Source organism: Emys orbicularis, chromosome 25 (assembly GCF_028017835.1).
Source record: "Emys orbicularis isolate rEmyOrb1 chromosome 25, rEmyOrb1.hap1, whole genome shotgun sequence".
Lineage (NCBI taxonomy): Eukaryota > Metazoa > Chordata > Testudines > Emydidae > Emys > Emys orbicularis.
The window spans coordinates 13,287,677-13,576,034 of record NC_088707.1 but is presented as its reverse complement, the minus strand read 5'-3'; the positions used below and the strand labels follow the sequence as shown (position 1 = coordinate 13,576,034).

The 288,358-nt window shown below is 46.4% G+C and overlaps 3 protein-coding genes across 3 annotated transcripts in view; 1 reads left to right on the top strand and 2 right to left on the bottom strand.

Annotated features, from left to right (window-relative positions):
• Positions 1-4,237, bottom strand: part of MEIOC (meiosis specific with coiled-coil domain) — a 20,250-nt gene extending 16,013 nt beyond the window's left edge. The window contains exon 1 of the mRNA XM_065422794.1: positions 4,115-4,237. Coding sequence (XP_065278866.1) covers positions 4,115-4,156 — 42 coding nt within the window. The 5' untranslated portion in view covers positions 4,157-4,237. The remainder of the gene's footprint in view (positions 1-4,114) is intronic.
• A 24,716-nt stretch (positions 4,238-28,953) lies between these two features.
• LOC135894411 (ADP-ribosylation factor 2) lies at positions 28,954-53,829 on the bottom strand. Its single transcript, XM_065422487.1, has 5 exons — positions 53,762-53,829; positions 38,738-38,903; positions 34,668-34,778; positions 32,808-32,932; positions 28,954-30,760 (listed from the first exon to the last, which is right to left on the bottom strand). Exons 2-5 carry the CDS (start codon positions 38,883-38,885, stop codon positions 30,599-30,601), a joined length of 546 nt encoding a protein of 181 aa, XP_065278559.1. The 5' UTR covers positions 38,886-38,903; positions 53,762-53,829; the 3' UTR covers positions 28,954-30,598.
• Positions 53,830-107,001: 53,172 nt separating this feature from the next.
• On the top strand, positions 107,002-281,203 carry NSF (N-ethylmaleimide sensitive factor, vesicle fusing ATPase). The gene is made up of 21 exons (XM_065422448.1): positions 107,002-107,062; positions 137,800-137,885; positions 148,834-148,933; positions 157,264-157,303; positions 163,618-163,784; positions 164,866-164,973; positions 175,832-175,907; positions 180,678-180,833; positions 196,461-196,660; positions 202,952-203,117; positions 204,345-204,419; positions 206,649-206,836; positions 222,625-222,720; positions 223,450-223,606; positions 225,995-226,128; positions 239,034-239,100; positions 240,659-240,738; positions 273,127-273,261; positions 274,190-274,303; positions 278,501-278,556; positions 279,504-281,203. The coding sequence occupies exons 1-21, from the start codon at positions 107,051-107,053 to the stop codon at positions 279,517-279,519; spliced, it is 2,229 nt and encodes a 742-aa protein (XP_065278520.1). The 5' UTR covers positions 107,002-107,050; the 3' UTR covers positions 279,520-281,203.
• Positions 281,204-288,358: the final 7,155 nt, after the last annotated feature.

Here is a 288,358-nt window from a genome sequence, read left to right as displayed (position 1 = left end):
AGAGTGAAATTCACTCTTTGCCAGCCCAAAGACTCAGTGTCTTATTATTGGGATTCAATCAATAAGTTATTTACCTGTTTTGCTAATAAATTATTAAAACTGAGAATTTTACAGGTATAACTAATTCCATATAGTGCTGGACAATGGAATTCGTTCCTAGTAAGTTTCAGTTTATGGTTCTCCTACAGTAGGGGGATGCTTCAATGTTCTGGTTGCAAACACTGCAGACAAATCTTTACATTAAAAAAACAAACATGTTTTCACAGAATTTTCTTAATATATGAAAACAAAAAGGTTTTGTAAAATTTATTTGGATAAACAGGCTACATTTGGGGTCCAAAATACCTGCACATTCCTTTACACTACATATGTTTATAGGCACTATACTAGCTGACCTCACACCTTATCCAATGGTTGGAAGTTGAAGCTACACAAATTCAGACTAGAAATAAGGCATAACTTTTTAACAGTGAGTACTGAGATTCTGAACCAATTTACCAAGGGGTGTGATAGGTTCTTCATCACTGAATTTTAAAATCAAGATTGGATGTTTTTCTAAAAAATAGACTCGAGGAATTATTTTGGAGTTCTATGGCCTGTAGGAAATCAGACTACAATGGTCCCTTCCGGTCTTGGAATCTATGACTTAAATCTTGAATCTAAGACTCTTTTAGACAACATTATTAAGGGGGGCATGGAACTAACTGAAAGACAAAAGACAGCTGGTGTAAAAATTTCCAAAGAATGCAGAGAACTATCTGGAAAAGAAAAAGAACTTCTATTTTAAAAGATTAAGCTACAATAAATCCCCCCAACTTTGAAATCACCTGCTTTTCCAACCACACTATCTTGCTTCACTGCTAAATAAAGAGCAATTTATAATGTCTTCCCCAAGTTCCTCTCTTCCACCACTGTTGGAACCTCATTCTGTTTCCCCTCGGTCTGGATTTTATTCTCTCTCCTTCACCAAAATTGCCCTCATCAATGTTTCTATCTTTTTCTGGTCAAATATCAAGGGCTATACTCTAACCTCATGCTTCCTGACTTGTTTACTGCTTTTGATCACACCTTCCTCCTTGAGCTCTTTGTTTCCTTTTTTGATTGTCCTCTCTTGTTCTCCTACTTCTCAAATTGTTTCTTTGATATCTCATTTGGTAGGTCCTCCAACACCTAAATCACTCTTTGTGACACTCTCAGTCTTTGGCACCCCAGCCTCTTTTCCCTTTACACTCACTATCTGGGTGAACTCAGTATTCAAAGTTTCAACTATTATCTTTAAGATGATGACTCAAAGATCTACCTTTACACTCCTGGCCTGTTTCCCTTCAACCAATCCCGCATCTTAACATATCTGACATCTCCTTTTGCATGTCTTGCTGTCAGCTTAAACTTAATATGGCCAAGCTGAAATCCTGATTCTTCCTCCAAAATCTTTTTCACTCATAACATTCTCTGCACCTTACCCATCTGTCAGCTTTCCACACAAACATATCTGGGCCTTCTTCCACACTGCCCAGTACATATGGAATGCTCAATCTGAGCTACTTGTATGTCTACTGCACCCTCCTCCTTTTGATTTTTTCTCAAAACCCGCTTTGGCTATGATATATATGAGGAAGCAGCCAACTAATGACAGATTAAGAGGCAGGATAGGGATAATTTATCATTCTCTATTAATCATATTTTTAAAAAATACAAATATATATCAGTTGTATATATGACTATATTTCTTCCTCTACCCTTGTATATCACTTGTTTTCTTAGAGGTAGAGACTATAGGCTAAATCCACAAATGTACTTAGGCATTGCAATCCCTATCCCCTAGGCACCTTGGCTCCCCATAAAACACATGGTGAGAGTTAGGAGCCTAAGGAAGAAATCCTAGAAGACAGTAAGCTTAGCAGAAAGCCACCTAAACTACCCAGGAGTGAAATGCAAAAGAAAGGCTGGGTCTCAAGTCCCTGATATCTGAGGGGTGGGGCCTAACTGCCATTGATCGGGACCTCTAGGCATCTGACTGACAGGCTAGAGTGAGACATCTATTTCCACTCAGGATACTCAACTGTGAACCCTCTTCTGGCATTAGGCACCTAGGCAGCTCAGCCCATACCCTAGTAGACAAAACACAGACATTTATCATGAAAAACTAGAGCACCACTCTATCATAGCTGATAGCATGGAAATTAGGGCAGTTACGTGGGAGATCTGGGTTCAAGTCCCTACTCTGCCTGATTTGGAGCAGGGACTTGTACCCAGATCATCCACATCTCAGATGAGTGCCCTAACCAGTATCCAAATCAGTCTCACATGGGTGCAATCAATTATTTTAAAGTGGAACAGCTCAACAGAAATTGAGACAGACCCATTCCAAAAAAACCCCATGAGACTGGGGGCTAGGGCACTCACTTATGATGTGGGAGGCCTGGGTTTAACTCCCTCTTCCAAATCTGGCAGAGCAGGATCTTACAGCTATGTCTCCCACAGCCTCAGTAAGTGCTCTAAACAAACATAAGGCCAAGGGATTCCTAAGCTGATTGCCTTTAGTAACAAGTACCAGGTATTATGCATGCCCTGAGAACACCTATGGGATCAGGCCCCCTTGACAGGACAGGTGGGGAAATACCTAGTTTGAGAATCCCACCTTAAGGCTGCTGGGGTTTCAGCAAGAGCTCCGTGCAGCTTGTTAGCTACACAGCTGCATCAAAATTTAAGAGGCTGTGAGCTTGCCTATAGGTGGTAACTTACACTGCAACGCAAGCCCAGGGCTAGTGGGACTCGAGCCATCTGACCCATGTTAAGGAACCCTAACCTTGAGCGTCTAAATTGTATTTTAACCCTATGTTAAGACTTTTGTAATCCATGCTTGAACCTAGGGCTCTGACAACCACATTGCAGCACACAGGCCAGAGAAACCATATCCCAGAGTCCCTAGTGCCCACTCCCCCTGAAATGTGACAACTCTATCCCTAGGACCATGGTGCACTGTGGGAAAACTTTACTATCTCTCCTCTCACCCCCCCCCCCATGTTATCAGGAAGCAGCTTGCTTTGCAAAAGGCTTGATCAGTTCACTCTCCATTTCAAGCTCAGGAGGCTGACAGTGTGCGTGCAGTTTAGTGATCAGAAAAGAATGGGTTGCACTGACCTGAGCTGCTGCCATTTGCAAAGGTGGGGGCCAGGGGGTGGTTTCCATTTTCAACAGCGTGGATTGTACATTGTTGGGATAGAGAGGACTAAGGAAGTTGTCCCATGGAAATATGGGATACTTCCAGCTGACTCCCAGGACCTGAGTCAAGCAGGGCTGCATCTACCCTGCAAAGCAATAGGGCTCCGACCCTGGGTCCTGGCTTAACTTGAGCTTGGACCCTCCAGCTCTAGGCTAGTGTAACTGCAGAGTAGACACAGGATGGTTAGGCTAGAGCTTGGGCTTACATTGCAGTTCAGACATACTCTCAGGTGCCATGGGACTTTAGGTAAATATGGGGTCAGGCAGCAGCTTAGCGCTTCTGAGAAGGTCAGACGTAAGTGCTTAAAGAGACAGTGGGGTACCTAAGTACCTCTGTGAATCTAGCCCCATGTTTTCATGTTTGTATAATGCAATGGGGAGCTGCTCTTGACTAGGGTCATTGGGTACTACTGCTATATAAATAAGTAATAATAAATCAAGTTTCTTTTAATCATCACAAATTATAGGTCTAATATATCAGACAACAGAAAAACAGTTAACAGGAAGCTCATTTGTGTTATTCTAAAGCAGTTTTCAAACTGAAATATCTTTTTTGGGGAATTCTCTTTGTTTTATATATTTTTGACAATTAAGGGAAGGGTAGTGGACTACATCCCTTTCTTTTTGGCAGGGAAAGAAGGGGAATAGAAGAATGAATATAAGCTGAAAATAGCTGTCATCTTCCATTATTGCCACCATAAAGAAAAAACTCCTTCACTTGAGTACCATCCTTTCAAATAAAGGGTTGGTATGAAGCAGACACTCAAGCAAAACTAAACTGTTTATACTCTGCTGTCCACGCAGCTGTATTTAACAATAGTTTGGTGTGTTTCTTAGTGAAAACAAATGCCTGTAAAATATACATTTATTTAGAAATAAGTAGCTGAACCTGTAATTTGTAGCAATCATAGAATGAGCTGGAGCCTGTCATGATAACACTATTGAATACATCAGTTAGCCTTCCACTGGTTTCTGCGCTACTCCAACAGCGATTGGTGCCTCTGAATGCAACTTTAGGCTATGTATAAAAAGAATGGGGTAGAAAGGCACAATTACACATTAACCTAAGTAAAGATTTTAATTTTACTCTGATGTCAAACTGTTTAACTCTTCTAAATTTGCCTGCAGATTCTGCCCAGGTGGTTTTCAGCAAATCGTTCACCTGAGAAGAAGAATAAAACCCTTTTATATACTAATGGTCCAAATTAATCCTTCCCTTAATTTAATGGGTCAGATCCTTGACTAAGTATGAAGACTGCATAGAGGGGCTGGGGGAGGGGGCCCCGATACAAACTGGCTTCTGCACTCCCCCATTAATGGGCCACCTGCATGGCGGGCTGTTCACCCACTATAATTTTGAACACCTTGAAAGCTCTAAATTATGCCACTTGCCAAAAGCCCCAAGGAGCCTTTTGGGGTTGACTTGGCTGAAGTGGCACCTGGAAATTGCCAGGTGTAAGGAAGCCAGACACTACCCTTTCAACAGCAACAAGGGGGTGGCATAGGCACCACTACACCATCTCTGTGCTGCCAGAAGACCCCCTAGTCTGGGTGATCCTCCCATTGCCAATTATGTATCAGGCTAGATTTTCAAGACCTGAGCACCCACAGTCTGGCCCTAAGTCATAATGAGAGTGGTGCGTGGGGACCTCTTTGGTAAATCAGGCCCAGACCGGCCATAAGTCACTTTGTGTCAGCAGCCGCTCTCCCACAGCTCGTTGCCAGGGCTGGGCACAGGGGAGAGAAGACTTGCAGGCCAGGGACAATGGCATTTGCTGACAGTCAGCGTGGGCCCCGTGGGCTGGAGAACGGGTGGGGCAGGCGAGGGGCTTAGCTACCCAAGCCCACCAAAGGCACCTGGTTACCACCGGCCAACCTGTCTGTGGGAGGGTCGCTATGAGGGGACATCTCACCGCCCAGCCACGGGCACGAAGACCCACTTGGGGCTCTGTCCCTCCAGCCCCACATGCCTACACCTAGGACCCCCCCCTCCCGAGGCTCAGCTCCCCCCCCATGCCCCACCCTACCTCATCCATTCCCTGACTCCTTCCTCCAGCCCCCCGCTCGCCCCCGACCCCCTCCCCCTCACCTCCATGGGCGGCGAAGGGTCGGAGCCCCGACTACAATACCACTCAGGGAAAGCAGGGGCGGCTGAGCAGCGGGATCCCCCCCATGCCCGGAGCCGCCGCCGCTCCCCTCTGCCGGACTGAGGATGGCGCTAAGCGGCCGTTACCCCTCACACCACAGCGCGGGAGGGGCCAGCTCGCGAGCGCAGACTACACCAGAGCATTGGCCATCCCCGTCTAGCCAATGACAAACCGCCTGACTCCCTCGAGGCGCTAACGCCTCGTGATGCCCTATCCCACGAGGGCATTGACCTCCCGAAAGCCAATAAGAGATTCATTTGGAGCCCCGCGACGGCCGCCACTTAACCAATGAGGAATCGCCTCGCACGCCGCGCCCACCAACACGCGCATCACGAACCGACTCATTCCCCCTACTCTATCCCAGTTGATCTCGTGACCTCCACTCTCTGATTGGCTACCTTCCAGCCAATGGGAAATCGTCAAATGATTTGTTTACCCAGAGATTAGTCGGGGACGGTTACAGCCGCTGCAGCCCTTTCCCGCTCAAAAACAGGGTGGATGCTCATTGGACATGGGTACAGAGGGGTTTAGAAACCCAACAAGGTGATTGGTTAATGGGTCGGGAGGGGGAATCAGAGGTTACCTGGCTAGGGCTTTTCTACATTTCAATTTGTGCACAAGTGTCATGGCCCGCACAGAGGCACTTGCCCTGCCCCCACCCCCCTCCCTGCCCCCACCACTGACCCCACACACCAGGCACTACCCTGCCCTGACCCCGCCACTGACCCCGCACACCGGGCACTGCCCTGCCTGCTGCCCCATCAGTGATCCCACATGCCAAGGCAGTTCTCTGCCCACCACTCCTGTCAGTGACCCCACACACCAGGGCACTGCCCTACCCACCGCCCCTATCAGTAGAGATGAAAGTAAGCGAGTACGGTACGGTACGGCGTACCAGCAAGAGCTGGAACACCGTGCCGGACTGGACCAGTTTCTCCGGCGGTGATTTAAAGGGCCCGGGGCTCCAGCCGCTGTGGGGAGCCCCGGGCCCTTTAAATCACCACCGGAGCTCCGGCAGCTGGGCTCAGGCGGAGATTTAAAGGTTCCGGAGCTCCGGTCCCTGCGAGGAGCCCTGGGCCCTTTAAAGCGCCGCCCGAGCCCTGCTGCCAGAGCTCCGGCAGTGCTTTATAGGGCCCGGGGCTCCCCGCAGCGGCCGGAGCCTCTGTCCCTTTAAATCGCTGCCGGAGCCCTGCCGCTGCTACCCTTTGAAAGGCTCCCCCTCTTCCGGTTGAGGCCATGCCCCGCTCAGGACTCCGGCATACCGGTAAGTCCTTTAAGTTACTTTCACCCCTGCCTATCAATGATGCAACACGTGAGGGCAGTGCCCTACTCACCACCCCTAACAGTGATCCCCACACACCAAGGCAGTTCTCTGTCCACCCCCTGTACCAAAGTGACCCACACACACCAGGGGGGATAGCAGCTTCTGCAAAGGATTCAGAGAAAGGGCTGGGCTTCCCCCACCTTACCCCCAAGTTGCCCACTGCACCGTTCCAAACGAAAGCAGGATACCCATTCTCTTTCCACTGACCAGAGAGTGGCCCCAGTGGTCCTGGTGTTGTTCCATCGATGCCTTCCTTCGTTGTGGCCCACTGTGGTGGCCACCTACTGAGACTAAACCTACAGCTGCCCCATCTCCCGTGTATTCAGTTGCCATTTTTTCTGAGGTGTTTGAAAGTAGGCTAACTTCAAAAGAACTGGGGGTGGGTCGGAAGTGGCAGTGGGAACACCTGTGAAGAGGATACATCTGGGACCCAGTTTTCCCAAACATCATTGTCTTTATTGGACCTAGTGTTGCCAACGCTTGCTATTATATTGAAAGTCTTGCCATTTGGAGCATTTTTTAAAAAACCCAGTTCCTGGAGTCAGGTGATTATATGAGGCTCTCAGTTTTCATTAAGTCCCCCTAAATACTCAGAAACCAGAAGGCAAATAAAAAGCATCTAACATTTATTATTATTATTTTTAATCTTGTAATTTTTAAGATAGTCTCATGATTCTTTGGGATTTGATTCATGATTTTTGATTACTTGAGGTTGGCAATAGTGCGCATCCAGAGTCTTATGGCCTATCTGCCCATTTGAGCATGCAAATATGAGACTTGGGTGGTATGTCAAGATGTCCATGTTTGAAAGGAAACTCCTTGAAACAAAGTGGAAGATTTAGAAACATTTTTGATGTATTGCGCTTGTGTGGGATTTTTCATGTCATTTTACTTTGAGTTCCTAGCATGGCAATCAATTTTCTTGTACTCCCTGACATTTCCCATTATATGTTCCACTGGGCCACCAGTTTTCTGATTGCGTTTAAGATAGTATTTGATAACACTGTAGAGTGAATTAATATATTCATACTTTTTAAGGCCAGAAAGGACCACTATGATAATCTAGTCTGACCACCTGCATAACATAGGTCAGAGAATTGCACGAAGTGATTCCTGCATCAAGCCAATAACTTTTGATTGAGCAAAAGCATATCTGTTAGAGAGAGATATCCACTCTATAAGGCAGGTTTTCCAGACCTCAGATCATTGTTGTAACTCTGAATGCCTTTTCAGTTTTTCAACATCCTTTTTGAAGTTTGGATGTCAGAATTGGACACAATATCCAGAAATGGTCTTATTAATTCCATATAGAGAGGTAATATCACCTACCTCCCTATTCCTTCCTGATAGTCCTATACTTATACATCCAAGAGAGGCTGCAGCTTCACACTGGGGGCTCCTGTTCAGTTAGTTATCCACAATGCCCCTTAAGTACATTTCAATGTCACTGCATTCCAAGACACAGCTCCCCATTTTGTAAGTATGACATATATTCTTTGTTCCTAGGAGGACAGGAATATAATTAATGTCAGACAATATGGTTTTATGAAAATAAGGTCTGATTTCATTCTTTAATGGAATTACAAATTTGGTTGATAAAGATAACTGAGCAGGGAGTATTATATATGTATACAGTGCCTAGCAGCATGAGGCCCAGATTTCTTAATGGGGATTCTATGTGCCACTTCAGTATGATGATAATTGTGATAGCTCAGATGACACTACTGCTCAGGAGCAGATGTTATTATTAGTACGAGGTTGCCTCTTCTGGTCTTGATCTTTTGAATAAACCTAGGAAGTATTTGTTGGTCCTGGGGGAAAGGTGCATACTGCTGTTGTCTCCAACTTTGAAGGCATCTACGGTGCCACCAGAGTTTGCCTGAAATGACTGAAGAAGGCTGCTTTTGTTTGAGAGCTGAACAAAGGACAAGTTGGGGACTCTGCAAATGCACAGCTCTAGTGATGCTGCTAGACCTTCACAAGCAACTAGTGCCACGTGAGCTAAAGGAGCAACTCCTTTAACCACCAGTAGCAGTAGATTGTTATCCTCTAGTAGTCCAGCTACTAGAGGGGAGCATGACACATCCTAAGTCTATTGTGGATTACAAGAACTCATTTCCATTAGAGACCTCCCTGCAACAGAGCAGGGTCTTGGAGACGTAGCAAGTCAGTAACCCCCTTCCTGCCATAGGGATGGAGAGTGAAACATGTCAGGTATATCTGAGCAGCCGCCACATCCCCGAGAGCAAGGCACACACTGGTGAGACCTCATCTGGAACACTGTGTGCAGTTCTGGTCTCCCATGTTTGAGAAAGATGAATTCAGACTGGAACAGGTGCAGAGAAGGGCTACTAGGATGATCCGAGAAATGGGAAACCTACCTTATGAGAGGAGACTCAAAGAGCTTGGCTTGTTTAGCCTAATCAAAAGGAGGCTGAGGGGAGACATGATTGCTCTCTGTAAACACAACAGAGGGATAAATACCAGGGAGGGAGAGGAGTTACTTAAGTTAGGCGACAATATTGACACAAGAACAAATAGATATAAACTGGCCATTAACAAGTTTAGTCTTGAAATTAGATGAAGGTTACTAACCATCAGAGGAATGAAATTCTGGAACAGCCTTTCAAGGAGAGTAATGGGGGGCAAAAACCCTAACTGGCTTCAAGATTGAGCTTGGTAAATTTATGGAGGGGATGATATGATAAGACCGCCGACAATGGCATGTAGCCAATCTGCGATTGCTAGCAGCTAATATCCCCAACAGCCAGTGATGCGACACTAGATGGGGAGGGCTTTGAGTTACTACAGATAATTCTTTCCCACGTGGTCTGGCTTGTGAGTCTTGCCCACATGCTCAGAATTTAACTGATCACCATATTTGGGGTCAGGAAGGAATTTTCCCATGGGTCAGATTGGCAGAGACACTGGGCTTTTTGGTTTTTTTTGCCTTCTTTGCAGCATGAGCCACAAGTCACTTGCTGGTTTAAGCTAGTGTAAATGGTGGATTCTCTGTCCCTTGAAGATTTTAAAGCATGATTTGAGGACTCAGAGGCTCCTCTGAGTAGTTGCTGCAACAGCTGAGGAAGCACTTAGAAGGAAGGTAATATGGATGGTGAGCGATCAGCTGTTGTGACCTGCACAGGTTGTGCCATGTTTGTCTTTCTTCCACAGGACAGAAGTGACTTTGTCCGTACAAAGTGCAAGCTGGTCTCCATATTGGACGAGAAGGTTCAAGGTCTGGAGAAACAAGTATCAACCCTGCGCTGCATAAGAGAAAATGAAGATTTCCTGGACAGATGTCAGAATATGCTTCTACGGGCACAACATTCTGAAGAATCAGAGCAGGCTGCACAGCAGGGACAGAAAGACGGTGAAGAAATTTGGCAGCATGTGACCTCCAGAAGAAGAAAGAGGAGAGTCCATGTACCAGCAATGCAGATACAGGTGAGCAACCATTTTAATGTTCTCTCCACAGGTACTAATGCAGAAGTGGACTAGATGATACATCTGAGGGAAGGGAGCAGAAGGAGACTGCACCAATTGGAAGGCATGAGATGCACTGTCCTAGGGATGGGGGTTCCACAACCACTGCTCCCAAGAGAAGGAGGCGGGTGGTGGTGGTCGGGGACTCCCTCCTCAGGGGGACTGAGTCATCTATCTGCCGTCCCGACCGGGAAAACTGAGAGGTCTGCTGCTTGCCAGGAGCTAGGATTCACGATGTGACAGAGAGACTGCTGAGACTCATCAAGCCCTCAGATCGCTACCCCTTCCTGCTTCTCCACGTGGGCACCAGTGATACTGCCAAGAATGACCTTGAGTGGATCACTGCAGACTACGTGGCTCTGGGAAGAAGGATAAAGGAGTTTGAGGTGCAAGTGGTGTTCTCGTCCATCCTCCCTGCGGAAGGAAAAGGCCTGGGTAGAGACCGTCGAATCGTGGAAGTCAATGAATGGCTACGCAGGTGGTGTCAGAGAGAAGGCTTTGGATTCTTTGACCATGGGATGGTGTTCCAAGAAGAAGGAGTGCTAGGCAGAGACGGGCTCCACTTAATGAAGAGAGGGAAGAGCAGCTTCACAAGCAGGCTGGCTAACCTAGCAAGGAGGGTTTTAAACTAGGTTCACGGGGGAAGGAGACCAAAGCCTTGAGGTAAGTGGGGAAATGGGATGCCGGGAGGAAGCACGAGCAGGAGAACACAAGAAGGGAGGACTCCTGCCTCATACTGAGAACGGGACGATGAGCAAGTTATCTTAAGTGCCTATACACAAATGCAAGAAGCCTGGGAAACAAGCAGGGAGAACTGGAAGTCCTGGCACAGTCAAGGAATTATAATGTGATTGGAATAACAGAGACTTGGTGGGATAAATCACATGACTGGAGTACTGTCATGGATGGATATAAACTGTTCAGGAAGGACAGGCAGGGCAGAAAAGGTGGAGGAGTTGCATTGTATGTAAGAGTGAGCAGTATGACTGCTCAGAGCTCCAGTATGAAACTGCAGAAAAACCTGAGAGTTTCTGGATTAAGTTTAGACGTGTGAGCAACAAGGGTGATGTCGTGGTGGGAGTCTGCTATAGACCACCAGACCAGGGGGATGAAGTGGACGAGGCTTTCTTCTGGCAACTAACAGAAGTTACTAGATCACAGGCCCTGGTTCTCATGGGGGACTTCAATCACCCCGATATCTGCTGGGAGAGCAATACATCAGTGCACAGAAAATCCAGGAAGTTTTTGGAAAGTGTAGGGGACAATTTCCTGGTGCAAGTGCTGGAGGAACCAACTAGGGGCAGAGCTCTTCTTGACCTGCTGCTCACAAACAAGGAAGAATTAGTAGGGGAAGCAAAAGTGGATGGGAACCTGGGAGGCAGTGACCATGAGATGGTTGAGTTCAGGATCCCGACACAAGGAATAAAGGAGAGCAGCAAAATACAGACCCTGGACTTCAGAAAAGCAGACTTTGACTCCCTGAGGGAACTGATGGGCAGGATTCCCTGGGAGAATAACATGAAGGGGAAAGGAGTCCAGGAGAGCTGGCTGTATTTTAAAGAATCCTTATTGAGGTTGCAGGAACAAAGCATCCCAATGTGTAGAAAGAATAGTAAATATGGCAGGTGACCAGCTTGGCTTAACAGTGAAATCCTTGCTGATCTTAAACACACACACACACACACACACACACACACACACACACACACACACACACACACACACACACACACACACACACACACACACACACACACACACACACACAAAAAGCTTACAAGAAGTGGAAGATTGGACAAATGACCAGGGAGGAGCATAAAAATATTGCTCAGGCATGCAGGACTGAAATCAGGAAGGCCAAATCACACTTGGAGTTGCAGCTAGCAAGAGATTTTAAGAGTAACAAGAAGGGCTTCTTCAGGTATGTTAGCAACAAGAAGAAAGTCAAGAAAAATGTGGGCCCCTTACTGAAAGAGGGAGGCCACCTAGTGACAGAGGATGTGGAGAAAGCTAATGTCCTCAATGCTTTTTTTGCCTCTGCCTTCACGAACAAGGTCAGCTCCCAGACTACTCCACAAGGTCAGCATGGGGAGAAGGTGACCAGCCCTCTGTGGAGAAAGAACAGGTTCAGGACTATTTAGAAAAGCTGGACGAGCACAAGTCCATGGGACCGGATGTGCTGCATCCAAGGGTGCTAAAGGAGTTAGCGGATGTGATTGCAGAGCCATTGGCCATTATCTTTGAAAACTTATGGCAATTGGGGGAGGTCCCGGATGACTGGAAAAAGGCTAATGTAGTGCCCATCTTTAAAAAAGGGAAGGAGGAGGATCTGGGGAACTACAGGCCAGTCAGCCTCACCTCAGTCCCTGGAAAAATCATGGAGCAGGTCCTCAAGGAATCAATTCTGGAGCACTTAGAGGAGAGGAAAGTGATCAGGAACAGTCAGCATGGATTCACCAAGGGCAAGTCATGCCTGACTAACCTAATTGCCTTCTATGATGAGGTAACTGGCTCTGTGGATGAGGGGAAAGCAGTGGACGTGTTATTCCTTCACTTTAGCAAAGCTTTTGATACAATCTCCCACAGTATTCTTGCCGGCAAGTTAAAGAAGTATGGGCTGGATGAATGGACTATAAGGTGGATAGAAAGCTGGCTAGATCATCGGGCTCAACGGGTAGTGATCAATGGCTCCATGTCTAGTTGGCAGCTGGTATCAAGCGGAGTGCCCCAAGGGTCGGTCCTGGGGCCGGTTTTGTTCAATATCTTCATTACTGATCTGGAGGATGGCATGGACTGCACTCTCAGCAAGTTTGCAGATGACACTAAACTGGGAGGAGTGATAGATACACTGGAGGGTAGGGATAGGATACAGAGGGACCTAGACAAATTAGAGGATTGGGCCAAAAGAAACCTGATGATCTTAAACACACACGTTCAACAAGGACAAATGCAGAGTCCTGCACTTAGGACAGAAGAATCCCATGCACTGCTACAGACTAGGGACCGAGTGGCTAGGCAGCAGTTCTGCAGAAAAGGACCTAGGAGTTACAGTGGACGAGAAGCTGGATATGAGTCGACAGCGTGCCCTTGTTGCCAAGGGCTGTATAAGTAGGGGCATTGCCAGCAGTTCGAGGGATGTGATCATTCCCCTCTATTCGGCATTGGTGAGGCCTCATCTGGAGTACTGTGTCCAGTTTTGGGCCCCACACTACAAGAAGGATGTGGAAATATTGGAAAGAGTCCAGCGGAGGGCAACAAAAATGATTAGGGGGCTGGAGCACATGACTTATGAGGAGAGGCTGAGGGAACTGGGATTGTTTAGTCTGCAGAAGAGAAGAATGAGGGGGGATTTGATAGCTGCTTTCAACTACCTGAAAGGGGGTTCCAAAGAGGATGGATCTAGACTGTTCTCAGTGGTGGCAGATGACAGAACAAGGAGTAATGGTCTCAAGTTGCAGTGGGGGAGGTCTAGGTTGGATATTAGGAAAAACTATTTCACTAGGAGGGTGGTAAAGCACTGGAATGGGTTACCTAGGGAGGTGGTGGAATCTCCTTCCTTAGAGGTTTTTAAGGTCAGGCTTGACGAAGCCCTGGCTGGGATGATTTAGTTGGGGATTGGTCTTGCTTTGAGCAGGGGGTTGGACTGGATGACCTCCTGAGGTCTCTTCCAACTAGGGTGACCAGACAGCAAGTGTGAAAAATCAGGACAGGGGGTGGGGGTAATAGGAGCCTATATAAGAAAAAGACCCAAAAATCGAGACTGTCCCTATAAAATCGGGACATCTGGTCACCCGACTTCCAACCCTGATATTCTATGATTCTATGACTTCAGTAGCTCAGCCAGAGGTTATGGGTCTATTGCAAGAATGGGTGGGTGAGATTCTGTGGCCTGCAATGTGCAGGAGGGAAGACTAGATGATCATGATGGTCCATTCTAGCCTTAAGTCTGTGAGTCTACTTCCTGGGGGGCAGAGACGGAAGAAGATGCCAGTGCCTTTTGATGCACCCTTTATGGACAGTTTTGCCCACTTGGTGGTGCAACCAGCATATAAATGGGGACTTAGGCGCCTCAATGCAGAGTGTTGCAACACCAAACTTGTAGGCGCCCTGACAACTAGGGGAATCCACAGCCCTGAATTAGGCACCAGGCTAGCTGTATGCTGCATGGGGAAAGTTAGGCACTTAAGAATGGGATTCACAAAATCCAGCAGGCTGAGCAGGAGCTGCCTAAACTAGCCAATAGGAAATAACAAGGAGAGGGTTGTGGCCTAAGCCCCACCCCTCAAAGGGAGGGTGGGTGCCTAGCGCTGCTTGGGATTCTCAGCCATGAATCTTCTCTTGGAGTTTGGCACCTAAATCTCTTTATGAATCTACCTCCAAGTCTGGAGAAGCAAAATCTAAAGAGATAGGGAGGGATGGCTAATCCCCTTCCTGTGCCAGGAAGACCCCTCTCCTGTACGAATGTGCTAGGCCCTCTTGACCCCCCTGTTGGAAGGGGCGGAGCTGGCTCCTTTGTGTATCGATTGGGAGGGATCTGCTGCCTTAGGCAAACAGGGCAATCTTTGCCCCTCCTGGCTAGCACGGAGCAGTTGGCAGATCTCTTCGCCAGGTAGTTAACTAGTGACCATGTGTGTGGGGGTGACTGTGTGCGCTGTATAAAAAGATCCTGCACTGCCTCAACCTGCAACATCACCCCCTCCCCCATGCCTCAGCTCACCCTAGTGTCACTGTAGCATCCTGGGCCATTCCTCTTGGATTTCTTCTGACCTGAATTAGTGCAAAAACAGGTAGTGCCCTCTCTTGTGTCCTTTCCCCAGGTTCAGTGCTGTATCCTCACCACATAGCTGCAGATTTCATTCCCACTGTCCAGATGTCTGTCTAGTCACAGAGCCATCTAGTTAACACTAAAGTTCTCTCCTCTGTTAACCTATAAGGGAGCTGGAAACCCAAATCAAGCCCAAACCCCCACATTGCAAGCTTGCCACCCCTCCTGCATCTATTATTGGTTATTGATTTATTCCCAAGAAACCAAGGAGGCAGGATTGAGTGCAGAACAAAATAACAGTTTATTTAACAACCCCCACCAACTATACTCAAACAACAAACAGGGAAAACCACTCGGGTGTTAACAATAAAAACAGACTTTAAGCCAAGACCCTAAAACCATACACCACCAGGGGTGGGTAAGACAAAGTAAAAGGGTGAACACATCACCATTCTTCTCACTGTTTACATAGGACACTGGACGCATGGGAACCAAGGACATCACCAGGACCACAGGACATCAAGGATAGGAACCACGAACATGAACACCAGGATATTCAGGACACCAGGACAGGAACTGGTAAGCAATCTTCTATCTTCTTTCTTCTCAATTTGCCAAGTCATCTCAGCAGGGAATAGATGTTAGCACTGGACAGCCTCTATGATGGACAGCACCCATCACAGGGCATTGCACACCTTTATAATCTCTTTATAATCCAGGCAGAATTCTCTAGGTCATCTGACCATTTCCCACCTTAACCTTCAAAAAGGCGCCAATATTTCCTGCCAAGGTGCTGTTAATAGGCAGATTACAAAACCAGGAGGAACAAGAAGGGGATACAATATGGAGGGTGAAGTACAATTTAAAGAAATCAAGATGGCGAACTGAAACCACCTTACAATTCCCCGCCTTGCTGACTTGATAATTTTTGATTATTACTATCACCACACCTTATACTAAAGGCATTGCATTGTATCTTGATTCCTTGCTTACGTTCTTTAGTTTCACTCTACCCCATCAAATGGTAACAATAACAACCAATTGTATTATCATAATAACTATAAACGGATGCACCAAAATGTACCACACTTCTTTAATACTGGTAGGAGCAGCTATTAAATCTTCCCATTAGTGGGCAAACCTAGAATCCTTCTGAATCCTTTGTAAAATCTTTTCAGTTCTCTGGGAGGAGTAATGTACAGTTAGCATCACATTATTACCTTTTTTTTGCTAATTCCTGAAGGTGCCTTTCCAGGCTCAGATGCTTAACTAGTTGTTTTACAGCCTCTAGGTCTGCCGTACATTTACAGGTTCTATATGTTCATATAAGGCATACGACAAATAAATACTTCGCACATTAATTACCTGAGACAGAAAATTAACGTCGCAACCGCTTACAGCCACCACAAAACAAATACACAAGTACTCCTGTTCTTTTTGCGGATACAGACTAACACGGCTGCTACTCTGAAACACACATAAGGGTTGTTTTCTACCTCATAAAATATATGGACAACAAACTTTATACACCAGCTTCGGATACAGATGCAATGGCTGTTTGTCAATACAATGACAGAATGCTTGTTGTGGCTGGGTTGAAGGTTATAATGGCATTTACCTTGGTCCGCATTTAGGCAAATGTGGGGAGCTTTATACACTTCATTAGTACAAGTGTAGCCCATATTTTGTTCCCATACATGCATACTTAAATCTATTACATTTGGTACCGTTTTTATGCACCCATTTGGGAATATCTATAGGTGTCATGGTAGAATTATTTACATTAATTCCCACTGGGATTAAAACATAAACCCAATCCTCACTGGCATTGAGGACGGTTAGGACATCTCAAATTGCCTAACATTTCGTAACAGCATGTTCTTTATCTCTGTAGGGATATTACCCCTGAAACCTTCACTGAGGATCTTGCCTGCCACATTTAACAGCCAGGCTTGTGTTTGTATGCAGGTAAGTGCCCATGAGACGTTATACTGCACAAGTCCCAAGGCATTGATTATTTTCTTATGATCTTTTTCCGGCAAATGGTACCACTCTGGAAGGGTTTTTATGATTTCATATTCTAGCTCACTTATTTGATTTAAGGAAGCCATTAGAGGCTGGCTCAGTGAGGCCATATCATGCCCCACATGGCTGATTTTTCTGGCCAAGTTGTTGGTATTAAGTGTATTTACAACCCCAAGAGTGGCTCCCACCCCTCCTAGTACCTTAGCAACTAGATTTCTTTTGATCTTACGCTTTTCAGGCAAAATGCTTTTTACCCAAGCATACCATCCCTTAACTTGCGATTGCACAAAGGGTTTACATTTTGTCTCAAAGCCTTGCATTAGTACCTGCAGGGACACCATAACCTTTTTTAAGGAGTACCTAGGATTGACAAGCAGTAATCTTTTAACGTTTTCCTTCACAACCACCGGGCCTATGGGGCTAACGTATGGCTCTGGTGCAACTTTTATATTTATTTGCTGTTTGTCCCAATACAATCCCATGATGGACCACAAACCCGAATGGTTTATATTTACACTAACATTTACAAAACCATTGCATTCTGTTCTAAGCATTACATGACTTTTTAGAAAACAGAAACAATTAGCACTGGATGAAGCATTGTAATACTGCTTAAAGTTGCAAAGTATGACTTAGATGGAAGGTGTAATCTCGCCACTACATTATTTACATTAAATTGTAGATTTATATACACTTTGATTTGTATAATGACAGGTTTCAGAGTAGCAGCCGTGTTAGTCTGTATCCGCAAAAAGAACAGGAGTACTTGTGGCACCTTAGAGACTAACAAATTTTTTGAGCATAAGCTTCCGTGGGCTACAGCCCACTTCATCAGATGCATAGAATGGAACATATAGTGAGGAGATATATATACATACAGAGAACATAAAAAGGTGGGAGTTGCCCTACCAACTCTAAGAGGCTAATTAATTAAGATGAGCTATTATCAGCAGGAGAAAAAAAACTTTTGTAGTGATAATCAAGATAGCCCATTTCAGACAGTTGACAAAAAGGTGTGAGGATACTTAACATGGGGAAATAGATTCAATTTGTGTAATGACCCAGCCACTCCCAGTCTCTATTCAAGCCAAAGTTAATATCATCTAGTTTGCATATTAATTCAAGTTCAGCAGTTTCTCGTTGGAGTCTCTTTTTGAAGCTTTTCTGTTGCAAAATTGCCACCTTTAAGTCTGTTACTGAGTGACCAGAGAAGTTGAAGTGTTCTCCGACTGGTTTTTGAATGTTATGATTCCTGATGTCAGATTTGTGTCCATTTATTCTTTTGTGTAGAGACTGTCCGGTTTGGCCAATGTATGTGGCAGAGGGGCATTGCTGGCACATAATGGCATATATCACATTGGTAGATGTGCAGGTGAACGAGCCCCTGATGGCGTGGCTGATGTGATTAGGTCCTATGATGGTGTCCCTTGAATAGATATGTGGACAGAGTTGGCATCGGGCTTTGTTGCAAGGATAGGTTCCTGGGTTAGTGTTTTTGTTGTGTGGTTGCTGGTGAGTATTTGCTTCAGGTTGGGGGGCTGTCTGTAAGCAAGGACCGGTCTGTCTCCCAAGATCTGTGAGAGTGAGGGATCATCTTTCAGGATAGGTTGTAGATCTTTGACGATGTGCTGGAGAGGTTTTAGTTGGGGGCTGAAGGTGACGGCTAGTGGCGTTCTGTTATTTTCTTTGTTGGGGCTGTTCTGTAGTAGGTGACTTCTAGGTACTCTTCTGGCTCTGTCAATCTGTTTTTTCACTTCAGCAGGTGGGTATTGAAGTTTTAAGAATGCTTGATAGAGATCTTAGAATCATAGAATCATAGATTATTAGGGTTGGAAGGGACCTCAGGAGATCATCTAGTCCAACCCCCTGCTCAAAGCAGGATCAATCCCCAACTAAATCCCCAAATGGCCCCCTCAAGGATTGAACTCACAACCCTGGGTTTAGCAGGCCAACGCTCAAATCACTGAGCTATCCCTCCCCCCACCCATCTTGTAGGTGTTTGTCTCTGTCTGAGGGATTGGAGCAAATGCGGTTGTATCTTAGAGCTTGGCTGTAGACAATGGATCGTGTGGTGTGTCCTGGATGGAAGCTGGAGGCATGTAGGTAAGTATAGCAGTCAGTAGGTTTCCAATATAGGGTGGTGTTTATGTGACCACCATTTATTAGCACAGTAGTGTCCAGGAAATGGACCGCTTGTGTCGATTGGTCCAGGCTGAGGTTGATGGTGGGATGGAAATTGTTGAAATCATGGTGGAATTCCTCAAGGGCTTCTTTTCCATGGGTCCAGATGATGAAGATGTCATCAATGTAGCGCAATTAGAGTAGGGGCGTTAGGGGACGAGAGCTAAGGAAGCGTTGTTCTAAGTCAGCCATAAAAATGTTGGCATACTGTGGGGCCATGCGGGTACCCATAGCAGTGCTGCTGACTTGAAGGTATATATTGTCCCCAAATGTGTCACAGCAAACCTGGTGGCTGAACTTTGTGACTTTGTCCTCACCCACAACTATTTCACATTTAACATATTCCCCATTTGTATGCATACTAGTAACCATATGAGGCGATTGAGGCTTGATACATCCTACAACATTAAAAAAAAAGACAATGGTTGGTTACATGGTTACCTTTACACTCATGTCACAAAACCTTTCCATTCTGTGAGTTGAGATGAGTGGAACCATTTTAAGCTCCTATCCCATTTCCCTTTCAACTCAACCTGATAAACGTTAGGGCTCACTTTATTGACGATGGTAACCGGGCCCACCCATTTCAGACTTAAAAGATGCCATTTATCGGAGTAAAATTGGTACATCACTTTATCCCTGATATTCCACTCAATAATTTTTAAACTATCTCCTGACAGTTTATCCATGTATCTGATATTTGCTTTTAGTTGCTGGGTAACTTGCTTTTGCATCTCGCTAATGTTGGTCAGAAGCTTTTTCATAAATTCGTCCATTAAGACCCGTGGCTGGTAGTTATCAGGAGGGACTCCCCCCAACCACCAGTGCTCCAACCCCGGTTCGCATAGTACGTCCAATAAACACCTCATGGGGTGTGAACCCATGTGCTGATAGTGCTGATCTGATGGCCATCAACACTAGTGGGAGCGTCTGATCCCAATCCTTGCGGAGTTACTTATTATTTTGTGCAAGGCGGTTTTGATCGTCCTGTTAGTGCACTCCACAAGACCACTACTTTGGGGATGCCCCGCGATATGGAACCATTGCTGGATGTCAAAAGCTTGGCAAATACTCTTCATCACTTCTCCCACGAAATGAGGCCCTTGGTCAGAGTCAATGACCTCAGGTAATCCAAACTGCGCAAAGGTCTGTTCTAGTAACACTCTGTCTGTGATTAATGCCGTGTTGTTATGGGTGGGGTAGGCTTCTATCCATTTTGAAAATGTGTCTACCACCCCCAGGCAGTACTTATTTCCTCTGCTAGTGCACGGGAGCGGTGCGATATAGTCCACCTGTAATATAATCCATGGTCCCCCTATTTTTTGGTGGCGCATTGGCCCCTTTACTATTTTGTGGTCAGAGTTGTTCTCAGCGCACATTAAGCAGTTCCTGATATGTATGTTCACGTCTTTGGACATCTCTGGCTACCATCCCACTCATGACAATCTGTTCAAGGTTTTCTCAGTACAGAAGTGGCCTTGACTGCGCGCGAGACCGACTAACTCTCGCCTTAGAGAAGTACGTAGGACCAATCCCGGCGTCACATCTGACGGATCCTTTTTGCAGGCCAAGATTAATCCACCTTTGTTTTTGAAAACATTGTAATTTCTCCATTCCCCCTTCTGCAGCAATGTCTGAACTTATTTGTCCTCCTGTAGTTCAATAATGTCCAATTGGCTGTCAACCTCATTATCTCATGGCTGTACCTTGAATGCCTTCGAGTTGGATTTGATCCATAAATATTCCTCACACAATAGGGCTGCCTGCTTTGCCAATCCATCAACTTGGTTATTAAGTTTGGACACCTCCGCTTGGTCCTTACAATGGGCTTTGACTTTGCATAAATACGTGTCTCCTGGTTGTGCGGAGGCAAGCTTCCACGCGTGCAGTAGATATTTTGAATGTGCAATCGGTTTTCTGATGGTCGATGTCTGACTTCTGGGTCCAGATGGGCATTGATCCGTGAGGGCCCTTACTACCCAGTCTGAATCTGAACAGATATGCAGATTGCTCTTCGGATCTGCTTCATCCAGTACTGCTAGCACCGCTCCTACTTGTCGTCAGATGTTTGGCTGCGTGTGTGTGTTCAGCTCTGTGCAGATAGCAGAGACAGCAGACCTGTCAAACTGCCCAATAAATCCACACACTCGGTTTGAAGGGAAGGCACCCGTCCAGGTTTATTGTCGACAAATCACGGTAATAGCACCCAACGGACTCTACAAGGATACTATGACATATATGCCTGTGACAATGGATACAGCTCAGTGAATGGTGGGACTTTCCATTCCCCCCTCGTCTGGCCAAAGACTCTTCCTTTGAGACTCCATTTTATACACCAATACAAACAAATTACGAATTGCCCCTCTGACATGAGCAACAGAGAGTCCTATGGCACCTTTAAGACTAACAGATGTATTGGAGCATAAGCATAAGCTTTCGTGGGTGGATGCCCACTTCATCGGATGCAGCATGCATCCGACGAAGTGGGCATCCACCCACGAAAGCTTATGCTCCAATACATCTGTTAGTCTTAAAGGTGCCACAGGACCCTCTGTTGCTTTTTACAGATCCAGACTAACACGGCTACCCCTCTGATACTTGACCCTCTGACATGGTTAATTACTGCCCATTACCTTGTACATGTTGGTTTGATCAAAACATCTCTATTCATCACATTGTCATCTTGACCTCATCTTTAGGCGGGGTCAGTGTGTTCTCGTTTCCTTTGGGGGGGATGTTCTGGTACCATCCTTCGGAAATGTGTTTGTGTGAGTGTCCTGTGCCTAGCCTTTTTTAGGAATGTGTGGGTTTTTTTGCAATACCTGCCGTTCTTGCCAGGTTCGGTGAGCTTGCAAGCAGGCAGAGCCTGACTTCTGCTCACTTTGCTGCTTTGTTTTATATCTGCAAAGCTTGACCACTACTTCAGTTTAGGCCTTAGGCCTCACACCAGGCAAGGCCTTATGTTTTAGGCTATCTTTCTACTACATTCCTCCACTTTTTGTCTTTTTATGGGGAGGATATTTACCCATCGTCCCAGGAAAGCATAATGCATGGACTGAAGGTGACCCAGTGGACCAAATACTGTTATGTGGTCACCTTACTTTACCATCCATACATCCATGCCCAATCTGTCCCTTAGGGTATGTCTACACTACGGGATTACTTCAAATTTACAGAATTCGATTTTGGGCAACCGATTGTATACAGTCAAGTGCATGCAGCCACACTAAGCACATTAATTCGGCGGTGTGCGTCCATATACCGAGGCTAGCATCGACTTCCGGAGCGTTTCACTGTGGGTAGCTATCCCATAGTTCCCGCAGTCTCCCCTGCCCATTGGAATTCTGGGTTGAGATCCCAATGCCTGATGGCACAAATAACATTGTCGCGGGTGGTTCTGGGTACATCCTCCCCCTCCCTCCGTGAAAGCAACAACAGACAACCATTTCGCGCCTTTTTTCCTGGGTGAAGTGTGCAGATGCCATACCACGGCAAGCATGGAGCCCGCTCAGCTCAAGACAGCAGTCATGAACATTGTAAAAACCTCGTGCATTATCGTGCAGTTTATGATGAACCAGGACCTGAAAAACCAGGCGAGGAGGAGGCGGCTACGGCAGCGCAGCGACGAGAATGATGAGGACGTGGACACAGAATTCTCTCAAACCGTGGGCCCCGGCACTTTGGAGATCATGTTGTTAATGGGGCAGGTTCCAGCCGTGGAATGCCGATTCTGGGCCCGGGAAACAAGTACAGACTGGTGGGACCGCATAGTGTTGCAGGTGTGGGACGATTCCCAGTGGCTGAGAAACTTTTGCATGCGTAAGGGCACTTTCATGGAACTTTGTGACTTGCTTTCCCCTGCCCTGAAGCTCCAGGGCTTGCTAGATGATAATTTAAACATTGCATATGAGCTAGTGAGTGAGGGGAAATTACTGTATCTTGCATCATTAGAATATCCTGTATGACTATATTGATCTAACTGAATAGGGGGCTGTGGGAAGAGCAAGTAGGCAAGCAACACAACAGATCTAGATAAAGACCCCCCAGCAGACACTTGAAAGACAATGGTGTAAGCCAGGGAGTCTCAAACTTCTTTGCACCATGACCCTCTTGTGACAACAAAAATTGCTACACGACCCCAGGAGGGGCGAGCGAAGCCTTCGCCTGTCTGAGCCCTGCCACCCCAGGCAGGGAGGCCAGGGCCAAAGCCAGAGCCCCACCGCTCTTGGAGGGGGGGAAGCCGAATCCCAAGGGCTTCAGCCCCAGGCAGGGGTCTGTAACCTGAGCCTCCCCCCATTCAGGGCTGAAGCCCTTAGGCTTCGGCCCTGGGCCGCAGCAAGGCTAATGCCAGCCCTTGGTGACCCTGTTAAAATGGGGTCCCGACCCAGTTTGAGAACCGCTGGTGTAAGCTGTTAGCTTCAAGGATTTTGTCTCCAAAGAAGATGCAGGCTTGTTTTGCCAGGCTGGAAACTAGGAGACAAACATTAAACAGTTAAAAAGAAGCTGTCTAGGGAGACAGGCTGAGCCAGAGCAAGACTCCGCGGAGGGAGGCTAAAGGAATTGTGCCGCCTCAGAGCCAGGGCATGGGAAGCCTTGGGGGAACGCTGGATATCCAGCATTCTCTGAAATGCTTTTGTTCTAAATAAATGATTGTTTGCTGGAAGGAGGCAGTTTGGTGACTGATTCTAACTCTCGTTGCCCAAGAGAGACCAGAACTGCAGGGTCTGAGCCTAGATCAGATCTGGTGAGGGGATCCCAGCGAGGACCAGGGGAAGTGCACCTCAGGGCCCATCCGTGAGCCAGAGAATCACATCATTCCTCCCCGAGCCAGGTGCTGGCCCCAGGCCTGACAGGTGGGAGGGCATGCACTCGACAAGGCCGGGAGCGTTCATAGGTGCAGTTCACCCAGGCACTGGGACAGGCAGCAACCAAATCAAAATCTGTTACTCCTCAACAAATGTTTCCCCCTCCCCCGGATACGTTTTGGTGATGTTAATGACAGATGCTGTCCAGGCTGAGACAGAGATAAATGGTGTGACGTTGTGCCCCATATTCGTTATAGAAATAGGCTTATGATATGAATATGGCATAACTGAGATATTTTTTGCAAAATGGCTCATGTGAGATATCATTGGAAAGGTTCTGATTTACTGAATGTGATTATCTAATTTGTATGCATGTATCATCTCTGTATCTAAAGTTAGGAATATTGACTATGTAACAATTACAACTGTGTGTGTACTTGGGGAATGCCCACCAGAGAGTAGGCAATCAGCCTGGATGGGCCATTAGGAAGAACAATAAGACTTTGAAGATATTAATCTCCTGCCTTCCTGAGAAGCTTCCTGAGTTGCTGCTTTGACACTGCAGGATCATGTGAGCGTGTCACCTGGTACTAGACTGGGCTTCCAGTGTTTTTCCTTTAAAAGAGGGGGTGGGGGTCAGACTGGGAAACAAAAGGATCCCGCCGTCTGTAAATCCTATCTAAGGTTGGGGAGTGAATTAATCAAGGCTCTTTTCCACTGCCTCCCCGACCAAGAAGGAAGACTGCTGAAAACACTGGAAGAATCATAGAATCACAGAATATCAGGGTTGGAAGGGACCTCAGGAGGTCATCTAGTCCAACCCCCTGCTCAAAGCAGGACCAATTCCCAACTAAATCATCCCAGCCAGGGCTTTGTCAAGCCTGACCTTAAAAACCTCTAAGGAAGGAGATTCCACCACGTCCCTAGGTAACCCATTCCAGTGCTTCACCACCCTCCTAGTGAAAAGTTTTTCCTGATATCCAACCTAAACCTCCAACTGCAACTTGAGACCATTACTCCTTGTTCTGTCATCTGGTACCACTGAGATCTCAAAATGTAGCGGTCAATGAGAAGATACATGAATGAGTGGGGTTGTTTTTAGTGGAGTCCCCTAGGGATCAGTTCTTAGTCCAATGCTAGGGTTAAAAAAGCCCATAGGTAAAAGGGAGTGGGCACCTGACCAAAAGAGCCAATGGGAAGGCTAGAACTTTTTAAAATAGGGAAAAAACTGCCCTTTGTCTGTCTGTCTGTTCTTTGGAGAGAGGAGAGACAGAGCAGCAATGCTGTAAGAAGCTTTAAACCACATATGAAAAATCATCAAATCATACCTTGAAACTACTTATCTGAAACCCCAGATATGTAAGTAGATGAGGGAATGTCTAGGAAGACATGATTAGGTTTCTCTCTTTTGTTTCTTTATGGCTTGTGGACTCCTCTACGCTAATCCCAGCTGCTTTTGTTTTGCTTGTAACCTTTAAGCTGGACCTCAAGAAAACCATTCTTGATGCTTAATTATTATATTTGCTCTGTTTTTAAATCTAGCAATAGCCTACATTCCAGATGTATTTTCTTTCTTTTTGTTTTTTAATAAAATTTACCTTTTTTAAGAACAGGATTGGGTTTTTGTGTCCTAAGAAAACAGCTAATTTCCTTTATTTTTTTTCTCAGCTCTTCCCCAGGGAGTGGGAGGGGGGGAGAGCCAAAGGGCTTGAGGGTGCCCCACAGGGAGGAATTCCCAAGTGCGCCTTCCTGGGTTCCAAGGGGTTTTGCATGTGGGTGATGGCAGCATCTGCCCATCCAAGGTCAGAGAGAAACTGTAACTTTGGGAGTTTAATACCAGCCTGGAGTGGCCAGTATTAATTTTTAGAATCCTTACAGGCCCCCACCTCTGCACTCAAAATGCCAGAGTGGGGATTCAGCCTTGAGAGCTAACTACTATTTTTATTAATGATCTAGACCAGGGGTCTCAAACACATGGCCCGGGGGCCGCATGCGGCCCGCAGGGTTATTTTCTGCGGCCCGTGAGCCCCTTGCAGCCCCCCCGCCCTCCCCCAGTGTTTACCTAGAGCGGCTCCAGCCCGACGTGCACCAGGGGCAGGTCAGGCTCCCTGCCTGCCCTGCCCGGCGCCACTCCGGGAAGAGAAGGGGGGGCAGAGAGGCTGTGTGTTGCTGTTGCTTCAGGCAGCACCCCCAGCAGCTCCCATTGGCCAGGAACGGGGAACCACGGCCAATGGGAGCTGCTGGCCCCCAGTGCCTGAAGCAACAGAAACACACAGCCCCTCCACCCCCCCTTCCCCACGTTCCAGCCTCTTCCCGGAGCAGCGCGGGGGCAGGGCAGACAGGCAGGCAGGGAGCCTGCCCTGCCCCTAGTATGCGCCAGGCCAGATCCTGCCCCCCAAACCCCTCCTGCACCCCGAACCCCTGCTGTACCCTGCACCGACCCCTTGCCCTGAACCCCCTGCCTCACCCCACACCCCTCCTGCATCCCAACCCCCTGCCCTGAGCCCCCTGCCCCCTGCTGTACCCCTCACCCCTCCTGCACCCCACACCCCAACTCCCTGCCCTGAGCCCCCACCACACCCCCCTCCTGCGCCCCCTGGGGGCAGAGTTGGGGTGGGGATTTCAGGGAAGGGGTTGGAATGGGGGCAGGGAAGGGGTGGGAAGAGGCAGGGCAGGGGTGGGGATTTCAGGGAAGGGGTTGGAATGGGGGCAGGGAAGGGGTGGGAACTCATGGAAGGGGTGGAGTGGGGGCCGGGCCAAGGGCGGCAGGGGGGGAGGTGTCAGTTAATGCGGCCCTCAGGCCAATGTACTAGTCCTCATGTGGCCCTCGTCGTCATTTGAGTTTGAGACCCCGATCTAGACAATACCACCAAATTTTTGCTGGTAAAGTTTGCAGATGACACAAAGATTTGGGGCAGTAAATCATGAGGATAGGACACTGCTAGAGTGATCTGAATCACCTGGTAAAAAGGTAACAAAGCAACAAAATGTGTTTTAACACAGCCAGTGCATGGTAATAAATGTGGGAACCAAGAACACAGGTTATACCTAACATGCTGGGAGACTGTTTTGAAAAGCAGTGATTCAGAAAAGAATTTAGAGCTCATCGTAGATAAATCATCTCAGCAGGCACGTTCAGTACAGTGTTGCAGTAAAAGGGGCTCTTGAGATCCTTTGATGTACAAAAAGAGTGTATTGAGACGTGTCCCACGCTGGTGTCCCCACTTCAAGAATTCAGAAATACTGGAGAGAGTTCAAAGGAGCCCCACAAAAATTGTCCAGGGGCTAGAAAACAAGCCTTATGATGTGACATTTAAGAAGCTGAATCACAGTTCTCAAGCTTTAAACATTTTCAGGAACCCCCAAGGGGGGGGCGTTTCAACCTTGCAGACAGAACAAGATCCAATAGCTAGAACCTCAAAATAAGATGCAGCTTTCTCACTGTGAATGTGGTTTATCATTAGAATAGTTTATCAAGGGAGGTGGTGAACTCACAAGCGCTTGGCATCCAAGATATTAGATCTTTCTAAAAAAGTATGTTTTAATCCACCTTCTGGAAGAAATTCTATAGCCTGTGGGGGTGGGTGGGTGGGCGAAGAAGGGTGTCAGGCTAAGTGGTCATGGTGGTCCTGTCTGGCCTTGGAATCTGAATCTAAGTCCTCCTGTTCCTCTTCTTCTATGTGGAGAACAGGATTGATTCCATAATACTCACAGCTCTGCATTAAGACCATGACTAATATCACATGCTTCTAGATTTCAGCTGGTCACCAGTAGGGATCAGAAAGGAATTTGTCCCTCACTGCATACTTGGCTCCATATGTTCTGGATTTTGCATTAGAGATCGGCCACAGCTAGAGACAAGACACTAGAGGAGGCAAAAGCAGTGCTCTGAGGTGGCACAGAGAATCCTTTCTAGATGCCTGGCTGGTGTGTTTTGCTCACATGCTCAGGGTCCAATTGATCACTGCATTAGGTAGTGGGAAGGAATTCCCCCCCAGGTCACAGTGGCAGGGAGCTGGGTTTTTTGTTTTTCCTTCCTTTGCAACATGGAGTGTCGTTCACCTGCAGAGATAATCTGGGAATCTCTCACCTAATCCATTCCCTGTCACTGGCCTTGGGCAGTGGTGGCCACTCTGTCTCTTCGGTTCTTGACAAGCTTAGTCTCCTGAGGACTTTAGTTTAACGGAAGTTTTTGTGCTCAATATAGCGGTATCCAAGTAAAATGTAATGGCCCATCAGACCCAAGAGGTCAGACTCAATGGTGTACTAATGGTCCCTTCTGGCCTTAAGCTCTGAAATAAGATCCAGCAGTGGTCAGCACAGCATGCAAGCAGGTACAGTTCTTCAGAGCCCTTCTTGCGGTCTGGCTAGGTCAGCAGGTGAGCCATCTCTACAAAACCCAGCTGTAGTGTATAGCTGAAGAATTGGAAAAAGGAAGCAAGAGGGAGCAGAAAGCAGCCATGGCGGAAATGACAGCGTATGCGCTGTATCCTGGCCTCACAAGGCAATTCTCTCCCCTTTGTCCTACAATACTGAAAATGAAGCTCTCCAAGATGAATCCCAGCTCCTCTGCTGGGCGCCGAGGGAACAATCTTTCACAAAAAGGCAGCTTCCTCCAGCCCTCCCAAATGCATTTTCTATTGTCTGTCTAGCTCCTTGGGCTGGGGCAGTGCAGAGCACAGATGCTCTACTGCACACACACACACACACACACACACACACACACACACTTCCAGTCCTGCAGCAGGAACAGACAAGTTACCAAAGTTCTCAGAGCGTGTTCCCAGAGCAAATCTGTGTCATATTCAAGAACTTTGTACCTACTAGCTCCCTTGAGCATGGCACGGGGAGAACAGGACAAGAGGGTGGGGATTCCTCGATCAGTAGATAAGGAGGAACTACAGGAATGAGATTGGTGTTCTTAGTTTGGACTGTCGACAGGGATCCACGTGTGCAAAAGCACATGGCTACCATCAATCACAAGCCCACTCCTCATTCCAAGACAGATTCTCTTTATTACAGTGCACTTCTCAGAGAAGTTACAACATGGTTCAAAAACCAAATCCACATTTGGCTTGTATCCGATTCACACTTCGCTTCCCTCCCCACATTGTATTTTTATAGACATACACTTTTGAACATGAATATATGAAACTTTTCTATTAAAAAGACATTTCTGCTTCATTTTCTCAATAGTCTAAGTAGCTTCAAATGGTTAAAAGACTGACATTCTCCCCTTCCAAGAGCTAGAAGGTTTTTAAAAAAAAAATTTTTTTTTTTTTTTTTTTTTTAAAAGGAGTCAAAAGAGTAACTGCACATTCTGTTCACTGAGCCTGTGCAAAGCATTACTGTCAATGGCAGAAGAGGCACCAGCCTTTTCTTCCACATTGTGACCAAAAGGGATGAGGGGATAGTGGAGACTTCAGGGGGGAAATGCAAACACAAGTGTGGTAAGAGTACTTCTGGCCGTTGTCATCTGGTGGGTCAAAAGGACTATCCGATACAGAGCAGTGTTTGCCAAATCACATGTTTTGCTGAAACTGGAATGGATTTTTCGGACATGAGAATTGCTTACACAGCACTAGCCCAGGCTGCTCCAGTCTAGTCTCCCAAATCCCCTCTATCATTAGATTCCTTTCTCCCCCTTGACACCAAATTACTGACGTTCACAGACTGATTAGGTTTATCTCCGTTGCAGGAACCCTACTTGTTAGACTAGATAACCGTACAAGACATCGCTAGCCCTTCCCAGTGAACGTAGGACGTTTTGTACAAAGCAGGAGTGGGAGCAGTGATCTCGGAAGCCTCATTTCCAGCCTGCCGATGGAGATGCTCACATAATGCCAGTAACTAAGGTCATTTGAGAAATACGTCACTTGGCCTGTGCAGAAGTCTGATCCCCTCTCAAGTCTCACTCCCCAGCTGAGCTTTTGCCATCCCACGAGCGAGGAATTAGCTAGAGGGGCTAATCTATGACTGGAGCTGGGGAAACCTTGATCCAAAGAAGCAACACAACCCCCCAAATTACTTTACAATGAGGTATGTTACACACAGCAGAGTAAATTACACAGTTCCCACCACAGAACACACTGTCTATGCTACTGTTCAACTGAACTGGAAGAGACATCTCGCTCTACACAAGGATGCCTGGGTCAGGGGTTTGAAATACTGAGTAACATGCTGGTATATAGTCCCATGGCAACATTCAGAGAGTAAAATTATGTTTCTACTGAAAAATGAAGGAAGGAAGGAGATCAAACTGTACACTACAACAGGCTGCACTGATAATGGGAAACACAAAACTCACACAAGACAACTGCAATAACAACTCGTTTTACACGCCAGGTTTTCTTGTCCTTCAAGTGCCGAGGCTCCTTTTTCCAATCATGTCCCATAGAATCCCCTAAGTTCCGCTTGCTGGTGTAAAAATGCAATGTTCAAAGCTATGGAAGGTAGTGTTTAAAATAGAATACTATTGGTTTTATTTTACAGCATGTTTAAGGCACTGTGTGAGAAAGCTGCTCCCACTCCCAGACGCACACACCTGTGTGATCTCTCTCTCTCTCTCCCTCTGACATACACACACACACACACACATAGCAGAGGCTGGCTGGTTCTCATGAGCTGCTCGGGGAATTGATCACTTCTGATTTTTGAGCTGGTTGGAGAGCCAGTCCAATCCCTCGTAAAGCCCGTCTCCGCTGGTGGCACATGTTGCTTGGATGTACCAGCTCCTCTGACGAAGGGAATGCAAGCCAAGTTTGTCTGTGATCTCTGCAGCATTCATAGCATTGGGAAGGTCCTAAAGGGAAGTTTAATCACATACAATGTTATAACTAAAAATGCTTATGTGCGCGCGCACCATAAAGACAAGACAGGCTGATCAGGACCAGTGTTCCCTCTAAGCTGTGCATCCGTGCAGCCGCTCAGCAGTCAATCAAGTGCTGTGTACTTCAGGTGCCCCTCCCCCACTGCCACACTGCCCTCTGCCTTGGAGCTCCAGGCCAGCTGCTCCTGGGAGCCTCCTGCGCAGAGTGGGGGTGGGGGAGGTTTAAGTCAGGGTGTCCCCCCTGCCCATGTACCCCATCTCTGCAGAGCGGGGGGGAGGGGACGGGACACGACTCAGGAGTAGAATGTGGAATGGAGCTGCTGGCAGCTGCTGCTGTGTCTGTACAAGCAGGCGTCAGACTGGTGAGTGCCGATCTACTTAAAGGGGCAGCGTTCACGCGTCACACACACACAGTCACTGTCTCAGACACACAATCTCTGCCTCTCTTCACACACCCACCATGCCTCTCCTCACACACACACACACACACACACCCCAGTCTGTCTCTCTTCACACAGTCACTGTCTTAGACACACAATCTCTGTCATACATCCCATCTGTCTGTCACACCCACCCACCGTCTCTCATACAGTCACACCCCCATGCTCCCCCCATCCCCATCTTTCTCCACACACACTCCACCATCTGTCTCTCTACATACACACACCCCGTCTGTCTCTCCAAACCCCCCACTATCTCTGTCCCCAACACACACGCTTTCACACTCACCTCCTAACACATACTTGTATTGTTGGTACTTCTTGCAATGCACATATATTCTCTAATTTTATTCTTTCACATTGCTGTTATTTTAGTTTTTTGACTGGTCTGTGCATTTCATAATTTTTCTTATGCTTAAATTTAATTTTGAGTAGTGAGTTGTAAAATGCCTAACCTGTCCTGGCTGGAGTAATTATCCCTATGGTAACTTTTTAAAAGTATATATTATATCTAGGATTTGTGTTTCTACTGGTGGCGCACATCTGCACATACCTCGATATTGGTGCACATAACAAAATTCATTCTGCACATGGATGGAAAACATTAGAGGGAACACTGATTCAGGACCCCACCTATCTGCTACCCAATTTACTTGATGTGTTTTTAGGGACATCTGAAAGCTTTAGATGAAAGTGAAGCAAATAACTGAAGTCTGCTATGATGGGGAGAGGAGCATATGCCGGACTATGAATTTCAGTATGAACAGGTCTGAGTTGTCATTTGGATTTGCTGTGCCTGCCACGCTAATGAACTATTCACTGATTCCTACATTCCTAAGCAGGTAGGCAAAATGGCTGGAAGAACCAGCGGGAATGTCAAGCAAGTATTGCAAGGCTGCCATGGTTTACAAGCAAATTTTAACTGGAGAGTTGAGTGTCACTGGAAGAATCTAATCCAGACATTGACAGCAGGAGTGGGGCAGAGTGACAACAGATCAGCCTCGCAAGAACAACTGAAATGTTACCAGCTCAGGTACAAATACCATTTGCCCATTTGAGGATAATGAAGATGCTAAGAATATTTGCTCCACTAAATTAAAATGTACTCTCCCCAGAACATCAATCAAACAAACAAATTTCACAAGGCTGAATTACAAGTCGTCCCAGAACATCAATCTCACATATGCAGAGTTCTTCCCCCACCCCACCTAATCTCTCCCAGGCAGAGACTGCACCAGCACTGTGCACTAGCAAGAACTCATAGGGTAGTTCCAGTTTCAGAAGCTAAATAATTTTAGTTTATTTAGTAAGAACTGGAACATTCCCCACAGCCAGTTCATTGTCTAGCCTGGAACCTCTTCCTGGTTAGGATCATAGATTTATAGATTCCAGAGCCAGAAGCAACCACTGTGATCAATTCTAGTCTGACCTCCTGTGTAGTACAGGTCCTGGAACTGCTCCACAATAATTCCTTTTGAACTAGAGCAGATCTTGCAGAAGATTTAAAGACTGCCAATGCTAGCAATCACAAGGGCCACCCACAAAGACCTAGAAAAAGCAGGGATCAGGAAACACCTCACCTGTTTGTTTACAAACACTAGTAAAACAGCGTCGCGGAGCTCATCTTCTGCCAACATTCTGGTGAGCTCTTCTCTTGCTTCATTCACTCTCTCCCGATCATTGCTGTCCACTACAAAGATTAAGCCTAGAGGAGAGATGCAATCAGTGTTCAGTAATAACTAGGTCATGTAAGAAGGGCCATACTGAGTCAGACCAATGGTCCATCTAGCCCAGTATCCTCTGACACTGGCCAGATGCTTCAGAGGGAATGAACAGCCAGGGCAATTTCAGGTGATCCACCCCTCCTGACCAGTTCCAACTTCTGGCACTTGGAGGTTTAGGGACATCTGGAGCATGGGATTGTGTCCCTGACCATCTTGGCTAATAGTCACTGATGGACCTGTCCTCCATCACTCTTTGACCTAGTTCTTAGATAAAGAAAAAGTTAGCTAACATGTCCTTTCAATTACATAGCCAAAGATTATCAATTTTCACCTTGTGCAAGGCTAATTCCTCAAGCTTCCACTCCTGATAAAACACAAGTCAAGTTGGAGTATGGATAATACGTCATCCCAGCCACTCTTATTTAACCAAAGACCCCAACGTCTGAAAGCGTCAAATTGAAACTGGGACACAATTTCTACTACAGGCTGCAAGAAAAAGTTAACCCTGCTGCCTCTTTGTAGGCCTTTTAAAGTAATGCTTCTTAACCTGGGCCATTGCTGCCACAAGCAAAGCTGCAGCATCATATGGTTCTGGGACACAGTTAAGTTTTGTCTGGACAACCAACCAGCAATTTGGGTCTCCCAATGTTTTTATGGCCTAGTAAGCAGAGAGGCAGCGTAAAACCATCACTAAACTGCCTGTTTTGTCAGCAGTGCATCTTCGGGTCATCTAAGGAGTAGAGTGCACAGGACTGTAGAATCATAGAATCTCAGCGTTGGAAGGGACCTCAGGAGGTCATCTAGTCCAACCCCCTGCTCAAAGCAGGACCAATCCCCAACTAAATCATCCCAGCCAGGGCTTCGTCAAGCCTGACCTTAAAAACCTCTAAGGAAGGAGATTCCACCACCTCCCTAGGTAACCCATTCCAGTGCTTCGCCACCCTCCTAGTGAAATAGTGTTTCCCAATATCCAACCTAGACCTCCCCCACTGCAACTTGAGACCATTGCTCCTTGTTCTGTCATCTGCTACCACGGAGAACAGTCTAGATCCATCTTCTTTGGAACCCTCTTTCAGGTAGTTGAAAGCAGCTATCAAATCCCCCCTCATTCTTCTCTTCTGCAGACTAAATACGCCCAGTTCCCTCAGCCTCTGTAAAACATGCATGGCTCACTGTAGTCCAGCAACTTGCTCTGCAGAGCCAAAAACTAAACTCCAACACTAAGCCTTAGTTTGAGCTTGTTTACAGAGCGAGGTGCTAAAATTCAGAGGGCATCCAGCAATATAAACTGCATGTGGATCCTTTCCCAGGCCTCCACGCCCCCCCCATCTCTGCACAAATAAAAGCATTTCTTAAATAGGCCATTTTGCAGGTGTGGGCTATATCTCAGGAAACCCGTCACTAAATTACCTGGGACTTGCACAAAAGGCTCTGAACTGCCACATCAGTCATACTGATCTGTGTGTGTGGCAGGTAAGAGTGGTTTCTAAAAGTGTTTAAACAGTAACCTTAACTATGGAGACCATAGCAGCCACTCCCCAATTAGGTAAAGAGTTAAGGAGTGGCACAGAGGGGGAAGTGAAAGACCAAACACAAGACTGATGTTTGTTGGCTTAGAGAAGCCACGGCTGAGGCCTGAACAGTCACATGCACAAGGCGGACAGCATTTAGATGTGTGACCTTTACAGTATGTATGCAGTTTAAATATGCACTTACCTTGTGTGTTCTGGAAATAGTGCCGCCAGAGGGGTCTGATTTTGTCCTGGCCCCCCACATCCCAGACTGTGAAGCTTATGTTTTTGTATTCTACAGTCTCCACATTGAAACCTGCATGGGAGAGAGTCAGAGAACTGGAATTTAAATATAGCCCAAGCCAATAAAGATGAAGTAGACTTTGCACTGCTATATTGCCTTTCATCCACGGAGCTCAAAGAGCTTTTTAAGTATTAAGCCTTAACATCTGAGAGCTAGGCAAGGGTCACCATTTAAATACAGACACCTCTGAAGTAGAATGTGACAGTTATTTGATAGCACACAGCAACACTATATTTTCTAATCTAAACTGAATATCATAGTCAACTGAAACTGCAAGGAAGGTAGGAAAACGAATTCTCCCAAGATAGAATTTTGCCCACAGTCTGGAGTAAGTGCCTCATGTCTGCTCAGAAATGCAATGGAATCTGGAGGGAACTGGAGAAAAAATGCCATGGCTGCAGGTCGTAAGAGGCCCTATTTGAGAATATTTCAATATTTCCTTCAAAAAAGGAACATGGGCCAAATGTAAACAGTGCAACAAAAAATCCAAGGCCTTGTTGTCAGAACAAAATGACAATGAAAACGCTCCTCAGAAGGCAAGGACTTTGAAGATGAAGTGGATGTGTCTGAAAAATCTGGATCAACTGGTTAGTAAACTTATCTCTGCACCATTCTTATGGACAGCCAACCCTGTCTTACTGTGCTTGTAAGTGATCATTCAGATTGTCATAAGTGTGTTTTTGGTGGATTACTTACTTATGAATTTCAAAATGTTTGTTGTAGGAGTATTTATCAGTTTTCACTGTCACTGCTGGACTTCTATTGCTCAACATAGTCAACCATCCTAGGGGAAGATTTCCTCTTCAAAAGTACAGTTTTATTAGGACTTTATGAATTTTAACATTATTTTTTCCCCCCAATCTGTTTGGTATGTTGCTTGAGATAGGGGGTTAGATTGATTTAAATAATCAATATGATTTATTATTTTCCCTATCAAACTGGGTTTAGAATAAGTTATATCATTTAAACAGTCATACAAACGGCTGTAGTAGGAGGAATCTTTCATTGACAATTTTTTTTTTTTTTTTTTAAAAAGCAGTGCCCTGAGTAATAGTCAGAGTGACTGCCTTTTTTTTAAATAAACATTTTGTTTCGATGGTCTAGGTTTAGACGCAAGGGGATCGAACGCTTATCATTTGCAATATCTACAGCGTCACCATCTGCTGGTCCCACCAGCAGAGCTGTAACTAAACACACATCAGACAGTAGATTTCCTGAGTGTCAAAAAAAGAAACCATCACTCAGAAAAACCATAGATGAGTTCATAAGCATGACCAGCAAATTCCAGCCAGACTCCATTAGATGAAAAATGTGTTTGGTTCATTCATGGAACAATTTTTCCCTTTTGTCTGGTTTCAGAACAAACATTTCATTGACATGGTTCAATCATTACGACCAGGCTACACTCCACCCAGCAGAGCTGGAAGGTTGCTGGATACACGGTCTGAGAAGGAAGTGTGCAAAACACATTGATGGGACATTCGTTAATCTGAGTCTTGATGGGTGGAGCAATGTACACAACAGTCCAGTAATACGTGTTTGTGTGGCAACGGAAGATGGGGTTGTTTCTATAAGATAAACAACGGATACATCAGGAAGTGCCTGGATAGCAGTGAAAGCTATAATGAACAGTGAACAAAAATTCCAATATCAAGTGCATAGCTTTGTCATGCTGCAAATGTAGCAAAATCTAGATGGAGAATGAAGGGAACCTGAAACTTGTAATAAAATGGGGGCAGTGCTCATTTGATGCATCTTTTAAACTTCAGAACAACTCCAGGAATAAAGGAAAACGTTGTTGAAATTCACTGAGTGACGGTTTTGAGCTAGAACAACGAGGAGTCCTTGTGGCGCCTTAGAGACAAACAAATTTATTTGGGCATAAGCTTTCGTGGGCTAGAGCCCACTTCATCGGCTATTTATTAAGAACTGGCTTACTCGGATGATAATTTGTGAAGAAAATGGAAACAAAAAAGAGGAAACTATTGCAGGCAAAGTAGTCAACAGTGGGCTAAAGAGAAATGCAGAAGATGTGCTGAATATCTTGAAACCTATTTCCACAGCCCGGAACAAACTGTAGAACAATTGCTACTCTGCTGCTGCTGAAATTTGGAAAGAACTTCAAGAGCCAGTGAAGAAAGACAGAGGCACCAACAGAGTTAAGCAGCAGGCACTAAAGAAGCAGGTGGCTCACGCATTTGCTCCATCTGATTTTCTTGCTAATAGTCTCAACCCAGAGTACCAGGGTAGATGCCTAGCTGCTGCAGAAGAACCTGCAGCTATGACATGGGCATCTAATAATCACCTCTCAGTCATACCGACCAGAACAGAGATCAGGGCTGGAGGGGACCATTCAAGCAGTAGGTATTGGCTGATGTTTTAAAAAAAGTCCCACTAATGAACTGGTGGAAGTCACTAGCTAAGCACCTGGAACCAGAGTTTGTTGAAGGGCTAACTCAGCTTCTGACAGCAGTTGCCTCTTTTGCAGGCACAGGAAGATTTTTTTTTTTTTTTTTTTTTTTAAATTTGGACTAATTCAAAGTTGAGAAATCAACTGGGAGTTGAAAAAACGAGAAAGCTGTGTGTCTCTTCCAGACTACGAATGAAAATAAGGAGGATGGGGATGAGATCTGGTTGTTTTAAAGTTTGAAGAATAGCTAAATAACTTAGGAGACTGTTGTCTCATTTCCAAGAGGCTTAGGCGAGTAGGAAGTTAAGCGCCAGTTGCTTTCACTTACACATTTGGAATTTTTCTCAGGCTGACCTGAAGTAATCAGTTTAATTCACTGACTACAGTTAATTCTTCTGTTCCTTTAATAAATCATTTAGTTGTAAATGTGAAACATGTTTTGATATGAGAAATTTATGTATCCAAACATTTAATGTTGTTTTGTTTAATAAATTGTACATGCTGTTGGGTGTTTAATAAAATTCCAGTTGCCATCCTAATGCAGCTTGACAAAAATCATGAGAAAAATTAATTATTTAATAAGCAACATATCATTTACCATTTTCTAACATACTAAAATTGTATAATTAATAAGAAGCTGAAAATATTAAGCTATATAATTGCTTAAATAAATGCTCCTATGTAGCAAAAAGATTTACCAAATCTAGTGTAAAGACTATTTAGTTGTAAATCAACATGTTTTAATGATTATATAAACCAATGAGAATGCACCTTTCTTTGAAAAATAAAGGAAGTACAACCAGAAAAGGTGATTAAAATCAATGCTTTCCACTTGGTGATTTAAATTGCCTTGTTTTAAATCAATCCACCCTGGCCCAAGGTAGGGATGTAAATATTGGTTAAAAAAGTTAACTAGTTAAACTATTAAAATTGTATAATTTAACTGGTTAATGGTTAACTGATGTCACTCCCACGGCAGGCCAGTGCAGGGCGGCAGGGGCTAGGGTCCTGCTGAGGCTGGGGCCCCACCAGGCCACACACCATGGCCTGGGTCGCTCTGGCCTGGCCGCGCCCCGTGGCCCCTGCATGGCCTGCTGCAGGGGATAACGGTTAAGGTCCGGTTAACAGTAAGCCTAATGCTTACTGGTTAACAGTTTAACCTTTTACATCTCTAGCCCAAGATTAGAGTCTCTGACAGACTTGGGAACAGAACCCATATCTCCCATTTCCTAATCCCCAGTCTGAAGGATTAGACCATATTACCTCTTTGTAAATTTCAGTCCATGCATCCCATTAACCAAACAAACATTTAACATTGGCGTTAGGATGCGGTTTTCTGCTCCTTTTAGAATCAGGGCTCATTACAGTGAAGTTAGAGAAGCGTCTTAACTCTCTGCTCTAAGACCAGGTTCCTCTGGCCACTCTCAACTCACACTACATGACCTGGGATAAGGCACAACAGTGCTCACAAACTGGTGTGTCAGAAAGTCCCTGTGAATCTCTGATTACGTTCCCTTACTGCACACATCTCTAATGGAGTCAGTACATTAGTAAAACCTACCTATTGTTGGGATGGTGGTCACAATTTCCCCCAGCTTAAGTTTGTAAAGGATGGTGGTTTTTCCTGCTGCATCCAGACCTACCATGAGAATTCGCATTTCTTTCTTCCCAAAAAGGTTTTTAAACAGTTTTTCAAAGACATTCCCCATTGTAGTTGGTTATGTTCTCTGTTAAGAAAAAGAGATTGATTTAGCAGCTCCCCATGCCTCAGTGTGGTGCAAGAGACAATCTCTGTATAGGTGTCCCATCTACGGAGAATTCCTGCTTACATGCAATCTGAGAATGATTCTTAACCACCCAATACAGATTGACAGGATTAATGATTGCATCTCTCCTCCACCCCCGCTGTATTAGGAAGAGAGCCTGAGACATAAGCCCTTGTATGAGGCAGGACTTACTCACAGAATTTGGCAAGAACAGGGCTGATTGATATTGCAGAAATACACGTTCCTAAGAAGTGCTAGTCATAGAGTACTTGTGCGCAAACACAACCCGATATCAAGAGGTACCAGAACACCCTGATATCAAGGATGGTACAAAAACCATTCCCCTAGATAACAGAAACACACTGACCCCTCCTAAAAGATAAAGTCAGGATGACAGCACAGAATAGAGACGTTTTGATCAAACCAACATGTACAAGATGATGGGTGATAACTATCGACGTCAGGGGTCAGTAACTAACTATGGCAAAGGGGCAGTACCAACTTGTTTGTATCGGGGTATAAAATGTATCTCAGAGGGAGTGTCTTTGGTCAGCCGAGGGGGGCAGTGGAAAGTCCTGCCATTGACTGAGCTGAGTCCATGGTCACAGGCAGACAGGTCTTAGTATCCTCGTAGAGTCTGCCAGGTGCTATCACCGTGCTCCGTCAACAATAAACCTGGCCAGGTGCCTTCGCTTAAAACCTGGTCTGTGGATTTATCGGGCAGTTTAACTGAGGTCTGCTATCTCCACTATCTGCGCAGAGCTGAGACAGCACCCTGAATGAACACACCCACAGCCAACATCTAACCACACCCACAATGAGTCTGCTCATTGCCTTATAGATTTAAAACAGGTGCACAGCACCCTGCCTGTAAAGCAGTGAACTGCAGCGTACAGACACTGTATTCAACTAACTACCATAAGGAAAAAGCTGAGCAAATGCAGGATTTTAATCGCTGGTTGACTTCAACACAATTTCTGCTCAACCAAGTGAGAGCACATATGCGTCTGTGTTTAATTTATAACAATAGAATAAGGGGGCAGATATAAGGTTCCTGTTGAACGATCAGCTGAGACTTGTGTTGCAAAATGTAGGTGCGCCTTGGAATTAAACATCTCCCTTTCCCCTGTTGCACCACAAACAGAGTATGCTGTAATCCTATTTGCATATACGTTTTCAGAGTAAAAAAATTCAAACTACATTCCTACTCATTGCAATACCGCAAGAGTCAACTTTGGGAGTCCCAGTGGAGAGGGGGTTCCAGGAATCATGCATTTCCCCCACTATGTATTTGTTCAGACAAGATCATTAGCTGTCCCAGGCAGTCCGAGTAGTAACTGACATTTCTGAGTGCTAATCAAACAGATTTTTATTAAAACTAACCCCCTTGGCAACTCTATGCATAGCAGCTTGGTATGATAGGCTAGAACATTAATGCTCATTCCCTGAAAGCTGTGATTTCCAGGCCTTCATGGGTAGCTCACGACTAGTATTTCTGAACTCTGGAGTCAATGCAAGATCACTCTTTGGGGACTGAGAAAGGACAATGGTGAATGAAACCAAGGCAGGTGACTCGGGGTTTCTACAGAGACAGAATCTGGTGGTTTAGTCTGCCACAGGAGGAGGGTCCTGCAGTATTCAGAGAAATCAAGCATGGAATGGCAGTAGAGGTGTAAGGCTTGGAAAATAGCAAATCTACTATCTACTGTTTGGGATGCTATTGATTCTGAAGGGAGAAAGGGAGAAAGCAAGAAAAGGGAAAGGAGGTAGATCCTCAGCTAGCTTCCAACTTGGCTGTTAGCTCAAACTAAACTAAACCTCATGTTACATTTTGGAGTGCGCATGCCACCTGAGACTGTGGGAGAAAGTACAAAATCCACCAGGTACAAATTAAAACCCTGACAAAAACCATGACCCATAAAAGGAAGAGCAGCCAGGGGAAACTGTCAGGCAATTGGCAGTGGGACTAGAGCCTCTCACCATTACTTAGTTTAGCCAGATACAAACTGAAGTTATCACCCAACTGAAACACTGATCATCTCAGCCCAATTCCTAATAGGTCAAGCACCCATGTCATAAGCAGCCCCCACAACTGGAACTCTGGGCAGGCTCAGCCTAAAATCCAATCAGCAAATGATCAGGGAGGCAATCACTGTAGCTCCTAATGATCATCACCTCTTGGTATAGGAGGCAGCACAATGCAGGTCAGTTACTGCCAGTGCTGTTCCCGGTTTGGTGCATGGAGGGCACCAGACTTTGGTTTTATAAAACAAAACACCCCAAAGGAGACTAAAGTCAGCATCCATCTGACGAGTGTGACGGACTACAGTCCAAGAGAAACTGAAAAGTAGCACAAGCAGATGCTGTAGGTGGGACTGTAAGTCTGAGATCTAGATCTCATGTAAGGGGAAGACAGCAATCCAGTTATGATGAATCAGAATGCAGACCAAGATGGCATGAAAACAAGCTATTCATGCACGTTAGAATGCTATCAAAAGGGGAAGCCATATTAAGGATGAAAATATAAACTAAAGACATTGTTAGAGGATGACATGGCACCTTGACTTTGCAATGTCTAATCATTGCATGCTAGCACTTTCTATTAGCAGCAGCTCTTGAAAAAGTGTTTCCCCAGGGATTTAAAACCTTTCATTATCAAGCTATATTTTGTACGTGTTAGACAGTGGCAACCAAAGGTGCATAATGAATTGAATAAGCCCCCAGGATGATGCAGCAGTTGGGAGCAAATGTGCTCTATGAACAGTATCAAGTCCAGTAGGGGGTGCTATTATCAATACATACAGCAGTAGAGAGACCATTGCTGGATGTGTGTCCAGTTTGGATGTCCATGCTTTACAAAGGAGGTTGTCAAACTTTGCACAAATTCTACTCCTTAGCTGACCTGGAGATGAACTCCTGACAAAACAGGCTGTTTGTTCTCCATGATGGTTTTGGACCACCCCTCTGCTTACAAAACCATAACCATATTAGGACCCAAATAGCTGGTTGGTTCTCCAGTTGGTTGGCCTCAACAACACATGGCAATGAGTTCTACATCCTAACGTGTGGTGTGGAAAAATGTCCTTTGATAGATTCATGATTTCTAAGACCAGTAGAGGCCCATTATGATTATCTAGTCCAGGGGTTCTCAAACTGGGGGTTGGGACCCCTCAGGGGGTTGTGAGGTTATTATGTGGGGGGGGGGGTCACAAGCTGTCAGACTCCACCCCAAACCCTGCTTTGCCTCCAGCATTTATAATTGTGTTAAACATATATAAAAGTGTTTTTAATTTATAAGGGGGGGGGTTGCACTCTGAGGCTTGCTATGTGAAAGGGGTCACCGGTACAAAAGTTTGAGAACCACTCATCTAGTCCGACCTCCTGCTTGACATAGGCTGTAAAACTCCACAGCTCATGCTGGACCCTTATGGGGGAAAAATTCCTCTTCACACAAGCAGAAGCTAGGACTATATCTATCGGGCCAAGGACCAATACTCATTTATCCCCAGCAGCTGACTCAACAAGGAAGAGTAGCAGAAACGATCCCTTAGTTTAGAGACTATTTAATACTTAAAGTTAGGATGAGCCAAAAAGCATTAAAGTTTTTGATTTTCAACAAAGACACTTTTTGGTGGAACCCATTCTTTAAAAGGAGCACGGAGTTACTGTCCCAAATTAGTAAGACCTCAGACACTGGAGTGCTATGTTCTGTACCACCAAAATCCCACTGTGATCTATGTACAACGTAAGGCGGTTACCGGTCTTTTGTAACTGTTGTTCTTCGAGATGTGTTGCTCATGTCCATTCCAAGTAGGTGTGTGCGGGCCGCGTGCACAGTGGCCAGACGGTTTTTCCCCTAGTGGTATCTGTCAGATCGGTCCAGCTACCCCCTGGAGTTGCACCTTCATGGCGCTGCATATAAGGCCCTGGCGACTTGCCGCCTCCTCAGTTCCTTCTTGACAGCATTGCTCCGACAAAGAGGTTGGCGGGTGGGTCTTGGAACAGACATGAGCAACACATCTTGAAGAACAACAGTTACCAAAGGTAGGTAACCATCTTTTCTTCTTCGAGTGCTTGCTCATGTTGATTCCAAGTAGGTGACTCCCAAGCAGACCATAGGGGGGAGATCGGAGCGCAGTGAATTGCTGATTGAAGCACTGCTCTGCCGAATGCTATATCATCCCAGGCCTGTTGAGTGATGGCATAATGTGAGGTGAACGTATGGATCGACGACAGTGTCACAGCCCTGCAAAACTCCTGTAGAGGGACATGTGCCAGGAATGCAGCCGAGGCGGCTTGCACCCTCGTGTACTGCATTGACAGCACATGGGCTGGCACATAGAAAGTTCAAATGCAGAACATGATCCACGATGAAATTCTCTGCGATCAAACCCGGAGGCCCTTCATCCTGCAATAAAGAGTTGGTTTGATTTACAAAATGGTTTTGTCCTTTTGATATGGAAAGCCAATGCCCATCTGACATCTAGGGAATGGAGCCTTTGCTCCCAGCTGTTGGCATGTGGCTTAGGGTAGAACACTGAGAGGAAAACGTCCTGGCTTGTATGAAAATGTGATATGACTTTAGGCAGAAAGGCTGGATGAGGCCACAACTGGGCCTTGTCCTTACAGAAAACTGTATATGGAGGTTCAGGTGTCAAGGCCTTGAGCTCAGACACCCTCCTGGCTGAAGTTATTGTGACTAGGAATGCCACATTCCATGAGAGGTAGAGAGGAGCGAGCATGTTGCTACAGGCTCAAAGGGGGCCCTATTAGCCTGGAAATCACCAGGTTAAGGTCCCATGCCGGTACTGCATGGCGAACTTGAGGGTATAACATGTCTAGCCCCTTGAGAAAGCGGCCCATTATTGGACTAGCAAAGACTGATCGACCGTCAACCCCTGGGTGGAATGCAGAGATTGCTGCCAGGTGAACCTTTAAGGACAACACTGCCAGACCTAGCTTCTTTAAGTGCAACAGATGAAGGGCACTGATGCTTGCATCGGAGATGTACCCTTTTCATTGCCCAAATTGAAAATCTCTTTCACTTGGCCAAGTATGCAGCTCTAGTGGATGGTTTTCTGCTGCCGAGGAAGACCTCTCGAATGGGTTCCGAGCATGCCCACTCCATAGGGTTTAGCCATGAAGCTTCCATGCCGTAAAGGGGAGAGACTCAAGGTTGGGATGCTGTAGGTGGCTGTGGTCCTCAGTGACTAGGTCCAGCACCAGTGGCAGGGTGATCAGAGTGACTACGGACAGGGCCAGGCTGGAGTTATCAGTATGATGGACACTCTTTCCCTTCTGACCTTGAGCAGGACTTTGTGAATGAGCAGGAAGGGCAGGAACACAATAGGTGGTCCTTCCAGGGAAGGAGAAATGCATCTGCGATTGAGCCCGGGCTGTGATTCAGGAAGGAACAAAATTGCTGACATTTCCTGTGGAGTCTCATTGTGAATGGGGCACTCCCCACTGTTGGAAGATGCTGTTCACGATGTCCAGACGAATGGATCACTTGTGGCTGAGGAGGATCTGCTGAGATGGTCCGCCAGATCGTTCTGGGATCCCGGAAGGTAAGATGCCTCTAGGTGTATTTAGGGGGCTATGCAGAAGTCCCACAGCTTGAGGGCTTCCTGACATAGGAGAGGAGCGTGCTCCACCCTGTCTGTTTATATAAAACATCACTGTTGTATTGTCCGTCATGACTGATACACATCTGCCCTCCAGATGGGATTGGAAAGTTTAGCAGGCTAGGTGAACCACTCTCAGCTCCCTGACATTGATGTGACATGAGAGCTCTACTTGGGACCAGAGACCTTGAGTCCTGAGGGCCCTTAGATGTGATCCCCACCCCAACACTGATGAGTCCGTGACTTGAGACATTGAGGGCTGAGGCCTGGAGAAGGACACTCCTCCATATACTGCTTGAGGGTTGAGCCACCACAGAAGAGACTCAAATATCAGAGGAGGAAGTGAAACCAAACTTGTCCAGGCTGTCTCTGTTCAGCCGGTATACTGATGCCAGCCAAGCCTGGAGAGGTCTGAGCCGCAGCCTTGCATGCTGAACCACATACGTGCATGCGGCCATATCTGTGCCATCACGGTGGGAAACTGCCTGAGGTCCTCTATGATGGAGCAAATGGCTCGGAAGCGAGACTCTGGCAGGAATGCCCTGGCATGAGTGAAGTCTACGATTGCTCCTATAAATTCTATCCTCTGGGTTGTGGATAGGGTTGACTTCGGCACGTTTAGCAATAGACCCACCCTGTCAAAGGTTGACCGTATCAGTTTTACATGCGCCTCTACCTACACCCTGGAGCGACCCTTGACAAGCCAGTTGTCGAGATATGGGAACACCTGCACCTGTCGTCTTCTCAGGAAGGCGGCGGCGACGACTGCCAAGCACTTGGTAAACACACAAGGGGCCGCTGACAGGCTGAAGGGGAGGACTGTAAACTGATGAGTGCGGTTCAACACGAAGCGGAAGAACCTCCTGTGAGACGGGACAATCGATATGTGGAAGTACGCGTCCAAGTCAAGGGCGGCATACCAGTCCCCCGGATCCAGGGAGGGAATCATGGTGGCCAATGACATCATGAAGAAGCTGAAGTTTCACATGAATCTGTTGAGGTTTTGCAGGTCGAGAATGGGTCTGAGACCTCCTTTGGCTTTCGGGATTAGGAAATATCGGGAGTAGAATCCCTTTCCCCTTAGCTCCTGAGGAACCTCCTCTACTGCTTCTGCTCTTAGGAGCATTTGCATCTCCTGTATAAGAAGTTGCTCGTGAGAGTGGTCCCTGAGGAGGGATGGGGAACGGAGGGAGGGGAGAAACAGAATTGGCGAGAATATCCCAATTCTACCATGCGCAGCACCCAGCAGTCTGAGGTTATGACAGTTCAGGAAGCAAGGATCCAGGATCCTGTCTGGTGCACCGCTCCTGGGCACACCCTCAAAAAGGCGGGCTTGGAGCTGGAGGACTGCCTAGCCGAGCCCTGGCATTGGTTGAACGAGGGGCTGGGGTAGCTTACATCTATTGTTCCTGCCCTGCTTCCTAGAGTAGTCTTTCCTAGGCAGTGCCAGGTAAAAAATGCAGGGGAGGCTGGGGCTTAAAGTTCTTTCCCTGTGGGACTGGTGTATGCAGCCCCAATAACTTCAATGTTGCCCTTGAATTTTTCAGACTATGGAGTTTGGAGTCTGTCTGCTTCGAAAACAGCCCCGAGCCTTCAAAGGGAAAGTCCTGTATTGTTCGTTGGACTTCTGGGGGGAGGGCCGACATGCAGCCACGAACAACTCCTCATGGCAATAGCAGATGACATGGTTTGTGTGGCCGAGTCCGCCGCAACCAGGGCGGCCTGCAACGAGGTCCTCGCCAGCGCCTTGCCCTCCTCCACAACCGCTGCGAACTCTGTCTAGAGTCAGCGGGGAGCAACTCCTTGACCTTCGTCATGGTATCTCATGAGTTGAAGTTGTAACAGCTCAAGACCCCTTGCTGGTTTGCAATACTGAACTGGAGCCTCCCAGAGGAGTGCACCTTTCTGCAGAAGAGCTCCAGCTTCTTTGAGTCCTTGGATTTGGGTGTTGGGCTCTGCTTGACCCTGCCTTTCCCTCTCATTCGCAGCTGCTACCACCACTGACCCCGGTTGCGGATGGGTGAAGAGGTACTCATACCCCTTTGAGGGTACAAAGTACTTTCTTTCTATCCCCTTAGCTGTAGGGAGGATAGAGGCAGGCATCTGCCACAGAGTTTTGGTGGCAGCCTGGATAGTCTTTGTGAGAGGCAATGCCCCATTTGATGGGCCCTCTGGCGCTAAAATAACCACCATGGAGTCCACTGACTCCATCACCTCCTCCGCTTGGAGGCCAAGGTTCTGGGCCACCCTTCGCAACAGCTCCTGGTGAGCCTTGTTGTCCATGGGGGGCAGAGTGGTTGACATCCCTGCCACTGCCTCGTCAGGGGAGGAAAATGAGGATGCCCTTGGAGATACCGGGCCCTCCTGACCCTCTGGCTTGTGAGTTTCACCCTACGCGGTGTCATCATGCTTGGTGCCGAGCTCTATAGTGGCCTCGGCGTCGATCTCGGCATCCACCTCGGCGCCGCACGGTGGTAAATGGTCCCCGGATAGTAGAGGAGCCCGTCCTTCTGATGTGACAGACTGGGAGCTTCTGGAATAGGACCCCTGGGCCTGGTGGTATGCCCACGGGGTCCAAAAGGGCCATAGTGTGGGCATCTGCCACTGCGCTGGCTAAGGCACCATGGGGGGAGCTCGCGCTGTCTCCTGCCTGTAGCGGTGCCACTCTGACCAGTGCTGGCTACACTTGGAGATTACGACTCCGCCTCTGATGACTGCAACTCTGAGTGCAGAGACCATGGCGGTGCGGATACAGATGGCGCTGGAGAGCAGTGCTGCGGGGAAGGCGACTGGTGCCGCATCATGTCCAGCTTGCCTCTGCAAGGTGCTGCACTACATTGTGGTGCCAGAGGTCTGTGTCCAGCACTCTCTCTTGCCTTGCGGGGGATTGTGGTGGCATCATGGCTACCAGCTCCCTGGCTGCCTCAAACATGTCCAGGGGGTGGAAGGGAGAGTCAATTCCTCTACCTGGCATTCCCTTATGGGGAAGTCCACTGGCACTGGCCCGTAGTCGATGGTGCTGCCTCCGGTGCGGTAGGCGTTGGGTGCCCCGGCTTGGGACACACACTGGCAGCGCTCTCTCTCCCAGTTGCTCTCACCATGGGCGAGCGCCCTCTATCAGTTTTCTTGTGCCTCTTGTGAGGCACCAGTGAATGGGAGCGGTGCCAGGCTGCCACAGAAGATGTGGACTTAGTTACCAGGGAATGACGGTGCTGGGGGTCTCTAGGCACAGAGTCCTTCCTCAGCACCGTAGCCTCTCTAATTGAGACTGGTGCACTCCACACTGAGGTGCTGGGTGCCAGATCCAATTGGCCTGTGGCCAGAGGGCTGCCTCCATGAAGAGTTGTTTAAGTCCCTCTCCTTTTTGTTCCTAGGACAGAATCCCTTGCAAATCCTACAACGATCTGTCTGATGGGATTCACTGGGGCATTTCAAACAGGATTTGTGAGGATCACCCTTTGGCATGGGTTTGTGGCAGGGCCTGCATGGCTTGAATCCTTGGGACTGAGGCGTACCCCAATCCCTGGGGAGGGGAAAACTTAATAGGGGGGATACCCCCCAAACAGAAACGTAACTAACTAGCTTAACTCTAAACTATTTACAGGTTTCACCAATAGAAACCTAGGGGAAGGCTTGCCGAAACAGAAGAGACACGCAGCTCCAATAATGGTCACGGGTGGTAAGAAGGAACTGAAGAGGTGGCGGATCAGCAGGGCCCTATATATGGTGCCATGAAGGCACAACTCCAGGGGGTGCCTGGACCAACCCAACGGGTATTGCGAGGGGAAAAGCCTTCTGGTGACTGTGCACACAGCGCACACACCTACTTGGAATCAACATGAGCAAGCCCTCGAAGAAGAAACATGCGATCCCTACAATGCATGGCATTTATTCTCCCCTACTCTCAGGCAGGACTCTGGAGGCCAGCCCTCACTAAAGGCAAATAAATCCATACCCCCATTTTACAGCTCTGGGAAGTGAGGCAGAGAGAGACTAAGCAGTTTACCTAAAGCCACGCAGTGAGTCATTAACAAAGCCAGTCTCAGAAACTAGGGAGATTTTGGCTCCTGCTCTAAGCAGTGTGGTCTTTGCCAACACATTCCAGCAGCACAGTGTTAATAAAAACAAACCAACCATTTTTGTGACAGTTAAGGCTGAAGCAGGACATACCCCCACCCCCAAAACCTCAATAGCATAGAAATAAGAAGTTAACAGACAATATAGTGAATCCCTGGTGAGATGCAGGGGTCCCAGGACATACAAAGGAGCCCTGAAATGGATAAGACAGCCTGTAAACTCAAAAGGAAACCCTGCCTGAGGCTGGGTGAGACAGCCTGCATGCTGGGGGATGCCTGAACCAATGGGACCTACTTAAACTTGCAAGCTCTAGGTACGAGAGTATACATATAGGCCTAGGTACGAGAGTATACATATAGGCCTTGTTGTTTCACCCTCTTCTCAGTTCTGTTACTATGGATAAAAACCACTTTGTTTTGAAGAGGCTGTTCTGTCACTGCATTTTCATACTGATTACAGGCTCACAAAAGAAGTGTACAGCCAGGGCCAAAATCCAGTTGGACCTGCTCAGGGCATATGAATGGGAGACTCGGTCTGAGGGGGGTGAAATGCAGAATTCCAGGCTGAGGGGGAAAATAAAAAAAAACAGGCAAAGGGCTGTGCAGGGGTGCCATGGGGGGAGACAGTGTGGCGTCAAAGGTACTGAATCATGCACACCAACTTCATCAAACTCACGCTCTACTGCGTAACCTTACTTGTGACCTCATGCTATTCAATCAGATTAGCACATCTGACTGTCACATATTCCTCACACTGGGGAAGCTATTTTGTCTTCGCACTGCTGAGCTCATTGGTAGGCTTTCCTCCCCCAACTTCTTATTTTCAAGCTTTTACAGTTTTGGGTGGCTGGGAAGTCCTGCTGCAGCCTTACCTGGCACTGAACGTTGGTGCTGGAGCTAGCGTTGCTGTACCTCAGTGCACAGCTCCCCAAATCAGGGAATAGAGGAGCATGGGCATCAGAGGGAGAAACCGCATGGCTGAGGCTGCTCCTGAAGGGGGATGAGGCTGAGATGCATCTCAGTATGCTCTTGGTATCTAACATTTCAATGCCCATTTAAAAGTTATTGAAACTAAATAGAACAAGAGCAGCAACCCATGGCTGACAGTCATTACATAGCCAGGCAGTTGGAGGGAGCCTCTGTGAAGGAGTGTCTTATCACTCCCTTCCCAGAGCATTCAAGTAGTCTCTCACGGACTTCTAGACAGCTGCCTTCTTGGCCAACACCAAGGAACAAACCAAATTTACCAGCTAAGGCCTGGTCTGCACTAAAGAGTTAGGTTGACATAAGCCGCATTGCATAAAACTAGTTGTGCATGTGTCTACACTGAAACGTGTCTCCCACTGATGTAAGCGCCCCTATGGCGACACAATAAACACCTCCAAGTGGCGCTGAGCCATGGTCGATGTACTAAGTTAACACAGTGCAAGCAGACACTGCATTACCTATGTCAACCTTAACAGTCCTCCAGCAGGTGTCCCACAATGCCTGCTATTGACCGCTCTGGTCACAGTTGTGAACTGCATTGCTTGGGATCAAGGAGACCAGAAGCCCTCCCCCCAACCCTTTGAAACCCTACACATTTTTGAAATCCCTTGTCCTGATTGTCCAGCTTGGCAAGCACACCTAGCTGCTCTCCACTGTTGTGTGCAACTGCCAGGCCGACCATGCCATCTACACACTCCAGCCTGGAGTAGACAGAAGATATTGGATCTTCTGGGACCATGGGGAGAAGAAGCTGGGCAGGCACAGCTATGGATCAGCTGTAGAAATGTGGCCATCTAGGAGATGATTGCAGGAGAAGGACTATGACAGGGAGCAGCAGCAATGCAGCGTGAAAGCCAAGGAGCTGCGGCAGGCAGACCAGAAGACCACGGAGGCCAATAGTCAATCCAGCGCCAAGATGCAGAACTGCCACTCTTACAAAGAGCTGCCTGCCATACTTGGTGGACTCACCACCACCCTGCACACCGCCATAGATGCCTCCAAGGAGCCTGAGACACACCGGTTTGCAACTCTACCTCAGTCCAGTCATTTGAGCATGGGTGAGCCCAATGCAGGGGAAGGCACCTCAGGTAAGTGTGTGAGTGCAGTTCCCATTGCAGTGATGTATTGATGGTGCCCCAAACTTAGCAGGACAGAGCTATTACCTTTTCACTAATTTACTCAGACTGGAAAAGGTAGTGGTACAAAGCGACAGAGACTTGTTATCTGCTTTTCATTCCTCTAGAGAGTTGGAGGGCTGGGTGGGGAGAGGAAGTCATGAAGAACAGTTTATGTACACAGAGCTATATATCCCTTGAATCCTCCTGAGACACCTCAATGAAACTTTCATGGAGGTGCTGTGCAATCCTCTGCTGAAGGTTTCTAGGGATGGCAGCCTTATTTCTTCCTCTACACTGGGTCACTTTCCCACATCAATTGGCGAGAACGTCAGCAGCACCATTGCAGTAAACAGGTTAGCAGTGTACAGGGCCCAGATGGCTTCAGGATGCCAGCAGCAGCTGTGCTCTGTCCCTTTGTTACCCTCAGGAGTGAGATATCAGCTAAAACCACCGCCTGTGGAACACAGTGCTCGTATTCAGTGCATTGCCCTACACTCAATTTCATGCAACTGAGCAATTCTCTCATTTCCCTCACCCCTAGCGGGCCAGAATCACCATGGCTGGCACGGTGCACAAGCGCTCTGAAGTACAAATAAACAGGTCTTGTTAAAAACTTCAGAGGAACAATGGGAGGGAGTTCTGAACCTTAACTTTTGCCTTCCGTTGCGACTATACTGACAATGGTACTTCTGTGTCTTTTATCTGCCACTACTGCTGTTGTTGTGACCTTGAGGGGGTCTCCCTCTACACCCACAGAATGCTTAAGCCAGATAAGGAGAAGAAAGAAGAGGACTTGGGAGGATATGTTCAGTGAGATACCACAAGCCAGTGCTACATCGGACCATGAGCAGAGGGCCTGGAGGGTGAATATTGTACACTGTATGGAGAAGGAAAGAACAGACAGGAGAAAGGCCCAGGAAAAGGAGAGGGAGATGCACTAGGACATAATGGGTCTTCTCTGGCAGCAAGCACAGACGTTGCAGACTCTGGTGCACCTACAGGTTCAACAATCCTGAGCTCACCTCCCTTTGCAGTCCATGGAGAACTCCATGTTAGCACCTCACGACATCCCCCTCCTCCCCCAACATTCTACATGGAATACAGGGCTGCATCTCTACCACTCAGGGCCGGCTCCAGGCACCAGCCGAGCAAGCTGGTGCTTGGGGCGGCAGCTTGTAGGAGGCGGCATTCCGCCCAATCCTAGGGCAGCACGGCCGCTTTTGTTGTTGTTCCGCTCCGGCCGCCCTGTAGGGGGCAGCGGCGTGGAGGACGGGAGCGCCCTGCAGCAAGTCTGGCAGGGCAGCCCACGTCCTTCCCTCCCAGCCGACCAGAGTGGTGTGGAGCCCTCCCGGCAGGGGGCACGGCGGGAGGGGCCGCGTGGCAGTGCCCTGCTGAAGCCCTGGCCGCCCCCCTTCTCTCTCTCCCCCCGCTCCCTCCCCCTGCTAGCCCAGGCACATCTGCAGCGCAGGGAGTCCCCCTGCACCCTGGCTCCGGCCGCGCCGCAGGTTTTTTTTTTTTGCGCCTGGGGCGGCGGCCAGAAAGCCAGAGCTGGCCCTGCTACCACTCCATACAGGGGGACAGGCAGGACAACCACAGCTCCACATACAGCAACCACAGCTCTCCCAGGTCAGTGTATGTGTAGTCAAAATGGACATGAATATTTATTCCCCTTGTTAAGTTACAAGTCTTCATATCCTCGTAGAGTCTGCCAGGTGCTATTACCGTGCTTCATCAACAATAAACCTGGCTGGGTGGCCTTCGTACCTTAACAGATCTTGTGGTCATTGAGCAGTTCACTCAAGGTCTGCTGTGCCAACTGTCTGCGCAGAGCTTGGACAGCACACAGGGGAAAACATACACACAGCCAAACATCTGATCACAGTCCTCTTCAGGCTGTACCCATAACTACCAGCAGTAACAAAGTAAGTTAAAACAGACTAGTGTGTGTACAGCTTCTATACTGCAGTACAGAGATTCACATGTAAAGCCAGCTTCTACCACAACAAGTGCTTTGCTAGGGCCACTTTCGCAATACTTCAGTCACATGTGTGCCTCTCCCTAGTCTCAATGGGCTACTCTTTGAACCTCTCTGCCTTAGAATTAAAGTAGCTAGCGATGGGAAAGATTGGGCTATTAAGTCCAGCCCCTGGAGGCTAATGTAGGATTATTGTTCCTAACATCACAATTTATCAAATTTATGAAACTTGGGTATCCAGGGAAGTCTCAAGACCTATGCAAACCCGAAGAGAGACAGCATTAGAAGAGAAACCAGAGAACGTCCAGGGAAGATTAGGCTTGCTACAGAGTTTCCCATGTTTTCTAAAAAGGTAAAAACAGATTATGGTTAGCTGTAACGTTACAAAAACCTAAATTAGCTGGGTTGCAAGGCCAAGCACTCAAAAGTTAGGAACTGCCAGATTTCCTGTCAGCCGTGTAATCTTGATTGCAAGCCATGATGCTAGAGTCTCCTTACACGGTTATTTACTTCACACATGGACCCCGGTCTCCTGCCGGGCACAGGAGTCACAGACACACACACACACACGTGAGCAGAATGAAGGTTGCACACACAAGTGTAAGCCGGGCCACTAACTTGCACGAGCTTGACTTTGCACCTGCAGTCACTCGACAGAGGCGGTTTTTTGTGAACAGAAACCTGGATTCAGGGAACCCGCCTGTCGCGGCGAGAAGAACTGAAACCGACCTCGGCGGGCGGGCGGCGCGGCGATCCCCGGGCAGGGGCGTGGCGGGGAATCTGCCCGGGGAGCTAACGGCAGGTGTCCGCGAGGCGCAACGAACAGACCCCGCGAGGGACCATCGGCTCTGTACCGAGCGGCCCGGCCCCGCCGCCCCGCGACCCCAGCGCAGCGGGCTGAGCCCCGGCTCCCCGCGCAGGCCGCTCACGGGACACCCCGGCAGCTGGCGGGTCAGGAGCCCCGGCCAGGCCCGGCCCGCACGGACACCGCAGCGCCCAACCGGCGGGACCCGGCCCCACGCCGCTCCGCCGCGCTTACCCCGCAAGCCCCGGCTCCGTCCGCACGCCGCGTCCGCTCCCGGCCGCACCAGCAACGAAATGGCGACTGAGGGGGGCGGGGCAAGGGGCGGCTAATCCCCGCCTACGTCCTCCCTTCGACCAATAGAAAGTGAGTGACGGGCAAGGTCAGCCAATCAGAGCAGCACCAGTAGTCGGGGGCGGGGCAGAAACAGCCGGCAGGACCGCGGCCGGGAAGGGAAACGCCGCTACTTCCACGTGACTCTCTTCCTGCTTCACGTTTTTAACTCGTCACCACGGCGAGCGCGCCGCGATTTAACCAATGGGCCCGCAGCAGCGTAGGAGGTTCCAACCAATGGCGGCTGCGTTGTGAGCGGATTGGCCAATCCCCGGGGCCGGCGGGCGGGGCCAGGCGCGGACTGTATTTAAGGAACGCTCCAGGCGCTGCTGGGCTATAATTAGAAGCTCGGGTAGGCACGTGCGTGGGGGGCGGAGACTGGTGCCAGCCCCGGCGGGGCTCGTCTCCGGGCCTGGCCTTGGTCCTGGCCCTAGCCCTAGCCCTGCAGCCGCGCTGGGGGGGCCTGTGCCCAGTAGCCTGGGTAGGGGCCATGGCAGTGCAGTGGTGGGGCTGAGGCTGGGCCCTGGGGCACCTGGGGGCATGGCCGGGCACGGTGCTGTGCTCAGGGGGGTGGCAGTGCCGGGGGGTGGGGCTGTGTCTCCCTCAGACCCATGGCTCCTGGGGAGGCTGGAGCCTGCAGTGCCAAGCTGTACTGCGGCCTCTGGCCACTCTACATCCCAGCATGGCACAAGGCTTAGCCAGGATACACCACAACACTTGACAGGACCGTATCGGCTGCGTAATGCCAAGTGAGACCAAGCAATGGCCTATGGAGACTTCCTAGTGCATTGCACGATGCTGCATCTTGCCTGAAGGGCCCTGGCTCGTGAAGACAACCGGTCCCAGCTTGCAGTACTGGGCCTTGAGAGGAGCAGCAGCTTCCACCCCGAGATGGAGCCCAGCTGTATTAATAGCCAAGATGCTCAAGCTGGAGTATCCTGTACAACTAACTCTGTGCGTCTGGGTTACACTTTAAGCACCCAGTCTCTCTTGTTACTCTCATGGAGCCAGAATTCATCCTGTTGAGATAAAGGATGTTGGGCTCTAAACTGAATTATGGGGGGATGTGTCCTGTGCTAATGTGCATGGCCAAGATATGTTGGGAAGGTTAGACTGGCTAGCAGCTAGTGATAGGAAGAGTAAAAAGTATTAAGGCTTAACTTTTTAGGCTCAGTGTCACAAAAGCAGAGTCAAATATAGTAAGAATCTAAAATAAATCAAACTGTACAATAGAAACTCTATGGCTAGAAATTCCATGCTTGAATTAAAAGAGCATAGCAGTAGGAATATTGTACCAGCCACCTGACTAGGATGAGTTTGATTGTGAAATGCAGAGCCGTCCTTAGGCATGCGCAGCTGCCTAGGGCACCATGAAATTTGGGGCACCAAGTTGCCCCAAATTTCATGGTGCCCTAGGCAGCTGCGGGCTGCATACGTGGCAGCACCAGCCCTGGTGACCAGCCCTATCCCCTGGCCAGCCCCCCTGCAGGCTGCGCCCACGGCAAGAGGCAGGGCCATTCCTAGGGACGGTGTGGGGCCCCAGACAACTCCCTCTGCCCTGCCTCTTACCCTTACCCCCTGCTCTGGTGAGTGTGTGTGCCTTCCCCCAACCCCCCTCCCCTGAGTGACATGGCTGGGGCTGGGGCGAGGGAAGCGGAGCGGGCTGCTCCCAGCCCCCCGCTAATCCCCGGGGCCACTCTGGGCCTCTGGGGCCCCCAAAAGTGCCCACAGCTCCTGCCTCCCAGACCCTGAGGGGGGGGGAGGCCTGGGACCCCACACAGCCCCCAAATGGCTAGGGACGGCCCTGGTGAAATGCTCAGGGAGATTAGAGAGGCTACAAAAACAGAAAACCCAATAATAATGGGGGATTTCAGCTATTCCCATGTTGACTGGGTACATGTCACCTCAGAAAGGAATGCGGAGATAAAATTTCTAGACACCATTAATGACTGTAGGATAAATATGAAATTAAACAAGTAGAGTTATCTTAAGTATGGTTAAGGAAAAATATCTCTTGTAAAGAAAGACTGACTAGGAAGTAAAAGGAAGGCCTTGAAAATAATAGAATCATATTTTTCCTCTGGAGTGATTTTTTTCTTTTAATACTCATCTCATCATTCTACAAGGGAACCAAAGCTGGTCTTGATGGCTGCTAAATGCCAGGATTTCTTCCCCCCCCATCCCAATTTTTTTAAGATCAGTATTTGCTTTTCAACTCTTGTAAGATAAGGGACAGCTGGATAGAATCAGGAGGAGGAACAGAAGTGCTAGGAACCAGACAGAAAAGAGTACCACCTGTAAGTTTAATCAGAAGGAATAAATATGTATCGCTTTAGGTTAGTTGTTATGATTTATCATAGAATCATAGAACATGAGGGTTGGAAAAGACCTCAGGAGGTCATCTAGTTCAACCCCCTGCTCAAAGCAGGACCAACCCCAACTAAATCATCCCAGCAAGGGCTTTGTCAAGCCGGGCCTTAAAAACCTCTAAGGATGGAGATTCCACCACTTCCCTAGGTAACCCATTCCAGTGCTTCACCACCCTCCTAGTGAAATAGTGTTTCTTAATATCCAACCTAGACCTCCCCTACTGCAACTTGAGACCATTGCTCCTTGTTCTGTCATCTGCCACCACTGAGAACAGCCGAGCTCCATCCTCTTTGGAACCCCCCTTTAGGTAGTTGAAGGCTGCTATCAAATCCCCCCTCACTCTTCTCTTCTGAAGATTAAATAACCCCAGTTCCCTCAGCCTCTCCTCATAAGTCATGTGCCCCAGCCTCCTAATCATTTTCGTTGCCCTCCACTGGACTCTCTCCAATTTGTCCACATCCTTTCTGTAGTGGGGGGTCCAAAACCGGATGCTATACTCCAGATTTCGCCTCACCATTGCCAAATATGGGGAAATAATCACTTCCCTCGATCTGCTGGCAATGCTCCTACTTATACAGCCCAATATGCCATTGGCCTTCTTGTCAACAAGGGCACACTGCTGACTCATATCCAGCTTCTCATCCACTGTAATCCCCAGGTCCTTTTCTGCAGAACTGCTGCTTAGCCAGTCAGTCCCCAGCCTGTATCGGTGCATGGGATTCTTCCGTCCTAAGTGCAGGACTCTGTACTTGTCCTTGTTGAACCTCATCAGATTTCTTCTGGCCCAATCCTCCAATTTGTCTAGGTCACTCTGGACCCTATCCTTACCCTCCAGCGTATCTACCTCTCCCCCCAGCTTAGTGTTATCTGCGAACTTGCTGAGGGTGCAATCCATCCCATCATCCAGATAATTAATGAAGATGTTGAACAAAACCGACCCCTGGGGCACTCTGCTTGATACTGGCTGCCAATTAGACATTTATAATTTATAAGGCCAGAAGGAATGAAGTAGGGAGGATGTGTGGTTCAAAGAATAATTAATGAGATAAGGGGATGTTTCTAAAAAGGCCTTGACCTATAGGGATGACTGCAGACCATTTTAAATAAAACAAAGAGAATCTGTTTTAAATATTGCTGTCAAGCAATTAAAAAATTAATTGCAATTGCACGATTAAAAAAAGTTAATCGCGATTAATCGCACTGTTAATAATAGAATACCATTAATTTAAATATTTTTGGATGTTTTCTACATTTTCAAATATATTGATTTCAATTAAAACACAGAATACAAAGTGTACAGTGCTCACTTTATATTTACTTTTGATTACAAGTATTTGCACTGTAAAAATCCAAAAGAAATATTTTTTCAATTCACCTAATACAAGTACTGTAGTGCAATCTCTTTATCATGAAAGTTGAACTACAAATGTAGAATTATGTACCAAAGAAAACTGCATTCAGAAATAAAACAATGTAAAATTTTAGAGCTTGCAAGTCCACTCAGTCCTACTTCTTGTTCAGTCAATTGCTCAGACAAACAAGTTTGGTTACATTTGCAGGAGATAATGCTGCCTACTTCTTGTTTACAATGTCACCTGAAAGTGAGAACAGACGTTCTCATGGCACTGTTGTAGCCGGCGTCGCAACAAGATTAATCTGTCCCTTCATGCTTCAACCACCATTCCAAGGGACATGCATCCATGTTGATGACGGTTTCTACTTGATAATCCAAAGCAGTGCAGCCTGACGCATGTTCATTTTCATTATCTGAATCAGATGCCACCAGCAGAAGGTTGATTTTCTTTTTTGGTGGTTCAGGTTCTGTAGTTTCTGCATCGGAGTGTTGTTCTTTTAACACTTCTGAAAGCATGCTCCACACCTCATCCCTCAGATTTTGGAAGGCACTTCAGATTCTTAAACCTTGGGTCGAGTGCTGTAGCTATCTTTAGAAATCTCACATTGATACCTTGTTTGCGTTTTGTCAAATCTGCAGTGAAAGTGTTCTTCAAATGAACAACATGTGCTGGGTCATCATCCAAGACTGCTATAACCTGAAATATATGGCAGAATGCAGGTAAAACAGAGCCGTAGACATACAATTGTCCCCCAAGGAGTTCAGTCGCAAATTTAATGAACGCATTATTGTTTTAGCGAGCGTCATAAGTATGCAGGCATGTCATCTGGAATAGTGGCTGAAGTATGAAGGGGTATGTTTAGCATATCTGGCACATAAATACCTTGCAATGCCAGCTACAAAAGTGCCATGTGAATGCCTGTTCTCACTTTCTGTTGACACTGCAGATAAGAAGAGGGCAGCATTATCTCCTGTAAATGTAAACAAACTTGTTTGTCTGAGCGATTGGCTGAACAAGAAGTAGGACTGCGTGGGCTTGTAGGCTCTGAAGTTTTATATTGTTTTGGTTTTGAGTGCAGTTATGTACCAAAAAAAAAAATCTACATTTGTAAGTTGCACTTTCCTGACAAAGAGATTGCACCACAGTACTTGTATGAGGTGAATTGAAAAATACTATTTCTTTTGTTTATCATTTTTAAAATAATAAACAATTTGATTTCAATCAACACAATACAATATATATGAAAATGTAGGAAAACATCTAAAATATTTAATAAATTTCAGTTGGTATTCTATTGTTTAACAGTGCGATTAAAACGGCGATTAAATGTGATTAATTTTTTTGAGTTAATCATGTGATTTAACTGTGATTAATCAACAGTCCTAGTTTTAAAATAAGCTAACATGGCCTGTCCTACACACATCCGTATTAAAGTTATGTGAACTCAGGTGCAATGGAAAAACTGTTGGGCAGCAAGGAGGAGGGGAGGAAAGGCCTTGAGAAGAAAGATGGTTGTAAATCCCATCTTGATTAAGACTGGAATTAAGGGTGAACTGTCTCAAATTGCTTTTTAGCTGACATCAGTAATTAGCAATCACGTCACCTGTTTGTTAAAGGGTATAAAAAGTCAACACTTAACTGGCTCATTGCTAATACCTGCCTGACCACATTGGAGCCGACCAATATGGGTCTAAGCACTCCTATGTTTAGCCCATTTGTAAGTATCTTGATCAAATGCTTACACGTGTTTTGTTGCTGTTTGGATGTAGTATATTGCTTATTATTTAGGCTTTTTAGGTGTGATTAGAACAATCGTATAAGTGGACTTTGGATTTAATAAAGGAATTTATGGTTAAATTAGTGTTTGGTGGTTTCTCATATTAATAATTCCAACAGACGGCTTCTTGGAATTGCTAGTCCTGGAACCCACAAGGGGGGAGACAATTCTTGATTTAATCCTAAATGGAGCAGAGGATCTGGTCCAAAAGGTGAATATAGCAGCAAATATCTCCAATGGTCTGTGATGGGACATTACATGGGGAGGGCTCTGAGTTACTACAGAGAATTCTTTCCCACTGTCTGGCTGGTGGGTCTTGCCCACATGCTCAGGGTCTAACTGATCATCATATTTGGGGTCGGGAAGGAATTTTCCCCTGGGTCAGATTGGCAGAGACCTCGGGGGTGGTTCTCCTTCCTCTGCAGCATGGGGCACAGATCACTTGCAGGTTTAAACGAGTGTAAATGGTGGAATCTCTGTAACTTGACTTCTAAGTCATGATTTGCGGAATTCAATAATTCAACAAAAGGTTTGGGGCCTATTACAGGAGTGGGTGGGCGAGGTTCTGTGACCTGCGATGTGCTGGATGTGTCAGACTGGGTGATCATGATGGTCCCTTCTGGCCTTACATACTGAGTCTATGAACTGCTCACTAATAGTGACCATAATGTAATTAAATTTAACATCATGTAGGGGAGGAAAATACCAAAGAAACCCACCACAGTAGCATTTAACTGCACAAAAGAGGAGCTATACAAAAACGAGGAAGCTAGTTAAATGGAAATTAACAGGAACAGTCACAAGAGTGACAAGCCTGCAAGCAGCATGGAAACTAATTAAAAACACCATATAGAAACTCAAACTAAATATATACCCCAAATAAAAAAAAAAAAAAAAACAGTGAGAGGTCCAAAAATAGGCTTCCATGACTAAAAAACAGAGCAAAAGGTGCTTAGAGGCAAAAAGGCATTCTTTAAACATTGGCAAGTCAAGTGTAAAAGTATAATTAGGCAGGGCAAAAAGGAATATGAAGAGCAAATAGCAAAAGACAAAAACTGAGAGCTAATTTTTTAAAGTACATCAGAAGCAGGAAGGTGCCAAACAATCAGTGGGACCACTGGACGATCGAAGTTCTAAAGGAACACTCAAGGAAGACAAGGCTGTTGTGAAGAAGCTAAATGAATTCTTTGCATACGTCTTCACCGAAGAGGATGTGGGGGAGATTCCCACACCTGAGTTATTTTTTTGGGGTGACAAATCTGAGGAACTGTCTCCGATTGTGGTGTAAATAAAGGATGTTGTGGAACAAATTGATAAATTAAACAGTAGTAAATCACCAGGACCAGATGATATTCACCCAAGAGTTCTGAAGACACTGAAATATGAAATTGCAGAACTACTAACTGTGGTATGTAACCCATTGCTTAAATCAACCTCTGTACCAGACGACTGTAGGGTAGCTAATGTGAAGCCAATTTTTTAAAATGGCTCAAGAGTGATCCTGGCAATTACGGGCCAATAAGCCTGACTTCAGTACCAGAGAAATAAAGGTCGGACATAGTCCATTCTGGCCAAGCCAATGTTCCACCCAGCCAATCTGCCATGGAACCCCTCTGTCTCTCTGTCAGTCCCAGGTGAAAGCTGCTGTGTCTCTCCCAAAAGCAAACTCTTATTCCAGCAACCTGATGCCTTTTTGGCCATTGTCCAACTCCTGCAGACCCTTGCTGAGTTCACATGTTCCAGCTGTGACGCAGGGAGTTATTGGTACCAACTGCAACAGGGCACAGTGGGCACATGGGGTTTTAAAGGGATTCCCCTGGGTTGAATAGATGCATAATAGTTCATTGAATGGTGGCATGTGAGGTCTCTACTGAGAACCTGTAGTCAACTGGTCGTCATAACCATTATAAAACGTACGTTGAGAAGATATTTAAGGAGTGTTCTTAAGGTCTTGGAATTAAGTCAGGTCACCAGGAGGTGACATACCTTGGAGATATTCCTGCCTGAGCCAGGTGTGAAATGAGAGATTGCAAAATTTAGAAGTTGAAACAAACTGCAGTAGGTGTCCTGTTTATGAATAAAGACAAGGGGTGGACTCGGGGGGCAAAGAAACACTGAATTCTTCACTGGGGAAGGCAAGCTGACAGTGAACTTTTCTCATGAAAAAAGGACCACAGTCAGTGTGGCTGTAAAGCAAGCACTGATTTTGGGTGAGCAATATTCTACAAGACGAGAGAATCTTGTTAATTAAGCCTATGCTGTAGAATGTGTGTTATTCTATATGTAACAATCTGTGCGTAATACTTCTACAGGCAGACACGTGAATCTGTACTTTTTTAAACAAACTTAGATTTGTTCATAGTGAAGTCAAGTATGAGTGTTGTGTGTGAAGTGGAGCTGTGATCAGAGGTGGAACTGGTAAACTAGGATGTTCTGTTTCTTTGGAAGCAGCAATTCTCTGAATACCGTGAGTGTCCAATGGACCAGGGGCTGGAAACTCCAGAAAGATGCTTGGAGGCATGAGAGTTGGAATGTGCCAATCACAAACCTGTGGAGAGAAGCAAGGCCTGTGAGAGTAGCAGGGAAAGCTTGTGTTGCCCGCTGTTGGGTGAGAAACGCACTCCCATGTCTCTTGCTGGAACACGCCCCTAAATGACCAAGTTCACTGCCTCCAAAGAGAGACGACACACACAAGCCCACTGGTTTATCTGTGGAGTCACACCCAAACATAAACAAGAATAAGTTTATTATCCAAGTACAGAGATTTACATGATACTAAGGAAGAATAGAAGACAGGTCTGGTTACAAACAAAACAGAACACACTTTCTAGTGACTAAAACTTAATTTTAGAAAGTTGTAATTTTTGCCTCAGTAGCTTGTTACTGACATCGTTTCCAGCAGCTCTGTCCTTTCAGACCAAGAAGAGTCAGCTTTCATAGGCTAAAGGGTGCTGGATCCTATCCTCCCCTCTGTGATGGACGTCAACATGGCTTTTTGCTTCTGCATATATCTCCAGAAACTCACTGTTTTGTCCCCAGAGTCAGGCTGACCTCCTGTTATTCTTCCCTTCCTGTTCAATTCCCATCCCTGTGCTGATTTGTATGTAAATTGGGCTTCCATTATTTTGATTCCATAATGCTTAATATACATTGGAGACACGTAGCTAGCTGCCTTCCCTCCTGTCTGGGAGAAAAGCTATTTCTCCCTTTGGTCACAGACTTTAAAGCATAATATCAGTGCATATCCACAATTACTCATGTAGTGTTAATACAGATATTTCACAATGATATTAATCACCAGTGTGTCACTGGCTTTCATAAAAGACCATACTTGATACACATTTACAGTACATTAATATTCTAGCCAATCAGTTGATTCAATTACTTATTCTTTGGGGTTCACACCTTCTGTTCTCCCCCTGGAGTGTCTGGAGCCTGATCATCACAGGCTTAGACAGTTTCTTTTAGCCTTTATTATGTACAGTTTAAGACAATGCAATTATCACCTATGAATTATTACATGAAAACACAGTCAAGGCAAGAAAAGTAAATGGCCAAATCACCTCTCCTGGGACAGGATAACTCTTCAAATCTCCTGTCTCTTCTGTGTTTCACTGTTCCTCCCATGTTTCTTCTGACCTCTCTTATTGTTAATCACCTATCTTTTATCCGCTGTCACTGAACTATGCACAGACTCAGTTTACCATGCTCCCTCATCTGTGTTCCTGTCTAAATGCATTCCATTCTAAACCTCTAATTAAAACATTATCATGCACAAATCACAATAACTAACCTAAAGTGATACATTTTTGTTCATTCTGCTGAAACTTACAAGTGGTACTCTTTTCTGTCTGGTTCCTAGCACTTCTGTTCCTCCTCCTGGTTCTATCCAGCTGTGCCTTATCTTACAAGAGTTGAAAAGCAAATACGGACCTTAAAAAAAAAAATGGGGGGGGGAGGGGGAGAGAAATCCTGGCATTTAGCAGCCATCAAGACCAGCTTTGATTCCCTAGTAAAATGATGAGATGAGTATTAAAAGAAAAAAATCACTCCAGAGAAAAAATAACCCTGAGCAATAAATGGCATTCAGTGTACAGAATCAGTTTTGCCAGATAAACAATATATTTTATAGGTCAGATTACCAATTTGGAGGCAGAAGGGAACACAAGAGACATACTTGGGTTTTACTAAGGTATGAAATGTTTTATGCAATCTTACTCTCAAAGCCAGTTTAGTTTGTCTAAACTCTGAACACTGTCCCCTGGATCACTAATTGGCTGAAGGATTAATCAAAGGGGTTAGCATGGGCAGTAAAACATCTGTCATAGTTCAAGACTAACTCCATCTCTGATCCATCTCTAGTCTCTCCAAGTGCACCCCCTCAGCTGACAGGCGTCGCTCCTTCACCATTCTCAGGGTTGAATTCCACGATTCTCTGCCTCTTAGACTGGGCCCAGGGCTACAGCCCCCTGTGTACTACCTGATTCCTCAGCAGGCCTGACTGGCTTTGGGTCATAGAATCATAGAATATTAGGGTTGGAAGAGACCTCAGGAGGTCATCTAGTCCAACCCCCTGCTCCCCCTTTCTGAAGAACTGCTGCTTAGCCAGTCAGTCCCCAGCCTGTAGCGGTGCAAGGGATTCTTCCGTCCTAAGTGCAGGACTCTGCACTTGTCCTTGTTGAACCTCATCAGATTTCTTCTGGCCCAATCCTCCAATTTGTCTAGGTCCTGCAAGTCTTCCCTTCAGGAGTGGTGACCAGTAGATTCATAGATTCCAAGGCTAGAGGGGACCACTGTGATCATCTGTCTGACCTCCTGTATAGTAAATAGTTCCACTGGCTAATTACTTGCATCCTTAAAGATGTACCCCTTATTTCCAGTCTGAATTTATCTAGTTTCAACTTCCAGCCATTGGATGATGTACCTTTCTCTGCTAGATCAAATAGGCCATTATTAAATATTTGTTCCCCATGTAGATACTGTGATGTATTATGGTTCAACCCAGACCAGTGAGGGGTTGTGTCACCAACTGCCTTGCAATTTGGAGTGCCTTAATCGCTATAGAACCATAGGGTTAGAAGCAGCGTTCCCTCTAATTTTTCACACGCATGTGCGGAATGAATTTTGTTATGTGCACCAATATGGAGGTGATGTGTGACACATCACCTCCATATTGGTGCACGTAACAAAATTCATGTGGCAGGGGGGGGGGATTCGGAGTGTGGGAGCTCAGGGCTGGGGGCAGAGGGTTCGGGTGCGGGGGGGTGAGAGCTCTGGTGGGGGTGCAGGCTCTGGGGTGGGGCTGGGGTGAGGGGTTTGGGGTGCAGGCTGCCCCGGGGCTACGGCGGGGAGAGAGGACTCCCCCCAGCCCTCTCTTGCCATGGCACCACCTGGGCTGGCGGGGAGGTGCCTCTCCGCACCGCGGCAGGTCCGGGCTGGGCTGGGGCCACGGGATAAATGCCTCTCCCCCAGCTGCAGCAGGGCCGGGCTGGGCTGGGTTGGGGCCAGAGGAGGCGTGCCTCTCTCCCGGCTACGGCAGGTCCGGGCTGAGGGAGAGGCATCTCTCCCTGCTGCAGCCGGAGCGCCTGCATGGCGCTTAATAGGCTGCTGCATGGCCATGTGGGCATGCATCTTAATCATAGAATCATAGAATATCAGGGTTGGAAGGGACCTCAGGAGGTCATCTAGTCCAACCCCCTGCTCAAAGCAGGACCAATCCCCCTTAGAGGGAACTTAGGTTAGAAGGGACCACAAGGGTCATGTAGTCTAACCCCCTGCCAAGATGCAGGATTTGTTGGGTCTAAACCATCCAGGACAGATGGCTCCAGCCTCCTTTCGTAAGCCTCCTGTGAAGGAGCTTCCACAACCTCCGCGGCAACCGGCAGGGCTGGCCTTAGACCAAATGGTGCCCCAGGCGAGAAGCGTCTTCGGTGCCACGTGTCCATTTGTTAATCTTTTGAATACCTTATTTTTTATTGCATCGGTAGCCCATTTCACGACTTTGATGCATGATTTCACTCTGTCATATAAGATGATAAATTGCATGCTAGGATCTGTAAATGTGTATTTATTCATGCCATATATAAGCAAATTTTAAAAATTTATTTCCTGGATCGCCTTCCCCTAAATCTGGCCCTGCCAGTCTGTTCCACTGTCCTACTGTTCTTACAGTGAGGAAGTTTTTCCTGAGATTTAATCTAAATCTGCTGTGCTGGAGTTTGACCCCATTGCCTTTTGTCCTGCCTCCTGTGGCAAGAGAAAACAACTTTTCTCCATCATTTTAGGCCAGTTTTTCAAGTATTTGAAGATCACTATCATGACCCCCCTAAATCTCCTGTTTTCCAAAGCAAACCTACCCAGTTCCTTCAGCCTTTGCTTGTACGGCTGCATTCCACCCCTTTGATCATCTTTGTTGCTCACCTCTGGAGCCTTTCCAGTTTCTCTACATCCTTTCTATACAGCGGTGACCAAAATTGGACACAGTACACCAGTTGAGGCCTAACCAGTGCCAAGTGGAGCAGTACGGTCACCTCCCGTGACGTACACGGTATGCCTCTGTTAATGCAACCTAAAATTGCAATTGCTTTTTTTGCAACAGCATCACATTGCTGATTCATGTTGAGGTTGTGATCCACAACTCCCAGATCATAATATAAGAATGGCCATACTGAGTCAGACCTAAGGTCCATCTAACCCAGTATCCTGTCTTCCGACAGGAAGCCCGACAGAATGTCAGGTGCCCCAGAGGGAATGAACAGAACAGGTAATCATCAAGTGATCCATTCCTTGTCGCCCATTCCCAGCTTCTGGCAAACAGAGGCTAGGGACACCATCCCTGCCCATCCTGGCTAGTAGCCATTGATGGACCTATCCTCCATGAATTTATCTATTTCTTTTTTGAACCCTGTTATAGTCTTGGCCTTCACAACATCCTCTGGCAAGGAGTTCCACAGGTTGACTGTGCATTGTATGAAAAAATACTTCCTTTTGTTTGTTTTAAACCTGCTGCCTATTAATTTCATTTAGTGACCCCCAGTTCTTGTGTTATGAGAAGGAGTAAATAACACTTCCTTATTTACTTTCTCCACACCAGTCACAATTTTATAGACCTCTATCATATCTCCCCTTAGTCATCTCTTTTACAAGCTGTAAAGTCCCAGTCTTATTAATCTCTCCTCATATGGCATAAACCTGTGAAATAGATTCTTGAACAGCAAGCCCAGACAGAGCTCCTTTTCCCTGCTGGGTGTGGATGCTGTGCTGTCTGGTGTAGACTCCATGCTGTCTTCTTCCCCACTGGTGATTTTTACAGTGCACATGATGTCTTCCTGTAACCTCTGAATTTGGCCATACCTAGTTTGAGGTGTTGGCCACTTTCCTTTGTCTGGAGAAAACCTGTTTATCAACTCCCCTTGACATGCCTGGTTTAAATACATTTTAGTCACCTATTTCTAGCATATAGCTATAAAATGCCTTGTGGGTTTACTGTACATACATCATGCAAGAATATTTCTGATCAGTGAGTTATTAGTTTTCCAGTGATACCCTCCATGCCCCCTCTTGGGTAAATATCATGATAACAGTGTCACAGCCAGGTCGTGGGCAGCCAGACCTAGTGGTCAGAGCCAGAGTCCACATTCGTGAGACAGGAGTCAAGAGACGGCTGGGTCAGGATACCAGAAGGTCAGAGGCAGGAGACAAACTGGGGATCAGAAGCATGAGTCAGGAACTAGAGTCAGGTGAGGTCAGGATACTGGAGAGTCAGAGGCAGGAGACAAACTGGAGGCAGGAACCACAAGTCAGATGTCAAGAGTTGGGCTGGGTTGGGATGCCAGGAAATGAAGCTGGGGAAGCAGGAGTGGGAGTATGTAGAAGGATCAGGAAGCTCAAGAGTCCAGAGCAGGGGGAAATCCAGTTGTTCAGACCACTTCCTGTTTCTGCTGCTGGCTTAAGTAAGGTCAGTAGGCCGGTCAGTTGCTCTGGGAGTTCGTCAAATGGGTCTCAGTGCTGGAGCCTCACCCTGGGGCTGGGCTTCCTGGTTCCAGGTAAGTTATGGCCAGCAGGCTGCCAGGTGGAGGGTTGGAATGTGGGTGCTCCCATGAACCTTGTGGGCCTGGGTTTGAGATCCCTTGGTCATGGCATTGCCCACGCCCTGGAGATATCCTCTGTTTGACATAGGTCCAGGTTTCTTGCGGTGGCTGCAATGGAAGAGCTGAACCAGGGTAGGAATGTGAATGTTTTCAGTGGCTCTCAAGTTCCTTCTTTTGGGCCAGAACCTTCCCAATCAACCAGCTCAGTGGTTTGAGCATTGGCCTGCTAAACCCAGGGTTGTGAGTTCAGTCCTTGAGGGGGTCATTTAGGGATCTGTGGCAAAATCGGTAGGTGGTCCTGCTAGTGAAGCCAGGGGACTAGACTCGATGACCTTTCAAGGTCCCTTCCAGTTCTAGGAGATAGATATAATGGGAAACACAAAAGTCAGCACGCTGAGCAAGGAGCCCCCTAAGATAGCCACTGGGAGATGCTAATGAGAAGGGTGTGTTCTAAGCCCTGGCCCTCTCTCCGAGCTAGGTGGCTATGCCCAGGTGGAGGGAGGCACCTGCCTCTGCTTGCAATTCACAGCTGGGAACCCCTCTCCTGGAGTCAGGCAGCTTAGGTGCTGTGACCCTAACAGCATCCCCATGCAAGAGAGCTAGGGGCTCACTGATAGCTGGTGGTAAATTTCTGCTGGCTTGAGCAGTTCAGTGCACCCCACACTCATTAATGACAGAACCTGTATCTGAAAGGTTTGTTGGTATCCTTTCATCTGCGAGAGACGGTGGGAATTGCAGCCTATGATGTAGATGGTTTGTAATGTCTCATGTGACTGAATAGTCCAGTTTGAGATTTGCATGATCTTTGGCCGTTATTGCAAGTGTCTGTATCTTGGTTGGGAGCTGCTTGCTTCCTACAGGCTCTTTTCTCTTCACGCTGTAGGAGCCAGCTCCTGTCATGGACTTTGATATCCCGATGGAGACGATGGTGCCACTTGTTATGATCACTTGCTAAGATTTCCCATTGGCCGGGATCAATTCCAAATTCCTTCATATCTCACTTCACATAGCGAAGCTTGGGGCGTCCTGTTCTTGTTCCCTCTGATAGCTCCCCGTATAGCATGTCCTTGGCTATGCGTCCGTCCATCTTCCAACCTACTCAGATGGCCCAGCCAGTGCAGTCATCTTTGCTTCACCAGGGCTGTCACAGTTGGTAAATTTGCCCTTTGAAGAACCTCTGCATTGGTGACTTTATCCTGCCATTTGGTGTGGAGTATGTGGCATAAACAGCATAGGTGGAAATTGTTTAACCTTTTCTCCTGATGAGCATAAGTTGTTCATGTTTCCCCATCATACACGAGAGTGAGGACGCAAGCTTGGTACACTAGCATTGTGGTCTTGATGGTCAGCTTTGAGTTGTTCCAGGCTCTTTTAGTTAGTCTAGTAAAGGTGGTGGCCACCTTTCCAATGCAAACGTTTAGTTCTTCGTCCAGTGAGAGGTTGGTGGTCAGTGTAGAACCTAAATATCTGAACTTTTGGACTTCTAACTGGTTTGTATTTAAGGTAATTGAAGGATCTTGTGGAACCCTCTGTCCTGATACAACCATTTTCTTAATGCTGATGGTGAGAGCAAATGCCTGACAGGCACTTGAAAGGTGGTCCATGAGTTCTTGTAGTAGATCTTCATCGTGGGCTATGAGGGCAGCAGCATCAGGTAATAGAAGTTCCCTGATTAGCACCTTTTTGATTTTGGTCTTTGACTTAAGTTGGGACAGGTTGAAGAGTTTCCCATCTGATCTTGTGTGGAGATACACCTCATCTTTCATGTCCTTAAACACACAGTTCCAAGAGTACCAAGAAGAAGATTCCAAAGAGTGTAGGGGCAAGAACACACCCTTGCTTCAGTCTGCTTTTCATCTCAAAGCTGTCCGAAGTGGACCTGGCTAACTGGACAGTTGCTCTCATGTTGTTGTGGAATGAACTTATAAGACTTAACAGGGTTGGTGGGCATCCTATCTTTTCCAGTATTGCAAATAGACCTGCTCTGCTGACTGTGTCAAGTGCTTGGTTAGGTCCACAAAGGGGATGTACAATGGTCAGTTTTGTTCTCTGCACTTTTCTTGGAGTTGACGCAGAGAAAATATCATGTCTATAGTTGATCTTCCAGCCCTGAATCCACTCTGTGATTCAGGGTAGACATGATTCGCCAGCGGTGTAGGTGCACTAAGATTACTTTTAAAGCTTTTCTTGCCACATTTAGTAGCGAGATACCCCTGTAGTTGTTGCAGTTGCCCTTTCACCTTTATTTTTATACAGAGTGATGATGTTTGTATCACACATCTCTTGTGGTACCTCACCCTCTTTCCAGCATTTAAGTAGCAGCCGATGAAGATATGGTAATAGGCTCTTTCCTGCACTTGAGGATTTCTGCTGTGATGCCAGCTTTTCCAGAAGCCTTGTCACTAGTTAGCGAATCATAGAATCATTTGGAAGGGACCTCAGGAGGTCATCTAGTCCAACCCCCTGCTCAAAGCAGGGCCAATCCCCAACTAAATCATCCCAGCCAGGGCTTTGTCAAGCTTGATCTTAAAAACCTCTAAGGATGGAGATTCCACCACCTCCCTAGGTAACCCATTCCAGTGCTTCACCACCCTCCTAGTGAAATAGTGTTTCCTAATATCCAACCTAGACCTCTCCCACTGCAACTTGAGACCATTGCTCCTTGTTCTGTCATCTGCTACCACTGAGAACAGTCTAGATCAATCCTCTTTGGAACCCCCCTTCAGGTAGTTGAAAGCAGCTATCAAATCCGCCCCCCCCCTCATTCTTCTCTTCTGCAGACTAAACAATCCCAGTTCCCTCAGCCTCTCCTCATAAGTCATGTGCTCAAGACTCCTAATCATTTTTGTTGCCCTCCACTGGACTCTTTCCAATTTTTCCACATCCTTCTAGTAGTGTGGGGCCCAAAACTGGACACAGTACTCCAGATGAGGCCTCACCAATGTCGAATAGAGGGGAATGATCACGTCCCTTGATCTGCTGGCAATGCCCCTACTTATACAGCCCAAAATGCCGTTAGCCTTCTTGGCAACAAGGGCACAGTTGACTCATATCCAGCTTCTCGTCCACTGTAACCTCTAGGTCCTTTTCTGCAGAACTGCTACCCAGCCATTCGGTCCCTAGTCTGTAACAGTGCATGGGATTCTTCTGGCCTAAGTGCAGGACTCTGCACTTGTCCTTGTTGAACCTCATCAGGTTTCTTTTGGCCCAATCCTCTAATTTGTCTAGGTCCCTCTGTATCCTATCCCTACCCTTCAGCATATCTACCACTCCTCCCAGTTTAGTGTCATCTGCAAACTTGCTGAGGGTGCAATCCACGCCATCCTCCAGATCATTAATGAAGATATTGAACAAAACCGGCCCCAGGACTGACCCTTGGGGCACTCTGCTTGATACTGGTTGCCAACTAGACATGGAGCCATTGATCACTACCTGTTGAGCCCGACGATCTAGCCAGCTTTCTATCCACCTTATAGTCCATTCATCCAGCCCATACTTCTTTAACTTGCTGGCAAGAATACTGTGGGAAACCGTATCAAAAGGTTTGCTAAAGTCAAGGAATAACTAATCCACTGCTTTCCCCTCATCCACAGACCCAGTTATCTCCTCATAGAAGGCAATTAGGTTAGTTAGGCATGACTTGCCCTTGGTGAATCCATGCTGACTGTTCCTGATCACTTTCCTCTCCTCTAAGTGCTTCAGAATTGATTTCTTGAGGACCTGCTCCATGATTTTTCCATTTTTCAATGGCCTTGCTTAGCTCTTCTACAGTGGGCTCCACATCTAGCTCTGGCATGACCTGTAGAGTTGGTATTTGGTCCAGTGATTCGCTGATAATGCTTCTTTCTTTTGTGTAAAGCTCTGAATAGTGTTCAACCCAACGCGACAACTGGTGGCTTTTATCTGTAATTATTTCACCGCTGTGTGATTTGAAAGGGGCAACCTTGTTGACAGTGGGACCTAGAGCTTTCTTCAGGCCGTCATACATGACTTTGAGGTTTCCTGTGACTGAGGCTGTCTGTATCTCTTCACAGAGCTTGGTCCAGTAATGATTTGCACAGCATCTGCTTTCTCGCTGTACCTCAGTTTTTGCATGTCCAAGTCTCACTTTGGTGCTCTCTGTTGGCTTCTTGTTGTGTTCCAGATAGGCTGTGTTCTTAATGTTGATGAGAGGTAATAGTTCTGCTTCATTTTCTTCAAGCCAGTCCTCGCCTCTCACATTCAACGGTGGGAGGAATCACTGCGTTCCACTGGTCAGCCACCAGACTGTTAGGTGCTGACCAGTCATGGTCTATCTGCCTCATGGGATGCGTGGGGCTAGACCAAAAGTTGAAAGGCAGACGGAAACCTTGCACCTGGCAAAAATAAGAAACAAAGAACTTTCCGGCTTGGAAGCTGGAATGTCAGGACCATGTGTCCAGGATTGACAGATGAGGAGAACCTACAATACCCAAGTAGCATACGGAGGTCAGCTTTGATAGACCCTGAGCTGTACAAACTCAATGTTGACATTGCAGCACTCAAGGAAACAAGACTTGCAGATGCTGGTTCTGTCCAAGAAGCCAATTACACCTTCTTTTGGCAAGGTAAAAACAGTGGAGAAACTCATCTGCACGGTGTCAGTTTCACTGTGAGAAACAAGTGGGTAAAGCTCCTAGAAACACCCATTGGGAAGTCAGAGCGTATCATCTCACTTAAACTTCAGATGACCATCGGCTCCGTGAACGTCTTTAGTGCTCATGCACCAACACTCAAATCTAGCCCCGAGGAGAAGGATACATTTTACGACTCTTTGCATCAAGTTGTCAAAAGAATACGATCAACTGAGCAACTTTTCCTCCTTGGTGACTTCAGTGCAAGAGTCAGCGCAGACAACAACTCGAGGCTAGATTGCCTAGGAGATTTTGGCATTGCAAGATGAATGAGACTTCTTGAATTCTGTGCCGAAAACCAAATGTGCATTATCAATTCATATTTTACAGGAAAAGAGCGCCACAGAGTCTCATGGCGACATCCACAATAAGGCCACTGGCACCAATTAGACCTTGTTATCGTCAGGAGGAAAGACCTACTCTTAGTGAAGAACACTCGCACGTTCTGCAGTGCTGATTGTGATACTGATCACTCCCTGATTATTAGCAAAGTGAAGATACAGCCAAGAAACTACATAGAGCAAAACCTAGGAGCAAGCCCAAAATCAACACTACTAACACCAAAAACCAGAGGAAATGCCAGGAGTTTGTGAAGGCTTTTGAACTTAGCATGCATGGGAAATCACTACCAAAGAAGGCAGAGGAATTTTGGGAAGATTTAAGAAAACAATCCATGAAACAGCTTTAGCTACATTCAGGGGAAAGAGACCATCTGAAAGTTGACATGTGGGATATCAATAGAATATTATTGCGTGGTGTACATGTGGAGGACAAACTCAAAATCACACACATATTGGAAATTATGTTATCAAAGTGTGTCTGCCAGGCAGGGCTAAAGTTACCCCACTCTAGAAAGAGGAATGTGGTTCTGCCACCTGGAAGGTATTTCCAAGGTACATTAAGAGTCAATGGAAATGCAAATACCATAGAAGGTAAACAGGACCATCAGGATAACAGGGGGAGCAGATTGCAGGAAACAGATCAATTTGCAATTTAGCAAACACCGGCAGGGGAAGAAACCAGTATGGAGTTTCCTTCACCAGAGACTCCATGATGCCTTTCTCACAGCTTGAAAGAATTTTACTTTGAAGAGTAACCTTCAGAAGAATCCACTTCAAAGGTTCACTGGATTGTAAAGAGAAGGGCAGAGTACCCCAAATGATCTTCACCTGAGAAGACAAAGGAACTGAGCACTTTGGACTTTGTGGGAGATCCTGACCAGAAGGGTGGTCAGCCATCTTGCTGGGAGGCAGGCAGGTAAGGAAACTCCCTTGAACAAAGGCTGTAGCTTGTTTTGTTAAGTCTGAGCTTCTAGAAAGTGTTTTTCACTTTTATTTGCATCATCATTTCTAAGTCTGTCCTTTGCCCTTGAACTCACTTAAAATCCTATGTTAACAAACTTGTTTTACTTTTACCTAAACAACTCAGTGCTGTGTCTGATTTCAAGGGAACGCTAACTCCAGGTGCTGTGGCAAGCTGCTGGGTGTTGTATAGTTAAAGGAACAAACAAACCACAATCTCTCCAGGAGCGAGCTCTGGGCACTGCAGAGCACATGGTTGGGGGAGAATTCAGGATTGGGGGCTGCTGGGGTCATCCTGCCAAGGCAAAAGTATGTCAGAGGTGTAGCAAGCAGACTGCTGGGATCAGAATTGCTGAGTCAGCGCTCTCTCGCTCTCTCTCTCACACACACATACGCTTGTATGCCGGCTGGAAGAGTCCAGACAAGAGCACCACAGCATCAGCATTTCGAGGCACTCAGGGTGTTAGGGCACATGGTGACACAACCCCGCACTGGTCTGGACTTCACCCAAGACCTGCCAGGTGCCTATGCTGGTTTTGGTAAGAATGAGTTAAGTGCCTGCCTCACTCCACATAAGACAGCCAGAGGAGGTGCTGCTGCTGCCACCACCCACCTTACAACTTTTAACCCCGTGGTTAGAATACTCACCTGGGATGTGCAAGAGCCAGGTTCAAGTCCTCCCTCTGGCGAAGGGGAAGAAAGGATTGTGACAAGGATTCCGGGGGGGGGGGCATGTTGAGATTGCTCAAGTAGGGCAAACTGTATAGAATGGGGCAGACAACCCCCCAAACTGGTGGTTATTCTAATACTTAGATCCACCAATCTAGCAACAAAGCAGCTTCTATAATACCTTATTGGTTACCTAGAAGCCAAAGGTACAATTTCCTTATAGCAACCCAGCCTTTGTGCTCCTACCCAGACAGCCAAGTCAAATATGATGAGGATTATTTAAAATCTTGTTCATCGTATAAAAAGTTCTACCAATCCCAACACATTACTCCCCAGGTCAATGAATATTTCAGATTGTACTCAAATATAGGCTTACGGCCAATTCTTATTAACTAAACTAAGATTTATTAAAAAAGAAAAGAGAGTATTAGTTAAAAGATCAGTATACATACAGACTTGAATAAAATTCTTAGGTCCGTTTCATAGTAGAGATGGTGGTCTTTACAGTTGCACAGAGTTCTTTCAGAATTAGTCCATAAGTTCAGTCCAATATCAGGGAGATCCAGAGGAGACTGGAGACCTCAATCTTGTTACTCAAATTTTCCCCTGATGAAGCTTAAGCATATCTGAGATGAAAGGAACAGGTCCCAAGAAACCTCTATACAGTTTCTGCGGACGCTTCTTGACAGCATGTAGTCTTTGGGTGAACAATAGTGTCTTTGAAGTAAATTTCTATTTCCTAAAGATCACCGGTAATTAGCTACAAGGGTTAACATAACAATTAACAATTGCCTATCTCCCACCATTTGCAGGTGATTTGCTACATACTTCAAAGATAAATTAAGACAGTGATATTACTACATTGACAAGTATCAGAGGGGTAGCCGTGTTAGTCTGAATCTGTAAGGACACTGAATCAGGACACTCCCTACACTAACACAGGAACAAATCAACATACCCTTAGAGCCCCGACCGGGGTTATTCTATCTACTACCCAAGATCCACAAACCTGGAAATCCTGGACGCCCCATCATCTCGGGCATTGGCACTCTCACTGAAGGACTGTCTGGATATGTGGACTCCCTACTCAGACCCTACGCCACCAGCACTCCCAGCTATCTCCGTGACACCACAGATTTCCTGAGAAAACTACAGTGCATTGGTGACCTCCCAGAAAACACCATCCTAGCCACCATGGATGTAGAGGCTCTCTACACAAACATCCCACACACAGATGGAATACAAGCTGTCAGGAACAGTATCCCTGATGATGACACAGCACAACTTATTGCTGAGCTCTGTGACTTTATCCTCACGCACAATTATTTCAAATTTGGTGACAATATATACCTCCAGACCAGTGGCACCGCTATGGGCACCCGCATGGCCCCACAATATGCCAACATTTTTATGGCTGACCTGGAACAACGCTTCCTCAGCTCTCGTCCACTCACGCCCCTTCTCTACCTACGCTACATTGATGACATCTTCATCATCTGGACCCATGGGAAGGAGACCCTGGAAGAATTCCACCACGATTTCAACAGCTTCCACCCCACCATCAACCTCAGTCTGGACCAATCTACACGGGAGGTCCACTTCCTAGACACCACCATACAAATAAGCGATGGCCACGTTAACACCACCCTATACCGAAAACCCACCGACCGCTACGCCTACCTTCATGCCTCCAGCTTCCACCCCGGACACACCACACGATCCATCGTCTACAGCCAAGCACTGAGGTACAATCGCATCTGCTCCAACCCCTCAGACAGAGACCAACACCTACAAGATCTTCACCAAGCATTCTCAAAACTACGATACCCACACAAGGAAATAAAGAAACAAATCAACAGAGCCAGACATGTACCCAGAAGCCTCCTGCTACAAGACAGGCCCAAAAAAGAAACCAACAGAACTCCACTGGCCATCACCTACAGTCCTCAGCTTAAACCTCTCCAACGCATCATCAGTGATCTACAACCCATCCTGGACAATGATCCCTCACTTTCACAGACCTTGGGAGGCAGGCCAGTCCTCGCTCACAGACAACCTGCCAACCTTAAGCATATTCTCACCAGCAACCACGCACCGCACCATAACAACTCTAACTCAGGAACCAACCCATGCAACAAACCTCGATGCCAACTCTGCCCACATATCTACACCAGCAACACCATCACAGGACCTAACCAGATTAGCTACAACATCACCGGCTCATTCACCTGCACGTCCACCAATGTTATATATGCCATCATGTGCCAGCAATGCCCCTCTGCTATGTACATTGGCCAAACTGGACAGTCACTACGCAAGAGGATAAATGGACACAAGTCAGATATCAGGAATGGCAATATACAAAAACCTGTAGGAGAACACTTCAACCTCCCTGGACACACAATAGCAGATGTAAAGGTAGCCGTCTTACAGCAAAAAAACTTCAGGACCAGACTCCAAAGAGAAACTGCTGAGCTCCAGTTCATTTGCACACCATCAGATCAGGATTAAACAAAGACTGTGAATGGCTATCCAACTACAGAAGCAGTTTCTCCTCCCTTGGTGTTCACACCTCAACTGCTAGCAGAGCACCTCACCCTCCCTGACTGAACTAACCTCGTTATCTCCATACTGATTTATACCTGCCTCTGGAGGTTTCCATTACTTGCATCTGAAGAAGTGAGGTTCTTACCCACGAAAGCTTATGCTCCCAATACTTCTGTTAGTCTTAAAGGTGCCACAGGACCCTCTGTTGCTTACTACATTGACAGTTCATTTAAATGTTAATATCTCCTTTTGATCTCTGAATTAACAGGATACCGCAATAGACAAGAACTATTTGGTTACATTGTCAACCTCTAACAATATATATGTAAACACACAAAAACACAAACATTATCTACTAATATGTCTCTAAAGGTTGAATCTGGGTCAGTTTGCCTGCTAGTTGTGTATGTGTAGCCCTTTAGGATCTAGCAGGCCTTTATTACAACACCACCATTTTCCCCTTGCAGGTCTCTTTGCACATATTTTTTAAATGTCTCTTTCACATTTTAGCATTTTCCATACTTTTAGCTTCATTTCTTTATCACTTCTAAGGGTGATGCTACTAATGAGTTACTGGTTCTGGTCTGGACACCAAATCCTATTGGTTTCCCTCCCTAAGTAAGAATGAGTTAAGTGCCTGCCTCATTCCACATAAGACAGCCAGAGGAGGTGCTGCTGCTGTGGTGTCAAGAAGCAAAAGGGGTTAGGCCAGACCACTGGAAGGGCAAAGGTTGAGTAACAACATGACAGCTCACATACCATCATTTCCTGTGACAACATAGTCAGTGACATCACCTCTGTTGACACCATCATCCTTATCTCTCCAATAGATAGGAGAGCCTCTTACCTCATTCATCAATTTAAATTTGACAAACTATGGGCTATGTACTACTAGACTATAATTACCTAACCTATACTCCAACCAGGACTAGCCCTTTGCAAAATGCCCTGAAATATTTCATTAGTACAAGCAGTCAAGACTTTGGTTCTAGGACTCATCTGAAAAATGGCACATCTAGCAGCACAGCGCCTTCTATAGCATCAGTCTGGGTCATTGGGTCATTGTGGACTCTAACGCCACTTCTTGAAACACTCGATTTTCCTTGGAGGTCTCCCATCTGTATGTTGAGCAGGCCCAACCCTGCTTAACTTTGGAGGGGATAAAAAAGTGACTCTTTAGAATAAATTATCACTCTCTCTGTTGTGTGATTCCACCTTCTTTGGGGAAAAAAATGCTATTTTATAAGCACAACGCTGGTTTATCACCTTAAAGCCTCCCTAATGCAGAAGAAGTGATGAAATTCACAAATGACTATGTGACAAGTCATTGTTAGCACTGACACACATGCCTGATATGAACACCAGCTCAGTGTGTTCTGTTAACTGCAGTATCCTGTTGACTGCATAGGGAGTGTGTGACGGGTTAGACCCCCCCACCCGGGATGCCACCTGATGTGCTGGGATTTCACTGAGCCCGCCTCCTCCACTAGCCTGGGCTCCCTAACCCTGTTTTGCTGAATCAGGCTTTCCTGATAGAGCGCCACACACACACAGGGACACACCAGCCGTAGAATCTCAGAGTCTGACCTTGATGCAATTAATGGCCCTGCAGACTTCCATCAACACGACTCCAACAGTCGACTTTCCCACTCCAAACTGGTTAGCAACCGATCGGTAGCAGTCTGGAGTAGCCAGCTTCCACCGTGCAATCGCCATGCGCTTTTCCAGTGACAGGGCAGCTCTCATTCTCGTGTCCTTGTGCCGCAGGGCTGGGGCGAGCTCATCACACAGTCCCATGAATGTGGCTTTCCTCATGTGAAAGTTCTGCAGCCCCTGCTCATCATCCCAGACGTGCATGAGGATGTGATCAGTGCTTGTTTCCTGAGCCCAGAAGTGGCCTTCCACTGTGGTCAGCTCCTCTGTGAATGCCACAAGCAATCTCGTGTCATAGCTAGTATGCATGGCGAGATCAATGTCGCACTCCTCTTGCCTTTGTAGTTTAAGAAATAACTCCACTGCCACTTGTGACGTGTTGGGCAGTGCGAGCAGCATACTGGTCAGCAGTTCGGGATCCATTCCTGCAGCCCAAAAGAGGCAGGGCAGGGCGCGCAGTGCACAAACGGTTGAAAGATGGCGCCAAATGCAGACGGAAGCACAGGGATTGCTGGGACGCGAAGCAATGCATCACGGGGCATTGGGACAGGACCCAGGAAGCCGTGCGACCCCTTCCACCTTCCCACAAGTCTTAGTGGCAAAAGAGAAAGAGGTGCTCTGTGGGATAGCTGCCCAGTGTGCACCGCTCCAAATAGCGCCGCAAGTGTGAACACGCTATTGCGCAGGCAGCTGACAGTTGTGAACACACAACCGCGGTTTTCCTTCGGTGCTCTCTGAGCAGCGCTGTAACTGCCGGCGCTGTAACTTTGCAAGTGTAGATGTGCCCTTAGTCTTTTGACCTCCGACCATCACACTTAATGGCCACTTGCTTTGAAATTAGCATTTTCTGTTAAAGTCCTTAAATCCTTCATTAGCATTTCACAAGATTTCTTTGATGGATTATTTAGTTACAGGGATATAAACAATGTAAATGTTTGCCATTACATTATAACAGGAGCAGATAAGTGAAAACAATGCAAATAATGTCCCATTAGTTTTCATGAAGTTTAAACACCCAATACACTACACATCTAACCATTACTTTGATTTATACACCTCTACCCCGATATAACACAAATTCGGATATAACGCGGTAAAGCAGTGCTCCGGGGGGGCGGGGCTGCATACTCTGGCAGATCAAAGCAAGTTCGATATAACGCGGTTTCACCTATAACGTGGTAAGATTTTTTGGCTCTCGAGGACAGCGTTATATTGAGGTAGAGGTGTACTAATGCATAAGTGAATTGACCTGATGACACATTAGCATGACCTGGTCTGCCAGCATCACAACTTCATTAAGACTTAAAATTTTTAGCCTTTTCCATTTGATTTTTCCACCATCAGCATCTGTTTCCTTTAAAAAAAATTAAAGTCACGTCAGTGGGGGTGCAGGACGTCAGTCTGACAGCACGGCAGAAGGGAGAGCCCTCAAGCCACAGGAAAGGCACAGCATGTGTACTATCGGAGCAAGCATTTATTGCATCAGGATGCCGCAGCCCTGAGCAAGGCAACATTTAGGAGTAGGAAGGGGTTTAATCCTTACTGAAGGCCTTTTTCTCCTGGAAATCACTGCAGCATATAACCACTCACCCATTAGTCAATAGTGCTAATTAGCGTTAGCTATGATGGTTTGTGAAATGCAGACCCCAGTCTACTAAGAACTGGATTGAGAATGTTCAAGCATTGAAGGGAGAGAGCCATGACAGTGCAACATCAGGATTTGTTCCTTCCCCCCAGATACTGAACGCTTTCATTGCGCACTTCCTGAAGGTAGAGTTCTACGTTCTTAGGCCTGGTCTACACTACGACTTTAATTCGGATTTAGCTGCCTTAATTCGAATTAACGCTTGACCCGTCCACACAACGAAGCCATTTAATTCGAATTAAAGGGCCCTTTAATTCGATTTCTGTACTCCACCCCGACGAGCGGAGTAGCGCCAAAATCGAATTTGTCAATTTGAATTAGCGTTAGTGTGGCCGCAATTCGATGTTATTGGCCTCCAGGAGCTATCCCACAGTGCACCATTGTGACCGCTCTGGCCAGCAATCTGAACTCGCATGCACTGGCCAGGTGGACAGGAAAAGCCCCGGGAACATTTGAATTTCATTTCCTGTTTGCACAGCGTGGAGAGCACAGGTGACCACAGAGAGCTCATCAGCACAGGTAACCATGCAGGCTGATAATCGAAAAAGAGCACCAGCATGGACCGTACAGGAGGTACTGGATTTGATCTCTATATGGGGAGAGGATTCAGTGCTAGCTGAACTGCGTTCGAAAAGACGAAATGCCAAAACTTATGAAAAAATTTCCAAGGGCATGATGGAGAGAGGCCACAATAGGGACACAGATCAGTGCCGCGTGAAAGTCAAGGAGCTCAGACAAGCCTATCAAAAAGCAAAGGAGGCAAACGGTTGCTCCGGGTCAGAGCCGCGGACATGCCGCTTCTACGCTGAGCTAAATGCATTTCTAGGGGGGGCCGCCACCACTACCCCACCTCTGACTGTGGATTCCGAGCTGGGGATAATCTCATCAGGTACACCTGATGATTCCGCGGAAGGGGAAGAGGAGGAGGAGGAGGACGAGCTGGCAGAGAGCACCCAGCTCTCCGTTCTCCCCAACAGCCAGGAACTGTTTCTCACCCTGACTGAAGTACCCTCCCAAGCCTCCCAAGCCAGCACCCAAGACCATGACCCCATGGAAGGGACCTCAGGTGAGTTTACCTTTTAAAATATAAAACATGGTTTAAAAGCAAGCATTTTTAATGATTAATTTGCCCTGAGCACTTGGGATGCATTCGCAGCCAGTACAGCTACTGGAAAAGTCTGTTAACATGTCTGGGGATGGAGCGGAAATCCTCCAGGGACATCTCCATGAAGCTCTCCTGGAGGTACTCCAAAAGCCTTGCCACAAGGTTTCTGGGCAGTGCAGCCTTATTCCGTCCTCCATGGTAGGACACTTGACCACGCCATGCTAGTAGCAAGTAATCTGGTATCATTGCCTGACAGAGCCTGGCAGCGTATGGTCCCGGTGTTTGCTGGCATTCAAGCAACATCCGTTCTTTATCTTGCTGTGTAATCCTCAGGAGAGTGATATCGCTTAGGGTAACCTGGTTGAAATAAGGGAATTTAATTAAGGGGACTGAGGTGGCCGTTCCTACTGGGCTGTTTGCCTGTGGCTGAAAAGAAATCCTTCCCTGCATTTAGCCAAGTGCAAGGGGGGCGGGGGAGGATTGGCCCAGAGCTTTTCGCGTTTTGCTAGCAGGGATCTTCCCTGATACCAGCCAGGCGGTGGGGGGAGGGAGAAAGCACTCATCCCAGAGAATTCATGGCGGGTGGGGGGGGGGTGTGTTAGTTTGGTTCCTGCAGGGATCTTCCCTGATACCAGCCACGCGGTGGGGGGAGGGAGAAAGCACTCATCCCAGAGAATTCATGGCGGGTGGGGGGGGGGTGTGTGTGTTAGTTTGGTTCCTGCAGGGATCTTCCCTGATACCAGCCACGCGGTGGGGGGAGGGAGAAAGCACTCATCCCAGAGAATTCATGGCGGGTGGGGGGGGGGGTGTGTTAGTTTGGTTCCTGCAGGGATCTTCCCTGATACCAGCCACGCGGTGGGGGGAGGGAGAAAGCACTCATCCCAGAGAATTCATGGCGGGTGGGGGGGGGGTGGTGTTAGTTTGGTTCCTGCAGGGATCTTCCCTGATACCAGCCACGCGGTGGGGGGAGGGAGAAAGCACTCATCCCAGAGAATTCATGGCGGGTGGGGGGGGGGGGGTGTTAGTTTGGTTCCTGCAGGGATCTTCCCTGATACCAGCCACGCGGTGGGGGGAGGGAGAAAGCACTCATCCCAGAGAATTGGATGGGGGGGGGGGGTGTTAACCTTCAGCAGCAGAAAACAAGCTAACAGGAAAACTGCAGCACAACGGGCTTTGCTTGGTATGTGGGAAAGCAGGGCGCAGAAGCCTAAAGACAGTGGCTTACCATGGCAGCATGCAAGGTGAATTCTGTTGCCCCGACCTGCGTCTGTGATCTCTAGCAGCAAAGCCACAGGCACTCAATATTAAGAGGCAAAATGCGACCTTGCACAGAAATCACATGTGCTATGTAATGTGAATAGTATACACCGTGAAAGAGTATAAGCATTGTTCTGAAAAATGTATCTTTTAAAAAAATTCTCTCCTTTTTTCACTCCCTCCAGCAGGTGCAAATGTTTCAAGCCTCCCTCCTCCTTCCCGAAGGCTATCCCAGATAAGGCGTCGTAAAAAAAAGACGAGAGAAGAGATGTTTTCCGAAATCATGCAATCCACCAGGAATGAAAGAGCTCATCTGAATGAGTGGAAGGAGACGGTTTGCAAGTATAGGAAAGAAGCCAGTGACCGTGAGGACAGGAGGGACCAACGTGAGGACATGAGGGACCAACGTGAGGACATGAGGGACCAACGTGAGGACAGAAGGGACCAACGTGAGGAGAGGAGAGACGCTCGAGATGAGAGGTGGCGGCAGGAAGATCAGAGGAGTCGGGAAGCAACGCTGGGGCTGCTGCGTGAGCAAACAGACATGCTCCGGCGTCTGGTGGAGCTTCAGGAACGGCTGCTGGAGAACCGAGTGCCGCTACAGCCCCTGTATAACCCCCCTACCTCCTCACCATGTTCCATAGCCTCCACACCCAGACGTGTAAGAACACGGGGGGGGAGGCTCCGTACACCCTCCCATTCCACCCCAGTGGACAGCCCAAGCAAAAGGCTGCCATTTTTTTAACCTTTTTTTACTGGGCTTTTCCTTCCCGCAGATCCTCCTCCCAAACCCCACTCAGGTTCTGTGCCGCTACAGCCCCTGTATAACCCCCCTACCTCCTCACCATGTTCCATAGCCTCCACACCCAGATGTGTAAGAACACGGGGGGGGAGGCTCCGTACACCCTCCCATTCCACCCCAGTGGACAGCCCAAGCAAAAGGCTGCCATTTTCTTAACCTTTTTTTACTGGGCTTTTCCTTCCCGCTGATCCTCCTCCCAAACCCCACTCAGGTTCTCTCCCTCTTTTTATAATCAATTAATAAAGAATAAATGATTTTTAAACAATGGTGACTTTATTTCCTTTGAAAGCAAGCTGGGGGAAGGGGGAGGGTGGGTTCCTTACAGAGAATGAGTCAATAAAGGGGGCGGGTTTTCAGGAAGGATAAACAAACATAAATTTCACACTGTAGCCTGGCCAGTCATGAAACTGGTTTTCAAAGCTTCCCTAATGCGCAGCGCTTCATCGTGTGCTCTTCTAATCGCCCTGGTGTCTGGCTGCGAGTAATCAGCAGCCAGGCGATTTGCCTCAGCCTCCCACCCTGCCATAAAGGTCTCCCCCTTGCTCTCACAGAGATTGTGAAGCACACAGCAAGCAGTAATAACAATGGGGATATTGGTTTGGCTGAGGTCTGAGCGAGTCAATAAGGATCGCCAGCGACCTTTTAAACGGCCAAATGCACATTCTACCACCATTCTGCACTTGCTCAGCCTGTAGTTGAACAACTCCTGACTCCTGTCCAGGCTGCCTGTGTATGGCTTCATGAGCCATGGCATTAAGGGGTAGGCTGGGTCCCCAAGAATAACAATTGGCATTTCAACATCCCCCACGGTTATTTTCTGGTCCGGAAAGTAAGTCCCTTGCTGCAGCCGTTTAAACAGATTGGTGTTCCTGAAGACGCGAGCGTCATGAACCCTTCCCGGCCAGCCCACATGGATGTTGGTGAAACGTCCCTTGTGATCCACAAGTGCTTGCAGCACCATTGAGAAGTACCCCTTGCGGTTTATGTACTGGGTACCCTGGCGCTCCGGTGCCAAGATAGGAATATGGGTTCCATCTATTGCCCCACCACAGTTAGGGAATCCCATTGCAGCAAAGCCATCCACTATGACCTGCACATTTCCCAGAGTCACTACCTTTCGTAGCAGCACCTCCGTGATTGCTTTGGCTACTTGCATCACAGCAGCCCCCACAGTAGATTTGCCCACTCCAAATTGATTCCCGACTGACCGGTAGCTGTCTGGCGTTGCAAGCTTCCACAGGGCTATCGCCACTCGCTTCTCAACTGTGAGGGCTGCTCTCATCTTGGTATTCTGGCGCTTCAGGGCAGGGGAAAGCAAGTCACAAAGTTCCATGAAAGTGCCCTTACGCATGCGAAAGTTTCTCAGCCACTGGGAATCGTCCCACACCTGCAACACTATGCGGTCCCACCAGTCTGTGCTTGTTTCCCGGGCCCAGAATCGGCGTTCAAAGCCTATAACCTGGCCCATTAACATCATAATCTCCAAAGCACCGGGGCCCGCGGTCTCAGAGAATTCTGTGTCCGTGTCCATGTCCTCATCACGCTGGTCGCTGCGCTGCAATCGCCGCCTCCTCCTCCTCCTCGCCTCTTTTTTCTGGTCCTGTGTAAGCATAAACTCCACGAGAAAGCGCGAGGTGTTTACAATGTTCAAGACTGCGTTCTGGAGCACAACGGGATCCATGCTTGATGCAGAATGGAGTCTGCAGAGTTCACTCAGGAAAAAAGGCGCGAAATGGTTGTCTGCCGTTGCTTTCAGGGAGGGAGGGGGAGGCTGTACCCAGAACTACCTGCGACAATGTTTTTTGCCCCATCATGCACTGGGGTCTCAACCCAGAATTCCAAGGGGGGTGGAGACTGCGGGAACTATGGGATAGCTATGTAAAAGCTACCCACAATGCAACGCTCTGGAAATCGATGCTACTATGGTAGCTTGGACGCAAACCACCGAATTAATGGTGCCTAGTGTGGCCGAATACATTCGAATTTATAAAATCGGTTTCCTAAATTCGAATTATATAAATTCGAATTAATCCTGTAGTGTAGACATACCCTTAGTCATGACCCTAAGCAGAAGGATGCTCTCAGATGATAACACCCCCAATTGGGAAGCTGCTGCTCAGAGCATCCCTTTTGTCACATTTTCAGATACAGAAATTAAACATTAATGCGATAATCTGCTTATAGATTTGACATTCTGACTAGTGCCACCTTGCTAGTGGCTGATGGGAGGTTCTGGGTTCCCCTACTACAGCAAGTTCAAGCCCAGGGACCCAGTAACCCATAGCCAAGATCTGTTCCTTCAGACTCCTTGCTGCAGCTTCCCTGTGCCTCTTCATACCACAGCCTTTCTTAGCCTTCCCCCTTCTCGACTCTCCCACATCCTCTCTAGACTTTCCCTTCTCCCAGGGTCCTCCCCTGGAATCCCCTGCCAAAAATCCCAAGCTAAAAGTATAAACTCAAACCAATGTTCAAATCCTGCCCTTTTATCTGGGCTTAACACTGACGGCTGCTTCACTTCCAGTGCTGCTTTGGGTACGTCTATACTTACCTCCGGGTCCAGCGGTAAGCAATCGATCTTCTGGGATCGATTTATCGCGTCTTGTCTAGACGCGATAAATCGATCCCGGAAGTGCTCGCCATCGACGCCGGTACTCCTGCTCTGCGAGAGGAGTACGTGCAGTCGACGGGGGAGCCTGCCTGCCACGTCTGGACCCGCGGTAAGTTCGAACTAAGGTACTTCGACTTCAGCTACGTTATTCACGTAGCTGAAGTTGCGTATCTTAGTTCGAAGTGGGGGGTTAGTGTGGACCAGCCCTTTGTCTCTCTTGGCTGCTTGTCCGCCTCCTCTTCTCAAACACGGGTCCCAGGGCTCGCTCTCATCACTGGGCTTCCTCCTCCCAACCGCTCTATTCCAAAGAGTGACCACATCCTCTCTCCCTGCAGCCCCCTTCTGCTCTCAACTTCCTCTTTAGAGTCCTCAGTTAACCCTGACTCTCTCCAGATGCAGAACTGGTATGTTACCTGGCAGCTTAGGCCCACACGAGCCTGTTCTGGTACCCAGGTGGGGCGCACATCCCATCACACATTACCTTAACATATTTTATATATCTATAAAAAGGAGTTAAGTGATGTGTGTGTGTGTGTGTGTGTATAAACACACACATCACTTAACACGATTCCCCCCCCCCATTAACTTTTACCTTGCTTGGAAACCCTGGTGTTTTCCTCTTGGTTTGGGAGGGTTGTTTTTTCACATCTTTGTGTTGCACAAAATGTTGTGTAACCCTTGTAGGCAGTTGGCTGTTGGAGCAAGTGCAAGTCTCTTGTGATAATAGGAAACCACTTTGCACTTTGCTGTCCTGGTGTGACGTGGTGTTTTGAGAGTTGGTTCTGATAGCTATCTGTCACTCATTGGCTTCTGTTCCTTCTGTGTCCTGCTGATCACATCTCAGCACAGGACATAGTTCAACATCCTTCATGTCTGATTTTTTTTGTCTTGCTCACAGTGCAGTTCTGGTGAAATATCTGCCTCTCTATTGCAACACGATACCAGCAAGGATTTAGCTGTTCAAGATATGTAGCTTGCTTCCTGTCAGGAGTAAGGCCCTGCAGCTGTGCCTGCTCAATACTCCTGACACCCTAATGAGCTATCTAGGCTGCCTGATGGACCTCCCTGCCTGACGGGCTGAGGAAGCCACCAGGTCGGTTCGTAAGCTCAGCAGTAGCTCGCTGGCTGCTCAACACAGATGCCCAGACTCTCTGCCTCCTTGTGCTCATCTCATGCCAAGCCCTGTTCCGGCTCTGCTCCTCCACAGCTCCAGCCCAGATCCTGCCCTGCACTCAGCCCTGGGGTGCTGGCATAATTTGTATAGTGGGGATGCTGAGAGCCATTGAACCAAACTGTAAACCTTGTATTTGTATGTTGGAAACCACTAGCCAAGGCGTGCGGCAGCCCTCCTAGTTCCAGCACCTATGACCAGCCTTGTTCCCATCCTGTCCTAGCCTTGCTCATGCCTCAGAACCAGCCCTGCTCCTGCCTACCCTGATTCCTGCTCTGCCTGGTGTTCGAACTCTGAGTCCGGTTCTGACCTTCAGCCCGGCTTCCTGGCGCTGGCCCTGTCTTGGCCCCGGCGCTGGCATTCTGACTCCTCCTCTAACCACTAGGCCTGATGGCCTACAACCCAGGCTCCTGACACTTCCAACTGCACGATTTGTCCTGAGGAAATAGTGTGATTCTGATCATTGGTTGGCTGTAGTTCTGGGTTGTCTTTAACTCCTCGGTTGTGTTGTCTCTCTTCCTTTTTGTCTGCTACTGCTGCAGGTTGTCAGAATTCTGGGGCTATAGGCACCAAAGTACATATCAAGTGTTGTACCGGGCTGCTCTGTAGCCTTCTGTGGGAGTGTTTCTCCATTCAGGAATGGCTTGCTATATAATTTCTTTGCCTTTTGCAGCTCTGTTTAATAGAGCGTTAGCAATGGTCACGGCTGATTCAGCTTTGCCATTTGACTGGCTGGGTGTGGTGGGGTTGTGATGGGACTGAATTCCCATTGCTAGGTCAAGTGTACAAATTCACTGCAAGTAAACTGGGGTCGGTTGCCTGAAACTACACAGCTTGGAATACCAAGCCAGCTGAAATGCTTCATTGCTTTGTTTACAATGGTCACTGTGCTAGTGTCCAACACTTCGTCTAGTTCCCAGCAGTCTGAATAGTCGTCTACAGCAATGGGGTAGTTTGTGCGGTTTGCCGTGAAAAGGTCCATTCCACTTTGCTCCAAGATCTATTGGGGATGCGGTGTATTTTCATTGTCTCTTTGTGCAGCATGGTCTGCTTTGCCCTACATGTATCACAGCTGCTCACCAGGTCATGTCTGGCCAATATGCAGCATCTCTGGTTTTCCTGCTGCAGGCTTCTATTCCAGAATGGCTCCGATGTATTCCTGAGAGAATTTCTGCTCTCAGCAATCAGGGTGTTGTGATTCAACTGCCTTTATATATGATGCTATCTTGGACACTCAGCTCGTCTGCATAGTTCCAGTAGTTTTGGGAGGCAGGTGCGACTTCTCCCCTGGTGTCTGGCCATTCTAACAGAAGGATGGATGCGAGTTCTTGTATATCTTTATCCACAGTTTGTTCTTATAGTCTTCCTAGCCCTTGCCTGGCAATTGGCACATAACTTGATTGATGCCTAGTATGTCCTCCTGTGTTTTCTGTATTTCGGTGAGGTTGAGAATCTTATTCTGTTGCTGTCTTCCTGCTGCAGGGCTGCTCTGGGTAAGAAGTTGGCTATGTGTTTATCAGTCCCTTCCTTGTAGTGTACATCTTTGCACTGAAGGTGGGTTTTGGCTGCTAGTAGTGGCTTTTTTTTTTAATTTCTCTAGTGGTTTATGTCACTTTCTACTTGACTGGCTTCCCATCCTTGAACACTCTGTTCAAACTTTTCACTTGCACACGCTGTTGTAGGACATTCCTTTTCAGTATGGCCATATCTCTGTTTTGCTGACCTTGATGCAAAAGCTACTGGCTGTCCCTTTTGTAGGAGTAATGCCCCAAGCCCCGTCTTAGGCCTGGTCTACACTACGAGTTTAGGTCGACTTTAGCAGCGTTAAATCGAATTAAGCCTGGACACGTTCACACGACGAAGCCCTTTCTTTCGACTTAAAGGGCCCTTTAAACCGGTTTCTTTACTCCACCTCCGACGAGGGGATTAGCGATAAAATCGGCCTTAGCGGGTCGGAATTGGGTTAGTGTGGATGGAATTCGACGTTATTGGCCTCCGGGAGCTATCCCACAGTGCTTCATTGTGACCGCTCTGGACAGCACTCTCAACTCAGATGCACTGACCAGGTAGACAGGAAAAGCCCCGCGAACGTTTGAATTTCATTTCCTGTTTGCTCAGCGTGGAGAGCACAGGTGACCATGCAGAGCTCATCAGCACAGGTAACCGTGATGGAGTTCCAGGATCGCAAAAGAGCTCCAGCATGGACAGAACGGGAGGTACGGGATCTGCTCGCCATATGGGGAGATGAATCAGTGCTGGCTGAACTCCGAAGCAGTAAACGAAATGGCAAAATATTAGAAAAGGTCTCCAAGGCCATGAAGGACAGAGGCCATAACAGGGACGCACAGCAGTGCCGCGTGAAAATTAAGGAGCTACGGCAAGCCTACCACAAAGCCAGAGAAGCAAACGGAAGGTCCGGGGCAGAGCCGCAAACATGCCGCTTCTACGCGGAGCTGCATGCCATTCTAGGGGGTGCAACCACCACTACCCCAACCGTGTGCTATGACTCCCTCACTGGAGAAACACACAGGGAAGCGGGTTCGGGGTACGAGGAAGATGAGGATGGAGATAATGTAGATAGCTCACAGCAGCAAGGAAGCAGAGAAACCGGTTTCCCCAACAGCTAGGATATGTTTATCACCCTGGACCTGGAACCAGTAACCCCCGAACTCACCCAAGGCGTGCTCCCAGACCCTGAGGGCACACAAGGGACCTCTGGTGAGTGTACCTTTGTAAATATTACACATGGTTTAAAAGCAAGCGTGTTTAATGATTAATGATTAATTTGCCCTGGCAATCGTGGCCAGTACAGCTACTGGAAAAGTCTGTTAACGTGTATGGGGATGGAGCGGAAATCCTCCAGGGACATCTCCAGAAAGCTCTCCTTCATGTACTCCCAAAGCCTTTGCAAAAGGTTTCTGGGGAGGGCTGCCTTATCCCGTCCGCCATGGTAGGACACTTTACCACGCCAGGCCAGTAGCACGTAGTCTGGAATCATTGCATAACAGAGCATTGTAGCGTATGGTCCCAGTGTTTGCTGGCATGCAGACAACATCCATTCCTTATCGCTCTTTGTTATCCTCAGGAGAGTGATATCATTTACGGTCACCTGGTTGAAATGGGGGGATTTTATTAAGGGGACATTCAGAGGTGCCCCTTCCTGCTCTGCTGAACAGAAATGTTCCCCGCTGTTAGCCACGCGGTGGGGGGAGGGGTGAAGTGATCATCCCAGAGAATTGGGTGTGGGGGGGAGGGGAGTTAGTTGGGTTTGTGCTGCATGTTAACCCGGAAACCACAGCCCCTCCTTTTACATTGCAAACCCATTTTAAATGGCCAACCCAATTCATGCTTGATATGGGAAATGAGGGCGCTGCTGTTTGAAACCATTCCCACATGTTAAGAAGGTTAAAAAAGCCAAAAGACTGTGGCTTACCATGGCTGCCTGCAAGCCGAAATCTGTTGCCTGGCACTGCGTGAGTGATCTCTCACACCAAACCGGCAGGCCCTCAATATAAGAGGAAAAATGCGACCTTGTAATGAAAGCACATGTGCTGTGTAATGTGAACAGCAAAATTTAACGTGAAAGAGTGTACCGATATGTTCACGGAGCTCCAGATGTCCTCCCACGCTGACAGAGCACAGCAGAATGCGTGGAGGCAGTCAATGTCAGACTACAGAAAAGCACAATATGAACGAGAGGAGAGGTGGCGGGCTGAATCGCGGGATGAACAGAGCAAGTTGCGGGCTGAAGATGATAGGTGGCGTCAGCTTGCAGACAGAAGGCAAGAGTCGATGCTCCGGCTGCTGGAGCATCAAACTGATATGCTCCAGCGTATGGTTGAGCTGCAGGAAAGGCAGCAGGAGCAGAGACCGCCGCCCCTGTGTAACCAACAGCCCTCCTCCCCAAGTTCCATAGCCTCCTCACCCAGACGCCCAAGAACACGGTGGGGGGGCCTCCGGCCACCCAGTCACTCCACCCCAGATGATTGCCCAAGCATCAGAAGGCTGGCCTTCAATAAGAGTTAAAGTTTTAAACTGCAGTGTGTCCTTTTCCTTCCCTCCTCCCCCACCCATCCCGGGCTACCTTTGCAATTATCCCCCTAGTTGTGTGATGAATTAATAAAGAATGCATGAATGTGAAGTAACAATGACTTTATTGCCTCTGCAAGCGGTGCTCGAAGGGGGGAGGGGAGGGTGGGGTGGTTGGTTTACAGGGAAGTAGGGTGAACCGGGGCGGGGGGGGGGGGGCGCGGAGGGTTCATCAAGGAGAAACAAACAGAAGTTTCACACCGTAGCCTGGCCAGTCACAAAACTCGTTTTCAAAGCTTCTCTGATGCGCACCGCGCCCTGCTGTGCTCCTCTAACCGCCCTCGTGTCAGGCTGCGCGTAATCAGCGGCCAGGCGATTTGCCTCAACCTCCCACCCCGCCATAAATGTCTCCCCCTTACTCTCACAGATATTGTGGAGCGCACAGCAAGCAGCAATAACAATGGGGATATTCTTTTCGCTGAGGTCTGAGCGAGTCAGTAAGCTGCGCCAGCGCGCTTTTAAACGTCCAAATGCACATTCCACCACCATTCGGCACTTGCTCAGCCTGTAGTTGAACAGGTCCTGACTCCTGTCCAGGCTGCCTGTGTACGGCTTCATGAGCCATGGCATTAAGGGGTAGGCTGGGTCCCCAAGGATCACGATAGGCATTTCAACATCCCCAACGGTTACTTTCTGGTCCGGGAAGAAAGTCCCTTCCTCCAGCTTTCGAAACAGAGCAGAGTGCCTGAAGACGCGAGCATCATGTACCTTTCCCAGCCATCCCACGTTGATGTTGGTGAAACGTCCCTTGTGATCCACCAGGGCTTGCAGCAGCATTGAAAAGTACCCCTTGCGGTTTATGTACTCGGTGGCTTGGTGCTCTGGTGACAAGATAGGGATATGGGTTCCGTCTATGGCCCCACCACAGTTTGGGAATCCCATTGCAGCAAAGCCATCCACTATGGCCTGCACGTTTCCCAGAGTCACTACCCTTGATATCACCAGGTCTTTCATTGCCCTGGCAACTTGGATCACAGCAGCCCCCACAGTAGATTTGCCCACTCCAAATTGATTCCCGACTGACCGGTAGCTGTCTGGCGTTGCAAGCTTCCACAGGGCTATCGCCACTCGCTTCTCAACTGTGAGGGCTGCTCTCATCCTGGTATTCTGGCGCTTCAGGGCAGGGGAAAGCAAGTCACAAAGTTCCATGAAAGTGCCCTTACGCATGCGAAAGTTTCTCAGCCACTGGGAATCGTCCCACACCTGCAGCACGATGCAGTCCCACCAGTCTGTGCTTGTTTCCCGGGCCCAGAATCAGCGTTCCACGGCATGAACCTGCCCCAGTAACACCATGATTTCCACATTGCTGGGGCCTGTGCCTTGTGAGAGGTCTATGTCCATGTCAATTTCCTCATCACTCTCGTCGCCGTGCTGCAATCGCCTCCTCGGCTGGTCCTGGTTTTGCTTTGGCATGTCCTGGCTCTGCATATACTCCAGGACAATGTGCGTGGTGTTCATAGTGCTCATAATTGCCGCGCTGATCTGAGCGGGCTCCATGATCCCAGTGCTAGCTATGGCGCCTGGTCTGAAAAAAGGCGCGAAACTAATATCTGACGGACCAGGGGAAGGAGGGAGGGAGGGGCGAGTGACGACATGGCGTACAGGTACAGGGAATTAAAATCAAGAAAGGTGGCTGTGCATCAGGGAGAAACACAAACAACTGTCACACAGAATGGCCACCCCCAAAGATTGAACTCAAAACCCTGGGTTTAGCAGGCCGTTGATTTCACGGAGGGGGGGAAGCTAATGAATACAGAACAAATCTATTTTTTACATCTTAAGCTGGCAGCCGACGGTGCAGCATGACTGATAGCCACTGCAGTACGATGACGATGGATACCAGTCGTAATATACCATCTTCTACCAAAAGGCAAGGGGCTGCTGCTGTGTAGCAATGCAGCCCCACGTCTGCCAGCCCCACGTCTGCCAGCACCCAGATCGCCCTCGGCCTCTTCTGGGTGCTTAGCAGAAAATACTGGGCGATTGGCAGAAAATAGCATACTACGACTGATAGCCATCATCATCAAGACAGTTCGATAGGACTGAGCATGTCTGCCCAGGTGCCCATGATTGACAGCCACTGCAGTACGATGACGACGGATACCAGTCGTAATATACCATCTTCTACCAAAAGGTAAGGGGCTGGTGCAATGCAGCCCTACGGCTGCCAGCCCCACGGCTACCAGTCATGCTGCACCGTCTACTGCCAAAAGGCAGTTAGCTGCTGCTGCTGTGTAGCAATGCAGTCCCACGTCTGCCGGCACCCAGATGACATATGGTGACGGTGAGCTGAGCTGAGCGGGCTCCATGCTTGCCGTGGTATGTTGTCTGCACAGGTAACCCAGGTAAAAAGGCGCGAATCTATTGTCTGCCGGTGCTCTGACGGAGGGGGAGGGGCCTGATGACATGTACCCAGAACCCCCCGCGACACTGTTTTGCATCATTCAGGCATTGGGATCTCAACCCAGAATTCCAATGGGCGGCGGAGACTGCGGGAACTGTGGGATAGCTACCCATAGTGCAATGCTCCGGAAGTCGACGCTAGCCTCGGTACTGTGGACGCGGTCCGCCGACTAGAGCACTTAGAGCATTTTATGTGGGGACACACACAATCGGCTGTATACAACCGATTTCTATAAAACCAGCTTCTATAAATTCGATCTAATTTCGTAGTGTAGACATACCCTTAGTGGCATCACATTATATAGTTGCCTCTTCATTCACTATTCTTGGGGGAATTCTGTGACACTGCACACAGGCAGAATTCATGTCCCCTGCAGTTTTCTTTGCTTCCCTGCAGAAAAATGCCTTTCTGATGGGGAAGCTACAAGAGCGGTCACATGCCCCTCCCCAGGAGCCTGGGCACGTCATTTCAGGCACCCAAGCAGCTGGCAGAGAGGTAAATCACTGGGGGTGGCGAGGCTGGGCACACCCCTGCTGTTGGCTCCTTCCCTACGCTGAGCTCAGCTGCTAATCCCAGCTGGGCTGGGGGCAGGGAAGGATGGGGGTTCCTCTTCTCCTGTAAGGAGAGGCTGGGGCTGACTCACCCCCAGAAACCTCACCCAGCTGCAGGAAGTTCCACATCCCTGCCCCCGCTTCCTGTCACCCTTACTCCTCAGTCACAGGGGGAGGGGTCACTGTACAGGGAGCTGCTCCCTCATCCGCCCACCCCCCCGTGCATCTGGGACCTCCCCATACCCAGACCCCCCCCCCGCACTCAGAACGCTTCCACTGAGCCCCCTGTACCCAACCCCCTTCACTGAGCTGCTTGCACTCGAACCCCCCCCTTGCTGATCCTCACCCCCTGCATCCAGAGTCTCCCTGCAGCCAGACCCCCCTGCCAACCTCCACCCCCTTCACCCAGTTCACCCCACACTGAGCCCCCTCCACTCAAACCCCCACCCTGACGAGCCCCACTCCTCTGCACCTGGACCATCCCAACGGGATTCCTGTCCTACTGAGCCCCAACAAACTGCGCCCGAATCCCCACCCCATCAAGCCCGAGTCCCCCAGCACCCAGACCCTCCCTACTGAGCCCCAACCACCTTCATCTGGACCCCTCTGCAGAGTCCCATTCCCCTTGCATCCAGAACCCCCCAACAAGCCCCTGTTCATCCAGATCCCCCCTGCACCCAAATCCCCCACAAGCCACCCACACCCAGATCGCCCCACACAGAATTCTCTTACCCCACACCTGGATCCCCCCACACTAAGCCCCTCCACACTTGGATCCTGCCGTGCTCAGCCTGCCTGCCCCACACCTGGATCGGGCTGGACTCTGTCCCTCTCGCTTGCTATATTGGTACACCTGGCATGGAGGGGCAGGGCCCCAGCGTGTTTCTGGGGCAGACTCGGCCCTTGCGCTGTGTCAGGGTCAGGTGCAGCCTCCTCACCGAGTCTGTATCCCAGCAGCCTGGGGATGGGGACTGCAGGATAGCCTGTGCTCCCCACTGTCATGCTGGAGCCTCCACATTTATTTATTGACAAATAATATATACAGAATTTCAAACTATTGTGCACAGAATTTTTATTTTTGAGCACAGAATTCCCTCAGGAGTAATTCACATCATAGTATTTCAGAGTGGGACAGTTAGTCACTAGCTCTGTGATACATGTTACGGCTATATAATGTTGAAGTGACCATATCCGTACTGCAGATTTGTCCAATATCTTTCCATTTCTGTGTTGTGTGTGCTAACTGAAATCTTAGCTTGTGTACTTTCCTTGGTATTCTGATTGTAATTTACATTGTTCTAGTGGAATTATGATCATGCCATTGTATAATTTTAACCTGGCTTTGCTTGATTGCAATTTCATTTTTTTCTCTCGCGTAACGCTGAGGAAGTCTTTGTATTCCAGCAGAGTCACTGATGCTCCACTGTCTATTTGGCATTCAACTTCCTATTTGTTTGTGTGCTGCTGTCTTGTCTTTGCACCTGGTGTAGGTCTGAGCTTTATAAACCATATTCACTGTTTTGCACATTGTTAATGTCATAGATATGCCAGACCTCATTCCCCCAAGTCATTGCTTGCTTCTTCGATATGGTACATTTTTCCTTTGTTTTTGTTGTCTGCAAACGTTGGGACTTTTTCTTTCCACAGTTATTGCATATGACCCTATATGTGTAACCCACACACCTCCTGGGTGTGGTGTCTGTCCCATCTAGTGGCACTGAGACCACTTAGAGCGAGAGAGCGATAAAATGAGTCTGCTCTACAGCCATGCGCTAACAGGTATGTGGCTTTTAGCTCATGCAGTAGAGGCTCATGCACTAAGTGCCAGAGGCTCCAGGTTCGATCCCGCCTGCCGACAACTGGGGTCTGTTGGGGTTACATATGCAAGGTACTTTCCATTATGTTTTTCTTCACTGTACCCACAGCTCTCCCGCTGCATTTTGTTTATCTCCTCTGCATTGTATTTGTGCATTTGCTTTTGCACAATTGATGATGTATTTATACTTGTGTTTTCATGCTTTCCCTATGTTACATGGTGAATTATCTGTGTGTCAACTCCATTTATGCTCCGCATTTGGATGTGAGTTTATTCAACATTTTTGAAGAGACGTATAAAACACTTGGAAGAGTTAGTGTGTGGGCTTCCTAAGCAGTCTCCTTTGAGGTCCTGCAGCTTTTGTCCCTATTACTAGTCTATCATGAATTAGTCTTAAGAGTTGATAATTGAATGAGTCAGCCATTTTGTGCACTTTGGCAATACACTGATCTATTATTTCTCCAGATTTGTGATTGCAACTGTTGTGTATGATATTTTTTTGTGCATTGAAAATGCTTTTGGAGCACTACTGGGATTTTACATGCATCCTCCCAGGCTGCTGCTGACACAGCCAGATGCTGTTGGAGTATGTGGCAGCCTTTGCTTGTCACAGCTAGTCGTGTGGCTGCTCTCTGTTGTCATTTTTATCTAGCCCCATTGCAACTGTGTAGTTTCCTGCTGTGGGCTAAAGAATATCAAATTGCTAAATACATCCCGTTCATGTCCCTCTGCTCAGGGACAGGAATCTGGTGCTGTCTTGATTGTTTTCTTTTTGGGTCCTCCCCCCATTCTTAGTTTTCAATGTCACATACCGAACTCACGCCTGACATGTTCAATGTTCAAACATAAAAAAGAGCGAGCCAAGACAGTGCAACAATTAGGCTTTATTCCTTCCTGCCCACGTGCTGACCTCTCTCAAGCACGTCCTGACAGTAGAATTGCTAGACACAAGCATAATATCAGACCCCCTACGGGGAAGCTATCTATCATAACAGAGCCCATCACAGAGATGCTGGACACCACAGACTCCAGCAGAAATCAATGAGCTACATGTGCCTGGCACCCTTGAAAAACCATATGCAAGATGTCTCAGGTTGGGCACCCAAGAGCAGTGGCCATTTTTGAAAGTATGGGCCTAACGCCATATCCCTGGCGGTGGGGATACAGGTGTGAATCCGAATTTTCCTACAGTTCCCTGTAAAGCCCTCTTGTCTGAAGCAGCCAGCTGTCCTGAATAGCTCTGTACTTCCAATTGCCTTCCAATGAGAGTGAGCGCTTTACAACCCCTGTGAAGCAGCAGTACCATCCCCACTCCACAAATGGGCACCGAGAGGTGTATTGACAGACCCAGTATCATCCCCGGAGCCTGCACCTAGCAAGGGGTAGAGTGCAGATCTCCTGCCTCCAGGCTTGTGGTTTCCCCGCTGCAGTTTGCATTTTGTTTCATCTGGCGAGGTCATGGTGGGGAACAACTATAAAAAGCCAACTGAAGACATATGACCCCTGAGGAACTCTGACTCATACTGTATGTAGCCTTGGTTCGTTTCATCTCCACGGGGCTTTCGTACGGTCAGGGACACAAAGAAGGTCACTTTCCAGCAGAGGAGCCACTACTAACAGGAGGCCAAGGTAACAGGTATTCAAATGTTGATTTTGAAATTCATTTCAGTGCGTATGGGGTAGAGACCTTTGCTTCAAACTCGGCCCTCCCCTCCCCTCCCAACTTCAAATCCATCCACTGATACACCAGTGGTGCTGCTTTCCATTCTCCCCTCATTGCACCCGAAACCGGTGGGGGAATCCGTGCAGGATGAGTGACGTTGCCAAGTCCTGAGTCCTAGCGGAGAGTGCAGTCAGCAAGAGCCGTGCAGGCTCTGAGCTCGGGGCCGGTACACAAGGAACTGCAAGGCAGCAGTGTTGAGTGAAAACAAAGATGAAAGTGGGGCCAGAGCTGCTCAGGGTTTGGAGAGTTTCTGTGGTGGAGGAGTCAGCCTGCACCTGCAGACACACAGCAAAGCCCGTCCCCTGAGAACCTGGCGCAGACGCCAAGGCTCCTGGATTAACCCATTCCCTGCCAACCAGCATTATTTCCCCTTCTGATTTAAGTGAGATATTTTCCTAGCTTATACTCGGGAGCCCTGTCTCCTGCAGTAGCTGCCTGGTGAACACACTGGGCAAGATCCTGTGCTGGGTCTGAGCAGGGCCGCCCAGAGGGGGGGGACAAGTGGGGCAATTTGCCCCAGGCCCCGTGTCCCGCAGGGGCCCCCACGAGAATATAGTATTCTATACTATTGCAACTTTTTTTTATGGAAGGGGCCCCCGAAATTGCTTTGCCCCAGGCCCCCTGAATCCTCTGGGCAGCCCTGGGTCTGAGTTGTGCCCACTGGAGCTGGGGATAGGGAGGCCCAAAGGGGCTGCAAGTAACCTTTTACACTCCCTGAACTGGGGCAATCTGGCTCCTGGGGAAGTCTGCTGTCAGGAGGCTCTGAAGGGACATTCTGGCAGCTGGGGATCACTGGGGCTTAGGTACACCTTTCCAGTGCTAGGGAGGCTGGTATGAGGAGAGCAAAGGGGGATCCCCGCTAGGCAGGAGTAATCCTCGCCTGCCCAGATCCACCAAGTTTGTGCATACTTTGCAGTGATGGACTGGCATAAAGCAGCCTCTACCTGGACACTGTCCAATTCCCCACCTACTTGGCAGGGGGCTCTGGGGAGGAGAGTTGTAACTGTCGTTTAGGGGCTGGAGGAGGAGACAGCCACCTCTCTGTGCAGCTGAGCAGTTCTGAGTTCAGGTAGGTTGAGAGGGGGCAGAGAAGGAGTATGTAGGCTACTGCATACACTGCTCCATGGTCAATGTCCTCTCCAGTGCACTTGGAAAATGCACGGCTATGCAATGGGAGCAGCAGGTAGCCACCCAGCCTGGGCCAGTCTTTGAAGAGAATTCAGTTTAACTGGAGCACTTCACACCTTTGGCAGCTTCCCAGGAGTCCAAGAGCCACACTTAATTTGCACATAAATGTACATCCCTTAACGCACCGTCCTTCTATAGCTCCCTCTATCGGAGGGGTACAACCTGGCTATGAGTTTAGCCGGCCCATTCAGCTGGAGGAAGGCCGTCACCCCCATTTTACTGGTGGGGGACAGAGGCTTAGAGCGGCACAGTGACTTATGCTCTAGGAATTATTCTGGGGCAGTTCTCTGGTCTGTGTGACACAAGGGGTCAGACAAGATGGCCACAGGGGTCCCTGCTGGCCTTGGAGTCTTGGAATTATTCAAAGTCAGACAGCAAGTCAGTGACAGGCCGGAGAGTGGGACTCACGACTGCTGTCTGCCAGTCCTGTACCTTCACCATAAAGACAATCTTTCTTCAGGTGTGATATCAGCATTTTCTGTGACCAAGAACATACATTCCTTGTGCCTGTTTCAGTGTTTGATCATTTTTCTGTCTCTTGTAGTTCAGAGGGGTGGCCACAGGCCATGTTTTAGAACCCCAAAGCTGTCTTTGAGTCTGGGTGACACTTTGATTCAACAGAATGTGTAAGCCACCAGCTGTCCAGTACGATCAGTTTACAGTGCGGTACCCATCCACGCTGGCGCTCAGTTTCAGGCACGAGGGGATTTTTTGAGAAAGAAGGGGATGAAAGGAGGAAAACTTCCTCTGTCTTAGTCACAGACATGATTCTACAGTATTGTGCTAGATACGAGGATGTGTACCAGGGCCCAGGGTTCAACTTGTGGCTACATGACAGTGTGGCTTCTTCCTTAGCGAAATGGCTTCAGCGTGGCTTTCCCACAGTAAGTCTCTCTCACCCAACAGCACCAAACCTTAAATTCTAATCAAGCATTTACTCCTATCTTCTGCAAAGGGAGGGAGAGACTGTTGTCATCTTCAAATACTTGGGAGATACAGTAGTCAGATACTCCCGTGAGGGGCGCCGGTTTGAGAACCTATGCAGAAGTTTTAATACATTTCTTTGCACCAAATGGCAAATATTGTTTTTCAGAAGAATTTTTTATAAGCCAGGGATAAAAGCCATGCTGGCTGGCATGATTATCCAATACTAGGAAAATAAACACCACCAGAGGCAAAGAAATCCTCCACTTTCTCCCCTTACATTCCAACACTGCTAGACTTTGCACTGCATTAGAAACAAGGGGCAACCATCTCTTCAGTCCACATTAGCTGTAATAACTTTCAACAGAAAACTTTTCTCCAGACAAGGTGACCTTTCTATAGGCCAGTGTCCCTGTTACTCTCTCCAACTTTACTTTTGTTTCAAGAGCTTTTCGCTGTCCCATTTCCCCCCAAGGATTCTGTCTCTGTGCATGTTTGTTTGGAGACTGGCTTTGAGAATTCACATGAAAAATGGGGATGTCTTCTAAAACTGGGCCCAAGAACAAGCAATGACTATTAGAGACTCATAAAATCCTGGAGGGAAAATCTTTAATCAAAGGATTTCTAGAGGGGAATTAAAATGTAGCATTAATGTTCATCAGAAAACCAGCAATAATGCACAGTACAAGGTATTTTTAATGGCTGGTTATACAGTCAGGATTTCACTGTGAAACCTATTTTATGTGACCCTACAAACAAACAACAAAAATGGTCATCTAGGTAGGTCTTTAACTAGAAAGATTTTTGTTGTATGTGTAAATTGGGTGCTGATGAGGGGTGTTGGATTCACAGCCCTGGAGGATGACGCCTTCTGTCCTCAGAATGTGCACAGAACATGTACTGCTATGTATTTAGCTGGAGGAAGCATCCAGAATGTGCTGGGCACAGTCCCCATCTCAAAGAGCATGCACAGAATCCCTAGCGTGGCAAGGTTCCCTCCACGGTCCTGCCCATGTGGCTCAACTATGATCTGGAGGAATCACTTCTACAGGCAAGTTATTTCCTCGTGGTTGTCACAGAGTTGCTTGAACTCCCCCTGTTGGGCACTCAGACTGCTGTGAGGGACCCATTGCTGAATCCCACATGCTCTCAGCTGGCTGGGGCAGGCAGGTCTAGGCTCTGTCCCTGGCTTTGGGGCTCTAGGCGCACACTCCAGGTGCTGACTTCATGTCTGACACCCCACTTGGCAGTGGGAACTCCTCCTTTGATCCAGTTGCCTTGCCCCTGAAATGAGTGCTGTCTCCCCCTAGCCTCCCAGTAGCTCTTGCACATTCCTTAGAATCCCACGGAAGGTGCAGCCTTCTGGCTTACAGTTTGCCTCTTCCAGGGCACACAACACTGGAAACCAACCGACACAGAGACAAACTTTGCACAGGATTCTAAAACACTTAAGAGAGAAGGCACAAGAGAGCACAGGTAATTTAGCAAATGCCACCATGAAGGCAACACCCCTCATTCTAGCTCACCCTTCCCTGGGGGGTCCTTGGAGGACCATCAGAGTTCAGGCAGGCAGGGTTCCCCCTGCAGCAGCTGTTCTCTGCTTGGGCCGGTGAAAGTGGCCAGAGACCCAGAGAAGGCAGCTCCTGCCCTTTGATAACCTTCCAGTCTCCTCTGCCAGGTCACTCCCTGATCAGCCTCGTCAGGTGATCACAGATCCCTACTAGATGACTTCATTGCCAGGCAACCTCTCCTCTCACAAACCAGTTCTCCTAGCTAGGATCCAGTCTTTGGTCTAAGGCAGTGGTTCTCAACCTGTTTACCATTGTGGGTCACATATGCAGCTCTCCGTGTGTTGTGTGGGCCACAGCCTCTCTCTCTGTCTTTCTCTCTCTGTATATATACTACTTATACATCTAAAAAAAAAGGTTTAGTATTAGTTATCTGACAGTAATACGATTCGAATTGATATGGTACCTTTCATTTCAACACTGGCAAACATCCATCAAGAGCATTTTAAATTAGCAAAATAAGTCAAAACCTTAACGGCTACAATTGATGTGGTCTCACTTACATGTTCTATTAGTGGGAGATCTGGCAACTTCCTTTGTTCGAAGCAGTAATTGCGTCACAGTCAGGTTGAAGATGGGTGACAACACACCACAGCTGGGCATGAAGGGTTGCATCAGTCAAGCGTGCAGGCTATTGGGACTTTACCCGGCCCATGGCTGAGAATGTACGTTCACAAATGTGAGCCCATCTAAACAGAGGCCATATTTTGACAATTGGATAGCCAGAATTTCTGAAAGATCTGAGATCTGCCAACATACTGTGTCGTTGCTTAACTGCAGATTTTTTATCCTTATGACTTCATTTTTGTTTTTCAAATAATTAAAGAGACAGACCACAGATTGATTAAAGAGGGAATATACAGTCAATAAAAATATTAAGTGATTAAAATCATTAGAGATATTAATAATACTATTTTAATTACTAAAGGCTATGTCAGCAAATTTTGTCCAGCACACATTTCCATAGTTCCTGAACAGAAGTTGCATGCTGTGCTGCATAAGTTGCTCCCTGTCCCTACAAATCTGACAGCTCCTCTTCCAGTTCCTGCCTGGGAACATTCAATGTTGTGGCAAGATCTATTAAAATAGGGAAGGTGTAAGGATCCCATGGAAAAGCACTAGCAGACTCTACTTTCACAAAATTGCCAAAACGTGATAAACTTCTCTTGCAGCTGCTGTATCAAAGCAACAACTATTTCTCTTTTGTAACTTTCCAGAGCACCTTCGCATGCTATGTTTAACACCGGGAAATGTGTGAGGTCTCCTTTAATTTGAATGATGTACATTTCAAGTTCGATCTTAAAACTGGCAACAGCGTACATTAACTCATTAATTACTTTTCCTTCACTCTGTAGTTGTACATTCAGCTTGTTAGACGCCCAGTGAAACCGGCAAGGAATACCAAGTCTCTTTTCCTGCTCTCATATTTTAATTTGGGAGATTTACCTTCCTCTCTGATTTCAGAAGAAACCACACAATTTCTGGAAGTAATGCAACAAATCTCTGAAGAACCTCGATTTAGCCATCTTACTTAGGGTTTAACAGTATCTCGCCATATGAAGACTCAATTTCTTGAAGCAAAGAAAGAAAGTGGTGGTGTAATTAATGTCTGGCATGAATGAAGTTTATTACTTTAACAACTGTGTACATTATTCCCTTCATGCAGCCATCTCCTGAGTTGTTGCACAGAATCTGTTGATGCACAATAGAGTGAAATGCCAACAAATTGGCCTGATTCTTTGTCATTTCGGTAACTAGTCCCTGATGTTAACCAGTCATACTTGGAGCTCCATCTGTTGTAACAGAAACAATGGAATTTAGTGGAACATTAATTTAACTGCAGGCTTGACAAACAGCAATGTACATATCCTCCCCACAAGTACGATCGTGTAGTGACTGGAGCAAAACCAAGTCTCTGATAATTTTATAGTTGACTGTATCAATCATCGAATCCAAATGCAAAGTTGTGCTATGTTCCCTATGTCTGTTGATTCATAAACTGCTAAATTTAAACTGCAGCAAAGGCAATCTTCGATTTAAATTGGATAGCCAGAATTTCTGAAAGATCTGAGATCTGCCAACATACTGTGTCGTTGCTTAACTGCAGATTTTTTATCCTTATGACTTCATTTTTGTTTTTCAAATAATTTAAGAGACAGACCACAGATTGATTAAAGAGGGAATATACAGTCAATAAAAATATTAAGTGATTAAAATCATTAGAGATATTAATAATACTATTTTAATTACTAAAGGCTATGTCAGCAAACACACTAGGTCACGTGACCACCCACTCTTCATACTCCTAACCAGAAGTGTCTCCCCCCTCAGTTCTGTCTGTCACCCCCATCTCACGTACTCTGGTAGTGCACGTGGAGACACGTTGGAGGTCGGTAAGGAGATGCTGTTAGAAACACACTTTATTATATGGGAAAGTGGTCTCGATGATCCAGGTAGATGAAAGTCCTTTCACAGATGCAATGTGCCTTAATGGTGCAAGATTAAACCCTATCCACCGATTTAACTGTAGTACAAGGAACTCACTCAGGCATAGGTGCCGACTCCGTGGGTGCTCTGGGGCTGGAGCACTCATGGAAAAATAATAGTGGGTGCTCACCACCCTCGCGCAGCCCCGCCGATCAGCTCCTCCCCATCCCCCTCAGTGCCTCCCACCTGCTGGCAGGTCCCGATCAGCTTCTCCCCCCAGTGCCGCCCTCCCGCCAGTGTTCAGCTGTTCAGCGGCATGCAGGAGGCGCTGGGGGGGCAGGGGTAGGAGCAGGGGCGGGGACCACTTGGGGGAGGGGGCAGAACGGAGTGGGAAGAGGTGGGGTGGGGATGGGAAGGGGCGGAGGCTTGGGGCAAGGGGTGGAGTGGGGGCGAGGCCTGGGGTGGAGTGAGGGTTGAGCACCCCCCGGGAAATCACAAAATCGGCACTCAGGTTCCTTTTCTGACTGAGTGGTCAGGAGCCTGGTTCAGGCAAGCAAGTCCTTGGGGATCGCTGGAGTGGGATTAACTGCCCTCTCCCTTCTGGAACTATGTTGACAGTCTTTAAAGCTTGGAACCCAGGGGTTCAGATGCAAGCGAGTTGAGTCAATAGAACCCAAATCCCGGATCCAATATGCAGTGGTGGATTAGCCCCGGCCAATTGGGGGCCCCAGAAAAATAGGTGCCCCCTTGCCCCGACCCACTCCACTCACCCGGTGCTCCTGCTGGGGAGGTGGGCAAGCCCCTACGCCCTGACGCTGCTCTCTGGCAGGAGCACCGGGCAGAGCTGGGCAAGCCCCCGCGCCCTGACCCTGTGCCCCAGCAGGAGTGCCAGGTGGGCAGGAGCACGGGGGGGGAGAGTGGGGGGTAACTACAGGCGGAAGGGTGGGGTGGGGCCCCCACTTGCTCTGGCCCAGGACCCCACAAAACTGTAATCCGCCTCTGCCAATCTGGACAGCTGCATGGCACATAGGCGCCAACTTTTCCTGGTGTCGGTGGGTGCTCGCCCCTGGCCCCGCCCTGACTCCACCCCTGCCCTGCCTCCTCCCGCCCCTGCCCCGCCCCCATTCCAACCCCTTCCCCAAAGTCCCCGCCCCAACTCTGCCCCCTCCCTGCCCCATTGGACTCCTACCCCAAATCCCCGCCCCAGCCCCGCCTCTTCCCAGAGCGCGCCACATTCCCCCTCCTCCTCCTCCCTCCCAGCACTTGCCGCCGTGAAACAACTGTTTTGCGGTGGCAAGCACTGGGAGCTAGGGGGAGAAGCGGGGACGTGGCGCGCTCAGGGGAGGAGGCAGAGGCGGAGGTGAGCTGGGGCGGGGAGCTGCTAGTGGGTGCAGAGCACCCACCAATTTTTCCCTGTGGGTGCTCCAGCCCCGAAGCACCCGCGGAGTTGGCGCCTATGGCATGGCAAGCAGGCTACAGGTGGCGGGAAGAAAGAGGGGCTGTCTCCTCCTGAGGCTTTTCTGCAGCTATACTGGGAGACCTTCTCTCTCCTTTGCTTCCAGCTGGTCTCTGCCACGTGGAGGGAACCTGGGCTAGCCACAGCTTCTCTCCTGGGACTCTGGGGCTCTGCATGGTGGGGTCAGAAACTGCTTCCATTCTGCCTGACTGTCTTCAGTCCTCTAATTGGCTGCTGGTGACAGCTGTGGTCTCCCCAAATCCCACTGGTTGCCAGGATGACTGGGTGGGAGTCACATCCCTATCCTCTTCCCTTCAGCTGCCAGGGGAAATCAACAGTGCAGGACTCTGTCAACCCCATGGGGCCCAAAAGGGGTGTCTCTTCTCTAGTGGCACAGCCCCTTTGCTAAGGGGGGTGGGGGACTACGCTAGGAACCAGGCTGAATCATCAAACCAGGAGACCAGGGAGCCCTGAGAGAGCAATCCAAAGCAATTAAACAGACAACTTCCTGTTTCTCCTTCTGGCTTAAGTAAGGAGAGGAGGCCAACCAGAAGCGCTGGGTTCCACCTTTCGCGGCCAGGGTGGAGCTGAGCTTCAAGGATTCCCAAATGGAGCTGCTGCCCCTAGCCATCAATTAAAGGGGTGGAGTGAGGTAATGCCTCCACTCAGGAGCCCTGTGGACCTGGGTTCAATACCTCTGGGTGATGACCTATATTTAATGATATCGTTGAGCATAACAAATCTAATTTACATTGCAATAGAACCTAGATGCTTCAACATAGATACCATGGAGACCTGATGAATATAGGTGCTGGAACGAGGGGGGCTGCCGCACCCCTTGGCATGAAGTGGTTTCCATTATATATAGCGTTTGCAGTTTGTTTCAAGGGCTCTCAGCACCCCCATTATACAAATTGTTCCAGGTCCCCTGCTGATGAAGTGACAGAGTGCCTTCATGTTCAGGTTTGATCCCGCTGACTGGGGTCTGTCGGTGTTACAAGACTTGTAACACCGACAGAGCCTGGTCGTTGGCGGGCAGGATCGAACTGGAGACCTCTGGAGCTTAGTGCATGAGCCTCTACTGCACGAGCTAAAAGCCAACTGGCTGTTAGCTATGGCTGTAGAGCAGACTCATTTTCTCTCTCTCCTTAAGTGGTCTCGGTGCCACTAGATGGGACAGAACACCACACCCAGGAGGTGTGTGGGTTACACATACACTAATGATGCAGTGTGGTGACATCACTACTGGTAAATCTACACTGCAGTTGGAGGTGTAATTGCCAGCTTGGGTAAATGTAAATGCACTAGCCTTGGTTACATTAGTGTGCTCAAAACAGCCGTGTAGCCACAGAAGCAGGAGTGGCAGGACGGGCTAGCTGCCCAAGACCGAGACCCTAGGTCTGGAGTTGGGTGGCAAGTCCGTGCTGTGTAGTTACACAGCTATTTTAGTGTGCTGGCTCAGTCAAAGCTAGTGCATGTATGTCTATCTGGCTGAAAATTACGCCTCCAGCTCCCATGTGTTGGGGTAAAAAAGGAGAATGTGGTGATACGGTGGCGTACTGCCCTGATGCAGCAATGACAACCCCAACCGCTCAAAAATGGTGGGTGCCCCCCCAAATTCCTGAGGCTGCTTCTAAAATCATCTCAAATGCCAAGTCCTGGTTTTGTTTTCTTTGCCTCCTTCCGCCTGAGCCCGGACGGGCACGCAGGAGCCTGGGATTGCCGAGCATCTCCCCAAGTCCCAACTCGCCACGGAACTGCCCAAGCTGACACCTACTCTGCAAGGATGCCTTTGCCTGGTGACGTCACGTCGCTGGAATGATGCCATGGCCTGGTGACGTCACGTCGCTGGAATGATGCCATGCATGGTGACGTCACCGCGCGGAGCCTGGGGCACGCAGCGCTGCCCTCTGCCGGGCGCTCGGCGGCGCGCCGCTCCGAACGCAGTGCAGCAGGGCTGCAGTGCGCGTGCGCATGCGCATGCGCGGCCGCCTTACGCGCTGGCGTTTGGCTGCCGGGCGGTGTCTGTAGGGAGCAGCGGCGAGATGGCGGGGCGGGTGAGTGCGCGTGAGGGGCGTCCCCGTCCCCCTCCCCCCGGTTCCGGGTCCCCTTCCCCCGGTTCCCCCCCCGCCGTGTCCCGCTTTTCCTCCAGTCACCCCCCTTTCCCCCGGGCTCCCCCCTCCTCTCCCCCTTTCCCCCGGGCTCCCCGGGTCGCGTCCCCCCTCTCCTCCCCCTTCCCCCCACTCACCCCGTCCTCCCCGGGCCGAGTCCCCCAGGTCACCCCTCCTCCCCCTTCCCCCATGTCATGTCCCACTTTCCCTCCAGTCACCCCCCTTTTCCCCCGGGGTCCCCCCTCCTCTCCTCCTTCCCCCCATGCTGGGTCCCCCCTTCTCTCCAGTCACCCCTCCTTCCCCTTACCCCCAGTCACCCCCTTTTCCCCTGGGGTCCCCCCTCCTCTCCTCCTTCCCCCCATGCTGGGTCCCCCCTTCTCTCCAGTCACCCCTCCTTCCCCTTACCCCCAGTCACCCCCTTTTCCCCTGGGGTCCCCCCTCCTCTCCTCCTTCCCCCCATGCTGGGTCCCCCCTTCTCTCCAGTCACTCCTTCTTCCCCTTACCCCCAGTCACCCCCTTTTCCCCTGGGGTCCCCCCTCCTCTCCTCCTTCCCCCATGTCATGTCCCACTTTCCCTCCAGTCACTCCCCTTTTCCCCCGGGGTCCCCCCTCCTCTCCTCCTTCCCCCCATGCTGGGTCCCCCCTTCTCTCCAGTCACCCCTCCTTCCCCTTACCCCCAGTCACCCCCTTTTCCCCTGGGGTCCCCCCTCCTCTCCTCCTTCCCCCCATGCTGGGTCCCCCCTTCTCTCCAGTCACCCCTCCTTCCCCTTACCCCCAGTCACCCCCTTTTCCCCTGGGGTCCCCCCTCCTCTCCTCCTTCCCCCCATGCTGGGTCCCCCCTTCTCTCCAGTCACTCCTTCTTCCCCTTACCCCCAGTCACCCCCTTTTCCCCTGGGGTCCCCCCTCCTCTCCTCCTTCCCCCCATGCTGGGTCCCCCCTTCTCTCCAGTCACTCCTTCTTCCCCTTACCCCCAGTCACCCCCTTTTCCCCTGGGGTCCCCCCTCCTCTCCTCCTTCCCCCATGTCATGTCCCACTTTCCCTCCAGTCACTCCCCTTTTCCCCCGGGGTCCCCCCTCCTCTCCTCCTTCCCCCCATGCTGGGTCCCCCCTTCTCTCCAGTCACCCCTCCTTCCCCTTACCCCCAGTCACCCCCTTTTCCCCTGGGGTCCCCCCTCCTCTCCTCCTTCCCCCCATGCTGGGTCCCCCCTTCTCTCCAGTCACTCCTTCTTCCCCTTACCCCCAGTCACCCCCTTTTCCCCTGGGGTCCCCCCTCCTCTCCTCCTTCCCCCATGTCATGTCCCACTTTCCCTCCAGTCACCCCCCTTTTCCCCCGGGGTCCCCCCTCCTCTCCTCCTTCCCCCCATGCTGGGTCCCCCCTTCTCTCCAGTCACCCCTCCTTCCCCTTACCCCCAGTCACCCCCTTTTCCCCTGGGGTCCCCCCTCCTCTCCTCCTTCCCCCCATGCTGGGTCCCCCCTTCTCTCCAGTCACCCCTCCTTCCCCTTACCCCCAGTCACCCCCTTTTCCCCTGGGGTCCCCCCTCCTCTCCTCCTTCCCCCCATGCTGGGTCCCCCCTTCTCTCCAGTCACCCCTCCTTCCCCTTACCCCCAGTCACCCCCTTTTCCCCTGGGGTCCCCCCTCCTCTCCTCCTTCCCCCCATGCTGGGTCCCCCCTTCTCTCCAGTCACTCCTTCTTCCCCTTACCCCCAGTCACCCCCTTTTCCCCTGGGGTCCCCCCTCCTCTCCTCCTTCCCCCATGTCATGTCCCACTTTCCCTCCAGTCACCCCCCTTTTCCCCCGGGGTCCCCCCTCCTCTCCTCCTTCCCCCCATGCTGGGTCCCCCCTTCTCTCCAGTCACCCCTCCTTCCCCTTACCCCCAGTCACCCCCTTTTCCCCTGGGGTCCCCCCTCCTCTCCTCCTTCCCCCCATGCTGGGTCCCCCCTTCTCTCCAGTCACCCCTCCTTCCCCTTACCCCCAGTCACCCCCTTTTCCCCTGGGGTCCCCCCTCCTCTCCTCCTTCCCCCCATGCTGGGTCCCCCCTTCTCTCCAGTCACTCCTTCTTCCCCTTACCCCCAGTCACCCCCTTTTCCCCTGGGGTCCCCCCTCCTCTCCTCCTTCCCCCCATGCTGGGTCCCCCCTTCTCTCCAGTCACTCCTTCTTCCCCTTACCCCCAGTCACCCCCTTTTCCCCTGGGGTCCCCCCTCCTCTCCTCCTTCCCCCATGTCATGTCCCACTTTCCCTCCAGTCACCCCCCTTTTCCCCCGGGGTCCCCCCTCCTCTCCTCCTTCCCCCCATGCTGGGTCCCCCCTTCTCTCCAGTCACCCCCCTTTCCCCCAGGCCGGGTCCCCCAGGTCACCCCTCCTCCTCCTTCCCCCCCATGTCATGTCCCACTTTCCCTCCAGTCACCCCCCTTTCCCCCGGGCCGGGTCCCCTAGGTCACCCCTCCTCCTCCTTCCCCCCATGTCATGTCCCACTTTCCCTCCAGTCACCCCCCTTTTCCCCCGGGCCCCCCCTCCTCTCCTTCTCCCCCCACACTGGGTCCCCCTTTCTCGCCAGTCACCCCCTTTTCCCCGGGCTGTGTCCCCCAGGTCATGGCCCACACACAGGAGGGGAATGTGGGACTGACAGGTGCCCCTGTCCCTAGTCCCCCAACACTCATCCTTCATGTCCCCCTTCTCAGAGTCCCACCTCTCCCCTTCCCATCACCTGATCCCTCAGCCCCTGTTCCCACTTGATCTTCCAATGCGAATCCCCTTCCCCTCCCGGCGAGCACTTGCTTTTATAGTTTATTTTCTGTTCAGAAAATAATTTCAGCGTGATTGTCCTTAGATTACATTTCCCCATAATAAAAATCCCCCTTGATAGAGGCAGATTGCAACAATATGGTTGCTTTTAATTAAAGATTCTTGTCCTAGGTTGGGATTTGACCTCAGGTTTGATCATCCCTTAGAAATTAGATTGACCTAGTTTTGTCAAGGTTGTGAAAAATTAAACCTGTTGAGCCCTCTGGTTAGGTTTACCTAGCCCCTGCTGTAGAAGTGGGTAGGTCAGTGGAAGAATTTTTCTGTTGATTTAGCTACCACCTCTCAGAGAGATGGATTAGCTGCATTGGTGGAAGAAACCTCTTCTGTTGATGTAGGAAGCCTCTACACTATGACATTGCACACAGCAGCAGAGCTGCAGGGACACAGCCATGCCACTGTAGTGTAAATGTAGGTTTACAAGGCCTGGGTTAGAGCTGGGATTAGAATTTGACGACTGATATTCCCAGGTTTTATAATAAAGAGGTAACTTTCTAAATAGCCCCTCGGTCTGCACATGCTCAGTTTAATTCTTTAGCTCATCATTCAATGCAAGAGGCTTCTGACAAGCTAAACTAGAGTAACAAAACCTTTTTCAAAGTAAATTTTCGTTTGATTTTTCCTCAGAGGGCTGTGCACTCTGTGAGGATAACCTTCAAATGCTGGAGACCCTGGTGCAATGGAGCACTTGTTTGATCTCTCCCTGTAAGCAAAATTTGGGTGCCAGAATCTCTTAAAGTTAAGAGAAACTATTTTTTTCAGGCGCTGTATCTTGGGAGCCCCTTGTTCAAATGTCCCCAAATTTGGATCCCTAACAGAACCCCGTGCTGCCATAAGGCACACCAAATTTCAAGGCAACCTGAGCAACCGTGTAGATATTGGAGCACTTAGATTCAAGCTTTAAACAGAAATCTGGTCTGAACTTTTACTGTAATAATGTCAAGCTTAACAGCTAGGTCATGAAGTAGAACACACAGTAGGTAGTTGGTGCCAAGGGGGTTCAATCTTAAGAGAGTACTGAAGCAGAATGTAGGAATATGCAAGAGTTCAGCAGTAGGCTCAACTTCATGGGCACGTTTTCCATGGCATTACATCCCTTATTAGATGTGAATTTGGCCCTTAGTCAGCAGGCATCAGGAGCTGAAGCCTGATTGTTCTCCAGGTTGTATATTTGTGCATATAGATCTTGGTACAGTAATGTCATGGAAAAGTATTGTGCAGTACCCTTTAGTTTACTGAATAAGATTGTATTTGTAACAGGAAAATAAATCTGATGATTATTCAGGACCGGGTGTGCCGGTATTGTCGATAGTTCCTGGTGCTTTGATAAAGCTAAGAACGGAGAGCAGACACCTCATATGTTGCATACTGAGGGCTTGTCTACACTACCGCTTAAGTTGATGTAAGTTACGTCGCTCAGGGGTGTGAAAAAACGTACATTGACTTAATGTGGTGTCTACACCATGCTGTGTCGGCGAGAGAGTGTCCGCCGCTCATTGATAGATTAATTACGTCGAGGTTGAGGATGATCTCTTTCACAGGTTTTATTTTTTATGGGTCCTTGGTCACTGAGGAGTCCGATCCTTGAGCCACAGGCTTGTTGGCAGAAGTTGCAGGTGGTTGGAAGTCAGGGTTGGGCCACGATTGCTGCATGACAGTTATCTGACCTTTCTTTTCTGGTGTTTTTCTGCAAGCAGGGCAATGCGATTTTCCTCAAAAGTGGACGTTCCTTCTCTGAGACGTCTTCGCCAGTTCTCCCTATCCTGGGCTACTGTTTCCCAGTGTGTGGTGTTGATGCCACATCTCTTGATGTTTATTTTGAAGGTGTCTTTAAAGCCTTTCTTTTGGCTTCCTCATTTTCTTTCTCCTTTGGTGAGTTGGGAGTACAGCAATTGTTTTGGTAAGCGTACGTCAGGCATGCGCACACAGTGCCCACTCCACCTCAGCTGGTACTGGATAATCAGGGCCTCAACACTGATGTTGGTCCCTGTGAGGACACTGACAGTGTGGTGATCCTCTCATTTTATGTTGGGGATCGTCCGAAGAAAGTGCTGGTGCTAGTGTTCCAGGTTTTTCAGATGTTTTCTATAAGTCACCCAAGTCTCACAGCCATAGAGGAGAGTTGGCATTACCACTACTTTGTAAACTAAAAGTTAGTGTGTGTTCTGTTGTGATTGTTAAACATCTGGTGAGACAGACTGCCAAAGGCAAGCCTGGCATAGCGGATTCTGTGCTGAATCTCAATGTCTATGTTTGCCCTCTGTGAGAGATGGCTGCCAAGATAGGCAAAGTATCCTACATTTTTCCAGTTCTTCTCTGTCAATGGAAATCTTCCTTGCTGGCTATGATGATTGATCAGGAGCTGGCTGGAGGAGAACTTTTTTTTTTTTTGCTGATGTTCAGAGGTAGCTCTAGGCTATTAAGCAAAGCAGTTAAACAAATGAACAATAAAGCATCAGGCCCTTCCATATTTATCTGATATAGCGATGGAAGGGCAAGATGCACAGGAAGTGTTGTGGATTCTTTGCTAGGTTAGAATCCTGCTGAAGGCTCCTTGCTTGCTTAGTCACCTAATTTCAGGACACCTCTAGAACCTCTGAAGTGGTGGAGTCCTATATATAATTGGAAAAACCAGTCTGCTGCAATGTGCTGTTGTGCTTTTGGGGCGGGGGAAAGCACCTTTGTAGGTATTGCCTCCTATGCAGGTTTTAAATGTAATGGCTAGTTCTTTAAAATCTCTATCCTTTTTAGCTTGTTTTTAAAAGTAGCAGTAAAGAAATGCATTTACAATAAAGTCAACAAATAGTGTCCCATCATGCTTAAAGAGTTATACGACACAACAGATTTTACTGAAATCCATGCAGGACAACTTTTTCTATTAATAAACTGCTTTAGTCAGGAGAATGAAGACTGTTCTGACCATTAAATGAAAGATATCACTTGGATCGAAAAAAGAAAAATCTTGATGCTCTACCCTGCGTCCAGGAAGGAGTACATCATAGTTGTCCAGGACAACGAGGTCCGGTATAGGCTTTGTGCACTCAGAGTTCATCCCTAAAGTAACATTAACATCTGAGAGTGGACAGAACTGCTTGTAGAAAAATGAGTTGGCTTGTTCTTCTGCTGTTTTAATACTATGATGTAGTGATGATGGGTTAGGTGTTAAACTCATAATTCATTAACTGTTCGGTATCTGCAGGCCAGGGCTCAAAAATCTATTCACCAGCAAAACAAACTTTGGGATCTGAACCTACCCCTTTTTGAAACAGTTGTCAGTCTCCTCTTTTAGCTGTTTGGTATGGCTAGTTAAACCAGTGATGATGTAAATTATGGGTAAGATGTGGATGGTAGAGTCTCACAGCTTGGGAATAATGATATTCCTGGTCCTGGTCAATATTTTCAGTCTTGTTCCATGCACTATTTATTGGGAATGATAAGTCTCTTGCATAAGCAGGAAGGACTTTGTATACAATATGTGTACTAGTAGCCTTACAGTTCTCTGGGATGAATAAATATTCCAGATTGTTACAAAGAGCACCCTTGAATATAGGGTAAAGTCTTAGTATGGCCATGCAATGACTTGCTCCTGTTTAAAGCTTTTCCTCTTGATGTGATGTTTCATATGAATCGCCTTTAAAGTAGCAATTTGTTACTTTGTAACTAAATTATCACAAATGGATAATCTTGGCTAGTGGGAGAAATGAGAAGTAATATTGTTTCAAAAGATGGATAAATTAAATGGTGATTCTTTTGAGCTTTGCTGCTTTCGTTGGTGGGGAAGACTAACAATAAGGGAGGAGTGTAGGGTTATTTGATTCAATATTATAAAATGGTGTTAGGAAATCTTGCTTTCTGATTGGTATCATGGCATAGTACTATGGGTAGAAACTATTTTTTGTTGATCAAACTACAGTAATAATAGTATTGTAAAGACCTGGCTAGTATGTATGCAGCACTGCCCTGCTGGGTAGAATCAAACCTGTTCAAGTGGGTCATAGGCCCTATCATGCTAACAGCTGATGGAGATTATCCGTTAGTTCAAGTGGTAGTGGTCTGTGCTTTTGTGTCAGAGGGACCTTAGTTCTGTTAGTGCCTTGAAATTCTTAATGGCTCTAATGTGCAGCTGTAGTGATAACCTTGCAGTTACTAGATAGCCATAGACTTGTTACAAGATAATTATCCTTCATTAAGAACTACTTTTTTTTGGTTTTATCCATTGTGTTTTAATCATTTATGTAGAATCATGGCAAGGATTGCTTTGTAAATAAATCTATTGGTTGACTATTATGTGGGCTTTTATGGCAAGTTTATATTTATTTTTAAAAGTTTTAATTAAATTTGAGCCAGAAATATTTGAATCACAAATTCTAAAACTTTTTAGAGAGGACATTTCAGATAGCTTTGCAAAATGATCATGAAAATCTTGGAGCCAAGCCCCCAAAATCTACTTGTGCACCCTTACTGCAATGAGAGGCAGAGGGGTAAATTATTATTTGAATTATGATTGGGGTCCTTTAGGCACTATGGAGATGTGGACCCTGTTGTGCTTAGCACGGGGCATATGCATGTTAAGTGACAGTCCCTGCCCTAGAGTTCACAATTCAAATCAGTAAGACAGGGAAATTGTGGGAGGGGAAAGAGAAGCACATCTCAGTGTTATAATGGTCATCAGAAAAATCACTTATCCTAGTGGCATAGTGATCACCAGTCCAGACCGAGCGGGAATGGAGCACGTCAGCTACTGCAAATACATACAGAACAAGTTTTAACTGCAGCATATGTAGTATGTAAAGAGAGGCCTATTAGGGTATGACTGCACAGCATTGTGGAGTAAGTGGGAGGGAGTCTCCCAGCCCATGTTGACACTCAAATTAGTGGGGCTTGCACTAGCGCTCTAAAAATAGCTGTGTAGACAGCGCTTAGAAGTTGCCCCTCAGGCTGGAGCTTGGGCTTTGAAGCCCATTCCCCTCCCTAGGCTTCAGATCCCGAGCTGCAGCCTAAATTGCAACTTCAAAGCGCTGTCTACACAGCTATTTTTAGAGCACTAACACGAGCCCCGCTAGTCCGGGTCTGTTGACCTGGTCTGGGAGGCTGGCTCCGGCTGGGTAGATCTATCCCTAAGGTCAGTTATCAATAATAATGTTATGTGGAAGAAACCCATCAACAAGGCTGATCCAATTCACTTCACATAGACCTCAGTACTGATGTCCGATGGTAACAACTTTCAGTCTGTACTATCTTGGTGCAGATTTGAAATAGTGATGCTCCTGCTAAACCCAGGGTTGTGAGTTCAACCCTTGAGGGGGCCATTTAGGGATCTGGGGGAAGAAATAAAACAAAAAAACTGTACTTGGTCCTGCTAGTGAAGGCAGGGGACTGGACTCAATGACCTTTCAAGGTCCCTTCCAGTTCTATGAGATAAGTATATCTCCATATAAGTATTCTGGATTTTTTTCTTCAACAGCAAATATATAATATTTTAACAAAACAAGCATATGTCCCTCGCGTCTCACATTTATCTTCAGACTTCTTCTCCTTGTCCAGATCTATTCTGCCCCCAACAATCTTCTATTCATTGAACTTTTTGAAACTTTGCACTTTTAGAGAGAGGTAAGGGATTGACTCTGTGTATACAAATTTGCAGAGGGACAATAGAGTTGAGGTCTGTTATTTCTTACCTTTATATATTATTTATTTATTTTAAAACATTTTTGCTGTTAGCATGCATGTTACCTCTGGAGACACAAATCCACAGTTTGAGAACTGGAAAACTAAGCATCTCTGATGGTATCTTCTAGACTGAGCACTGAGTCCCATTGGGTAGATAGAAAGATTAACCTAAATAATCTATACAGAAGCCTGTGGAACCTCATAAGATTGGGACCCTAATCCATGAACTATTGGAACTCATTTACAAAACTTTTCTTAAACATGACATGAATATATTGTCTCATACTATAGAATTAGAATTTATAATCCCTATTCCATGATGAGATATTTTTGAGCTATAATGTATCTTAATTAAAACTATCTTTAGATAGGTTTTTTCCTCAAAAAGCATTTTATCAAAAAAATCCGATTTAAATGAAAAAAATGTGATTAAAAAAAAATCATTGATTTTTATCCACCCTGATCAGGCTTTATGTAAGGTGTGTTGTGACTGCAACATCACATGGTCACAACACACTGATTCTTCCTAGTTCCTTTCTTGTGCACCAACAGGATGGAAAAACAGTCAGTTTCAACTCTCTGCTGGGTCACAAGCATCAAATAAGGAGAGCAGAGTATCCTTACATCACAATCGCAACAAAAGCTCAGCCCTTTGTGCTTAAGACTGCTTCAGACCTACTTAAGGAGACTCAATAGCTTGCCATCAGGAATATAAATGAAAATAAAAAGGTAGTGAGGAAATAGGGGAATCTAGTTTTGCGGTTTCAAGATACATTTTCAGAGTCATGGTAAAGGAGACAGGAATAGGACTAAAATACACAGGAAGAGGAACAGTTTTACTTTTGAAAGATCATATACTTTTTTCTGGTAAATTACAAGTACAGTGGTTTAATATTCATCTAGTACAGGGAGCCTAGCATCAGGTTTTAGCATCCAGTTCTCAGTGTAAGGAACAAAATCTCTCCCAGATTTAGATGCTATTGCGTAACCTGCTGTCAGGATTAGCAAGTTAAGCTTTCCTCTGTCAAATGAGGAGCGGCTTTGTCTATAAATACAAAAGTAATGCTGATTCTCATATTCAGTAGAGAATTGGCAATTAGTAACTTATTTCTACTATGAATAACAAACGTATCCCCCCTTAGGACTCCAAAAATGGAAAACACCATAACCAAGACTTCATTTAATGCCCTCAAGTTCTCTGTCTCTCTAGAAATTTGACTTCAGATTTGTGGATGGTAACAACTAGGGCTGCCAATCGATTAAAAAAATTAATTGCGTGATTAATCGCACTGTTAAACAATAATAGAATACCATTTATTTAAATATTTTTGGATGTTTTCTACATTTTCAAATGAAATACATGGCAGAATGCGGGTAAAACAGACCAGGCGACATACGATTCTCCTCCAAGGAGTTCAGTCACAAATTTAATTAACGCATTATTTTTTTAACGAGCGATATCAGCATGGAAGCATGTCCTCTGGAATGGTGGCCAAAGCATGAAGGGGTATACAAATGTTTAGCATATCTGGCATGTAAATACCTTGCAATGCTGGCTACAAAAGTCCCATGCAAATGCCTGTTCTCACTTTCTGGTGACGTAAATAAGAAGAGGGCAGCATTATCTCCTGTAAATGTAAAACTTGCTTGCCTTAGCAATTGGCTGAACAAGAAGTAGGGCTGAATGGACTTGTACGCTCTAAAGTTTTACATTGTTTTGTTTTTGAGTGCAGTTATGTAACCAAAAAAAATCTACACTTGTAAATTGCACTTTCGCAACAAAGAGATTGCACTACAGTACTTGTATGAGGTGAATTGAAAAATACTATTTCTTTTGTTTATCATTTTTACAGTGCAAATAATTATAATAAATATATACTTTGATTTCAATTACAACACAATACAATATATATGAAAATGTAGAAAAACATCCAAAATATTTAATAAATTTCAATTGGTATTCTATTGTTTAACAGTGCGATTAAAACTGATTAATTTTTTTTGTTAATCGCATGAGTTAACTGAGATTAATTGACAGCCCTAGTAACAATTTAATTGTTTTGAGTTTCCTTTATAACTTGGAGTTCGCATTGTATTAAAATCCCAAGCAATATCCCAGAAAGTTTATTCCAAGCTAAGTTCATGCTACTTCACAAGCAGTGATGATTTTATTTTAATCACAAGCACCTAACCTTTGTTTTGGACCCTTATCCTGGCTTTCAGAGGGGGATAATAGAAGCACCAATTTATGTATAGGCTATATCTGAAAATGGCTGGAAGGCGATGCTTAGCTATTTAAGTTCTTGTGTTGAAATACTTGGACCCCCTAGTATCACCGGTTCAATCCTGGTGGGGTTGACTCAGAATTTCATCATTCTGTGGTGGAGAAAATGGGATCCCTACAGTTTCTGTTAGGATCATTCAGGCAAGACATGAAGGGATTATTTTTCTTATTATGAAGGCTTGTCTGTTCTGTATGGACCCTGAAGTAATTCTTGTAAGATTACCATGCTGTCCTTATTTAAAATAATAAAAAAATCCCTTTCCAACTGCTGTGCAGTATGATGTGCACAGATTAGTTGCTGCCCTCTGTCCTAGTGGTGGCTAAATCTAAATGGTGCTGTATTTAGATGCACAGTGTCACCATTTTGGATTCTCCAGAATGAAAAATGCTGCATAAACATTACGTATTCTCAACATCAATGAGCCTCCTGCCCCCTGTGTTGCTCTTATAGTTGCCCTTGTGTCTCCGGTAATGGTTTGTTAATGTTCGGATTTGAAGTAATTAATTGTAAGGTAAGGGGGAACAAAGCAATTATCTTGCAGCATGAGAAACATCAGTGTTACCTGTAGTCATATTTATCTCATGGCAAATTGGAGGGAGAATACAGAATTAGCCTTACATTAATGTAGTTCTTAACATAAGGGCTTTGGTCACTGCAGAAGCGGGGAAGGGAAGGCTTGCCGCTGAATGAACCTCAGTAACATCTCTTTGGAGACGCTCATGTGGTTCACTCTTGTAGGCTACACTAGGTGGAAAAAATGCAGAAGGAACATGGTAGGATTTAATTTCTCATAAAAGCAGACGGTATTTTTGCCTAAATGTAATTCTGTAAAAAATGGCATCATGGGGTTCCATGTTTATATTCTCTCAATGACTGTATCAAATGTGTTCACTTCACAAGAAAGAACAGATGCATGTTTCATCTTTCCTGCTCTCTCCTTCCTAGTAGGTACTTCATTGATTCCAAGGCCAGAAGGGACTACTGTGAGCATCTAGTCTGACCTCTATAACACAGGCCATAGAACTTCTCCAAAATAATTCCTAGAGTGTATCTTTTAGTAAAACATCCAATCTTCATTTAAAAATTGTTGGTGATGGAGAATCCACCTCGAGCCTTGGTAGGTTGTCCCAATGGTTAATTACTCTCACTGTTAAAAATTTATGCCTTATTTCCAGTCTGAATTTGTCTAGCTTCAATTTCCAGCCATCAGGTTTTGTTATACTTTTCTCTGCTAGCTTCAAGAGCCCATTATTTAATATTTGTTCCCCATGTAGGTACTCTCAAACTGTAATCAAGTCACCCTTAACCTTCTCTTTGTTAAGCTAAATAGATTGAACTCCTTGATTCTGTCGCAATAAGGCATGTTTTCTAGTCCTTTAACCATTCTCTTGGCTTTTGTCTGAACTCTCTCCAATTTACAAACATCGTTGTTCGCATGTGGACACCATAACTGTGTACAGTATTCCAATAGTGGTTGCACCAGTGCCAAATAGAGAAGTAAAATAACTTCTCTACCATTCCTTGAGATTCCTCTGTATATTCATCCAAGGATCACATCATCCCTTTTGGCCACAGATTCTGTCTGGGAGCTCACGTTCAGCTGATTATCCACAATGACACCCAAATCTTTTTCAAAGTCCCTGCTTCCCAGGATATTCCCCAATCCTGTAAGTATGGCATACATTCCCCCCCCCTAGATATATACATTCACAGTTAGCCTTATTAAAATGCATACTGTTTGCTTGCACCCAGCTCATCAAGCAATCCAGATCACTCTGTATCAGTGAGCTTTCCTCCTCATTATATACCACTTCCCCAATTTTTGTGCAAACTTTCAGTGATGATTTTGTTTTCTTCCAGGTCATCAATAAAAATGTTAAATCGTTTAGGGCCAAGAACCAATCCCTGCAGGTCCCCACTGGAAATACACCCATTTAATGATAATTTCATGTTTACAGTTAAATTTTGAAACCTATCAATTGGCCAGCTTTTAATCCATTTTATGTGTGCCTTGTTAATTTTATATATTTCTAGTATTTTAATCAAAATGTCATATGGTACCAAGTCAATTGCCTTACAGAAGCCCACGTATATTATATCAACACTGTTACCCTTTTCAACCAAATTTATAATCTCTCTCTCAAAAAAAGAAAAAAATCAACTTCGTTTTACAGGATTTCTTTTCCATAAACCCATGTTGATTGGTATTGATTATAAAACCCTCCTTTAATTCTTTATCAGTCAAGTCCTGAATTAGCAGCTCCATTATTTTGTCTCCACATTATGTCCACTGTGAGCCCAATTCTCACATCATTACTGTTATTCTGGAATAAATCCACTAAAGTCAGTGGAGTCAGAGATATGATGAGTGGCCATATGCTCCTGCTTGAATGCAGCTATAAAGTGTGTGTGTGTGTGTGTGTGTGACAAAAATAAATGGAAAGAAGGGGAAGTTCTGCTTCTAGTGATTGCAGATGTCATTCCACTGTAGATATGTGTGCGCCTTGTGCACACTTGTCAGAGAACTTTTTCCCTCAGCAGTACCAGTCGGGGCAGCTTGAGTGCCCTCTGCCATCGCGTGCTACGAGGACAGAGCTGGTAACAGATAGAGCCACCCCAGACTGCCGTCAGTTCCTTCTTATTGCCAGTGATGGTTGTTGGAGCGCTTCCAGTCTTGCTATCGAAAGTTGATTTCCCTTATTCTTTATGCATAGTTTCTGTTTCTAGTAGTTGGTTAGATATAGAGCAGGGGCGGGCAAACCTTTTGGTCTGAGGCCTGCGTCGGGTTTTGTAAGTTGTATGGAGGGCCAGTTAGGGGAGGGGGTCGTGGCCCGGCCCCCACCTCCTATCTGCTCGCTCCCGGGACTCCTGCCCCATCCAACCCCCCCGTTCCCTGACGGCCCCTCAGGGACCCCTGCCCCATCCACTCACCTCTGCTCCCTGTCCTCTGACTGCCCCTGGACCCCCGCCACCCCATCCAACCCCTCCTCTCATTCCTGACGGCCCCCCTGGGACCCCTGCCCCATCCAGCCCCCCCGGGACCCCTGCTCCATCCATCCCCTCCTCTCATTCCTGACTGCCCCCCGGGATCCCTGCCCCCATTCAACCCCATGTTTCCCCCCGACTACCATCCACACCCCCGCCCCCTGACCACCCCCCGAACTCCCCTGCCCTCTATCCAACCCCCCCTGCTCCCTGACCGCGCTTCCTGGAGCACCGGTGGCTGGCGGCGCTACAGCCACGCTGCCTGCTGGAGCCGGGCCATGCTGCCACCACTTCCACCACCACGCAGCTCAGAGCACCGAGTCAAGCCGGGCTCTGCAGCTGCGCTGCCCCAGGAGCTCTCAGCCCCGCTGCCCAGAGCATTGCGCTGGCGGCGGAGCGAGCGAGCTGAGGCTGTGGGCGAGGGGGAACAGCTGGGGAGGGGCCGGGGTCGAGCCTCCTGGGCCAGGAGCTCGGGGGCTGGGCAGGACAGTCCCGCAGGCCGAATGTGGCCCGCGGGCTGTAGTTTGCCCACCCCTGATATACAGTATAGTTAGTGTTAGTTATAGGTTTCAGTTTTAGGTCCTTTATGGGCCAAGTTTGAATCTTGGTACTGGTACCATAGTCATGCCTTGTTCTCCAGGGTTTTAGTCTTGCCAGTCACGTGCCAGGCTGATGCTGGTCAGCAACCCACAGCCAGCTGCCTAAAATATTTTGGGGAGTCCCACATCAGTGACAAATGTCACATTTGTAGAGGAGTTAAGCCTTGCTCTAAAAAAGATTGAGCTATGAGACTTAAGTATCTCCTTATGGAGGTGGCATTCTGCCCTACATCAGAGCCATTGGGTTCAGAGTGTACTCCAAGTGCTTCACCATCAGTACAGGGTGTGCCATCCAAGATGTCTGTGGCACCTCATTCTATGTCTCCGATACCAAAGAACAGAGACAGATCTTCCAGGGACCCCGTTCAGCAAGATCTTCAGTACTGAGATCAGTTAGAGGCAAAGATTCAGGGAGAGACTCGGAGGGGAAACATTCCCCAGGGTGTTCCTCTTATCTCAAAAATGTGGGTTCATCGATTCCAAAACCTGTGTGAGGCCCCTCAAGGCTGTCCCCTGAAGTTCTGTTGCAGACGCACCAAATTAAAGACCTAGTTCCAGTACCGACATCATCGGAGGTGTATGCAGCCAACCGAGAACTTCTCAACCTTTCGGTACTGGTGTCCATGGTGATACAGCAAGAGTTTCAACTGGTGCTGGCAACTGTAGTTCCTACATCAGCTCCACAAGTCACTGTGGTACCGATGCCCTCCGTGCTTCAGGTACCTAAGAGGCGGTACTTTCCAGGGGCAAGACACTGTTATATCCCTGATATTGCCATCCCTGGATTTGGCTTACCTGTCTCCTGTCCACATGAATTCTGCTCCACTGTTATTGCAGGGCTCTGAATCATTTTCATCGGACTCAGAAGTGGGGTCTTTTATGTCCCATACCCGACGGGAAGCTTACCCTCCATCAGCGCCTTGGTGCGGAATCCGTGGTTGTCGCAACACTTCCAGCAGTGGACACATCGCAAGGGGCAATGGCCTACATAGGCATGGGGTCCACCACAGCAGTGGCCTTTCTGGACACTGTGGGGTGTCCCTCCGCCTGTTAGGACTTTCCCTCATCCATGTGAGCTGACTTGCTTGAGAGTGCACCAAGATCTTTGGCACCGCAGATAACATTGGCCAATGTGCAATACCGGGACTGATACCGAACAGCTGGAAGTTGCTCAGACAGTTCGTTCACCACAAGAGATACACTCAGATGCTGAGGCAATGACTGGTCTATCTTCTTCTTCTTCACCATATGGGGCTATAGAGATGGTGAACAATTCGTCACCACTGGAGATTACAAGGCTCACCAAGAACTGCTTTAAAGTGTTGGATGCTCAGGTGGAAGAAGTCAGAGAGAAATCCCACAAGCTAGTGGACATATTGGCTTCAGCAGGGCCCTCCAGAATGCCACTCCTGATTAATGAAGCGATTCTGAAGCTGATCAAATCATTTTGTCAGACCCCTTCTTTCTCCCCTCTACAATTAAATGGGCAGAGAGGAAATACTATGCCCCTTCTAAGGGTTTCAAACATCTCTATGCTCACCTGCCCCCAGGCTCCCACTAATGAGTGGGAGAGGCAGAGGCATCAAGCATCAACACTGAAGGGGATGGAATCGGCGACTGGGCTAGTTTGGTTGTAAAGTTTATTCGAGAGGAGGGCTGTAACTTAGAATTGCCAACCAGCAAGCTTGACTAAGTTGCTGGGACTTCACTCTGTGGGAACACGTCATGAAGTTTAAACGATAAGTACCTGGAGGACTCCTCCCTGGAGTTCACTCTGATGGTAGAGGAGGGCAAGCTGGTGGCAAGGACAGCTCTCTAGCAGAGCTTGGCTGCATCAGACTCACCAGCTCAATCCATGATGTCTGCGTATCTATGAGGAGATGTTCATGGCTGCAGTCTTATGGTCTCCCTCCTGAAATACAAGAGACCATTCAAGATCTGCTCTTTGAGGGTCTCTCCCTCTTTTCGGAAAAGACAGGCAATAGGCTGCATACCCTAAAGATTCCATGGCAACGCTGAAGTCACTTAGAATCTATACACTGAGTGCAGAGGAAGCAGTTCTGGTCTGTCTCACAGATATCAGAGCTTTATAACTTAGCCCCAAGAGCTGCCGAGAAATAGGGGCAGGAATTACAGGAAGCGACCACCTCTTCCTCTGTGACCGTGGCCCAGTCTAAGCACGCATTTTGACTGGTTTGTCAAGAGCAACATCCCATTTCTTACAGGCCCATCTGTTCCTACCAGTTGTCTATCCTACTTCCTCTGTGCTTGTATCTCATGACATCACATCAGTGGGTCCTAAGCATAGTGGGTCTTGGATATTCCCTTCAGTTTGTTTTTCTTTTTATCCCCCCTACCTACTTCTGTTCCTTGACCCTCTTCAGGGCCCAGGCTAACAAGTCCATTCTTCATCTCAGAGCCTCCTTTTATACTTCTACATAAGGATAAAGTTAACCTTTCCCCTGAAATTTCTGACAAAGGTGGTTTCCAATTTCCACATTGACCAGACAATTTATTTGCCACTCTTTTCCTGAAGCCTCATATGCATAGAGATGAGCAGAAACTTCTTTTTGTTGAATGTGATGAGAACTTTAGCCTTCTACTGGATCCTCAGTGCGGTTGCAGACAGGCTGAAAGATAATCTGGTTTCCACTCAGAGGTTTTCCCCTTATATACGTTTGTGCTACCAGCTAGTTAATATTACGCCACCTCCTAGAGTGTTGGCTCATTTGACTAGAGCGCAAGCAGCTTTCCTGACGCAAGTACCTATTTGAGACATTTGCAAAGTGGCAACCTGATCATCATTTCACAATTTTGCTGCTCATTATACCATTTCCTGTCAGTCCAGAAATGATGCCATTTTTGGATGGGTTTCAGAGTAGCAGCCGTGTTAGTCTGTATCCGCAAGAAGAACAGGAGTACTTGTGGCACCTTAGAGACTAACACATTTATTTGAGCATAAGCTTTCGTGGGCTACAGCCCACTTCATCGGATGCATAGAATGGAACATATGGTGAGGATATATATATATATACACACACATACAGAGAACATGAAAAGGTGGGAGTTGTCCTACCAACTCTAAGAGGCTAATTAATTAAGAGAAAAAACTTTTTTAGTGATAATCAAGATAACCCATTACAGACAGTTTGACAAGAGGTGTGAGAATACTTAACATGGGGAAATAGATTCAATGTGTGTAATGGCTCAGCCATTCCCAGTCTCTATTTAAGCCTAAATTGATGGTGTCTAGTTTGCATATTAATTCAAGTTCAGCAGTTTCTCGTTGGAGTCTGTGGGTACGTCTTCACTACCCGCCGTATCGGCGGGTAGCAATCGATTTATCCGGGATCGATATATCGTGTCTCGTTAAGACGCGATATATCGATCCCCGAACGCGCTCACCGTCGACTCCGGAACTCCACCAGAGCGAGCGGCAGTAGCGCAGTCGACGGGGGAGCCGCGGCCATCGATCCCGCGCCGTCTGGACCCCAGGTAATTCGATCCAAGATACTTCGACTTCAGCTAAAAAGTTACATATCTTGGATCGATCCCCCCCAGTGTAGACCAGCCCTGTTTTTGAAGCTTTTCTGTTGCAAAATTGCCACCTGGTTGTTCTACAGTTGCTGTTCAGGTAGACTCTGAGCCCGCCTCCATGTTAATCTGCTTGTGAGTCACCTTCCGTGGAATGGGCATGTGCAATCACTGGAAGAAGAAAAATCAATTTTTCTTTTCCTTAACTGTTATTGCTTGAGATGTGTTACACATGTCCATTCCACAACATCTCTCCTTCCCCCTCTTTATTGCAGTCTATCTAGTGAGAAGGAGCTGATTGGGGGTTGGGAGCAGCTCCATCCTCTTATAGCTGCATGCAGTGGTGCGTGATGGCAGAGGGCACTGGAGCTGCCCCGACTGGTAATGCTGAGAGAAAAAGTTCTTTGATAACTGTGCACAAGGCACATACATACTTACAATGGAATGGACTTGTGCAACATACCTCGAAGAAAGGTCTGAAAGGTAGGTAACTGTTTTTTGGTAACAATGAATATAAATTAGAAAATAGGAAGAGTAGAAAATTGATAAGGGAAGCCAAAGGGCACAAAACAAACTCTGTGGCAATAAAAGATAATTAAAAGAGATTTTCTTTAAATCCTAGGTGGGTTATATTACCTCTGTTTGGCTCTGGTGTGACCACTGCTGGAATACCGTGTCCAGTTCTGGTGTCCACAATTCAAAAGGTTTTTGATAATTTGGAGAGGGTTCAGAGAAGAGCCATGAGAATGATTAAAGGATTGGAAAACATGCCTGGTAGTGAAAGACTCAAGGACCTTAATTTAGCTTTTCAAAGAGAAGATAAGGGGTAAGTTGGATCATAGACTATGGGTATCTACATAGGGAACAGAAATACAATAGAGGACGAATGGCGCCGATAGGGCGGCACAGTGTACACAAGTAATCGTTAACACATTTACACACGTTCCCGTTATGAGTGACCGTGTCACGCAGCGTGACACAATATTTTTCACATCATGCTCCTATCGCACTACTGTACTTGGCCGTAGGTAAGGCGCTAGTCATTGGGGCGAGAGAGCTCCCCACAAGCTGGGACACACACTGGACCCAGCCCTGCCTGGCGTTTTCCCAGCGCTGAGGCCGCCCAGCTGGGAACCCGAGGGGCATGCAATGGAGAGAGCTCTGGGACTGGGCTTCGGCCAAAGAAGAGGCGCTGGGCTGGCTGGCTGGATGCTGCCCCTCTCTGCCCAGTCGCTCGCCCCCTGCACGGCGGAGGCAGGAGGACACCCCAGGCACCGGAGCGTTGTGCGGGGCTGGAAAGGGACACGGCAGCCTTTGGGGCTCCAGCAGGCAGAAGCGCCCCGGGGACTGTCCCGCCCGGCCCAGCTCTTACCTTGTTGCGGATCTGGCCCGAGGACTCGTCTCCCGCCGCTTCTGCCGCTGGGGGTTGGGGCTGCTGCTGGATCCCGGCCCCGGTCATCCTCGCCTTGGCCCTGGCATGAGTTCGGCTCAGCCCAGGCTGCCGCTCCCCTCCCCTCCCCGGGCAGGAGGGGGCGCAGGAGGGAGGCGAGGAGAAGCCCGCAGCCGGTGCTGGAGGAGCGGCCCGCCCAGCCGCCATGTTCCGCCGCCACCCCTTGCGCTCCGTGGCTGGGGCAGGGCTGTCCTACCGGCTCCTGCCCGCGGGAGAGCAGCGGGGACACGCTCCCCACTGAGCCGGCTCCCCCTGCCCTGCTGCACAGCCCCGGCGGCACCCGGTCAGAGGAACGGGTGGTCAGGATCCAGCCCAGGATGCTGCCTCAGGTCGGAGCTGGGGCCCCAGCATTATGCTGCCCCTGGTAATTTGCCGCCCCAAGCACCTGCTTGTTTTGCTGGTGCCGAGAGCCGCCCCGCTGAGTATGAATAAATAGTTGGACTTAAACTCTTGTGCAAGTGATTCATCAGCCCATTTATTTTTTTTACTACTTCCTGCCATGAATCCACATCTCTTCCCGCCTACATCCCATGAATTATATTAGTTCTAGTAGAATGTGGTGTTCCGTTTTTTCAGTGCAGATCTCCAAAGATGTTAGTGTTCATAAGGCCAGTTAATATTTAATATATGTATTGTGGTGGTGCCTGAAGTCCTCAGTCTTAGGCCCAAGCAGTCCACCTGCATGCTGTCAATATTTATGAGAGACAGCAGATGGATGCAACAGACTGGGAGCACAAGGTAACAGCGAGATGATTAAGATTAGTGTAACAAGCAGAGGTCATAGCATGCCAGCTGCTTAGTGTTATCTAGGCATCATGGCATTATTTAATTCCTTTGGTTCATTGGCTTAGATCTGTAATTTTAAATTCATAGAGGACTTATCTATTGGCTAGAAAGCACAAATATTATTCAGGTTTAGTATCTTCTCCACTTTGACCAGTCTCTCCATTCCCCTCCCCATCATATCCACTGTCTAGGCAAGTCCTTTGATTTCTTCCTCTTACTTCCATAATTCACTTTCCTCTCTGTACTCAATGCTAAAATCCCAATGCATGTCCTGAGCAAATCAGGAGGCCATTACAAGTATCTTCTTGCTGCCTCTCCTCCCCCTGTTTGTTTAAAATACGGTGAACAAAGTTATATTTATCTCCCTCTTCTGCTGCTCTAGTCATGTCACTCCCCGCACTCTGCTTTTTAATCATTCTATTGGCCTCCTATCTTCTGCATCAAATTAATTTTTCTTATCCTCCCTACAAGGCCCTATATAATTTTGGCTGTGCCTATGTCATTCCTGTCATTTCCACTTTCAATATTGTGCTTTCTGTTCTGCCTCGTATGCCTGGGACAGTCTCCAAGTACTTCTTTGCCAGGGGCTCTTTTCCTAGTTCATCAAATCCTGATTTATAATCTTCAAATCCCTCTTCAGGCTATGCCATCCCTAATCATCTCAACAATCCCCAGTCTTTCCCTCTCCAGAGCTGTTGTATCACCCAGTTTCCTTGCCCTGAAGTGCTTACTGTCTAAATAAGACAAGGTAAGGATGTGTGTTTTCTGGGCTTGTAAAGCCCTGTGTCCGTTAATGGTGCTTAACTAGTAACTTGTGCCTTGCGAATAATCAGGACAAGCCACAGGCTTCACCTATGCCATCCACAGATGTTGCAAAATTGGCTTTTCTTTAGTGAAATGTGTTCTGTATGCCTAGCTAGTGGTGTTGTTTACTAGAGCAGTGGTTCTCAAAGCCGGTCCGCCGCTTGTTCAGGGAAAGCCCCTGGCGGGGCGGGCCGGGCCAGGCCAGTTTGTTTACCTGCTGCGTCCACAGGTTCGGCCGATCGCGGCTCCCACTGGCCACGGTTCGCTGCTCCAGGCCAATGGGGGCTGCACAGTGTACACAAGTAATCGTTAACACATTTAGGTGTGTGCATGCCCAGCATGTCGGAGCCAGAGCCTTTTGCCTAGCGGTACCCACAGGGGGCAGCACTCGTGGCTGTGACCCCTCCTCTGGCTATCTGAGCCGAGCTGCCCCGGCCCCCCTCAGTTCCTTTTCCCCACCTGTGGCTGGAGTTGAAGGTGTGTGTGGTTAAGTCTGACAACCTCGCGTTTCTTGTTAGCCTAGTTTATTGTATAGTATTAATGTTAATAAGTAGTTAGATGGTGTTAGTTGTTAGTGTTCCTTGGTGATGCCCTCACTGGGGTTCAAACACTGTCCTTTGTATGGACAGGCAATCCCCAACAGTGACCCCCACACATGGTGCTTGCTTTGTCTTGGTGAGGCCCACCTTAAAGCGTGTTGTTTGACTTGTAAATCGTTTAAGAAGTGGTCTCAGGTGGTGCGGGACCTTTGTCTCAAGAAGCACCTGCTTGAACATGCCATGTGACCTGATCTGCCTCCTCGGGCTGAAGATCGCCGTTGAACTCACAGGGTGCAGGCGCCTCGCCGAAGAGAAGGAGGAGCCATTCTCCATCATCGTGCTGAGAAAGCGGTCATAGAATCATAGAATATCAGGGTTGGAAGAGACCTCAGGAGGCCATCTAGTTCAACCCCCTGCTCAAAGCAGGACCAGCCCCAACTAAATCATCCCAGTCAGGGCTTCGTCAACCTGACTTAAAAAACCTCTAAGGAAGGAGATTCCACCACCTCCCTAGGTAACCCATTCCAGTGCTTCACCACCCTCCTAGTGAAAAAGTTTTTCCTAATATCCAACCTAGACCTCCCCCACTGCAACTTGAGACCATTACTCCTTGTTCTGTCATTTGGTACCACTGAGAACAGTCTAGATCCATCCTGTTTGGAACCCTCTCATAAGACTAATCAGGTTTTCTCCAGGTTGCAGGGCAACTTCTTTACCTCCCCTAAGAAAAGCACAGACTGGCATGGTTTGGGCACGCGGTATGGTGTGGGTGCCTCTGACCCTGCCCTGTACCAAGTGGGAAGGGCAGAAACACTATACCATTGACTCGGTTCTGGCTTCTGGGTGTCTCTTGAGCCTGGTACCGACAAGGGAAATGCCAGTACTGACTGACTTCATGTTGTCGGCGTATCAGGCAGCTGCAGACTTCTTCTGCCTTTTGGTCCTGACCTCCCCATTGATCCAGCACTTTCCCAGGGCTGCGCCACCTATGGCCCCTCCGATGGAGCGAACCACTGCACCTCCATGTCTCTTGGCACTGCACCCAGATGCTCCCCTTCCAGTGGTGGGGATGTAGCTGGTACCGGAATTGGTGTGGGGAAGCTTGGCACCGGGCCCTCTTCAGCACCACTGTATTTGACTCTGCAAGTGCTCTCATGGTGGCTCTCACCACCTTATTTGGATGTTCTGGTACTGCTGTTTTCACTGGGACCAACAGTGCCTGTGGTGCTGGCATGCTCAGTACTGATGGTACTGCCTTCATCGTGGGCACTGATTTCTGCCTTGTTCTGGGTGACAGATGAATTGGACCGCTTATTGGCTTCCTCAGGTGTCGCTCTGCCCATGTTGCCGATATCCTGGGGCTCTGATTCTGAGTTGGAGTCATCATCTGCCTCCACTGCATCACCTGATGAACTCAAGGGACTGCTAATGGACCAGTATAGTCCCCAGGTTGGCATGTGCTCTGTGGCCAGGACGGAGGTCCCTGGCCCAGCCCTTACTGGTTGTGAATGACCTACCCATATTGGTGGCCTGGTTCTCAGTTGGATGCTCCTTGTTCACAGAGATCCCACTCTTCGTCTCAGGCCCAGGCAACAGTGCTCTTCCTCCCTGTGGAACCTCCAGAGTCCCCCCTCCTGGGTGTGTCTTCCCGGGAGCGAGACCCAGTTGTGGCTCAGCCCAGACCTTCGTCCTTGTCGCCAGACAATGCCGTGTTGTCTGGTTCATCCTCCACTTCTCTCCTGGAAGACTTTAAGGCGTACCAGGACCTTTTATGCCACGTAGCCACATCTCTGGGCATCCAGGTAGAGTTCCTTCAAGAGAACACGCATAAAATAATGGTAATTTTGCATCCCTCTGTCCCCAGGAGAGTAGCCCCTCCTGGTCAATGATGCGGTCCTCGAGCTGGTGAGAGCCCTGTGGAGTACACCAACCTTGGTACCGCCAGTGGCAAAATGCATGGAAAAGCGTGACTTTGTTCATATGTACGGATTTGAGGAGTTCTATTCCCTCCTGGCCCCGAGCTCCCTGGTAGTAATGATGGTAACTGGCAGGGTCTGGTAGGGGAAGTTAAAGTCTACCCCCAAGGACAAAGACTTCAAGCAGCTGGATCTTCTGGTAAGAACATTTATACCCCATTGTCTCTACAGATGAGGATTGCTAATCAACAAGCTTTGCTGTCTAAGTATGATTTCCTCAGTTGGTCAGCCATGGCGAAATTCGAGGAGCAGTTGCCCAAGGCCTTGTGTGAGGAGTTCTGGGCATTTGTTGCGGAAGGCTACTTGGTGACCAGAATGTCCCTACAGTCGACCCTTGAGGCTGCAGACACTGCGGCCAGGGTCATGGCCTCTGTGGTAATCATGAGGAGAGCTCCCTAGTTGCAAAATTCTGGGATCTCTCTAGACGTCCAGCAAGCCATTGAAGACTCGCCCTTTGATGGCCAAGTCTTGTTCTCAGACAAGATGGATGAGACCTTGCATTCCTTCAGGGATTCCAGGGCTACCTTGAGGTCCTTGGGAATATACACGCTGTCTGTGCAAAGACTCCACTGTGGGATGCAGCAAGAGTATCGCCTGCAGCGCTCCTTTGCGCAACCATCCCCCCAAAACAATGGAACTACCCTAGAAAGAGGGATAGAGCCCACAAGAGGAAGCAGTCGGGCTTGGGCTTTGGACAGTTTTCATGTCCTCCCTTGGCACCATCCAAGTGCCCTTTTTGACTCCTTTGTCCAGAGCACTGATCCAGTCATTCCTCTGCCCCCTTCATCCACCTGTCCCTTTGCAAACAGGTTGTCCCGCTTTTACAATGCTTGGGACTCGATTACCTCAGACATCTGGGTCCTAGACACTGGCAGATCAGGGTACGCAATCCAGTTCCTCTCCATGCCCCTTCCCCATCCTTCTTCAGGGACCCCTCTGACGAGACAATGCTCATTGAGCAAGTCAGCTGTCTGTCGAAGTTGGAAGTGGTGGAGGAGGTTTTGCCAGTACACCGGGGCCATGGTTTTTACTCCGGGTACTTCCTGATACTGAAATCCAAGGGCAGGGTGAGATCCATTCTCGACCTTCGTGACCTCAACAATTTAATCAAGTACATGCGATTCCGCATGGTCACTCTATTGGCTTTCCTCCCTGCGGCGTCTCAGAACAATTGGTTTGCTGCTCTGGACTTTCAGGACGCTTACTTTCATGTGGCCATTCTGCCAAGCCACAAATTTTTTTTACATTTTGTGGTGGTAGGAGAACACCATTGTTAGTATATGGGTTCTCCCGGTCAGCCTCTCTTCTGCCCCCCAGATCTTCACCAAATTCATGGTGGTGGTCATGGCATATCTCAGGAGGAAGGGTATCCACATCTTCCCATGTCTTGACAACTGGTTGCTGAAGGTAGATCCAGAGAGGGGGGTTTTCTTATTTTGACACTACGTTGCATTTGCTCAACAGTCTAGGACTCCTTTTAAACACCTCAAAGTCAGCCTTGGCTCCCACTCAAAAAATCAAGTTTGTTGGAGCCCTTTTAGACTCCACAAAGTCAAGAGCATTCCTGCCAACCAACCGCTTCCAGTCAATGCAGCAGCTCTGCTTCAGCCATCCACGATAGTCAGTGTGTGTCTGAGCCTGCTGGGCCGCATGTCCGTGTGCATGCAGGTGGTCCAGTTCGCCAGGTTGCGCCTTCACCCCCTTCGGATGTGGCTCAGGATGGTTTACCGCCCTGCTCTGCATCCTCTGGACAGGTTGGTTCACCTCCCTCCACCAGTCCTAGATTTCCTATGCTGGTAGGAGTCCCCATGCAATGTGCGCCAAGGGGCCCCTTTCGCTCAGGCGTCTCGAACCAAGACACTGGTTACAGATGTTTCCCTTCTGGGTTGAGGGGTGAATCTGGCCTCATTAAAGGTGCGCGGGCTGTGGGCAGAACTGGGAGCCTCACTCCATATCAACATGTTAGAACTTCAGGCCATCCACAATGCATGTCGTGCCTTCCAATACTGCATCAGACACGCAGTGGTACTCATCAACCGTACCACTGCAATGTACTGTGTGAACAAGCAACGGGGAGACATTCCCGGTTACTCTGCCCGGAGGCAATCAATTTTGGAAATTTTGCATTGAAGAAGACATCACTCCAGTAGCAGTCCATTTGCTGAGGGTGCAGAATCGTTTTGCGGACTCTCTCAGCAGGGTTTTCTCCCTGAGCCACGAATGGTCCCTGAAGGGGAGAGTTCTCTGGGTCGTCTTTGCAATGTGGTGCATCCCTGCAATCAACCTGTTTGCAATGAGGGGAAAACGGGAAGTATTGACTATTCTGCTGTCGAAGGGGCCTCAGCCCAGGCTCCATCTCTGATGCCTTCCACTTTAACTGGCAATCGGCCCTCCTGTATGCCTTTCCCCCTCCATTCTGATCATTCTGCAGGTCATCCTCAAGCTCAAGGCAGATTGGGCCAAGCTCATCCTCACTTCTGGTTCTCAAACCTCCTTGCTCTGATGGTTCAGCCTCCTGTATTGCTTCCTCTCCATCCCGACCTGCTCACTCAGAACCATGGCCTCACCATTCATCCTGCGATCAGCGCCCTGCACCTTATGGCGTGGTTGCTACATGGTTGAACGAAGAGGAGGAGCAGTGCTTGGTGGCTGTCCAACAAGTCCTACTCAAAAGTAGGAAGTCCTCCACTAGGACGGCCTACGTAGTGAAGTGGAAGAGATTCTCGGTGTGGTCCTGGGCCATGGGACCCAACCGACGGGGGCTGCCATCCAGGACCTTTTCAAGTACCTGCTACATCTTCAGAAATCGGATCTTGCGCTCAGTTTCCTGAGAATGTATTTTGCAGCGATATCAGAATTCCATCCATTGATTCAAGGGAAGTCAGTTTTTTCCAGTGCCATGGTGGCGAGATTTCTGAAGGGGCTTCTCTGCTTACATCCTCTGGTCCGAGAACTGGTTTCCTTGTGGGACCTACACATGTTTCTGGTGGCTCTGATGGTCCCTCTGTTTGAGCCCCTTGTGTCCTGTCCGCGTCCCCTTCTGTCTCAGAAAACTGTGTTCTTGATAGCGACCGCTTTGGCAAGAAGGGTGTGTGAGTTGCAGGCTCTCATGGCTGAGTCGCCTTACACTCAGTTCTCCAAGGACAGGATAACACTGTGACCACACCCAAAGTTTTTATCTAAGGTAGTCTCTCAGTTTCATCTGTGTTTTTTCCTAAGCTGCACTTTTCTATGGAAGAACGACGCCTTTATACTCTGGATGTCAGGTGATGTCTAGCCTTTTATCTAGACAGGACTAAAATGTTTCATGTTTTGCCTCGCCTATTCATGTCATATCTGGACTACATGCAGGGGCAAGTGGTCCCCCTGCACAGACCATCTCTAGATGGATAATATCCTGCATCAAGGCTGCATATGCGATAGCTTCGGTTACGCCTCCTCAGTGGATACTGGCTCACCCCATGAGTGCGCAAGCAACATTGATAGCATTCCTCAGTGACATTTCCATACTGGACATTTGCAGGGCGACCATGTGGTCGTCTGTACATATGTTTATGGACCATGCTGCTGTTACCACATCTTCTAGCACAGATTCAGGCCTCGGAAGGGTGGTCCTGCGATTCCCATTTCAGTAGACTCTGAGCCCCGCCTCTGCATTGGGATACTGCTTGTGAATCACCTAAGTGGCATACACGTCTGCATCTACCCGAAGAAGAAGAAACGGTTACTTACTGTAACTGGTTCTTCAAGATGTGATGCAGACATGTATTCCATTACCCACCCTCCGTCCCTTTTGCATTGGAGTCTCCTCTCATGGGCTTTCAGTGTGAAGGAACTGAGGGGGATTGGGATGGCGACTCCTCATATAGCCAGAGGAGGGGTCACAGTCATGAGGCGCGTGTGCCACCCCCCTACAGATACTGCTAGGCAAAAGTCTCTGGCTCTGGCATTCTGGGCACGCATATGCCTAAGTAGAATACATGTCTGCATGACATCTCAAAGAACCGCTGTTACAAGTAAGTAACCCTTTCGTTTTTGCCTATCTCTGCAGCATGGCACGTGGGTTGCCTGCTGGGATCATGTGGGCGTGTCTCACCTGATCAGTTCCCAGCCACTTGCAGGGTCCATGGGCATTGGTGGCATATTGCTATCTTCTATTCTCTGCCTGTGGCACACACTTTTTAGTTAGACTAAAGCATTTTAGAAGCTAATATGAGGGGGCAAGGAGTCTAGGAGAGCTGGCTGTATTTTAAAGAAGCCTTATTGAGGGTGCAGGAACAAACCATCCCGAAGTGCAGAAAGAATAGCAAATATGGCAGGCAACCAGCTTGGCTTAACAGTGAAATCCTTGCTGATCTTAAACACAAAAAAGAAGCTTACAAAAAGTGGAAGATTGGACAAATGAACAGGGAGGAATATAAAAATATTGCTCAGACATGCAGGAGCAAAATCAGGAAGGCCAAATCACACTTGGAGTTGCAAGGGATGTTAAGAGTAACAAGAAGGGTTTCTACAGGTATGTTAGCAACAAGGAGGAGGTCAGGAAAAGTGTGGGACCCTTACTGAATGGGGGAGGCAACCTAGTGACAGATGATGTGGAAAAAGCTGAAGTACTCAATGCTTTTTTTGTCTGGATCTTCACAGACAAGTTCAGCTCCCAGACTGCTGCACTGGGCAACACAGTATGGGGAGGAGGTGAGCAGCCCTCAGTGGTGAAAGAACAGATGGACTATTTAGAAAATCTGGACATGCACAAGTTCATGGGGCTGGATGCAATGCGTACAAGGGTGCTGAGGGAGTTGGCTGATGTGATTGCAGAGCAATTGGCCATTATCTTTGAAAACTCATGGCAATCGTGGGAGGTCCTGGATGATTGGAAAAAGGCAAATATAGTGCCTATATTTTAAAAAGGGGAGAAAGAGAACCCAGGGAACTACAGACTAGTCAGCCTCACTTCAGTCCCCGGCAAAATCCTGGAGCAGGTCCTCAAGGAATCCATTTCGAAGCACCCTAGAGGAGAGGAAGGCAATCAGGAACAGTCAACATGGATTCACCAAGGGCAAGTCATGTCTGACCAACCTGATTGCCTTCTATGATGAGATAACTGGCTCTGTGGATATGGGGAAAGTGGTGGATGTGATATATCTTGACTTTAGCAAAGCTTTTGATATGGTCTCCCACAGTATTCTTTCCAGCAAGTTAAAAAAGTATGGATTGGATGAATGGACCATAAGGTGGATAGAAAGCTGGCTAGATTGTTGGGCTCAACGGGTAGTGATCAACGGCTCGATGTCTAGTTGGCAGCTGGTATCAAACGGAGTGCCCCAGCGGTCAGTCCTGGGGCCGGTTTTGTTCAACATCTTTATTAATGATCTGGATGATGGGATTGATTGCACCTTCAGCAGGTTTGCAGATGACACTAAGCTGCTGGAGAGGTAGATACGTTGGAGGGTAGGGATAGGGTCCAGAGTGACCTAGACAAATTGGAGGATTGGGCCAAAATAAATCTGATGAGGTTGAACAAGAACAAGTGTGGAGTCCTGCACTAAGGACGGAAGAATCCCATGCACTGCTACAGGCTGGGGACTGACTGGCTAAGCAGCAGTTCTGCAAAAAAGGACCTGGGGATTACAGTGGACGAGAAGCTGGATATGAGTCAGCAGCATGCCCTTGTTGCCAAGAAGGCCAATGGCATATTGGGCTGTATTAGTAGGAGCATTGCCAGCAGATCGAGGGAAGTGATTATTCCCCTCTATTCGGCACTGGTGAGGCCACATCTGGAGTATTGCGTCCAGTTTTGGTTCCCCCACTACAGAAGGGATGTGGACAAATTGGAGAGAGTCCAGCGGAGGGCAATGAAAATGATTAGTGGGCTGGGGCATGTGACTTACGAGGAGAGGCTGAGGGAACTGGGGTTATTTAGTCTGCAGAAGAGAGTGAGGGGGGATTTGATAGCAGCCTTCAACTACCTGAAGGGGGTTCCAAAGAGGATGGAGCTCAGCTGTTCTCAGTGGGGCAGATGACAGAACAAGAAGCAGTGGTCTCAAGTTGCAAAGGGGGAGGTCTAGGTTGAATATTAGGAAACACTATATGACTACGAGGGTGGTGAAGGAATGGAATGGGTTACCTAGGGAGGTGGTGGAATCTCCATCCTTAGAGGTTTTTAAGGCCCGCCTTGACAAAGCCTTGGCTGGGATGATTTAGTTGGTGTTGGTGGTGCTTTGAGCAGGGGATTGGACTAGATGACCTCCTGAGGTCTCTTCCAACATTAATATTCTATGATTCTATTATTTCAGTCCTCAGGGGACTAATATCCTTTGCGTCAATATAACGATATCTGGGTGAAATTTAATGACCTGTGTATGCAGAAGGTCAGACTGTATAATCTAATGGTCCCGCCTGGCCTTAAAGTCTATGAAAGTATAAAGAGAAGTTTCCCAATAACTTTCACTTAATAAAAATCACCCATTTTGGTCTCTGGCTTGGTTGAAAACATCAGAACTATTCATTGAACCATAATCTTTTTCCTCTGCACAATCTTAAAGCTTTGGTGGCACATTAGGAGAGGGGTGGGTATTCAGGTATTAGAATCCCAAACAGTATAGAGTTTTACATTTTCCTGCCAACACCTTGAATTGCCCTCAGAAGTAAATATGATGAAATATGGTTTAATAGTGGCTAATAGTGCCAAGCAGATATATTCTTTGCCAGATGAGCTTAGGGCAGTCTTCTGTAGAGTGTACTGCAGTTGTCAGATCTAGAGGTTTCAGAGTGTAGAATGTGGCAATGTCTGCTTTAATGGAAGAAACAAGGATAGTGTGGTAATATCTTTATTTGGACCAACTTCTGTTGGTGAAAGAGATGTGCTTTCTTCAGATTTCTGAAGAAGAGCTCTGTGAAACTCAAAAGCATGTCTGTTTCACCAACAGAAGTTGTTCCAAATAAAGATATTACCTCACTTGCCTTGTCTCTCTCATATGCTGGGACTTACGAGGCTATAATCAACTGCAGACATACTTTAGAGAGAAGCTGTGTAAGTGCCGTAGAAACTGTGAATGTAGAAAGGTGCTTTTTGCCACTGATGGCAAACTATGCATCCAAACGTCACATCAATGCTAATGAGATCTCAAGGAACCAATTTGCATTTCATTTAATTAATAAAGTTTAAGAAATGCATAATTTATTAAAAAAAGATGCTTGTATTTTCTTGTGGCTCATTACTGATTTTTTTTCTGCCCTGTTTGTGTCACCTCCAATAGTCTATGCAAGCGGCAAGATGTCCTACAGATGAACTGTCATTAAGCAATTGTGCTGTCGTGAATGAGAAGGACTTCCAGGCTGGCATGTAAGTATCCACTGTTACTCTTCTGTCTAACAAGACCTAGAGAGAGTGTCATTTTAGACCTGGAAGCAGTCAGCTAAATTTCTGAAACTGACTTGTTCCCAGAACTCACCCTGCCTGAGTCACTTGCGTATCTCTTCTTTGGGAATGTGAATGTGGCTTTGAGGTTAAAAGTGAGGGGGTGGCTTTATCCCAAAAGATGGGAATAAGGTAGGGGCCACGGTTGGACAAAGAACAGGCCTTCTTTGCGTGGATGCGTATTTAGGGTATTTCAGTGAAGTCTCTTTTAAGTGTAATGCATGGAAGCAGAAAACATGTCATTTTATCCACAGGAAACTCTTATTACTAGGCTAGTCCATAAAATGCAACTTGAGGAGATGGAAATGTTTTGCCACCTTGTCCTCTGAGCCCCACCTATACAGTTGCTAGACATGATTTCAATGTTTGAGATTGTAAAATACTCTGCAGTTCAAAAATGTGAAAGCATTTCCTTACTACTTGTGAGTGCTTTCCTTTGCAACCTTAATGTACTTTAGGATTTTTGTGTGTGTGCAATGGAGTGGATCTCAGAGTGATTTTAAGCAGGAAAACTCAATTTAAATAATTGATTTTTGTATTGTTGCCTAGAGAGAGGGTAATTCTCATTGGTTGGTAACCATTAAAACATATTGATTTGCAACCAAATATAGTTGTTGCATTAAATTTGGTACTTTTTTGGTTAGTCACAGTGATGCACTATATCTATATGCATTCATTGAAGCAATTATATAGATTAACATACATTTATTCAAATTCTTAATTTTTACATTATTATGTTAGAAAACAGTGAATGATGCATTTCTTGTTTACTGGATGATGATTTCTTATTTAGGATTTTTGTCAAACTGCATTTGGATGGAAACTATTTTTTTTACATTTGTAATTGAATGCCAGTTTATTAGTAGTTAAATAAAAATATGTTGAATGCATAAGAAATATGTTTGTTAAAACATTTTGCATTTAAGGAAGTATTAATTGTACTTAGTGACTTGACTGTTTCTGTTCAAAAGTATTTAGGTGCCTGAAGATGCAGATAGGCACCTAGTGTGATTTACAAAAGTGCCTAAGCATGTTAGGTGCCTAACTCCCACTGAAATCTGTGAACCACTGTACATTTTGTATGGCCAGTGTCACAGGGTGTGCCTGCTATGGCTAAGTGTGGCACTGCAGACACTCCCTGCCTCAATTTCCTCCTCCTCAGGGTTTTCCGTCTCTCCCAGGGTTCACATGGCTCAACAAAAGTCCAGACCAAACCAAAAGTACTTTTGCCCCACTTAGGATCCTCTTCAGCCTGCTCTTCAGGTTCAGTTCCCAGTCCCTTCTGGGTTACCTTTCAGTCTCTCTGTGGCTCTGTCATAGAGCCCTGACTCCCAGACCACTTCCCTGGAGTCCTCTGACACAGTCTGAGCCCCTCTGGGCTACATTTTATTTCCTTTGGCTCTGAGATAGAGCCCTGACTTCTAGGCTTCTTCCCTAGAGTCCCCTCACAATCTCCTGCAGGCCTTTGCTCAGGGCCTTCCACAGAAACCTGCTGATTCTGTGTGGTTCTATTCTCTTTAAAAGGGATCAGAACTACTCGGAAATAACCTAGCTGGTCCTGATAGTGGGGCTAGCTAATCTGTCCCAAGTGTGGCTGAGCACAACTACCCTAAAGGGCCAGCCAACCTGTGAGAGGCAGGGCTCATCTTGAGAATCTGTTAATGAAAGTCTGATTTAAAGCCGTAGTGATTCCTATAGTTAATAATTGGCGTTTTCAGTGGAACATGCTGTATTGTTCATAGATCTCTAGTTCCCGATCATGCTGCTGTAGTCAGATGTTGGCTGTGTGTGTGTTCTCTCTGCGTGCTGCACTGGCTCTGGCCACGTAGCCCCTACAGCAGGCTCCGATCAAACTGCCCAATAACTACAGACCCATTCGTAGCAAAGGCACTCGGTCAGGTTTATTGTCGACGAAGCACAGTAATAGCACCTGGCAGATTCTATGGGGATACTAAGACCTGTATGCCCGTGACAATGGACTCAGCTCAGTCAGTGGCGGGACTTTCCACTGCCCCCTAGGCTGGCCAAAGAGACACTCTGAGACTCCATTTTATACACCAATACATACAACTTATGTATTGCCCCTCTTATGTAGGTAGTTACTGCCCCCTGACATGGTTTGTTACCAGCCATTACCTTGCACATGTTGGTTTGATCAAAACATCTCTATCCATCACACTGTCATCCTCACCTTATCTTTAGGAGGGGTCATTGTGTGCTCATTATCTGTGGGGTGCGTGTGTGTGTGTGTACACACCAGACTTGGTATTGGGTGTTCTGGTACCACCCTTTTGAAATGTGTTTGCATGAGTTTACTCTGCCTAGTACTACTTAGGCAGGTATGTTTTTTTGCAATACCAGCCCTGTTCTTGCCATGCAAGTAGGCATGTTTTATAGCAGGGCCTGCCTTTTGCTCACAGCCTGACTTCTGTTAACTTTGCTTTATATCAGCAAAACTTGCCCACTACTTTAGCTCAGGCCTCAGGCCTCATACCAGGCCTCCTGTCTCAGGCTCTCTCTTTCTACTACATTTGCTCTCTCTGGCTACATGAGAGCAAGAGTGCCTCTAACCATTGTTTATGTAGCTACTGGTGCTCTAGAGCCCCCAACTGTCTGCTCACTTAAACACCTCCTGCTGCTCAGGCTCTGCCTGCCATGGCCCATCTATCACTACCAGCCTGACCTTTTCCAGCTGCCCTGGAGCAACTTTGTCAGCAGTCGTCATTCCTTGCCCCTGTTTGTCCTTCCACCCTTACTTCCAAGAAAATAGTGCAGTACTTTTTGTTAGAAAAACAAGTCTTACTGCTAGCCGCATTTTGTATTGCACTAGTCTGCCAAATAAAAAATATGAATGAACTCTCTTGGGACTTCCTGCTGGCACACTAATATTCACTTATGTCTTTGAGAGTTAGAGCTCTGGGCACTGGAAACTGGCACTCTGGAATTTTGCTGTGTAACCATGTGCAAGTCCTTTCACTGCAGTGTGCCTTGGCTTGCCCTCTATAAAATGGGAATAATGCCTGGATAACCTGCAGTGGAGTATGGAGTCTAATGAACTGTTTGATCCCCCGATGGAAAACATGCTGTAGAAGAGCATAGTAATATAGATCCATTTTAATTTTACACACTCCTGTTGAAATTACACCTCTACCCCGATATAACGCGACCCGATATAACACGAATTCGGATATAACACGGTAAAGCAGTGCTCCGGGGGGACGGGGTTGCGCACTCCGGCAGATCAAAGCAAGTTCGATATAACGCGGTAAGATTTTTTGGCTCCCGAGGACAGCGTTATATCGAGGTAGAGGTGTATATCTTTAGACACTTACGAAGATTGCATTCATGTCTGCTTAAATTTCAATATATCAAATGCAAGATTAGCTGCTTCCATTGCCTGATGTTTAGGAACAAGTATTACTAGGTTATTGTGTTGTTTCTTCCATTATTGAATTTCTGTCTGAGGACAAATGCTAACAGGGCTCCTTTCAGTTCAGCCTGCTGTAGCTGCTTCAACATCAGAACCTACACAGTTTTTGTTTAAGGCTTCTCTTCTCAACGTGGCCACCTGGTGCTGCTCTGACTATCCAGGAAAATGTAAAATGAGAGGCCTTGAAGAAAAACAATATTTTTCAGATCAGTCTTAAAAAAATACTCCTTTAATATTTTGATTCCTACCATTTTTCCAGCAGGATAAAGGCTGTCTCCCTTTGCTGTAATGCATCTCCCTCTGTTGTAATGCACAGAAGAAGAAATAATGGTGATATTCATTGCTGAAGTTACATGTATTGGGCCATAATATGTACAGGGCTTTTATATACTGTGCTGCCAAACTGTTTTAAATTATACCAATGTGGTGCACTGTTTCTTACTCCTGGGGAAATTCTGCGTAACTGCAGTGCAGCAGAAAAATGCTGCCCCCCTCCTCCCCCGCAGATTCCCTTTTCTTCCTTGCAGAAAATGGTTTCTGTGGGAAAGCAAAGAGAAGCTGCACCAGTAATTACTCACCCCTCCCTGGCAGCTCTGCTCTGTTCAGCAGCCGGGGGGAGAGGTCAATCACTGGGGGAAGGGGAGTATGGGGATGCCCTGGCCACATAGGGACATTAGTTTCAGGTGAGCGGGAGGGGGAGGAGGATGGAGACAGAGTTCCCCTTCCCCCCCTTCCCTGAATGGAGCTGCCGGGGCTGGGTCAGATCAAGCCCCAGAAACGTCCCCTGGCTGCAGGAAGCTCTGCACCGCAGGGGTGGTGGTAGTGGTGTCTGGGTGCGGGGTAGGCGTGCGGCTCGAGGGAGAGGTTTCCAGGTATGTATGTATGTGTGTGTGTATGTGGGGAGGTTGGGTGCCGGTGATCTGGATGCGCGGGGGTTGGGCTGACAGGGAGCAGCTCCCTGTACAGCAACCCCCCTCCACGTGCGCACCCAGACCCCCCTCCACTGAGCCCCCTCCGTATTAGGAGCCCCCCGCACCCAGAACCACCCCCCCACCGAGCCTCCCAAACCCCCACCCCGCCAAGCCTCACCCCCTGCATCAGGAGCCCCCGCATACCCGGACCCTCTACCCCACTGAGCCCCAACCAGCTGCACCCTGACCCCCGCCCCACTCCCCACCGAGCCCTAACCACCTTCACCTGGACTCCCCTGCAGAGTCCCATACCCCCTGCACTGAGCCCCTGTGCATCCAGATTCCCCCCTGCACCCAGACCTCCTTATCAAGCTGCGCACACCCTGATTGCGCCTCCCAGAACCCTGGTACTCTTGAGGGAATTCTGCACCAAAAAATTAACATTTAAAATTCTGCAAAGTTCTGCATATTTTAATTGTGAAAATAACACAGAAACACAATAACAGTATAATCACACCATTTTCCATTATTTTGGTAATTTATTTCAAAATACTTGTCAGCAAATAATGGAAAATGGTGTGATTATACTGTGTTATTTTGACAAATAAAATTTGCAAAATTTTAAAATATTGTGCACAGAATATTTAATTTTTTGGCACAGAATTCCCTCAGGAGTAGTTTCTGTTCACTGGCTTATGTGCTTATCACCAACAGATATGTACTAGTGGGGGGGACATGATCACCTGAAAACTAGACTGTGACAGCTGTATGGGTCAGGGATGGAAGCTCCTCCTACTCCGCTAAATGATAGAAGATGGCTTGTAGGTTCATACCTACATCATTAAAAGGGGCTGTCACTCAGTGAAAATGCTTATGGTGGTGCCTCTGACTTCCTGTGTCCAGGGGTGAACACACATTTCAGCGCTTGTCTGTCTGTGTGCTGTGAGCTAGTCAACTTCTCCAGGTTTAGTTAGTTCTTCTCTACCATGGAGAGCTCCTCTCACAGAAGGAGCTGTCCCAGCCCTCTAGCAACTGTCTGCTTGAATTGGATTGTGATTTTTTTTAATGGCTTTTGCAGTTGTGCAAATACAAGCGAAACTCTACACTTCTCAGAGTGAGCAGGAGGTGGAGCCATGGGTGAAGTGGCAAACCCCATGAATGGTATTAAGAAGTAATTAACAGCAGGTTTGCAGTGGCCAGTTGCTCAACTGCTGGGGAGAAAGGGTGTCAGGAAAAACGTCTCTCCAGATGGCTTCAGAGAACTGCTCCAAAATACACTCTATTATCTAGTTGAGTTTTGGTGCAGTTTTGGTGCAGTATGAGAGATTCAAAGAGGAAACATAGTCCAGTGGTTATAGTGGTAGCTGGTCTCTTGGGAGATCCAGGTGTTTCTATCTCTGTCACAGACTTCCTGTGGGTACTCCGTTAAACCACTGAGCTGCTTTGTGCCTAAATTCCCAATCTGTGAAATGGGGATAATGCTGCAGTCCTTTACAGGGGTGTTGATACCTTAAAAAGACTGAGGCACTCCGCTATTACGGTAATGAGCACTATACAATAGACAGACATTTGTCGGTAGGTTGTCATAGAATTATGTAAGATTAGGATTGGAAGAGACCTCAGGATGTCATCTAGTCCAACCCCCTGCTCAAGGCAGGACCAACCCCAACTAAATCATCCCAGCCAGGGCTTTGTCAAGCCAGGCCTTAAAAACCTCTAAGGAAGGAGATTCCACCACCTCCCTAGGTAACCCATTCCAGTGCTTCACCACCCTCCTAGTGAAAAAGTTTTTCCTAGTATCCAACCTAAACCACCCCTACTGCAACTTGAGACCATTGCTCCTTGTTCTGTCATCTGCCACCACTGAGAACAGCCGAGCTCCATCTTCTTTGGAACGCCCCCCTTCAGGTAGTTGAAGGCTGCTATCAAATCCCCCCTCACTCTTCTCTTCTGCAGACTAAACAAACCCAGTTCCCTCAGCCTCTTCTTGTAAGTCATGTGCCCCAGCTTCCTAGACTCTCTCCAATTTGTCCTCATCCTTTCTGTAGTGGGGGCCCCCCAAAACTGGACACAGTACTCCAGATGTGGCCTCACCAGTGCCAAATAGAGGGGAATAATCACTTCCCTCAATCTGTTGGCAATGCTCCTGCTAATACAGCCCAATATGCCGTTGGCCTTCTTGGCAACAAGGGCACACTGCTGACACATATCCAGCTTCTTGTCCACTGTAACCCCCAGGTCCTTTTCTGCAGAACTGCTGCTTAGCCGGTCGGTCCCCAGCCTGTAGCCATGCATGGGATTCTTCCTTCCTAAGTGCAGAACTCTGCACTTGTCCTTGTTGAACCTCATCAGATTTCTTTTGGCCCAGTCCTGCAATTTGTCTAGGTCACTCTGGACCCGATCCTTACCCTCCATCGTATCTACCTCTCCCCCCAGTTTAGTGTAATCTGCAAATTTGCTGAGGGTGAAATTAATCCCATCATCCAGATTATTAATAAACATGTTGAACAAAACCGGCACCAGGACCGACCCCTGGGGCACTCTGCTTGATACCGGCTGCCAAATAGACATCGAGCCGTTGATCACTACCCGTTGAGCCCGGCAATTTAGCCAGCTTTCTATTCACCTTATAGTCCATTCATCCAATCCATACTTTTTTAACTTACTGGCAAGAATACTGTGGGAGACTGTATCAAAAGCTTTGCTGAAGTCAAGATATATCACATCCACCGCTTTCCCCATATCCACAGTGCCAGTTATCTCATCATAGAAGGCAATCAGGTTGGTCAGACATGACTTGCCCTTGGTGAATCCATGTTGACTGTTCCTGATCACCTTCCTCTCCTCCAGGGTGCTTCAAAATAGATTCCTTGAGGACCTGCTCCAGGATTTTGCCGGGGACTGAAGTGAGGTTGACTAGTCTGTAGTTCCCTGGGTTCTCTTTCTCCCCTTTTTAAAATATAGGCACTATATTTGCCTTTTTCCAATCATCCAGGACCTCCCACGATCGCCATGAGTTTTCAAAGATAATGGCCAATTGCTCTGCAATCACATCAGCCAACTCCCTCAGCACCCTTGTACGCATTGCATCCAGCCCCATGAACTTGTGCATGTCCAGATTTTCTAAATAGTCCATCTGTTCTTTCACCACTGAGGGCTGCTCACCTCCTCCCCATACTGTGTTGCCCAGTGCAGCAGTCTGGGAGCTGAACTTGTCTGTGAAGATCGAGTCAAAAAAAGCATTGAGTACTTCAGCGTTTTCTACATCATCTGTCGCTAGGTTGCCTCCTCCATTCAGTAAGGGTCCCACGCTTTCCCTGACCACCTTCTTGTTGCTAACATACCTGTAGAAACCCTTCTCGTTACCCTTCACATCCCTTGCTAGCTGCAACTCTAGTTGTTTTTTGGCCTTCCTGACTACACCCCTGCATGCTCGAGCAATATTTGTATATTCCTCCCTAGTCATCTGTCCAATTTTCCACTTCTTGTTAGCTTCCTTTTTGTGTTTAAGCATCAGCCCCGTGGACTTACGCACGTCTCGCTTTTTCAAGCAGATGCTAGTAATAAAGTGACGTGGCATTACAAAAAATGTGATGCCGAACTGTGAGTATTTAATCTGAAATCCTTGCCTCTTGCATTTTAAAAACTAGCACCTTCCCCTAATGTTTGCTGAATTAAATAATGGTAGAGCCTAAGCGTTAGACCTGTAAGAGCCAACTGTGTTCATTTATGGCTGTGTGTAAGTAATAGTAAGTACTAGGTTGCAACCTTCTATCAATTATGAAAGTATGCAGAAAACAACAACTGTAGATGTGTTGTAACCAAAAAAAGCCCTGGACATTCTGCTATATAAAGAATCCTGAGAAGGTTGCTTGTTTTGTAGAATTAAAGTTTACATAGGAACTAGCGTGTGTATTGGTTATGGAAAGAAACTGCAGACTGCTCTTAAAAGTATATACACCGGAAGTGTAAAAACGTATTTCAGTATCAAACCAGAGCTGTAGGCTATGGTAATCTTGCTGCACTGCAGCTAAACTTAGCCAGGCCATCCATATTGCTGCCTTGCAGTAAAGTGCATATGACAATAATCACCTGTCCTCTTCTGTTCTTTTAAAATTAGTACTTACCATTCTGTTCTAGGTTTGACTAACTGCAAGGGAGAATTTATTGGATGTATAGCTTATAATTGGCTTCCTTTTAATGTTCACATTATCATATGTACATATATGTGGACATGATATTCAGATTCCTTCATGAAATCACCTTCAGACATGGGACTGGGAATCAGACCTTGGATCTATTCCCAGCTGATTCACTGTGACATCTTGGGACAAGTCACTTCCTCTCCATGCCTTTAGTTTTGACATCTATGGAAGTCAGCATGAGTCTCATCTTTGCACTGATATAGTGCATTGGATCACAGGATCTCAAAGAATTTTACAAAGTATTTATTATTAGACAGTGGTAATAACTTACATTTCTGTTGTACGTTCCATCCTGGGGGGATCCCAAATCACTTTGAAAACAATAAACGTGCAAAAAGCAGATAGCCAGCTTCAGGGAGGACATCACAAAGGCCTGGTGGTGTGAAGTGTGTGAGGAGGGAACACTTCTATTCTTTGGGACACCCTCCTACTCTTGGAGAAAGTTCCCCAGGGAATCGCTAAAATTCTTATGGTTTTAAAAAATGGTTTTAATCTTGGATCCTCTGCTGTTTTATCAAATTCAAACTAAAAGCTGCTTAGGCCATTCAAAGATCTCCTCCATATTACCATTTCACCCGCTAAGGTGTAGGAATAAAGTGGGGAAACTTTTCCATTTATAGTGCTAAAGCTTTTACAGTGCGTTTTGGAATCCTTTCTTGCCAAGCTGTGCCAGTGGTTAAGTACTACGGTTCCTTATGTTAAAAAGCTAATTAAATCATGGATGCTATCAATGAATGACAGTATATGGATGCTTACACAAAGTTACTGTAAGAATAAGTTGACATTAAACATAATTGAGATCAGGGAGCTTTAGCGTGATAAGCAGAGGCAACTCATGGGGGGGCCATGTTCCCCCTCCCCCAGATTTCTGCCAGGGTTTGCTGGCCAGCCCCCCTCCCTGTGTGGCAGCTCCTGGAGCTGGCGATCTGCGACATGGGGAGAGGCAGCAGCAAAAAGCTGGGAGCTGCAGGGAGGGGCTGCTGAGGGTAAGGGGGGGCATGACTCAAGCTATTGGGGGGGGGGGAGGCGAACCTTTAAATTGTGCCCCTCCACTATCAGCAGGTACCCTACTCGTCTCTGGTGACAAGGTGTCTCGGCTCTCTATGAGCTGAGGGGTGAAAACATTATCTTTCATTGGACCAACTTCTGTTGGAAGGAGGGGAGAGAGAGAGGCTTTTGAGCTACACAGAGCTCTTCTTCAGGTCTGGGAAAGGTAGTGTCACAGCTAAATAGGAGGTGGAACAGATTGTTTAGCATACCTAGTTAGCACATATTTCAAGAGACCATTCAAGGTGAAGTGGCCCATTAACACCCGTCCAGTCCTGGGAGTGGGGGAAGGCAGTTGGGGGTGATGGTTAGTGGGTTATAGATCAGGATGGCCAAACAATGCCGCATGCGGCTCTTTTACAGTTAAAGTACAGCTCGAGGAGCCCCCCTATTTTCCACCTACTAGACGGGGGGTGTGGGGAGCTTGGAACCTCTGCCTTTCAGCAGGTCGGTGAGGTAGGGGCTTCTGCCCGGTGGGGAGGGGAGTCTTAAGAACATAAGAGAGGCCGTACTGGGTCAGACCAAAGGTCCATCTAGCCCAGTATCTGTCTACCGACAGTGGCCAATGCCAGGTGCCCCAGAGGGAGTGAACCTAACAGGCAATGATCAAGTGATCTCTCTCCTGCCATCCATCTCCATCCTCTGACGAACAGAGGCTAGGGACACCATTCTTACCCATCCTGGCTAATAGCCATTTATGGACTTAGCCACCATGAATTTATCCAGTCCCCTTTTAAACATTGTTATAGTCTTGGGGCTTCAGCCCTGTGGGCCACGCCTTCCGGGGCTTGGGGCTTCAGCAGCAGCGGGGCTGAAACCCCAAGCCCCGGCAGGCTCCTCCCGAGGGGCTGAAGCCCCGACCCCCGGCAGGTGTGCCCTGGCTCTCGAACGTCTGAAGATTGTCATATTCAGCTCAGCGGGTCAGTAAGTTTGGCCTCCTTTGTTATAGATTGTTGTAATAAGCCATAAATCCATCGTGTCTATTCAGTCCATGTTTTTCAGTGTCTAGCAGAGTGATGAATTTAAGCTCCCAGGCTCATCTTTTGAAAGTGTTGTGCAGATTTCCTTTCCTCAGTCTCAAAGGGGCCCTCACCATGTGGAGCCTAATGGAAGTCAGTGACTTCAGTGCAGCTCTGTACAGGCATCCTCCTGCTTACATTGTGTTGCAGGACTGGTGCCTTAGTTTTTCCATCACAGAAGTTGAATGAAATCTAAGAATTGTTACACATGATTTCTCATAACATGGGAATCAAAATAAAATGCTGCTCTTTCTCTTCTAGGCATGTAGTTGTGAGGACTTCTCCAAACCACAGATACATTTTCACGTTGAGAACCCATTCATCTGTTGTTCCAGGCAGCATCGCGTTCAGCCTACCCCAGGTATTGTGTGGTCTCACTTTTCCGCTAGGAAGCAGGTGAAAGGCTTTTAAACAAAAGAAGGCATTTGTATCATGTCAGTTTTTTAAAGTTAACAATTTCAATGGGAAACCCCCCTCGTGGATAAATACAAGTAGTGTGAATTAATGCTGCAAGTGTGGGCTTTTGCAATCAGAATTTCAAGAGACTTTTCTGATAGACTGGGCACATTTTCTGTAAAATAAGATGTAAGAGGCATTTTTGGGGAAAAGCAGGTAAACAAATTATTTTTCACAATTTGAATGTGCTGAATCTGAAAATATTTATCAAGCTGAATTTTGAATATTTCACCACCTAAATTGGAATTCAAAAATTATGTAAAATTTGAAAAATTAGTAAATTTTCTATTTTTATTCTACTACAAAGAGTCACTGTATATCTTGCACATTGCTAGACAAGCATAATTTAACAGTTCCTACATGTGCCGACACACCCCTTGCATTTATAGGCCCCAGTGCATGCCAGTGTGATATTTCTGCAGTTACAGTGTTGTGATATGCATTCTTTGATACATCCACAGGTAACAATTTCTGCACAGCTGTCAGGGATTGGCTCTATTGGCATTAGCTTGGGTACCATTTCTCCAATATGTTTGGTCCAACCTATATTCTGTAGTGAGGGTAGTGTGGGATTGTTGCAATTTGCCTGCCTACACTCCGTAACTTGCAAGTGAGCTCTTTGAGTGCAGCGCAGTGCATCACTTGCTGGGGGCAGTGCCTCTGGTGTCGACACTTGGAGAACAATATCACCCGGCCCTCGTCGCAGCCCTCCTCATCAGATAAACTGTACGTGTTGCAGATGAACTTTTCTGCTGAAATGATCATTCTGTAGATCATCCTTCCCCCAGTTTCTTGGGAGTACATGTTTCTCCATGAATATTGTCCAAGCAGTTTTCTTGCTGTTCCCAACAATATAGGAAACAGTATCACTGACTGTCAGTGCATGGAAGGAGAGTACTGTTTCTGTGTCTGCTTGAGGAAATGCAGGCAGACGCTTCTCTTGAATAGTATGCACAGGAATGCATTTGGTTTTTTTTGATGTTCCAGCCTTCATCCACAGCTTGCTGCAATGCATTTTGTCGTCGTGTTCCACTAACAGAAGAAGATCAGTGTCTTGTGTTGACACAACTACACAGTCAGCATCTGTTTGTATACAGTGCAGTACAATCCTGGTGTCGCCACCTTCATAATCAGTTTGCAACTCACTTGTGTCCAGCGTTGGGTTTGATGATTTAACCGAACAGTGTTCTTTGAACTCTCTGGGTATGACAGTTTTATGGAACATTGACTAGGAGTTCTTCAGATAAGAAGCAAGCCAGATCAGCCTTATTTTTGGGATGGGCCAAGAAGTCTGGCCAGCTGTTAGGAAGTGGAACAGATCTGTCCTCAATGATTTTCCGAATTTGCCTAGAAGCCTTGGAGCGCTTCTGTCACGTGATTCCTTCAATAGAATTCTGTTTGTACCTTTCAAAGATGACATCAGTCCTGCTGAAATGCTGTCCAGAATGCAGAACTCACTCGACACAAATGTTTGCAAGGTCGCCAGTGCTATTTCATGTGCTTGGCTGTAAATCACTGGATAGGATGTACTATCAAGATTATCTCAGGAAGAAAAAGGCTGTTTGTTAAAAACATCTATTATAACAGACTTATTTCCACTTCTAAGATGCCCATTTACCTTTTACCAAAAGCAAGAGGAACTGGCATTAGCTCATTATGCGATATTTTGTACAGATCCACCATCCTTCCTACATTATAGGCAGTACGGAGGCGCTGTAATATGAGATGATCAGCCATTGATCAGCCACTACCTTGTTTTTGATTTTCTTTCCTTTTCCAGCTGCATAGAGGGAGGAAAATGTCAGAGCCCTTGTCCTTTATAGTGGGTCACGGAATCTGGTATGGATACTTCACTCCTTTGGCATCATGAGCCTTTCCTGAATAAAGACAGGTTTCAGAGTAGCAGCCGTGTTAGTCTGTATCCGCAAAAAGAACAGGAGTACTTGTGGCACCTTAGAGACTAACAAATTTATTAGAGCATAAGCTTTCGTGGGCTACAACCCACTTCTTCGGATGCATATAGAGTGAAACATATATTGAGGAGATATATATACACACATACAGAGAGCATGAACAGGTGGGAGTTGTCTTACCAAGTCTGAGAGGCCAATTAAGTAAGAGAAAAAAAACTTTTGAAGTGATAATCAAGATAGCCCAGTACAGACAGTTTGATAAGAAGCAAGTGTGAGAATACTTACAAGGGGAGATAGATTCAATGTTTGTAATGGCTCAGCCATTCCCAATCCCTATTTAGCCCTGAGTTGATTGTGTCTAGTTTGCATATCAATTCCAGCTCAGCAGTCTCTCGTTGGAGTCTGTTTTTGAAGTTTTTCTGTTTTAAGATAGCCACCCGCAGGTCTGTCAAAGAATGGCCAGACAGGTTAAAGTGTTCTCCCACTGGTTTTTGAGTATTATGATTCCTGATGTCAGATTTGTGTCCATTAATTCTTTTGCGTAGAGACTGTCCGGTTTGGCCAATGTACATGGCAGAGGGGCATTGCTGGCACATGATGGCATATATCACATTGGTAGATGTGCAGGTGAACGAGCCCCTGATGGTATGGCTGATGTGATTAGGCCCTATGATGGTGTCACTTGAATAGATATGTGGACAGAGTTGGCATCGGGCTTTGTTACAAGGATAGGTTCCTGGGTCAGTGTTTTTGTTCAGTGATGTGTGGTTGCTGGTGAGTATTTGCTTTAGGTTGGGGGGTTGTCTTAGAGACATATATATATATATATCACATTGGTAGATGTGCAGGTGAACGAGCCCCTGATGGTATGGCTGATGGTATGGCTGATGTGTCTTAGAGACAACCCCCCAACCTAAAGCAAATACTCACCAGCAACCACACATCACTGAACAAAAACACTGACCCAGGAACCTATCCTTGTAACAAAGCCCGATGCCAACTCTGTCCACATATCTATTCAAGTGACACCATCATAGGGCCTAATCACATCAGCCATACCATCAGGGGCTCGTTCACCTGCACATCTACCAATGTGATATATGCCATCATGTGCCAGCAATGCCCCTCTGCCATGTACATTGGCCAAACCGGACAGTCTCTACGCAAAAGAATTAATGGACACAAATCTGACATCAGGAATCATAATACTCAAAAACCAGTGGGAGAACACTTTAACCTGTCTGGCCATTCTTTGACAGACCTGCGGGTGGCTATCTTAAAACAGAAAAACTTCAAAAACAGACTCCAACGAGAGACTGCTGAGCTGGAATTGATATGCAAACTAGACACAATCAACTCAGGGCTAAATAGGGATTGGGAATGGCTGAGCCATTACAAACATTGAATCTATCTCCCCTTGTAAGTATTCTCACACTTGCTTCTTATCAAACTGTCTGTACTGGGCTATCTTGATTATCACTTCAAAAGTTTTTTTTCTCTTACTTAATTGGCCTCTCAGACTTGGTAAGACAACTCCCACCTGTTCATGCTCTCTGTATGTGTGTATATATATCTCCTCAATATATGTTTCACTCTATATGCATCCGAAGAAGTGGGTTGTAGCCCACGAAAGCTTATGCTCTAATAAATTTGTTAGTCTCTAAGGTGCCACAAGTACTCCTGTTATTTTTCCTGAATAAAGGTATTCAGCTGCTCCTGGACAAATATTTCTGCTTTCAGCAGAGCTTCCTGAATCGCTTCCATAACCAAATCCTCCAATGAAATGTTTTGCAGTTGGAGGCTGGCTCACTAGTGAATAATTTGAATCTTTGAAGTGTAATTAACACTTTATTTTCATTAACATGATCACACTGCTTTTATGCTGGTGTGGATTCATTGCAAGTTTTAAATGTGTGTTAACTACTTATGCTAAGCAGTCTGTTCCATCTTGTGTTTAGCTGTGACACTGAGTAAGTTTTCCAGACCTGAAGAAAAGCTCTGTGTAAGCTTGAAAGCTTGTCTCTCTCACCAACAGAAGTTGGTCCAGTAAAAGAAATTACCTTGCCCGCCTTGTCTCTCTAATATCCTGGGACCGACATGGCTACAACAACACTACATACAACAATGAAAAAGATTGAGTAAACTAACTACTAAATGAAACTGAGTTGTGGCACCTTATAGACTAACAAATGTATTGGAGCATAAGCTTTCGTGGGTGAATATCCACATGTGCTTCTGACGAAGTGGGTATTCACCCACGAAAGCTTATGCTCCAATACATTTGTTAGTCTATAAGGTGCCACAACTCTTAGTTTGGATCTGTAAAAAGCAACAAACACAGCTACCCCTCTGATACTTAACTACTAAATGTCGTCCTTACTGCAAAACCAACAGAATTCAAGTATCAGGGGGTAGCCGTGTTAGTCTGTATCTACAAAAACAACAAGGAGTCTGGTGGCACCTTAAAGACTAATCTGTTAGTCTTTAAGGTGCCACCAGACTCCTTGTTGTTTTAACAGAATTCAAGTGCATATCATCATGTGACCAGAGATCGCTCCCTGCATTTTCTCATAGCACAGGATTCCAAATTAGTAACATATTCCATATTTAGTAGCTCTCCTTTACTGTCTATTTTATATAAGTTACAAATGTTAGCTTTAAAGTTCAGAATTCAGCTTGGTAAACATCTTCAGATTCAGCACATTCAAATGATGAAAGAAAACATGTTTGCCAACATTTCTCCAGAAATGCTTTCTGTTTTATTAATATCAGCTTATTCGGGGATTTGGCCTACTCTGAGATAGGTGCAGCGAACCTCCCGTTGGCTCTTGACTACTCTCTCTCTTTTTTTTTTTTAAGAGTTTATAATGGAATAAGCATATACATTGTAGCTGCTTCTTATTGTCCTCTGTTATAGAATCTAAATGTGAGAGCAAGAAAAGATCTATTAAATCATTCAGTTCTTCTGGTTCAGATCCTATTCTCTGCAGTACGTTAGCCTCAGATGTCATAAATATATCAGTGTATGCACAAAAATGAATTTCTCACTCTTACCATGCTGATGAAAAAGTTAATATATGCTTGTCAAGGTGAGTGGGTGTACAGAATTTTGTAAAGTGTCATATGTTCCATTATGTCTTAATCGGGGAAAAACATAATCCTTTCCTACTGATGCTCCATATATGTCTTCTATCACAGGAGTCTGGAAAATAATTAGAAGTACAAGATGCTTGGCAGCAGTGGGTTGCAGTATGTACATCAAATTCAAGTTTCCAGTAGGTGCTGCCATGCTGACATACACTTCACCAAGTGAATAAAGCAGAACCTGCTTTGAAATATAGCTGCTGAGAGACTTTCTTTTTAAAATGCAACTAGGGAAATGCCTCCAGTGTTGAGGAGTAAATGTAAATAGGAATTTTCTTTTCAGTTTAGTTTGTTTCATCTTGCTGAAAACATCTGCTACAAATGCTGATGAATGAATGTTTTCAATTGAGTAATTTCTGATTAAAAAAAAAAAATTTCATTGCAGCCTGCATTATACATATGATGATACTCTCCATTGGTTTCTGGGCCTAGGCAATCAGGTTATCATTCTTGCTAACACTTGACATTTTACCTTGCTAAAGTAGTGTTTGGCGATTCTTTAATTCAATAGCACTATTTTCCAAGAAAGTAGCAACAGTCAACATTGGAGTATGCTTTGTTTGTAATTCCTACTAATATTAATGGAAATTACATATACATCAAAAGAGGGACAGACCCCTGTATGGCTAGACAATGAAATTCAAGAACATAACTATATGCAATGTGTTTTTGAAAGGGCCAGCTAATGAATAACATTAGACGTTTCAGCAGTAAGTAATAGTTTTGTTGTAGATCTCAATAATTCTGCCCGAGAAATTGAGAACTAAAAAGGCTGAATTGGCTGCAAATCTGTAAAGAGATTTATGGTCAAGAATGATTTTGTCACTGGAATGAGAAATGTTTAGCTTTGGTATGCAATGGTGAAAGTATAGTGAGTTCTGTAATCCAAACCACAATCCAGACCATATCAATAAGTTAAATTCTATTCACAAAACATTGACCCCAAGAAAGGGACTGTTGTGATCATCATCATTCTAGTCTCACTGTGTAACACAGGCCATAGAATTTCACTCAGAGTACACTGAACCACTTGTCCATTCCTCCTCATAGGGTCCTGTTCTGTAAGAATCCTTTAGACCAGGGATCGGCAACCTTTGGCCCGTGGCCCGCTAGGGTAAGCCCCCTGGTGGGCCCCGCCGGTTTGTTTACCTGCCGCGTCCGCAGGTTCGGCCGATCGCGGCTCCCACTGGCTGCGGTTCGCCGTCCCAGACCAATGGGGGCTGCGGGAAGCAGCGCGGGCTGAGGGATGTGTTGGGTATGGCTTCCCGCAGCCCCCATTGGCCTGGAGCAGCAAACCGCGGCCAGTGGGAGCCGCCATCAGCCGAACCTGCGGACGCGGCAGGTAAACAAACTGGCCCGGCCTGCCAGGGTACTTACCCTGGTGAGCTGCGTGCCAAAGGTTGCTGATCCCTGCTTTAGACCTACTGAAATTCACTTAAATATCTTTTTATAGTACCTAATTTCTCGTTCACTGAAAGATCTCAAAAGAACATAAGCTATAATACAATGCATTATAAATATGTTCCCCAATGAGAGTTTTCACACAATCACCCATTTAAAATGAGCATAAAGTGTAGCATACTTCTTTCTGCCTGTTGAGATACATCTCCACTTTAACCTTCAGACAGTGCGTGTGCTTGAGCAGTGGACTGAACTGAATGGCAGGAAAAATATCCCATACGGTTTCTTTCATCATCAGGGATGTGCTGGAGTCATGAGCTCACTTTTGTTAAGAAGGCTGCACTTAATCATTTCTGTCTCAAGAGCTGTTGTAACTATTCTCTGTGGGATTAAGCCTGGATGGTTTCACAGAACAGTACAGTCAAAGCCATCAAATGGAAAAACAATGACATTCTGTAAGGGTTTTGTCATTCTTGCCTTTTTTTTAACCTCGTATTAAGGCTAGTTTTTATTTAGGGCTGTCAAGTGATTAAAAAAATTAATCACGATTAATTGTGCGATGAAAACAATTGCGATTTAAAAAATTAATTGCGATTAATCGCACGATTAAAAAATTAATAGAATACTATTTAAATATTTTTGGATGTTTTCTACATTTTCAAATATTGATTTCAATTACAATAGAGAATACAAAGTATACAGTGTTCACTTTATATTTATTTTTGATTACAAATATTTGCACTGTAAAAAACAAAAGAAATAGTTTTTCAATTCACCTACAAGGACTGTAGTGCAATCTCTCTCTCATGAAAGTTGAACTTACAAATGTAGAATTATGTACAATAAAAACCTGCATAAAACGAACAACATGTGCTGGGTCATCATTCGAGACTGCTATAACCTGAAATATATGGCAGAACGTGGGTAAAACAGAGCAGGAGACATACAATTCTCCCCCAAGGAGTTCAGTCACTAATTTAATTAATGCATTATTTTTTTAATGAGTGTCATCAGCATGGAAGCATGTCCTCTGGAACGATGGCCAAAGCATGAAGAGGCATATGAATGTTTAGTGCATCTGGCACGTAACTATCTTGCAACGCCAGCTACAACAGTGCCATGCAAACGCCTTTTCTCACTTTCAGGTGACGTAATTAAGAAGAGGGCAGCATTATCTCCCGTAAATGTAAAAAAACCCTTGTTTCTCTTAGCGATTGGCAGAACAAGAAGTAGGACTGACTAGACTTGTAGGCTCTAAAGTTTTACATTGTTTTGTTTGAGTCCAGTTATGTAACAAAAAAACCCTACATTTGTAAGTTGCACTTTCATGATAAAGAGATTGCTCTACAGTACTTGTATGAGGTGAACTGAAAAATACTATTTCTTTTATCATTTTTACAGTGCAAATATTTGTAATAAAAATAATATAAAATGAGCACTGTACACTTTGTATTCTGTGTTGTAACTGAAATAATATATTTGAAAATGAAGAAAAACATCCAAAAATATTTAATAAATTTCAATTGATATTCTATTGTTTCAGTGCGATTAATCACAAATAATTTTTTTAATCGCGATTAATTTTTTTGAGTTAATCGCGTGAGTTAACTGTGATTAATCAACAGCCCTGGTTTTATTCTATCTGCTTTGCTGTTCAAACTGGGCTTCCTATGTTTCCTAAAGCTCACCGTGAGGAAGTAGGCTCTCCTGTGAGCTGGTATCTGTAATTCTGGTGAATGGTTGTCTCTTTGCAACTTTTGTTTTTGTTTTTTTACAGAGAAAATGGGCCGGCCTCTCCATTGGACAAGACATAGATGGTAGGTCAAGCACTTAACATAAACTTATCAAAGCTGATTCTTTATATGGTTTACAGACTAAAGCTGAACTGAGCTGGAGCATGCCAGATCTTCAGCCTGAAGCCTTATCTATAGTTATGGGGTACTTTCACCAATTACTCACTCCGAGTTGAGGGTTTACACCTACTTTAATCTGTGAGAGTTCAGCCCCCAAGACTGACTACAGTAGAGAGGTTATCAGTAGAAGGGGGACCCCATGGGGCATGAAAGAATACATAATGCTTTTTCTATAATAGTTCTTTTATTAGCCAAACAACAGTACACACTGCAATCTGGTAAAGGAGAGACCGGCCAATACAGAACGTAAAGCATTTGCGTTAGTCACACCATGCCTGTGGAAAAATCCAAAGTATTAGTCATCACAGTCATCCTTCGCCTCACTATAATCACCACCAGTGGTTGTCATACTGGTGTCCCCTCTGCCCATGCGCACAGGCCGGGATACAGCTTTTATAATGTGGTATGCTCATGCCCATTGAACATCATACATATTTATGAAGGTTTTAACTCCTTTTGCTTACTTGAACTTCCACACCCCACTATTTCTGGGGTGCCTCATTTTTCACAGGCTAACTCATTAGTTCTCCTTATACTCATTAATACTTTCTTCACTTTATCACCATAGTAACTGGCAGTTACCTGAAGGAAGTCTCTAACATTTCATGAAGGCTACCAGGAGTCATCTTGTGATGTCTACTGATCTCATTATTATCATTATGATCCAAACAGCAGCATAACACAAACATTGACACACGCTCAGAGGCTTATTATTAACTTAATTTATCCTAAATACTAAGGCCTAATTTGGCTAAGCTAAATATCTTGCAGGCCTCCTGAGGGCCTGTAGGCCCTGTGTTAGAAGATTAATTAGTTCTTATATTTCACTTATACCCTGAATATACCTGGTACCTTTTGGCCTTGGCTAGAAGTCCTTCTGATATCTGGATGCAAGTCTTCTGATCCCCCATCACTCTTAGAGTTTGATTTCATGTCTGAAAATGTCCTGTCCAAACATCATAATGGTTGAAGATGAGGTTTCTTGACATGACCTATTGATACAAAATGTGTCAAGATAAATACAGCAACATCATAAAATAACCTGCTGTTTGCTCCACATGAGTTTCTTCAGGAAGCACAAATGTATTTCCTAGTTAGATCATGGTCTAGGTAACTACATGGTTAGCTGTGAATATTACCAGTGTCTAATGCCTCTGCATACTGGTGCTGGGATTCTTTTGGTGCCATGGACTGATATAATGTATCAGCGTATGTGGATTGCTGGAGCCTAGGGCTTTGTGAATGGCAATATTTTGGCAAATGTCAGTCTAAAATATCTGTTGTTTATTTAAATAGCCCCAGTCACCATAGCACATATTCATGAATCCAGCTGATGCTTAGTCTATTCTTGAAAAGCCTTTCGTTATACTGGTGCATTGTGCAGTATGTGCACGTATGGGGCTTTGAGCCTGCTCACCAGAGATGTTAAATTGAACACTGAACATTGAAAAGTCATTTTTTTGGAGCAATATCTTCCCCCTCACCTGCTTTTTTTCTATTGTGCAAACTTGGGGCAAAAATGGCTGGTGCATGCATGGCTCAAGGGCATGAATGAATTGTTCCTAGTTTCAGCAGTGGCACAAAATGTTTCACACCATCCCCATCAGGACCAGGGAATTAGTGTCAAGAAACTCTGATTACAAACCCCATTGTTAAGGTTGATTATTAGGAGTTTGCTTTCTGTTCAGCCAGGTAGTTTTTCTGACTAATTTTGGGATCACCTGTCAAAGGCATACTCCTACAGTATATGTCTGGGGAAGACAGCTCTCACAAATTAATAGGGCTTCAAAATTGGGGGCAGTTAAAAAGAATCTGGTTTGTAAGCCAAGTTTTTCTAACTAAATTTAGGCATCTAAATCCACATTGAGGCACATAGGAGGCCTGATCTTTGGAAATGCTACACACACACATTTGGATGACTTCCGATGCAGATTGGGGATGAAGTGGGAAGCTGAGTGTTGGCAAGGACTGGAGGTTTAGAGCCTTTGCAGCCTCTAGTATTTAACAATGTGTTGTCCCATCCATAGGTGTTCACTGGTGCTTTACTAACTAGCACAAAGGAAAGGTTCTTCCATCGAGAGGTTATAAACAGAGGTTCCAGTCCTGTAGTGGGATCCATTATTTCAGATTCTAAACACCTATATGCTGTCCCATTGTCTTCAGTGGGAATCTTTTCAGGTGTAAGGGTCTGTGTTAGCAGATCTCATTACAGAATTACAGGAGCAGCGCCAGGGTTTTTGGCGCCCTAGGCGGGGGTCCTTCCGCGCACCCGGTCGTCGTCGGCAATTCTGCGGCGGAGGGGTCCTTCCGCGCTCCCGGTCTTCGGGGCACTTCGGCGGCGGGTCCCGGAGTGAGTGAAGGACCCGCCGCAGAATTGCCACCGAAGACCCGGAGTGCGGAAGGACCCCCCGCCGCCGAATTGCCGCCGAGGGTGACAAAATGCCGCCCCCCCCAAATCCTGGCACCCTAGGCGACCACCTAGGTCGCCTAAATGGAAGCGCCGGCCCTGCAGAATTAGGTTTTAAGTTGTTGTGAGCAGTTAGGATTTGGCCTGGGAGTTCGGGCAGACTAGAGAAAAACAGGTAAGCCTTCCAAGGTGCACCAATCGTAGTACGCTTTGGTGGGGGAAGTGGCATAGTACAGGGGAGGAGGAAGCATAGGCAGCTTAATTTAATTTTAAATTGAGTAAGTATCAGGAGAAAAAGTCCCAGCTATCTTTCTTCTCCAGTTCTCCCCCATTCCCAGGCAACATAGATCTGAATCTATGACATTTTAAGTTCCGTTCAATCTCTTGCCCATAATAATGTGGGTTAGATACTTCATTAGCAAATCTAACTGCTTACTCCATCCAGGGCCGGTGCAAGGATATTTTGTGCCCTAGGCGAAACTTCCACCTTGTGCCCCCCCCCCTTTTCCCTCCCCTCCCCCTGGAGCATCGCTTATTATAAACTTTCAAAAATGAATACTGCATAATGTGGCATTGTTCATTAGAATTAATACAAGGGGGCCGGAGGAGATGATCAACAGTCCCTTTTGGCCCGGGGGAACCTATGAACAAGGAGGAGGCTGAGAATGCCCCCAGCTCGCCCCCCAGTCTCTAAACGTTCCCAGTCTCTGAGTACTTTGCCCTCCGGGGGACCCAGGGGCAAGGAGGGCAGAACTGGGCTCTCACAGGGAGCAGGTGAGGATCTCCCTGGGGATCAGGGCCGGCTCCCCGCATTGGCACAGTGCCATCGGGGGGGGGAGAGGGAGTCGGTGTTTGGAAGTGGCACCTGCACCAGTCCTTTCCCCTCCATCGCGCTGCGGGGTTTAGTTTCACTTTTTCTCGACCCAGGCATTGGAGGGCGAAGCTCACCTGAGCTCAGGACCGTGTCCTGCCTCCCACAACGGCTCCGTCCCTCGGCCGCGCTGGTCGCCGCGCCCGGCCGGCTGTCTCCTTCTTGCTCTGCCGCAGGCTCCCACTGACTGTCCTGCGCGGCGCCCCTCTCTGCGGGGGCGGGTTTGTTATGGAGGCCTGTCCACATCATTAATGACATAGTTATCCTGGAGGCAACAGTCCTTTCTCCATTAATGTAAATAGAGCTGAATTCCAAAAGATCCTAGCATGGTAGACTCTTCCAGACCACTCTGCATTTATATCTGTGAATCTGCCACGGTGGTCTACAAATCCAGGAGCACGATGGAGAAAAACCCCTTTCTGTTTATGAATTCTGTGCCTTAAGGGTGGGGAGGGGCAAATGCTAGGCACATGGGTCCCATCAGTTGTCCCATTACAGTTTGGGAATCCTATGTGTGCAAAATCACAAATAACACTGAGCTTTACCAAGCTTTATAACCTGGTGCGACGGTACCTTTTTCATGGCATCACACACCTGCCTGACAGTGGCCAACTGTCGATCTCTCCATGCTGTGTTCGTTTGCAATGGACCAATAGCATTCATGGGTGGCCAGTTTCCAGATGGCAGTTGTGACCTACTTCTCCATTGCTATGAGGCACTGCACATTGGTAGGCTGCTGCTGTAGGTGCTAGTCAGTTCAGCAGATATCTCTAGAAAGGTTGCGTTCCCAATCCTGAAATTCTCTTGGCACTGCTGGTCATCCCAGGTGTGAAGAACAATCCTTTCCCACTAATCTGCGTTGGTTTCCCAAGCCCAGAGACAGCGCTGCACATGGTGAAGCTCCTCCAGGAACAGGTTCTCTGTTGTCAACTGCTCCGTGTGTTCCTCCTCTTCCTCGTCCTGCTTCTACCGTTGCTAAAGATCCTCTAGCAGCTGGAGGAGCTGCTGCCACATCGTCTGCTTGATGGTGCAGCTGGTGAAGTCCAAAGCCGAACTCCTCTGGCTTTGAGTGCTGACATACAGCTCAAACAGCCTCTGCACATTTGCAGTTGCCAGCATAGCAATGCGGAGCATTGTTGTATCCATGCTGGCCAACAGCAATTTGAATATGGTGCTAGCTCACCCCTAAAGGAAGTATGGAGACAGATGAATCATGGGATTATTTAAAATTTTGAACTAGCCTGGCTTCCACTATGTATCCCACAATGCACAGTGAGAAAAATCCCAGAATGCACGCTGCTCGGTAGCAAAGCAAAGGAGCCTGGAATACCCCTGGTTTGCAGCAAACTGCCACTGTGTGTACACAATGATGTGCATTGACAGAGGGTATACCATCCGGTATGCACACTATTATTGCAGCTTGTGTAATGCAGTGTGCACCCCCCTGTGTAGACAAGCCCTAAGATACAAAAGCTGCCTCACACCATAGACTGACTGACTATCTATTTAGTAGTAGACTGGCTTGCTATGCATGTTTCGATGAGTTTTGTTAGTTTTAATGTCAGGATAGATTAAAATTACTCATGGCTGCTGCATTACAAGAATGTTGATCCGTTTTTATAGCTGACTTCAGTTGCAAAGTGTTTCTTCCTTATGGTAGGTGTCTGGCTCTGCCCAGGTTTTTCTATGTGGTGAGGGGGAAGGCTGCCCTTATGTACACACACAAGGAGCCCAAGCTAAGATTTACACAGGCTAACTTAATTCTGGCATTTCCTAACTTTTGAATGCCTGACTATAGCTTCACCATTCTTTTACAGAATGTTTTGGGTGTAGTTATATAGAATACTGAGACCTGGTCTGAAATAAATAGGATGAAATTCAGTGAGGACAAATGCGAAGTACTGTACTTAGGAAGGTACAATCAGTTGCACACATACAAAGTGGGAAATGACTGCCTAGGAAGGAGTACTGCGGAAAGGGATCTCAGAGAGCTGGAAGGGACCCTGAAAGGTCATCGAGTCCAGCCCCCTGCCTTCACTAGCAGGACCAAGTACTGATTTTGCCCCAGATCCCTCAAGCACAACTGCCAGCTCTGTTATTTCAGGGTGGTGTTGGGAGAAGTGGGGGAGGGAGGATGAGTGTGCTCTGAGGTTCAGTGAGTCCCAATCTCAAACTGATTCCTCCCGTTGGAGACAGGGAGGCAACTGTGGCCCTTGTGGACTGAGCACATGGTTGGTAGTTATGCAGATTGTATGTAATGACCTCCTGCAAACACCATGGTTTAAAGGCATTATCTAAGTACGAAGTGTTTGCCAGTTGTACTACCGTGCTAGCCCAGTGGTCTAGATGGCTTTTGTGGATTTAATGCAAATCTTTTACACAGGTGTCTCTCTTGTGTTTTAAGCATTTCCAGTGACTTGTTTGAGAGTATTTAAATACCATTCTGGAAGCACATGAGATTTATAATGTAAACCTATCATGCAATCACAAATGATTCTTCAGCATTAAACTGTGCATTTTAACCTTGATGAAGTTGTAAAATGGGATACTTGATCACATACAGCAGGTATTCTGGGGACTCTGATTCCAAGTTCTAAACATACTGTAGTGCTTTTCAATGTAAAGATCCATTTGCTTTGTTTTTTTTCTCTTGCACTTGTCTTCTACCGTCAGATCAATGAAGAACTTTTATCTGAACAAGTAGACTGAATTTTTGCAAAGAACCAGATGATTATTATAATAGAAATAAATTCTTATATTGTAATTGGGATTTTTCAAGCGTTGGGTGAAATGTTTTCTATGAATCACACTTGCTAGGCTATAGTAGTGGTATTCCTGTATATAGCTGGGAGAGTGTACAATCCAGTTTACAGCATGTTAGGTGCATTGTCAAGGTTATACTGGGATTTCACCACGCTGAAATATGTGGTTTTTTTCCAGTCTCCCCATACACTTTCGACAAGACCAAGCAGTGCATCGGCACTATGACAATTGAGATAGACTTTCTGCAGAAGAAGAGCATTGATGCCAACCCGTATGACACAGACAAGATGGCTGCTGAATTCATCCAGCAGTTCAACAGCCTGGCTTTCTCAGTAGGACAACAGGTGTGTGAATTCATTGCTGTAGTTTCCATCACTTCCATCCAACTCTAGTGCTTGAGGTGACAAATCTCATACTGTTGGTAGGTTCTGTATTATGAAATATTAAGGAATGTTTAACCAAACTGTTGGCATTGCTGAGCATTCCCATCACTTTGAGAAGAGGGCGTGTCGCACTGTCAGAGATTGTCTATAACAATAAGTGCTTCATTGTCTGTAGGGACAACCTTAGTAAAGTGGTACAAAACCTGACTTTTCCATAGCCCTCCCCATAAAGAAAATCAAAGCCTTATAAGATCTGGGTTCTGATGCCAACTTGGCCACAGATTTTGGGTCAAATTCAGACTTGATGTAACTGGATGTAATTCTTGTACGACTCTGGGCAAGTCACTTAATCGCTTTGTGCCTTAGTTTCCCAGAAGTAAAATAGGAACATTTGCGGGTCTTGGAAGGTGGTTGAGACTTAAGCTATTGCTTTTAAAGCACTTTGAGATCCTCAGCTGTAAGGTTCCGTAGAGTTGCAAACATTTATTATTATTTTAAGATATTGGTTTAAATGTTATCTGTTATAAGTGTTTGACCAAGGGTCTGTTATGTCCTTGAGGAGATAATGGCTTTTACGAATCCTTACTGTTTGCTAAGTACTATCACTGTGCTCGACTCCATGCCGAAGAGAGGACAGTGGGTCACAGCCTCAGAGAACTTCTGTAATAAACTAATCTGCAGATAAAGATATTCTAAACTATCTGTTCCTCAAAATATAGGTCAATGGTTTTCTGCAGTTTCCCCCAACCCGTTGCCTGTGATGTTTTATTAGACACGTAACTGTTGGCCAGTTTTCAATTTGTCCATCTTTGAAGAATTTAATTGCAAAAGGTGAAATGTTGGTTTGTGTCGTAGAGTAGGATTTTAATTCTCTTGACTAGTTGTGACAGGAGTGGACTAATTCTTTTTCAGTCAACTATTTGCTTAAGATTTTGTCTTCCCTCAAATCCTGTTCCTGTCCCTCCTACCCTACTCCCATTGAAGTCCTAGCATTTTTTGAACAAGTTAAATTAATGGTTTTCTTCTTTACCTCCTTCCACAGCTTGTGTTCAGTTTCAACGATAAACTTTTTGGCCTGTTGGTGAAGGATATTGAAGGCATGGATCCCAGCATTCTCAAAGGGGAGCCCGGCACAAGCAAGAAACAAAAGGTAGGGCAGATGGAATTCATGCTAGAAACTAATCCCAAAGGACATGGGTCTTATTCTCTTCTCATGCTCATCAACTTTACTGACATGCTTGGAATGGAGATGCACAATTAATGTTCCCAAACAACTTAACTCTTCTTTGTAGTGGTACCAGGAGGGGGGGAAAAAAAGAAATAATCATTCTTCTTGGCGTTCTCATCCATATGTTACTCCTGGTGGAATTTCGTGCCACTGCGCATACGCAGTTTTCTTTGCTTCCCCACAGAAAAATTACTTCTGATGGGGAAGCAAAGGGAAACTGCAAGAGCTATCACGTGCCCCTCCCCAGCAGCGCGGGTGTGTCATTTCAGGTGCCCGGAGGAGTTGGTGGAGAGGCAAATGACTGCATTGAGGGTGGGGAGCTGGGGATGCCCCGGCCAGTGGCTTCTACCCTGCGCCAGACTCAGCTGCTAGTCCTGGTTGGGCTGGAGCAGGGGAGGATGGGACTTGCTCTTCCCGTGCAAGGAGCAGCTGGGGCTGGGTCAGACCCACCCCCAGAAACCTCCCTGGCTATGCACCTCTCCCCCCCACTTCCTACCCCCATTGCTCCTCAGCTGCAGGGGGATCACTATAGGGGCAGCTGCTCCCCCGTCCGCCCAACCCCCGTGACGGGGTTCCCGGGGTGCAACCTGGACTGTGGGACTGCTGAATCATCTGTCCCACCAACCTGGGCTCCCTCTCACACTATGATGCTGTTTGCAAGCTACAAACCTCTGGCAGGTACTGCACTTACACAGACATCCACAGGCAGGGACATACCCAACTGAGTTACATGAATGCTTCTCTCAGCCACTCATGAAGCAACAATAGAGAGGCTCCAGCCAATTCCCCTTAGCCACGCAGCTTTGCACCCCAGAGCTGTACCGTCTTGCCCTGGTCAGAAACCTGGCCAGTGTAAGTTCATCACCCAGTCCGTCTCTCCCTTGATGTGGAGAGGTCACACACCAGCCTTTGTAACTGAGCTGAGATTTCCCAAGCACTTCCACCAAAACACACTGTTTTAGGTAAAATATAAAACAGATTTATTAACTACAGAAAGAGAGATTTTAAGTGATAATAAGTAGTAAGCGTGGAGATCAAAGTTGGTTACCTAAGAAATAAAAGTAAATTTTCAGTCTGAGTACTATAAACTAAACAGGATTTGAATCTAGCAGTGTCTCACCTGAATAGATGATATATACGGGTCACAGATCTTCAATACACAAGGTGAAACTGCCTTCCAGCTCGGGACCACCCTCCCCCGGTTCAAAGTCTTTGTCCTCCAGATGTGTTTCCAGGTGTTGAGTTGGAGGGGGGGGGGGGGAATGAGGCCAAGTCATGATGTCACTTCCCCTCTTTATAGTTTCTTCCAGTTTGCTGGAAAGATCTTTGCTGTGACGTGAGTCAAGCAGTCTCCATTGTATACATGCTCTTTCTGAGATGGTCGTTGGGAGAGTGGATTCCCTGCAGTGGGCCATCAGTGCATCTGGCTATTCCATTGTTGTACCTGAAAGGCTGGTTGTGGGTGTTCCCAACCTCACAACATGTTTCAGTAACACACACACAGCAAAACTTTGTAACTTCACATACAATGATACAATCCAACAGGATATTAATGTTCAACAGATTGACTTTTAAAATGATACCTCACAAGGCATACTCTGTATGGAACATATCATAATTATATGACAGTGATGAATATGGGGGTTCCAGTGTGCTGCTTTGAGGTATAGAGTGCCACATACCCCCATACACAGATCTTCACCCTGCCAAGCTTCACCTCCTGCATCCAGAGCCCCCCCGCCCCCAGACTCCCCCACTGAACCCCACCCCTCCTGCATCCGGACCCCCTCTGAGCCTCTCCCCCATGCATCTGGATTCCCACCCGTGCACCCAGACTGCCCCCCGCACTCGAACACCCCTCCTGCACCACCCCAAGGAACCCTCCCTCACCTGGACCCCCACTCCACTGAGCCCCTACCAGCTACACCCAGACCCCCACCCCACCAATTCCCATTCCCCCTGCTGAGCCCCATCCCCCCCACACCCACATTCCCCCTGCTGAGCCCCAACCACCTTCACCTGGATCCCCTCGCAGAGTCCCATTCCCCCTGCACCCAGAATCCCCCAACAAGCCCCCGTGCATCCAGCTCTCTCCACACCCGGACCCCTCCGCCCCAAGTTGCCTGCACCCAGATTGCCCTACACAGAACCCTCCCATCCCATACTTGGATCCCCCCATACTAAACCTCTCCACACTTGGATCCTTCAGGCTGAGCCTGCTTGCCCCATATCTGGAACAGTGGCTAAGCGGGGGTGGCATGTGAGACTCAGCCCCTCTCGCTTGCTGTCTTGGTGTGCCTGATGCAGAGGGGCAGGGCCCTGGGGTGTTTCTGGGGCAGGCCTGCCCCTTGCACTGTGTCACGGTCGGGTGCAGCCTCACTGGTCAGTTCGTGTGCCGATGGGTGGAGTGTGGGGGGGCGAGTGCAGGACGATCTCCCATCTCCATGAAGCCAGTGGCCTTTGCTCTCCACTGCCAGGCTGAAGCCTCCACATTTATTTATTGACAAATAAAATATGCAGAATTTTAAAACATTGTCTGCCGAATTTTTTTTTCATTTGGCACAGAATGTGTAGTTTTTTGACGCAGAATTCCCTCCGGGGTAATGTGTTTTCCACTCTAGGTCTGCTTACCTTTCATGCGCTTGATTGAAGATTTTTAGCTAGCACTGTTCATTCAGTCTGCACACCACCAGCCTTTGTCTCGTGTTATACCTTTCTCTGCTAGACTGAAGAGCCCACTATTAACTATTGGTTCCCTATTTGTATTTATAGTGTGTAATCAAGTTACCCCTTAAGCAATGTTCCCTCTAACCCTTCTCTTTGTTAAGCTAAATAGATTGAACTTGAATTTAACACACTAAGAAACATTTTCTAATCCTTTAATCATTCTTGTGGCTTTTCTCTTAACCCTCTCCAATGTATCAACCTCCTTCTTGGATTGTGGACACCAGAACTGGACACAGTAGTCCGGTGCCAAATAGAGAGGTAAAATACCTCTTTACTCTTACTTGAGTAGAAGAGGTAAAATACCGCTCTACTCCTACTTTCCCCCCGGTTTAGTCCTCTCAGGATCACATTAGTCTTTTTAGCCACACGGTCACACTGGGAGCTTGGGTTCAGCTGATTATTCTCCATTCCCCACCCCTCCCAAATCTTTTTCAGTCACTCCTTTCCAGGACATAAGAACGGCCATACTGGGTCAGACCAAAGGTCCATCTAGCCCAGTATCCTGTCTTCCGACAGTGGCCAATGCCAGGTGCCCCTGAGGGAATGAACAGAACAGGTAATCATCACGTTATCCATCCCCTGTCGCTCATTCCCAGCTTCTGGCAAACAGAGGCTAGGACACCATCCCTGCCCATCCTGGCTAATAGCCATTGATGGACCTATCCTCCATGAATTTATCTAGTTCTTTTTTGAACCCTGTTATAGTCTTGGCCTTCACAACATCCTCTGGCAAAGAGTTCCACAGGTTGAATGTTCGTTGTGTGAAGAAATACTTCCTTTTATTTGTTTTAAACCTGCTGCCTATTAATTTCATTTGATTCTTGTGTTATGAGAAGTAGTAAACAACTCTTCCTTCTCTACTTTCTCTACACCAGTCAAGATTTTATAGACCTCAATTATATCTCCCGTTAGCTGTCTCTTTTCCAAGCTGAAAAGTCCCAGTCTTATTAATCTCTCCTCATACGGAAGCTATTCCATACCCCTAATAATTTTTGTTGCCCTTTTCTGAACCTTTTCCAATTCCAGTATATCTTTTTGAGATGGGGTGACCACATCTGCACACAGTATCCAAGATGTGGGCGTACCATGGATTTATATAGAGGCAACATGATATTTTCTGTCCTATTATCTATCCCTTTCTTAATGATTCCCAGCATTCTGTTCGCTTTTTTGATTGCTGCTGCACATTGAGTGGATGTTTTCAGAGAACTATCCACAATGACTCCCAGATCTTTCTTGAGTGGTAACAGCTAATTTAGACCCCATCATTTTATATTTATAGTTGGGATTATGCTTTCCAATGTGCATTACTTTGCATTTATCAATATTAAATTTCATCTGCCATTTTGTTGCCCAGTCACGCAATTTTGAGAGATCCTTTTGTAGCTATTTGCAGTCTGCCTGGGTCTTAACTATCGTTAGTAATTTTGAATCATGTGCAGATTTTGCCACCTCACTGTTTACCCCCTTTTCCAGATCATTTATGAATATGTTGAATAGGACTGGTCCCAGAACAGACCCCTGGGGGTCACCACTATTTACCTCTCTCTATTCTGAAAACTGACCATTTATACCTACCCTTTGTTTCCTATCTTTTAACCAGTTACCAATCCAGGAGAGTACCTTCCCTCTTACCCCATGACAGTTTACTTTGCGTAAGAGCCTTTGGTGAGGGACCTTGTCAAAGGCTTTCTGAAAATCAAAGTACACTATATCCACTGGATCCCCTTGGTCCAAATGCTTGTTGACCCCCCGTCAAAGAATTCTAGTAAATTGGTGAGGCATGATTTCCCTTTACTAAAACCATGTTGACTCTTCCTCAACAAATTATGTTCATCTATATTTCTGACAATATTGTTCTTTATTATAGTTTAAACCAGTTTGCCCGGTACTGAAGTCAGGCTTACCGGCTTTTTTAAAAATTGTGGAGGTTCTTCAGTTCCACAGGAGGTTCCTCGGGTTTCTGATAGGACAGGAACACTACCAGTTCAGAGTTCTTCTGTTTGATCTACCCGTAGCACCCAGGATTTTCACGAAGATCTTCTCAGAGCTGTTGGCCCAGATGAGATGAAATGGTTACGGTATTTCCCCATGCTTGGACAATTGGCTGCTGATGGGCAGATCCAGTCAGGAGGTCCAGTCAGTTACCATCTTTTTACTCAGGCTTTGTCTTCACTACCCGCCGATCCGGCGGGTAGCAATCGGTTTATCGGGGATCGGCTTACCGCGTCTAGTGAAGACGCGGTAAAATCGATCCCTGATCGCTCTGCCGTCGACTCCGGAAATCCACCTCGGCAGGAGGCGGCAGCGGAGTCGGCGGCAGCGCGGCAGCGGTCGACTTTCCCGCGTCCTCACCGCTAGGTAAGCCGACCTAAAATACGCAACTTCAGCTACGGTATTCACGTAGCTGAAGTTGCGTATCTTAGGTCGGACCCCCGCTGTAGTGTAGACCTAGCCTCAGTCTCCTTGCATCCTTGGAAGTCTGCATAAACAAAGAAAAGTCCTCTATAGACTACATTCAGTCTCAGCAAGGATCTACCTCCCTATGGAGAGGTTCCATGCCATGACTAATTATTCCTGAACCACAATCAGGGTCTTTCTTTCTCTACTAAGTCTCATGTACCTATGTACTGCTATTTGCCAGACTCCACCTCCATTATCTGCAGGATTGGCTCAGTTCTTTTTACTCTTTAGACGGGACCAACATGATTACTAGGGTAACAGTTCCGGTCAAGTTCGCAACCTCTTTGGTTTGGTGGACAAAACTGGTTCTGATGTGTGGGAGTACTTTTTGTCCCACAGCCAACATGACCATCATAGATGCATCCCCCATAGTATGGGGAGCCTACATGGGCACTCATACTGTGCAAGGCCTCTGGATCCTTAGAGAAGTCAGGATGCATATCAACCTTCTAGGAGCTGAGAGCAGTCTGCCTTGCCTGCAATGCATTCCTCCCACTGATTCCTTCCAGCCACGTTCACATGATGTCAGACAACATGCTCACTTTCTTCTACATAAACAAAATGGATGGGGCAAGATCTCTTCCTCTTTGTGTAGAGGCAGTCAGCTTATGGAACTGGTGCATCAGGAACTGCATAATATTCCTGGCAACATACCTTCTGAGGGCACAGAGCTCTCTGGCGGACAGTATCAGCAGACACTTCTCCCTAGATCATGGATGGGAGTTACACAATTCCATCCTGAACGAGATATTCACCCAGTGGGGAATGCCATCCTGAGACCTTTTTGCTTCCCAGGCAAACAAGAAATTCAACCTATTGCAGCTCTGGGCAGGGACTCCAAGGGCGACACCTTTCTCTCCTGGACAAACCATCTGAAGTATGCCTTTCCTCCCATTCCAGTGCTACCACTGGTACTGAGATGAGTCACAGCAAAGCTTGAGTCATTCTCATTGGGCGCAACTGGCCCAGACATTTTTGGTTTCCAGACATTCTGTGAATGTCAACCAGTCCTTTCATCAGCATCTGATCCTTACCAGATCTGTTGACCTGAGGAGAACAGCACAACCAGACACCCCCAATCCAGACCCCCTCCACCTCACGCCTGATGTTTGGATGGGTGTCAGACTTAAAACATTCATGTTCAGAGAACATCCAGTCCACTCTCAGCCAGAGCAGAAGAGACTCCATCAGAAGATGCTATACGGCTAAATGGAGACGCGTCTCCATCTGCATGCAACAGAACCCTTTTCCTTCTGCGGCTGTGGGTCTTCCTGCTATTCTTGACCACGTCCTTCATCTCAAGATGTTGGGCTTTTTGTTTAGCTCTCTGTGGGTTCACCAAGCAGCAATCAGTGCTTTTCATTCTCTATTTGAAGACTATACTATTTTTTTCTCATCCTACAACAGTCACATTCCTGAGAGGTCTCGTTAGAACCTTTCCATCAGTTATGAAACCAGCACCAAATGGGACCTCAAGCTTGTACTTGCCACATTTACCAGACTTCCCTCTGAACTCTTTGCCTCTTGTACCATGTCCTGCCCCTCTATGAAGGTTGCCTTCCTAGTCACCTTTACTTCTGCTAGAAGGGTTAGTGAAATATGAGCTCTCATGGCAGGTCCTCTGTCATGTTTTAGTGTTCAACCCAGACCAGTCAGCGGTTGTGCTTTAAATGTGCTGCTGCTGTAGCTCCCTGTCTAGACACTCCCAGCCAGCCTACAAGCATGCACTGAATGTCTGTGTGTTGAGCAGCTCTGATTCCAGCAGCCTGCTTGTTACTCCATAGCCGCTCTGGTAACCACAAGCCTTGGTTAGGACTAGCCAAGTGACCCCAACACAGGCCCACTCCCGAATGTCCCCAAGGCCATTTGCACTGAAATGTCTGTCCCTCTCCTGAAACCTTCAGAGGGGCAGTAAGGTCCATTGCACAGTAAAGCACAGTAACTAGTTGCTTTCACTGGGGTTAAAAATCACTTTAATCAAACACACTCCTGGAATGATTTAGAATAAAAATAAAATAAGTTTATTTAATCGAACAGAGATTTTAAGTGAATTCAGATGTAAGGGCTAAAGTCAGAAATGATTTAAAACAAATAAAAGTGAAAAATGCTTACAATCCTGGTTCAAGGTAAGATTCTTACAGCACCGCCACGGTCAGGATCTCCCACAAAGTCCAAAGTTTCTGCTCCTTTGTCATCTTATGTGAAAGATAACTCTGGGTTCTTTGTCCCTGTCTTTTATAGTCCAGTGAACTTTTTAAATATACCTTCATAAAGTCTAGGGCCTCTGCTGTGTGGAAAAGTGCCATGGAGAAGGTTCCATGCTGGTTTCTTCCATGTGGTGCTTTCTACAATGCAAATCGATCTGTCCTTGCAGCCTCTGATATGCCAATGAATGGTCACTTGACTGCGATTGCCTGTTGTCTGGGATTGCACCTGGGCGGAGGAGTCTGCCTTTTCACACTTTAGTCCCATATTTCCTTCATATATGTACAGTCCTTTGGATGTTTACCATACATAGACCACTCAAGATCAGGGTGTCATTGGTTTTCCAATGATACCTTACACAACACCTGTTAGATACAGATTACGATATAAGAGAATTGGGGTACACTGAATTGGTCAGGCTAGCTGAACCTCACTCCCTGATACCAGTGAGCCCCTTGCCCTCTGGCACTGTGATGCTCTTAGAAACACACACACAATACACCATATTTAATGAGAAGGTTTCTCTTTGTCTCCAGCCGAAATTCAATTGTAAGGCAATCTCTGAGTTCCACATCAATCAGAATATTCACTTACTGGTTTTCTTTACTAAACTTTCTGCTTCTGAGGAAGGGAAGAGACTTCCCTCTCTTGATGTCACACGAGTTGTGGCCTTCTATCTATAGAGAATGAAACCAATTAGAAGAACACCTAGGCTTTTTTTTGCTATAGCAGAATGAAATCAGTGACAAGCATTATCTGCTTGAAGGCTCTCTAAGTGGATTTCTGGATGTATCCTCCTTTGCTACCAGTTGGGTCATCTCCCTTCCCCAGAAAAGGTAAATCCCTTCCCCATTCCACTAGAACAGAGGCAACTTGAAGATGCACCTATTTTAGATATTGCTAACGCAGCTACCTGGAATTCCATCTACATCTTCACGAAACATTACATCTAATCCAGGCCTAATCTACAAATGCAACAGTTGGGACGGTGGTGTTAGTCATTCATATCAACTGCATCCTTGTACCCTCCTCCTCTCTGAGTACTGCTTTCTAATCTCCCATGTTGGAATACACCTCAGGACCAGCACGTGAAGAAATGGAGGTTACTCACCTGTAACTGGAATTTCTTTGAGATGTGTGATCCTTATCTGTATGCCACTCTCCGCCCTCCTTCCTCTCTGATGCAGACCTTGTCTGATTTTCAGCAAGAGGAGAAACTGGAGAGGTGCCGCTATTTGTGCCTTTGGGTTAGAGCATGGTGAGAATAAATGCAGGTGCGGACCAACAAATGCTGCTTACTACAAATCTCTGGTCTCAAGCTCATGAAGCGCATGCATACCCACGTGTAGTATACAGATAGGGACCACATATCTCGAAGAACCTGCGAGCTGTAGGTCAGTAACCTCCATATGCAAGTTATCTGGACCTGCTGATTTAAAAATGTCATAAGTTTAGTAGCTTCTGTTTAACATGCTCCAGAGGTATTAGTGGACTGGAAAGAGTGTTATTACTATATGATGAGACTGTATCACAATGGAAAGAGGTAAGTAGTGGGGTCCCTCAAGATTCTGTACTGAGAATTATGCTATTCGACATATTCATAAATGATCTGGAAAAAGGAGTAGACAGTGAGGTGGCAAAGTTTGAGATGATATTAAATTATTCAAGATAGTTAAGTCCAGAGTTGACTGTGAAGAGTTACAAAGGGATCTCACTAAACTTGGTGACTCAGCAACAAAATGGCTGATAAAATTAAATGTTAATAAGTGTAAAGTAATGCACATTGGAAAACATAACCCCAACTATATGTACAAAATGATTGGTTCTAAATTAACTGTTACCAACATCTTGGAGTCATCATGGATAGTTCTTTGTAAGCATCTGTTGAATGTGCAATAGAAGCCAAAAACGCTAACAGAATGTTAGGAACTATTAGGAAAAAGATCACTAATAACACAGAAAAATATCATAATGCCACTATATAAATCCATGAGACTCCCACGCCTTGAATATTGCATGTACTTCTGGTCACCTCATCTCAAAAAAGATACATTAGAATTGGAAAAAGTACATAGAAGGGCAACAAAAATGATTAGGGGTATGGAACAGCTTTCAAGCGAGGAGAGATTAAAAAGACTGGAGCTGTTCAATTTAGAAAAGAGACTAAGGGGGCGGGGGGAATATGATAGAGGTCTATAAAATCATGAATGTTATGGAGAAAGTGAATAAGGAAGTGTTAGGTATCCATTCACATAACACAAGAATCCGGGGTCACCCAGTGAAATTAATAGGTAACAGGTTTAAAACAAACAAAAGAAAGCACCGTGGAACTCATTGCCATGGGATGTTCTGAAGGCTAAAAGTATAAGTGGATTCAAAAAAAGAATTAGATACATTCATGGAGGATTGGTCCATTAATGTCAATTTGCCAGGATGCTCAAGGATGCAAACCCATGCTCCGGGTGTCCCTAAATCTCTGACTACCAGAAGCTGGGATTGGATGACAGGGGATGGGTCACTCATTGTCCTGTTCTGTTTATTACTTTGAAGCATTTGGCCCTGGCCAATGTTGGAAGACAGGACACTGGTCTAGATGGACCCTTGGTCTTACCCACTATGGCCATTCTTATCTCTTTTTTCCTCAAGTACAGAACAGAAATATTTATTGATTTACCTCTGCCTTTTCTGCATTGTTGATAATTCTACCATTCTCATCTAATCATGGACCTATACCATTGTTAAGATTCTTTTTATTCCTAAAGTATTTAAAAATCTCCTTATAGTCCTTAACTCTGCTGGATATAGATTTTTCCTTGTGTCCCTTTGCTTCCCTAATCAATTTTCTACAATTCCTAACTTCAGCTTTATATTCATTACTATCCATTTGTTACATATAATTTAAAAAAAAATTATAGCTACCTTCACTTCCCCTCTAAACCAGGTTGTTTTTTTTTAACTAGTACAGCCTTCTTTCTTGATTGTGGGATGGTGGTTTTTTGGGCATCTATTAAGGTGTTCTTAAATGACTCAAATTATCGTTCACATTTTTCTGATTAAATTCTTCCTTCCAGCTGATTTGGCTCATAATTGTTTTCAGTTTTGTAAGTTTATATGTTACTGGTATAGACTTTATTCTGCTTGCATGTTATGAGTGTAAAAGATACTGCTACAGGGTGTCACTAAGAATAGTATTAAGGAAGAATGAGAGATGCCTCTAAGATGACTTAGTTAATATTTACTTCCAAACAAATCCCTTTTGCAATGGAGCTTGTTTGCTGCTATCTATTGCCTCTGTTTGGAGACTTGCTAGGGGGCATCCAGAGAAGAATAATTTGAAGTTGAGTCTGATATTAAGGTTTAATTATTTTTGTTTCCTTCCACACAGATTGATGTGGGTCTGGTTGTTGGGAATAGTCAAGTTGCATTTGAAAAGGCTGAGAACTCCTCTCTCAATCTGATTGGTGAGTTCTTCCAAATCCAAGAAGCCATTCTGAACTGATCCCAGGAATGTAAAGGGAACAGAATAACAACTGATCTAGTGTAGTATTGAAAGCTACTATTACTTTCCAGGGTAGTCATACAAGTCTTTATATCATGGTAGTTGTAATACCTACAGTAGAAGAAAGCCAAGGGTCTTTGAGACTCTAAATGATAATAGATGATTTAACTTCCCCACTTGTAGGCCTAATTTTCAGCTGTGACAACAGCAGGTGCTGGCATTCAACTCTAAAAATGAGACCCTGATATGTAAACACTGAAGCTAAGAAGCCTAACTAGTATTTTTTTTAATTTATTTTAACTTTAAATAATCTTGAATTGACTTTTCTCTATTCACAACCAGAGGGGAGCAATTTTAATGAAAGTGACTTAAAATCACTTTAATTAAAAAAAAAAAAATCATTGATTTAAATCTGGTTGAGAGTTTATAAAAGCTAATCTGAAAAAACTTTGCTATTGAAACTTCAGATTAAAATTTATAATGCATTTAATTGTAAAAGCTATTATTTTTACGTGCCATGACTGATATGGTGACTTATATGAACTTTACAAAACTGCTATAGATAAAAACCAAAATATGGAAATTAAGGCCCCTGAATCTGCAAATACTTAAGCAGGTATGTAACTTTACTCATGTGAATAGTCCCACTGACTTCAACGGGGATACTGATGTGCTAGAAGTTAAGCATGTGCATGAGTGTTTTCAGCACAAAGCACTAAAATTGTATTTTATTAACATGTCTCTTAGTGATATAAAATGTCACTTCAAAGCAAAATTGCTTTAGCGTTAACAGTGAAAAATTATTTGGACTCTGAATTCATTAACAGAGTTATTGTGTTTATACACACAGGCCAGAATTTTCAAAACCAAAAGCCGAAAGTTAGGTTCCTAATGGCTTTTGAAAATCCCATCCTGTAGTGCCTGTGGAGCACAAGTCCTATTGAGTTTGGAGCAAAAGTCCCATTGTCTTCAAATTGCAAACCCTAAGAGGAGTATGGTTGAAGCATTTCTGTTTTCTTGACTTGTGAAAGTGGTGGTGTTAGTTGCAAATATAGTGCAGGGTATTTGCCTGTCAATTTCATACTGAGTTTGTTGTTTGCACAATAAAGATGTTAATGAGGCTCAGGACTTGTCTTTTGAAGCATAGTTGAGCATTTTAAGCATGAAATTTATTGGCAGAAAAAAAATCTATGTAAAATCTGAAATTCTGCTAGCAATTAGGAAACTAAACAAGTTCAAAATATCCATTTTTACAATCTTAAATTACTAAATGGGAAGAAAGTAAAGAACTAGCAACATATAAATAAAACATCTGAATTAAATTTATTTTTGCATCATGTGGATGAAGGAGGTGCGTTTAGTTTGGCTCAAGTTCTGAAGCATCTAATTTTACCTTAGTGAGTGAAGAAAACAAATACCTATGAATTCCAATATTTTTTAATTAATATTCAAAATTCGAACTAATAGGAGTTAATATTTTTGAAAATGTGAATTCACACACTAATCAGTGTTTGCTACATTGGCCAACAGACTGTTGGTGCCTCAATACTATGGTGAGGGTGCCTTATACTTCCAACAGTCAATAAATAAATAAATTTCTATCTAATGTATCAGCTGATATGTTAACTAGCTGGGACTAAAAATTCAAACCAACAGAAGTGTCTCTGAAAATGAAAGAGGAGATACTGGAATGTATATTAAATTACAAAAGGAAAAAAAATCTGTGTTTAAAAGAACATTCATGTTGCAAGTCAAACACTCACAAGTTAGGAAATGCAAGAATTAAGGCTGCACAGGCCCTTAATTTGGCCCCCTTGTGTGTATGCATTCTGGTAATCCATTCCATATCACATGCTTTTTCTTTTCTCTCTCTACAGGGTACTTAGTGCACAGGCTAGACAGCATTCACTGAATGTGTAGCTATTCAAAATTTCCTTTTATTCTCATCGGTGTGTGGCCTCAGGCCTTAATTACTGAGCTGCATAAAGGGTAATAAATTTATTTTCACGGCACTCCTGTGGAATTAGGTAGTGGTGATATCCTCATTTTACAGATGGGGAAATGATGCACAGAAGTTAAAGCCAAACTTTTGAAGTGCCCATTAATTTTGGGTGCCCAGTTTGACACTTAGAGCCTGATTTTTCAGAACATTTAGAATTTTTATAGTACATTATATTTTCAAAGCACAGGTCTCTCTGGCTTAAATTGGAACTCAGACTGCTCTGCACTTCTGCAAGCCAGGCCCTAGGTGTCTCGAATTGGAGGGCACCTAGAAAACGAGTCACACACAATTAGTGGCCACTTATGGAAAGTTCAGTTTGTGACTTGTTCGCCATCATGTAGGTACTCGAGCAGAGGTAGGGGATAGAAACTAGTTTTCTGGGGTGACATTCAACTTCCTTAACCATGAGACTGTCCTTTTCTCTTGCAGTCTCCTGCTTCATTCACTACACACATTCCAACTTCTGCAACAAATGAAGCAGATGTATTACACGTAGCCACCTCATACACTATAGAAGTTTGAATAATTCTCTGAGCACTGAATAACACAGGGGTCCCGTGGTGGGGAAAAAGTATGTGACCATGTAATTAAAGACTATATCATAAAGAATACATTTACGGTGGCTGAGTTAAAGTTGAGCAGGCAGTCATTACTTATGCAGTGTAGGAGGAATTACATAAAATCCACTTAATTCATAATACAGTTCCGTAGGAACAGCTTAAAGGGGAAATGTAAAAACTATTCAACTTACTGCAGCATGGCAAGCAGTGATATTTTGCTAGCCTAATGTTTAGGATCACAGTTGATCAGTGACCTCCAATCTCTATCATAGCACATTTCTGTGTGGAGTGTGGTCTAGCAGAGCAGAGGACTAGGAATTGGGATTCTTGGCCCTGTCCCTACAAGTGCCCATGAATAAAGCTGCAAGTATGTCACGGAGGTCACAGAAGTCACGGATTCCGTGACTTTCCGTGACCTCTGACTTCTGCAGTGGCCGGTTCGACTGGCTCAGGGGCAGCTCAGGTCACCACGTCTCTCTCCCACCTCCGCACCCCGCAGCACCAACGGGGGTCGCAAGCTGTGTGCCGCTGTGTGCCACTGCCTGCCCCCCCCCCCAGCACCAGTGGGAGTCCCGGGCCATGCGCTGCTGCCAGCACCCGCGGTGCCCTTGGGCAACTCCCCCCCCCCCCCCCCCAAGTTTTAGTCAGGGGTATATAGTAAAAGTCATGGACAGGTCATGGGCCGTGAATTTTTGTTTACTGCCGGTGACTAAAACGTAGCCTTGCCAGTGAACAAATCACTTAATCTTTTTGGGCCTCAGTTTGCTTATCTGTCAAATGGACACCTCATTATTAGCACCTTAATTGGTACGTTATAAGGCTTAATAGTTGAATGTGCTTTGAGAGCCACTGATACGCACTGTTCAGAGTGTTATTAATAGTTATTCCTGCTAGGTAAAACTAAGCCAAGTGATTGTACTTTTTGGGCAACTGAGCACTAGTTTTTGAAGCGGAATCTGCCTTTGCTCTGCCTTTTTTTAAAGTACTGTTGTTCTTTACTTCATTTGTTTATTAATTCCAGTTATGTTGCCATTCCTCAGCAAAGGTGTGTTAGGGAACTTCATATGTATTCATTTTGAAACCACAACGCAAGTCTATATCCAGGCTCTTTATCTTTGAGGGAGTTAGTTTCTTATTGCTATATAATGAACACCACGTGTGGCCAGAAGGGGGTAGTATAGACTAAGGATAACTAAAGGAGCAAGCAGTTTGTCTGAGTGAGTCTGCAATCTTGCTGGTAGGGACAAGTAATAAGAAAATAAATATACAGCCATCCCATGGAAACAGTAACCAAGAGATCAAATTTTCACCATTAATCTTTTGCTTCCGGGTATTGTGGTTATTAGACATACTGTATTAGACATTTTTGGTATCAGAGGAATTGTAGTATTGATTCTCAGTGTGCTTGTAGATCATAGAAGTTAATGATGGTGCTAATAAGACTCTCATCTACTGCAGGATGATTTCCTAGACTATATTTGCTACTGTCTTGTCAGCCTAATTTTAAAGGGTGCATTCCAGTGTTTTCGTTGTCTCTGCACTTTGCTCTCTCAGTGATTTCAGTTGCCTCTCTGACCTGTCTCTGCCTTCAAAATAGCTAAAATAAAAACACCCTGAATGCTGCAAAGGGCCCAATCCTGTGAAGTGCTGGAAGTCTATAAGAAAGTGCTGAGAACCCTCGACGCACATTGAAATCCATGTGACTTGAGGGTGCTCGGTACCTTGCAGGATCGCTCTATGAATTCTTAGGGTTGCTCCCTCTAGATGTTCTCTGGTTGTGAAATTGCCAAGAAACACGTTTGGAAAGCAAAGGTCTCAGAAGAGTGTGTTGTTCCATACAATGGCTGCAATGCCCATTACAAATTGAATGGAATGAACTTAAAATGAAATTACGTTGTTCCGACAGCTGGCAGCTCAGCGGTACTACTATTTTTTATTATAGCTTTTAGAGCTTAATATAAGCAGTCCTCTAAAATGAAGGCAACTATTTAATGCACAGTCGCCTCAGCCCCCATAATGGGAGTAGGAAGTGCTGTGTAGTTTGTCCTCGTGGTGGTTTTTATAAAACTATTGCACGTGGACTACGAAACCTGCATTTTCTCCAGTGTATCAGTCTGTGGCTATAATTCGCCTGTGCTTAATTCCTGAACTGGCAATGTCTTTTCTACAGGTAAATCTAAGACCAAGGAGAACCGCCAGTCAATCATCAACCCTGATTGGAACTTTGAGAAGATGGGGATAGGAGGTCTTGACAGAGAATTTTCAGACATCTTCCGCCGAGCGTTTGCCTCTCGAGTTTTTCCACCAGAGCTTGTGGAGCAGATGGGTGAGTACAGCACAGCAGAAATACATCTGGGGTACAGGCATTCAGTTCTATTTCTGATTCAACAGATCAGATAAGAACTAATTGTGTGATAATGCTGGGACTCTGAAATTATTTAAGCCTGGGGACTCTGGGGAGAAGGAAAGTGCCCTCTCTTCCCACTGTCCCCAAATCTTGGTACTATTTTTTTTTGATTGGACTGTGCACACTTAAAAACAATTGATATCTAACACTGAAGGCTATCTTGTCCTATGTGTTTTTTTCTGTTGGGATCTATGAAATCTCCTTTATTCTCAATGTGGGAATGTAACTGATTAATACTGATGGAATCATATGCTGTTTTCTTGGATTATGAGCAGTGGGTCTTCTGCTCAAATCAGATAGGGTCATCTGTTCTTTTTATCAACCTTGACTTCTGTATGATATCCTGTTACGAATCTGTTAGTGGTCTCACTGCAAAAACTACATTCTCTGGCCCCTATATGAGCTCAACAAGTCCTGGTGCTGAAGAATGCCCATTTCTTCAAACCGTAGTTGCTGGTAATGCCATGACTAACTTTGGTTCCCTTTGTTATGTTGCCAGACTGTTTTTAAACCCTGGATCTGCAGCTGCCTGTTTTTGATACTTGTTTGTCAGCTATGCAGTCTTTGTATACTTACATTTCATGAATTTTTCCTTAAAAGCAATGGGATTTTAAACACAGAAATCTCTTTGCTGCCTAAAGAAGTGTCCTGTTCATCTGTTGCTGCATGTACAGTTTTTTTTTTATTTCCAACACTGATGAGATTTATACAAAAATCAAATCTAATTTCACAGTGAGAAGCATGATCTGTCTTGAATTGCTGTCATAGGAAACCTGACATGACCACTCAGCTTTCACATCAAACTTATGTGATGTCAAATTGGGACATCCCTGTGTAGAAACGCGGTGAAAGCCATTAACCAGTACTCATTCTCACACAGGTACTGGTGTGAAGATCATGTACCAGATTTAGCAAAACATTTGGGACGCCAACTCCTTTCAGTATGAGCCAAAGTGCTGACCTGTCAACCAGATCGGAAGGCACTTTGATGTCAATATAGGCCAGGTGAAGCAAGCGGTTAAATTCTTGTGCAGCTTAGCCAGAAACTGGAGTACCCATTGTCAACCGTCCAGCTGCGAAACCTGATTGTTGTGGATGACAATGTCTCCTAAGGAGTGGCTTCATCCTACCAAGCACATCATGAGCAAAGACCTTTCCAGGGACTGATGTCAATGAGATCAGCCTGTAGCTGCCGCACTTGGTGTGAGATCCTTGGACAGGCAGACTGATGATGTCTTTCCATTCTGCCTGATGCTCACACTTTTAAAACCAGTTGATGGAGACCAATGCTCCCTGGTTACAAGGCATCTTTGAGCAGCGGGAATGGAATACCATCAGGTCCAGCAGCATGTCCATTCTGTAAATTTTGGATGGCCTTCCGTACTTTGAGTGAGAGAAGATCAGCATTTGTCCCTGGGTCATGTAGCCCTGGACAGTCATCAGCAGGGGTGTGATTCAGCATGCGTTCAAAATTTGTTTTCCATCTGTCCAGGACTTCATCTGTTGATGAGCAAGGTGAGCCGTGTGGTTTCATGGAGATGTTGGAAGACTGTTGATGGCTGCCAGCCAGGACGATAGCTCTATAGGCGAGATGCAGATTGTTGTGCTTTAGGCTGTCCTCTGCTTTGTTGACCAGAGTGTTGATGTAGATCTCATGGTCACGTTTTGCCATGGCCCAGAAAATGCCGGTTAACCTTTGTTATTGGACGTCTCCCTGCTTCTGTGCTTCTGCCTTTTTTCCTTAATATTCAGAGGTCTCTTCAGAAAGCCAAGGTTTCTTGTGTCACTGTCTGAAGCTGATTGTTTCAAGTGGTGGTGTGTGATATAGCATTACGTAGACCGCTCCAGGTGATCGCCACCTCATCCAAGAGGATACTAAGGTTACGTATGTTATCTTTGATAGCCTATGTGTATTTCACAGCTTCAGCAGAGCCCATGGAAAGTTGCTGGACACTGTACTGTCTGGCTTGTGAGGAGTTGGGAGATGCAGTTGGAACCGAGTGACAACTAGTCTATGATCTGAGTTTACTGGTGCTTCTGCACACCTGAAGACTTAGTGAGATTTCACTATGGAGCGATTTCTGATGATGATGTAGTCAGTTTCTTTTGTGGCATGTCCATTGCTCAAAATCCATTTCCAGGGATGGTTATTGAGATGCCAGAAGCGCTTGGTACTACTAATATTTAGCTCTTCCATTTATGTAACTATGGTCAGTCTTCTAGAGAGTGGAAAGCATGTATAACTCACCTCTTTGCTCCCACTGTGATACAGACATGCACGTGTGCAGCTGTTCACTGAATAAAGGTTAGGCTTTTAATGGAACAGAGAAAAATGATGGACTCTGGCACTAATCACCTTAAACTTTTACTTTTTGAAATGACTAGAATGCATCGTCTTCACACCAGAGATGCAAAGTCCCTTAACCCATCGCATTTGAATGATGAATTCAGCTGAGTTAGCAGAAACCGCAGAAGTAAACTGGAAAGTTTCATCTTGGTTCCAGTACAACTCCACCCACATACCTCCCCCAGCTGGATATTGAATGACCGCACACTAACCAGTGGAACACCAAGATAGGATTATATTACCAGAATATTCTCATTGGCTGAGAGTACCCTGAGAGCAAGACACTGTTACTTAGCAACTACATGGAGCAGCTAGCTTTACCAATGTAACCCTTTCATGGGCATCAGCGTATTTGGAAGAGGTCAGAAAACTGGCTGCTATATGCAGAGACCGCGGTGCCTGTATACATAATGTGTAGTGTTCAGACCTTTCCTTTTCTTCTTAATTTAAGTGAACTTAAATTAATAAAATGATAGGGTTCTGAAAGAGCAATAGTATTTTGGGAGGCAGTGAGTTAAAGGGATTGCCAGGCCTTAAATGAATAAATATAGTTACCAACACAAGTTTATCCAGACTATTCAAAGAGGCATTTCACAGGTAAGTGGATGTTAAGACACCCAGCGGAACTCCCCTTCTCTCTATGATGAACCCTAGGGCTAAAGAGCTTATCTGAAATTTGAAAAAATGCTTTCTGACATTTTTTTTCTGCATTAGTCATAACTTGCTCTTCAACGATATTTCAGATCTCAAATGCCAGTGTGACATCTGTTCAGGTCTGCATATAATTTATTAGGGAAAAAAAAGAAAACAATTGCTCACTGTCTGGAGCTGCAAAACTTACCCTTTCCTTTTTCTGCTAAGTGCTCACAGATTATGCCTTATATGCAAAATGCAATAAATATGCCAGTTGCAGCCCTGTAACTATATAGATGCGATCTAGACCCTTTGCAGCATAAAATAAAATATAAATTTCTTGTAACTGTGTGTGGTTCCCATAACATGCAAAGAATGTTCTGGAAGTGAAGCATATAAGTCAGTACTAGTTAGTCATATCTGCAGAGCACACAGGCACTGCACTGACTTCAGAACTGTCTGGTGTATGTGAGCTGAAATCTTAACAGACAAACATTGGCCATAGGTTCGATTGGAATTAAGAACACCAGTGCTAAAATAGTCCTTTGGTTACTACCTGACAGTATGAGTTAAACAACCTCATGTGATCACTTCCCAAAACAAAATGCAATACTTATCTGGATAGACCAAGGGATATGGAATTTATTGGGGTAAATGGGGGACTTTTCAGTGCACGTGCACAGTGGAGGAAGTAATCTAATTCAGAATATATTGGGCGGTAGGACAATTTCAGATAGGCACGGTTCTACATTAGCCTGTAGCTTCATTGTTTGTATTGTGGTACCGCCTGGGAGCTTCAGTGATGAACCAGGACACCATTGTGTGAAATGCTATGTGTGTTCATATTAGATATTTATGTAACATTCATTGTATTTTCAGAGATGTGTAGAGCAGGGTAAATTAGCCATCCAAAGGCTACAACAATTCTGTGCTGAAGTGTTTATTTGCTGCAATTTACAAATAATCCAGAAACAGAATGCCTGCCAAACTCTTTAAAATTATTCTACCATAAATAAGTCACTATGCTAGGAAAAAAGAAGAATGTCTCTAAAAATGCTGTAATTCAACAGGAATTAATTCACGACAGATCTACAGCCTGTCTTATGCAGGAGTTAGATGATTGTAATGGTTCCTTCTGGCCTTGGAATCTGTGAATGAATCTCCAGGCAAGAGCCCAACAAGAGCAGTGGTTCCAGGAAATGCTTGTCTAGTTCAGCCTCCTGCTGGTTCTCTGAGCTTCCCCAGGGAGCCTTTCATTGCTGCAAGCAGAGCCAAACAGCCTACAGGTAAACAAAAGCCCAGCAAGAGCCCTTCAGACCTGGACCTGATTGCTCTCTGTTCTATGGCTCATGTGTGGTTACTCTGCCACAGTGTGGTATGGATTTTGAGAAAGGCACTCTGTGTCCAAACTCCTATCTTATTTACCGCCCTTGGTGGATCTCCTTTCCTGCACTATCTGCGCATGTTCACATCTTAGTTTTGCCCACTGATTATTTTAATTAAAAATATGTCTGTGTATGTGCACGAGCAGTTTCCATTGAAGACACTGTGAGCTTTCTGAGGGCAGTTTAAGCCCGTGTTTGTGAAACCAAGACCAAGGTTACTGAAAGGACTCATGGCCATCTTAAGAAGAATGGAAACACTGGAAGGAGTAAGAGAATCCATAGGGTTATCAGGAACTCTCTGGAATCATTAGAGTTTGTGGCAAAAACTTAAACATTCTAGTTCAATCAAAGTAGTGGCCAGAGATGAAGGGCCTTCGACAGTAGCTTAGGGTACGTCTTCACTTACATCCGGGTCCGGATGTAAGCAATCGATTTTCTGAGTTCGATTTATCGCGTCTGGTTAAGACGCGATAAATCGATCCCGGATCGATCCCGGAAGTGCCCCGGATCGATCCCGGAAGTGCTCGCCTTCGACGCTGGTACTCCAGCTCGGCGAGCGGAGTACGCAGCATCGACGGGGGAGCCTTCCTGCCGCGTCTGGACCGCGGTAACGTCGGACTAAGGTACTTCGAATTCAGCTACGTTATTAACGTAGCTGAATTTGCGTACCTTAGTCCGAAGTGGGGGGGTTAGTGTAGACCAGCCCTTAGATACACACTTTGACAACAGCAAAGCTGATGATGAGATCAGAGAAAAACACTAGGAGGAAAACAAACTGAGAAACAAGTGCTTGGTCCTTATATCGGCTCTAGAAGGGGATGCTGAAAATGAAATTGGAGTGAAAACCCATAGAATGTGCACAATTGGATAGATAGAAGTGCAACTTTGGTCTCCTCTTCTCCATTTCCTACCCCATTCCCCAGTAAAATGCTTTCCTATTGATATGAAGTGCTGTGGAAAGTTGGTTTTGAAGATAGCCTGGGTTGATCTGAAAGGCTGACTTTTAAATCTAAGATATCTGGAACCATCAGAATAGGCTTTGCACACACCGGATACCCAGCACTCCCTGTGTGTGTGCGGGTGATCACTTAGTATCTTCTGTAGTGAGATTCAAGCTATGATTGAAGACCTGAAACTACCTCATAACCTTCACTGGTAACTAGAGTCATGGAGCAGTAAAGATGACTTAGTCTTTTGTGTGTATCGTTGGGAAAACATTAGCGGTTATGTAAATGACTGATGTAACTTCTCATATTGTAACGTGCTACTTTATTCGTCTTTCAGTTGTGAGCCTCCATTCAGCCATCTGAGGGCTTTCCCATGATCTTTGAGAGTAGAGCTTCCCTATAATCATTTTGGGCATAAGCTTTTGTGGGCTAAAACCCACTTCATCAGATGCATGGAGTGGAAAATACAGTAGGAAGATATATATAACAGTACATGAAAAGGGAGTTGTATCTTCCTACTGTGTTTTCCACTCCATGCATCTGATGAAGTGGGTTTTGGCCCATGAAAGCTTAAGCTCAAATAAATTGGTTAGTCTCTAAGTTGCCACAAGGACTCCTCATTGTTTTTGCTGATACCGACTAACACGGCTACCCCTCTGAAACCTATAATCATTGATACTGAATCAGTCTTGTCTACAGCCCCATTTTAACTGTCACCAGAGCAGCATTGTTGTGAGAGATTACCAGACCTTCCTTCTTTGAAGGGAGTGTGGCTAGTGGTTAGAGCAGTGAATTGGAAGTCAGGAATCCATGGCTCTGTTCTAGCTCTGCTACTAGCTTGAATATTAACAAACATAATGCTGTAAATTTGCTTTGCATTTTATGGAGCATAAATAAGACATGTTTCTTGCACCAAAGAACTTAAAAAAATTACATAAACATTCTACTGGCTGGATTGCAGGTTACTTGGTCTTGCACTTAGCTGTAAACTTCAGATTTCATGAGACCATGGCAAGTAACTTATCCTCTGTAATCCTCAGTCATCTCTTTGTTAGGCGGCTTTAAAACATGTATTAAAGTGACAGCCAAGATTTATTTACTTGGGAGGTAAACATTAACCAAAGCAAAGCTAAGCTGATGATATGATCACCTCAATAGAAGTCCTGTGTTGTTAGATGTGTGATGCCACATCCCTGGGTGAGCTAAGAAAGGGCTAAACCACTTCACTAGGTGGAAGAGAGGAAGGTAGCACTGAAATTGTCTGCACTATCAGACCTGGACGGAAGAGCTGGTAGTGATTCCTTGCTAAGATGCTGGGAGTGGAACAGACAGCTTTGCCTCTTAAGTGTGGAAAGCTGTAAAAGGAAATAAAGGCTTTCAGGAGGGACGGGGAGAGAAGGGCTGCTAAGAAGAGGAGAGGAACTGCTCTTTAGTGTCCTTTAGGGGGCGACTCCTGAATTCGGCCCCAGTTAGGTGGGGAAAAGGAATATATACCCAGTTTTTTGAACTGAGGAGGGTTCTTGCGCTGCCAGAAGCCGTAATGATTGGAAGGACTGTTCCTTTTTCCCCAAAGGGACCCTTGGCTGATTTGTGTGGACAGCCAGTGGGTCTGTTACATCGATGATGTCCTGAGCACTTGGTGGCTCCTTGATATCAGTATTTGTTTTGTAATACGTTTGTGTTCACCTATTTAAAAAGTGTGCGTCCTATTTATAGACACTGCAGTTTAGACTAAACAAGCATCTAGCTTCATTCTAAAGATTGCAGAAAATGGCTGGGGAAGGCCATGGTGTTAACACCCAGTTGAGATATGAAATGTACACGGATAAATATAAGACCCTGTGATCTGGAAGCCATCCAGTGATATTACTTTAATCTTAAATTAGCTCTCTGGCTGCATTTTTATTATTAAGCTGTTAAAAGATGAGGGCAATCTCTATCTCTTGATGATGCAATGATTATTAAAAGCCTGAGATTAGGCTGTTTCCTATCAACTCTGAATTTGCTATCACAGTCCCATTTGGGGCCATGTGTTTTGATCATGTAGCCGAAGGCACTGTGTGTGTGTGTGTGTGTGTGTGTGTGTGTGTGTGTGTTTTGGGAGCTCATACTTCGGGCTGATTTATTTTCAGTTTTATCACATTCCATCAGAAGGAAACTGATAAATGTTCTGTCAGTGCCATAAATCTAGTCAGTGCCTTCTGTATGCAAGATACATGCATTTAAAAAAAAATCATGGCCACGCAGTGGATAATGGTGAAGGGAGGGAGAAAATTAACAGAGGCCTAATAAGAACTGTTTGGAGAAATCTGTGATTTGTTATGTCAAACAGTCTGTTCTGCAGGGTCCATTTAAATTAAAACCTCTGCTGGCTGCTTAAGATCTAGCCCTGTGCATGTTCCTACTTTCTGAGGAAGCAGCAGAAGCAAATCCCTTCAGTTTAACTTCATGTCAGTAGCATTTAAATCGTATATAGGGGTCAACTGGAGGCAGTGGATCTAGGCAGGAATAATGGAAAGCTTACGTGGGAGTGGAAGGGGAGATTTTCGTGTGTTAATGGAAAATCTTTTCTGTATGGCAGGTAAAGTCTTGGAACCCTAATCATACACTAACCTGTTTGAAGATTAATATATATGTCATCTTTTTCCCATTGTATACAAGACCCGGTACATTGTGTGCCGCTGTAGTTTTCATATAGGTGCACCTGAATGGTAATCTCATACCAGAATTCTTTGATTTTAATTCAAGGAGGAATTACGCCACCAAGTAGAAAAGCCCCTTACCCGCTAAGGCAATTTTGTGTTGATCTTTTGAGAAGAGGTAAATACATGGTTATTAAACTTAGTCTTATTTTGGCTATGTCATTCTGGCTTGAGTCTCAATTTATGATTTCTATCACAGTGCCATTACAGTGGTGGCGCTGCCATTGTCCTTTTGGATCTTCGTCATCAGTTTCCCCCAACTTCATTACCTGTGTAGTTTCCTTGTTTTCCTCTCCTGCTTTGCAGTTCCCCATGGCATGCATATTGTTAGTCTGAATAGGTAATTAAATCGCATGATAATCCAGTATCCATTACATGAATGACCTTCGATTTAGTGGTAGTCCTGATGCTAAGCCTAGCCAGTTAGAAATGCTTGGTCAGAGAATAATTTGAGTTTATAAGATCTGCTTAATAGTGTTGACATTTGGCCACACTGGTCTGATCTGGATAAATTGCAAAATGGAGATAAAACTTAATCAAAACTCCTGCTTTGTGTGTGGAACTGAGTTGTGATTTAAACATAACATTTGTAGTCTGTCATCACCTGTCTATTTTAACCAGGGCCTGTTTGTTTTAAATGTTTTTAAATTTTGGCCAGGTGTAGCTGTAGTTGTGCAAGAAAATCTTCTGATTGTAACAGCACGTAGCATTTCTGTTTGAAAGGAATTCATTGCTTTGGCTTCCAGAAGAAATGTTCTCACTTAATAGGGAGAGAATTTAGCACTCACATAGTATGATTCAGCAACACAAACATCCCTGTGAAGTGCAGATGATTACTAAAGTCCTCAATTGTCAGATGGCGAAAGCAGAGGCAGAAATGTGAAGTGACTTGCCAAGGCCACAGAAGGAGTTAGTGTTGGAGCTGGGACTCCAACACTTAGAATCATAGAACTGGAAGGGACCTCAAGCAGGACTAAGTACTTCCTGGTCCTGGGCTCATAATGCTCAATAGATAGCTTTCTAGTTGTCTCGAGATGGAGTATTGTGTATTGGAACCTGCCACCCCTTCCCCTCTGCAATAGTGGTAAGTGGCCATGGTCTGTGATGTAAAGCTTGACAGTGGCTATGCAGCTGGTGTGCTGAGACCATGGCCTGTCATGCTGACCAGCATTGTCTTATTGTTTCCTTGTGCTCCCCAGTCTGTCCGTAGCTATCTGTTGTCTCTTGTTGTATACTTAGATTGCAGCTCTTTGGTGTGTGTTTGTACAGAGCCTAGCATAAAAGGACCCTGGTCCTTGACTGGGGTACCTAGGTACCATGAAAATATAAATAACATTCCATGCGCCATCCCTGTGCCTAGAGACTTCACTTTTTCCCTCTGAACTGCTCTCTGTGCGGTTGGCCCTTTACAAGGGAGACATGCCTATAAATCCCACATGACTAAACTAATGCTGCCAAGTGGCAGCTCAGGAGCTCTGATCTTTCCTATTTCCCTGATTCAACCAATGTCAAACGAGTCGTATGAAAAGTGAACTGTCTGTGGTTGCTTAGAGAGAGGGGGAAACTGCACCCCTTGCTGAGCAGCTGTCTGATATCCCGCCACCCCAAACTAACTCTCCTGCAAACCTGTTGGAGTCCCTGGGTAGGTTTTGGCTCTTGATTTTCCATAGAGAATAGCCTTTGTAGTATTTTCTCAGAACTCCAGCTATGGGCAAGTAAAATTCCTTTTTGATGTATTTCCCCCCCCCCCCACACCCAATGCCATTATCCCTGTCACAAAGGGTGAGGTGACCCTTATGTATAAATTTCACGGGGAACAAGAGGTTTCCCTTCCTTATAGCTGCAGAAGAGAAATCATCAACCCAGATCTAAAAACATGTGACAGGTTTGTAGCAAGTATGATGATGATAGGTGGGACTGGGCTCAAAACTCCAGATGTCCCTAAAAGCGCTACAAAAAGCACGTAAAATGACAACCTTACAGAAACTGAATTGGTCCGAAGAGAAAGAACTTGGCCAGTCCGAGAAGCTTGTCTCCTCTCGTCATGCCCCTTTTTGCAGGTATTCTACATAAAAATGTAAGCATTCAATACAGCTGTTGCAAGAAACTCTCAAATTTGTTTGTGTACACGTGCCCTGACTTGCCAGGAGCCTTTTGTTTGCCTTCCTCAGCTCTGAGCACAGTGGAGCCATCTAAGTGTGCTTGGGATTCCCCTTCGAAGCATCATTCATCATCCAAATCCTGACTCATACTTCTTGGCTACACAGGAGATCATATTCTCCCACAAATGTATTAACAGTTCCTCTCCTGACACTAATTGGACAGGAATCACTTGTAATTTATCATTGCCTTGTTGGTTCCTGTGTAAAATGGTACCAGTCTTTTGTTTTTTCTGAACCCAGCTTTCTTGATAACATCTTTGTTGTGGCAAAACAGTTTCATTGTTTTCTCAGCCCAGAAAATTTGTTTTGTTGCTATGTGTAACAAAATTGAACTGTAGTTTTCTGAGGTTGCTTGAGAGGGCTGGATACTCTTCGTTTTGGTATTCTTCTCTTTTGAAGCTGCAGAATTTTGTATTCACTGTGTTATATAGGCACAACATGAAAACATAAGACAGCAGCAAGAAAAACACAGTGGGGAAACAAACGAACACAGATCAAGGACAATGCCTTGCAATGCACATTTATTCAAATTGAAATTAACATAACTTGCCCAAGATTGCTCAGTTTGTGGCAGCACTAGAAATCGAACTCAGATCCTGTGTGCGCCAGTTTGGCACCTTAAAAAGATGACCACCGTACTTCTCTATTAACCAGTATGTTAAATGCTGCAAGAGTTTTAATATGGGGTTTACACTAGAAAAAATAATCTAACAATAAAGCAGAAAGTCAACATGGATAAAAGGAAACTAATCTCTGAAAATAAACATGATCTATGTAGTTAGCTATATCTGGCACTGAACTGGTTCCAGTGACTAATGGCTTTTTCTCCACAGAACAATTAAACACTCAAAGGTTTCTAAATATGTTTTTAGACTGATCTAATCTACTGGGAATCAAACATAGTTCTGAAACGTGTTCAAGTATATCAGTACCAATTTTCCCAAGTAGTTCTGGCCTCCCAATTTTCCACTGGGAATACAAAGCAAATTAACTTAGTTCATTCATCAAGGTTAGATTTCCAGCATCAGTCGACCCCCTCTACCCCCATTTACTCTCCCCCTGCCCAGAATGTTTGTGTGGGATCATGAGTGAGTGGGGGATGGGGTGCATGGAGTGGAGCTGGCTCCAGTGAATCCATGTATTCAAGCATTCCCAAGCTCACAGCAGCCATTCTTGCTGCTGAAAGCTTCCCTGTCAATAGGTGGTGGGGGTGTCATAGCTGGGATTCCACGCTTGCTGTCAGTCTAACCCAATTGTCTTATGGGGTCCAGAAAGAACTTTCTTCTGCTGGGCAAGATTGGCAAGGTGTCCGGTGGGGTTTTTCCTCTTTCCTTTGAGTGTATGTCTACACAGCAACTAAACACCCGGCACTGGCCCTTGGCAGTTGAGTCAGGCTTGCAGGACTCAGGCTGCGGGGCTGTTTCATTGCTGTGTAGACTTCCGGGCTCTAGGACCCTTAGAAGTGAGAGGCTCTCGTAGCTTAGGCTCCCGCCCAAGCTCGGAAGTCTACACAGCAATGAAACAGCCGTGCAGCTCGAGCCAGAGTTGGCTGACATGGGCCAGCCGTGGGAGTCTAGCTGCTGTGTAGACCTATCCCGAGGGTCTTGGAGACCCGGTGGATGGGGATAATAAGGATGAGACAGGAGCACTGTTTTCAGGCTAGAGAAGGGTAGGGAAGGTGTGGGGAGCAATACATGTCCAATGCAGCTGGTGTCCAAGTATGGGTTAGGGGCTGTAAGGGATTCTGTTAGCCTGTGAGGTGGGAGGCCTTCTTAAGTCTGCCCATTCTGAGCTCCCGATTGTTTGTGCCCCATCTTCCCGCATATGGGGAGGGTAGTGAAATTCAGTAGTGGACTAAATCACAAATTGAATGGCAGGGGTTTAGCCAAGGAAGGCTCCTTCATTCCTTGGTTTTATGGTGTGAGGCCATTTAACCCTTCGCTGGAGCTACTTAATGCCTGGTAGTTTGGAGAGTGTCAGTGCCTGTCTTTAATATTACGGTTAATAAAGGTGCATTCTGCTGTTTTAAATCCGTTTGTGTGAGTCTTTATCTTTGCTCCCCCGTTTGTCATCATCAGCTGAAAATTAGGGCTCTTGCAGTACATGTGTAGTTTTTCACAGTGCTGGGTATGGTGGAGCTGCTGTAGGTTTAATTTTCAATTACAGTGACTGGAATAGCTAGCTAAGATTTTTGTGTTTTGACACTGAATGCATCACCATACCATCTGAGCCCCTGAACTCCTGCGTCTTCGTTGGAGTGCTGGTTTAGGATTACTGTGGGAAGCCGTGGGACTTGCTTGTGCATGTAAAATCGTATCCATAAATGTTGCATTAAATGTGTTTGTATGTATCCAGTAATAGTGTGTCCTGTTTTGTGTTCATAGTGGGGATTGGTTAATTCTTCCTATTGATCCTGTAGTAGTTCAGCTTTCTTGGATGACAAAAAGACACTCAGTTGTGTTGTTAGGGTTAAAATTCCTCACTTTGAAAGATCTCTTTTGGGCTTAAACAAATAACTTTCTTGCTGTATAAGCTACTTTGGTTTATTTCTTGCCTGTCTGGTACCAATTTTATTCAGCTATATCTGTGCTGCTAAGATTGTTCTTGTTTTCATAAGTTGCAGCCATGCTACATCTAAGGATTTTACTTCTTCCTTTAGGGCCTTTTTGAGAAGCCGCCTAATGTAATGAAATCTTCCTTTAATGTTCAGGGTCGATCAGTTTATGGCACATCGAATCTCCCTAGGCAGGGCCATCTTAATGACTTCGCAGGGCCCTGCAAATTTGGCGCCCGTATTATATTACAGTAGAAAATAAATAGTAATTATTGTCTTTAAAATTTTATTGTGAACCAAAACACAACATAGGGGTAATAGAAGAAAATGTATATATATTTTGCTGGTTTAAAAGCATCACTTTCTAGATTTGAGAGCAGCAAAGTCACAAATGACATCTGCAAATTCAATTTCCTGAAGCACTTCGGACTTAGTATTCATCAGAGCCTGGATAAAATATTTTTTCACACATCACTGCTGTGGTCTCCTTTCTGCGGGGGCCCTGGGCATGTGGCCTGTTTGCCCCTGCCTTAAGACATCCCTGCATATGCTGAACCTGATTCTCTTGTGGTTGCTCTTATTTAGTGGTTCAGCTCCAGTTAATTCTTGAATTAACTTGTGTGTGTTGTTTAAGCCTCTTCCCTTGTGTGCTCTAGAACTAGCTGTTCTAAGCAATCATTTAAAGTTTCACACTGTTGCTTCTGTTAGCTTTCATAGAATCATAGAATATCAGGGTTGGAAGGGATCTCAGGAGGCCATCTAGTCCAACCCTTTGCTCAAAGCAGGACCAATCCCCAGAGAGATTTTTACCCCAGTTCCCTAAATGGCCCCCTCAAGGATTGAACTCACAACCCTGGGTTTAGCGGGCCGATGCTCAAACCACTGAGCTATCCCTCCCCCCTTTGTCCCATTTGGCCAGTTTATCTGGGGGTAGTTGAACTCCATTATCATCATTTTTTTTAGACAATGCTGCCTATCTGATCTCTCTTGACATTTTGCAGTCAATTTCCTTTTCTTTGTTTCGAGGCGGTATGTATAGCCTTATGAATATTTCTGCAACTTGGTATTTGTATCTGTCCTGGTTTAGCTGGGTGGGTCCCAACACTCAGAATGTTTATCTCACTGTTCTGGAGAATCTTTTTCAATCCAACATTCATCCCCAACTTCTTCATTCTAGTCTATAGCCAGGTATTACAGTGTCCCATAGATGTATTTTTTTAATTGCGCCATCTTTCCATAATGGATATGATATCATGGTCTTCCATTGCAAGGCACTCTAGTTCATCTATTTTTACTTTTAAACTTTCCATATTTGTATATAAAAGTTTATAGTTTTATTTTGACCAGATGGCCTATCTTTATTTACTTGCCTTAGGATTTATACTGCCACCGATCATCATAGTAGCTTATTGCATACATATTTTCCTCTCATATGGGTCATTAGCTAGGTTTGAACCAACTATCTTCAAATGTGGAGTGGTTGGCTTTCTAAACTCTGTATTCTAGGCTCACCATAAGTTCTGGGCTTGATGCAGGAGTCACTGAGTGAAATTCTCTGGCCTGTGCTATGTAGGCAGTCAAATTAGATGGATCCAGTGCTGTTTCTACTGGGAGCCTGCATGGATGTGCTCTTGGCCCAATGCTGTTAAATATCGTTATCAGTGATGTGAAAGAACATAGGAATAGTTAGACTGGATCAGACCTGTGGGCCATCTAGTGCCTTGACTCAGAATGTGGCCTTCGCCAGATGCTTCAGAGGAAGGTGCAAGAAACTCTGTAGTATGTAGATGTAGGATAATCTGCCTAAACCTAACACCTAATAGAGGGCTTGAGTTCTGAAGCATTAGTTTTATATTCCTTCCAGAAATTACTGTTAGCTATAACACTGGATAGTGTTGGTATCCATAGAAATGTCCAACCCCTCTTTCGAATCTCACCAAGTTCTTGGCCTGAGTGATATCTTGTGGCAGTGTGTTCCACAGTCTAATTATGCATAGTGTGAAAATATCTAATCATTGCTAGTAAAGTTTACAGATGACACAAACTGGGGGATTGGTCCTGCTTTGAGCAGGGGGTTGGACTAGATGACCTCCTGAGGTCCCTTCCAGCCCTGATATTCTATGATATATATTCTATGACTGGTAAATGATCAGTCAGTTGTACGAGCAATCAGGATCACATGGTAAACTGGACTCATTTGAGCAACATGCCTCACGGGTTAGAGAAATTTTAAGAAGCTCACTGTAATTCATCCAAAAGAAGATTAAATGGTGACTTGAAATACGTACCTGGGGAGAAGGAAAGTAGAAGGCTTTTTAATCTAGCACACAAAGGCTGAAATCTAAAGGTGGACAAATTCAAACTAAAAATTAAGACAATAACCACTAGATCAACTTCCCCTGGGACGTTTTGGATTCTCCATCAGCTGAAGTCTAAATCAAGAAGAAGAAAAAAAACCAGTAACTCAACCAAAAGTTCTGGGCTTGATGCAGGAATTGCTGTGTGAAATTCTCTGGCCTGCGTTATGCAGGAAGTCAGGCTAGAGGATTTAATGGTCCCTACGGCCCTTAAAAATAGATTAATCTATTAAAAGAGTTTCCAGAATCAGAACAAGGAAAGGCCCAGTGTGTCAGGTATAGGAGCCACTTTTAGCAACACATTTTCTCTTCTCCCTGCTCCTATTCAAACTGCATAGGTAAATGCAACGGCCTTGACCGGCTCAGGGTTATGCTCACACGAAAACTTCCGTTTCCCATTAACAGTTACTTTTTTATACCTTTCAGTTACCCTGCTTCTTATGCTTCCTTTTTTCCTAGGCTGCAAGCACGTGAAAGGCATCCTGCTATATGGACCGCCAGGCTGTGGTAAAACACTGATGGCTAGACAGATCGGCAAGATGCTGAATGCCAGAGAACCAAAGGTGGTCAACGGTCCAGAAATCCTCAACAAATATGTAGGAGAGTCTGAGGCCAACATCCGCAAGCTCTTTGCTGATGCAGAAGAGGAGCAAAGGAGGGTAATGCAAAAATAAATAAGTAGCAAAGTCAATATGCCAATGTATGAAGAATGACTGAAGGTTTACTTTTCAATAAGTCTTGGAACACCAGGGAAGTTCCAGAAGCCTGGAAGAAAGCTAATGTTGTGCCAATATTTAAAAAGGGTAAACGGGTAAGATAATGGAGTGGTTGATAAGGGACTTGATTAATAGAGAACTAAAGGAGGGTAATATAATTAATGCCAATCAACATGGATTTATGAAAAATAAACCCTGTTAAACTAACTTGATTTCTTTTTTTTGATGAGATTACAAGTGTGGTTGATAAAGTTAATAGTGTGAATGTAATATACTTGAACTTTTATAAGGCATTTGACTTGGTACTGCATGACATTTTGATTAAAATACTACAAAGATATAAGATTAACATGGCACACATGAAATGGATTAAAAGTTGGCTAACTGATAGGTCTCAAAGTGTAGTTGTAAACAGGGAATGATCATCGAACGGGAGTGTTTCTAGTGCCCTCCTTCCCCCTCCTTTCCCCCCTGGGATTGGTTCTTGGCTATTTAGCATTTTAATTAATAACATGGAAGAAAACATAAAATCATCACAGATAAAGTTTGCAGGTGACACACAAATTGGGGGAGTGATATATAATTAAGGGCAGGTCACTGATACAGAGCAGTCTGATTGCTTGGCGAGCTTGTGGAAGCTCACAACGTGTTTTAATATAAATGTCCATTTCTGCCGTCGGAACAAAGACTGTAGGCTTTACTTACAGGATGGGAGACTCTATCCTGGGAAACAGTGATTCTGAAAAAGATTTGGGGGTCATGGTAGACATTCAGCTGAGCATTACCTCCCAGTGTGAAGCTGTGGCCAAAAGGGATGATGTGATCCTTGGATGCATACACAGATGAATCTCAAGTAGGAGTAGAGAGGTTATTTTACCTCGCTATGTGGCACTGGTGTGACCGCTGCTGGAATATTGTGTCCAGTTCTGGTGTCCGTAATTCAAGAAGGATGTTGACAAATTGGAGAGCATTTGGAGAAGAGAATGATTAAAGGATTAGAAAACCTGCTGTACAGTGATAGACACAAGGAACTCAACCTATTTAACAAAGAGAAGGTTCAGGGGTGATTTGATTACAATCTGTAAGTGCCTACATGGGGAACAAATATATATGGCAAAGGGCTCTTCAGGCTATCAGAGAAAGATTTAACATGATCTAATGGCTGGAAGTTGAAGCTAGACAAATTCAGAGTGGAAATAAGGCATAATTTTTTGAAATGATTATAATTAATCAATGGAACAACTTAACAAGGGTCATGTTGGATTGTCCATCATTGAGTGTTTTGAAATCAAGATTGGATGTTTGTCTAAAATATCTGTTTTAGGAATTATTTTGTGGACTTCCTATGGTCTGTGTTATGCAGGTCAGACTGGATGATCACAATAGTCCCTTCTGGTCTTGGAATCTAGGACTAATTGGAAGATTATTACCCTGTGCATTGAGAGACTGACTCACTGATCAGCATGTGGTGTTACTACTCCTGAGAGGAACTTTGTGAATCTGAATGGCAATAGTTTCCCCTATTAACAATAAAACTATCCCCATTCTGTCCCTTCCAGGCTATCTCTGTACCCTAAAAGTACTGCAGTTTCACTTATACGCTGAGGCATGATTTAATCTGTAAGTAGGGTTGCCAACTTTCTACTCGCACAAAACCGAACACCCTTGCCCCGCCCCTTCTCTGAGACCCTGCCCTTGCCCCGCCCCTTCTCCGGGGCTCAGGTAAGGCCTGCCCCCCGCTCACTCCATCCCCCTTCCCTCTGTGGCTTGCTCTCCCCACCCTCACTTACTTGCTTATTTTCACCAGACTGGCTGGGGTGCGGGGTGGGGGCTCCGGCTGGGGGTGGGGGCTCCAGGCTTGGGGGGTGGAGCCAAGGGGTTCAGAATATGGGACTGGGCTCCAGGCTAAGGCAGGGGTTTGGGGTGTGGGAGGAGGTATGGGCTCTGGGCTGGGGGTGCAGGTTCTCGGGTGGGGCCAGAAATGAGGGGTTCAGGGTGCAGGAGGGGGCTCTGGGCTGGGGCAGGGGATTGGGGGGCAGGGGAGGTGAGGGCTCTGGTTGGGTGTGCAGGCTTCAATGTGGGGCTGGGGATGAGGGATTTTGGGTGCAGGAGGGGGCCCTGGGTTGGGGCTGAGGGGTTCAGAGGGCGGGAGGGGGATCAGGGCTGGGGCAGGGGGTTGGGGCCCAGGAGAGGGTCAGGGCTGCAGGCTTCGGATGGCACTTACCTGAAGCAGCTCCCAAAAGTAGCGGCATGTTCCCCTTCCTGCTCCTATGTGGAGGTGCGGCCAGGTGGCTCTGCCCGGTCTGCAGGCGCCATCCCCGCAGCTCCCATTGGCCACAGTTCCTGGCTAATGGGAGCTGCGGGGGCAGCACTTGGGGCAGGGGCTGCCCCTGTGCGTAGGAGCTGGAGGGGGGACATGCCGGCTGCTTCCCCGGAGCTGCGCGGTGTGGAGGCTAGCGGGGAGCCTGCCTTAGCCCTGCTGCATGGTGTTGCCAACCGGACAGTAAATGGCACAGTCAGCAGTGCTAACCAGAGTCGCCAGGATCCCTTTTCAACCGGGTGTTCCGGTTGATAACCAGACACCTTGTCACCCTATCTGTAAGAGCTGTCAACATTGGATCCTATGGTGAGAGGAGATGCTAGAGTAGGTTGGGGTTAGATAGCACTCAAACTGGAGTAGTGATAGGACAAGATTACTCTTGGACAAGTAAAAGCAGCTTCTCTGTCCCACGTTTTGTGGTCACGCTCAGTTAGGATGTTATTGGCAGCTCCTGGTAAATGTGGGAGCGTTTGGAAGTATTCTTGTGGGGTTTTTTGTACTGGTTTTGCATCATATTTTTCATGACTGTTTTGTTTCATGCCGTCTGGTATCTGCTTCAGACAGCATCAAGAGCAAGGAAATGGGTCCCAAATTTTGCTCTCAGACCCTTTGAAGTTGGTGGGAGCTTTGCCACTGACTTCAGCAGTCACAGGATAAAGACATAAATGCCTCAAATTCACATTTCCCCTCAATATGCTGCACCATTGAAGTTTGGGCTCTCATATTCTTTGTCCAAGATTGTATGATACCTTCATCTGTCACTAATTTTCCCACCAAAAAACCTGGCTAGCAAGCAGGACAATAATGCAAAACTAATGTTGGTAAATTGAATTGCCCCATTAGGATGGGGAGTGGATACAGGGGACAAGGGGATGAGTTAACTTTTTCTGTACCTGTTAAATTTTCTGTACAGCCACCACGGAAGGCAGTTTTTAATAGCCAGCCATAGCTTAAAAGTCTAAATACTGTTTATGTGCGATGCAGCAGAAATAGCCTGTTAGAGGCGACTCTTGGTAGTTTGTGCCTGCTACAGGAAAAGTGTCATCTCTGTGGGCTGGTCTACACTAACCCCCCCACTTCGGACTAAGGTACGCAAATTCAGCTACGTTAATAACGTAGCTGAATTCGAAGTACCTTAGTCCGACGTTACCGCGGTCCAGATGCGGCAGGAAGGCTCCCCCGTCGATGCTGCGTACTCCGCTCGCCGAGCTGGAGTACCAGCGTCGAAGACGAGCACTTCCGGGATCGATCCGGGGCACTTCCGGGATCGATCCGGGATCGATTTATCGCGTCTTAACCAGACGCGATAAATCGAACTCAGAAAATCGATTGCTTACATCCGGACCCGGATGTAAGTGAAGACGTACCCTGTGATTTTGACAAGATCCTTTGCTGAAGGCGAGGCAGAATTTGAAGTTTATAAGGATTTGTATTTTCCTCTAAAAATATACTGATCAGCTACAGCTGTAGGGGTATCAGGAGAGTGTTAATTTGAGTCCCTGCAAGTCCCTTCCTCTCCAGTTTATTGCTATAAAATTGGTATCTGTGAGCTCTTTCTCCTTGGAGGTACACACCTGTTAAAATAGACCTTATGCTGGCTGGAGGAGGTGGGTCCTGATGACAAGTTACGAGATTAGGAAAGTCTTGGAAAGGTCACAATTGTAATGACTTGTGCTGGGGGCAGATTGCCAGCACGACAGCGTATTCACTCATATGATTCACATTGTCTCCAGCTCCGTGCTAGACACACAAGATTGTCTTTTGAAGCAGGATTTTGGAGGGGAGAAAATGGCTTGACAGTGTAAATATGGGCAGAAAAAAGATGGTGCCTTATTCTCTCCCACTGGCGTCTGGTGGATATTTGAGCGATTGAGGGTTAGTTTGAGGTATTTATTGTGTATTTAGAGTTTGGCCAAGTTGGTTTGAATTAATATTCTCCTTTAAAAATGTGCTTAGGAAGAGGTAATTGGGGACAGTGTCATGTGAAACAAACGGTTTATAGGCCTCATCTACCGTAGGGTGTTGCACACATCCTAGCTTCTATAGGCCGAGCGCATTGCACGCTCCAGGGGCTCCTTTCATCCTTCTGTTGCCCCATGAGTTCCCTGTGTGCCAGCCTCTCTGTAACTCCACCCAACCCCACGCTGGGGCTCTGCGTGCCCAATCCCCACCCCCCGCAAGGCTGTGTGTGTCCCACGTTTTCCCCTCTGCCACGTACGTGGGGCTCCCTCCCATTCTCCCCCTCCCCACCCCACATCACTGTTTCTCTTATCACCACTCCCCAAATGTAAAAGTCAAATACATCTAGGAACTCAGAATACAGACCCTACTTACAGAATGGGAGCTACTATCTTGGGAATCAGTGATTCTGAAAAGGTCTTGCGGGGTCCTGGTGGATAACTCATAGATTCCAAGTCCAGAAGGGACCATTGTGGTCATCTAGACTGGCCTCCTGGATAGCACAGGCCATTGAACTTCCCAAAATAACCAGCTGAACATGAGCAGTGCCCAAAAAGGTGAATGCGATCCTGGGATGCATAAATGGGAATATTGAGTAGGAATAGGGAGGTTCTATTCCCTCTGTATTTGGCGCCTGTGTTCGCTGCTGGAATCCAGTTCTGGTGTCCACAGTTCAAAAAGGATGTTGATAAATTGGAGAGGGTTCAGAGCAGAACCACGAAAATGATGAAAGGATCGGAAAACCTGCCTTATAATGTTAGTCTTAAGGAGCTTAATCTATTTATCTTAACAAAGAGAAGGGTAAGCAATGACATGACCAAAGTCTATAAATACCTACCTGAGGAACAGAAATTTTTCTGTTACACTTGTCCTTTTATACGTGTTATACTCTCCCTGTGAAGGTACTTATACACTGTAATCAAGTCACCTTAGAGACCAGACAATGGTATAACAAAATCCAAGGACTGCAAGTTGAAATGAGACGAATTCAGACTAGAAGTAATGTACAGATTTTTATCAGTGCAGGTAATTAACCATTTGGGTCATAGTGGTTTCTTCATCGCTGGCAATTTTTAAATCAAAAGGTTATTCTTGTTGATCACAGTGGTCCCTTCTTCTTTGACTGATGGTCCCTGTGTGTTGTGGAAGCAGGGAAAGAAGAGAGGGTTTAAGTGCAGCCATTTAAGTGCTGTGTTCTTCCCTTGCAATTGCATGTCCTAAATAAAGCTGTCTCTGATTTTGTTGCTTCCAACCTGAGAGTGGAGTTCATTTCTTCCACAGTGTATTCCAGCATTGGTGCTCATGCACTCACTTTATGCGACTGAGACTGGAAGATTCTTGCTAGCAGGCGCATCTTCTAGCAAGAATCTTCTGGTCTCAGATGTGCAGAGCACATGCACACCCATAATGGAATACAGATGGGGAGCACACATTTGCAACTCCACTTACTGTAAGATGCAGGGTATTACTGTAAGCTATAAGGTGTAACCTTCCTTTCTGTGACAAAAATGTTTACTCGTCTTAAAGGCCTCCTGGTATCCAGGGCCTTGTTCAGACTATTACTTAAATGAGTTATGTTAACATGTGCTTACAAATTTTAAAATTCTCATGTAGACAAGGCACATGCTGGATTTAACATGTGCCAAATTGGTCAAGTTAAAGCCAAGGGGGAGCCTTAAGTTTAACACATGACCTCATATAGACCTAAAATGAGGTAGCACGTTAGCTAACGTTATCCCTCCTTTAAATCCTAGTGTAGACCAGGCAATGGAATGATAAGAACTTGACCTACAGGGTGTCTGCCACAGCATTTTGTAGGGATCACTGATAAAAACATGCCAATGCCTCAGTGTTCTCTCACCAACAGGAGCCAAGAAAGGGTAGAATATTAGCCATTTTGTCTGGTCAATTTCATTGATAACTTTGGGCATTCTTATATTATTTCTTTCCAATAGCTTGGGGCAAACAGTGGTCTCCACATCATAATCTTCGATGAAATTGATGCCATCTGCAAGCAGAGAGGGAGCATGATGGGCAGCACTGGGGTCCATGATACCGTCGTTAACCAGCTGCTGTCTAAAATCGATGGGGTGGAACAGCTAAATAACATCCTGGTCATTGGTATGAAAACCTCACGCGTGATGCCGCGGTTTCTAAAAGCGCAGGTCAGGCAGGATACCTTGGTTTGGAAATGTGTGTTATCCACCTCCCCTCCCACTGTGCTAGCTCTAACAGAAGCTGCAAAATCCCCTCCCACTAAGGCCGCAATGACAAATAACTCCAGTTGGGCTGCTGTAAGGCATTCTGGAAACAAAAACTGGACTTATTCAAATGAGCTATGCCCAGAATTGCGGCTTTTTGTCCAAGGAAAACTGTGGTGTAATGTAAGAGACTCCAATTGCTGGTCTTAGTAAGAAAGGGGAAGAAATTTTGTTTCTGTATTTTGAGATAAAATGCACAAGAAGAAAAAACTTGTATTGACAGGAATCTCAAAGTATGAAGAGCAATGGAATAAAGATTGAGAACCCAATGCTTAAAAGGAGAGACTTAGTGACTCAGACACTATAAAATGACAAACAATTGGGGTGGGGCTGTCTTGGCAGAGTGGGAACGAAATATTTGGCTTCAACATTTGAAATCTGAGGATTTCAGCGGCGGTCAGGAATTTAGTCCTGACAAAGCTCTCTATCCTCAGGACAGGTACAGGCCAGACGGGGGCACTGGGAGCTTCCCTGCCTTTCTCCACCAGTGTGCCTCAACCCTCATAAGCTCGGAGAGACCAAGAGTGATAGGGGCATTAAGTCTGAAGTGCCTATTCATACCATAGCGCCTCTGCCAACTTAGCCGTCAGCACTAGTGTTGTGGTACTTTTGAATATCCCTTTAATCGGTTCTCTAATAATTCTTTAGTTATGTCAGCTTGCTTTAGTTTTCCTTGCTCTTAAAGGCCTCCATTTGGGGTGATCCAAGATATCAGAGAGCCTTGTGGGTTCCCGTGTTCAGTCTTGTGGGGTAACCCAGTCAGTGTGGTGCTCTGTCCCCCTCCAGTGGTACCTGGCAGACAGAGATTGGTGAGTCTGCTACAGCCTTGGCTAACTGAGCTGGGTCTTGTAATTCAGGAATTGGAACTCGTGTTTAGCTCCAGAGGTGCTAGGTTCAATCCTGGCTGCTGACAACCCACATGACATTACACAGACCTCCAAAAGTGCTGCGATTTTTTTAAGTAGTCCTCTTTATTTTCTCTCTCAAAATCTTCTCCTTGACTTTATAAGGCTGTATTGAACATACAGGTGATAGTTAGAAACTTAGTCTCAGCTAATGCTTCGTTTGGCTTCACCTTTGTTCTTAGGAATGACCAACAGACCAGACCTGATTGATGAGGCCCTGTTGCGACCTGGCAGATTGGAGGTGAAAATGGAGATTGGTAAGCGGGCAATAGCCTATCGCTACAGTGCATAACTGCAAAGTTTGGTGCAGCTCCATGTGGGACATTTTATGTAAATTATCAAAAAGAACGAGGAGTACTTGTGGCACCATAGAGACCGATGAAGTGGGTTTTAGCCCATGAAAGCTTATGCTCAAATAAATTTGTTAGTCTCTAAGGTGCCACAAGTACTCCTGTTCTTTTTGCTGATACAGACTAACAGGGCTGCCACTCTGAAACATGTAAATTATATAATTAGCTTGTATATTTACATACAATCATAGATATTGCTTTTCAAAAGTGTCGTTTTAGTGCTGGTGAAAGGCATTGGATTGACAACTGATTCCCTTGGGAGCAGGTATAGGCAGGCAGGAACCTTAACAAATGGTAGAGAACAGCCAGAGAGAAGGTGGAGAGGCCCCCTGTCTTCCTGGTTAGCAGGTGCCACTGTAGCCACCAGGATGAATTATAGCTAAGGCTTTGTTTTAGTCACGGGTATTTTTAGTAAAAGTCATGGACAGATCACGGGCAGTGAACAAAAATTCACGGCCCGTGACCTGTCCGTGACTTGTACTATATACCCCTGACTAAAACTTGGGCCGTGGGTGCTGGCGGGGGCGGCACATGGCCTGGAACCTAAGTTCCCTCTAAGCTGCACGGCCGCACAGCCGCCTATTAAGTGCCGCGCAGGCACTCAGGGTTGCAGTGGGGAGAGATGCCTCTCGCCCGGCCTGGACCTGCTGCAGCCGGGAGAGAGGCGCCCCTCCCCCAGCCCCAACCCAGCCTGGCCCGGACCTGCCGTGGCTGTGGGAGTGGTGCCCCGGCCCCAACCCAGTCCTGGCCCGGACCTGCTGTGGGGGGAGAGATCTGGCGGGAGTCCTCTCTTCCCGCCGTAGTCCTGGGACAGCCTGCACCCCAAGCCCCTCATCCCCGGCCCACCACAGAACCTGCACCCCAACCCTCTGCCCCAGCCCTCAGCCCCCTCCCACACTCCGAACCCCTTGGCCCCACCCCCACCACATGAATGTGCACCAATATGAAGGTGATGTGTGACACATCACCTCTATATTGGTGCCCATAACAAAATTCATTCTGCACATGGGTGAAAAAATTAGAGGGTACGCGGCTTGGGACCCCTGCTGGTGTTTGTGGCAGGGGCCGTTAGAGGAGCTGGCAGGCTCCCTACCCAGCTCCGCGCAGCTCCCTGGAAGCAGCTGGCATGTCCCTGCAGCTCCTAGGGGGAGGGAAGGCCAGGGGGCTCCGCATGCTGCCCCCGCCACGAGCTCCAGCTCTGCAGCATCTATTGGCTGGGAACCACAGCCAATGGGAGCTGCGGGGCTGGGACCTGCATATAGGGGCAGCACACAGAGCCCCCTGGGCCCTCCATCTTGGAGCTGCAGGGACATGCCGGCTGCTTCTGGGGAGCCCTCCCCATAAGGTAAGCGCTGCCCTGCACCCCAGCCCCTGACACAGCCTGAGCCCCCTCCCACACCCAAACTGCTGCTGCAGGCCTTGCAGCCTTAATTATAGCCCAAACTCCCCTGCTTGCCCATAGCCCCACCAAATGCATGACTTTCACTCTGGGCTGCAGGAATGCATGAGGCCAGCCTGCCTGCATGTGTGACATGTGGCAGCTGGGATTCAGGAATTGAATACAGGAGTTCCTTCTCTGCCAGTGCCTTGCTGCATGACCAAGTCACTTAAATCTTGTGTGTCATTTTCTCCATCTGTAAATGGGGGATAATTCTAACTAAAGGCTTGTTAGACTTAGTTTGCAGCAAGCTGGGATGTGACTCTACCCTGCACTAGCTTGCTGCACGCTAAGTGTCTGTGTGGACTTTGCTGCTGCACAAGAAGAATTCTGTAACGCGCTTTGATCTACCACACTTTGAAATGGCAGTAAATTAACTAGGGAGCTTTTAGTGCACAGCAGCAGGGTGCACATGGGTATCTAGTGTGGGATACATTCACACCCTCGCTTGCCGCGAACTAAGTGGTCATGTCCACAAGTCCTAGTCACGGGGGCTGAGATGTCATTAATGTTTTTTGAGGTTCTCTGATAAGTCATTGTGAAGTATTCTTCTACGTACATGAATGGAGGCTGCTCATGGAGCAATCACCTGCATGCTGGAGCTGTAAGGAGAGGCTGCCAGTAACACTGTTGTTCTGAAGTTGCTGCTTTGAGACAGCAGAGGACAAGGACTGACACTTTCTGTTTACAATTCTCAGGTTTACCAGATGAGAAGGGCCGACTTCAGATTCTTCATATCCACACAGCCAGGATGCGGGAACACGAGCTGTTGTCTGAAGATGTAGATATTAAAGAATTGTCTGTGGAGACCAAAAACTTCAGTGGTGCTGAATTAGAGGGTCTGGTGCGAGCAGCACAGTCTACTGCTATGAACAGACACATAAAGGTCAGTCACGGTTTCCCCCACCCAGGAAATAGACAAAAGGAATGGCTGTGAAATTGGTTCACCTGTATGATGTTTTTTGTTCTGGGTGTATAATGGAGCCTCTACATACCTCAGGAGTTGGGCTCTCACATGGATTCCAAGCTATGAACATGTAATTGTTTTTCATGTGGACAAAATATGTCCATTTCTCCATCTCCTGCATGTGTCCCCTAAATGCCGACCATGCGGCCCTGAATGAACATGCAAGAGAACTGGCGTAGTGATGAATCAGGTGCATCAACAGATTCATAAAAAGGTTGAAAGGAAAGCGGTTAACCAATTACAGTGGTTTGGAGGCAAGGTGTTGTGTGTGTTTGAATAATCTTTGGGACTTGTGGAAGTTCTTCAGTGTGTATCAGGGTGGATCCCCTAGTAGATGCCCATGTGCCTCATGGGCATGAGTTCAGTCTTTTGAATAGCAGTGTTCTTCACAGCCGCGCACATGCCCGGTATCATCTTGTGCCCCATGTGAGGGCAATAAGGGGCAGAGGGGTCGTGACCCCCTATTGGTTCTGTCTTACCGCCCCAGCAGCAAGGTGAACCTAGAGAGTATGTGACCTGTTACTTTCTTCAGAGCTTTAAAAATGTGTTTTTCATAATTTTGGTGAAAAACTTCATCTTCTCCACTGGTTTAAACTGGATGTTAAAAACACACCCTCACACACCCCAAAAACATTTCTTGGCAGCCCCCCTCCAGTGCACAGCCTGGTGAGGCACTATTTGCCAATTCCCATACCTTAGGGCAGACTCTAAGGCATCAGGGATCAAACCTTGACCCCTGTGATTGCCTAATCCCCCTCACAGACAGACGTCGTTTCGATGCCTGTTCTACTTGGGATAGAGCCATATCCTGGACATGTGCTCTGCTTGCCAGTGCTCGGCATGCTGGTCTTTCTTTATGAGGACTTGCAAGTCCACGGCCGTACGCTACATCTGCTAGAGCCGTCCATGCGGATCACTTCTGACCCAGAAGAAACACTAATGGGCAGACCAGAGCCAAAGAAGAAATGAGTCAGTGCTTCCTCAACCAGACACGATACTCCTGGATCTTGAGGGAATGCAGCGTTGAAGAAGCTGCGGACATCTCTGACACAGACTGCTTTGGCACTGGCTACCTCAGCACAGCTCCAAGCACCCCACCCCCCCAAAAGGAGGACTCTAAACATCACTCTGCTGAGGCAAAGCCTCCAAATTCTCTGAAGATCCCATGTCTGAAGAGACAAGCATATTTGCAGGTACGGTGTGCAGGAAAGAAGGCAGGTTACTGATTCGGTTCTGACTACAGCAGTGGTACTGGTGGCCAAGCCCATCAAGGGTCTGAGTTACACCCTAGCGAAAGAACCAGAGAGATCCTGTGCACTGAAGCAGCAGCTGGCACCGGTGCCACTTCATCCTATGACCCAGCTGTTTGAGGAAGCGCGTACTACTTATCACCCTCACCAGCCTACTTGCTTTCACCAGCATTGCGTAGGAATCCCTCTCCCCGACCTACTGAGAACAGCCACAAGGGACTTTCTGGAGGCCACGTGTTCCGTGCCCCATCCCAAGCAAGACATGAGTAGCACTGGGCTGGCACAATCTTAACCTGGCAAGTAACCTTACAGCATGCGGCCTTGGCTATGTTGGCTGTATTGGGAACCATCATTTCATATAGCCTGGAGCAGGTCCCTCTCCCACACATCAAGGAAGAGGAAGAGATCCTGCTCCCCAGAGGCATCCTTAGCTAGACCACCCACTCAGAGCCAGATGTTGGCCTCCAGCAACAGGTGACAACAGAAGAGAAGCGGCAACCTCTGTGTCCACCTAAGGAATGATCATCTCCTAGGGAGATAGTGACACTGGCACCAGCACCAGCAATCAATGACTGCAGGGCTTTCCAAGACTTCCTGTCTCAAATCACAGAAACCCTGGGCGTTGAAATCACAGTAATCCAAGAAAAGGTCAACAAGTTTTTCGATTTACTGAGCTCTACAGCCTCAGTCAGAATCTCTCTCCTAATCAATCAATGGGGGCATACTCGAGCTGGCAAAGGGACAGTGGAGGATACCAACCACTCTGTCCCCACATCTAAATGAGTGTAATAGAGGAACCAGATGCCTCCAAAGGGCTTTTAACACTTTTATACACACCCAATTCTAGGATGCCCATAAAGAAAAGGACCCTGAAAACTACCTCTGGGTGCAAGGCACATTCCTTCACCTTGTTGCAGTTCTGCATTGTAAACTACCAGGCGTTGTTTGTGGAATATTACTTTCTCACCAGGACAAAGTCACTCCCTTCCTGTCCAAAAAAGCATAAGAGAAGAGGGAGGAACTGAAAGAGATTGTAAAAGAGGACCAGATGGTGGCTAGAGCAGCATTGCAAGCAGCCATGGATGTGTCCTAGAGTATTAGGGATGCATGCTGGAGCAGCCAAGATGGTTATGAGGTCAGTGCCTCTGCCATCACCATGAAGAGGTCCTCATGGCTGCCAGTACTGGGCATCCCAAAAGAGGTAGAATCATAGAATATCAGGGTTGGAAGGAACCTCAGGAGGTCATCTAGTCCAACCCCCTGCTCAAAGCAGGACCAACCCCAACTAAATCATCCCAGCCAGGGCTCTGTCAAGCCTGACCTTAAAAACCTCCAAGGAAGGAGATTCCACCATCTCCCTAGGTAACCCATTCCAGTGCTTCACCACCCTCCTAGTGAAAAAGTTTTTCCTAATATCCAACCTAAACCTCCCCCACTGCAACTTGAGACCATTGCTTCTTGTTCTGTCATCTGCCACCACTGAGAACTTCTGAGCTCCATCCTCTTTGGAACCCCCCTTCAGATAGTTGAAGGCTGCTATCAAATCCCCCCCTCACTCTTCTCTTCTGCAGACTAAATACGCCCAATTTCCTCAGCCTCTCCTCATAAGTCATGTGTCCCAGCCCCCTAATCATTTTCACTGCCCTCCGCTGGACTTTCTCCAATTTGTCCACATCCCTTCTGTAGTGGGGGGACCAAAACTGGATGCAGTACTCCAGGTGTGGCCTCACCAGTGCCAAATAGAGGGGAATAATCACTTCCCTTGATCTGCTGGCAGTGCTCCTACTAATACAGCCCAATATGCCATTGGCTTTCTTGGCAACAAGAGCACACTTCTGACTCATATCCAGCTTCTCGTCCATTGTAATCCCCAGGTCCTTTTCTGCAGAACTGCTGCTTAGCCAGTTGGTCCCCAGCCTGTAGCAGTGCATGGGATTCTTCCGTCCTAAGTGCAGAAGTCGGGTCTTTTCCTTGTTGAACCTCATCAGATTTCTTTTGGCCCAATCCTCCAATTTGTCTAGGTCACTCTGAACCCTATCCCTACCCTCCAGCATATCTACCTCTACCCCCAGCTTAGTGTCATCTGCAAACTTGCTGAGGGCGCAATCAATCCCATCATCCAGATCATTATTAAAGATGTTGAACAAAACTGGCCCCAGGACTGACTCCTGGGGCACTCCGCTTGATACCGGCTGCCAACTAGACATCAAGCCATTGATCACTACCCGTTGAGCCCGAGAATTTAGCCAGCTTTCTATCCACCTTACAGTCCATTCATCCAATCCATACTTTTTTAACTTGCTGGCAAGAATATTGTGGGAGACCGTATCAAAAGCTTTGCTAATGTCAAAATATATCACATTCACCGCTTTCCCCATATCCACGGAGCCAGTTATCTCATCATAGAAGGCAATCAGGTTGGTCAGGCATGACTTGCCCTTGGTGAATCCATGTTGACTGTTCCTGATCATCTTCCTCTCCTCCAAGTGCTTCCAAATGGATTCCTTGAGGACCTGCTCCCTGAATTCTTTATTCTTTATGAATTGGTTGAGTTTGGATGGCTGGGAACACTGTGTGCCCCCTGCTGATCAGCTTATGGAGCAGCCTAAGTGACAATTGCTTAGATACTCGCCCTCTTCCCACCCTCCTTCCTGGAGAAGAAGCACACTGAGGCCAGTATGGCCTCTCCAAACAGGGCACACTTTACATTCCATGTGAGCAGCAGCTCCTAGGCAGTAGGAAGGATGTTAAGGAAGAAGTTCCAGCCCTCAACTCTGTCTCTCTTATGACCGATTAGGGACATGTTTTTGTCTAACTATGAACTCCGTTTTGTCTTGCCACGTTGTTTCAGGAGCTCCACTTTGGAGTCTGAGCTTTGTTACACTGCAGCCTCCATTGTGGACTAAAGCATCTATTTTGTAGTAAGTCGGAGCTTGACACCTAGTCTAAAAAGCTAAGTCGGAGCAATTTAGGGCCATCGGCTACGGACCTGTCCCCAGGAACAGTGGACTTGGTACAGAGAAGTCTGGCGGGGGGAAGGGGCTGGAGTTCCTCAGCCAGGACAACATGGCCAAAGGGCCAGAGATTCATAGAGTTTAAGACCAGAAGTGACTATTAGATCATGTAGTCTGACCTGCATCGAATCACAGAAATGTAGGGTTGGAAGGGACCTTGAGAAATTATCACATCCAGCCCCCTGCACTGTGGCAGGACCAAGTAAACCTAAATCCCTGACAGGTGTTTGTCTAACATGTTCTTAAAAACCTCCAATGACAGGGAGTCCACAAGTTCTCTTAGAAGCGTATTCTAGAACTTAACTACCCTTATAGTTAGAAAGTTTTTCCTAATATGTAACCTAAATCCCCCTTGCTGCAGATTAAACCCATTACGTTGTGTCCTACTTTTTGTGGATATGGAGAACAGTTGATCCCCATCCATGTTGTAACAGCCCTTGACACTTATCAAGTCCCCTCTGTCTTCTTTTCCCTAAATTAACATGCCCAGTTTTTTTAATCTTTTTTCATAGGTCAGGTTTTCTGAACCTTTAATAATTTTTGTTGCTCTCCTCTGGACTCTCTCCATTATGTCCACATCTTTCCTAAAGTGTGGCACCCAGAACTGGACACAGTACTGCAGTTGAGGGCTCCCTAGTGCTGAGTAGAGCGGGACAAAAACCTTCTGTCTCTTACGTACGACACTCCTGTTAATACACTCCAGTGTGATATTAGCCTTTTTTGCAACTGCATGACATTGTTGACTCGTATTCAGTTTGTGATCCACTATAACCCCTTTCTTTTTCAGCAGTACTATCACCTAGGCAGTTATTTCCCATTTTGTAATAGGGCATTTGATTTTTCCTTCCTAAGTGAAGTACTTTGCACTTATCTTTATTAAATTCCATCTTGTTGATTTCAGAACTATTCTTCAATTTGTCAAGGTCAATTTGAATTCTAATCCTGTCCTCCAAAGTGATTGCCACCCCTCCCAGCTTGCTGTCATCTGCAAATTTCATGAGCATACTCTCCAATTCATTATCTAAGTAATTAATTCAAATATTGAATTGTACCGTAACCAGAACTGGCTCATGTGGGACTCCACTAGATATTTTCCTCCCAGTTTGACAGCAAACCATTGATAACTACTTTTTGAGTATGGTCTTTCAACCAGTTGTGCACCCACCTCATAGTAATTTTATCTAGATTACATTTCCGTAGTCTGCTTATGAGAATGTCATGAGGGAGTGTATCAAAAGTCTTACTAAAATATAGCACATCTGTTGCTTCCCCCCATCCACAAAGTCAATAACCCTGACGAAGGAATTGAGGTTGGAATGGTATGATTTGTTCTCTTGCTCCAATGTACATAAAAGGCAATAAGATGTCGTTCTTTATAGCCTTTGCTAGGTGTAACTCATTCTGTGCCTTAGCCTTTCTGAGTTTGTCCCTACATGCTTGCACTTTTTTTTTTTTTTGGTACTCCTCCTTAGCAGTTCATCCATGTTTCCACTTTTTGTAGGATTCCTTTTTGATTTTCAGGTCATTAAAGAGCTCCTGATTGAACCATATTGGTCTCTTACTATTCTTCTTATCTTTTCTTTCCATTGGGATAGTTTGCAGTTGCGTGTTTTAATACTGTCTCCTTGAGAAACTCCCAACTCTCCTGAACTCCTTTTCCCCTGAGATTTTCTTCCCATGGGACGTCTGAGTCTGTTAAAGCTTTTTAGAAGTCCATTGTCCTTATTCTTCTGCTCTCACCCCTTTCTTTCCTTAGAATCATGAAGTCTCTCATGTCATGATCACAGGTTATCCCTGTACTGAGCCCAATAACTTGTGAGTATATTCAAGGGAGGAAGGCTCGCTGTGAAGGGGGGCAGGCCCCAACCACAAGGGACCCAGACTAAAGAGAGAGGAGGACCAAAGAGCTGCCTAGCTTATGGAAGCTGACAAAACCCAGGACTCATAGGAGGTGTGAGATCAGACAAAGGGTGGACTGTGTTCAGTATTAATTGTTTTCTTCAAAGCTCTATAATTCTTGAGGGCTTTCAAGAGTAAAGTGTTTGTGGTTAAGACATCCAGTTGCTAAGCCTGAATTCTTCACTGGCCTGCCATGTTGTCCTGAAAGGGTTAATCAAGAAGCTCAGAATGCCCACAGCAGCTGGGGACTCGGAGGACTTTGGCACTGAATCAAAGGTCCATATCCCAAGGAAGGGGGCAGGCACGAGATCTGCACCTCGGAGTGTGCTTTGGAGACCTAACGCTAGGAATAGAGCCTCAGTTCTGCCCAGAGCCAGTGGGGCGTTGGAACATATGAGCTACCGCAGTTGGATCCTCTCACAACAGACTGGTGTCCTTCCAGAGGCAGACAGGGCCAAGATGTGACATCCTGTGTTAGGCCTGTATCACACCATTTCCACACATCTGAAGGAGGCCTGGGCTGGAGTCTCTTTAGATCTTATCAGCACTTTGTCAGCGTGTGACATAAGGCATTGCCTCCTTCCCATGGCTGGGCACAGCTCAGAGATAAATTCCAGAACCAAGACTGATATGAACCAATTCTTTGACATGCCATTGAGCATAATGGCATGAGAGCTTTCCCTCACTTGGGGCCTGCAGAGCACCCCACCAACTCTCACTGGACTTAGCAGAACTTGCAGATGAGAAATGGCTGTAAAATGCTATCAGAGGGCTCCATGTTATTTGTGTGTCACTGATTCAATAATCAAATGGTTTCAGTCTACAAGGAAGAAAGTTGTCCCCTCCACCATCCCCACCAACTGTCAGATCTGTAGACTCCAGTGGGATCTGAGACACAAGCTGGCTTCTTTCTTCCTTGTGCACCATCAGTAGTAAAGGTTCCAGAGGCTAGGCTAGGCCCTCAGAGACATCTGTGCAGTCCTGGTGACTGTGGATTTGCACAAGTGTAACTGTGATAGCAACTTAGTAAACAATTCTGATGATGCCCAAGAAGAAGTGGAATCCAGCCCACTTCCCCACAGTTGTACTGTTCTTACAAGTATAAAAAGTGGTAAAAGCTTACTGTAGTCATTAAAATCAGCAGATTCCTTTTGCATAGGGTGATACCATTTCAGAGCAGAACCACACTTGAATGCTGCCTAAGTGCATATAGAGCTCTGCAGCATCCATAATGTTTTTTATAAATGGTCTCCTCATATAGGATTTCAGAATGGAAGGAGGATGTCCTGCTCTGACAGTGTTTGTGATTTATGAAGGTCGTTCTGCGTTTAACTAGAGAGGTGATAAGTACCGTGAAATGTCAGCTTCAGGAGGTACGGAGATTAACCAAAATGTAAAAAGCACCATTTGATATTTGATAGTGTTGAAATACAGATTTATTAGCTCATACAGGTGTAGGCTGAAAGACACAGACTCTTTGCTCAAGTGACCAAAAGATGGTGTGAATATAATGGAAAGGGGAGGGCCTTTTACATTGACACATACGGCTCTGATTTTTTAGAAGGAAACTAAGGTGTTTAAAAGCCTATTTGCATTCTCTATTCGTATTTTAAGATAACTCAGCCATTTTACACGTAAGCTAAACAAATCCTTTAGTTATTAGCAGGGGAGAGATCTGGGTTGTGTTAGCTAATCATGCATCTCTATTGGAGATGTTGTATTGAATGGGAAAAGAGGCTCCCTCATCCAGTCAGAACAAGCTACGAGCTAAAGACCCACTGAGTGGGTCTTTGAAATTTCAGAGTATAAAAAGCCGTATCAGTCAATTTTTTTAGTGTGAGTGGGTGGGGGTGGGGAGGGAGTGTCAGTGGGTTTCTTCATGTTTGGTGTTGAATTGAGGAGTGGGACAAACTGATGAGGATTCATTGGATCAAACTCATTGGGGGCTTCTCACCAGGAAGAATTCCCTATAGGTTTAGAACCAGTGTAAACTAGCTTGCAATCGGTAACTGTAGAGAATGTTTTAGAAGTGTAGTAGAACCTGCAATTAGCTTTATGACTGCAGAGCATTAAGAGATTAAAAATTTGGGATAGAAAGGACTCATTAGATCATTTAGTCCATTTCCCTCATCAGTATGACTCTAACCCCTGAGACTTGACATGTCAATGTTAAAGTGTAAGGGTGTTGACTAGTTCTTTTTTAGATCAAAAAAGCAAATAATATCAAGCATCTCTTTTTGGACATGTTGTGTTTAAATTTAGTTACTCTTTATCACATGAATATAGCTGACCCAGGCAGTCATCCTTATCCTAGGGCTGAATTACTTAAGTTGTTCAGACCTCTGCACAAGTTCCAGTTGTTCTGATGAGAGTTTCAAATTGTCTCTTCAATTATAACTTTCTAAGGTTCCCTGTGACAGAGTCTGTTTCAGTCTGGCACGTATGCATGTTCTTTGTCAAAGGGTTCTTAAGCTAAGCATTGATAGGCAGAAAGGGAGTATAAATGGTCATTCAAGCAGTAAAAGAGACAAGGTGGGTGAGGTAATATCTTTTGTTGGGCCAACTTCTGTTGTTGAGAGAGACAAGCTTTTGAACTTACAGAGAGCTGCTCTTCAGGTCTGGGAAACTAACTCAAAGCAGTTGGTATTTTTAGAAGGCCTGATCTTCCAGTATCATTTTCTCAGATTCATCTCCCAGAGATGTTTTTCCTGAGCTATTGTCAAGTCTTCTGACCTGTTCACTTTGACAAGTTCACCTATTGTTCAGAGACACTTAAAAGGCAGTTAAACCTTCTTGACAGCTCTGACCCCTTCCTCCAGCAAGTTCTCTGCAAACAGCTGGGTTCATCATAACAGGATCAATGCTTAGTGAAAAGTCTAAGTAGCATAGTCAGGCCTGTGTAAGGTTCACTCACGGTCAGACCAGTGTAAAAATCTGTGCGCTTATCATTGCCATTCCAAGCAGAATGAAAGCTGCAATCCCGTCTCCTCTCTCCCTGTAGAAAGAACTTGCTGGAGTCAGATGCAAAGCTCCTCAATAAGGGGAGTTTGAAGGTTCTGATTTCCTTTTGGAACTATAATGTTGGAGCTGAGCATCCACAATTCTGGCTAAAATCAATGTGTGTTCCGGCATTTTTACCTGATCTAATCATTTTCTCTGTACGCTCTGCAGTTGTCGTGAGCTTGGCGGTAGCTGGTGTAATGATCATGTAATTGTTCAGGGATGGAGGACATTTTTAATATTTCTGATGACTGTGCTAGAGTTACTCCCTGATAGCATCAACAGTGCTACATAGAGTGAGACTTAAGTGCACATGCATTTCACAAAATACCATGTAAGGTGAAATCTACCAAGGAGACTAATTCAGACAAGAACAATCTCAACTTAATACATATTACTACAAATATTTTTGATGCATAAAATTACCCAGACCCGTTGATCTCTTGCTTTAAATCATATGCTTATGTTTTGCTGCACCTTTCTGACTTGTCAACCTCGCTTAATTTCTTCATGCAAAGAAAGTATTGTAAGACTAAAATGAGATGGCAGAGCGAAAGAACTGCATCTTCTGTGCATATGGGGTGAGGTTTTGCTGCTTCACCACAATACAGGAAAATCAATCTGACTTTTGCACTGCCAAGAAGAGACCTTCACTACAGTTGTTTTATAGAGACATTACTGCAGATTTATCGCATCTGTTCACCTGCCTCCATGTTGTTAAGTGCCAGGTTAGAAAGAGGCTGATGTCTTGCTCAGTACCATCAGTTAGTGAAACTGATTTGTTGCTACGAGGCATTAGCAACTTCTCTCTTCCTTTTCTCTCTCAGTGGTCCAGATGGGATCAGTCCAGTGCCTCAGGATGTATCTTATCCCTTTGCCAGTGAAACAGCTTCCTTAAACTCTTATTTCATCACCACATAGTTAAAGCCTTTTAACTCCTTGAACCCCTACGAGGGATGGGGGTTGTAGGTACTTCAGTGTATTCTATTCAGGCCAGCCTGTGTGTCCATGTGGAGAGGGCTGCAGAGTTATATGTGGTTTTTTATTAACTTGGTTGGAAAATAGATGCCAGTGGAAGTATTTGGAAAGTCAATCAGAAAAAAAATGACATAGTGGATGAATAGAAAAGCCTTTGGCCAGTCTTTTGGAAGTACACACACGATAGCTGCCCAGCAACACGCTCATATTCATAACTAAACGTCAGGTATTTGCTACTTAGAATTTCTCTTTCAAAACGTAGTACTTTTGAATAATTGTTGATTTCTTTTTGCCTAAACAATTTGCAGTAGAATGGTGTGCCTAAATATTCTGTACCTATATTATTTTATTGCACAACATAAAATAGAGAGCAAACGTTACATACTGGGTGGAATTTTCAAAAACACCTGAATAATTTAGGAGCACAAGTTCATTTAAAATCAGTGTGACTTGTGCTTTTAAGTCACTTAAGCTCTTTGGAAAATCTCCCTCAATGTGTTTGTTAAAACCATTGAAGTTATAAACAGTAAAAGCAGTGACTAGAAGGGAAGACCTAATGCCCTGCTTTTGGAATTTGCTGAGGAGAAGTATCCATAGAATGTATTAATTGGGCACACCATCTGCCTTTGCTTTCTGCTGCATTGTAGAAGGCTAACCAACCCCTCCTGAAGGTTCACTAACTTAGTATGCTTGATAGCAGCTGGACCTCTTTGAAGTTAAATTGTGAAATCTGAGTTTCTGTTTGCCAAGTTGTGGTAGCCTGTGAATACTCCCTTAAACTGCAATACAGGATTGAGTTATGGGGCTTTTGTCAGCTTGATATTGCTGGAAGAGTGCCTTGCTCTCTTCTGTCCAGCAAGGAGTGAATGCTTTTCTGAAGCCCATGGCAATGCTCAGTTTGTTGGCTGATATTATTAGGCCTACAAAGCAGTTGTCAGGAGCCGGATATGGTGAGCTCCCATTTATCGAGCCCTCTACAATCACCACATAGTAGGACCAGTCAGCAGATGGTAGATTCCAGCACAGTTTTGGGAAGGATCAAATAAGTGGAACTTGTACGCTACCCAGTCACGATCAGGCGGTGTTGGCTGTTGGGAAAAGTCATTGAGAATTGACCTTGTGGATGGTATTGGGTGGCCACTGATGTCTCATGACACAGAACAAAGGTCAGGAGTATAGCACTTCCTCCATTGGGCTGACTGGAACGTGCCGCTACATTTGGCATTGTAGAGGAAATGTTGGTCTTCGGTGAAAGCCCAGGATGCCAGCTGTTCTCCACATGGTAGTTCTTATAGCCACATGGGCTGTGGTGGCTATTGAAATCACTGATGTGGATGGTAGGATGACTGGGTGTTGGTAATGCTGGACATAGCTGTTCCATTGATGGTGACTTGTACATGTTTTTGACTGTCAGATCTCCAATCTCGATGGTGACTGAGTAGGGTTTTGTAATAGGCATGACCTGGATGGAATCCTTAAGGTCATGTTTTACATACATCGCAAGCCCATATTTGGGGTGATGACTAGCAGATACGAGGGCATATCTTGTGATCTTCGATTGTTGGCCTTCACTCTCCAGGTGTGTTTCTTGTAGTACAATGATATCAATGTTTTAAGTCCTCAGGATCATTGCTATGTAATCACACTTTGCGTTAGACTGACCCTTGATGTTGAGCTGTGTAATTTGCAGCAGTGGGCCTATTTGAATGAAGGTTTGGCTCTGACATGGGCCATTATTGCTGTTGTATTTCTGACCGGGAGGCCCCTTAAGGACGTTTGGTTGCCAATTTGATGACATTTGTTGTGCTTTTGCACATAATAGGGGAGACCATGTGAAGGTTGTCATCTTCTCCCCCGCAACAGCATTGCTTGAGTCTTTGAACTCAGCAAGAAGAATAAGGTGGTGTTGAAACTGTGACACACTAGAGTTCACAAGGTCAAGCTGCAAAACCTGGAAGTTCCTTTGTCTTTTAGACAGTGCGGCTCCAGCAGTGTACAAATCACCTCAAGTAAGTACAGATGCTATCTCTGCACAGTTAATTTCCAACTCCTGTGTGCTGATGGATTAAAAACATCAGGCAGCAAGTCCACAAATAACATTTTCCTGAGATTTAGTCTAAATCTGCTATGCTGGAGTTAGAATCCATTGCCTCTTGTCCTGCCCTCTGTGACAAGAGAGAACAACTTTTCTCCATCTTTTTTAGAGCAGCTTTTCAAGTATCTGAAGACCGCTATCATTCATGTCCCCCCTTAATCGCCTCTTTTCCAAACTAAACATACCCAGTTCCTTCAGCCTTTGCTCGTATGGCTGCATTCCATCCCTTTGATCATCTTTGTCGCTCGCCTCTGGATCCTTTCCAGTTTCTCTACATCCTTTCTATACATTGGTGACCAAAAATCGACACAGTACTTCAGCTGAGGCCCAACCAGCGGTACTATCACCTCCCGTGATTTACATGCTATCCTCTGTTAATGCAACCTAATATTGCATTTGCTTTTTTTGAAACAGCATCACAGTGTTGGCTATTGTTGAGGTTGTGATCCACTACAATTCCAAGATCCTTCTCAGCAGTGGTGCTGCCAAGCCATGTATCCCCCATTCTGTATTTGTGCATTTTATTTTTCTTCCCTAAGTGTAGCACCTTACATTTGTCTTTTCTGAATTTAATTTTGGTTGTCTATAGCCCAGTTCATCAGTTTATCAAGATCCCTCTGAATTTTTGCTCTTTCCTCCAAAGTGTTGGCAACCACCCTATCTCTCTGTGGTAGGCAAATTTGATCAGTATGCTCTCTGATCAAACATCTAGGTCATTAATAAAAGTGTTAAACAACACTGGACCCAGAACAGATCCCTGCAGAGCCCCACTTGAGACCTCCCTCCAATTTGACATCATTCCGTTAATAATTTCTCTTTGTTTGGGGTTGTTTAACCAATTATGTATGCGCTTCACGGTAGTTACGCCAAGCCTGCATTTCTCCAGTTTACTCATCAGAATATCATGTGGGACTGTTTCAAAAGCCTTGCTGAAGTCCAAGGTATATTATGTCCACCACTTTCCCCCATCCATCAGATCAGTTACCCTGTCAAAGAAGGAAATCAAGTTGGTTTGGCATGACTTGTTCTTAGTAAATCCATAAGGACTCACCCCTTCATCTTCCAGGTATTTGCAAATTGAACGTTTTATACATTGCGCTAGTAGCTTCTCAGGTATCAAGACAGGCTGACTGGTCTATAGTTCCCTGGCTTCTCCTTTCCCCCCTTTTTAAAGATGGGCAGTATGTTAGCCTTTCTCCGGTCTTCCAGCACGTCTCCCGTCATCCATGAGTTTGCAAATATTATTGCCAGTGGCTCCGAGATTTCTTCAGCTAATCCTTTAGCACCTTTGGGTGAAGAGCATCTGGCCCTGCTGGTTTGAATTCATTCAAATTGGTCAGAAGATCTCTGAAGTGTTCTTTACTTATCCCGATTGGCATCCCGTCCCCTTTATTGTCTATGAAAACTTTGCTAGTTGTCCAGTCACATGTTATTTTTTGTGAGAAGACTGAAACAAAGTAGGCATTGAGCAGCTCTGCCTTCTTATCTTCCGTTACCAGCTCATCTTCTCCATTGAGCAGTGGTCCCCCACCATCCATTGGATAAGCTTAGTTCAGTTCTCTTCAAAGGTTCCCGATACAGAGCTCTGGAACCCATCAATCTCTAGTCATACTGTGCCTGGTCTGCGTATGAGCCAGAGGCAATATAAACTTTTCCCAGTTTACCAGTGTACAGCCCGAGTCTCGTAATGCCATCTCTAGGAATCATAGGGGGGTCTGGTCTCCATGGTCCATCCATGACTCTATCTCTCTGCTGACACTCAGTGAGGGAAAACACTCACTGATTGGACTTGTCAGATGTGTCCATCTTGTCTCAGGGTGCACAGACAGAAATTAAACTAAAATACTTACAACACACGCAGTCAACTTACTCTCACTCTGAGAGTTAATGCTACCTTCACAAGTCACAGCATGAGATATATAGGTGGTAATGAGTTTCAGGTACTGTCAAGCACCTTGACTGGATTTGGGCCCGGTGAAAGTCTTTGAATCCCAAATACTAATTTCCTGAGCCATCCAATCACCATGGTGCATTTAAATGTCCTTGTCGACATTGCTAGTGCCTGGTGTAGTAAGGGTCAGAAGTCACTTTCACTGTGAAATATGTTCAGTTTGGAGATAAAGAGTAAAATCTGTTTAAATCCCAAAATAACAAATATAAAACTAAAATCTGATATTATGGGAAATATATAGAAAGGATCACGAAATCTGTCCAAGGTATGTTGTTATAGACACATCTCCCGATAACAGTAAGTAAAATGAAGTTACTGTGTAATGCATCATGATCTTTCAAACTTGACTTGTACTTCACCACTTTATAGGAAAATCATTTTTTCCACGTTTTATTGACTTCTGTCCCTCTTCATACTTACACCTTCTCCTTGTATCTGCGAACCACTGCTCAGGATCTGTAGGCAATTGTGGCAGTAGTAAGAACCAGTTCTTTTATCTATAGCGTGTTAAGACCTGAAAAGTTGCTTTAAATCAACTTATGACTCCTCATTGCTGCCCCGGGCAGTCAAGATTTCTAAGTGCCGTAGACCTATCAACTAATCATGGTCAATGAGTATGGTTTGTACAGCAAGGAGCTGTGCACATTCTGATGAAAAGCTTCTGCAGCCTGTGAAGGCTGTTTCCTGATAATATGTTGACAGTGAGTTAAAATGCACTGCGACTGTAGTGTGGGCAACACAACATGACATACCAGTGTCACCTGTGCAAGCCATTTGTAAGGGGTGAGAAGGGCCCCAGTGTCTCTGCCAGTCTAGGATGTATATACTCCTACTCACTACTTTTTAAAGCTTGCCTGTTAGTTCTTGGGAGGGCTGAATTGAAGGAAATGGGACTCCTTTTTTCACCTGGAATAGGCAATTCTTGATGTGAGGCTATGTGTGAGACTTCCCAGCTGGGTTCAGCTCTTCTAAACCGTATTAATAGAGCCATTTTTAGGAAGGCAGTCTGATCCTAAATTAAAATGGGCTGTCAAGTATGGTTCATCTGATGTAAATATAGGAAAAGCAGCAAGAAATCAAACATTTAGGGTTTTAAAATGCCCACGTAAAGACAGTTCTTGAGGGGTTGGGTGGGAGCATGGTCAGAGTGGAGAAGTGGGAGCCAGGAACTCCAGGACTACATCTTGTGAAGTGATGAACACCCTGCAGGATCAGGCCCTTAAACTGCATCCCTCCGTTTCCCACCCTGTAAAATGTTAATATTAATGCTTCACAACCTGACATGGATGTGAGAACTAGCTAATGGCCGTGATTCACACTGGAGATGAAAACTACTCCAGGAGTACTCAATATCTGTGTATGAAATGTGTTGTTAAAGAAGATTTCTTTAGGTTTTATTGGTGTATAATTAACTACAGAATCACAATCCTAGGACTACAGAGGATGATGTTCAACACCGTCCTTGAGATAACTTGTATTCTCAGACTGTATGTTAACCCATTTCCTTGTAATTTAATTAGGCCACCACCAAAGTGGAAGTGAATATGGAGACGGCAGAGTGTCTGCGTGTAACAAGGGGAGACTTCTTAGCCTCTCTGGACAATGATATCAAGCCGGTGAGTGGGACCTATTTAATTCATATAGTAAAGCAGTGCGCGCAGGAGAAGAACACGTGCTTCCTTAATCAACGAATACAGTAACCACTTCAGATCTGTGCACATGCACAAATGTAATGTTGCAGCATGACTTTTGAGATCATTTCTGTGGCTTAATACAATTGAATACTGTTCAACAGGAATGAACTGAGACTGTCTCTTTCCCATCATTTTAGGGCTCTATTCTGCAGCCTCTCTGCTCATGGGAAGAGTTAAATAGAGTGATTGCAAGAGCGGGCCTTTCACTTTGCAGTACCCGCTAGTTGGTCTTTAGCCTAATCTCATTGAAATCAATGAGAAATTTTACATTGAATTCAGTGGCAGGAGGATTAGGGCTCTGATGAAGAGAACTTGATATCTTTTAGTAAAGTGTAGATGATTTCAGAACCTAATGGTAATTTACATAGGGATAGATGATGATATTGTATTTGATTACAGAGGTTACCATATGCTAAATAGGCACTAACATCTTATTTTATGGTCCTTTAGGACAACCTGTACTACATCACTGGTAAATCTGATTTAACTGCTCACTCAACTAAAATGTGTACCAAAATCTCTCCTAATTGTATTGAAAAAGCTCACCACAGCATCTGTCTCTCTAGTTTTGTCTCCTGGCCCATGCTATGTTTTCCTTTGATCAAACAAAACTCACTACTGAGAATAATTTTTTCATCTTACGAAACACAGGCATTTGGAACGAACCAGGAGGATTATGCAAGTTACATCATGAATGGCATTATCCAGTGGGGAGACCCTGTAACAAGGGTGCTGGAAGATGGAGAATTGCTTGTCCAGCAAACCAAAAACAGCGACCGCACTCCGCTGGTTAGCGTTCTTTTAGAAGGTGAGTTTAGGGGTACTAATGTCTGAAAGTGAGTAACACACACAATCTAGTCTGCGCAGTTATCACATACAAGTACTTGGATTAGGCATCCAGTAGTGTGTGAAGTCCACTTATCAGAAAGAAAAGTATCATTAGTACCTGGCAAAATGACTAGATGAATGAATGTTGCATCAGATATTAAAACAGGTTTATCTGGTTCTGAGGGAGAGTGGGACATTGTCCATCGTATGCCTGCTCTTGGAACACTAGAGCGGGGTGAATAATTTGTAACTAATAACCTGTTTGATCGGTTTTGACTTTGAATTGATTTGATACCTTGAATAGAGGGGAATTGATTGGTACTGGTGAGGCCACATCTGGAGTTCTGCATCCAGTTTTGGGCCCCCCACTACAGGAAGGATGTGGACAAATTGGAGAGAGTCCAGCGGAGGGCAACGAAAATGATTAGGGGGCCGAGGCACATGACTTATGAGGAGAGGCTGAGGGAACTGGGCTTGTTTAGTCTGCAGAAGAGATGAGTGAGAGGGGATTTGATAGCAGCCTTCAACTACCTGAAAGGGGGGGGGGGGTTCCAAAGAGGATGGAACTTGGCTGTTCTCAGTGGTGGCAGATGACAGAACAAGGAGCAATGGTCTCAAGTTGCAGTGGGGGAGGTCTAGGTGGGTGTGACGGGGCAAGGCCAGATTGCTATAGTAAAATAGTGAGGAACAGGTATGTTAGCCCCAGGCTAAACAAATCCCTGGTACATGGTAACCAACTGGCAGTTGCTCCAGGTTAATCAAGACACCTAGGGCCAATTAAGATCCTTCTAGAAAGCAGTGGAGATAGCTAGGTTGATCGGGACACCTGAAGCCAATCAAGGGCTGGCTGGAACTAGTTAAAAGCCTCCCAGTTAGTCAGTGAGGCATGCGTATCAGGAGCGGTAGGAGGAAGCCATGCTGTTGGAGGAACTAAGCAGTACAAATTCATATCAAGCGCAAGGAAGGAGGCCCTGAGGTAACCGTGAAGGAGATATTGAGTGGGGGCTGCTGTTGGGAAGTAGCCCAGGAAATTGTACACATCCTATTTCCAAAAAGTCAGCTACCATAGCTGCTACTATTAGGGTCCCTGGGCTGGAGCCCGGAGTAGAGGGTGGGCCCGGGCTCCCCCCCTCCCCTCCCCAATTAATCACTGAAACTGGGAGACAACAGAGACTGTGCGAGGGAGGATAGCTTCTCCTCACCTCCCTTGCTGGCTTATGATGAAAATGGCTCAGTAAGCTGTGACCCTTGCTTCTAGAGAGAGGAGGGCTACGTGGATGGTCACAGTGAGCCTCTGAGGCTAGTGAAATCTGCCAGGAAACGCGGGACCCACGGAGACAAATACGGAGCTTTGTCACATGGGATATTAGGAAACACTATTTCACTAGGAGGGTGGTGAAGCACTGGAATGGGTTGCCTAGGGAGGTGGTGGAATCTCCATCCTTAGAGGTTTTTAAGGCTTGGCTTGACAAAGCCCTGGCTGGGATGATTTAGTTGGGGTTGGTCCTGCTTTGAGCAGGGGATTGGACTAGATGACCTCCTGAGGTCTCTTCCAACCCTAATCTATGATTCTATGATGTTACTTGAAGTTATTCACTGAGTAGCTCCTGAGAGTAAGTCTTTAGTTTGTTGCTTATTCGTGAGCAGTTTGTTGCTAGTGTGTGACACCTACATTTTGTATTATTAGTTCATTTGGTTGGGCAAATATGTTATGATGTATGTTCTGTTTTTGATACCTGGTTGAATTTGGTTTCTGGTGTGAGTTTCCAGTTACAAATTCCACTTTTGCCTTCCACAAGTATTTTCCACATTTACACAGAATTCCTGCTAGCCATCTCGTTTGCAAAATCCAAGCAAATGTGTCCAGTGTTTTGCGGTAGTCAGCCAGCTCAATAAGATATGTAGCATCTTTTTGGTTCTTGGGTTTTTTTGCAAGTCGCACTCCTTCGAGTCCAAATAGTCTCTGTAAATCAGTTGTTCTCAAACTTTTGTATTGGTGCCCCCTTTCAGCCAGCAAGCCTCTGAGTGTGACACCCCTTAGAAATTAAAAACACTTTTAAAAAATATTTAATGCTATTATAAATGCTGGAGGTGAAGCGGGATTTGGGGTGGATGCTGACAGGTTGCAACCCCCACATAACCTCGTGACCCCTTTTGAGAACCCCTGCTGTAAATGAACCCATTTGGAAAGCAATGCTGTATAGGAACTAAGAAAGGAGAGCAAAGAGTCACTTCAAAAAGTCAGGTCCCTGTGAATAAGATTATTAACTTGCTCAAGTCCATCTAGTTTACCTTGAGCCTTGCAAAATCTATTTTTCCCTCTTTCTGACTTGAATCTCTTGTATCTCCTTGTATCTCTTCCTTCCAGGTCCCCCACATAGTGGAAAGACTGCCTTGGCAGCAAAGATTGCAGAAGAATCCAACTTTCCATTTATCAAGATCTGTTCTCCTGATAAGACAATTGGCTTTTCTGAAACTGCAAAGTGCCAAGCTATGAAGAAGGTACCGTGGGTATTACTGTAATTTTTCTGAACCTGATTCTTGCGCACTCTGACATGGGATTGAAAAATGACTTTGCCCTAAATTGTGCTCTCCATTCTGAAAGTAGACGTACCCCCCTAGCTCCTCCCCTTCTTCGTAGGCATGCTCTTGTTTAGCAGGCTGGGGGCTATTGACATAGCATTGATCTTATACACTACCATCAGCAATATGGCTGAAATCTGAGCCAACCTCAGTATCTTTTTAACAGAGTGCAAAGTCAAGCACTCAAAAGTTAGGAAATGCCAGAATTAAGGTTGCCTTAATATGGCCCCCTCATGCATATGTGTTATGAGACAGTCTTTAATTACAGCATTGCATACTTTTCCCCCCCACGGGACCCTTGTCTCATTCAGTGCTTTAGGGATGAATCGGGGTTGTGTAACAAAGGGGACTCCTGCCTTTTCTTCTTGCTGAAGTTGGAGGGGTGTAGTGAATAAGATGGGATTTCAGGAATAGAAAGAATGTTCTCATGGTTAAGGCAGTTGAATGCTGCCCTGGCAAATTGGATACCATCTCAGCAATAGAGTTCCTAGGTGAAACACTTAAAGCAAACTTTTAAGAACATAAATATGACCATATTGGGTTAGACCAATGGTCCATCTAGCCCAATATACAGTCTTCCGATAGTGGCCAGTTCCAGATACTTCAGATGAAATGAACAGAACAGGGCAGTTGTCACGTGATCCATCCCCTGTCTTCCAGTCCCAGCTTCTGGCAGTCAGAGGCTTAAGGACACCCAGAGCATGGGCTTGCGTCCCTGACCATCTTGGCTAATAGCCATTGATGGACCTGTCCTCCATGAACTTACCTACTTCCCTTTTGAACCCAGTTATACTTTTCGTCTTGCCAATCGGGATAAGTAAAGAACACTTCAGAGATCTTCTGAGCAATTTGAATGAATTTAATTCAGCAAGGCCAGATGCTATTCACCCGAGGGTGCTGAAGGAATTAGCTGAAGAAATCTCGGAGCCACTGGCAATAATATTTGCAAACTCATGGATAACAGGAGAAGTGCTGGAAGACTGGAGAAAGGCTAACGTACTGCCCATCTTTAAAAAGGGGGGAAAGGAGAAGCCAGGGAACTATACATCAGTCAGCCTGTCTTGATACCTGAGAAGCTACTAGAGCAATGTATAAAACATTCAATTTGCAAATACCTGGAAGATGAAGGGGTAAGTCCTCATGGATTTACTAAGAACAAATCATGCCAAACCAGCTTGATTTCCTTCTTTGACAGGGTAACTGATTTGGTGGATAGGTGGAAATGCGGTGGACATAATATACCTGGACTTTAGCAAGGCTTTTGAAACAGTCCCACATGATATTCTGAGGAGTAAACTGGAGAAATGCGGGCTTGGTGTAACTACTGTGAAGTGCATACATAATTGGTTAAACAACCACAAACAAAGAGAAATTATTAATGGAATGGAGTCAGATTGGAGGAAGGTCTCAAGTGGGGCTTTGCAGGAATCTGTTCTGAGTCCAGAGTTGTTTAACACTTTTATTAATGACCTGGATGTAGGTATAGAGAGCACACTGATCAAATTTGCCTATGACAAGCTAGGTTGGTTGCCAACACTTTGGAGGAAAGAGCTAAAATTCAGAGGGATCTTAATAAACTGTAGACAACCAAAATTAAATTCAGAAAAGACAAATGTAAGGTGCTACACTTAGGGAAGAAAAATTAAATTCATAACTCCAGAATGGGGGATAACTGGCGTGGCAGCACCACTGCTGAGAAGGATCTAGGTGTTGTGGTGGATCACAACCTCAACATGAATCAGCAATATAATGTTTAAAAAAAAAATCAAATGCAATTTTAGGTTGCATTAACAGAGGTGTACCATGCAAGTCCTGGGAGGTGAAAGTACCGCTGTACTCGGCACTGGTTAGGCCTCAGCTGGAGTACTGTGTCCAATTTTGGTCACCAATGTATAGGTAGAGAAATTGGAAAGGATCCAGAGGTGAGTGACAAAGATGATCAGAGAGATGGAACACCAGCAATATGACCAGACCAAAGGCTGATGGAACTGGGTATGTTTAGTTTGGAAAAGAGGAGATTAACGGGGGACATGATAGCGGTCTTCAAATACTTGAAAGGCTGCCGTAAAAAAGATGGAGAAAAGTTGTTCTCTCTTGTCACAGAGGGCAGGACAAGAGGCAATGGGTTCACACTCCAGAATAGCAGATTTAGATTGCATCTCAGGAATAAGTTTTTCACTGTAAGAACAGGAGGACAGACTGCCTCCGGAGGTTATGGAACCTTCTTCACTGGCGGGAGAGCCATCTGTCTTGGATGGTGTTATAACTATAAAGGGAAGGGTAACAACCCTCCTGTGTACAATACTATAAAATCCCTTCTGGCCAGAGACACCAAAATCCTTTAACCTGTAAAGGGTTAAGAAGCTCAGGTAACCTGGCTAACACCTAACCCAGAGGACCAATAAGGGAACAAGATGCTTTTAAATCTTAGGGAGGGGGAATCGCCAGCAGCTGTGCAGTCTCTTTGAGGCGCAGGACCAATTGCAGAGCCAGCAGCAGGAGCAAGAGATGGCTCTGCAAGTTGGGACCAGATCTAGATGTTGAAGATCCAGGAGATGAAGCTGCTGAGGGACCATATCGTAGTGCTCAGCAGCGGCAGAGTGAATAAGAGACGCCAGGGTACCGGGGACAACCTCGACACTCAGCTGCAAGAATCCCTCTGAGCCAACAGGTGCATCATGAAACAATTTAAGGCACTAGAAAGGCTAAAGATGATGACTCGGGAGAGGACAGAGGAACACAACAAGAGCACTAACACAAAGGGTATGTCTACACTACGGGATTAATCCGAATTTACAGAATTCAAATCTTGGAAACAGATTGTATAAAGTCGAATGTATGCGGCCACACTAAGCACATTAATTCGGCGGTGTGCGTCCATGTACCGGGGCTAGCGTCGATTTCCGGAGCGTTGCACTGTGGGTAGTTATCCCATAGCTATCCCATAGTTCCCACAGTCTCCCCCGCCCATTGGAATTCTGGGTTGAGATCCCAGTGCCTGATGGGGCAAAAAACATTGTCGCAGGTGGTTCTGGGTACAGCCTCACCCCTCCCTCCATGAAAGCAACGGCAGACAACCATTTCGCGCCTTTTTTCCTGGGTGAACACTGCAGACTCCATACCACGGCAAGCATGGAGCCCGCTCAGCTCAAGACAGCAGTCATGAACATTGTAAACACCTCACGCGTTCTCATGCAGTTTATGCTGAGCCAGGACCAGAAAAACGAGGAGAGGAGGAGGCGGCGACGGCAGCGCAGCGACAAGAGTGATGAGGACATGGACACAGAATTCTCTCAAACCGCGGGCCCTGGTGCTTTGAAGATCATGTTGTTAATGGGGCAGGTTCTATCTGTGGAACGCCGATTCTGGGCCCGGGAAACAAGCACAGACTGGTGGGACTACATAGTGTTGCAGGTGTGGGACGATTCCCAGTGGCTGCGAAACTTTCGCATGCGTAAGGGCACTTTCATGGAACTTTGTGACTTGCTTTCCCCTGCCCTGAAGCGCCAGAATACCAAGATGAGAGCAGCCCTCACAGTTGAGAAGCAAGTGGCAATAGCCCTGTGGAAGCTTGCAACGCCAGACAGCTACCGGTCAGTCGGGAATCAATTTGGAGTGGGCAAATCTACTGTGGCGGCTGCTGTGATGCAAGTAGCCAAAGCAATCACTGAGGTGCTGCTACGAAAGCTAGTGACTCTGGGAAATGTGCAGGTCCTAGTGGATGGCTTTGCTGCAATGGGATTCCCTAACTGTGGTGGGGCGATAGATGGAACCCACATCCCTATCTTGGCACCGGAGCACCAGGGTACCCAGTACATAAACCACAAGGGTTACTTTTCAGTGGTGCTGCAAGCACTGGTGGATCACAAGGGACGTTTCACCAACATCAACGTGGGCTGGCCGGGAAGGGTTCATGATGCTCGCGTCTTCAGGAACACTACTCTGTTTAAACGGCTGCAGCAAGGGGCTTACTTCCCGGACCAGAAAATAACCGTTGGGGATGTTGAAATGCCAATAGTTATTCTTGGGGACCCAGCCTACCCCTTAATGCCATGGCTCATGAAGCCGTACACAGGTAGCCTGGACAGGAGTCAGGAGCTGTTCAACTACAGGCTGAGCAAGTGCAGAATGGTGGTAGAATGTGCATTTGGCCGTTTAAAAGGTCGCTGGCAATCGTTACTGACTCGCTCAGACCTCAGCCAAACCAATATCCCCATTGTTATTGCTGCTTGCTGTGTGCGCCACAATCTCTGTGAAAGTAAGGGGGAGACCTTTATGGCGGGGTGGGAGGCTGAGGCAAATTGCCTGGCTGCTGATTACGCGCAGCCAGACACCGGGGCGATTAGAAGAGCACACCAGGAAGCGCTGCGCATCAGAGAAGCTTTGAAAACCAGTTTCATGACTGGCCAGGCTACAGTGTGAAATTTCTGTTTGTTTCTCCTTCATGAAAACCCGCCCCCTTTATTGACTCATTCTCTGTAAGGAACCCACCCTACCCCTTCTCCCAGCTTGCTTTCAAAGGAAATAAAGTCACTATCGTTTAAAAATCATTTATTCTTTATTAATTGATTATAAAAAGAGGGAGAGAACCCGGGTGGGGTTTGGGAGGAGGATCGGCGGGAAGGAAAAGGCTACTAAAAAAAGGTTAAAAAAATGACAGCCTTTTGCTTGGGCTGTCCACTGGGGTGGAATGGGAGGGTGTACGGAGCCTCCCCCCCCCGCGTTCTTACACGTCTGGGTGAGGAGGCTATGGAACATGGTGAGGGGGGATGGGGGTTATACAGGGGCACTCTGTTATCCTGCTGCCGTTCCTGAAGCTCCACCAGACGCCGGAGCATGTCTGTAGGCTCACGCAGCAGCCCCAGCGTTGCATCCTGTCTCCTCTGATCTTCCTGCCGCCACCTCTCATCTTGAGCATCCCTCCTGTCCTCACGTTCACTGGCTTCTTTCCTATACTTTGAAACCGTGTCCTTCCACTCATTCAGATGAGCTCTTTCACTGCGGGTGGATTCCATGATTTCCGCGAACATCTTGTCTCGCGTCTTCTTTTTCCGACGCCTTATCTGAGATAGCCTTCGGGATGGAGGAGGGAGGCTTGAAAAATTTGCAGCTGCTGGAGGGAGGGAAAAAAGGAGAGAATTTTTTAAAAAGATACATTTTGCAGAACAATGCTTATACTCTTTCACGGTGACCAACACTATTCACATTACATAGCACATGTGATTTCTGTGCAAAGTCGCATTTTGCCTCTTAATATTGAGTGCCTGTGGCTTTGCTGCTAGAGATCACAGACGCAGGTCCGGGCAACAGAATTCGGTTTGCATACGGCCATGGTAAGCCATTGTCTTTCGGCTTCTGTGCTCTCCTTTCCCACATACCAAGCAAAGCCCGTTGAGTGCTGTGGTTTCCCTGATAACCTTCAGCAGCAGAAAACAAGCTAACCCTCTCCCATCCAATTCTCTGGATGATCGCTTTATCCCTCCCCCCACCGCGTGGCTGGTATCAGGGAAGATCCCTGCTAGCCAAACGCAAAAAGCTCAGGGCCAATTCCCCCCTCCTCCCCCCCGTGCTTGGCTAACTGCAGGGAAGTATTTCTTTTCAGCCACAGGCAAACAGCCCAGTAGGAACGGCCACCTCTGTCCCCTTAATTAAATTCCCGTATTTCAACCAGATTACCATGAGCGATATCACTCTCCTGAGGATTACACAGCGAGATAAAGAACGGATGTTGCTTGAATGCCAGCAAACACCGGGATCATACGCTGCCAGGCTTTGTCATGCAATGATACCAGATTACTTGCTGCAAGCATGGCGTGGTCAAGTGTCCTACCATGGAGGACGGAATAAGGCTGCACTGCCCAGAAACCTTGTGGCGAGGCTTTTGGAGTACCTCCAGGAGAGCTTCATGGAGATGTCCCTGGAGGATTTCCGCTCCATCCCCAGACACGTTAACAGACTTTTCCAGTAGCTGTACTGGCCGCGAATGCATCCCAAGTCCTCAGGGCAAAGTAATCATTAAAAAACGCTTGCTTTTAAAACAAGTTTTATATTTTAAAAGGTAAACTCACCTGAGGTCCCTTCCATGGGGTCATGGTCTTGGATACTGGGTTGGGAGGGTACTTCAGTCAGGCTGAGAAAAAGATCCTGGCTGTTGGGGAGAACGGAGTGCTGCGTGCTCTCCGCAAGCTCGTCCTCCTCCTCCTCCTCTTCCCCGTCCGCAGAATCCTCAGGTGTAGCTGATGAGATTACCCCCGCCTCGGAATCCACGGTCAGAGGTGGGGTAGTGATGGCGGCCCCCCCTAGAACTGCATGCAGCTTGGCGTAGAAGCGGCATGTCCGCGGCTCTGACCCGGAGCGACCGTTTGCCTCCTTTGTTTTTTGATAGGCTTGTCTGAGCTCCTTGACTTTCACGCGGCACTGATCTGAGTCCCTATTGTGGCCTCTCTCCATCATGCCCTTGGAGATTTTTTCAAAAGTTTTGGCATTTCGTCTTTTCGAACGAAGTTCTGCTAGCACTGAATCCTCTCCCCATATAGCGATCAGATCCAGTACCTCCCGTACGGTCCATGCTGGTGCTCTTTTTCGATTATCAGCCTGCATGGTTACCTGTGCTGATGAGCTATCTGTGGTCACCTGTGCTCTCCACGCTGGGCAAACAGGAAATACAATTCAAATGTTCGCGGGGCTTTTCCTGTCTACCTGGCCAGTGCATCCGAGTTCAGATTGCTGTCCAGAGCGGTCACAATGCTGCATTGTGGGATAGCTCCCGGAGGCCAATACCATCGAATTGCGGCCACACTAACCCTAATTCGAAATGACAATATTGATTTTGGCGCTACTCCGCTCGTCGGGGTGGAGTACAGAAATTGATGTTAAGAGCCCTTTATTTCGAAATAAATGGCTTCGTTGTGTGGACGGGTGCAGGGTTAATTCGATTTAACGCTGCTAAATCCGAATTAAAGTCATAGTGTAGACCAGGCCAAAGGAAGAGATGGAAGAGCCCCAGGATCACAAAGAAGGGCAGTGGTCGGAATTAGGCTACGTCTTCACTACGGGGGGGGTCGATTTAAGATACGCAAATTCAGCTACGCGAATAGCGTAGCTGAATTCGACGTATTGCAGCCGACTTACCCCGCTGTAGGGACGGCGGCAAAATCGACCTCTGCGGCTTCCCGTCGACGGCGCTTACTCCCACCTTCGCTGGTGGAGTAAGAGCGTCGATTCGGGGATCGATTGTCGCGTCCCGACGGGACACGATAAATCGATCCCCAAGAGGTCGATTTCTACCCGCCGATTCAGGCGGGTAGTGTAGACCTAGCCATAACGTGCAGTAAACTTAAGGAAGACTCTACTAATCTGTGTGCCCAGAGTGCTAAGCTGCAGGCTCGTATCACAGAGTTCATAAGACAATTGGCCAAGAAGGAAGAGGAACTATAAGCAGCCGTGGTTAAGGTGGAAGAGGATGCAACCCAGAAAAACATGGCACAGAAAGCAGTCCATGAGCTCAGGTCACTAAGCTTCAAGGAGACCTGGAGTTGGAGTGAGCAGCCAGAAACAAAGTGGAAAACCAGAAGCAGGAGTGAGGGAGGAACCGGAGGCACTGGAAAAGGAGCTAGAAGGTACACTAGAGACTCCACTGTTGCACAATGGAATCTTTGGTCAAACTGGGAACAGGAATTGATTTTTCTGAGGAAGACCCTGGATGATGAGGATGTGATGTTTTCTCAGGGTGTCCAGAACTGAGTGCCCTTGTTATCCCTCTGTGATGGGATCCCCGGAGTTCAGCCTAAAACTGGGGGACCGCTGTACCCCCTTAACTCTCCAGCCTGTCTCTCACTATGCTTTGCTAGTGACAAGCAGCAAACCCCTTCAGGTGCTGTGATCACTCAGCACAACCGCATGTGGAGTCCCTCACCCAGCTAGATTGCATGAATGCTCCCTGACCCACATACGAATCACACAGAGAAAGGCACCAGCCAAATCCCCCCCAGATCCCAGCCTTGTACCTCAGGAATATACCATCTTGCATTGCTCCACACACTTCTGGCAAACTCACTGGTAAAGATAAACAGTTAAACAAATTTACTGACTACAAAAGAAAGATTTTAAGTGATAGGCAAAAAGTCAGTTAGTTACCAAAATAAAATATAAGCACACAGTCTAAACTCTCAACCGTATTAGACTGAGCAATAAATAGATTAAGCAGTTTTTCTCACCCCACTGGATATTGCAGTCCTTAATATACAGGTTTGTCCCTCAAACCTGGGCCAGTCCCCTCTGTTGGAGTCCTTAGTCTTTTGAGCGTCTTCGTTGCTTGTAGCATAGGTAGGGGCAGGAGAAGGCCAAGCATGGGCCCTGTGTTCTGTTTTATACCCTCAGTCCATGTGCTTGGAGAACACAAGTCCAGGCATGTCTGAGTGGGCATTGCTGAGTCACCAGGCAAGGTTGAGCAATTCCCCTGGTGTGGCCTTATGTAGGTGAGTCACTGAATTGTAATTTCTCTGCTGGAGAATGGCTGGTGATGTCTGTTTAGCACCCATCCGGGCGTTGGTTACCTCCCTTGTCATTGTCTCCAGAGAGCTAGTATCTGGGCGCTTCCCAAACCCACAGCATATTTTAGTGACAACCATACAACACATTCTCATAACGTCATATTCATTGATGATATACATATTTAGATGGAATGATGGGTTTCAGCAGATCATAACCTTTCCCGTGATACCTCACATGTAATGCTTTACATGCAATATCACAATTCTATGTAAATGAGGAATATGGGGGTTACAGGGTGCTCCCCCGAGGTATAGAATGTCACACCCTCTGCCTTAACAAAAGAGAGATTTGTTGGTGTTAAACTGAGTGACAGCACCATGTCACCTCAGTGTGTTAGCCAACCAAACTTCCTAGGACTCTGCTAGCCCTCTTTGCCTTGCAGGTAACACTTGATACGCCCTAGTCCCCAAACTCTGGAAGAGCATTTCTCTGCAGTATCCGGCCCTTGTCACTGGACACTCACCGAATTTGCCAGGTTCGCTGTCTCCAGAGACCGTATACACACCAGCCTGTTAGCTCAGCTGAAGAGGATCCACACTTTACTTTAACATATTGCACGGGTATGAACTTATAGTAAAACGAGAAAGAGTTTTATTAATAAAAGACAGAGATTTAAGTGATACTAAGCAAAGATCATAGAAATTGAAAACGGCTACAAATAAAACGGAAGTATAATCGTGATTAACCTGTGTCGTAGGTTAAGTATAAAACGTAACCTGCAGCACAGGTAAATCAAAATTCCTTTGTCTAGGAAAAAGCTGCTTGTCAACCCTGCCTGGGACACAGATTCTAAACGTAATTTTAGTATCCGCATACAACTTTTTAATTGTTACCTATTAGTGAGTTTGTCAGGAGTCGCTATTACATACCAGCGAACCCTTTGCCAGTAGGTACTGAAGGTGAAGACTCAGACACAAATCCAGGAGAGGAGGCGGCGTGAAGGAGCTGGTAGAACTGCTGGAAGGAACCAAACAACGGATGGTGAACTTTGAGATGACAAAGCAGGCTCTGGAGAGTGAGCGTGCAGAACTGTCCACTGGGGTGAGGATTCTTCTGCAGAGCAAAGAGGACTCTAAACACAAGCACCAGAAAGTGGAAGCCCAGATGCAAGAACTGAAAGTAAAATGTACTGAGTTTGAGTGTGCATCTGGAGCTGGCTATGCAAGTCACCAGACTGCAGGGTGAGCTGGACAATGTCACAGGCCTTCTGAGCCAAAGAACCGATCACTCAAGTCTGCATAAGATTTTGTTGCCTTAGAGTCGCATCTTCAGGGTACTTAGGAGCGGTTGCAGGAGGAGATGGAGCAGGAGCTGAGGCAGATGGAAGAGAAGGAGGAAAATGGCTCCAGCAAAGGGAGAGGAGGCGAGGCTGTGAGGTCCACCTCCTGACTGAGGATCAGAGTCACCCAGCTCTAGGAATGGAAGAGTAAAGGCATAAAGACGAGAAAGCAGTGAAAGGACAGAGAGACTACAGGGAGATGTCTCATGGCAAGACTGCTGTCAGGCAGCAACGTGGTGCTCAGTACACACATTCACATCCCACTACGCTGTTGCCCAAGGCGTGGCCACAGACACTGATATGGGCCATGCCATACTACAGACTGCATTTACTCTCACATCCTTGCACCCACCTCCACACTGATCACTGCTCGCTACTCACTTACATTTGGAATACATATAGGGACCATCACTCGAAGAACAGGAGGAACATACGACACATGTGCGGGTCAGCAGACACTGCTACAAAACCTTCTGGCTCCAGTGCACAGCACTCATGCGCACCCACGTTTGGAATACAAATAGGGACAACACATCTTGAAGAACTTCTGGTTACAGGTAAATTACCTCCTCTTCCTCTGCTGAACCCATCTCGCACAAAATGCAAGAGGATCAGAAATGGGCTCTCACAAGTCATTTTTTGGAGGCTGCAGGGATGAGATGTGGTCAGTAGGAATTTGAAACTCGGACAGGAAGTTACGTTGGATGGAGGATGATCTTAACTCTGAAGAATGTGCCTGAGGGTGTATCTTGCCAGGCTACTCTTGAAGACACCGGGAGTGGCCTTATGTTCATTCATCAATGGGACAAGCTTGGTGCTCTTAATTGTCTCCGATATGGCTGGAAGGACTAACCTTGAATTACAACATGTTCAAGGAACTTGTTTGATGTAAGAGCTATATGAGACATTGGGGAACACAACTTCAGGTCTCTACATACTTTGGTGACAAAGACAAAAATATGGCTAATGGACTTAGACTTCCTTGGGGCTGCTAAGCAGGAGGTGCTCTGCAGCTTGGAGGAAATGGTGCAGGGGAAGTGGTTGGCCAGCAGCTCTAGTGAAATCAACTAAGAAACTTGTCCTATTGAAGTGCCTATGTAGTCAGAAACTGACAGTAGACAGGGCCTGGGAGGGAGGTAAGTGAAAAGAGTGCAAAAAAAAAGAAGGGGGGGGGTACTCGCTGTGTAAGGGTCAGACTGAAGCCTGCAGCCTGGGGATAATCAACAAGGCCCTGTCTGGCTTTGGATGCCGAGTTATATATAATCAGGAACAGGAGACAGAGAGAGAGGAGTAGAAGCCATGCAGGCTGCAGTGGGTGGCCATTGCTCTCTCAGGCACTTGGAGACACACCTGACCTGATTCAGAGACCCTGAGCCTGGATCCTGATGAACTGTTACATGATTCTTGGAGTGAAACCGGATTAAAATGGGAAGTTGGATTTTATTAATAGTATGTTGGCTTCTCCTTGCCCTGGGCAGTTAAAGTGAGTCTTGTGCTGCTCCCCTTGGGGAAAGTAAGGCAGTGCCCACCTGCAAGGCCACATAGGGCTGCAATGGGGCGCTCAGTCACTGCCTGCACCGTTACAAGGAAACAATGGAAAATCAATTGAATTTAATATCAAAATAAATAAGATAAGCCTTAGCATCAGTTGGATTATTCATTTCTTCTTCGAGTGCTTGCTCGTGTCGATTCCATTCTAGGTGTGTGTGTGCCCACATGCACAGTCATCGGAGACTTTTGCCTTAGATTTTTTTGCCGGAATGATGCTGGCCTCGATAGAGCAGTGCTGCAAGCTGAACTCCGAGCTTACCTCCAAGGATACTGCTTGTGAGCGACCTAGAATGGAATCGACATGAACAAGCACTTGAAGAAGAAAAAACGGTTACCAACTTTTTCATAACTGTTCTTCGAGATGTGTTGCTCATGTCTATTCCATTACCTGCCTTCCTACCCCTCTGTCAGAGTTGTCAGCAAAAAGGAGCTGAGAGGGTGTAGGGCTAATATACCAACGCATGAGCGCGGCACTCAAAGGGGTGCTACAGCCAAACCTACGGCTACTGCAAAGGCAAAAATCTCCGACAACTGTGCACGTGGGCGCGCGCACCTAGAATGGAATGGACACGAGCAACACATCTCGCAGAACAACAGTTACAAAAAGGTAGGTAACTATTTTTTTCATACTTACTTCAATAAAAGCCTCCATTTTTAATTTCAATAAAGCTGCCACCTCAAAGTGCTGCAGATCACGGTAGTTCTTGCTGTGATGGACATGGGGCAGATATGTAATAATTTAGAAATACTGATTCATATTAATTTATCAGTACTGCATGTCACCAGGTCATGAGAAATATTTACTGAAATGTTTACGGTGTGGGAGTTAGTTTAATAATAAGGTGTTAGAGGGAAGGTAACAGGTAATTGGGTTCAGATGAAACACCTCCGGGTAACCGGTGCTGAAGGTTAAGAAACAATACCTGTGCTGTTAAGCTATGAAGATGCTACTTACAAGTGCCAGCTAATTTACAGAGCTGTTTTGCTCAGACTGAGAACTAACAAATCAAAAAGACACTAAAGAGTGAAAAAGAGGATTCTGGAGAGAGCGGGAGGCAGTTGTTGGGGGCTGTTTTGGGGGAAACAGACAGATACAGAGACAGGATGGGTCTGAAGGACAAGCTCCTTCCTAAGCTGTCCGGGAGATGGTAAGCTTTAGGTAAGACAGACAAGCATATAGGCCTTTTAATGTTTCAAAACCCCTTTTTCCAGTTATGTGCTGGGATTTTGAGTTGCATGTTCATGCTCTGCCTGTTTGGTTGATAGACTGACCTTAGCCATCCTGAAATGGTCTGAGGTGCAGTCTGATGCATAGCATCACAAAAGTACACAAAGCCATGTGTCCGAGGAACTTGAGGCATGTTCACATGTATATAATTGGATGGTCTTGGAGATCTCTTATGATGAGATTGTGACAATAATAAATTGTTTTTTTCCCTAGATCTTTGATGACGCATACAAGTCCCAGCTCAGCTGTGTAGTAGTCGATGACATTGAAAGGCTCCTAGGTGAGTCATAGAATTTTGGTTGCACCGTGCAACAGACGAAGTAATGTTACAAACCAGAAATGATTCAGGAACCGTAAGTGTGTATGGAGTCTAATCTAAGTATGATGATTCAAGAGCCTTGAATTGATCCTCCATGTTGGACTAAACATGTATCATTTCTGAACTCCAGCAGTAATATTCTTGTCTTCTACCTCAGTGTTGGCTTCATCTTGTTCTAAGGTATTTGAGTTGGTCATGATGCTCCAGCCTCCATGTGCATCATTTTAAACTAAATGAGATTTATAGGCTTAATTAACAAGTCAGAAAGGGACCTGATTCTTCACTGCCTTGCACCTTTGAATAGTCGTTTACAACTGTGAAAAATACTACAGTAGAACCTCAGAATTACAAACACCTCAGGAATGGAGGTTGTTCGTAACTCTGAACAAAACGTTATGGTTGTTCTTTCAAAAGTTTACAACTGAACATTGACTTAATACAATGAAACTTTACTATGCAGAAGAAAAACGCTGCTTTTAACCATCTTAATTTAAGTGAAACAAGCAGAGAAACAGTTTCCTTACCTTGTCAAATCTTTTTTAAACTTCCCCTTTATTTTTTTAGTAGTTTACATTTAGCATAGTACTGTACTGTATTTGCTCTTTTTATTGTTTTTGTCTCGGCTGCTGCCTGATTGCGTACTTCCAGTTCCAAATCAGGTGTGTGATTGACTGGTCAGTTTGTAACTCTGGTGTTTGTAACTCTGAGGTTCTACTGTACCGTCAGTCTGAATAAGTGCAGAATTCTGACTTCCTAGCATTTTACACCCACTCGTCACAACTGGGACTTGCTGTACAAGGGGCAAGGCAGTGGGGCAGCTGCCCCAAGGTGTCTCCATTGTAGAAACCAAGACAATCTTAAGAGAACAGTAGAGTGACCATATAACTCAAGCACTGTAAGTGCAGAAATATGGTTTGTGGGGGAGTTGTCACCTGTATTACAGGTCTGATGCATTTAATTGATTTTTTTTTAATGCTTTTGGGTTCCTGGAGTTGGATTTCTGCAGTATTTGTTTTTGTTAATGGATATGCCCAAAAGAAAAAAGGAGAGACAGACACTTCTGGGGTAATAGACAGGCACTGTATATTGAAAGCCCTGGTTATTAATGCACTTTTGTGGGCACAGATTTAGGTCATCCAAGAAAAATGGTTTCCTCTCTATTTAGCCCACATACCTTACAATAAGGCAGCGTCTGTTGAGGAAATATTCAGAGCTAGAATACCAGAGGTGTCCTGCAGTGAAAGGAAAGGCTACTGCTCTCTAGGGAGGTTTATTGAGAAGCAGCCGTACAGCAGGCCTTCACAAGTGACAAGGAAATAGGAACAGTGTGATCTCTGAATTCAAAATCCAGTATTTTTTCCCGTTGCTTCATTGTGACTGCAAGGCAGAGAGTGAAGATTTCCCTTTAAACCACTCTGCTTTCCTTTGAGGAGCACAATGGAATTTGAAAAGTGAACCAGAAAAGTTTGATTCCTGCTGTACAACATTATCATGTTGATTAGTGTTTTTTCCCTTCCAGATTATGTTCCTATTGGACCACGATTCTCCAACTTGGTTTTGCAGGCCCTTCTCGTGTTGCTAAAAAAGGCACCTCCTCAGGTAAGAAAGTTGTATGGTAGGATGAGAATTTCCATGAGCACTGTCATTTCTAGAACTAACCTGCAGGAGAGGTCTTCACGCCTGGCTGACAGACAATTAATTGTAGCAGTGGCTAACTGCTATTGGCTGAATAAAGGATTTTAACTGAGTTTATCCTGATTCATTGTTGTTTATTTAGCAACACATTCAGCCCTGGATAGCTGCACATTGCTTAAGTAAGAAGGCAGCATGCTGAATACGCAGCAAGTTTACAGAGTGAAGATTAAAATTCTCTGGTCATTGATTTGTCTGAGAAACAAACAGTAAATTCTAATCTTCCCAAACTCAGATCTAGTTGTCTTTCTCTTATCTAATTTTAAAAAATGAATTTCCTCCAGTGTTTGTAAGTGTTTTCAGTTGAGCATGGGTTTTTATCTTGTCTGCCTCAGTTGAAATCCCCAGGTTCCTGTGAAAATGAATGTTTTTAAAGTCTGAGGGTAGACTTCTTAGTTAAAAACTGGGCTTGGAAGGCCTTTGTACTTATGTTCGCTGACATGGTGAAGTTTAGGTACCTTGCAAATGACAACTTAACTTGGTTTGCTTTAGGGGAGGCAAGGAGAGAGGGTCTCTAGCACCACTTCCTGGCTATTCATTTGAGTTCCACTGTATGAGCCTGTGAAATGTGGAATAAGGGGAAGTTGAAGAAAGGCTGTGGCAAAGGAACCAAACAACACATCCTGAATAAATTGGTAGCCTATTCTCATTGTCACATGCTGGAAAATAAAGTAGTAATTATAGAAATGGGTGACAAAATTCTCACTGGAGTACAGTACCTTAGTTCCAGGGCTTCTGCTAGTAGCACCAGCAAACTGCAAGAGAGAAGACTTCTACTAAAGAGCTCTTTGTCCTGTACAAAGCACTCACAGTGAGTGAGATAATATCTTTTATTGGACCAACTTCTTTTGGTGGATGGTCAAACTTTCAAGCTTCACAGAGCTTTTCTTCAAGTCTGGAGAAGGTAAGCAGAGTGTCACAGCTAAATACATGCTGGAACAGATTGTTATGTATGCAGAATTAATACATGTTGTAGGAGACTACTTAAGATGAAGTGGGCACTTAAAATCTCTGATCTTAAATGGTCTCCTACAAACATCTCTGTAAACATCTTTAACTGTAGCCTTCCTAAGAATAATAAAATAGAATTTACTCCAGAAAAAGCCTTTTTTCTAAGCCTAGTTACTTAGACTTATTTAAATGCCCGGCCATGTGGACACTAATATTTGTAATAATGTGTCTAAGAAAAACAATTTAGAAAATACCTATTTTACAAAAAGTGAAAAACAAGAGGTATACAGTACAAATCAGTTAACTCGACCTGCTTGTTCTTTCCCTTCTCACGTGGCTTGTTGTCGTCATTCACTGTGTGTTCTCTCTAGATGGCAACTTGCTATGCGCAAGGACCTTTTCTTCTCTATGTGCAAAGTGCTAAGGAAATCATTTATTTAAGTAACAGAATTGCTGAGAGTGCAGAGATAAGATGAACCATTTCAGTTTGTTCCAGTATTTCTTGGGGGTTTTAAAATATGGTTTTACATTGTTTGGAATAAAACTAAACTTTGCATTTCCTAACTTGGTTTTGAACTACATAGGGAGATACCTTGCACTCCATGCTTTATCACAGTTAGAAGCCATGGTTTCTTGTAAGAAGCGATCTTTGAGTTTCCTAGTGTTTAAGATCTTTTCAGGATGCAGTAAATATTACACTCTTTCCTTCACCCTTCCTAACTTGGTTGTGAAAGTAACATAGCCTAAAAAAAATCAAAAGAATCGGCATGTGCAATTCACTCCTCAGGAGCCTAATGTGTTTCCATATTCGCAAGAAACTTCAAATACATTATTTAAGAGATCTTTATAAATAGTAAGCCAGACTCTGGGGCGTTAGTGCTCTTCCTTAAAAACAAACACAAGACTGTCCTTGGAACGATTGGTGGTAATATCTCATACCAAAAGATATTGGTGTGGAGTTAGTGATGGAAGTGAACTCTGTCTAGCCTTACTGAAAGGGTCACTTGGAGAAAGGAGCCTAACAAAGTGCACCAGATTTGGATAGGTGTATCACTGCTCATTTTTCCCCCCTATTTGCATCTCATTATCCCTGCAGTCTCATACGAGTGGGATGCAGGTTCTGAGTTATCTGGTGAGTTTATATGTGCTCTCTGACATTTCAGATGCCTCTCAGACTGGAAGGCATAGTGAGTATTGTAGAGAGACCCCATAGCAAGATTCTAGTTTTTTTATATGCTTTTCATACTGCTGTGACTGTGAGTGGAGAATTTTTCCATTAAGAAAGAGCTATCAAAGCTTTTGATACGGTCTCCCACAGTATTCTTGCCAGCAAGTTAAAGTAGTAGGGATTGGATGAATGGACCATAAGGTAGATAGAAAGCTGGCTAGATCGTCGGGCTCAACGGGTAGTGATCAACAGCTCAATGTCTAGTTGACATCCGGTATCAAGCAGAGTGCTCCAGGGGTTGATCCTGGGGCCAGTTTTGTTCAACATCTTCATTAATGATCTGGATGATGGGATGGATTGCACCCTCAGCAAGTTCGCGGATGACACTAAGCTGAGGGGAGAGGTAGATACGCTGGAGGGTAGGGAAAGGGTCCAAAGTGACCTAGACAAATTGGAGGATGGGGCCAAAAGAAATCTGATGAGGTTCAACAAGGACAAGTGCAGAGTCCTGCACTTAGGACAAAAGAATCCCATGCACCGCTACAGGCTGGGGACTGACTGGCTAAGCGGCAGTTCTGCAGAAAAGGACCTGGGGATTACAGTGGACGAGAAGCTGGATATGAGTCAGCAGTGTGCCCTTGTTGCCAGGAAGGCTAACGGCATATTGGGCGGCATTAGTAAGAGCATTGCCAGCAGATCGAGGGAAGTGATTATTCCCCTTTATTCGGCATAATCTGGAGTATTGTGTCCAGTTTTGGGCCCCCCACTACAGAAAGGATGGGGACAAATTGGAGAGAGTCCATTGGAGGGCAGCAAAAATGATCAGGGGGCTGGGGCACATGACTTATGAGGAGAGGCTGAGGGAACTGGGCTTGTTTAGTCTGCAGAAGAGAAGAATGAGGGGAGATTTGATAGCTGCTTTCAACTACCTGAAGGGGGGTTCCAAAGAGGATGGAGCTTGGCTGTTCTCAGTGATGGCAGATGACAGAACAAGGAGCAATGCTCTGAAGTTGCAGTGGAGAAGGTCTAGATAGTTTTTCCTAATATCCAATTTCACTAGGAGGGTGGTGAAGCATTGGAATGGGTTCCCTAGGGAGGTGGTCGAATCTCCTTCCTTAAAGCTTTTTAAGGCCCGGCTTGACAAAGCCCTGGCTGGGATGATTTAGTTGGGGATTGGTCCTGCTTTGAGCAGGGGGTTGGACTAGATGACCTCCTGAGGTCTCATCCAACCCTAATCTTCTATGATTCTATATCTCAAACCCACAGTGGGGCAGGAAAAGGACGAGCAATTTTTGGAAAGGGTGTTTCCTTTCATCAGAAAAGTGGTGACTATGATATTAGCTTTGATCTGGGGAGGCAAGGGGGTTTGAGAGAGTCACAGGGCTTCATATGGAGGTCGAAAAACCAGAAGGGAGAGGTGGGGATTTGGAATGGGAACTACTGGCAGGCAATACTATGTGATCAGTCATTCCCACGGTGTGTGATTAGTCTGCACTAGCTGCTGATTTTGGTCATGATTCTACAGACTTATGTGCTTAAGTCCCACATGCATAAAATTAAGCAAGCCCATAAGTCTCTGCAGGATTGACACCTCAGTTCAAACTCACTCCTAATAAAAATACCCTGACCCTTACCAAGCATATCCAAAGCATTCGTGAGAGTTGCCACTGAATAGCAGAAGAGGCAACCGTCATCTCTCACGTTGCTGTCAAACAGGCCTTTTGGCTTTATTTTTGTTGTCAGCGTGCCCTGCAGTGTGCACAGTATCGTTTGTCTGACAGGGGTCTAGACTTATAGGAACCACGAAGATGGGGTGAGTGGGAGACAGCTGAACACGTACTCCTGGTGTAACTCCATAGGTTACACATTCACACAGTGTTGTCATGTCACTCACAGAACAGAGACTTAATCTGCAACCAGCTTCCCACAACTACCACGGGCAAAATGAGTGTGTAAGAGGGGCATTTCTGGGCCACTGTATTATCATGCATCAAGATGCATGGCTCTGTGTTAAATTGGCTTATGGAAGCTGCCTCCCAGATTCCCCCTCTCCCCATTGAGGCTGTTGTAGTCTTTACGCTTCCCGTGCAGGACTAAAAATGCTAGTCAAATAGCAGCCCCTGGGAGTTGGGATTTCTGGCTTGTTTGCTATTTAAAAAAAAATCGCAAACGAAATCTATGAGACTTTAGAAGCCATAGAAAACCACTCTGAGTTTGCTTTAAATTCCTTGTTGCACTCCACGATTCAGAGTTTCTTTGAGCAATGCTTAAAAAGTGGTATCTATTACCAGTTCAAGAAGACGGAAAAACATTGCGTTTTGTTTAGCATCTTTTTAAACCAATTAAAAAGCTTTTCTAAAATGGATTGAAGAGAAGAAAATAAAACATGTTCTCCTGGATCTTTATTTCAATCAGATTTCCCTGTGTTCTGCAGCAGAAGAGATGGGGGTGTGGGGGGAGAAATAGAAAGATTGAAAAGGGCTGTCGCAGCAGGGAGCCAAGCTGGAGAAAAGGACTTCTCTGAGAACTAAGCAGCAGCAGCTCTGAAAGCCTAAGAAGCTGCTTCATCTACATGCAGAGTCACACAAGGCATGGGGACGCTCACCAACACCACAGAGATTTCACATGTGCTTCCCTGCTGGTTCCTATGAAAAGCTAACAATCAGCTCGGGGAGTGAAAGACCATTGCAGCATCCCCTAACTAAGCTGGACGTACAATTTGTTCAGTGTTGTGAAATGTCCGGCTTAGCAAGATGCTCTCGGACACCCTTGCGAATGCCCTTCCTATGCTCCCTGAGGCCCCCTCCTCCTTTTCTGGGACTTGGCAGGCTTCTGCAGATTTGTGAAGGCTGGAGGGGGAGGGGAACATGCTCCTTGTCTGGTATAGTTCCACATGCAGAATAATGATGTCCCAGCATTGCTGGACATGTGCGTGTGGGACAGTAGGTTTAAAAAATAATAGAACCAAATCCCGCTTTCCTGTATACTGGTGTAAACTGGGAGTAACTTCATTTTAGTCAACAGTTATTCTGGATTTACATCTGCGCAACTGAGAGCAGAATCTGGCCTATTGTTTGGGGAAAAAAACCACCACCACAAACCCATCACTTAGGGAAGGATTCCAGTCACCCACAAGGCCTGTTAAAAAGCTATAAGGAACCAAGGACAAGTGAATAGTCTCTATCAAACATGGAAACTTATGGAATAGCTTTATTCTCTCCCTCTGTGTTCTGTCATTGCCCAGCTGTAATGTAGCTGCAGCTTCTCAGTCAGGCCCTTACCTACTCCTTTATCATGGAATGATCAGATTTGCTGGATTTGGTAGTTGCTTGGAACCCAGTTTGCTCTCTTGGGGATCTGAATAATCTTGTGTGTAGCAGAGTTCCCAGATAGTTTATATAGAATCCTGTCTGTGCATTGAAGTCATTTGAATAGTGTTGAACACTGAAAAATCTATATTGCTTCAGAAGAGGGGGAAACAACTCTGTTTAAAATAATTAGCACTTTTTAAATTTGGGTAAGTATTAACCCCAATATACAGATCAAGCATCTGAGGCTCAGACAGGCTAAGAGACATGCCCATGGTCATTCAGTAAATCAATGGTCAAGGTTTTTTACTCCCAGCCTCATAAAGGATGGCTCTGAAGCAAAACCATCCGTGTCTCCCCATTGTGTGGGATGTACTGTGCTGGTTAAACCACCACTGCTGGTCAGCGGGGGATAAGGTTTTAGGTGACCAACTTGGAACTTCTTTTCTTTCAGGTGCTAAGCACCTGCAGCTTCTCTTGACTTTCCTAGGAATTTGCCGTTGCTCAGAACCTGTGGTAGCTGGTCCCTAGGTTTCTCAGGCTGGGCAGTGAAAACAGGGCCGCTTGTGAAAATGTTGGCCATAGACTTTCCATGCTTCAATATTCTCCACTGAATATGGGGATAATGATACTGACCTGCCTTACAGAGTGGCTGTGGGGCTTCGTCTGCCAAGTGCTTCAAGATCAAGTCAGACTCCGTTGACGTACACCACCTCTGTATTAAAGTAAGATGAAGATGGATAGAATCTAAGCTCCAGCATGTGACTATAAAACTGTCATGTGTGATTAGCCTCCGTCAATATGGATTGGCTGCTGTTTGGGTCTTCATTGTCAAATGCGTTTCACAAGCAATACACAGAGTGAAGCACTCCTCACTGCTAAACTTAGACAATAATGTGCTGAACAGAGTGGGTGAAACTTCTGAAATGCAAGTGAATTCTACTAATATAACTTCTATTTAAATTATTGATTGTGGAAGATTCTTTTCTTAGAGACCTCTTGTTTTATGTTGATTAGCTGCCTTTACAGAGTGTGAGTTTAAAACAAAGTCCTAGAGACTAATTTCTGCCGTAGTGAATATCTTGTTCCCTTGCTGTCAGGTGCCTGTCTCCAGAACAGGAGATGTGACACTGTCTGGGGCCAGCAGATGGGTTGCTTGTGAGTTTTTTCACTGGACAGTGTGAGAATCTGAATTCAGTATTCCCTAAGTGGGCAGTGTGTGAATCTTGGGAGTTCCCTGGGTGACTAACACTGCAGTCAGTGGGAGCTGAGTGCTCCGCTCCTCTCAGGGTCTGACCAGGGTGGGACCTTAGCTTCGACTTTCTGGTGACTACTTAAAAGTGAGCTTGGTGATATGCTGCAGGGCAGAAACTAATGGAGTGGAGTTGTCTGTGTAGTTGCATGATTTATTTGGAAAATCCTTCCTTAGATATTTGGTTAGGCTGAAAAAAGCAGTGGCCCCAGACCACTGAGCGTGAGAGCTCCAGGCAGGGTTTGTCTTTAAGCTCCCTTTTCTCTCCCTACTACGAATCCAGCTTAGGGCCAGTCAGTGTGTGTGGTGTCTTCACCAGCCTCTGCCAGTCTTACTCAGTTTTCTCCTTAACTCCTTTCTAATGGAAAATTGGCTTTCCTCAAATTTGTTTTGTCAGAAACCCAAAACTGGAAAAAAAATCGTTAAGAAATGTTTCAGATTTTGGCCACCAAAATTGATTTTTCCCCCCTTTATGAAAAGCTGAAATCTTCTGCTTCACATTTCAATGAAAACATTTTTGTTGTTGAAATTTTGTGTAGCTTCAGTAGTGTAATGTTACATGGATTTTGCTTTGTAGCCCTTGAGACAGTGTAGTCCAGGAGGTCGGAGCACAGAACTGGTTGTCAGGATGCCTGTATTCTATTTCCACCTCTGCTGCTGATTTCCTCTGTTCCTCAGTTTTCTCAACTTTAAAATGGGGATGATACCTTTAAAGTGCTTTTAGATCTATGGATAAAAATCTTTCTGTAAGATCTTATCAGTGGATTAAAATATGATATTTTCAGCAAAATGGGCAGCTTTATTCATTACCAGGATTCCTATTGGTTCCAGAATTTTAATAGCAAGGACTTGGTATTTGCTTTAAACAGTGATATTGCTAAATTGACCCTAAACATTTTTTGAGAGCTGTATGTTGGCATTCAGAAATGGTACTTCTCTTCCCCACGTCCACGAGACACAGTGTTCTAATAGCTAAGACCCAAAAACTCAAGGAAAGTCAGCATGAAGGCTTAGATTCTGTCCGTAGCCCAAATCAAAGTGATGTCCCAAGTGTCGCAGGTTTTGAACGCTGGGTAGGTTTTCATGGCTGTATACGGCTGGACTTGCTTGAATGACTTGAGGCACACTTTCTGCCTTAACTCTGAATTTGCCATCTTGGGGCAGTGTTGGCTCTCTGCGTCATTTGAATATCACTTTCTGTGGTTCATTGGGGTTTTTTAAAATGTCCTTTTTAGAATTAATGGCATTGTACAGCTTCCAAGCCTTTGTTAAAAATCTGTTTTGTTCGAACTGAGAGTCACAAAAGCGGTGGGGTAAGGATTATTGGGTTAGTCTTGTCTTTTGTGTAGCAAAAGGCTTAGACATTGCTTAGTTTCTTTTATTCTTTTTGGCCTATAAACAAGTGCTTTAGATGAAGGATCAACACCTGACTGGTGGCTTATCTTTCTTGCTTTAATTCTTCCACCTGTGCTGCTTTTTTGCAAACAGGAGTGAGGATTCAATCTCACTTCATATTAACACCCCATTGGACAGTTGTCATTTTTCAGTCCGTATGGTCTAATGATCAGACTTTATTTATTTAAATGTATAAAACAATTCCTCTCTGAGCTCTCTAGAAAAATGATACAATAAATAAAATAATATGAACCATGCTAAGATTTTAGTGGGTTTGGGCCAGTGTAGGAGAGGATCAGGGAGCAGCAAAATAGTGTAGTGCGTTTTCATATGTCGACATGCTATTACTGCATACTATTCTCAGCATGTTTCCATACTGTGACTTTATTGCTAGTAACTGTATGTCATTATCAGGTGAACGTCATCTGTCAGTGAAGCAGTATTTATTTATTTTTTACTTTTAAAAACTGGCATTTTATTTTTGGCTTTTTCGTAGATTCATGGGCTGCTGGCTACTCTTCTGCATTATATTGCCCAATATGTCTTACTAGATAACCTATCCAAAGATGTGATAGCTCATGCTAGGGGTACTTCTTGAGAAGTTGATGGTAATTAACATACAAACATACAAGAACAGTGTAATTGCCTGATAATGCTTTTTGTGTGTTTTTGAAGGTCACATCTTACAAGTTGAGACCTGAGCTTGCCCTGGGCCATGAATTTCCTTGTATGGTCTTAGTCTTGAGTAACAAGGCTAAAAGCAAAACTTAGCTCCTCAGTTAGTTACAAGTTTATGTATTTCCCAATCTTTCATCAATCTGTGTAGCAACCTAATCTGTTAAAGTATGAAAATTAGTGAAGGAAAATGGCTAGCAGTGAAAAATAACTTCTTCTTTGAGTAGTGTCCCCCTATGGGTGCTCTAGGGTTGCCAACTTTCTACTAGCACAAAACTGAACTCTCTTGCCCTGCCCCCTGCCCTGCCCCTTCTGAGGCCCCGCCCCTACTCACTCCATCCCCCCCCTCTGTTGCTCACTCTCCCCACCCTCCCTTACTTGCTCATTTTCACCAGGCTGGCTCGGGGTTGGGGTACGGGGGGGGGGGGTGAGGGCTCCTGCTGGGGGTGCGGGCTCTAGGGTGGGGCCAGAAATGAGGAGTCCAGGGTGCAGGAGGATTCTCTGGGCTGGGACCGAAGGGTTCAGGGTGCAGGAGGGGGATCAGGGCTGGGGCAGGGGGTTGGGGTGCGGGCGGGTGTGCAAGCTACGGGAGATGCTTACCTCAGGCAGCTCCCAGAAGCAACGCATGTTTCCCCCCTCCTGTTCCCATGCAGAGGTATGGCCAGGTGGCTCTTTGCACTGCCCCGTCCCTAGGCGCTGCCCCTGCAGCTCCCATTGGCCGCGGTTCCCAGCCTATGAGATCTGCGGAGCTGGCGCTTGGGGCAGGGGCAGCGTGTGGAGCCCCCTGGCAGCCCCTATGCCTAGGAGCTAGAGGGGGGACATGCCGCTGCTTCTGGGAGCCACATGGAGCAACGGCAGCCACGGAGCCTGCCTTAGCCCTGCTGTGCCATTGACCGGACTTTTAACTGCTGACCGTAGCCGCCAGGGTCCCTTTTCGACTGGGCGTTCCAGTTGAAAACCAGACACCTGGCAACCCTAGGGTGCTCCACTTCAGATGTGTCTGTGCCTCCTGAGCCCTCGATTGGAGATTTTCCATTAGCAGTGGCTATTCAGTCCATGCATGTGCTCTATACAACTTCATGCCATGCAGTGAGGGTATATAGGGCTGTGCTGGCAAACCACCCTCAGTTCCTTCCCAACTGCCCCAGCGTGAGACAGAGCCCTAGAGTGTTTGCCTTGTGTGTGTGCCTCAGCTGCTATTGTTCAGCTTTCTTAGAATTAGTGTTAGCAGTTTAGTGTTAGTTTTTATAGAGTTAGCTAGTTTAGTGAGAGGATTGAATTTGTTTCCTCTCCCTTCCCTTCTCCAGAGAGCCTGGGTGGGCCTGCCTGGCTCGCCACGCTTCAAACCGCTGCCTCTCTTGTCAAGAGGCTGTCCTGGCTAGCGACGGCCACTCTAAATGCTTCCATTGCTTGGGAGAGTCCCTCCTCTCCCAGAAGTGTAACTTCCATGCTCTAGATTTGAGAGCCAGGCAGAAGAGCCAGGAGATGAAATAGAGATTTCTGATGATGGCATGCTCCCTTTGACCAGCCTCTGAGTTAGCTCAGGAGAGACCTGCCCCGTACATTGATCTCCAGACAGATCCAGTGCCCTTTGACCTTGACACAGATCTCCCCTAAGAAGGGGAAGGCTGTGGAAGACTCAGGGAAGGCTCCAAAGAAGAGGAGATCAGTTTCCCACCAAAAGAAACCAGCTCATAAAAGACCCTGATCTCCCGCTAAGTCTGTGGTATCGGAAGACTTGATCTCTTGGCTCGGCACCGCAGAAATGAAGGATTCCTCCTCCGATACCGGGAACTCCTGGAGCACTACAGAGAAGCACGGCTCCAACTGGCCCCCCGGTACTGTCTGAGAGGAATAGGGAGCCCAAGGATATGCACTTCTCCAGAATGGCACCCTCTAGCACAGACTTATCATCAGTACCTTCCCACTCGGCATGCTTGGTACTGGGCAAATCAAAGTGCCAGATGCCCTCAGTCCCTGCATTGACACACTCTAAATTGATAGCACCGTCTACCTCAGCTATTGTGTTAGTACTGACCCACTTGGTACCCCAGGAATTGTGGTACTCCAGGGACTTGTCAGTCTTAGATGAGCCGGAGTTTTCACTACTTATGGGTACCGAACAACTCTCCGTCCCGAGACCCCAGTCTCCAGATTACCAGTGCTTCCTGATACCACAAGACTCTCTGTCCTTTTCCACTGGTGCCCCCCTCCCTATTGGAGAACATTGAGGAGGAGGAAGGAGACATTCAGTCTCTTCCATATCACTGCAGGGGTCTCCTCCTATCCGTATGGGAACCCTTACTTTGAGAAAGATCCTTTTTCACGCCAGGGGTGCTGGGATCAACCTGGGTGCTTCCCCCCCTCTCCTGTATGCCCCCCCCCATCCAGTGGACCCCAGTGGGGGGGAGGGATAGCTCAGTGGTTTGAGCATTGGCCCCCTAAACCCAGGGTTGTGAGTTCAATCCTTGAGGGGGCCATTTAGGGATCTGGGGCAAAAATTGGGGATTGGTCCTGCTTTGAGCAAGGGGGCTGGACTAGATGACCTCCTGAGGTCTCTTCCAACCCTGATATTCTATGATTCTATGACCCTGAGGCTGCGTATTGACAGCAATTTGCCAGAGCTCCGGCTCTGTCACATAAAGACGATAAGGTCGCACAGTCCCCCTAACCAGTCCTCTAGCACAAGGAGATCTTTGAAGAACAGGAGTCTAGGACAGATAAGGAGGCTGCTCCTCAAACTCCGGGTTCATTCTCATCTCCAGATAAGGCAGTCATACCTCCACAATAATCTATGGCCAATGATTTTCAGCAATTCCGGGACTTTGTGAAGAGGGTTGCTGACACCCTTCAGATACCTCTTGAAGAGGTCAAAGACTCAAAACACAAGCTGCTTGGGATTCTACAATTGGCAACACCCATCCAGGTTGTTCTACCCATTCACGAGGTGCTCCCGGATCCAGCAAAGACACTGTGACAAATGCCTGCCACTATCCTGCCAACTTGTAAACAGGTGGATAAGAAATATTATGTCCCCCTCAAGGATTCAGAAATTTTGTTTCTCCACCCCTTGCCTAATTCCCTAGCGGTGGATGCTGTAAAGGAGTGGGGTAAATAGCATTACTATAGGTCTACCCCACAGAACAAAGACCAAAAGAAGTTAGACTTTTGAGAAGTTAGACTGTTGAGAACCTTCTGTTTGAGGGTCGAAACCTCTGCTTGGAGACCACGGATGAGTCCATGCACACACTGAAGGACTCTGTGGCCATGTTAAGATCTCTAGATATGTACATTCCTACGAACAAACGGAGGTTTAGTAGGTGTCATACTGCCCAGAGATTGCCTCCTGGCCAGTTCTCTGGATTTCATAGATCCCCACCAAACCCACTAGGAAGAGACAGAAATTCCAGAGCAAGAGAGCTACTCGCCCTCCTTCAGCGAGTACCCAGTCATCATCAAAATAACAATTTTGTTTGGTTGGTTCAGGGTTTGATTCCTTCCTCACCTCTAGTTCACAAGCACAACCATTTGCCCACCTCTCCACCTTTGGAGATCACCTTTCTCATTTTCAACATGCTTGGCCTCACATTGCAATGACAAGTGGATCATAGAAGTCATATCATCGGATTACACCATCTACTTTACGTTCCTCCCACTCCTCTTTCCTGTCCCTCTTCAGGGACCCCTCGAACAAACAATACTGAGGGAAGAAGTTCACTTTCTCCTTCAGTTAGGAGCAGTAGAGCCAGTCCCACCTCCTCACAAGGGGAAAGGATTTTACTCAAAGTGTATCCTTGTGTCAAAGAAGGACTGAGTGTGGAGGCCGATCTAAGACGACTGAACAAATTCGTAAAGCCTCAGACATTCAGGATAGTGACTCTGGCAGCTGTAAAACCTGCTTTAGACGCAGATTGGTTTTTGGCCCTCCACCGCTGGAACAGCTATTTTCATATAGTGATACATCCCGTACATAGGAAATACCTACATTTTACCATGGTCCAGTAACATTTTCAATACCAAATTACTTCCCTTCGGCCACAAGCGTGTTCTCAAAAGTCCTAGAAGTAGGTAGCTGCTTACCTTCAGCAAGAAGTGATTTTAGCCGTCCCATATCTCAACAACTGGCTACTCAGCAGCCGATCTTACAAAGGAGTACTGACTTCCTCCCCGACAGGAGAGGAGGGAGAGCTCAGTGGTTTGAGCATTGGCCTGCTAAACCCAGGGTTGTGAGTTCAATCCTTGAGGAGGCCGTTTAGGGATCTGGGGCAAAAATCTGTCTTGGGATTGGTCCTGCTTTGAGCAGGGGGTTGGACTAGATGATCTCCTGAGGTCCCTTCCAACCCTGGTATTCAGCCCTTTTTCCCTTCCCGGAATTAGGTTTCCAGATGAATGTTTAAAAAAAAAAAAAATCCATGTTAGCTCCTGTACAAAGAATACTTGGATTTGTTGGCAGCCAGGACCTACCTTCCCACAGATAGATTCATACATTTATCATATCTCATCGGGACAATTCAAAGAAGTCCCTGAACTACAATAAGGAACTGTTTACAGCTCACCTTCTTGACCAAGTATACAAGACGACACCTCCATTACTTCCAGGGCTGGCTCAGAAAGACCTATTAGCCGACCAGAGACAGCTTGGACAAACGGGTCATGGTTCCCCTCTGGGTGATGAACTCCCTAGACTGGTGGAAAAATCAATTCAGTGTCTGCTTGGGTATCCCTTTCACTCGCCCAGCTCCAGCAATAACTGTGACAAGAGATTCTTTGCTGTTGGGTTGGGGAACACATCTCATTGCCTTCGCAACTCAAGGCAGATGGTGATCTCGGGAAACCAGTCTGTAAATCAACCTGTGGGAAGTCAGGGCAGTCAGGAACGCCTGCCTTCAGTTCCTTCCCCTCATCAGGAGCAAATCAATCAGGATCATGATGGACAATGTGGCTTGCATGTTCTATCTCAACAAACAGGGAGGAGCAAGATCTGCCCTCCCTCCCCCGCCCCTATGTGCCAAAGCTATAGTTATGGTACTGGTGTGTAGCCCATCAGGTTCAAATCTCAGCTGTTTACCTTCCTGGAGTCCAGAATGTAACAGCCGATATACTCAGCAGGCACTTCTCCCAGAGCTACAAATGGGAGTTGGACTCTCAAATTCTTAAAGGGATAATCCAAAAATGGGGACTTCTAGAGGCGGACCTGTTTAGCGACAAGAAGTGTCCCCTATTCTGCTCAAGAGGGAGCCTAAGTCACTGTTTTTGGGGAGTCGCCTTTCTCATCTCCTGGACAAAGGGCCTATTCTATGCATTCCCTCCAACACTGCTAATACTAAGAGTGATGAACAAGATTAGATGAGATAAGGCCAGGGTTATCCTTGTAGCACCAACCTGGCAGAGACAAGTTGGGTATCCTTTCCTGCTTCACCTGTGTGTTCAACCAGCATTCAAGCTTTTGATCATCCCTCAACTCCTCTTCCAGGATGCAGGTCATGTGCTTCATCCCACCCTAGGGGTGATCCTCCTCTAAGCATGGCTGGTTCATAGGATTAGAATCTACCTGCTTGACAGAGGTACAGCAAGTATTACTACACAGTAGGTGGGAGTCAAGTTGAATTACTTCCCTACAGAAATGGAAAAGATACAACCACTGGTGTCACTGCCTCCAACATGTGCCTGAATACACCTTGCTCTCGACCATCCTGGATTATCTGTTGGATTTAAAGAAATGAGGGTTATCAGTTAGCTTGATTAAAGTTCACCTGGCCGCAAGATCTACATTTCATCCTTTACGAGAAGGATTTTCCATATTTTCTCATCCTATGTCTTCAAGATTTATTAAGGGTTTGGGAAACCTCTCCCCGCAGGTTAAGGACTCTACGCCAACTTGGGACCATGTTGGCCTGCAGGGTTGGGGAAATTGGGGTCTTAAGGCAGAACCCCCATTTATGGTATTTTTCAAAGACAAGATCTCTTTACAACAAGACCCTAAATTCTTACCTTAAAGTGTTGCCTGATTTTCATCTTGACTTGTCCATTCATCTACCGATGTTTTCCCCAAAATCATATTAATCTCAGTGGGAGACCTCCTTTCATGCTTAGATGTTAAAGGGGAAGGGATGCAGATCAGGATAAGTTCAGAACACGTCAGAGATCTTCTGACCAATTTGAATGCATTCAAACCAGCGGAGCCGGATGCTGTTCACTCCAGGATAGTGAATAAATTAGCTGAAGAAATCTTGGAGCGCCTGGCAGTAATGTTTGCAAACTCATTGATGACAGGAGAAGTCCCGGAAGACTGGAGAAGGGCTAACGTACCCATCTTTAAAAAGGGGGGAAAGGAGGAGCTGGGGAACCGTAGACCAGTCAGCCTGACCTTGATACCTGGGAAGCTACTAAAGCAATGTATAAAACATTCCATTTGCAAATACCTGGAGGATGGAGGGGTGATCACTAGCAGCCAGCGTGGATTTGCCAAGAACAAATCCTGTCAAACCAGCTTGATTTCCTTCTCTGACAGGGTAACTGGTTTGGTGGATGGAGGAATGCAGTGAACATGATATACCTGGACTTCAGCAAGGCTTTTGACACAGTCCCACATGGCATTCTGATAGGTAAGGTGGAGAAATGCAGGCTTGATGGAACTACCATGAAGTGGATACAGAATTGGTTAAACAACTGCAAACAAAAAGTAACTGTTAATGGGATGATGTCAGATCGGAGGGAATCTCAAGTGGGGTTCCACAGGGATCTGTTCTGTGTCCGGTGCTGTTTAATATCTTTATTATTGACCTGGATGTAGGAATAGAGAGCATACTGACCAAAGTTGCAGATAACACAAAGCTGGGGGGGGGGGGCAGAGAGCATTGCCAGCACTTTGGAGGACAGAGGTAAGATTCAGAGGGATCTTTATAAATTGGAGAACTGTACTATAGAAAACAAAATGAAATTCAACAAAGACAAATGTAAGGTGCTATACTTAAGGAAGAAAAACCAAATGCATGAATACAGAATGGAGGATAACTGGTTTAGCAACAGCCAGCTGAGAAGGATCTGGGAGTTGTGGTGGATCACAACCTTAACATGAGTCATCAATGCAAAGCTGTTGCAAAAAAAGCAAAAACAATATTGGGTTGCATTAACATAGGCATAGCATGCAGGTCACGGGAGGTGATAGTACCACTCTAGTCGGCGCTGACTAGGCCTTAGCTGAGTACTGTGTCCAATTTTGTTCACCACTGCATAGAAAGGATGTAGAGAAACCGGAAAGGATCCAGATGCGAATTATAAAGGTGATCAAAGGGATGGAACGCAAGCCATATGAGCAAAGGCTGAAGGAACTGAGTATGTTTAGTTTGGAAAAGAGAAGATTTAGGGGGGGACATGATAGCAGTCTTCAAATTCTTGAAAGGCTGCCCTAAAAAGATGGAGAAAAGTTGTTCTCTCTTGCCACAGAAGGCAGGACAAGAGGCAGTGGGTTCACACTCCAGCAGAGCAGATTTAGATTAAATCTCAGGAAAAATTTCCTCACTGTAAGAACAGTAGGACAATGGAGCGGACTGCCTGTGGAGGTTGTGGAAGATCCTTCCCTGGAGGTTTTCAGAAGGAGGCTGGAGCCATCTGTCTTGGATGGATTAGACCCAACAAATCCTGCATCTTGGCAGGGGGTTAGACTAGACAACCCTTGTGGTCCTGTCTAACCCTATGGGTCTATGATTCTCTGTTAGGCGTTATCCTTTTATCTAGATAGGACCAAGCAATTTCAGAAATCACCTAGACTGTTGGCTCCATTGCAGCTAGATCCAAGGGGTCCACAATCTCTGCCCAGATCCCAATCTCAAGGTGGATCTCTGGGGGTGTTGTCACTTGATATGATGCAGCGTCTGCTCTACCCCCTGCGCTCCCCAAAAGGATAATAGCACATTCTATCAGATCACAAGCAACATCCACAGCTTTGTGCAAAAACCAAGCGTCTGAGATATGTGGAGCCACTCCCTGAGCCTCAGGGCATACTTTCTAAACACTATGCCTTGATTGGCTGTGGCACTTGGTAAAGGGGGGCTGTCTTCAGTTCTGGACTCATTTCCGAAGCTCCCTCCTCCCCGTGAGGATATTGCTTGGAAGCTACCTCAAGTGGAACACCCATAGTGACACTACTTGAAGAAGAAAAGGAGGTTACGTGCTCTGTGCAATAACTATAGTTCTTTGAGATGTGTGTCACTGTGGGTGCTCCACTACCCTCCCTCCTTCCCCTCTTCTCAGACTGTTCTTTGTTGGATGTTTGGATAGAGAAGGAACTGAGGGTGGTTCACCCAGGCATCCCTCTGTACCCTTGGTGTGCAGCACAAGGTTGTAGAGAACGAATGTGTTGGCCGAACAGACACCACTAATAGAAAACCTTCAATCAAGGGATTGAGAGGTTAATGCATACCTGAAATGGAGTACTCCTAGGGGGACAAATCTCGAAAAACTATAGTGACTGCACAGAGTGAGTAGCCTCTTCACGTGGATGTGAAAGTCCTCTCTCTTCAGCACAGATTTGTGTTCAGATGACCATTGTTTTCATCTCTTCAACAGAGAAGATGAAAAACCTGCACAAACTTAACCCTCCTGTGCAGCTGGGGTTCCCCATTGTATAAACCAAGGCATCAAGAAGTGAAGTGCTTGTCCAAGGTTACGCAGGGAATTGGCAGTAGAGCCCAGAATTGAGCCCCAGAGTCCTTATTCCCAGTTTACATTGCTATACCCACTGCAACTCTAGTTTATGAACCAATAGAAAAAGTTGCAATAAAGATTTTTTGGTTTGAACCATTTGAAAGCAAGCAGTTCACAATAGCTGCTTTATTAGTGGTGAGATTACCCAAAGGAGTTTTGGGGCATTTCAGGGCCAAAGAGCTTACAGCCTCTAAATGTTTGCTGTGACAAAAGCAGCAATGATGAAAAAAGAGAAAATGTGGGCAGAGGAAGGATGAAAGTTTCAGCAGCATCCTCCTATTGTCTCACTCCTGAGGGGAAAATTGAAACTTAACATTATTATGTTGTCACATCAAAGTGTGTGTTTATCCTTATAGCTGCATGGGGCATTGGAATGAGTCCTGGATCCCAGTACGCTACTGCACCAAGAAGTTATTCTTTTGACAAGTTCACACCATTAATTGGTGTCTATTTAAATAGTCGTCTTTGTGTTCGGTACCCTAATATCCTTGGTTGCATTGGTGAGCTAGATCTGGTGATTTCTGGCTCTCATATTATGCCATGTCTTGTTTTTCCTGTTTTAAAGATTAAATGGAGAGAGAAGAGGGTGAGAAATATGCAAAGGGATACAATAAATACAGAAATGTATACAACAGCCATGTCTGAAATAATAGAAATTATAATACATATTGGGAGATTAGTCATAAAGAATTAAGCATAAAGGCTTTGCTATTCTTAAGTCTTTATGACCAACTTTCCTCCATGTGTAGTACACACTATAGGCTGGTTTCTTAGATGTGATGAGCACCCCCAACTGCAGTGGAAGCTAGTGGGAGATGTGGTTGCTCATCGTGTCTGAAATCCAGCCCCATGTTTCTAAAGCTTGCAGATTAATTCAATACGTTGTACCATCCTGCTCTCTTCAGCTTTCTCACTAATTTCCAGCATTTTAGTTCTCCTGGGAACTGCAGATTCTCTCAAGGGTTTTTCAGAGTTGTTCACACTCCGTACAGGTTTCCAGTTTTTCTCTCCCGTGATCTTTGAGTCTGCAGGTACATAGCTACTAAAAAGAACAGGAGTACTTGTGGCACCTTAGAGACTAACAAATTTATTAGAGTATAAGCTTTCGTGGGCTACAGCCCACTTCTTCGGATGCATATAGAGTGAAACATATATTGAGGAGATATATATACACACATACAGAGAGCATGAACAGGTGGGAGTTGTCTTACCAACTCTGAGAGGCCATGATTGTTCTCCTGACCCTCCCTGATACTCCTTGTTATCCCAATGTCACAGTAAGTGAAGAAGATGCCTTTTTTTCTTCTCTTGCTCCAGTTCCAGCCTACCCACAAATGAATATCCTTGCCTCTTTCATTCATGTTGATGCCTTGTAAGTAGCTTCTAAATATCAGGCTTTGTTTAACCTGATGACTAGAGGTGGGTGAATACTTCAGAGAAAGAGATCCTAGATCCTACACTAGAAGCGCTACATCGCTCGAAGATGCCCTGTGCCAATGGGAGAGCGCTCTCCTGTCTGCATAATAAATCCACCACCACAAGATGCGGTAGCCATGTCAACAGGAGAAGCTCTCCCACCGACATAGCACTGTGCATACTGGTGCTTAGGTCAATGTAACTTATGTCACTCAGGGGTGTGGCTTATTCACACTCCTGAGGGCTGGTCTACACTGGGGGGGGATCGATCTAAGATACGCAACTTCAGCTACGCTATTCGCTATTCGCGTAGCTGAAGTAGAAGTATCTTAGTTCGACTTACCTGGCCGTCCTCATGGCAGCAAGTCGACCGCCGCGGCTCCCCCGTCGACTCCTCCTGCTGAGGTGGAGTACGGGCGTCGATTCGGGGATCGATTTATCGCGTCTAGATGAGACGCGATAAATCGATCCCCGATAGATCAATTACTACCCGCCGATCCGGCGGGTAGTGTAGACGTGGCCTGAGCAACATAAGTTATACCGAAGTAAGTGGTAGTATAGACCTGTGTTTGGCAATGTTGTTTGCATACCTACTAGCTGTGTCATTGCTGGCCTAACGACCGAGTAGTTTTCCATGAACGTTCATATAAGTGATTTTTTTTCTTAACAAGAATGTTCATGGACTGTGTGAGGCTTACATATGCTCCTGTGCATGTGGATTGGTGCATAGAATCATGCAGCCACCTAAAAATATGGGATTTCCCTCTTCCTGTTTGTTTAAAAAAAAAAAAACAGTTCATCCAGTCACGAGGCAGAAACAGTGCCGTGTAATATAGGTGACCCAGTTGTGCATTTCACAGTTAGGAAGTTTTTCCTAAAGTCCAACCTAAACCTCCCTTGTTGCAATTTAAGTCCATTGCTTCTTGTCCTATCCTCAGAGGTTAAGAACAATTCTTCTCCCTCCTCCTTGTAACAACCTTTTATGTACTTGAAAACTGTTACCATGTCCCCTCTCAGTCTTCTCTTTTCCAGACTAAACAAACCCAATTTTTTTCCATCTTCCCTCATAGCTCATGTTTTCTAGACCTTTAATCATCTTTGTTGCTCTTCGCTACACTTTCTCCAGTTTGTCCACATCTTTCCTGAAATGTGGTGCCCAGAACAGGACACAATACTCCAGTTGAGGCCTAATCAGCGCAGAGTAGAGCGGAAAAATTACTTCTTGTGTCTTGCTTACAACACTCCTGCTTACACATCCCAGAATGCTGTTCGCTTTTTTTGCAACAGTGTTACACTGTTGACTCATATTTAGCTTGTGGTACACTATGTCCCCCAGATTCCTTTCTGCAGTACTCCTTCCTAGGCAGTCATTACCCATTTTGTATGTGTGCAATTGATTGTTTCCTCCTAAGTGGATACTTTGCATTTGTCTTTATTGAATTTCATCCTATTTACTTCAGACCATTTCTCCAGTTTGTCCCAGATCATTTTGAATTTTAAACCTATCCTCCAAAGCATTTGCAACCCCTCCCCACTTGGTATTGTCTGCAAACTTTATAAGTGTACTCTCTATGCCATTATCTAAATCACTGATGAAGATATTGAACAGAACAGAACCCAGAACCATCTAGGTTGCATTTCCCTAGTTTGTTTATGAGAAGGTCATGTGAGACAGTATCAAAAGCTTTACTAAAGTCAAGATATACCACGTTTACCACTTCCCTCCTATCCACAAGGCTTGTTACCCTGTCAAAGGAACCTATCAGGTTGGTTTGACGCGATTTGTTCTTGACAAATCCATGCTGACTGTTACTTATCACCTTATTATCTTCTAGATGTTTGCAAATTGATTGCTTAATTATTTGCTCCATTATTTTTCTGGGTACAGAAGTTAAGCTGACTGGTCTGTAATTCCCTGGGTTGTCCTTATTTCCCTTTTATAGATTGGCACTATATTTGCCCTTTTCTAGTCTTCTGGAATCTTTCCTGTCCTCCATGACTTTTCAGAGATAATCACTAATGGCTCAGATATCTCCTCAGTCAGCTCCTTGCGTATTCTCCTTGCGCAGTTCATCAGGCCCTGGTGACTTGAAGACATCTAACTTGTCTTAAGTAATTTTTAACTTGTTCTTTCCCTATTTTAGCCTCTGATCCTACCTCATTTTCACTGGTATTCACTATGTTAGATGTCCAATCACCACCAACCTTCTTGGTGAAAACCGAAACAAAGAAGTCAGTAAGCACCTATGCCATTTCCACATTTTCTGTTGTTGTTTCCACCTTCCGCGCCCCCCTCCCCGCCCCCCAACACACACACATTGAGTAATGGGCCTCCCTGTCCTTGGTCTTCCTCTTACTTCTAATGTATTTGTAGAATGTTTTTTTGTTACCCTTTATGTCTCTAGCTAGTTTGATCTCGTTTTGTACCTTGGCCTTTCTAATTTTGTCCCTACATACTTGTGTTATTTGTTTCTATTCATCCTTTGTAATTTGACCTAGTTTCTATTTGTTGTCACTCTTTTTTTTTTTTTTAGATAGTTGAAGATCTCCTGGTTAAGCCAGGGTGGTCTCTTGCCACACTTCCTATCTTTCCTATGCAGTGGGATAGTTTGCTCTTGTGCCTTTAGTAATGTCTCTTTGGAAAAACTGACACTGTCTTCAATTGTTTTTCCCCTTAGACTTGCTTCCCATGGAATCTTACCTACCAACTCCCTGAGTTTGCTAAAGTCTGCCTTCTTTAAATCCATTCTCTTTATTTTGCTGTTCTCCCTCCTACCATTCCTTAGAATCATGAACACTGTCATTTCATGATCACTTTCACCCAAGCTGCCTTCCACTTTCAAATTCTGAACCAGATCCTCCCGATTTGTCAAAATCAAATCTAGAACAGCCTCTCCCCTAGTAGCTTTTTCCACCTTTTGAAATAAAAAAATGTCTCCAATATATTCCAAGAAGTTGTTGGATAATTTCTGCCCTGCTGTGTTATATTCCCATCAGATGTCGGAGTAGTTGAGGGGGAGGGCTGGGGTGCTCATCTGGGTTTTCAAACCATCCAGGAAGCCTGAGGGAAAAGAGATACAGCATAGCTCTTCTAGAACTCAGAGCAGCTCCCTGGAGGGAAATAACGTTCAGCTTCAGTCAGACGACACAACCACAAACATGTACATAAGTAACCAGGTAGGGACAAGGAGACCAAAGCTACAGTCAGAAGTGATGGAGGTAATGGAAATGTCAGAGTAGTCTCTCCTGTCCCTCAGAGCGATCCACATAAAAGGGGAGCTGAACTAGAAGGTGAACTGGCTCAGGCAGACGCCAGCTCAACACTTTGCAGTGGTACCTGAATCAGGTCTTTGGTCTAATCTTGAGGACGTTGTCTCCCTTCAGCTGATTTGTTTGTAAGCTGCAAGAACACAAAGAGCCCAAGGTACTCCCATCAGAGAGAGAGTTCCTGAATCCATGGCAACAGATGCCCTTTCACACAGATGGCCACAGGGCTTTCTTTATGCATTCCCACTTTTCCTCTCCTGGGGGAAGTGATTCAGAAAATAAAAAAGGAGCAGGTGAAAGTCATATTGATAACTACCGTTGGCCAAGGAGACCTTCATTTTCCACTTAATAGACCTGACAGTGGAACCTCCTCTATGGCTACCATGGAGACTGGGTATCCTCTCCCAAGGCTCATTCTTCCATCCGTATCCAGACTGGCTTCAGCCAACAGCCTGGTTATTGAAAGGGAATCATTAGTAATGCTGGGTCTATCTTCCAAAGTCATCAAGACTTTGCTAGCATCCAGAGAAGCCCAATTCAGTGTCTGGTGCCAAGAGCATGATGAGGATCCAGGAATCCGGGGACTCCAGCCATTTTGCACGTTCTCCAGTACCATTTCATGCCAAGTTTCTGCTCTCAGCAGCATCCTTTTTGCAGGGTCTGCAGGATCCCTGGGAGAGAACCCCTAGATCTCCAGGTTCCTCAGGGCTGTCAGACTGGCCAGGACGGTGGTCAGGCCAATCTTCCCAAAATGGGATCTTCCACTGTGTTGTGAAGACATTAATAGATCATTCCTTTTAGCCCCTGACTTTAGTGACAGCCTTCTACCTGTACATAAAAACCTGTTTTCTGATTGCTATCATATCTGCTAGATGTGTATCAGAGCTGGTGGCATTATCTATGCAATTCTCCCTTCCATGCTTCCCAAGAAGTCGTCCTTCCTTCATTCTGTCCGAAGCCACAACATCTGATAGAGAGGATATCAAAAAAGTGTTGAAATTCTACCTCCATCCACAAGAAAATCCAGTGCCCAGTTTGAGTCCTTCCAGCCTAGATGTAAAGGACTCAGCATTTCCATTGTCCATCACTAGGTGGGTTAGGCTCTATATTGCTGACGCCTACAAGGCGTGAGAGACCCTTGCTCTGGAAGGTATCAAAGCACACACTGTGAGATCTCTAGCTGCCTTGTGGGTGTGGAACAAGTAAGAGCTTCCACACAGATCTGCAGAGCATCCACATGGTCATCAGCCAACACCTTCATCAGACACTGCAAGCTGGACTTACTATCATCAGCAGAGGTCTCCTTTGGCAGAAATATGCTGGTGGTGGCCCAAAAATAATGTTGCCCTTTGAACAATTCTTACCCCAAAAAGGGGGGGAGGTCCCCCCCTTTTTTTCCTTTTCCATCTTATTGCTGGATTTCTTACCTTACCCTCCCAGCGTCTGTTCACTACTCTCTACTTCCCAGATGTCTCAGAATTTGCGGAGATGTGGGGCTGCAAAAAGGAAAGTTTCTTACTGTTGTTAAACTTCTTTCTGATAGCAGCATCTCCCACAATTCTGCCCACTCTGGATGGCATTATGCCAAAGGGTCAGACATTTTCTCTGTGTTGGATCATTTTAAGGCCCGGCTTGACAAAGCCCTGGCTGGGCTGATTTAGTTGGGGTTGGTCCTGCTTTGAGCAGGGGGTTAGACTAGATGACCTCCTGAGGTCTCTTCCAACCCTAATCTTCTATGATTACGATGCAGGCAGTATGTCAATTATACATAGCTGCTGTGTTCCCATTGAAGTTACTAATATCTTCCTACAAATTCTACACAGTTTTGGAATGGCTTATCTGGCAGCAAGCAGGAGTAGGGGGAATGTGTGATGGGTTCCCCCCAGGGTGCCACCTGGAGCTGGGATACCACTGAGCCCTCTCACCCACCAGCCTGGGCTCCCTCTCACACTGTGCTTCTGTGATAGGTTGCAAAGCTCTCCCAGCCTGCACTTTCACAAGCATTCACACAGCTAGGGACACACCCAGCTGCAGGTACACGCAGGCTCCCTAACCACCAGCCTTGGACCCCAGAACAGTACCATCCTTCCCTGGTCAAATCTGGCCAGTGTATGGGTTTAACACCCGGTCCACCTCTCCCTCAATGTGAAGAGGACCATGCACACTTGCGGTAACCAAGCTGAGAATTTCCGCAGACACCTTAGCCAAACGCACACTGGTTTGGATTAAAACATAAAATAAGTTTATTAACTACAAAAGAATAGATTTTAAGTGATTCTAAGTGATTCCAAACAGATCAAAGCAGATTATCTAGTAAATAAACAAAACCACAAACTGATCTTAACATACTTCTCACCCTGAGTGACAGGCTGGCAGATTCTTAAGGCAAAAGCTGCCTTGGCTTTACAGTTTGGGTTTCCCAGGTTTTCATACACAGGCTAGAAATCCCTTTAGCCTGGGACCATCAATTCCCCCCTGTTCAGTCTTTATTCCTCAGGTGTTTCCAGGAGTGTTGTCACGGGGAGAATGATGTCATTTTCCTCCTTTTATATCTTGTTCCCACTTGTTTGAAAGCTCGTTTGCTGTGACCTGGATCAAACAGTTCCCATTGCGTAGTGCTATCTCAGAGAGGTTCCTGATGTACACAGTTCCTGGGGTAATCCTGGTGCTTGTGTGAATTTCCTCAATAAGCCATTAACATTATCTGGCCTTTTTACTGTTTTATCAAAAAGGCTGCTTGTGGGTGTTTTCAACCTCACAACATGTTTCAGTAACACCTACATAGCCAAACTTCATAACTTCACATACAACAATAGCACATACAATCCAATGAGATATTACTGTCTAGCAGATCAAGATTTTTAGAATTATACTTCACAAGACACTTTGTACAAAACATATCCTCATTACATGACAGTGGTGAATATTGGGGTGCCAGGGTGTCACACATCACCCCTTAGATTACTGCCAGAGGGTTAGTCACTGACTAACGTGAAGGCAGTGTGCCTAATGCCTTCTTTAGATTTTGATTATACAACTTCCAAGTGTTACCAAACATTGGAGTGTCATCCACATGTGTTTTTGCAAAGTTCTGTGTTTCTTTTCCCAAGTTGCCTGAAAACATTCTGGTGTGTGGCATTGTTACCATAATGCAGATATCAATATCTTTTAGAGTGTAGCTGTCTTGGCATTTAGCCATCAATGCCATGAAGCGGTGTGCCTCAGTTTCCCCTTCCACGCAGCAGTTCAGGTTTGTTATGATTTCCCTGCTGTGACAAGCTCTAAGCCTGTTTACAGGTACTAGCTGAGAAGCAGTATTATAGGACTTCTCTGTTACCACTTCTAGCATGTTCAAAAGTTTTTTTTCCAAAAATCATGCGTTTTACACATTTTTTGAGGATTTACCATAAGTACCAAATTCTTTGTCATAACCAACAAACTGCGTATTATGAGACTTAACAGTACCAGCAACTTCATGACAGGGAGGTGTTTCCAAGTATGTTTATCATGCCATGCCTTCTGTTTAGACAGTCCGGTTTGTTCAATAGCCATTGTGTTTTGCAACCCCTTCCTAAACCATAGTATGTGTTCAGGTACTGGTCTTTCTTTCCCTTTAGTGTTTTGTCTAGTATCCTCTTTCTCAGATGGGTCATTAGCATTTTCACTGACACTCAAGTCTTTAGTAGGATTAAAGAGACAGTTAGTTTTCACAAGTACATCAGGAATAGCATTTTGCAAAAGTGGGATCTGGATTGGGGTACCCTCTGTTGCCCCTTTCTCTGTCTCGAAGAGGTCAGTTGTATATCTGCTCCCCTCCGGGAGGTCAGTTACCCAGTTCCCTCTTAAAACCTGATCCACAGGTTGGGTGGTGGTGGTCGGGGACTCCCTCCTCAGGGGGACTGAGTCATCTATCTGCCGCCCCGACCGGGAAAACCGAGAGGTCTGCTGCTTGCCAGGAGCTAGGATACACGATGTGACGGAGAGACTGCCGAGACTCATCAAGCCCTCGGATCGCTACCCCTTCCTGCTTCTCCACGTGGGCACCAATGATACTGCCAAGAATGACCTTGAGCGGATCACTGCAGACTACGTGGCTCTGGGAAGAAGGATAAAGGAGTTTGAGGCGCAAGTGGTGTTCTCGTCCATCCTCCCTGTGCAAGGAAAAGGCCTGGGTAGAGACCGTCGAATCGTGGAAGTCAACGAATGGCTACGCAGGTGGTGTCGGAGAGAAGGCATTGGATTCTTCGACCATGGGATGGTGTTCCAAGAAGGAGGAGTGCTGGGCAGGGACGGGCTCCACCTAATGAAGAGAGGGAAGAGCATCTTCGCCAGCAGGCTGGCTAACCTAGTGAGGAGGGCTTTAAACTAGGTTCACCGGGGGAAGGAGACCAAAGCCCTGAGGTAAGTGGGGAAATGGGATCCTGGGAGGAAGCACAAGCAGGAGAGCGCAAGAGGGGAGGAATCCTGTCTCATACTGAGAAAGAGGGACGATCAGTGAGTTATCTTAAGTGCCTATACACAAACGCAAGAAGCCTGGGAAACAAGCAGGGAGAACTGGAAGTCCTGGCACAGTCAGGGAACTATGATGCGATTGGAATAACAGAGACTTGGTGGGATAACTCACATGACTGGAGTACTATCATGGATGGATATAAACTGTTCAGGAAGGACAGGCAGGGCAGAAAAGGTGGGGGAGTTGCGTTGTATGTAAGAGAGGAGTATGACTGCTCAGAGCTCCGGTATGAAACTGCAGAAAAACCTGAGTGTCTCTGGATAAAGTTGAGAAGTGTGAGCAACAAGGGTGATGTCGTGGTCGGAGTCTGCTATAGACCACCAGACCAGGGGGATGAGGTGGACGAGGCTTTCTTCTGGCAACTAGCAGAAGTTGCTAGATCGCAGGCCCTGGTTCTCATGGGAGACTTTAATCACCCTGATATCTGCTGGGAGAGCAATACAGCGGTGCACAGACAATCCAGGAAGTTTTTGGAAAGTGTAGGGGACAATTTCCTGGTGCAAGTGCTGGAGGAACCAACTAGGGGCAGAGCTTTTCTTGACCTGCTGCTCACAAACAGGGAAGAATTAGTAGGGGAAGCAAAAGTGGATGGGAACCTGGGAGGCAGTGACCATGAGATGGTCGAGTTCAGGATCCTGACACAAGGAAGAAAGGAGAGCAGCAGAATACGGACCCTGGACTTCAGAAAAGCAGACTTTGACTCCCTCAGGGAACAGATGGGCAGGATCCCCTGGGAGAATAACATGAAGGGCAAAGGGGTCCAGGAGAGCTGGCTGTATTTTAAAGAATCCTTATTGCGGTTGCAGGAACAAACCATCCCGATGTGTAGAAAGAAGTGGTTCGGGACTATTTAGAAAAACTGGACATGCACAAGTCCATGGGGCCGGATGCGCTGCATCCGAGGGTGCTAAAGGAGTTGGCGGATGAGATTGCAGAGCCATTAGCCATTATTTTTGAAAACTCATGGCGATCGGGGGAGGTCCCGGATGACTGGAAAAAGGCTAATGTAGTGCCCATCTTTAAAAAAGGGAAGAAGGAGGATCCGGGGAACTACAGGCCAGTCAGCCTCACCTCAGTCCCTGGAAAAATCATGGAGCAGGTCCTCAAGGAATCAATTATGAAACACTTAGAGGAGAGGAAAGTGATCAGGAACAGTCAGCATGGATTCACCAAGGGGAAGTCGTGCCTGACTAACCTAATTGCCTTCTATGATGAGATAACTGGCTCTGTGCATGAGGGGAAAGCAGTGGATGTGTTATTCCTTGACTTTAGCAAAGCTTTTGATACGGTCTCCCACAGTATTCTTGCTGCCAAGTTAAAGAAGTATGGGCTGGATGAATGGACTGTAAGGTGGATAGAAAGCTGGCTAGATCGTCGGGCTCAACGGGTAGTGATCAATGGCTCCATGTCTAGTTGGCAGCCAGTTTCAAGCGGAGTGCCCCAAGGGTCGGTCCTGGGGCCGGTTTTGTTTAATATCTTTATTAATGATCTGGAGGATGGTGTGGACTTCACTCTCAGCAAGTTTGCCGATGACACTAAACTAGGAGGCGTGGTAGATACACTAGAGGGTAGGGATCGGATACAGAGGGACCTAGACAAATTAGAGGATTGGGCCAAAAGAAACCTGATGAGGTTCAACAAGGACAAGTGCAGAGTCCTGCACCTAGGACGGAAGAATCCCATTCACAGCTACAGACTAGGGACCGAATGGCTAGGTAGCAGTTCTGCAGAAAAGGACCTAGGGGTCACAGTGGACGAGAAGCTGGATATGAGTCAACAGTGTGTTCTTGTTGCCAAGAAGGCTAACAGCATTTTGGGCTGTATAAGTAGGGGCATTGCCAGCAGATCGAGGGACGTGATCGTTCCCCTTTATTCGACATTGGTGAGGCCTCATCTGGAGTACTGTGTCCAGTTTTGGGCCCCACACTACAAGAAGGATGTGGAAAAATTGGAAAGAGTCCAGCGGAGGGCAACAAAAATGATTAGGGGTCTGGAGCGCATGACTTATGAGGAAAGGCTGAGGGAACTGGGATTGTTTAGTCTCCAGAAGAGAAGAATGAGGGGGGATTTGATAGCAGCCTACAACTACCTGAAGGGGGGTTCCAAAGAGGATGGAACTCGGCTGTTCTCAATGGTGGCAGATGACAGAACAAGGAGCAGTGGTCTCAAGTTGCAGTGGGGGAGGTCTAGGTTGGATATTAGGAAACACTATTTCACTAGGAGGGTAGTGAAGCACTGGAATGCGTTACCTAGGGAGGAGGTGGAGTCTCCTTCCTTGGAGGTTTTTAAGGCCCGGCTTGACAAAGCCCTTGCTGGGATGATTTAGTTGGGAATTGGTCCTGCTTTGAGCAGGGGGTTGGACTAGATGACCTCCTGAGGTCCCTTCCAACCCTGATATTCTATGATTCTATGATTCTATGACCCAGCAAATCTGTCCTGGGCACACCCTCCCGTGTAATCAGTGAGGAGACTTTCCTGTACTTACCCAAATTCCTTTTCAACTTCTCCCTCTGGGCCACCCTCTAAGACACACACCTCTGTGCTCTCTAGAGTGGATCTGTCCCCTGTCCAGCTGTGAAGGGCTCACAGCTAGCAGCCGAACAGTCCTTTCACTGGCGGGCACTACACCCTGCCTCTCTCTGAGTTGGGTTTGCCTCCAGCTACAGAGTCCATGGAACCCTCACCCACCTCAGTGATCTCTAGGATCCCATCCCCCTCCTCTGGGCTTCCCTCTAGGACACATCTTCCTATGCACCCTAGAGTGAGGTCTGCCCCCTGCTCAGCTGCAACCTGCTGGCAGCCAGCAACCTGGACAGTTTCCTCACTGACAGGCAACACGCTCCCCTGCCCCTCAGAGGAGTTGCTGCCTTTAACCACGAGGCAGCAGGAGGTCTCAACCATGCCCGCACCTGGTAGCAGACCGTTTTCCACTGCTGCAGAGGAATTAGAGACACACTCCCATTCCTCCAGCAGTTCCTGGGACTTCGCCCTTTCCTTCTGGGGTTTCAGCACCATATTCCTCCTTGCTGCTGGCAGATCCCTTGACAGCCCAAGCTACATTGAAAAAGTCGTTCCACAGTAATAATTGTGACGGGTTATCATGTACTGCTGCCAACGTCAATTCAGCTTCCAAATCCTCAGTTTCTATGTGCACTTTAGCCAAAGGCACAAGGATTTTGTGACCTACTAACAAAAGCTCTGCCATCTGTCCTGGCAGCATGTCTTTCTCCCGAACAATGTTTCTCCTGACCACAGAAATGTCTGCACCTGTATTCCTCCACCCAAGGAGCTCCTTGCCATTATTTTCATAGCCTTTATGTGCTTCCTGCCTGGCTGTGCAGAGGCTACTTTTATAAACCCTGTATGATAAGTGGCAATTGCCTGAGGTGCCTCTGTGCTCTGGGTAGCAGCATTCCCATGAGTTGCTTCCTGCCTGTTCCCTCCCAGCACAGGGCATTTATTCCTCAGGTTCTCAGTGGAATTACAGTGATAGCACCTTCCTGGCTCTTCTGTTTTTACAGGAGATTTGGGACGAGGACTTGTGGAGGTGAGCACCCAGCCTCCCATCCACCCTCCTTCCCGGGGTAAAACAGGAACCCTTCTTCCCACCAAACAAACCCCTCTGCCTGTGATTTATTTCTAATAGATGCTTAGCTTTGTTCAAATTCATCAGCAAGAGTAGCAACTTCCTCAACAGTTTTCACCTTTTTATCCCATAAACACTGTTTTACATCATCACTACAAATACTCAGGAAATGTTCCTGAGCAACAAGATCACACATTTCTTCAAAGCTTGTAACACCTTTTCCTCTTACGCACGTATCCCTGTGCAGGGAGGGGCCCAAGACACTCAGGCACGAGGTGCTGAAGGGGCTGGTTCTGGCCTGGCGGAGCAGAGACCCCTGGCCAGGACTGGGAGAAGGAGGATGGAGTCACTTAGCAGCAGCAGGGTGGCCTCCTCCGCAGCCTGGGGACCGATCTTCCTCCTCGCGGGCCTGGCTGGGGCTCTCTGCTCTGCCCTGCAAGGACTGCAGCCTCCTTCTCACCTTGTGCCTGCAGGGATCCAGGGTCTTCGGCCCTAAATAGATTGAACTCCACGAGTCTAACTCTATAAGGCAGGTTTCCAATCCTGTAATCAGTCTCATGGCTGTTTTCTGAACCCTCTCCTATTTATCAGCATCCTTCTTGAATTGAGGGCACCAGAACTGGGCACCATATTCCAGTGCCAAATAGAGAGGTAAAATAACCGTTCTTCTCCTACTTGACATTCCGCTGCTGATGCATCCCAGGATTGCGTAAACTCTGGCCACAGTGGGTATGTGGGAATCTACTCAGGGATTAAAAACCCGCGGCTGGCCTGGGTCAGCTCAGTTTCTGGGGCTGAAAAATTGCTGTGTACATGTTCAAGGTCCGGGACCCTGAAGGATGGAAGGTCCCAGAGCTCGGGCTCCAGCCCAAGCCCGAGTGTTGACACAGCCATTTTTAGCCTCACAGCCTGAACCCGGCGAGCCTGAGTCAGTTGACCTGGGCCAGCCTCGGGCATGCTGTGGGTCTTTTAGCCCTGTGTAGATGTAACCGGGGCACACTGGGCGCTCATGTTCAGCTGATTATCCACCACAACCCCCCAAATCTTTTTCCTACTCGCTGTGTGTACCCAGTCATGTGAACTTGGGAGCTGTTAGTGAGAATTCATAAATATGGGCCAGAAGCCTCCCCTGTATGTTAACTGCACCTACCGTTACTAGCGTTCAGACCTATTCACTTTATTCAGGAGTCCAGCATGCTATGTCCTGGGAGGAGGGAGGGTGCCTTCATCATAGTGTTGTGTCTGAAACAGTAAAAAGAAGTGTGTGTGGTAGGGTGAGGAGATGCCCCGGCTGTGCCAGACTGGCTCCTCTCTGCTACTCAGATCATTTTCATCAGAATTTAAGCTTTTGTGTTGACTTAAAAAAATAATAATTAGGTGTCTGTCCTTCCTGGCTGTGGAAAACGCTACTTCAGAATGTAATCCAATGAAGTGCTGTCTTGTTGGCTTGTCTCCAGCCACGTTAGCTGGGGGGATGGAGTTCTGTAGATGAAGCTCTGGCAGCTTCTGACCTTTTTACATTGACCCAGTGGTAAAAATGCTGAAAGGGGCTGGAACTTTTCGTACTAGGTTTCACAACAGTCACCACAGCCACAGCATCATCAGGTAGAAACTACAGCTCTGCGAGGTGTAAGTGCCCTAATTCAGCTCAGTGAGTGTTAAGTGTTTGAGCAGGGGGTTGGACTAGATGACCTCCTGAGGTCCCTTCCAACCCTGATATTCTATGTTCTAAGAACTCTGATCCCTACCTAGAAAAAATCCGATATGCTGGCTTTTTTGGTCTCTTCTGATTCTGATTGGCAGGAAGGATTCTGATTTCCTTATCCTTATACTTAGATACTGTCTTGTTAAAGATTTGTGCTGGTGACTACCAGTATTTTAAATCTGATGTCTCTCATTTTTCAATCTGTTAGAGATATGTTGTAGGGCTTTATGCAGCATTTCTCACCATTCCCCCCCTTTGTTTTCCTTACAGTTAACCTAATCTCCCCAAGGGTGATGCCTGTGCTTTCCTTTTTTCTTTCTTTTCTTGACATTTATTCCTTCTTATATGGGCAGGGTCGCAAGCTTTTAATCATTGGAACCACCAGCCGTAAAGATGTCCTGCAGGAAATGGAAATGCTAGATGCTTTCAGCACCACCATTCATGTACCCAGTATTGCGACAGGAGAGCAGCTGATGGAGGCCTTGGAGGTAAGGAGACCCCCTGAATGTCAAGGCGGCTGAGAGACCACCCGAGTTACTCTGTTAGTGTGAATAATATCCATGCAATAGAGCACTTAATTAATGGAGTCAAAAGACGTGTGTGGGGAAAGTGCAATAGAGCTCCATTTTGAAACACTGACCTGCTTTGCTCTATTGGCCCAACACCAGTTATCAGGTGTCATTGAATGTAATGTTCCCTATAGCAAGGAAAGCAGGAGAGAGAGGGAGGCAGATACAGAGAGAGAAAAAAATACAGAGAGGAAGTGACTTCATTTTTCTGCTGGCTGGAAACGGTTCCGAGGGCGTAGAAGAGAGAGAGCAGAGTTGTCCTCAAAACACTTGAAATTTGAATTCATGGGGCCCAATCCTGCGAGGCACTGACTTCCCATTGAGTTGCCTAGTGGGGGCTGAGGAAGCTGAGTACAACCAGAGATGCTTGGCCTCCCACAGAATCAAGCCCATGGCTGGCTTCTGCTCCTCACAACTGTGGAGTTTGTAGCAGATGATGTAAATACTTATCAGACTGTTAGTACAGCCTTGCAAAATGCTACTCCACAAGGGCAAATCAAATACTGTTAGTATTTTCATTATCATCATCACCATGAAGGGTAGTTTCTGTCTGGTCATTTCTACAACAGTTTTGCAAGGTTGCTCTAGCACACGTCACTATGTTCCTTATAGACTCTATCATACGGGGAAGACTAGCCTAGGATATAAGGTTCAGGAAGTAAATCAATGAAAGGCTGGCTCTGTATGATGCTGTTGATAAGAGCTATGCCCTAAAAGTATCCTGGTATGACTGTTCCTACAGCATCTCCAGGCAGTTACTCTTAACTGTTTCCGAGACTAAGCTAAGGGCTGTTTTCTAATTCTGCACTCACCAGTGTGGCTGGCTGTCTTCTGGGTTTCTTTCCAGCTGCTCGGTAACTTCAAAGATAACGAGCGCAGCACCATTGCACAGCACGTCAAAGGGAAGAAAGTGTGGATCGGAATCAAGAAGCTGCTGATGTTGATCGAGATGTCATTACAAGTAAGAGGCTTTTTGCTTCAGGGGTGTCTGAGAGAGACTAGAACATTCTTGAAAGCACCTTTTGGCCCACAGACCCTTGCCTCTGTGAAATTGGGAGCCCTGCATTGTGTCTGTTATGGTCTGAACATGGTACATGTCCAAAAAGGCAACAGTGTTACTTGCAGATTTCCCTACAGCAGTTTTCAGCTCCAATCAGTAGAGTGAGCGCCATGTCTCAGTCCACTGAGAGATCTATAAAAAATAGAGTGCCCCTGAGCTGTATAAAGTTAGTCTTCAGAGAAGTGTCTGCAGCCCAGAGGATCTGGGCTGACTTACCTTTAATGAATTGCCTTCTCAAGCACAAGTGATAAGTTGAGATTGCAGATAGTGATAATTGAGGATTTTGTTATGAAAAAGTTTCCTGTGCAGGTGCAGCGGCTCTTTCCCTGAAAGAAGATAAATCTGTCAAGCTGTCCAGCTGCTCTCTTCATTTTCCACTTTCAGCACTTTAAAGAAAAGAATTGCCTAGGGTAGAAATATGTAGCTCTTAGCCCCTCACTGTTGCATCTCCTGTGCCTGCAAGCTAGCCATCAGGCACATGCTCCATTGTGTCTGTGAGCTAAAAAAGTATGTGTGTAGCATTTGGGCCTAATCCTCAGGGGCTGACATTTCAGAGCCCTTCTACATTTGAACCCTTCCCTCCCATTCCCCCTTTTTGTCATCAAATGGATTTGGTGCAGCTGAATGTACTGTCTTTAGATCTTCCTATGAGATGCTGAGCATAAGTGAAGAAGCATATATTTTAGCAGCATACAAGTCATGTATCCCCTCTGTTCACTATTCACAATTCTGTTAAAACTTGCACAGCACTGAGGATCTGCTCTAACTAGATGTCACCTGAGGGAATAAAGTCATTTATCTAGATTACTTTTTCCTCTCTTTCCCTTGACTTTTAATTCCATACCTACAGGCAAGTCAGTAAGTCATTGCTCACACGCATTAAATGTGTTTAATGGGCTCAGACCTGCCAGGGTACAGTTACAACCAATTTTACTTAAAATCTTGACAAGAGATGCCTCTCTAACTTTCTTCTGAGACAGGGAAATGACTTCGGTTAGATTGTGACCTTGAACATTGGTGCTTTTAAAACTGCAGGATTAAAAATGTGCAGAGTAAGGGCAGTTCTGAAATGGGGGACTGGGAATCAAATTGCACTAGATTTTCCCCACAGCTACATACCAACGTGGTGAGCGGTGTCGCTAGGGGGTAGGGTGTTTTCCCCCTTGGAAACAGGCTGCTGTCCTGAAATGTTTCAGAAGAATGTTGTCGCTTACAATCCAAGTGCATGTTCAAGCATTTAAAGTGATTTTGTTTAACAAGGTGGTCATTTCGTAGATGATTTGAATCCCTGACAGACCAACCTGAGGGAAAGTAGGCAGCATTTTAACTTAGGTTCAAGTCATTTTGAATACATTAAATAGAGAGGTGGCTAATGAGCAAATTGCGGCTTATACAGATGTTGGGTATGCATTTGGTTGGTAGCAATGTGATCCACGGCCATTAATTAATTAAAGTAATTTGAATTCTGCATAGCTCCTTTATATTCAGTCTCCCACACACTTGATATCTCTGTATTGCAAAAAGTCATCGGTTTTCACACAAGTCTCAGCTGCACTTTGTTGCCATAGATACAGGAAAAAATTCACACGTTCGCAACTGATAAGAGAAAGTTCATATTCAGAGATCTTGAGGGACCATTGTGCTGCTCTGGCCTAGCTTCCTACATGGCCAAAGTCATGGAATTTCACTACGTGAAGTGACCCTTCAAGTCCAGACCTTCTGGGTGAGCTTGAATGTGTCTTTTAGACAGACATCTAATCCTGCCTTAAAGACTCCAAGTGATGGTGAATCCACCACTTGCCTAGGTATTTTATTCCCATTTTTTCATGTCCTCTGTGTGTGTGTATGTATGTGTGTGTGTGTATATATATATATATATATATATATATATATATATATATATATATATATATATATATAATCTTCCTACTGTATCTTCCACTGCATGCATCCGATGAAGTGGGTTTTAGCCCACGGAAGCTTATGCTCAAATAGATTTGTTAGTCTCTAAGGTGCCACAAGGACTCCTGTTCTTTTTGCTGATACAGACTAACACGGTTACCACTCTGAAACCTCACTGTTAAAAATGTGCACCTTATTTCTAGTCTGAATTTGTCCAGCTTCAGGTTCCAGTCACTGGATCTAGTTATGCCTGTGTCTGCTAGAGCCCTAGGACTGAAATCTTCTCCCCATTCAGGTACCTCTTCACCTTCTCTTGGATAAACCCAATAGATTGAACTGCTTCAGTCTCTTCCTGTAAGCCAAGATTGAATTCAGATTGAATATTATCCTGTATCTATCCAAGTGTCGGTCAGGAGGCCAGTGAGCATATTGCAGCTAGCCCTCCTTTTGTGTTTATTTTGGTAAGGGTGGGTCTGAGTGCTCCCTTCAAATAGAATATTTGGTTCCCTAGTTCCAAAATTACAGCATTTGTAAACTGTGGCCTGTCCATGTGGAGTATTTCCAGTACTAGCCCACCATACTTCACCAACCTCCCTGAAGACTACAGAATAAACAACTGAATATGGAGCTTATATTCAAACTGGGTGAGATGCAATAAAATGTAAATAAAACATTAGGAAACTGCAATCTCCGATTTCCAAATGGTTATAACTCCAACTCCTCCTACTTGGGTGGGACAAAAGAAACAAAGCCTCTCCCCTGTCTTCATAATAAATCAGAAGTCTAGCCTTCATTTCTCAATCCCAAGCTGTGTTCAGTCTTCATGGCTGAGACTGCTGAGTGTCTTAGTTCTGTTCATTTCCCTGTTATGATCGCCTGGAGAGTGCCTCTCCTGTTTCCTATGGGACTTCTTTCATAGAACCATAGGGTTGGAAGGGACCGCAAAGGTCATCTAGTCTAACCTCCTGCCAAGATTCAGGATTTGTTGCCTCTAAAACATCCAAGACAGATGGCTCCAGCCTCCTTTTGAAAACCTCAAGTGAAGGAAATTCTACGACTTCTCTAGGCAAATTGTTCCATTGTCCTACTGTTCTTACAGTGAGGAAGTTTTTCCTGAGATTTAATCTAAATCTGCTATGCTAGAGTGTGAACCCACTGCCTCTTGTCCTGCCTTCTGTGGCAAGAGAAAACAACTTTTCTCCATCTTTTTAGGGCAGCCTTTCAAGAATTTGAAGACCGCTATCATGACCCCCCTAAATCTCCTCTTTTCCAAAGCAAACATACCCCATTCCTTCAGCCTTTGCTCGTATGGCTGCATTCCATCCCTCTGATCATCTTTGTCACTCACCTCTGGATCCTTTCTGGTTTCTCTACATCCTTTCTATACATTTGTGACCAAAATGGGACACAGTACTCAGATGAGGCCTAACCAGCGCTGAGTAGATTGGTACTATCGCCTCCTGTCACTTGCATGCTCTGCCTCTGTTAATGCAACCCAAAATTGTATTTGCTCTTTTTGCAACAGTTTTGCATTGCTGACTCATGTCGAGGCTGTGATCCACCACAACTCCCAGATCCTTTTCAGCTGTGCTGCTGCCGAGCCAGTTATCCCCCAGTCTGTATCTGTGCGTTTGGTTTTTCTTCCCTAAGTGTAGCACCTTACATTTGTCTTTGCTGAATTTCATTTTGTTGTCTGTAGCCCAGTTCTCCAATTTATCAAGATCCCTCTGAATTTTAGCTCTTTCCTCCAAGTGTCTGTAGCCCCCTCCCCAGCTTTGTGTCATCTGCAACTTTGATCGGTGTGGTCTTTATTCCAACATTCAGGTCATTAATAAAGATGTTAAACAACACCGGACCCAGAACCGAATCCTGTGGAACCCTACTCGAGACCTCCCTCCAATCTGACATCTTTCCATTAATAGTTACTCTGTGTTTGCAGTTGTTTAACCAATTATGTATCCACTTAATGGCAGTTCTACTGAGCCCACATTCCTCCAGCTTATTTATGAGAATATCATGTGGGACTGTGTCAAAAGCCTGCTGAAGTCCAGGTATATTATATCCGCCACATTCCTTCTTTCCACCAAATCAGTTACCCTGTCAAAGAAGGAAATCAAGCTGGTTTGGCATGACTTGTTCTTGGTAAATCCATGCCTGCTGCTAATGATCACCCCTTCATCTTTGTTTTGTGTCTAGATGGATCCTGAGTATCGTGTGAGAAAGTTCCTGGCACTCCTAAGAGAAGAAGGGGTGTAAGTACTAGTAATATTTTAAAAGCTGATCCATGACCCAGATGCCACTCCCCCTGACATCAGAGGAATTGCAGCAGAGTATCTGACAGCAGTATTGGGTTCTGGGGCTGTAATAGCTCTTTCAAATTCCATTTTGAACCTTCCCTTCCTACTCCAGTATCATTCTGTTCCTCCGTGACTCTCCAAAGCTATTAGGGACCCAAAGCATGTTTGAATTCTCTGCCTTCTTGAATATCCGGGGGAGGCGTTAAAATTGTGCCTGATCTGCTGTCTCTAACTGGACTAAATCAGGAGTAGCCCCACTGTAGCCAATGGAGTTAAACCCCGTGACATCAGAATCGGGCCATTTGCCGTTGGCTCTATTTATTTTTCTCTCTGTGTCCTGCTTTGTCAGCCTTCCCTGTCCCTGTGCCAGGCCCCTCACTGGCAACATCATTTCACAGAGGCCTGCCCTCCGGTGCATGCACTGGAAGCTCTGGGGCAATGCTCCCTCTCATTTTTTTTATGGCCATGTGCGGAATGAATTTTGTTAGGTGTGTGGTGGGGGTGGGGCCAAGGGGTTCAGAGTGCGGGAGGGGGCTCAGGGCTGGGGCAGAGGGTTGGGGGGCTGGGGGTGTGGGCTCTGGGGTGGGGCTGGAGATGAGGGGTTTGGGTGAAGGCTGCCCCCGAGCTGCGGTGAGAGGACTGCCCCCAACCCTCTCTCACCGCAGCAGCCCCAGCTGGGGCTCCTCTCCCCGGCAGCTCTGGCGGGGCTGGGCTGGGCCAAGGGAGGGGCTTCTCTCCCCACCTGCGCAGCCTTTGAGAGCCTGCTGCGCGGCCGCGCAGCTGACAGGGAACTTAGCTTGGGAGGTAGCAGTTTGCAGATATGTCTGCTGTGTGCATGCTGTGTCTGGGTGTCAGTGTCTGCAGAGAGACATGCTTTGTGGCGGTTGTGGTCTGTTTTTCAGTAGTGTGCTCGGCTGAGTGGAGACGGACCATGTGCAGAGCTCAGTGGCTGGAGAAGTGACCAAGCTGGAGAATACACTGGGATTTGTGTTCTTCTGTTCAACCCACTGGACAAAGTGAAATGTTCATCTACCTTCAACATCCCACTTGGAATTTGCATGTTTAGCAAAATAAAATATCCATTTTTTGCTCTTAAATATTCTGATGTCTTGTGGAATGGTCAGTCTCCTTTAGAATACCTTGCTTCTGTTCTGTGCACGCTAAAGTACATTCTCACTGGTTTATCATGGAGGACGTGTCCAACGAATTTTGAAGCTAACACTTAAGTCCAGCATTAAATTAATACCACAACATGGCACCTTTTCTGTAGAAAAGTTCTACTTCTAACCTACAGTGGTGTAGTCTGCAGGTGTATTGCAGTGTGTTTGTGATATCATTGTGATGGTGAATGCTTTCCTGTACAGGTGTCTGTCGTCACATGACCCAGTGGGATTGGCTGTTGAGCCTGTGATGTCACTTCACCATCCTGCCTGATATGATGTCCTGTAATGTTGTTTCAGACAGAACTAGCTTTTCTGTGATGGTTCGAAACACGAGGCAGGGCAGTCACTGTCTGACAGCAAAGCTCAGTAATGGAGAGGCTACAGCCCACTTTGACATTCACCCAGTGGGGCTAACAGCAATAGTCTCTGCAGCTGGCAGTGAGTGGCATTGGGCAGAGGTGGGTTCCTTTCCTAGCTAGATACACACACAACAATCATTTTTGTAAAGCTTTGACGATTTTTTAAAATTTTCTCACTCAAACATCTTTGGATTCATAATGTCAGTTGAGAACCTAAATTTTATTAAAAGCCAGTGTGGGGGGTATTGAAGCCAGAACTGGCATTAACCAGTCTAACTAATCCTGCTTTCCTGATGAGCTACTAAGGGTTGGAAAAAATGATCTTCCCTCTCATCCTTTGAAAGGGTGGGTACCCGCGTTCTTTTTCCGGAGTTCTCCGGGTTCTGCAGGACCCCTTGTGTTGCCAGGGCAGGCTCAGTTTCCATTCTTGCACTGTGGTAAAGCAATGTACCAAACTTTGGCTGCAAAGCACCTGCACGCTACACGCTTACTGATAACTGAGTGAGAATTCTCTTCCCCTGTCAATGAGCTCCGCCCGTATTTTAACAAAGTGCATGGAGCATGCTGCTATATTTTCCCCACCCGTGACAGGGTGAGGCAAACAATCAAAGCCATTTGCAGGCTTCAAAATCTGCCTAGGCTTACTGCCAAAGGCTAGCAACTCAGACACCCCTAGGGGTTTGGGAGCAACCTCCTTCTCTGCGAATGTCCTTTGGCCTCGTGGTTGAAGGCAAACCATTCTCTGGACCTTGCTGTGTACTTGAACTTGGTCATGTGTTTTAGCCATTTAACTTACCTCCTTGATTTTTTCTTCTTTTGTTGAGTGCTGCTGTATTGTGATTTTGTGAGTCCCAGTGGCCAGTATGCACCCTCCCATATTTGTGTATGATCTTGCAACTTTCATTTGTCCCCTTCTCCCTCCCCCCCCCCCAATCTTAGTGAAAGCAGCACACAATGTATTAATTTATGTCTGATTAAATTATGTAAACATTTTATTGTGGTTTTTTTGTCCAAAGAGATATTGAGAAACATAAATATTATATGGTTTAAATGTAGATCATGGATGCAATAAAAAGCACATACTTGGAATGACTTAGGAGGCTGACTTGTCCTTGGGCGATGGATGTGTCGGGAGCTGGTACATATTGAGAACTGGATATATCGGATGCATCCAGGCACAGGCCTCAAACTGCTGTTTCTGGGGTCTTACTTTAAGATACAGCTGTGGAGATCGTCAGAAGCAAAGCTCAGGTTCTTGCAGTTGTTCCCATACCGGTTACAGGGAGTGATCAAATGGATTTTATGTGCAAAGAGAAAAACAGATCAAGGCCAAGATTTTCAAAAGTGAATAAGCTTTTGATGCTCAGTATTTTGGTGCCCAACTTGAGACAGTATGAAGGGTCCTGATCTTCAGAAAGCCTGGGCACGACCCCTCTGAGCATCAGGTCCCTTTAAAGCATCTCAGGTCACACTTTGGAAAATCTTGGCCGAAATCATTAACTCTTCGACTATGGGCTAACAAGGAAATGTTACTGGATTCAGTTTGATCTTTAAAACCACACTGGGGACTGTTTAACTACAGCCCTGGCTTTCACCCCGTCACCTCCCAAATCCCACTCTCTGCATAGCCTATGCAACCTGGCACTTCCATCACATGTTGCCCTAAGTGGTTAGTATCATTGTGTTACAGAGCTGGCCGTGGGTGTCGGGCCCTTGGGGATAGATGTGTGTTTTCACAGGAATTGCTCTTTCTATATATTCTCCTTTTATGTAAAATAAATAATGGCCCATGACTTTCGTTATACACGTTCCGGCTGCTAACTTAATTATTTCCTTGTCATCCTCCTAGTGCTTTCACTTCCAACTGAAGGGCCCACATGCACCATCCAAGGCTGCATTTCAACCATAGAACATTCAATACTGAACTGTTAAGCAAATGGGTTTTATTCTAGCATCCTATGGAACTCTCACGCCACAACACAAGCAGGTGCAGAAGCCAAAGGACTGGTCTAGCCATCTGATGATATAATGGTGTGAGAGAAAAGGTATTTGTTTGGTTTGCAGCACGTGTATCGGCCGGTAATAGGATTCTGCTTGATCTAGTGTTCAGAAATTGGTGTGTGTATTCTGAAGGCATTTGGTAAGTTTTTCTTGTTCTCTGACCATCCCTGCTGGACTAATGGGAAAAGTTCGACTAGGCAGACAATGTCGTTCTCCCTACAGTATTTCAGCTTTGAAAAACCCTACTGGGCACCCATTTGGTTACCTTATTCAATCTAATCTCTCTCTAGTTGTATTCTCTGCCAGATCTTTGCTTGTTGATTTGAATGTTTGGAACGATAATGATTAGCAAACGGGGGCTGTGGAGTGAGCAGATATCAGCAGTTACCCAGATAGAAAGGGTCCACACTCGTGCATGCTAGATACTGGAACTCATTTCTCGTGTCTCAAACACAGAAACGGGGGCAGACTCTAGTCTTTAGTTGCAGTGGTCTAGTGTTTAAAAGGCCAGTGATTGCCTGTACATCTCTTCCAACATATAAATAGAAACTGGTGGTAAAACATTGGAGTAAGCTAGCAGGAAATTCCTTTCACTAACGGAGTGTTGCTCTGAAGCCCAGAGACACTGGGTGTGTGTATACACATCAATGTAAGCCTAGGGCTAGTGGGACGCAAGTCAGCTGACCCATGTTAGGGAATCCTGGGCTTGAGCATCTACGTTGTATTTTAAACCTAGGTTAAGGATTTTCTGACCAATGCTTGAACCTAGGGCTGTGGCATCCACACCAGATGCAGAGACCCGAGTCACAATAACCCTATCCTAGAGTGCCTAGCACCCCCCAATGTTGACACGCTAGCCCTACTTACATGTTGCACTGTGGAAAAACTACTGCCCACCCTGTTTCCTAACTGTAACAGCAGGTGCCGATAAAGAGCATGTGAGTGCCCCAAGGGTCGGTCCTGGGGCCGGTTTTGTTTAATATCTTCATTAATGATCTGGAGGATGACGTGGATTGCACCCTCAGCAAGTTTGCAGATGACACTAAACTGGGAGGAGTGGTAGATACGCTGGAGGGTAGGGATAGGATACAGAGGGACCTAGACAAATTAGAGGATTGGGCCAAAAGAAACCTGATGAGGTTCAACAAGGACAAGTGCAGAGTCCTGCACCTAGGACGGAAGAATCCCATGCACTGCTACAGACTAGGGACCGAATGGCTAGGCAGCAGTTCTGCAGAAAGGGACCTAGCGGTTACAGTGGACGAGAAGCTGGATATGAGTCAACAGTGTGCTCTTGTTGCCAAGAAGGCTAACGGCATTTTGGGCTGTATAAATAGGGGCATTGCCAGCAGATCGAGGGATGTGATCATTCCCCTCTATTCGGCATTGGTGAGGCCTCATCTGGAGTACTGTGTCCAGTTTTGGGCCCCACACTACAAGAAGGATGTTGAAAAATTGGAAAGAGTCCAGCAGAGGGCAACAGAAATGATTAGGGGGCTGGAGCACATGACTTATGAGGAGAGGCTGAGGGAACTGGGATTATTTAGTCTGCAGAAGAGAAAAATGAGGGGGGATTTGATAGCTGCTTTCAACTACCTGAAGGGGGGTTCCAAAGAGGATGGATCTAGACTGTTCTCAGTGGTGGCAGATGACAGAACAAGGAGCAATGGTCTCAAGTTGCAGTGGGGGAGGTTTAGGTTGGATATTAGGAAAAACTTTTTCACTAGGAGGATGGTGAAGAGCTGGAATGGGTTACCTAGGGAGGTGATGGAATCTCCTTCCTTAGAGGTTTTTAAGGTCAGGCTTGACAAAAGCCCTGGCTGGGATGATTTAGTTGGGGATTAGGTCCTGCTTTGAGCAGGGGGTTGGACTAGATACCTCCTGAGGTCCCTTCCAACCCTGATACTCTATGATTCTAGTACATAAACTGCGGAATTACAGAACTGCTGCACCCTGGGAGGCTGTTAGGAAGTTTGGGGGCTGGCTCCCACTCACTGCTCTCACAGTGCACACTGCCTGGGCACCTCTGCACAGGCAGCCCCATGGAGGGGAGGTTGGGCCCAGGAGCAAGGGACAATGCGGGGCAGGACCAAGTGGCTGCCCTGCAGGGAGGGGGAGCAGCAGAGCTCGTGGCTCAGCACAGTGGGGAGGAGGAGACCCTCCCACCTGTCTAGGGTTACCATATTTCAACACTGAAAAGAGAGGACACTCCACGGGGGCCCTGGCCCCGCCCCAACCCCAGCCCCGTCCCTTCCCCACCCCATTCCAACCCCTTCCCCGAAGTCTCTGCCCCCTCCTCTGAGCACCCCGCATTCCCCCTCCTCCCTCCCGCTCTGATCTTGGTTGGGGGTTGCTAAGTGCTTCCCTGCAGCCTCTGCACCCCCCCACCCCTGCAGCCTCTGTGCCCTGCTCCCCTGCAGCCTCTGCGCCCCCCGCCTGCCCTGCCCCTGCGCCCCCCTACCCCTGCAGCCTCTATGCCCCTGCAGCCTCTATGCCCCTGCCTGCCCCTGCAGCCTCTGCGCCCCCCTGCGCCCCCTGCCCCTGCAGCCTCTATGCCCCTGCCTGCCCCTGCAGCCTCTGCGCCCCCCGTCTGCCCTGCCCCTGCGCCCCCTGCCCCTGCAGCCTCTATGCCCCTGCCTGCCCCTGCAGCCTCTGCGCCCCCCGCCTGCCCTGCCCCTGCGCCCCCCTGCCCCTGCAGTCTCTATGCCCCGGCCTGCCCTGCAGCCTCTCCGCCCCCTGCCTGCCCTGCCTCTGCGCCCCCCTGGCAGCCTCTGCCTGGCGGGGGCTTCGGATGCTCAGCGGCAACCGGGGCAGTGCGGGTCCTGCAGCCCCGGCACACGCCGCACTCCCTGCCACCACCGAGCACATTCCCCGGCCTGTCTGTCCCCGCTGGAAACAGCTCCCGCCCGAGCTCGCTACAGTGTAGCCGGGGTGGCTGGGCTGCGCTGCGGACCCTGGCTTATGCCTCCCTATTTCCCCGGACACGTCCGGCTTTTTGAAAATTCCCCCCGGACAGGGATTTGAGGACCAAAAAGCTGGACATGTCCGGGGAAATCCGGATGTATGGTAACCCTACACCTGTCAGCTTTGCTCCCTGCTTTGTGCAGCAGTGAAGAGGAGCTGGAGCAGGAAACACTGCCGCGGGGGGCTGCAGGGAGGTTTGGGGGCTGGCTCCCACTTGCTGCCCAGGCACCCCTGCAGACACAGCTCCAGGGGGCAGAAAGCAGAGTGGGGTCCAGGCAGCTGTCTCAGCCAGGAGCTCTGCTGCTGCTCCTCCCAGCAGGGCAGCCGCTTAGTCCCTGTTCTGCTCTCCGGCCCCCAAGGCCATCCCTGGGGCTGTGTGTGCCGGGGCGCCTGGCCAGCATGCACCAGGCAGCAGCTCTGTCTGCAAAAGCTTTGGATCGGTCTCCATTGCAAACCCTGCAGGATCCTGGTCGTGTGTGTGCGGACTGGTTTTCAGCAGACAAAGGGTTAACGGGGATCTGAGCTGCTGCGCAAAGGGAGCTGTGGCTTCTGTTTGCAATAGACTGCACCACCGATTGTGGGCACGGAGATAGGGTTACCATAGTTCAGCAAGCAAAAAAGAGGACGGGAGGAGCCCCGCCCCTGCCCCTCCCACTTCCCGCCCCCCTCAGAACCCCCAACCCTCCCCCCGCTCCTTGTCCCCTGACTGCCCCCTCCTGGGACCCCTGCCCCTAACTGCCCCCCAGGACTCCACCCCCTACCTAAGCCTCCCTGCCTCTTGTCCCCTGACTGCCCCCTCCTGAGACCCTCCCCCCATCCTAACTGGCCCCCTAGGACCCTACCCCCTACCTGTACCCTGACTGCCCCAACCCTTATCCACACCCCCACCCCCAGACAGACCCCTGGGACTCCCACGCCCCATCCAACCACTCCCCACCCCCTGACAGCCCCCCCCAGAACTCCCGACCCATCTAAACCCCTCTGCTCCCTGTCCCCTGACTGCTCCGATCCCTCCCCCCACCCCTGCCACCTGACAGCCCCCCCCCAGAACTCCCAACCCCCCCCGTCCTTGTCCCCTGACTGCCCCCTCCTGGGACCCCTGCTCCTAACTGTCCTCCAGAACCCCACCCCCTACCTAAGCCTCCCTGTTCCTTGTCCCCTAACTGCCCCCTCCTAAGACCCCCCCCCAAATGCCCCCCAGGACCCTACCCCCTACCTGTACCCTGACTACCCAAAATCTTATCCACACCCTCCCCCAGAAAGCCCCCCCCGAACTCCCGACCCCCCCGTCTCTTGACTGTCCCCTCCAGAACCTCCCTGCCCCTTCTCCTGCCCCCTGGCCCCCTTACCCTGCCGCTCAGAACATGGTGTTGGGCTCTGTGCAGAGCCGGACACGTGGCTGCGCTCCCCAGCGCAACACACAACCCGGTCCCACCCCACCCAGTGCTGCCGGAGCGGGGCGCTGGGGAGGAGGAGCTGCCGAGGCCCGATGCAAACAGCCCGGCAGGCCGGCCGGCTCAGAGTGCGGGGGAGGAGGAGCTCTACAGCTGCTCCGGAGTCCAGCCCGGCAAGCTGCGGGGGAAGGGCTCTGGCTGCCAGAGCCCCATGCGAGCGGCTGAATTTCCTGCAGCCCTTCCAGCCGCGCCTCGCTCTGCCTGGGGGGGAAATCCCGGACATTTTTAGTGATTTACAAATTCCCCCCCGGACACTATTTTTAACACAAAAAGGAGGACATGTCCGGGTAAATCCGGACGAATGGTAACCCTAATAGAGAGGACTAAGGAGGTTGCCCCAAGGAACTCTGGGATACATCTGGAGGACTTCCAGGACCCAAGTCAACCTGGGGCCATGTGCACACAGGAAAGCAATAGGGCTCAGACCCTAGATCCCAGCTTAACATGGGCTTGGACCTTCCTGCCCTGCAGGGTTCTTGGACCCTAGGTTCGAGGCCTAGGTTAACCCAATTGGAGTGTGGATGCAAGGGGTGGGCTAAGCCCGGGTTTATATTGCTTGGTAGACATGCCCACTGGGGCTAGCCTTACCGTTGGCTTCTTCTGCACACTCCATTTTAAAGGCGTTGTGTGTTCTGGCATGTGATACTTAAGGAGGCCCAGGAGTGGGTATGTATGGTGGGGAGCTGTTTGATTTGTGACCGCCAAATCAAACCAGCACCTGTCCAATGTGGGGAAAAAACTGTGTCCCAAATTGAGGTCCCCATGCAATAAAACATTGCTAGAGTTTCTAAAAATTGTATAATGCAAAAGGGATTGCACCCAACACAAGATGACGCTATTTTGGACTTAATTATGATGGATAAAGATGAATTAATCACTGGATTGAAAGTTGGTGGTTGCCATGGAACCTGATTACATGTAAACACAGAACAGTCCCAACCAGTAATATATAAACTTGGTACTTCAATGTCGCTAACTTCCTAAAGCTGAGGAATTTTGAGTGAAATCGATTGGAAGGAAAAATTTAGATAGAAAAATGTCAATGAAAATTGGGAGTTTATTAGATGCCCCAAAAGCTACAATTCCACAATCAAAAAGGAGGAGTGCTTTAGCTAAAAACTCATCCTGGTTCAGTGGGGAAGTGAAGGCAGGAATTAGAAATAATAAAAAAAAATGGATAAAAGGGGAAATAACTTCTAATTTACATTGATTGCTATTCAATATGGAACATTGATAATAAAAGCTAAATATACCCAGGAAGAATCCATGACTGGCAGGGCTAAGGGTAATAAGAGGGGGTTTAAGTCTATTAGGAACTAAAGAAATCCTAGCAATGGTGTTCGCCCATTACTAGATAGAGATGGTAAAGTTGTTGTTGATACAGAAAAGGCAGAAATGTTCAGTAAATCTTTCTGTTCTGTATTTGGAAAGAAACAGGATAGTGTAGTCATATCACATGGGGATGATGAAGTACTTTCTGTTCTGTTAGTAACTAAGGAAAATGCTAATAATATATGGAGATATACCTATCTCATAGAGCTGGAAGGGACCCTGAAAGGTCATTGAGTCCAGCCCCCTGCCTTCACTAGCAGGACCAAGTACTGATTTTGCCCCAGATTTCTAAGTGGCCCCCTCAAGGATTGAGCTCACAAGCCTGGGTTTAGTAGGCCAACGCTCAAACCACTGAGCTATCCCTCCCCCCCTTTAGGCAACATTTGCTAGGGATAAATATTTTTATATCAACAGGCCTGGCTAACTTGCACCCAAAAGAGTTGGTAAAGGAGACCTCTAGCTCACTGATGTAGATTTTTAATAC

Excerpts from the sequence above, each read along its gene's own strand:
- LOC135894411 (XM_065422487.1), bottom strand. The coding sequence starts at position 38,885 with ATGGGGAATGTCTTTGAAAAACTGTTTAAAAACCTTTTTGGGAAGAAA. Across the intron at positions 34,779-38,737 it reads GACCACCATCCCAACAATAG|GTTTCAATGTGGAGACTGTA; the intron begins GTAGGTTTTACT and ends TCTCCCATGCAG. Across the intron at positions 32,933-34,667 it reads CTATTTCCAGAACACACAAG|GCTTAATCTTTGTAGTGGAC; the intron begins GTAAGTGCATAT and ends TCTCTCCTCTAG.
- NSF (XM_065422448.1), top strand. Across the intron at positions 204,420-206,648 it reads GGAGGTGAAAATGGAGATTG|GTTTACCAGATGAGAAGGGC; the intron begins GTAAGCGGGCAA and ends TACAATTCTCAG. Across the intron at positions 239,101-240,658 it reads TGACATTGAAAGGCTCCTAG|ATTATGTTCCTATTGGACCA; the intron begins GTGAGTCATAGA and ends TTTCCCTTCCAG.